At 32.5% G+C, this 245,118-nt stretch overlaps 33 protein-coding genes and 1 non-coding gene across 87 annotated transcripts; 20 read left to right on the top strand and 14 right to left on the bottom strand.

Moving 5' to 3' along the window:
* Nucleotides 1-6,206: 6,206 nt before the first annotated feature.
* Nucleotides 6,207-12,452, top strand: LOC101209129. 3 transcript variants are annotated; one of them, XM_011659655.2, is made up of 20 exons: nucleotides 6,207-7,008; nucleotides 7,328-7,476; nucleotides 7,576-7,647; nucleotides 7,777-7,914; nucleotides 8,119-8,237; nucleotides 8,318-8,629; nucleotides 8,804-8,891; nucleotides 9,002-9,107; nucleotides 9,191-9,304; nucleotides 9,399-9,562; nucleotides 9,667-9,787; nucleotides 9,874-10,098; nucleotides 10,179-10,369; nucleotides 10,467-10,634; nucleotides 10,719-10,824; nucleotides 10,896-11,033; nucleotides 11,118-11,276; nucleotides 11,369-11,569; nucleotides 11,671-11,937; nucleotides 12,054-12,452. In XM_011659655.2, exons 1-20 carry the CDS (start codon nucleotides 6,541-6,543, stop codon nucleotides 12,183-12,185), a joined length of 3,438 nt encoding a protein of 1,145 aa, XP_011657957.1. In that variant the 5' UTR covers nucleotides 6,207-6,540; the 3' UTR covers nucleotides 12,186-12,452. The 3 variants fall into 3 exon arrangements, with proteins under 3 accessions (XP_011657957.1, XP_004143551.1, XP_011657956.1); XM_004143503.3 differs by having other exon boundaries at nucleotides 7,244-7,476; XM_011659654.2 differs by having other exon boundaries at nucleotides 7,235-7,476.
* Nucleotides 12,453-14,498: 2,046 nt separating this feature from the next.
* LOC101204542 (mitochondrial uncoupling protein 5) lies at nucleotides 14,499-15,877 on the bottom strand. The gene has a single exon (XM_004143400.3). It carries the CDS (start codon nucleotides 15,600-15,602, stop codon nucleotides 14,628-14,630), a length of 975 nt encoding a protein of 324 aa, XP_004143448.1. The 5' UTR covers nucleotides 15,603-15,877; the 3' UTR covers nucleotides 14,499-14,627.
* A 5,115-nt stretch (nucleotides 15,878-20,992) lies between these two features.
* LOC101204297 (IMPACT family member in pol 5'region) lies at nucleotides 20,993-23,761 on the top strand. Of its 2 annotated transcripts, XM_031888235.1 has the most exons (7): nucleotides 20,993-21,491; nucleotides 21,848-21,889; nucleotides 22,531-22,646; nucleotides 22,838-22,943; nucleotides 23,092-23,145; nucleotides 23,265-23,295; nucleotides 23,389-23,761. In XM_031888235.1, exons 1-7 carry the CDS (start codon nucleotides 21,222-21,224, stop codon nucleotides 23,406-23,408), a joined length of 639 nt encoding a protein of 212 aa, XP_031744095.1. In that variant the 5' UTR covers nucleotides 20,993-21,221; the 3' UTR covers nucleotides 23,409-23,761. The 2 variants fall into 2 exon arrangements, with proteins under 2 accessions (XP_031744095.1, XP_004143447.1); XM_004143399.3 differs by lacking the exon at nucleotides 23,265-23,295 and having other exon boundaries at nucleotides 21,097-21,491.
* Nucleotides 23,762-25,862: 2,101 nt separating this feature from the next.
* LOC101208888 (transcription factor bHLH131) lies at nucleotides 25,863-28,294 on the bottom strand. The gene is made up of 2 exons (XM_004143502.3): nucleotides 26,639-28,294; nucleotides 25,863-26,521 (listed from the first exon to the last, which is right to left on the bottom strand). The coding sequence occupies exons 1-2, from the start codon at nucleotides 26,864-26,866 to the stop codon at nucleotides 26,063-26,065; spliced, it is 687 nt and encodes a 228-aa protein (XP_004143550.2). The 5' UTR covers nucleotides 26,867-28,294; the 3' UTR covers nucleotides 25,863-26,062.
* A 1,840-nt stretch (nucleotides 28,295-30,134) lies between these two features.
* On the bottom strand, nucleotides 30,135-38,697 carry LOC101208644 (GPI ethanolamine phosphate transferase 2). Of its 10 annotated transcripts, none has more exons than XM_004143501.3 (17): nucleotides 38,420-38,691; nucleotides 38,038-38,131; nucleotides 37,526-37,570; nucleotides 37,247-37,414; nucleotides 37,072-37,156; nucleotides 36,829-36,935; nucleotides 36,202-36,282; nucleotides 35,320-35,372; nucleotides 35,133-35,232; nucleotides 34,347-34,490; nucleotides 33,839-33,935; nucleotides 33,243-33,456; nucleotides 33,071-33,164; nucleotides 31,898-32,902; nucleotides 31,122-31,214; nucleotides 30,741-31,024; nucleotides 30,135-30,497 (listed from the first exon to the last, which is right to left on the bottom strand). In XM_004143501.3, exons 1-17 carry the CDS (start codon nucleotides 38,545-38,547, stop codon nucleotides 30,374-30,376), a joined length of 2,916 nt encoding a protein of 971 aa, XP_004143549.1. In that variant the 5' UTR covers nucleotides 38,548-38,691; the 3' UTR covers nucleotides 30,135-30,373. The 10 variants fall into 10 exon arrangements, 9 of the variants coding, with proteins under 9 accessions (XP_004143549.1, XP_011657950.1, XP_031744092.1 ...); XM_011659650.2 differs by lacking the exon at nucleotides 30,135-30,497 and having other exon boundaries at nucleotides 31,122-31,192; nucleotides 31,898-31,957; nucleotides 32,046-32,902; nucleotides 38,420-38,697; XR_969883.2 differs by lacking the exon at nucleotides 30,135-30,497 and having other exon boundaries at nucleotides 30,946-31,024; nucleotides 31,898-31,957; nucleotides 32,046-32,902; nucleotides 38,420-38,697.
* Nucleotides 38,698-39,708: 1,011 nt separating this feature from the next.
* Nucleotides 39,709-56,874, bottom strand: LOC101204058 (kinesin-like protein KIN-14A). The gene is made up of 23 exons (XM_004143398.3): nucleotides 56,455-56,874; nucleotides 55,525-55,648; nucleotides 55,175-55,261; nucleotides 54,629-54,799; nucleotides 54,392-54,498; nucleotides 52,365-52,496; nucleotides 52,086-52,261; nucleotides 51,499-51,660; nucleotides 50,959-51,050; nucleotides 49,776-49,927; nucleotides 48,589-48,762; nucleotides 47,931-48,077; nucleotides 47,685-47,834; nucleotides 46,859-46,930; nucleotides 45,527-45,582; nucleotides 45,203-45,428; nucleotides 44,457-44,648; nucleotides 44,167-44,358; nucleotides 43,447-43,797; nucleotides 42,558-42,656; nucleotides 41,671-41,811; nucleotides 41,426-41,584; nucleotides 39,709-40,466 (listed from the first exon to the last, which is right to left on the bottom strand). Exons 1-23 carry the CDS (start codon nucleotides 56,665-56,667, stop codon nucleotides 40,011-40,013), a joined length of 3,831 nt encoding a protein of 1,276 aa, XP_004143446.1. The 5' UTR covers nucleotides 56,668-56,874; the 3' UTR covers nucleotides 39,709-40,010.
* A 7,614-nt stretch (nucleotides 56,875-64,488) lies between these two features.
* LOC101203152 (MADS-box protein SVP) lies at nucleotides 64,489-69,458 on the top strand. 3 transcript variants are annotated; one of them, XM_011659645.2, is made up of 9 exons: nucleotides 64,489-64,643; nucleotides 65,063-65,272; nucleotides 65,855-65,933; nucleotides 66,796-66,860; nucleotides 68,256-68,355; nucleotides 68,431-68,472; nucleotides 68,790-68,831; nucleotides 68,914-69,071; nucleotides 69,176-69,458. In XM_011659645.2, exons 2-9 carry the CDS (start codon nucleotides 65,091-65,093, stop codon nucleotides 69,192-69,194), a joined length of 687 nt encoding a protein of 228 aa, XP_011657947.1. In that variant the 5' UTR covers nucleotides 64,489-64,643; nucleotides 65,063-65,090; the 3' UTR covers nucleotides 69,195-69,458. The 3 variants fall into 3 exon arrangements, with proteins under 3 accessions (XP_011657947.1, XP_011657948.1, XP_004143442.1); XM_004143394.3 differs by lacking the exon at nucleotides 64,489-64,643 and adding an exon at nucleotides 64,676-64,947; XM_011659646.2 differs by lacking the exons at nucleotides 64,489-64,643; nucleotides 68,431-68,472 and adding an exon at nucleotides 64,675-64,947.
* Nucleotides 69,459-74,822: 5,364 nt separating this feature from the next.
* Nucleotides 74,823-79,182, top strand: LOC101202918 (O-fucosyltransferase 31). The gene is made up of 10 exons (XM_004143393.3): nucleotides 74,823-75,210; nucleotides 75,838-75,900; nucleotides 76,006-76,087; nucleotides 76,222-76,292; nucleotides 76,402-76,490; nucleotides 76,595-76,798; nucleotides 77,190-77,457; nucleotides 77,932-78,159; nucleotides 78,279-78,476; nucleotides 78,616-79,182. Exons 1-10 carry the CDS (start codon nucleotides 75,082-75,084, stop codon nucleotides 78,823-78,825), a joined length of 1,542 nt encoding a protein of 513 aa, XP_004143441.1. The 5' UTR covers nucleotides 74,823-75,081; the 3' UTR covers nucleotides 78,826-79,182.
* Nucleotides 79,183-79,241: 59 nt separating this feature from the next.
* On the bottom strand, nucleotides 79,242-83,824 carry LOC101208402 (uncharacterized protein At4g38062). Its single transcript, XM_004143500.3, has 2 exons — nucleotides 83,657-83,824; nucleotides 79,242-82,600 (listed from the first exon to the last, which is right to left on the bottom strand). The coding sequence occupies exons 1-2, from the start codon at nucleotides 83,661-83,663 to the stop codon at nucleotides 79,527-79,529; spliced, it is 3,081 nt and encodes a 1,026-aa protein (XP_004143548.1). The 5' UTR covers nucleotides 83,664-83,824; the 3' UTR covers nucleotides 79,242-79,526.
* Nucleotides 83,825-87,372: 3,548 nt separating this feature from the next.
* LOC101203646 lies at nucleotides 87,373-90,541 on the top strand. Of its 8 annotated transcripts, none has more exons than XR_004217155.1 (3): nucleotides 87,373-88,606; nucleotides 89,533-89,652; nucleotides 90,168-90,541. XR_004217155.1 is itself a non-coding variant. In XM_011659644.2 (3 exons), exons 1-2 carry the CDS (start codon nucleotides 88,156-88,158, stop codon nucleotides 89,877-89,879), a joined length of 486 nt encoding a protein of 161 aa, XP_011657946.1. In that variant the 5' UTR covers nucleotides 87,374-88,155; the 3' UTR covers nucleotides 89,880-89,917; nucleotides 90,168-90,541. The 8 variants fall into 8 exon arrangements, 3 of the variants coding, with proteins under 3 accessions (XP_011657946.1, XP_031742361.1, XP_004143444.1); XR_969881.2 differs by having other exon boundaries at nucleotides 89,533-89,701; XR_004217154.1 differs by having other exon boundaries at nucleotides 89,533-89,917.
* A 297-nt stretch (nucleotides 90,542-90,838) lies between these two features.
* LOC101203397 (nicotinamidase 1) lies at nucleotides 90,839-92,511 on the bottom strand. The gene is made up of 5 exons (XM_004143395.3): nucleotides 92,257-92,511; nucleotides 91,947-92,130; nucleotides 91,717-91,850; nucleotides 91,412-91,597; nucleotides 90,839-91,131 (listed from the first exon to the last, which is right to left on the bottom strand). Exons 1-5 carry the CDS (start codon nucleotides 92,395-92,397, stop codon nucleotides 91,048-91,050), a joined length of 729 nt encoding a protein of 242 aa, XP_004143443.1. The 5' UTR covers nucleotides 92,398-92,511; the 3' UTR covers nucleotides 90,839-91,047.
* Nucleotides 92,512-93,546: 1,035 nt separating this feature from the next.
* Nucleotides 93,547-94,553, top strand: LOC105435919 (protein SKIP34). The gene has a single exon (XM_011659642.2). It carries the CDS (start codon nucleotides 93,866-93,868, stop codon nucleotides 94,154-94,156), a length of 291 nt encoding a protein of 96 aa, XP_011657944.1. The 5' UTR covers nucleotides 93,547-93,865; the 3' UTR covers nucleotides 94,157-94,553.
* A 162-nt stretch (nucleotides 94,554-94,715) lies between these two features.
* LOC101208158 (putative U-box domain-containing protein 50) lies at nucleotides 94,716-98,846 on the bottom strand. 2 transcript variants are annotated; one of them, XM_004143499.3, is made up of 8 exons: nucleotides 98,148-98,846; nucleotides 97,946-98,058; nucleotides 97,742-97,869; nucleotides 97,213-97,651; nucleotides 96,777-96,917; nucleotides 96,173-96,697; nucleotides 95,374-96,093; nucleotides 94,716-95,194 (listed from the first exon to the last, which is right to left on the bottom strand). In XM_004143499.3, the coding sequence occupies exons 1-8, from the start codon at nucleotides 98,308-98,310 to the stop codon at nucleotides 95,003-95,005; spliced, it is 2,421 nt and encodes an 806-aa protein (XP_004143547.1). In that variant the 5' UTR covers nucleotides 98,311-98,846; the 3' UTR covers nucleotides 94,716-95,002. The 2 variants fall into 2 exon arrangements, with proteins under 2 accessions (XP_004143547.1, XP_031742359.1); XM_031886499.1 differs by having other exon boundaries at nucleotides 98,200-98,845.
* Nucleotides 98,847-99,707: 861 nt separating this feature from the next.
* On the top strand, nucleotides 99,708-103,928 carry LOC101223185 (hypothetical protein). The gene is made up of 6 exons (XM_004143392.3): nucleotides 99,708-100,144; nucleotides 100,229-100,335; nucleotides 101,271-102,076; nucleotides 102,528-102,654; nucleotides 103,101-103,444; nucleotides 103,530-103,928. Exons 1-6 carry the CDS (start codon nucleotides 99,814-99,816, stop codon nucleotides 103,651-103,653), a joined length of 1,839 nt encoding a protein of 612 aa, XP_004143440.1. The 5' UTR covers nucleotides 99,708-99,813; the 3' UTR covers nucleotides 103,654-103,928.
* Nucleotides 103,929-107,995: 4,067 nt separating this feature from the next.
* On the top strand, nucleotides 107,996-109,962 carry LOC101207917 (UDP-glycosyltransferase 91A1). Its single transcript, XM_004143498.3, has one exon. It carries the CDS (start codon nucleotides 108,289-108,291, stop codon nucleotides 109,687-109,689), a length of 1,401 nt encoding a protein of 466 aa, XP_004143546.2. The 5' UTR covers nucleotides 107,996-108,288; the 3' UTR covers nucleotides 109,690-109,962.
* Nucleotides 109,963-113,582: 3,620 nt separating this feature from the next.
* Nucleotides 113,583-115,456, top strand: LOC101207669 (UDP-glycosyltransferase 91A1). The gene has a single exon (XM_004143497.3). It carries the CDS (start codon nucleotides 113,817-113,819, stop codon nucleotides 115,215-115,217), a length of 1,401 nt encoding a protein of 466 aa, XP_004143545.3. The 5' UTR covers nucleotides 113,583-113,816; the 3' UTR covers nucleotides 115,218-115,456.
* Nucleotides 115,457-116,832: 1,376 nt separating this feature from the next.
* Nucleotides 116,833-118,749, top strand: LOC105435918 (UDP-glycosyltransferase 91A1). Its single transcript, XM_011659641.2, has one exon. It carries the CDS (start codon nucleotides 117,388-117,390, stop codon nucleotides 118,309-118,311), a length of 924 nt encoding a protein of 307 aa, XP_011657943.2. The 5' UTR covers nucleotides 116,833-117,387; the 3' UTR covers nucleotides 118,312-118,749.
* Nucleotides 118,750-123,160: 4,411 nt separating this feature from the next.
* LOC105435917 lies at nucleotides 123,161-124,949 on the top strand. Its single transcript, XR_004217231.1, has one exon. It is a non-coding gene; the product is annotated as a UDP-glycosyltransferase 91A1 (transcript).
* Nucleotides 124,950-127,393: 2,444 nt separating this feature from the next.
* On the top strand, nucleotides 127,394-129,361 carry LOC101214112 (UDP-glycosyltransferase 91A1). The gene has a single exon (XM_004151440.3). The coding sequence runs from the start codon at nucleotides 127,555-127,557 to the stop codon at nucleotides 128,959-128,961; it is 1,407 nt and encodes a 468-aa protein (XP_004151488.1). The 5' UTR covers nucleotides 127,394-127,554; the 3' UTR covers nucleotides 128,962-129,361.
* Nucleotides 129,362-134,129: 4,768 nt separating this feature from the next.
* LOC101222953 (UDP-glycosyltransferase 91A1) lies at nucleotides 134,130-135,878 on the top strand. The gene has a single exon (XM_004143391.3). The coding sequence runs from the start codon at nucleotides 134,197-134,199 to the stop codon at nucleotides 135,601-135,603; it is 1,407 nt and encodes a 468-aa protein (XP_004143439.3). The 5' UTR covers nucleotides 134,130-134,196; the 3' UTR covers nucleotides 135,604-135,878.
* Nucleotides 135,879-136,548: 670 nt separating this feature from the next.
* Nucleotides 136,549-147,852, bottom strand: LOC101207178 (methylmalonate-semialdehyde dehydrogenase [acylating], mitochondrial). 21 transcript variants are annotated; one of them, XM_031887384.1, is made up of 21 exons: nucleotides 147,459-147,843; nucleotides 146,099-146,304; nucleotides 145,369-145,926; nucleotides 144,796-144,890; nucleotides 144,590-144,661; nucleotides 144,343-144,504; nucleotides 144,180-144,258; nucleotides 143,930-144,084; nucleotides 143,529-143,592; nucleotides 142,933-143,012; nucleotides 141,595-141,660; nucleotides 141,220-141,270; nucleotides 140,967-141,118; nucleotides 140,088-140,178; nucleotides 139,326-139,406; nucleotides 139,111-139,188; nucleotides 138,984-139,019; nucleotides 138,856-138,899; nucleotides 138,439-138,517; nucleotides 138,098-138,146; nucleotides 136,549-137,953 (listed from the first exon to the last, which is right to left on the bottom strand). In XM_031887384.1, the coding sequence occupies exons 2-21, from the start codon at nucleotides 146,133-146,135 to the stop codon at nucleotides 136,782-136,784; spliced, it is 3,201 nt and encodes a 1,066-aa protein (XP_031743244.1). In that variant the 5' UTR covers nucleotides 146,136-146,304; nucleotides 147,459-147,843; the 3' UTR covers nucleotides 136,549-136,781. The 21 variants fall into 21 exon arrangements, 17 of the variants coding, with proteins under 17 accessions (XP_031743244.1, XP_031743243.1, XP_031743247.1 ...); XM_031887383.1 differs by having other exon boundaries at nucleotides 146,099-146,299; XM_031887387.1 differs by having other exon boundaries at nucleotides 144,180-144,225; nucleotides 146,099-146,299.
* Nucleotides 147,853-150,368: 2,516 nt separating this feature from the next.
* Nucleotides 150,369-152,309, bottom strand: LOC101206938 (dof zinc finger protein DOF5.7). Its single transcript, XM_004143495.3, has one exon. It carries the CDS (start codon nucleotides 152,291-152,293, stop codon nucleotides 151,070-151,072), a length of 1,224 nt encoding a protein of 407 aa, XP_004143543.2. The 5' UTR covers nucleotides 152,294-152,309; the 3' UTR covers nucleotides 150,369-151,069.
* A 2,975-nt stretch (nucleotides 152,310-155,284) lies between these two features.
* Nucleotides 155,285-159,617, top strand: LOC101222477 (elongator complex protein 4). 2 transcript variants are annotated; one of them, XM_031887382.1, is made up of 10 exons: nucleotides 155,285-155,826; nucleotides 155,923-156,002; nucleotides 156,115-156,331; nucleotides 156,428-156,654; nucleotides 156,740-156,812; nucleotides 157,164-157,320; nucleotides 158,318-158,396; nucleotides 158,546-158,705; nucleotides 158,776-158,867; nucleotides 159,329-159,617. In XM_031887382.1, exons 3-10 carry the CDS (start codon nucleotides 156,199-156,201, stop codon nucleotides 159,494-159,496), a joined length of 1,089 nt encoding a protein of 362 aa, XP_031743242.1. In that variant the 5' UTR covers nucleotides 155,285-155,826; nucleotides 155,923-156,002; nucleotides 156,115-156,198; the 3' UTR covers nucleotides 159,497-159,617. The 2 variants fall into 2 exon arrangements, with proteins under 2 accessions (XP_031743242.1, XP_004143437.1); XM_004143389.3 differs by lacking the exon at nucleotides 155,923-156,002 and having other exon boundaries at nucleotides 155,286-155,826.
* A 2,790-nt stretch (nucleotides 159,618-162,407) lies between these two features.
* Nucleotides 162,408-164,936, top strand: SECAD1 (probable mannitol dehydrogenase-like). Its single transcript, NM_001280670.1, has 5 exons — nucleotides 162,408-162,579; nucleotides 163,467-163,580; nucleotides 163,702-164,215; nucleotides 164,322-164,475; nucleotides 164,565-164,936. The coding sequence occupies exons 1-5, from the start codon at nucleotides 162,482-162,484 to the stop codon at nucleotides 164,768-164,770; spliced, it is 1,086 nt and encodes a 361-aa protein (NP_001267599.1). The 5' UTR covers nucleotides 162,408-162,481; the 3' UTR covers nucleotides 164,771-164,936.
* A 118-nt stretch (nucleotides 164,937-165,054) lies between these two features.
* Nucleotides 165,055-168,679, bottom strand: LOC101206696 (rhamnogalacturonate lyase B). The gene is made up of 12 exons (XM_031887046.1): nucleotides 168,603-168,679; nucleotides 168,369-168,436; nucleotides 167,872-168,031; nucleotides 167,700-167,750; nucleotides 167,377-167,493; nucleotides 167,116-167,235; nucleotides 166,883-167,018; nucleotides 166,630-166,800; nucleotides 166,387-166,545; nucleotides 166,177-166,283; nucleotides 165,982-166,072; nucleotides 165,055-165,884 (listed from the first exon to the last, which is right to left on the bottom strand). The coding sequence occupies exons 1-12, from the start codon at nucleotides 168,677-168,679 to the stop codon at nucleotides 165,087-165,089; spliced, it is 2,055 nt and encodes a 684-aa protein (XP_031742906.1). The 3' UTR covers nucleotides 165,055-165,086.
* Nucleotides 168,680-175,636: 6,957 nt separating this feature from the next.
* LOC101206453 (MADS-box transcription factor 23) lies at nucleotides 175,637-179,582 on the top strand. 2 transcript variants are annotated; one of them, XM_031886647.1, is made up of 8 exons: nucleotides 175,637-175,760; nucleotides 175,840-176,079; nucleotides 176,324-176,402; nucleotides 177,381-177,433; nucleotides 177,741-177,840; nucleotides 178,331-178,372; nucleotides 179,052-179,135; nucleotides 179,241-179,582. In XM_031886647.1, exons 2-8 carry the CDS (start codon nucleotides 175,898-175,900, stop codon nucleotides 179,388-179,390), a joined length of 690 nt encoding a protein of 229 aa, XP_031742507.1. In that variant the 5' UTR covers nucleotides 175,637-175,760; nucleotides 175,840-175,897; the 3' UTR covers nucleotides 179,391-179,582. The 2 variants fall into 2 exon arrangements, with proteins under 2 accessions (XP_031742507.1, XP_031742506.1); XM_031886646.1 differs by having other exon boundaries at nucleotides 177,372-177,433.
* Nucleotides 179,583-187,225: 7,643 nt separating this feature from the next.
* On the top strand, nucleotides 187,226-192,098 carry LOC101222240 (serine hydroxymethyltransferase, mitochondrial). The gene is made up of 16 exons (XM_004143388.3): nucleotides 187,226-187,388; nucleotides 187,637-187,687; nucleotides 187,774-187,860; nucleotides 188,226-188,347; nucleotides 188,564-188,640; nucleotides 188,834-188,958; nucleotides 189,294-189,386; nucleotides 189,764-189,856; nucleotides 189,981-190,178; nucleotides 190,356-190,460; nucleotides 190,546-190,611; nucleotides 190,733-190,810; nucleotides 191,059-191,170; nucleotides 191,242-191,352; nucleotides 191,463-191,629; nucleotides 191,917-192,098. Exons 1-15 carry the CDS (start codon nucleotides 187,296-187,298, stop codon nucleotides 191,609-191,611), a joined length of 1,560 nt encoding a protein of 519 aa, XP_004143436.1. The 5' UTR covers nucleotides 187,226-187,295; the 3' UTR covers nucleotides 191,612-191,629; nucleotides 191,917-192,098.
* Nucleotides 192,099-193,217: 1,119 nt separating this feature from the next.
* LOC101221857 (protein BRICK 1) lies at nucleotides 193,218-199,151 on the top strand. 9 transcript variants are annotated; one of them, XM_031887132.1, is made up of 3 exons: nucleotides 193,218-193,629; nucleotides 193,982-194,064; nucleotides 198,951-199,137. In XM_031887132.1, the coding sequence occupies exons 1-3, from the start codon at nucleotides 193,497-193,499 to the stop codon at nucleotides 199,014-199,016; spliced, it is 282 nt and encodes a 93-aa protein (XP_031742992.1). In that variant the 5' UTR covers nucleotides 193,218-193,496; the 3' UTR covers nucleotides 199,017-199,137. The 9 variants fall into 9 exon arrangements, with proteins under 9 accessions (XP_031742992.1, XP_031742996.1, XP_031742995.1 ...); XM_031887136.1 differs by lacking the exon at nucleotides 198,951-199,137 and adding an exon at nucleotides 198,532-198,937; XM_031887135.1 differs by lacking the exon at nucleotides 198,951-199,137 and adding an exon at nucleotides 196,493-196,549.
* On the bottom strand, nucleotides 195,179-198,533 carry LOC105435915 (ABC transporter G family member 17). Its single transcript, XM_011659634.2, has 3 exons — nucleotides 197,244-198,533; nucleotides 196,446-197,152; nucleotides 195,179-196,332 (listed from the first exon to the last, which is right to left on the bottom strand). The coding sequence occupies exons 1-3, from the start codon at nucleotides 197,691-197,693 to the stop codon at nucleotides 195,345-195,347; spliced, it is 2,145 nt and encodes a 714-aa protein (XP_011657936.1). The 5' UTR covers nucleotides 197,694-198,533; the 3' UTR covers nucleotides 195,179-195,344.
* A 196-nt stretch (nucleotides 199,152-199,347) lies between the features above and the next one.
* Nucleotides 199,348-202,745, bottom strand: LOC101206219 (probable beta-D-xylosidase 6). The gene is made up of 6 exons (XM_011659632.2): nucleotides 201,866-202,745; nucleotides 201,540-201,706; nucleotides 201,274-201,371; nucleotides 200,821-201,171; nucleotides 200,203-200,619; nucleotides 199,348-200,100 (listed from the first exon to the last, which is right to left on the bottom strand). The coding sequence occupies exons 1-6, from the start codon at nucleotides 202,583-202,585 to the stop codon at nucleotides 199,499-199,501; spliced, it is 2,355 nt and encodes a 784-aa protein (XP_011657934.1). The 5' UTR covers nucleotides 202,586-202,745; the 3' UTR covers nucleotides 199,348-199,498.
* Nucleotides 202,746-212,661: 9,916 nt separating this feature from the next.
* On the top strand, nucleotides 212,662-214,370 carry LOC101205974 (transcription factor bHLH93). 2 transcript variants are annotated; one of them, XM_011659630.2, is made up of 4 exons: nucleotides 212,662-213,374; nucleotides 213,469-213,645; nucleotides 213,739-213,906; nucleotides 214,025-214,370. In XM_011659630.2, the coding sequence occupies exons 1-4, from the start codon at nucleotides 212,781-212,783 to the stop codon at nucleotides 214,112-214,114; spliced, it is 1,029 nt and encodes a 342-aa protein (XP_011657932.1). In that variant the 5' UTR covers nucleotides 212,662-212,780; the 3' UTR covers nucleotides 214,115-214,370. The 2 variants fall into 2 exon arrangements, with proteins under 2 accessions (XP_011657932.1, XP_004143539.2); XM_004143491.3 differs by having other exon boundaries at nucleotides 212,664-213,374; nucleotides 214,028-214,357.
* A 116-nt stretch (nucleotides 214,371-214,486) lies between these two features.
* Nucleotides 214,487-217,307, bottom strand: LOC101221631. The gene is made up of 2 exons (XM_004143385.3): nucleotides 216,151-217,307; nucleotides 214,487-215,392 (listed from the first exon to the last, which is right to left on the bottom strand). Exons 1-2 carry the CDS (start codon nucleotides 217,096-217,098, stop codon nucleotides 214,631-214,633), a joined length of 1,710 nt encoding a protein of 569 aa, XP_004143433.1. The 5' UTR covers nucleotides 217,099-217,307; the 3' UTR covers nucleotides 214,487-214,630.
* Nucleotides 217,308-225,285: 7,978 nt separating this feature from the next.
* Nucleotides 225,286-226,356, bottom strand: LOC101221390 (uncharacterized protein At5g65660). Its single transcript, XM_004143384.3, has 2 exons — nucleotides 225,832-226,356; nucleotides 225,286-225,736 (listed from the first exon to the last, which is right to left on the bottom strand). The coding sequence occupies exons 1-2, from the start codon at nucleotides 226,060-226,062 to the stop codon at nucleotides 225,569-225,571; spliced, it is 399 nt and encodes a 132-aa protein (XP_004143432.1). The 5' UTR covers nucleotides 226,063-226,356; the 3' UTR covers nucleotides 225,286-225,568.
* Nucleotides 226,357-232,484: 6,128 nt separating this feature from the next.
* LOC101221152 (auxin-responsive protein IAA8) lies at nucleotides 232,485-236,229 on the top strand. The gene is made up of 6 exons (XM_004143383.3): nucleotides 232,485-232,638; nucleotides 233,564-234,288; nucleotides 234,408-234,634; nucleotides 234,815-234,956; nucleotides 235,220-235,281; nucleotides 235,865-236,229. The coding sequence occupies exons 2-6, from the start codon at nucleotides 233,615-233,617 to the stop codon at nucleotides 235,900-235,902; spliced, it is 1,143 nt and encodes a 380-aa protein (XP_004143431.1). The 5' UTR covers nucleotides 232,485-232,638; nucleotides 233,564-233,614; the 3' UTR covers nucleotides 235,903-236,229.
* The last annotated feature ends 8,889 nt before the right edge of the window (nucleotides 236,230-245,118 follow it).

Here is a 245,118-nt window from a genome sequence, read left to right as displayed (position 1 = left end):
ACACCTTCAAAGGTCGTTATTTTCTTCCATATTTTGTTATCTACAATGTTACATATTCTCAAAATGATAATTAAAATTTAAAAACTAAAAAAATAAAAGTAATTTTCAAAAAACATGTTTGTATTTTTTTTTTTGAAAGTTAGGTAATTTAGTGTCTACATAGATCATATGTGAGGGAAAACTAAAAATATGAAATTGAGAAAAAAGACCAATTGCTATAATGGTTATCAAATACAACCAATCCCAATTTTAGGATATTTTATTTTAGTACAAAAGCTTCTATATATGATTTCAAATAATAGGTGATCAAATGCAAAGCTATATAGATTAGATAGGTAAAGAAAGGGATATGTAAATCAAACTTTATGCATTAAACATTTTACTTTAAAAGAAACAACAATAACTAAATTGTTTTTATGGTAACCTATAAGCTAATTAGGAACACCAAGAAAGTCCACTATTTAAAGTTGCATGTAAACATATTTACTAGTAAAATGTAAAAATATATACATGATAGATCAAAATAATATATGAGAGTGAATTAATTGTAAATAGAAAATAATATATTTGAGTGGATTTTGTTAGTATATGGAAAAAGAGTGGTTGGTAGAGAGGGAAAATAGAGGGAAAAGAAAGGGGTAGATGGGAGAGAGTGTAAGAAATGTTTGAATTTGAAAAGAAGAACCAATAAGATTAAGGGTTAGGGTTAGGGTTCGTGGTTTTGTTTGGTAGCAATGGGTCGCATGCTTCTCTTCTCTAAATAAGATGACGAAACTCTAACCGTTTCCGTCACAATTCTCATCATTACCTTCTCTCTCCCTTTTCTCACATTTTTGTTTTTCCCCACATACCCATCTCCTCCTCTTTTTTCTCAAACACACCATTTTTTTCTTTTTATCCTCTTTACCTTCCCCTACCAATTTTGGCCTACAAATCACCATATTTTCGCTCATCTTTTTACATTTTGTTACCTAATACTTTAATGAATTTTGTTGATACATGTATTTCGTGATTTGAGCTATTTATTCAAATGAGTTTCTACTGTATCACGAACAATTATAAACAAAACTATTTTAGGGTTTATTTTAGTTTTTACAACTAATTTTTTTTTAAGAATTAGTTATACAGAACATGATTGAATATATGGAGACTAGTATAAAAGTTGAATGATATATATATACATAGATGCTTGCAAACTTAATTTGAGAAGCATGCTAACATCTTATAAAACAAGCATGTTTGAATATTAATAATTCGTTTCCTACATCTTTAAGTATTAATTACACTATCACTTCACATGTAATTAATTGAATTATTTTTGTTAACCTCTCTCTCTCTATTAGACTCCAATCATCTGTTTAATTATATTGTTATGGTGTGGTAATTTAATTTAATATCTTTCTCCCATTATTTAGATAAATCAACTAATTAATATTTGGATAAATAAAATCAAAAACAAAAACTACTAACATTAATGCAATCAAATAGGGTACACAAGAGAATAAAGTTGAGAAGGAAAAGGGAAGCCAATTATATTACTCACATAAATAATGTCACTTTACATTTATAATCACAAAGTTGATTTCTATATATTTTCGAATAATCTATATTCTCTCTCCTATCCTATCCTGTCATATCATATATATCATCTAAGAATCAAATATATATAATGTGTACTATCGGAGTTTAGAGTTTGAGATACAATTTTCTTATATTAGCAAAACCAAGTGTAAGTTGGAATATATTTAGCATGGAGAGAGAGAAGGTTTAAAAAAAAGGGGTTAGAACATGATAATGAAATCCAAATCAAAATGGAAAAGAAACTGATAATAATAACAATTCCTCAAGACCAGCGGTTGATAAAGACACATACACACAAACCCAAAAGGAAAAAATAAAACGTTGAGAAATGTGAGAATTAACAATGAGCATCAAAATTGGAAGAACAAACTTAAACCCCAACTAAGTAACTTAGGATTCCAAATCCTAACGTTTTTCATTTTTTTTTTTTTTAAAACATAACATTTCCAAGTATATTTTATATTTAAAAGAAACCCTTTTTTTCTGTCTCTGAATTCTCTCATTCTTTCTTTCTTTCTTTCTTTTGATAAAACCCCCTTTTCCCTCTGTTATCAGGTCCTAGAGATGCTCTCTCTCTTTTTCTCTCGAGTGAGACCATATAGATATAAGGCAATTACAAATATATAAACTGATCAGATTCAGCTTTACACAGGGATCCACCTCTTTTATGCCCTTTAGTTATTTTCAATTTAATTAATTATATATATATATATCCATTATTATCATTTTAAATTTTCTTTAAAAAGAAAGAAAAAAAGAGAACTAAGGTGGACCGACACTGCAACACTTTACTACAACAATTCCGAAATCACGTGTACTTCAAAAACTCAAAATAGCAGCCTTACTTTTTGCCTTGTAAATAAACCCCCCACACACAAACTCACTATTTATTTATACATTTGTTAAGGTTTTACATTTTCGTAGCTAAAAAGGAATTGCATATTCATAAAACTATATATAATCCATTTTTCTTTTGGTGTGTGTGTGTGTGTGTGGTCCAAGTCCAACCTGTGTTGCCCAAACTTATTTTTTTTTACAAAAAGTTCTTTTTTTTAAAACAAAAGAAAACCAAACACAGTCTTCTAGTCGTTTACTTACTTGAGATTCGAGCTCTCTTCAACCCCTCATGCGCTCCCCTCTCAGCCTTTCTCGTTTCTAATTAAATTTAACCACCAATATTTGGCTAATTTCGTTGGATATCTTCATGTTTTCATTCTATTCATTTATATTTCAATATATATGATTGGTTATGAAGACTTCAATTCATATTTATTCATTATATCCAGCACAAACAAAATAAGTACAATTTGCTTATTTGAAAATAATAACATATTTATTTGCTCATTTAAATTTATTATTATTGTTCTTTTATAAGGAAATATCCATAATTTACCCTATAAAATTAAGGTCTTCATAGAAATATTGATATAATATTTTAAACCTTAAGTGCATTTCAAGATATGATACATCTCTTACTCTAATTATTATTAATAATAAAAGAATATTTAAGGATAATGATAAATTATATGATTGAAAAATTTGGTAAGATGGACAAAAAGTAGATACATAGTGTATGATATATGTAATTATTTTTTTGAATTAAACCTTAGCTTCCATTATATTTCTCTCTTTGTTAGATCTAGACTGGATGCTTTTGTCTCCCTCTTTCAACCCCACTTGATTTTGTTTTTCTTTTTGTTATATATATATATATATAATTTGAAGAGCATTGTTATTGTTTCATTATATGTATTCATGTGGAGAAAGATGGGAAGAGATGTGAAACATGGGACGACTGTGTTATGGACCACAATTTTTTGTTTGCATATATTATGGACTAATCACTCCCAGATTTGCTAATTACTGTCATTATATATATCTTCTCAACACAATTTGTTTGTTTACACTCTCCAAATTTAGAAAAACACACAGGAAACAACGTAAATATTACCATTTAGCTTTTAAATATTTTATTTAATTTGGTCTCTCAAGGTGTTACATGTTAATTAATTGTGTCTTTTATATGGTCCCTACATTTCTTCTCCACTTCGCTGAATTGAAAATTTGAGATTAGACACATTTTAGGCTTCAAGTTCTGAAAAAAAAGTGATCAGTACTTGTTTAGAAAACACAGGGATTGGATTATTAGAGGAAAAGGGAAATTCTCCAAATAAACCTTATCAACAATTACTTAGAAGTGATGAATCGATTTAGAACATTTGTTAGGAATATATTTGAAGATTACCGGTTGTACACTTAAAAAATTCCGATTTATCAAATTTGAATGATTGGTTTATGTAATTAAGCCTTTTAATTTATGTAAATAAATTAAACATAATAGAAATTTGAATTAAATTGATGCACTTAGGAGTTTCATTATATGTAGTGATGAAATAAGGATAGTGTTGCATAGCTAGAGAGTTTTAGAGTGGTGATTGCTTATTTTGTTGGGCTTTTCCTTGTTGCGAGGATGGCTCAATTCTTTCATGAGCCCATTGTGAATGTCTGTGCTTCAAGCCATGTTTGTCAAAAAAGATGCACCACCAACCATTGTTCTTTTTAAAAAAATGTCCAGAAAAAAAAATATTCTACTAATATATTGTGTGGTTTAAAACACATAAGCTAGTGACTAAACGTTTTATCATTCAACAATTATCAATCTAGAGTATTCATTTATGCTGCTGGGTGCTACACTTTCAAAACATGTATGAGATGTGTTCTTTGGAGAAACGTTAATTCTTTAGTTTTTTATATAATATTATTGTTAACCTCTATATTAATCGTTAATCAATCACAAAGATATTTGATGAATCTGTTAGTTTAAACTAAGTGAAACGAACTTTTTCAAATGTTAAATCATATTTTAATGTGCACAAATTAGTTATTGTAGTTAATTAATCAAATAATCAAACTAAATGAAGATACAGTAGCTTAGGATAAGGGGGAAAGAAGAACAGTAACTAAAAGATATGTTCATCCAAAACCTTTTTTTGCAAGTAGAATGTATGAAAATGAAGTTAGGAAATTATGAAAAAAAAGTATGATATAGACTCATACTTAAAGAACTAGAATTCATCAACATAAAAATTAAGAATTTGGATTTACTTTTGAAGGGTTTGTTTGCTAATTCATTTGTTTTAATGATGAAAATGTAAGTTAGCACCGTACATTATGTAAAACAATTAATTTAGGAAAGATGCATTATAAAGTTGATTTCTTAAGCAGGAAGCATATCGTGTATGACACTATTCTGATTCCCGAATGCCACAAAACCACTAAATATTAATAATCTCTAATCCCATTCCTATTATAAAACTACTATAATCTACAAATCCAATTATAATCTCTAACTTTATTCTTTACATTTATCTTTCTTCACGATTTAGTAATATTGGTATAATTATTAATTCAATTTCAAATATTTTAGACTTTAAATTGATATTGTTATTAATTTACAGTTTTAATTCATTATGAAAAACTATAGAAAAATTATTCTTTTTTCATGAAATGATTAGTTTTCTCTTAATTGTATATTTTTAAAAAATTATTTACTGAATATAGTAAATTTTTGGAAGATTTGGATTTCCATAAATGGTTGAACTAAAAAGATAGGTTGATTGAAAGAATATTTTAACCTAAAAGTAAAAGTAAAACATACCAACAATATTGAAATTCATTTTTCTATGTACTTAATATACCATAGAAGCGTGGTCAAATCCAAATCTTATCTCATTCAATTTGTTTTTTCTTAAGCTTATCACATTTATTATTATTTGTTAATTACTTCTATTTTTAGATCGTTTGTTATTTACTATTGATATTTAGTAATTATAATCCTCAATTAACATTCGGATTTGTACTTTCAATATCATCCCATTCTTTGTAAACTATGGGGATTCTTTGTAAACTATGGTGTTTTCTTTAATTTCAATAAAACTAAAATAATAATTAGTGATCGATTTTTTCGTGACATTCTCTTATTTAATTTAATAGCAATTTTAATTATGATATACTCTATAGTCTAGATAATAATTTCTATCTCTATTTCTACTATATTAAAAAGGGCTACGTAGGAAAAACTTTTACATGTTATTTTTATCTCTATAATTTTTATAAATTTGTATATTAACCTCCGACGAGTGGGCGTGACTTTTTGAGTTAGATCTTAAGTACACTTGGTGCATTTGATGTTGATGGAATGTGAGTGTTAGAGATAGGATGCATATGCATAGGAAGGATGTTGGTTTAATTTGGAAATGTAATGTTTAAGTTGAGATTTAATGAGGGGGATTAGAGTGACTAAGTGAAGCATTGCATGGTATGATATGATGTAGTCTTAACTTCCAAAAACAATTGGCCTCAAGGTTATGAGTAATATTAAAATGTCGACCGTTATAAAAAGAGCGCGTACCCCTTGCCCCCTCGCTGCCACGTCATACGCGCGGAAACTTCCCCGCTTCCGGTGCCGTTCTTTCCTTAAAATCGTTAAACCTCAAAACCTTTTTCTTTGATTATTTTTAATCATTTTCTTAATCTCCATTTTTCATTATTCTAATTTTACACAATCAGCGCCAAACTGTCAAACACTCCGAAAAGAAGCTAAAAGAAAAGAAAATATAGTATTTACAAAATTCTTCACTCTACACTCAATTCCCCTTTCTCTCACTTTCTCACTTCCTCCACTTCTTACCATTTTCTGCTGCCTAATCTTTTCTTCTTCCGTTTCTATTTTGGGTCACTATCTTCTCCGATTCTCATTTTCTTTCTATTGCTGTGTTGCGGTATCAATTGAGGTTCATTCCCACTTTCTTTATGGAATGTTGTTTAATGTAGATCATCCTAATCTTAGTTTTCCTTATGGCAACAAATTTTCCCCATTATTACAATTTCCTTTACTCCTTAGACCCCGATTCTTAATTCATTCGCCGCTGTTTCAGTGTCAAGAATTTTAAGTTGGAGATGAGGAATTTTTCTTGTTTAGTTTCTGGCGATCGGGGTTTTGGATTGCCGTTTGGTGCTGCCAATTTGCCCTCGATTGCGGTTAATGGGTTTCAAGCTCAAACAGTGAATGACTATGGCGAGGATTGTGATTCGGGATCCGACATGGACTTGTCGTCTGACTCGGGGAGTGAAAATCATAGCCGGCATTACTCGGTCGCCATATCTCCTCAAGATGACAAAGTTCACTATCATTCGACTGCTATTAATGGCGTTCAATTGGGTAATCAATTAAACAATCGTTGTTCTGAAATGGGTTATTACGGGATTGGTTTAGTTCCGGAGGCAGTTCGATTAAAACGAGAATATAGTCATGGAGGAGTCAAGACGTCGGATTCGGCTACGACTTCCAGTACTGAAGTTTCGTTTGGTAAATCGAACGACGTTTCTTCTGGTGATACCGATGGGTACTCTGCTGCTTTCGATCAGGTTTGTTATGTTCTGTTATGTTCTTAATTGAATAAGATTTTAGGGTGATTCGTGAGTAAATCTGACGCAGTCAGTTTCTTATAAACTAGCAAGTCAAGATTGGTAGTGTTAAAAGTTTCGACTGATCTGTGGATACATTGCCCAGATGCAATTTTATAACTTTATGGGATAGGGATTAATTAGTTCAAATGGGTCTTTATATGAGTGAAAACTCAGTTTTTGTTAGCCGTGGCAGATGAAGTATGGTGGAGGAATAGGGAATAAAATGCATAAGAATTTTGATATTCCGACTGCTCCTCCATTAAATGTTCGCGATCAGGAAATCAGGGGGGTTGAGGATCAAGCTTCAACTTGTAATGCATACAAGGCTTATGTTTCTGCCACAAGAAATGAACAAATAGCACCAGAAAGCTGTTTAGGCCAAAATGGACAAGCTACAAATATTGAAATTTCCAATGCATCGGCTAGGTTAGTGTATATGCTTCTCATTTCACTCTCTTTAATTTTTCAACTCTTGCACTGGAAGTTACTCAGAAAGATTATGTAATTAACTATATCTTGATTCAGGAATGCTGCTGGTCTCAAAGTTGCATCACCTTCTTTTTCAGTTCCTGCACGCCTCCCAAATTATAGAGCAATGTACTAAAGCAACTTTGAGCATTGTTATCAATTTGTCGAAAGTCATAGCAAAGGACTGCAGTTTTTTCCTAATTGCCTCCTTTAGCAATAACTTATTCTTTCTTACGATGGGTGGACTCATTTATGCAGAGGGCAAGGTTCATGGGGTGCTGTTATTTCTTACGAAGCATGTGTTAGGCTATGCCTTCACTCATGGGCTCAAGGTCATTGTACAGAAGCCCCCTACTTCTTGAATGATGAGTGCAAACTTTTGCGCGATGGGTTTGGGTAAGGGACTGTAACAGACACGCTCTGCTGGAGTTTGGCTTGAAATTTTGTTACTTCACAAAATTTTGATTTTATTAACAGTCAGATCAGTGGCAGATATAGTTAGTTCTAAGTTCGAATTATAACATGTCTTCAAATCAAATGATTCTTTTAATATATTCTATTTGTTTGGGTTCTTTGTTCTTACGTTGTCAACTGCAACAGTTTACGGAAAACACTACTGCAGCCAGAAGAGGATCTCTTGGCAAAACCTCCCTCAGGGTTGGCCAGTGAAGAAACTGCTCCAAAATCCATAAGAAATCTTGGGAAAATTAAAGTGCAGGGTATCTTACTTTAAATTTGTAAACAAGATTTGAACAAATGTTTTATATGTTTCAAACTTTAGTTTTCTTTTATTTGCCAGTCCGTAGAGTGAAAATGGGACTGGAGCCACCAACCAGCTGTGGTCTTTCATGTATAATGCCATCCACCATCAAAATGGAAAGTCTTAATGCACATTTATCAACTGTAAAGCGAACCCTTCACTCCGAATGGAAAGCCAAACAAAAGGTTCGAGTAGCTCATCATCTTCCTGCAGACTCAACTGGTTCGTTCTCTCATCAGAGCTTGGCTTATATGAAAGCTGGCTCTCAGTATGCCAAACAGATGTTGGCAATCATTAAAACTGGCGCAGTTTCTTTATGTCACATCTCACCAACTTATGAAGTAGTGCAAGGTGACTAAATCAGACATTATCTTATTGCTGGAAAAATAAAATTTATCAGTTGTTTGGAACTTCAAAACATACCAAGTTCGTACAAATGAACTTGAAATGATTTATAATTGAGTTCTACCCTCCCTTGCGTGTATGAATGTCAAACTTCAGCTGACAATCTTTTCCTGTCACCAGAAACCTATTCTTGCTTGCTGAGACTAAAAAGCTCATCTGATGATGAGGTTGTTAAAATGCAACCAGCATCTGGTGAAACTTATTTATTGTAAGCTTTTCTTTTCCTTTCTTCTTCCTTTTCTTCTTGTTTAATGTTTCTTACTTTTATTATAATTTGCGACTAATATAGTTAATTTGTGTGCTAAATGGAACAAACAGCTTTCCTGATAGTCCCGGAGATGATTTAATAATCGAAGTTAAGAATTCCAAAGGACAGCATTATGGTCATGCCATAGTTCAAGTTGCTGCCATTGCAGATGATTCAGTATTGCTTTGTCCATACTCGGCTAAAATTTAATTTTATGCCTTCACTTGATGTTTTAAGTAAAATGGGATATACTGCTGCAGGATGAAAAGACACAATGGTGGCCAATGTATCGAGAGCCAGAGCACGAACTTGTTGGAAGAATACAACTCCATACAAGCTATTCCACAAGCCCAGATGACAACAATAGTCTTAAGGTTTGTAAAAAGAAGTGAATGAAACTCAAGATATATATATCCTTAATATTATGATTAGATGAGATTAGCAAGTCAACTTGGTGATTTGATGCAGTGTGGCTTTGTTGCTGAGACTGTGGCATACGATATCTTGTTAGAAGTTGCAATGAAAGTCAGCCATTTTCAGCAAAGACATTTGTTGTTAGAAGGACCATGGAGGTGGTTACTGCACAAATTTGCTACTTACTATGGAATATCTGATTCGTATAGTAAGCTACGGTAATGTGACATGTTAAGATTAATAATAATCATTTCATCAAACTGATATCTTTGTCATTTACAAAGATGATTTGAACTTACACCAATTTTTTGAATCTTTGCAGGTACCTTTCGTATGTTATGGATGTTGCCACACCCACTGAAGATTGCCTGTCTTTAGTGGAGGAATTGTTGCAACCAGTTATAATGAAGCAAACAAGGAGGGGTTCCTTGAGTCGTCAAGAGGTAAAAGGTTATCATTTGGAAGTTATAAGTTTTTACAGCCGTAATAGAATGACACCAGATGGCTTATTGACCATATTATCCACCAGAATCGCATGCTATTGGAGATAAAAGAACAAATCGAGAAGATTCTTGCTCTCGTTTTTGAGAATTATAAGTCACTCGACGAATCTTCACCTTCAGGGATGATGGCTGTCTTTGGTAGTGCAAGTGGTTTTGTGGCTTCTGCTTTAACCCGCTCTGTCAAGCTATATGCTCTCCTGCATGATGTTTTGAGTTCTGAGGCGCAACTGAAATTATGCAGATATCTACAAGTAACTGAAGCCAAAGTTTTTGCAGTCTGTCATTTTTTCATTTTTTTAGTGAATTGTAAATTTCAAGTTGACTGGTACAGGCTGCTACAAAGAAAAGATCAAAATTTATGTTAGCAGAAGTAGATGAAATTATATCAAGCAGTAAAGAGGGCACATTGATTGATTCTGTTATTCTATCAACTGCTTACCAGAAGATGAAAACTGTGGTATGGAATATTAGAAACGAAGTGATGACTGATATCGAAATCCACCAACAAAATGTGCTCCCCAGGTAACGGATTAAATCACCTTATGTTTTATTCTGAATTTTCTCTTTTTCTGTGGTTCCTCTGAAAGACATCTTTGCTGACTGATTTGTCATCCTGCAGTTTCATAGACTTGCCAAACCTTTCCTCATCCATATACAGTGTGGAGCTGTGCAATAGATTGCGAGATTTTCTCATGGCCTGTTCACCTCCAGGTCCATCCCCTCCTGTGACGGACCTTGTCATTGCTACAGCTGATTTCCAGCGGGATCTTGCTCAGTGGAACATCAGGTACTAATATCTCTGTTGAATCTTCAATGATAAGAATTACATTCCCAATTGCACCTTTTTAATTATGTCTTGGGATTATTTCAGTCCTGTCAAAGGCGGAGTTGATGCCAAAGAGCTGTTCCACTCATATATTACACTTTGGATTCAAAGTAAACGTCTAGCTTTGCTCGACTTGTGCAAACAGGACAAGGTATGAATGTATTAGCATGAGATTTTTGTTGTTATGAAATTGATGAACATTCTGCTAATGTTCACCTTCAGGTACAACCATGTGGAGCCAGACCTGAAAGCTCAACATTGCCGTTTGTCAATTATATATATGATAGGCTAAAGGAGACACTAAATGAATATGAAGTCATTGTTTGTCGCTGGCCGGAATATGCAAACAGTCTAGAACAGGTAGGTGTGGAAAATGGTACTTTATTTCCCTGCCTCACCAAGTACTAGTCTAGGATTTGAAGAGGTATCTCTTTTCTTTTATAGGCAACTGCAGATATTGAGAAGACAATTTTTGAATCCTTGGAAAGACAATACTCTGAAGTTCTATCCCCACTAAAGGATAATTCAGTGCCCATAATGGTTTCCAAATATTTCCAGAAGTTCTCAAGACAATCAGTGGATACATTTTTTATACCAGATGAGGTATTGCTTATGCTTATTCTTTCCGTGTGGTTTGAAAGAAGTGTCAAACTTAAAAATACGATCTTTTTTAACTGAGAGACCATCTTTTTCAGTTGGGAATTCTTTTGAATACGATGAAGAGGATGCTGGATGAGTTTATGCCTCAGATAGAACGCAAGCTGAATTCACTGGCATCTTCTTACATGACTGATGAAGGTCATGCTAATGGTGAATATCTCAGCGAAGTAACTCTGGTACTCAGAGCCAAATTCAGGAGTTACCTGCACGCAGTTGTAGAGAAACTCGCAGAAAATGTAAGCATCCTTCAAATCCAAAATATATTCCTCCTGCACATTAAAATTAAAACAAACAGCTCTTGATCGAGCAGCATCGTTATCTCGTCTTTCATATGCAGACAAGGGTCCAAAGTGCAACAAAACTGCGGAAGATAATACAGGACACAAAGGAAGCGATGATAGATTCAGAAATACGAAGCAGAATGCAGCCACTGAAGGATTTACTGATGAACACTATCCATCATCTCCACCCCGTCCTTAACAACGGAGTCTTCATAGCAATCTGTCGACGTTTGTGGGATCGAATGGGACAAGATCTTCTGCATCTCCTAGAAAACAGAAAGGAGAGCACGTCCTCATATAAAGGCTTACGCATTGCGGTTTCTGTAAGTCCAAAACTCATTATTTAGCTCTGTATTCCGAAAATCCTTTTGTTGTTGTTGAATGCAATGAAATAAAGAGGAAGACCAGGGATTACCATATTGTTTTGTTGAATCTGTAGGCTTTAGATGACGTGTTTGCGTCGGAAATGCAGCGGTTGCTCGGAAATGCGCTGCAAAGAAGAGACTTGGAGCCACCATCTTCGATCATGGAAGTGCGATCAATTCTCTGTAAGGATGCCACCAATTTTTGAACAAACGCACGCAATCACGTTAATATATACACAAGCTTCTAATTTCGAGCTTCTCTATTTTTTTTCACATAAATAATTCTTTATTAATTAAGAGCTAAAAGATGACTTTAAAAGGGAAACTTGCAACTTTTAGTACCCAAATTTTAGAGAATACGTTTGTTTGATTTATTGTTTTCAAAACGTGTAACCTTTTAGCCATGGAGTTTTTTAGGATATGTATATTTTGTATCTAAATTTTGAAAATGTATACCTTTTTTCTCTTTAAAATTATTTTTAAGCTTATTTTTATTCATTATCTCATTTAATTATTTAATTAATAAAAAGAATTGCTTCATTGACCAACCATTGAAACCTATTTCAAAAAACTTCGGTTTGGAATGTATGTAATTTTAATATTTAGAGATCTAAATTAAATTATAAATGTTGTCATTAAAATGACCATATTTTAATATATTCAGTGACGAAAAGAAGTGGTTTTGAAAACAATTAAACCGAAAGGTGCTTATTTCTCAAATTTTGGAGAATAAAAACGTAATTTTCCCCAATTAAATTTATTTTTCAAATACTATGCCTATTTTATAATTATTAATATCATTCCCATTCCCAACATATTTTAATACCTAAAGTAACATTATGATCGAATCTAGAGCAAAACTATATCTTAACAATTTTGAATAAAAATAAATTATACTTTGTAAATTATAATTAGTTTCCTAAAATAAATGTTCTAACAAGTTGCATAAATAAAAAATAATAGTATATATAACTTTCCGATAAAATAATTGCACATATAGCACAAAATTAGTAAAAGCTCATATCCAACTACTAGTTTTTTTATAAAAAAGATTTAAAGTTATTTAGACTGCAGTCATCACTTATAGTTATCATCATTTCATTATAAATGATAGTAGCTAATCCATGATAGTTTCTATCCATAAAAGTGATTGAATGACATATTTGACATTTTAGAAAATTTTACTAATTGCATTTGCTATTTTTATAAATATTTTATGTATGTGCTATAATTTTAAATTTATTTCTTAAATTATGTTATCAGTAGCTTTTTAAATCCATGTAATCAAAGTTCACATAGTTGTAATAAATCAATTGATGAAATGTAAACTTAAGTTTAATAAAGTTAGACTTTTGTATATCGTAATCTATGGTATGCGGATGATGATATTTTTTTAAAATAAATATTAATCAAATAGGAATAGGAATTGGTGATTGATCAATTTTTGATTTGAAGCGCAAAGGAGATTGTGTTAATTAGATTATAAATAAAGTTTAATTAAAGAAAGGAAAGGGTGATAAGAAAGTAATATTTAGAAACATAAAAGACAAAATTAGAATTAAAGCATACGGAGAGAATAGAGATGTAGGATTATAAAAATATGAAAATAAAATAAAACGAGTAGATATATCACAGAGATGCATGTATGTCACTTCATTATACTACGTTACTTCCAATGGGACACATTAGACACGTGGGAAAGATGTCAAGGAAGGTGACTCACCAATATTTCAATAATTGGAAGATATTTTTATATATTGAAATTAAAATGATGCACCTAAATAATTTCAAATCAAAACAAAACGCAATAATACAACAATTGTGATCATATTTGGAGAAGATAGTTTATTTTTCATTCAGAATAATGGAATCCGAATAATATAATATCGTCGCCTATTATTCATTGATCATATCCCAATTCTCAAACTCATTGGTTCACATCCCTTTTCATTTCTACACCACTTACCTTCTTTTAATCAAAACACAATATCTATACATTTTAAATTTAATCATAAATAATAAATTTCACGTATAAAGATATATAAGTTAAAATGGGAAATTTTAAAAATAATACATTCAATTTGACCTGTAAAGATGCAAACCAATTGGGGGAGATGCTTCGTTTGTGATATTGGGAAGCCCCAAAGGCGAAGTTAATGGAGTTTTGTATTTGAATTGGGTAGAAGAATAGATTCTTTGATTGTAGAATTGATCAATTATGAAACTTTATGGTACCCTGAAGACTACTAAACTAAGAATTCCAATTCTCTTGCATTTGAAAAGAAAAAACTACAAGTTTACAAAATTTGACTTTTCTTTTCCTTTTTCCATTTTGCAGCTTTACAAATCAGTTTTATTTACATTAATTTAAGCTAAATTCAGTTTGTGTAAGTTTAAATTTTTTGAATACAGTGTTATTAAGAAGTAATGGAATTGGATTCGAAGGTTGTTAATTATTTTAGGTTATAAGAAGTATGGATGGGAGAGCAGACACAGTACGTGAAGAAACGAAGAAAGAAGGAGGTTAAAAAAAAAGGAATTATAAGAGACGTCCCATAAATCAATATAACCTCGAACTTAAACACATCGATTTATGGTGTAATATATTCTTAAAAAATGTTACAATTTTCGTCATCATCGTTGTTTAATTAGAAATCTTTCAACACCTTCCGAACTTGTTCCAGCGTCACAAACAGCACCACCGTGAATGGTCCCTGCCGTGAAATCGTCGGAATGAATCCTTTGTAAAGTGCCATTGGCCCCTCCGCCCGTACCGTCTTCAACGCGCAATCCAACGCGCCGGAGTACGGTGGCGCAGCCCCTGCCTCCACTTTCATGTTCATCACCCTGGTTTTGATCACATCCACTGGATTTGACGCAACTGAGGCCACGAATCCAGCGGCGAAACTCGCCGTCACGTGTGTCCCCAGTCCGTCCTTCATCAATCCCTTCTGCAAAATCGTCTCCTTGATCTGATCGTACGATGCGAGCTGCGAAGCCGTTACGAGCATCGCACGGTTCACCGTCAACGACGAACCACGCCACAGACTCGTCACGCCTTCCCCACGTGCCATCTGGGTTATGGCGTCGACCACGCTTTTGTAATTCCGACGCTGCGCCAATGGTAGCCGCCCGTCGGCTTGCATTCGGACCATCGCTACATCAGCCGGGTTGCCAACTGCAGCACCTACCGCACCGGCGATCAAACCGGCCGATATCTTCCGAATGAGGGGCATTTTCCCGGTATCCTGATCGGTCCATTTCTGTTTTAGAATATCGTAAAGCCCCATACGAGTAGTCGAGTACAGAGTCTGTCGTAGAACGGTGGCGGAAACGCCAGAGAAAAGAGCGGCGACTCCTTCCTGCTGCACGATACGAACCCCAACAGCGATTGGTCCAACACGCGCCGGCGGAGGCGGCGGGGGAGGAATATTTATAGACTTCGGAGCAGTTACAGAGGTGGTTTGAAAAGCGAGAGCAGGGCGGAGGTTATGAACCGCAGCGGTGGGAGCAGGGGTCTCACCCTGAAGTTGCATTCGGACCTTGATCAGATCAAGCGGGTGGGTGGAACAACCGGCAACAATGGAAGCAATTCCACCTTCGACAAATCCCTTGACACCCATGGGAATTTTCTCGGGAAAGAAAGAAGAGAGGAAAGAGAATTGGAAAGAGAGGAATATATGGAGAGATATGATATGGGAAGCGGAAAAGCCGGCGAAAATAGGGATTAAAAAGACCAGTTGGAATTAGAGTTCATCTCACTGGAAACCAAAAGATGGGAATGAAGACCGAAGGCAATGGAGGAATAATGAGGAACGATGGGTCTGTGAGACATATGCTAACACAGGACTCTTGTATTACGCAAGCAAACAATGGTTTAATTGGAAAATACAGAAGGGGAGAAGCAATTTATAGCATAACAAACACCCAACGTTTTTTATGGCTCATTTTATATACTTTTCCAACCCTATTCTTTTCTTTATTTACAATTCTCTCCTCCATTTTACGCGGTTCTCCGTCTTCCCCCCTCCCCCCGGTCCCACTTACCATTTCCTTTCTCTACTCTATGTGACACCTATTTACCTTTCAATTAAATTAACTAAGTTTTCTTTTGTTACTTTTTCCTTTTTCTCACCTTAATTATTCACTCTCATCCCTATTTAATCACTTATTTTACTTTCCTTTTCTTAATAAATAAACATCTTTTTAATTATTTTATTGCACAACTGGCATCTCCGCTGGATTACTATTTTTTCCTATATTATAAATTTTTTATTCTTCTTATTACCTTTACTATATATATGTTTTAAATCCTTACTTGTGTATTAGGAGAACTCTCATGTTAAATGCATTTCAAACTCATCTACCAACAAGTTGATTCAAATCAATATCCAACCTATTAATCAGTTAAACTCTAAACAATTATCTCCATAAAAAAGACTACATATCTATCAATAATTTATGTCATAGCATTTATTTTGAAGTAGTTTGATGTATATCTAATAACCAACCTCACACCATATTCTTAAAAGCATACAATTGAATCTTCCCTTCTTCGTTGCCTTTCGATTTTTGTCCTTTTTCCTATTCACCAAATACAAAATATCTTAGTGTTCTCCTACACACAAATGCATCTATAGTTCATTACTATATCCAACTGTCATTTTTTATTTCCAAAAAAGATAGCTTAAGTGCCATTTTATATATTGTATGGGCTATTATTTTTATGTCAATTACTTATTTATTCAAATTAAATTATATATACATATTGAAAATTCAGAAACATTTAATTAAAACAAAATTGAGCCCCAAGTAGTGGAGGGTATGATAATTTCAACGTATAATATATATTGTGTTTACTTTTGAGGGCATTCCACTTTCCAATTTGAGAGGGTTTTGGTCCAACTTCGCTCTTTGACCTTTACTTCCAAAAATAATAATGTGTCGTATATTATTCATACCAAACTATATGTGAACACCTGACTTTAATTACATGTTAATTAGACTTAAGGAACTAATTTGGAAATTAACTTGTCTTGTTTACACCTAGGACGCACAATTGGCATTTACCAAACAGAAAATAAAACTTAACTTACTGAATTTCAATTATGTATTTTTAAAATATATAATTAGTATTAGTTTAATATAATATTCTCTTTGCACATATCAAACGGATCTTACAAAGTTGAAGTGCATATTATATTTTACATAGTATACAATTATACGTTAAGAGCATATATATTACTTTAGATATTGCTAAAGCTAATAATTGACATATTTGTGTGATGTTTTTTAAAAAGATATATAAGAATTATTTTCTTAAACAAAGCAAAGAAAGATAAAAATAATTTAAAAAATAAAAGATTCTTAAATGGGGGTGTGGTGCTGCACAACAAGCAAGCTAAAAAACATTATTCAATTTACGTAGTTTGTTTAATTGGGCTATTTTTCCGAAAAAGATTTTAGAATCATAAACTTACTATAAAAAATCACTTATTTTAAAATTTGGTAGAAAAAGAAAAAGACACGTTTTCAAAAAAAGAAAAGAAAAACCCAAAATATTTACCCAAAAGCTCACTAATTTTTTCGTGTAATGTAAATATTTTGTCAAAATTTTTTAAGCTAAAAAAAAATCTTTATTTTTAAAAAAATGAAGGGAAAATAAAGTGAAATATGCTGAAAGTTATTTAATTGGATATAAGAGTTAATTTTGATGACCAGTTATATGGAATAACTTCCATGATGAAACTTGAAATCACTTTATTCAAAAACCACTATCTCCACTATCAAATATCTATGATTTGTCATTTTAAAGACACAAAATATTTCCTGTCTATAAAACTAGCTTTTGTAAATTTTCAAAATTACGTTTATTAGAATACAGGAAAACAGAAAAATTTATAATAAACCAATATTTTTTTAATGAAAAAGTAATTGTCAAACGTAACCAAGACAATTAATTTATGGAGTGAGATACTTCAAATACTATCATTTAATTGAAAAAATATTTATTATAATTTAATATGGAGTTGCCAAAAATGTAAGGAATAGACTTTTGAATATATTGGAATTTGACCCATTAAAAAACCTAAATAAATAGAGAGGTGTCAAGTGGGCAGAGAATAAAAAAACCCGAAGAAGGAAGTCGAGTGTCCAACATAATTGGAGAAATAAAATTTTGAATAAAGCAACATAGTTATTATGCCAATTAATTAAAACACCGATACTTTTCTAAAATAATAGTATATTAACAAGTGATAAAATAAAATCAATACAACAAATATTATTGTTTCTAAAATTACTATCTAATGTCAACTAAAAAAAAAGAAGCTAAATTTAGGGATTGAGTTAGTAAAAAAGTGTTTTTATTTAAATTAAGTGTTGGATAAAAATTGTTCAAAATAACTTTAAGTCAAATATTAAAAGAAATTATATATATAAAAAAAAAAGAGGTAAAATTGGTGAGGTTAAAAATAGGATTCTGGAATTTAAAAATTAAGAAGAAAATTGAGTGGGTTTGGTTTGAAAATTTGAAAACAATAAATAAAAATTAAACCAACCTAGACTTTTCTCATCTTGTTTTTATTTTCCATTGGGTATTAATTGGGTTTGTTAAGTTTTAATTATACGAAATATTAAAAAAGTGTTAGAGCCATGGGAATAAAAATCAACGGGAATCATTATGATTAAGAAAGATTAATAAAGTATGGGGCTAAATAAATAATGAAGACGTTAAATGCGCGGGGGGTGGCTAATTAAATATGGAAGGGAAAGAGGTAGTTTGGGTGCTTGGTCTGACCGTTGGATGCTGCGAAATGCCATAATTGACCCGGACTTTTGGGCTCGGAAGGGAATAGCGTGGTCAAAAAATTGGCTCTTTTTTACAAGTCAAATTCTCAAGTCCAGGTGTCGTGAAGTGAGGTGCGGTGCGGTGCGACATAGACGATTTTCCGCGAAGCTGACTTAGTCCCTCCCTGCCCCACATACACCTACACTACACTATCACACTTTAATTCCGAGGAAGGTACCGCCAGCCGCCTCCCTGGGTGGGTCTGATCAAAATACACAACAACAAAACAAGTAAAAAGGGAAACTCCATATGTACTTAGGAGGCACATGCATTAACCGCTTGGCCAAGCCCACCCTTCTTGATCTGACTTCCATTTTCTCTCTTTATTTATTTAGCTTTGGTCAATTTTACTATTTACATTTACTTTAATTTTACTTTCTCACCCTTTCCTCTTTCTCTCCATCTTCCCTTCATTCCTTTGAAGTAAAGTTGTTCCTCCATGGCCACCTGGGCTTTCAAAGGTAGGACCTTTGAATTTTTACGACACACCTTCCTTCCTCATTCGTTTTTTCCAACCTGTTTAATCGTGCAACTCTTAATTCCAACATCAAAACTTTTCTCCTCTTATGTGAAGACAAATCCTAAATCCATCACTTTCGGCTGTGATCTTCATTTTTAGGTTGTGAAGTTTGGGAGTTTGAGAGAAACAAGGGTCATTCATTGGAGTTTTCATACTCAAAGGAAAATTAAGAAATTCAAAGACTATTCATGACTGCAGAAAACTAAGGTTTGTTTTAATTTGTTTTGTGGCAAACTTATCCTTCAAACGTTGGTTCCACGTAGAATTTTCCTTCAAATGTTTAACATTTTTTACCGATAAAAATTATGAGTTTTGCTTCTTTCGGTTTTAAAAATTGGAAGTCCTGGGTTGTGAATAGCTCATTTTTTTAGACATATGGGAGAGAGAAAGAAGAGGGAGGGGAAAGAAGAAAGAGAAAAAACAATAACATATAAGAAAATCAAAATAATCTACAATTTATAAAAAAATTTACCTCATTTCAAATTAATATGTCATCTGTCACTTTTATTGAGAGGAAGATTTACTATAGTACCCAAGTGGAATTCCACATTATTTAAAATTTTATAATATTAAATTAATAAAAATTGCTGAATCATTATTTAACATTTATGTTGGTCAACTAATTTACCTAGCTTTAAAAACTTTTGAGAACTATTTTTTAAATTTGGAAGACTAAGGTGTTCCTTTTGAAATTTTATAAATCAAATAAACACTAGTTTCAATCGAAAATACATTTTATTCTATTATTTATTTATTACATCTAAAAGTTGTATTTTCAAATTGAAACGTGGCTTAAATTATTGTCATTATCATTATTTATTTATTTTTATTTTAGTAAGCTGAAATAATTTAGATTTTATTTTTTTATTATTTATGTAGAGAGAATGAAGATATAAAAAAAAATGTTTTTCCACCCTTTGAATTATTCTAAATTCCATAAGAATCAACATGTATGGTAATGCCATATACATATCAATAGCCAAAGTCAACAAGAACATATATAAAAGGGCTTCACTTTAAAATTAGATAGAGATAACTTGATTCTATTTTTAAGATAGAAAAATTAAATAATTTAGTTAGGTAATACTATAAGATATGCATCTAATATATGTTTTCTCGTTTACTAAGAAGTTGAAAAAAAATTATAAGTGATTAAGTGACTTTTCTAAAGGAGTTGCAAGTTCGTAATTCTAACTAAGATAAGAAAATCTACGTTCTTAAATACTTTGCTTTTCTCTTTACCATGTTTTTGAAGGCAAATGAAAAGAAAAACATGAAATAATTTAGGAAGGGAGAGGTCATAGTGTACTATAATAGCTTCTGCAACATTAAAAAAAACATGAAATACACCACTGCAAGATCAGTATAAGATCTTAGAATGCAAATTAAAAACATGATTATATTTTGAAAATTATATAAATTTGGTACAAATGATATAAAATGAAACCAAAATGAATAATCGCATCAAATTCTTAAAAAAATAGTTGAGTTGTCTAGAGAAATTTTAAAATAAAGCCAACAACAACATATTAATATAGGTAGAATATCATATAACAACGAGAAGGGAGAGAATTTAAATTACACATTTAGCGTGACTAAATAGAATTTAAATTACACATTATATAGAGTTGTTCAAATTTGATAGAATAATCCTAAATACTTTATATGGTAGTTAATATTAAAGATTAGATTAAATTATTATTTTCGAATTTGCTACAATAAAATAAAGAGCAGTATTATAAGAATGTAATTTAGAAGGAAAAAGTAAGGTTTCTTTTCGTAACGAAACGACGTCGGAGATGGTAGTAAGGAAAAGGAAAGGAGATTGATTCGCCCTCGTCTTGTCCAAGGGAGAATCGGGGGTTTCATCAAATGCCTGTGGCAATTGCAAATGCAGCAGCGCCAAGCTTTCGTCACTTCAACAAACTTAAACTCAATACTCGATTATCTTCCTCACTGGGCGCCGTTCATCGAGATAAGAAAGATATGGTCGCAACAGCCAGTAGCAGTACCCCAAATGCTGGCGCATACACCACCATTAAAGAGATTGTAAGATTCGAAAAAGAAATCAAGAAGAGCAAGTTCATCGCTATCGCTGGCCCTGTCTCCAGCGAGCAATCTGCCTTCTCGTTTCTCTCTCAGGTGCTTTATCTTTCCAAATCTTAATATTTATTCATTTCTGATTCTCATGGAGGAGTTTTCGTTTTCTATTCCTTTTTAGCCTCTCTGCTTTTCTGTTTGTTTGTTGAATCGTAGATGGTTCTGATTCAATTGGTTAAGCTGTAGATGATTTTGATTCATTTGGTTAAGCTATCTATGTTCTTGTGAAATTCGTAATTGCAAATTGTACTATGACATTGGCATCGCTCTTTTTAATTAAAATATAGTGAAGATTTTGGAACTTTACCTCAAAATGCGTCCTTAAATCTTTTAGGATAAGATTGACACGTTGGTGTAGAGTCCACTAATTTGACAGGCATTGTTTCCCTGAAACTCAGGTGCGGGATCCGCGAGCTACTCACAATTGCTGGGCGTATCAGGTGCTTACTTTTTGTCTCTTGGTTGGACGTCGTTAGCTGTATTTATTAGTTGTTTAAGTTCTTGGAGAATATATATTATGGGGTAGTTCGCCATCCTTTACAGTGGTGTCCTAATATGTTCATCACGTGATTTGTTGAAAGTGTAATGTAACAGAATTTATGCTAAATGGTATGATAAAATAATATAATGATGAGGAAGATGCTGGAGTTAGTTTCTATTTTACATTTTTATACTATCTCATTAAATTTGACATATTGCTGCTGCGAATGTGAATAACTTCTTTCTAAGTCATACCCTTTTTTTCCCTAAATTTGACATAGAAAGTTAGACCCGTTTGGATTGATTCAAGAAAAAATGTTTTTCAAGAAATTCATTTTTATTTAAACTTTTTTTGATGAAATTTTTTAAAACTATACTCCAAAAACTATTTTGAGTGTATGTCAAACACTCCAATTTTTTCTAAAATAACTTACTTTTTAAATTAAACACTTGAAAATGTATTCTAAACACACCCTTAATTTGATGGTCTTATTATTACTTCAAGAATCAAAATGCATTGTTCCAGTTTTTGGTTAAGAGTATTCCCATGAAGAGATTTTGGGAGGGGCATAATACATTTACTTCTTATGCCTCATTTCAGGTTGGAGATCAATATAGGTCTAATGATGATGGCGAGCCATCTGGTACAGCTGGAAAACCAATTCATTCTGCTATTGTTTCTTCAGGTATTGACAGAGTCATGGTGGTTGTGATCAGGTATTCTTTTTGCAAATGATACGTACTTGGTTGAAATATATTTTTCAGGCTGTATGAATTTTCCTTGGGAAAAATACTAGCAATTTGGTGACTTGGAGTCGTCTTGTTAATGTTTCTGGTTGATATGAATACATATGCTTGCCTGTTATACCCAACGTCATCTGATATTTTTTCCCTCTACCAAAATTTAGGTACTTCGGAGGTATCAAACTTGGCACTGGGGGACTAGTCAGGGCTTATGGAGGAGTAGCTTCCGAATGCCTGAAGAGTGCCCAAACATGTGTTGTGAAATCTAAGGTATTTCTTCTTTACCTTAATATTTGTTTTCAATCTTTGCTGCTAGTATTACTCAGAAGTTCATTGAAGCAAATTAACTATTAAACCGTTTTCAATTGATTTAAATATGAAATGTTGTTTTTGATAAATTGGGTTCCATTTCTTTTAGGTTCCAATGGGTGTGGAGGTACCATTTGATCTTTTAGGGGTCTTGTACCACCAGGTAAATTTGCTAATGCAATTGAGAGTTCATGGGTTTGTACCTCGGGCTCCATTGTTTCTGCCTTTTCTTTTCCTTAATCTAAGTTTTCGTGACATTGTCAATATTGCTTTTACTTTTAGAGTGGTGATCGTTCGGCTCCAGCAATACATGGTTTTACAGTCTTCTTATGCACTGCATGCATTCTTTCAGACGCAATTTAAAAATGGAGTATTGTAAATCTGAAATCTCTGTTGCTGTTTGCAGTTGCAATCTTTTCAAGTTGAGGACATTAAGCAGGATTATGACAGTGGTAAAGATGGTATTACTATGGTGACATTCAAGGTTGATTTCGATTGTGTTGAGAAGTTGGAGGATGCTATCAAATCTAACTGTAGCCGTGAATTAGTCTTTTACAAGCGATAAGTTATACAGTTACTCTTTGTACATGAATGCAGAGAAGGGAGGTACACATCAATATAAAGATGAAATCAAATGCGCATACAATTAATGGTGGGTGGTATGAGGTAGGTGACTGATGGCTTTGTACAACTAGTTACATTGCAGAATAACTTAGAAGTCCTTTGTAAAATACATTTCCCATACTAATAAATATTGAATTTGTCCACTTTTTGCTTCATTTTTATGTTCCTTCATTAACCTATATGCAATGTTACTGGTGTAGTAAGGTAGAAGCATCGTATTTTTCAGAAGCAAGCAGCAGTAAGTTCTGATTTAATTGATGATAATAACCATCAAGAAACCTTCGTCAATTTGGACTTGTTTCATTTGATGGGAAGGAATAATTGAAATGTTGTTATGGTGGAAATCGTGTCGGGCTGCCTAAAGGTATATTAATTTTGCTTCTTTCAACCTTTATCTGGTTATAGTCCCAAATATAGCATTACCGATAGGCTAGTGGAAGCCATTCTATGTACGAATCGGAGTCTTGAGTTGAAGAAGATGAGATTTTGATAGAAGCCATTCTGTGTTTTCATAGGACATGGATCTTGAGTGTATTTACCAATCATTGTACTTGTGTGAACATTGAAGAACCAATAGAAGATGTTTGAGTAAGTTTAGTTAACTATGATATGAACCAAATGATTGAAGACAACGCTTGATTGGAATGAATAAAATTCAACTCACTAGAAGTAATAGTGTAAAGAAAACGACTTTGGAACTACAGTTTGGTTTTTTGATTATGCATTGCTTCCATCTATATGGAAAAGGATATTGTCACATTCTGGCTGATGCCTCAAATGTTGTCAAGTTATTGAAGGGTTAGGCGATTGTAACCTCCTAGTTTATCACCTTGCTAACCACGATTTTTTGTAACTATGTGTGATAGTCTTCCTATTGTGGTTCAGAGTGGGAAACGTTGTTCCGACTCCCAATCATTGTGTCAGTTTAAGTGCATAGACCCAAAATCTAAACAATAGAGCTCATATTGTATGAAAAGGCACTTCTATTAACACTCAAGAAACGAGATGATACAGTAAGGCCTTCATTGTAGATAGAAAGCTTATGACATGACAAGGAATAAAAACAAAATACAACGAACAAACACAGAAATATGCAAAATCCACCAACAATGGTAGATCATAAATATAAACCCCAACAACAAAACTAGAAGACAGTAGAGTAGGAGCTGCGATGCCTTTAAACTTCAGGTGGTTCATTTCGATGGAGGTGGTGATGAAAAAGGAAAGGTCGGCAATGGCATGGTTGGTAATGGTGGCAAAGTAGGTAAGGTAGCCTTTGGCAGTGCTGGTGCTGAAGGTAATGGTGGCAAAGTAGGTAAGGTAGCCTTTGGCAATGCTGGTGCTGAAGGCAATGGAGGCAATGTAGCTCTTGGCAGTGTTGGCATCGGAGGGAGCGGAGGCAGGGCAGCGCTTGGCAGTGGTGGCACTGTGGCCTTGGGCAGAGGCGGCAGTGGAGGAATTGGAGGTATAGATAGGAATGGAGGTGGAGCTGCTGGTGTATCGAGAAGGCGACGAGAACTAGCAAAGTTCATGTTGATGCTTGCCAATGACAAGGATACGATTAATAAGAACTTCAAGCAACTGTTGAAAACAGCCATGGTTTTGAATTAGAAAGAGGGAAGTTTTTAGCAATCCTAGCGAACTTCTATTGAATCTGTTTGTTGTTTGAGTTGAAGGAACATTTGGCCACGATGGATATTTATAAACTTGAACTTTGATTGGTCTTGTGTTTGATGGGATGTAGTTGGGGAGAGAGGAATTAGTTCATCTTCTCAACAACACAAGAGACACTGTTAACCAGACCTACCAAACCTCTTTTGTAAAGATTAAACTTCAATTCAACAAGAAATTGATTTTGAGAAGGTTAAAATTGTCCTAATCGAAAATCATTTAAACATGTCTTTCTTGATTTACAATTGGATGTTTGATTTTACATGGTTAAACCTTAACTTGGTCTTCATATCATCCAAAACAATATTGAAAAAAAAATTAAAACATGTTTCTAAGCCATTTTAAAAATTACAAAATGATTTTAATTGTTTCCAACAACTTTCAAACATATGTGATATATTATCATGAAATCATAGTTGATTGATGATTTTGACATATTTCCTTTATCGTAAAACAATTTTCAATTATATATAATTGAATCCTCCCATTCGCATCTTGAAAACTTAAATTATAATTCAAACCTCAATTGCATGTTTCTACTCGAGGTTGATGGAAAAATAGGGCACTTTGTGTCCATTGATCGGATTTTTTCAAAACTAATCTGTAATATCAATTTATTTTTTCATTCAGTTTCATTTACATAAGTTTTCCCAATTATGTGAGGATATATATGTATGGATTAGAGGTTGGATGGTTTCCCATAAAGGCCATCACAATTCACAATTGACCTCTAAATACAAACGGGTAATTATGTTTACTTTAAGAAAAACAAGAAATTTTTGTGTTCAAGAAGTCACTCCGTTAAAATTGCTATCTGTTGAAGCTCGAGACTGCCAAACATTTCTGGGTTTTCTAGCAATCCATGAAGGCCTTCTCATAACAGCCTCCAAAACTCTCTTAAGCCCACTATGTCCTTCTTTAGGGCCTTGAATCCATAGAGAAAACTTGTTCCTTCCACCCACAGTCACCATTTCAGCTTTAACCAGCTTCACTTTCATTGTTTTCAGTGCTTTGGCTAATTCTGCCATGATATCCTGCCTGTCCTCACAGCTCATTACAGCCTTCACCATCCCTTCACCACCATCACATTGTTCTAAGCTCAACCTATCTGCTCCACTAGGTATCCCACAATCTCTGAACTCACGACTGGCTACTCTCTTTTCTGATACAAGCTTCTTAAGCTCCTTCACTCCACGGATTGTCTCAGAAAGCACAAAAGCCTTTTTCAGCTTACTCTTATCCGTCTGTGTTCATATACATAACACATTTCTTTTCAAGTGTCAATATACAGAAATTTCAATGATTTTGGCTTAAAAATAAATCAATTGAAGATAGATTTTTGAGGGGAAGTTTGGACTAACTTTGGATAGGCTGGGAAGGATGGCACGGAGCGTGGCATATTGGCCACTGATTCTGTTCCTTCTGTTCTGCTCTGCCAAACGGTGCTTCACGGCTGCATTAAATTTAGGCTCCTTCCTTGCAAAGGATGGGATTGGGCTGCTGTAAGGGTTGATCACTGGAGGTTGTGCTTGAGGATACATTCGATGATGCATAGTTCCTGAAGTTGGGTAGCACTGGATGGACTGCATCACTAGTTCAGACTATGAAATAACGAATATAGAATGAAGGTGGAGAAAAATGTAAGTTTCACAATTATCAAAAAGGAAGGGAATAGTGTTCATTGGTGTAAAGTATGGCCATTGATGTTTTCTATATAGGAATATTCTCCATTTTCAGAGAGAAGGAATTAATTGTTATATTTAATTGTGGTGAAGGATGATTATGTGATATCCAATCTCTTAATTGCCATTTACTTTGCATTTTGATAATGATATGATACGGAGACTAAGATTGCCATTTTCTCATAATTGCTTTATTTATTTGTGGTAAAAGATTATGTAATTATAATGATAAGATATGGAGACTCGGAGTGCTTTAACCAAATCACATATGAACCATCCGCATGACCGGAATTTTATGATAATGCCCATAATATTGTCCACATTCCTCCACACTACTCGAGATCCAAATTAACAACTCATTACAAATACTTTCAAGTTCAAGAATACACTGACATCACATCACCCACATTTATAACTTAATTCCTGTCGTAAAAAAAATAGGAGTCAAGGATCTTGAGTTAACTGATAAGCATATTATGCTGCCGGTGTGTGGCTTGGAAGCTGCTAATTCGGTTGCTACTACCCCTTGGACAAAAGTTGTTTTATTGTATTTTTCGGATTGCAAAACTGCAACCTAATGGATGGTTCAAACGAAGACAGACGTAACTTGTCTTTAATACTGTCGGGAGAGAATTTTTTGCTCTCATGGCTAACATCAGTCCAAATCAGTCCAATAATGTATACCCCACTACATGTTAATTTGGATTAGAAATCTGTGGAGAAAAGGCATGGTATCAAGGAATTCTCGTTAAATGAAATGTTTGACAAAGATGGCTGTTAGGCTGGTTTTGGGGGGCTTAAAGTTTTTTATTCTTTTGGAATATATTCCTTTCCTGTTTCTTATCCAAAAAAATGAAATATATATTTGAAAAGAAGAGAACAATATACGTCCATTAAAATTCGATCAAATAATTTGTTGTCAACCAAAAGAGCAAATTACTCTGTTCCAGGTGAATTGCCACAATGAGGTTCTCTATCTCTATGACTCTATTCCAATAAAAGCAATTCATTGAATCAAGAGAACTTTATGAAGTTACTACCACAGCATTTTCCCCTGAAATGATTAAGCAGTATTATAGAAAGCTAGAGAAAATTCAATACAAAAATCTATATGATGTTCACAACAAATAATATTCTGCAACATGTCTTCACTTGCAAAGGATTCATAATAGGGAACCTGGTCAGACTTTAAAATCAATGAACAAAGGCAAACCAACACCTTGAAAGTTCAGAAGTTTCGTGCTAAACCCACTGTTGTGGTAAAAAAAAAAAGTATTTCTAGGAACTTCTGTGGAACAATCCACTGAGTTTGGAAGGAGAGGAATAGATGGATCTAATTAAGCAAGTGATCATTAAAGTGGATTACTTTCACATCCAATAGGACTACTCTGGATAGTAACATTTGTAATAACCACTAATAACTCTTTGATTCTTATTAAAAGGGAAGAAAAAACGATAAACGAGAGAAGAGAGTTGGAGAGAACTTACAAAGCGAAGACCACTTTTTCTTAATTCAAGAAAGAACTTTTCAGTATTCATTCACCAGGCTCCGACTATACAAAAAAAAAAAAAAAAAAAAAAAAAAAAAATTAGGAATGAACAAAAATCAGCACTCTAACCCTATTTTCTTTTCTATCACTTCCAAGTTTTCAACATCAAAGATCTGCTAAATCAATGTAGATGTCATCATCATCCAAGTAAAATTTCAGCTCGCTAAATTCCCCAACCATTCCGTTTTCCAAATGATCAGCCATCAGTGTATGTCTATTCACAATCTCACTTTTGTTTTTTTCCCAAGTTTTCACCATCTTCACATCTGAAAGTTCCCCAACAGTTCTTGACTGCTTAATCTCTTGCTTTGCATGATCATCTTCGTCCATGGTAACCAATTTCTCCTGCAGCTTTTCACAAAATTCCTTGATATTCAAATATTCTGAAGTCTCCTCATGGTTAGCAATCACCCTTCTCCGTTGTATATTATTACTACCAATATCGACATCCATAAGATCCTCACTTTTACAAGTTACAGCAATCTTACTATCAACATTGATCTCTTTTTTTTTATCATCCATAACCACTATTGATTCATGAGAATAGCAAATTTTAAATAATGCTAGATTAAGTTTATACTGCTCTTTCCCATCCACCTCCGTAGCCTCGGGTAATGGTCCTTCAATGGAAACCGCATGGAAAGCCTTTTCACAGTTCTGGCACCGGAGACAGCAGTCGAGATACGCAATCTCGTACTCGAAGAGATAATAGCAATACGGACAAAGCGTCCAAAAGCTCTCCACTCTGCTCTTAACATTGTTCGAGTCATTTTTCCTTTTCCGCCTAGCTCTTGTACCTCGTTTCATCGTAGTCTCAATAACCGTAGGTTCAAACGAGTTACTGTTTTAGAGAGTCGAAGAGCAGAACATGGAGAATGAAAAGCAAAATCCAGTTAGCGGTTTTAGAGGAGGAGGTGGACGGAGAGGGTTTGATCGTTGAAGAGAAGCTGGTGACAAGTGCAGCGGATGAAGATGGTTGGCCAAGAAGCTAGAATTTGTATGATTCTTCCCGAATGAGCATGAGAGAATCTGAGTTGAAGGGGAACGATGGTGGATTTGAAGATTGGAAAAGGCGTTGCAGTGAAATCATTTTAGAAATCCGTGGCGGAGGGAAGGGTGTTTTAGTCTTTTTGGTTTAGGGAGTGTTAGGTTTCTTGGAATGCAATCTTCAGTTGTTAAATTAAGCTTTGAAGTCCATCGGTGTGATTCGGACTTTAGGTTAAATGTGAACACAATTTGGCGCCAATGCCGTATCATAACATTTCAAATTCATATTGCATGATACCATAGTTTGTTTTAACTTCCACCATTCTCTCCTCAACACAAACAAAATATCTACAATATCTTTCTTTTCTAAAATTTTAAAATAAACCCTATCCTTCTCTGCCCTACTCATTTTACCAAAAATCAAAATCAAATCAACTATTTATAATACAAAAACAAAATTCATTATCCCCCAATTTTCCCGACTCCACTGGTTGAATTGAAAACAAAAAAGAAGAAAAAGAAAGTCATGTTTATTTCCATAAATGAACATTTCCATTTGGTTTTAAACAATTAATCCTTTTATTTATACATGAATATATAGATCTAAAATCTAATGAAGCAAAAATTAACAGAGTAGATGGGACGGCAAAAGAAGCTTTTTCATCACTAATCAAGACTCGGACGAACTCTAGGTTTAACTTGATGTAATACTTCTAAAAAATCGATATACAATCATGTAACAGAATTGCTAGCTGTGTAATCAGTAATTAACAACAATCTCAAAATTGATTTTGAAAATTTAAAATTGTGTAGTGCGCTAAAAACCTTCTACAGAGATCCAATGAATCTGAAAGAATACTCAGGCTCTTATCACGTGTCACCAATGTAGCTTCTCATACTTTTTGCGCAGCGCCAACACCATATATGCATAGCTTACTGTCGTTGCCACGACAAAGACTCCGATCAAGACACACACAGTCGTGGCACATGCGTATAAATACCTGTGAGAAATGATGTAAATTATAAGCTTAAGCATACGAGATTCAGTAGGAATTTTACCGTTTAGAGTAAAATCCTGAGAACTTTACAAGCTAGGTAGTTAATTGTTGAAGCTTTTTAACCTTTCAAAAGATATAGCAATTTGTAGCTTAAAACATGATTTAATCGGAATGGAATATCCATATGGTTTTTAGCTGTAAGATGAGAAGGGCTGAAAATCAAGTAGAGAATTCATGCGAACTTACTTTGGAGAGAAAACACTCCAAACAAAGAGATGGTTCCTCATTAAGATCAGAACTATTGTGTATGCCATCAACAAGATCGAATTGATAGTCAGTGGAACCAAACAAGGAAGGCCAAGAATCCTCTTCAGAACATGTCCAGAATCTACATTTTGAGGAGAGGCAGCAATTTCTAGATTTTTAATTGAGATATACATCACCAAACTTAGCAGCAGCAGTGTCGGTGATGCATAGGTGATGATGAACATCAATATGCCAGAAAGTAACGCTGAGTAGTTTGAAATGCCCTGACGAGGATAAAATCGTGAAATTAAGATAAGCTTGCTATTGTGAAGTTCAAGAGTGGATAATAAGTAATTTGCGGTGCAAGGGAGAAAAAATTACAATGAAAGCTCCAGCAACGTCGACTGTAGCTAGAGAATTACTATTCCCCAGCGCAAAATGGCCAGCCATTCCTATATAGTACAACACAGCAACCTTTAAAGCAAGAAATAACCGTCCAGGATTAGCATGCATTTAAATAAACAAAGCTGCATAAAATCTTTCAAACTATACAAGTCCTGGAAATAAAAGCAGATAATCTCTGCATGAGGTAAATATAGACACAAATCAAGGCAACCAATTGGACGAAGCAAATATTCAACAATTTTATCTCCCAGCAATCTTCTCTTCAACTGCCTGAACCAAACAAGATATACCAACCTTCGTAAAGTAATCAAGAAAAGCGAAGTTCCGAAACCTGCTGGCTGGGAAGAAGTAACACTGGTGATAGGGTTTGGAAAAACCACTCTAGTGACAACTTTCTTAATTTGTGTTATGCATGTAAATGGTGACGCCTTACGATCATTGATCAGAAACTTGAGGCTTCAGCCTTTAATGGTGCTTCCCTAAACAACCGAAGAGGCTGCCTTCGCACTGAAATTGAAGAGCCTACAACGTCTTTTTACAGAATGAAAAAATTTGGAAGAAGGTGACTTTCAATGTCTAAAAGGGGTTTTATTAGTTAAAATTTTTGTAATCATCCTGCTCTCATTATTTGCTCTAATCCGAATGTATTTTCTTTTCAGCACCTAGGCTTGTACTAAGAACCCCCTCAGCATATATTAGAGACAACAAACCAACAATCAATAATAAATAATAATACTACTATTTAAACTCACCTCAACCCATTGCTTCTGCTGCAGCATCCTTTGAGAAAAAAACAGAAAGCTGGCAAAAATCTGCATCAGAATGAGTAACGTAACTACTGAGTTAACTGGTTGTTGAAGCAGCAACTGCAGAAGACACCAAGACCCTATGTACACCCACCCGATAATAAATAAAGAATATATCAGTTCTGGATATTGAGATTGACTCCCAATTTTTAAAGGATGAGAGACTGCAGAGTTTTGATTCCGATCGCTACAACATGCCTTCGAAATTTGAATAGGCATAATCCATGGTACAGCCAGAACAGTCCCCACAGTAGAAACACCAAGAGTTGCATAAATTATTTGTGCTAATGAAGTAGCCGCATTGCTGGATGGTAGTGATGCATTGTGTTGATATCTCAGGATATGGTACAACACTAGCAATCCCGACATCAAAAAGTTAAATCCAACAACTAGAACAATTTTCATTCCCCTTCCTAATAAAGATAGAGAAAATAAGATTAGTATGATTGTAAGGATGACAGCAGTCAATTGAATCAGATGAAGATCAATCCCCGACTGTTCAAGCCATTTGGATATGTCTGGGAGATGAGTCCAATTCACACCTCCTTGATGCCAACCCCTTAAAATCCTTCCAGTGATAAGGAGGGTAAAGATGGAAGATATCCTTATACAAACTTTTCCATGTCCATTGAACAAAGTAAAAAAGCGACAGGTGCTTTCTTTTTGAAGTAACTGCATTGTTTTACGAAGGAAAAGCAAATTCAATGTAGAGATCAAGTAATGCCAAATATATTGCTCTTCCTCAACCATGGAACTGGATCCCATACTGATCACCAGGATGAATATTACACATAGAGAAAAACCCTCATCAAGATGCTGGGTAAAGATACCATTGGACAGTTGTTTTTCTCCAGAATAACTTTCTTGGATAATAGAGTAAATGGAAATAGAAAATATCAGAAATGATAGGATCATAGACATCACTCCGAAAACAATAACTGTAGAAGGTTTCTGCAAAAGAACAAATATGATTATTCACAATCAGCCACAAATAATATTCTTAAATGATCAAATATCCATGAAGAAATATTCAGAGTTTGTTCCAAGATTATGATACAAATTTAAAAACTGATGCAACCTAAAGAGAAAAAAAGAAAAACAAGCAAACAAACTTCTTACATCAGTAGCTTTATGTGATAACCATTGGTTTGCATTTATCAGAAACTCATAGTATGCTGCAATAATTTCACTTTTGTCTTCTCTGCTATCAGACCTGCTCAAAATAATGTAAAAAGTCAACTTTTCTTGCTCTATGACACAAATTTTCCAAAATAAATGATCGTATGCCCACCTGGAGAGTTCCGTTGATATCCAGGAATCGTGAAGAAATGCAGAACGCAAATAAAGCCGGCAGAACTTCTCCATAATATCATTACTATTATATCCTTGATCGCCTGAAAAGCCATCACATGGGAAACTTCCACATGGAAAACCAGGTACCTGCTTTTGTAACAATCTAAGCAATTGCCAAGAATTCAATTGGAGTGCCCTCAGTTGTTGCGTATCTGTAACCATCCAGAAAGAGGTGTCACATTAAGACCACACAAGTTGGCATGCGGTGCAAACTCTGGAAGGTACTGCAAGCATGTTGCATTCTAGTATTATGTAGCATTTGATAATATAATGCGGTGAGAAAAGGACAAAGCAGATTGAATTACTACAGGGGCAGCAGGGGTTATTCACGAATCACGCATATTCAAGGTTTCAAATGGAAAATGAATGTTGCAATAAGATCCTTAACAGATGAGATTATCACTCTACTTTGATATTCGAGTCTCTTTTCTGTTAATTTGGTCCACTCTCTTTCTATATCCATTCTACATTTCCGAAATTTCATTTTGATTCCAAAACCATTTAAGGCCTCGTGCACAGGAGGGGAGGATTTACCCTTCAAAAAGTCTATAACTCCTGGAATCATGACACCAACGTTGTTTTTGGGAATTGGCACACCAAATAAAAGAGCTAGTGTTGGTGCAATGTCAACCTGAACCACGTTATCAGTAAGTCAGAAAATAAAGAACCTTCAGGGTAAAAAAAGCATAACTGACAACTGATATAGGTTCCAGAAATCAAGCGAGTACTTTGTACAGTTAATTAAGAAGAAATAGACAGTATGATCCTCCCTATCAATACTGCGTTAAAGTAATACAAGTTTCTGCCACTTATTAAGTAATACAAGCTCCTTATCACTAAAACAAAAGCAGGGGTTTAGAAGTTCAAAGAAAATATCAAGTTATCAGTTTGAAGAAAGAAACAATAACTTTGTCTGAACCTACAGGATTGAGTGTTATGCTATGAACAATAATGTTCATAAAACTAATGATTTAGTAATTAAAATTTTGAGTGCACAGTCTAAACCAACTTGAAGGCATTGCTAAAGTGTAGGAGCTGATACCTGGTTGACATCATTGCTGATAATTGATGGAAAGTCGGTGGCATGACTTTTTGATCCAATAAAAAGAAGAAGAGAATCAGTCTCTTCATACGATGACCCACCATGATTGCCATTTTCAGTCATCCCATGGTCACTCGCTACAACCTACTTTGAATTTTAAAAATCAACGGTTATAAATTAATCATTGGCTTGATTTAAGTTTATAATCTCTATCCGCAAACAAGCATAGGAATCTATATCACGTCCCCATTTTCATGAATACATGAGAATTTAATCAGGATAATATTGATAGGGCAATGAACTTCCAAGAAATATTATAACCAGCAATAAGGAAAAAGGGACAAAAAATTTCAATTGCTGATTTAGATTTGAACCCCCTTTCCATTCACACCCATCCACTTCTTATCTTTGGAGCAAACTTAAGTAGCTCTGATCTTTGCAGCACTCCTTCAAAAGTTTTGCAAATCTCCTCAATATTCAATTTGGAGCAAGTACACAAAACTGGTAAAAGATACTTCGAAGGTTTTGCTTCAATAGCTTTATTTTGGGAGATTGGTTGGAAAAAATATTTAAGTCTTCAATGACATAAAGATGATTCGTTATTTTTTACCTTTCTATTGGTTAGAGGAGTTTCCTTCTTAAGCACGACTCAGGAATTCTCATCAACCAACTAGTTTATCAATTTATTTATATGAGATTTCATAATAGGATCACTAAAGCAGTAAAAGCATTGACCAAAGCTCAGATATTGCGACAAGTAAAAGGGAATGAGGGGGTGATACGAACCAAAAGCGTCCTTCTTTTATCATCTGGGTTCATGACGGCACTGGCATGCATCATCTTCACCACTTCATCCATTTCCATAAGTTTTGGAGCCATTAAGGGACTGAAAAGATCAAACATTCAAATGAAACTTATCAAATAAATTAATAGATGTTTCAGAGGTTAAACAATTAGAAACTGAAAAATGCACCTGTTTCGACCACCAGTATGCCCAACATGGTCCAAGCCTAAATAATGAAGAATCTGAAATGAAGCTTAACTGTTTTTTTATCATGTCGCAGACAGATATTAATTAAATAATATAACAGAGGTCTTGATAAAGATGAAACAGGGTATACAAGTACTTTTCAAAGTTTAACATAACTTATGCAGTAAAGTAACATATAGAGCTCAAAAACAAGCCAAAATTGCATGATTTCAAATTTTACAGCGAAGGAAATCAAATGTACAGAAAATAAAGATTAATAGCACAGGAGAAAGCATAATAATAACAATTATATATAAAAAAAATAAAGAAGAAGAAGAAAGGACCATAAGTTCTCCACAGATAGAATAATCGAGTAACTAAGAGGTTCAAAGAGAAAACATACAATCATCTCAAAGAAACTACAAATAAATAAAATCACTCACACGAAAGTGAGGTACAGATAAAAATAAACTGGTGAGTTCATAAATATACCTAAATTAACCATAAGGATATATTAAACAAAGCCTTTGTGTCAAACCATATTACAAACTAAATTACAGATGACGTTCTGTGCTAAATTCAAATTTTTATGTAACAAAAAAATTGAATATTTCATAGTAGAAAAATGCAATAGGCATACCATTTCAGTGCCCAAAATATGCTGACAATAAATATAGAAATGGAAGACACCCTAACTGATAAAAACTATGGTAAATGGTAATAAATGCAAGAATCGAGCAATTCAATAAGCAAGCAGAGGGATAGTATAAATCAACTTCAAGTTATTGAACAACATGAAGAAAATGCCAAATGAAAATAGATGATACTGCCAGTGGTTGTATGTGGAAAAGAAATGTGTAAGAGTGCACAAAAATAGTGATTTACTAGAAGATTCCAGTCATTCTTGCTAAGCTCATAGCTTAAATGTCGAGAAACGTTTTTGTCCACTTCTACAGTATCTTTAACCTGCAGAAATAAGAAACATGAACATATATATGATATTCTTAAGTCAACAAGATATAGATGCATCACATCCTAAAATCTAACAGAGGAGATTTTCATAGTTTGATGAAATATAAGTAACAGTGAGATGTGTAAAGTGATGTTTCAGTTGCATTTTTGTCCTCTTGTTTTCTTTCATTTGTTCTCAATCAAAGCATGTTCCATCATTTTAAAAAATAAGGCAGACAGCAGTACATTGGTAAAGAAGATGTAAATTAAGTACTAAGCTACAGAACATAATTGTTCACTTTGCCTTGAAACATAGCCATTGGTGACATTTATCTTAGCTGGCTACTGGATCCCAACTAAATAGAAAGCCAGATAGATAAACCACAAATTTCCCTGTCCCAGGGAGAAGAATCTAAGGGAGCAAGGAATGAAGAAATTACAGCGGCTAAGAGCCTAAGACCAGAACACTGAAATTCAATAAAGGTATGAAGTCCATGCACTGCACCAAACATCTTCCTTTGCATTGCATGTGATATCAAAAGATTCAGGTACCATACTTACAAAAAAACTGCTAACTCCATCATGCCTCATAAAGAGCCCCGGAAACAGTTTAAGCCATGTTTCATCTCCACACATCACCATTTTCCAACCAACTTTAGACAACTGACCTACAATATGTAAATGTGATCTCACTTTCAATTTGTAATGTGGCTTTTTTTTTTTTTGGAACAAGAAGCAACTTTCATTATAGAAGAGAAATAAATGTTCAAGGGATACAAACTCCCAAACGGCATCCTCATCTACCAAGAAGATTGTCATCAAGTAGAGCCTGAGTATTGAAATTGAAAGCCACATCAAGGAATCCTCCGATAGCTCCAGATACAATAGCCTGCAATCATGTGAAAAGAACAAGGTTTGGGTTCGTAGACTGGTAGCATACTATGTTTGCCATAATAATCAAGAATGAAGAAATACTCACCTTCAGACGGGGCATCGTAACAGTTGGAGGTGCAGCCTTTGCGTGGTAACCTTTTGCAATTCCATTTGCCAACAATGACTGAGTATATGGCATGGCTTCCATCAAGGCCTTGTTTGGAGGCCGGTCATCTTTTCCAAGCACAAATTCGGCTGGAAGACCATCAATAACCTATACTGACATGTTCGTTATAGAAAGAAACTACATTCATGCATCAAACAACGTCATCAACAATAATAATGGTGAAAAAAAACCCACAATTGCTGGGTATAATTCACATACCATTAAAATAAGTCGGTCAAACAAAGGAGGAAGCCCAGATAATTCCTACACGAAAGAATTTTTCAAGTTAGATTACACTCTCAGAAATCTTGTTTGCATTTCAAAACAAGATCAATATGGAAGGAAAGAGGAAACAGAGTGAATAGACAGAAGCTATCACCATCCCCTGATGCATTCCGAGCCACAGAATAGGAATAACTACAGCTTCCTCTTGCATGTATTTTTCACATTTGATAACTCGTTAATCAATTGTAATAAATTTAGGCACGTTTAAAGATTCATAATGAGTCCTAAATTACAGAGAGAGGATATCATTTTCCATCAATTTCAGACTAAACTTGTCTTTCCGTTTGTAATCCTACTTCTTCCCATGGAAGCCTAACTTTAACTTTATAAAGCTTAGTGATGAAAGAAATAACATCACCCTCAAGCCGTTGTCCTCTATATTGTAACACTATTGGAACATAAAGCGCATGACTGCCTCAAATTAAGTAATATCTTGAGCAAAGGACCTGATATAGAGATTGGAGGTCGTAAGGAGGCAGATCTTTGACACTCTCGTTTCCCATTGAATAGCAGGTGGGCGCATGAAAACTTTCCGAACCACTAAAAAAGCAAGTAGCAGATGAAGAAAAATCACATTTGCAACGTGCAAATCCCAATAAGAAAGGAAAATCCAGTCAGAATCATTCTAATCTCCTTTGCTTCCATAAACATACGAAGCAAGCTCAGAGTACCATACCATACCAGCTGGTCTCGTTGCTCAATTACACTAAACCATTATAATTTCGAAAGCAAATAGAAGCGCAATTGATCCCAGAAGCTCTATCGTTTAATGATGCCATCTTATCATTGCTCAGGGATGAGAGAGAGAGAGAGAGAAGTGAAGATAACCTGTCACCGGAGAGTGCAGGTTTGACGGGGAAGAAGCCGAAGACGAAAAACGAGAGTCCAATGATCTGAAAAGCAACAGCTGCCACGGTGAATAGCGTTAGCCTAACACAGGTAAGAGAAGAAGACATTTCGAGGTTGGAGAAGATGAAATTTCCCTTTCTGTGTGTGTGTCTTTGCAGTCTGCTAAGCTGGAACTGAGGAGACTACATTTGGCGACGGAAAGAGAGAGACATTATAAAAGCCGTCCGAAATGGTTAGGAAAGAAGACGTTTTTTTTCTCTTCTTTAAGTTTAATTTGTTTCTTGTGGACGAAAATATTGTAAATTTAGGAAGGAAAAAAAACTTTTTTAAAGTTATATGCTATGCTTAATTGGGCTTTAAGAATGTAGTAGCCTTTCTTATTTTTATATTTTTTATATTTTCGAGGGTTGAGACACTTTATACACACCTTGAATAAATTTACCTATAATTTATCTAATTCTACAATATTTTTAATTTTAAGAAAAATTGTAGGATATTAATTAACGCTGGGTTCAAATTCATGACTAAATTTTTATCACTAAATCAATTCATATTGTATTAGATTTCTACTATTGTATAGAAAACTCACATTAATTAAATGAAATTACAAATTAAGTCTTTCAATTATTAAATTTATGTCTATTTAATCTCTCCCCTAAATTTCAACTTAAAGAAATTTCAAACTCACAAATTTATATATCACAAAATTGAAATTTTGAAGTTTATTATTTTCTAAGTTATTAATTATTCCACGCTTATTTTTAAATATAACAAAATAAATTAACTATTTATAAATTATAACAAAACATGATAGTTTATTTTGCAATATATTAAAATTGACTATCATTTACCTACGTGGTCTATATTTATAAGTATTTAAAAAAATTATGGTTTAAAATAATTTTATTTTTCATCTAACACAATAATAATCAAATTTTTAAGGAAAATCAATTCAAAATTCACATCATTTCCCTCGTTTTACACAGACGGACAAAAATATATATTCTTAGTAATTTGAGAAAAATAAATTTGTCTGAAAATTTTTAATTGGATGGGGTAGGTGTTGCACCGAAGTTTTTCTTTAAAAATTCAAACGCTTGTTAAATTACAAAATTGAAATGTAACCTCAACTATATTGGTTGTGTATGCCCAGGGGGATCCTTGAATCCTTCCTTGGGTTGAATTGTAGCAATGATCCTAATAACAATGGCCCATAAATGATGCAGAAGAAAAACTGATGAGAATTAAAAGTGTTGATTTAAAAGATATAAAAGACAATCAAAATTTTCTCTCTATCGACATTTTGATAATATTTCTGGGGGAATGACATTAATTTTAACAAGAATTACAATCAATTCGAGATGTGGAAGTGTGGAGGTAGTTGTCTACAAATACAGATTTTGCTAAGAGCAACAAAGACCACATAAATTACAATACAACGATGCTAAATATCGTGGACAACCAACCTCAAGAGTTTTCTCAAAAATTATGTTAACACACAAGCCAGGCAGCAGCATGTCAAAGCAATATGTATGGCTACCAAAAGAATGGGCATCCACAAACTTCGTGTTCATGATCTTACATCTTTCAATACTCCCCCCTTTTCAAGCTCCCCGACAAGATCCCTTAACGATGGGACTTTCATGGCCAAAGTTCGGTACAGTCGAGAATACCGTGCTCGGGTTCCATCTGCAGTTCTTGCCAATGCAAGCAAGCTGAGAGCCTCTGGAAGCTGGGAAAATGCTTGTTTGATATCCTCCAAGCTCATGTTTTCTAAAACAGATGGTCTGGGAACAACTCTCACAATTTCACCACCTTTTGGTTCCTGCACGCGGGCATCGGCCTTGATGACCAATTCTGAATTTGAGTTTGCACCACACTTGATGATAAAAGGAGTTGTTGAGCCTGTATTGAACTGCAGGACGTTCCACTGAGCTACATCAGTTTCTGCACCAGAACTCGAGTCCACTGACAGTCTGCGGTTGTGTGCTGTTGCTTGATAGATGTCATCTTCTTCTGGAGTAAACTGCAGTAAATAAGATTAGAAAAAATATTAGATGAATGTATGATAAATCCAGGCCCCAACTAATGTACTAGATTCATCCAAGATAAGGAGCTATGCGCCTCCAAGGTGTCAAAAGACTTCTTATTTTACATCTGAGGTTCATTCGGTAAATGATATTTTAGAAGAAAAGAAAAAGTCGGTTAAATCTTGTTAAAGTTCAATATCCAAAATGGTACATGTTCAAAGATATTGAATAAGTACTATTATATTTTGGGCTATTTTTAAATATAGCAAAATGAACTAAAATATTTATAAAATATAGCAAAATATCAATCTATCTACGAAAGACTGCAATAGACCATGATAGAATATTATCCGTGTCTATCATGAAATGTTTTTAAAGTTGTGATCAAAAGAGAGGGAATTGATAATGTTTTATCAAAGTTTAAAATAAAAATCAAACTTACACTCATAAGAAATCCACAAAAAACAAAAAAAAATCAACCACCATTATAGAAAAATGGGAGTGACAAATCCATTCAACAAGAAGCAATTAATGACAAGAATTCTCAATTTTGAAACGCAACGACAAAACCAAGTCCTTGATAACCAACGTCTAGTGTTGAAAGAATTCAGCCAAGGGCCCAAGCTGGTACTTGATTGAATTTATTTTCTAAAATAAGTATACCATAATGATGAGAGAGTTAACAACAAATGTTTTGTAGGGATTCCCCTTCCCGCCCCAATTCTTACAACAAATGGAGATTTTCCCACCCTAACCCGTTGTCAGCATTAATAGTTCCACACCAACACCAACAAACAATTATTTTAATTTTTTACCCAATCTCCAAATGACAAGAGTCGAATTGAATTTCAAATATAGACAAAAATAAATAAATTAATAAAAAGCCGTCAAATTAATCCATACAACAAGAAAACATGCTGTACAAACTGATACAAAATTTGAAAGATTCATATACCTCAACTATCTGACGAGCTTCTGCAATTTGCCTCCTGGCACACGGATGATCAATCTCAAGAAGAGAAGGCATTTGTTCTGTAAACTCATCAAGTGATGCAAGTAGTGCTTTTTTCTTACTTCTACTCAATGCATTTACAGAGGCTTGTCTTACAATATCCTGTTTGAATCAACATCTTCGTAAATGCTTGATGACTGAAACAGAAGCAAAAAAAGAGAATGAAAGAGATTTGTGCAGTAGATTACCTTCACTTGCTTCAAAATGCCATCGAGGGAAATGAGAGAGGCAAGTCTTGCATCTTCAACAGCAGTAGAGGGATTTTGGATTGGTGAACCACCATCTTCCAGCATAAGTAAAGCTATATCATTTTTCATTTGTTGTAAAATCTGACAACATTTGTTTTATATATCAGAATATGTTCAAATATAGGGTAATAGAGAATGAAAAAAGTTAAATAGATAAGATAACATTGACAAATTAGCAGTTGCAGAATGAAAGCTAGAGGTTATGTCATTTTTAAATTTTTGCATTTTGATAGGTATCGATAGATGATAATAGGAGTCTTATTGGATTAAAGAACAATTGCCCTAAGGCAAGATACGATTCCCAGCCCCACTCAGAAGCAAAGGACTCTCCTCTTACTCTCGAGAAGACTCAATTACCAAAATGAAAGTAACCCTCTAAGCCTCCTGACTCCCCTTCCCTCCTGTACTTCCTCTTTTGTCTAACTAACTGTGGTTCCCACCAACTCACCCTACCACCATTAGAAGTCTCCCCATTAGAAAGATCATTCCCTTCTTACCCCTCTTATGATATTTTAATAAGACCGGTAGCCTAAAACATTTGTACTAACTAATGAAATATGAGATCAACATGATCGATAACATTGGCTATTTAGCATTAACAGAAAGTGTTTATTTGCAGAGTAGAACCAATTTGGAAAAGCAGGACAAAGAAAGAAAGCATGAGAGACATTTGTTTCTTGCCAAATGCCACCAAAATTGGAAATATGTTCTTTAAGGCGTTAATCTCATCACAAGAAATAAATTAACCAATTATATAGAAGAGAGAAATAGAAATTATTCCTGTTACTTGACGTGCAAACAACAAAGGTCAATCAAGTATGAAGTACCTTTCTTCTCTTATGATCGACTGACTCAAGAGCAGATCGCAACTTTGTAACTTGAGGTGCATCCTCTGCCTCTTCCATAGCCAAGGTGCCAGCAATGTCCTGATAAAATAGAAAAATGTACATAAATGTCCAAAATATCATGGTCTGTTACCACTTCCCTGTAGAGATTGTAAAAGTTAGTAGGGGAGTTACATAGGAATATAAGATACATCCAGGTTCTTAAACAGCTGACCCCACCAAAACTTTTCATCAATCTTCAACCAAGTGAAGAACAACGTTAATGAAGGTACAGTTTGTGCAAAAAATAGAAATCCCGTTTGATGTGCTAAAGTGAAAGGACCAGAATGTGGTGGAATTTTTACGGTTCCCATGCAGCAATCATGAAAGAGCAGCATTATTTTTCTGAACAAGACAGCAACTGGTATCGGCCAGGATTCTTCCTTTTTCCTTTGTGCATATTCTTCTTTAGAAAATATGAAATAAGAACATTGGTGATTTTAAACTCATGAAATATTTAAGATGATAGGCAAGTGGTTCGATGAAATTTGGCCCAAATCTGATTTATTGACGTGAATTTGGTGACAAGGGGAAATTGAGGCTTATAGCTTAAAAAATGACTTTTGTTGACTCAAAGAAAATGAGAGGGATTTACCATCCTCAAATAACTGAGGTGATTAAAAGGGATTCCTAAATTCACTCGAGTGGATAAAAAAAACACCTTTTTATTTTCATAAGCAATAACACGATGAAAAAATCATTCTAAGCATTTACTCTGAGCAATTGACATATCAAATCAAAAGTAAATTTAATAAATTTTCAGAGACATTAAAGACAAGACCAAGCAACTTTGATTTTTCAAGAAAAGATTCAAAATAAGATCATAATGCACCTTCAAGTGCTGCAATTGGGAAGAATAGACCCGTTTTGTATACTCCGAGAGAAGCTGGCCAAGAGCATCCGTAGAAGGAGGTATTGCAGCACCAAGTCCACCCATCCAACCATCCATGATTGCTGTTGACAGAAGTTCCAGCTGACCAGTTGCTCCTCCTGCTGCATCATCTTCGGTAACAGATAAATATTCAAAGTTCTCTACAAGCCATGACCTAATCTGACGTTGCAGCTCGCCAGCTGGAGTATGTACAAATAAAGCAGCCAAAGCCTTATTTCCAACTGCAAAGCTTTTTGCATCCTCGTTAATTTCCCTCAGCTTTCCAGCAGTCACTTGCAGCCTCGAAGAATCCTGTTCAATACAGTTCGAAGTAATAAGCACAACTGAATAATAACATATGATGGAAATCCTGAAAATGTAGAAAACCATTATTTTCCTAGATAAGTGTGAATCAGAATATAGAAAGTTGGGAGCAGATTATCTAGGTGGGGGGGAGGAACTAAAGAGAGTACAATTTCAAGATAATATGCATTACAAATTGTCGAACGAAGTACTTCCCAATTCGTCTCCTGCCACTGGCCCAACAGCATGAGTGCAGGAACGATCATAACAGTTTTTTCTTGACATCTCTTTTGGAAAGGGGAATATATTCATATTGATTATCACCACACATTAGTTCAGGTAGGTGAGAAGATATCAAAATGATAACAAAAGCTCTACCTGATCAAGACCCCGAATTTTGGATACAACTGATGAAAATCTGGACTTCTTTTCTGGCCGAAGATTCACTTTAAAGCCTTGGATTTGCTCCTCCATATAGCGGACGGGAGATCTACCTGGACTGTTACCCCTGCTGGAGCTTCTACTACGTCCAGTGCTTGTCTTTTCAAGAAAACACTCAACAGGAGAGACCTGCAATTGAAAAGATACAAGGACCGAACATGATGCAAAGTCAAAGAAAATGTAATTCAGAGAAGAGAAAGATGGAAACACGTTGAAGATTTATAAACCTTGATGGATTGCAGCTCCGGTGACCTGGCAAGCAAAGATCTTATGTACAATATTCTAACTCGTGAAACAAGCATAGTGTCCATCACCCTTCTTGGTTCCATCTTACGGATAAAAGAGAAAACAGCATCTCTTATTTCAGCCAGTATCTCATGCTCCCTAGAAGCACCAGCTTTAATAACAGCGGCTAGCACCTGCAAGATTTATGCCCAATAAATTGACTAAAAGGTTCCTGTCATTATACCCCAGTAATCATGATCAACCTCAAGATGGAAGGAAAGTTTCTAGTCCTCATACAAAAGTTTGTAGTATACTGTCCTATGTTCCCACCAGAGAAACATACCCCACAACAAAACTGATTTTAGCACTACTGCTAACTAATGAAACTTTCTAGTCTTCAAACAAAAGGTTCTCAAACTTTTAATCAGAACCAGCTTTAACTAACAAGAGTGATGTAGGGCTACTTTGGGAATTTAGAGTGGCTGTATTTTATTTTTTTGTTTTAATTATTTTCCAATTTAATATTTTAGTTTAGGTGTGACAAAAACCTTTCCCCTTGGGTCCATTTAAAGGGATCTCTGTTAGCATTTCTTTCATATCCACATCAATAACATTTCTTTCATTTAAAGAGTTTATGAATAATTGGTTTTGATGAAAATAAATAAATGAAGATATTATAAATAATATTTAAGCAATAAGACTAGAATTCAATAGTTAGTATCCCCTCTAAAATTAAACGTATACATACCAGCATTAAAAGCTTGTTTGCACCATCTGAAATAGCAGCAGGGCTGTCATACTGTTCTGGGTCGAAATCATTCAAAGCAGATGTGAGATACTCTCCCGCTGGGGTAGTTTTAACCTTGTCAGAACCAGATTTAACTAAGGCAAGATTCCCCTCAGCTTTATCTACAGCTGATGGAGAAGGGACAATGGCCATCGAGCTCCCTTTACTCTTGTCATTGGTATCATTTCTGTTTTAGCAACCAGGGAGTTCACAGCATTTATGAAATAGCAAGTAAATGAGTAATAGAACTGAAACCATTTACAAAATTCAGATTTTACTAAATACCTGCCAGGATCCTGAGGTTGAACATTCCCAGAACCTTGAGGTAATGTACTTGGCAACTGGAAATTAAATAAATAAAACCGTCAATAAAAGTAATACCGCACTACAGTCTACTATACAGAATTCCAACAACAATTGAAATAGCCCATAAAATACCACATACTAAATAAGCATGGTAACAGTACTAGACTAGCTAAAGTAACATAACTAGTTAAATTTCTATTTTCTCTTAAGCCATATGATTTGTGGAAATACCATTGAATATCTGGATATAAATAAAATCCAACAGATGATGATGATAGCCATAACTCTCTAGATAAAATTACAGATCAAATGTCTATCGCATTGTCAATTTGTTGTATTAATAGGACTCAAGGACGCAGCTGTAAAACCACTAGAATAGATGCTGTTCAAGTAAGGACTTAGGGTTATGGAGCTTTGTTGCATTCCTTGTAGGAAACCAACACATGGCCTTGATCTTATCCACCAGAAATGATACTTTGCAATTGTTGTTTGAACTTGTTTCTTCCTGGTGTTACTGTTAGAATTTGTATATATGGAAACCTTACCATAAATATTTATTTTCCTTTTCTTCTTTGCTCTTTACATTTTATTTAAGTCCCTCATTTGTATCATTGTATTTATCAAAAAAATAATAAAACTAAAAACATCGTGGTTTTTCTCCCGGTTCTCAGGTTTCCACGTAAGCCTTGGTTTCGTGTTTATTGCTTTCAATAGTTACGTTGTTGTTTTCCCAGCTCTTGGGGTTGTAGTGAAAATATTGAAGATCTTCTCCTCCATTTGCCTTTCCATGAGAAATGGTTGTTTTTATTGCAGGTCAAAGTTTGTGCTATTTTGAAGGGTTTTTGAAGTGAGAGAAATAACAGAATCTTTAGAGACAAGAGAGATCTTCTACAATTTATGTTCCCTTGTTAAAAATCTATGTTTTTCTTTGAGCTTCGGTGACAATGTCTTTTTGTGATTACATAGGCATCTTATTTGTACCTAATTAACGCCTTTATTTTAGTTTACCTGCCTTGTGCGGGCTTTATTTTTGTGCAATTGTGTATTCAATTTTTCTCAATAGGTTAGATTATTCATTACAATAAAAATATAAAATAAAATAAAATGTCAAGAAATTGCATGCTTCATCCAATAATCATCAGTGAACGCCACTAGCCAGACTTTTAGACAATAACCCAATGAACGTACGAATGGAAGCTCCAAGAGAACAACAAACCTTAATTAATCAAACAACTAAGCAGAAAATTCAAGAATCACGAGTAGTTTAAAATTGTACCCAGTGAATTCAGATCTCCAAGAGAATATGTTTACCTGGGGAGATCCAACCAAAGATGCTTTCTCTGTCAACCGATCAAACAATTTTTCATTTTCTTCGTGTAATCTCTGCAAAAACAGCAAAAATTAAAACTCATGTACAAAATGACTTAACTGGAGCATGAGAGTGTCAACTAGCCAAGGAATAGGAAATTGAATTCAAACTAGCTAGATCTACACCAAAACCTGAAAAATAAGCTGAAAGCCCAAAACAATATGAAAGTACAGAACTCTAGGAACTTAGCAAGAAAAATTAAAACTCCACGGGTAAAACGTTCCATAATGAAACATGCAGTTAATCTATAGCATGTTTACTCTTATCCTCGACCTATTAAGAAATAATTGTCTTATCCAAGAAGTTCAAATTTTACGGATTGGCATCACCAAAGACAATAGCTTAGGGATTGCGAACAGAAAGGAATCTACCCTTTTTAAAGAAACAGAAACAATACTTTTTGTTGATATAGTGAAAAGAGGCTAATGCTCGAAATGCAAAAAGACATAATAAGAAATGGAGAATCTTTACGTATTTGAAGAAAAACAAGCTCTTTATAAGAAAAGATTACCCTACAGCATTTGCAGTATGTTCAGCTAAAGATAGGTGGTCGTCATTGATTGAACCTATTCCCTCTAACTTCTTTATCAAACTCACAACCCTTATTGATCACTAAGTCAACTCATGATGGCTCTTGCTAGGGTGATCTAAAGACAGCTTTTAGACAGCTTTTTCTTTTTCATTTTATCTACGAAAGACTTCTTGTTCAATAGAAAAACAACATTCTTATCAAACCCATCCACCGATAAGGAATTTAAGAGAACAGACCTCTATTAGAGCATCACGTTTTTTGAGCTCCTCTTCAAGCTTCTTGCTTACTGCAGAAGAATCCATGCTATCTCCAGTGGCCTTGGATGGTTCTGTGCTCAATGACGATCTAACTTCATTCACTTGTGACTCTATGCTTTTGATCTTCGACTACATGAAAAAAGAGTTATACCATTTCCATCAATTCAAAACTAATGGACTTACAAATTATTCTGGTCAGGAGTGCTGATGTAATGAAAAACCAACCTGCAAAGTCTGAATGGTTGAATCTCTCTGTTGTATCTGCAGTTTCTGCTCTTGCTCCAAATGCAAGAGTTGAGCAACTTGATTTTTAAGTTGAGCATTTTGTTCTTTTTCTGTCTTGAGTTTTTCTGCAAGTGAAATGTTCTCCATCTGCATCATATAGAACAGTGAACACAACTCAGTTATATTGCTGCTTGAAGAAGTAATGTGACAAGAACTAACATCAACGTGTGAACAAAAAATGACTGAATTATTTTGAAATTAAAGCAATAATGCTGCCTGAAAGAAAGCTTAATGGAAAACATATCAAGATAGTCATTTGTAAAAGAACAGGATATACTTAGCATCATAAAATGTCAATCAATTGATATAAATGAATTAAAATAATAATCCAATTTTCTTTAACTTCCAATGGGATCTATAACATAATTGTACAAAATGTTGATCTGGGCTTCTTCATAAAGACATCTTTTATGAGACGACCAGACTGGAAATGGAGAAGTGTGTTTATAGATCCCAAAACCCAGATTAACTTCAATCATCCTAAACTATACATTTTATAATTTACATGTAAAAAATAAAAATAGGGGTTTGGGATGTGTAACCAAAAATTAGATTACAATGATCAATATAATTGTTTACAAAAATATAAGTTGAGAACCTTTAAATCTGATTGCAGAGTAGAAGAAACTTTCCACGCCTTCTGAACTTCATTGAAGAGTAAAACACACTGGTCATTAGCATCTTTCAGTGCATTTTTCAGTTCCAAAACCTCTCGTTTCAAATCCTGAACTTCTTTTTCCTTATCATATAATTCCTTACGTGCATCATTTGCCTATAAGAAATTGGTAGGACATGAAAATATGAACAAGACATATTCTTAGAATACTTCCATTTAAATCTCACAGTTGTCCCACCAATGACGCACATTGCATAATGTAATTTATTGTATTATTGACTTAATGATATGTATGAACAGGCATATATATATTAAGAAACAAATTTCACTGATTTACTGTACTATTGATCCAAGTATATTTTTTATTTTTCTTCTTTTGACATAAACTAAGCTTTAGTTAGTATAAGTGAAAGAATACACAAGGGACTTACAAAAACACTTCCCAACGAAAAGGAGCAATTAGTCCTAATATCTCGGTTATAGAAGCCCATTAGCAACTAGTGATCATCATTAACTACAAAATGTATGTTCTATAAGATTGGGACTCCCATATTTTTCTATATAGATGACTATAATGAATGGAATAGTGATGAAATATTATTCGCGTTCGCATTCTCACAGGCCTCCAACCTATTACTGTTCAGCCAATCAACTCAATGATATTTAGAAGCACTATTTAAGACTTCAGATCAGCTCCTGAACATCGGTGGATTTAGTATAGGTCTAAGGACTCGAGTAATACCAGTACCTAGCTCAGTGGTAAAATAGCGGTAAAATTGTCATACAGACCAAGCCTCACTTCTTACATCTTTTTTCCTGATTAATTTTATTGAACTATAAAGCCTCATCAACAAAATTTTGGGTTCCGCCACTACTCTTAAGCGCGGACCAAATACAAACATGAGCAATTTTCCTAGCTTAAATTTTGATTTTACTCCATGTTAAAGTTATAACTTTCTCTTTGATTAGAAATTTTCTCTCAAAGAAGACTCTAAGGTTAAAATTACAACTGAATCCAGGCCAAGCCCATTCCACAAAACTTGGCACCTCATATTAAGAAGCACTCCTCTAAGTTAAAAGATATCTCATTCAACAACAAACTAGGTGATGATTGTACTGAAAATCATCTAGACATGTGACCACATTCAATAAAATATATTCATACTCACAATATCTCTCCATTTTTTAATTGTATCTCGATTTCCAAGACTTAATACAGCATTCCGTGCTCTTGCAGAGAAGTTTAATGATGATAGCGTCTCTGACAGATTTGAAGCATTTGGGCAGAGGTGGACAATCATCAAAGTCTTCGAATTCTCACCTGCATTAATTGAACCAATTAAGCAAAAGGCACCAGACTAACTCATTCCAGCAGCCTTCAGATGATGATATAAACCACCAATTGAAAAATCGAAAGCAAATGAAATTGTTTGAGGTGAGAACAGGCAATAAGCCTGAAAAGAAAACTTTTCATTTAGTAATATGAGTACCACATAATCACATTTTTTTAGTAAGTTTAGGCTCAACACTGCTGGAGGTTATTATTTTATATTTTTAATATCAGCTGGATTTTCTCAAACTCATTGAAAAGGAATGCTACACAGCTCTTATGCCGTTGATTTGTTTTGGGTGAACACCGTCAATGTCATTCTTTTAAATCTTTGGAATCTTGGTTGGAAAGAAACCAGCGTACTTTTTATGATTCATTTCAAGTTCTCTCTGATGCGACTCTTTAAAGCCTTATCTTGCTGTTTTCTCTCCAAATCTTTTGAGGGGACCTCAATTCAAGACATCTATCATAACTGGGATGCTTTTACAGTTTCTTCCTAAGTATGCTGTTTTTTCATTTATGTTTCTTTGATATGTTCGAGTTTACGTTGGGATCTTATTCTTCCAAGTCTGATACTTTTTATTTCTTTATTTTAGTTTTTTGTATCTTTGAGCATTAGTCTTCATATCCTTCTCGATCAACTTTTCCCATCGCAGTTCAAAGGTTCAAAAGCTTTGGTTTGTCAGAGTTCAACGGTCTTTACAAGAAAAGTTTCTTCATTGGGGATATGGAATTTTATTTCTCTTGCTTAGTCCTTTTCTTTTCTATGTACTCAATCGGGAAATTTTGGGAACTTTTTCTTTTGGTTTCTTAGTACTTTGAGCATTCGTCTCTTTTCATTTTATCAATGAAACTAAAAGTTTCTTCCTTTTCAAATAATAATAATAATAATAAATTGTTTGGAGAAAATGTAATGATTTGCAGCATAATCTAGTCCAAACTTTATTAAACCCTGCAACCCTTATGACATAATTGATGATTCCAGCCTAAAACAACTTCATACACCAAAAAGAATACCTTACCTATTGAGTCTGCTAGTAATTTCGTGAGCACTGAATTTTCATACGGAACAACTTCCTTCTTAGAAGTCAAAGATGACAAAACATCTCCCAACCTACAAAAGCATATCATAATATCTGCAGTGAGGTTGGCATACGTAAAGATTTCTTTATTAAAAAGAAGTTGAATTCCGTGGATCAACAACCACCATTACATATTTATAGATTTTCATCAAATCCCAATGTAATTTGAGATTGGCATACAATAAATTTAAATCTATTTTCATCATTAATTACATATGATGAAAATCACAAGAAATAACAAACTTTTGAAAAACTAGTCCCTTGGTTTGTTTGTCACTTTATCAATAAAAAAAAAAACAACAAACATCCTCAAAATTTAATTTTTTTCAAAACCGAAACAAAAGTTCCATCCAGTTAATTTTTTTTCTTTTTTTCAAAAAGAAGAAAAAAAACTAAAACTAAAACTTGAAGGAAAAAAAACAAAAAAATTAGTTTAGAAGAAAAATACCCCACATCCAGAAAAGATTAAGTTAAACATACGCTGAAAGTGATTTCATGACATGCAGCAAATCTGTGACCCTCTCTCCACTATCATCTTCCGTAATTGAACCCTCACTCCCAGCCAAGTCTACAAGAGAAAGCTTGCTATACGTATTTTCGCTGGTGATCAGGTTGGTATAGTACACATGTATTGTGGTAATCCTGTAATAGCCAGTTCAAAACCTTGTGAGGTGGTGAACATACAAGCAGTGGAAATACTGAAAATAAACATCCAAAGTAGTTATGCATACAAAGCAAACATGAAAACCAATATAATGTTTTTTAGGTGCATCTTGAACGTTTTTCTATGTAAAGAAAATAGGGATAAAAAATCAGAATTTAACACATCTAGACTGAAGACATGCATAACTCCACTAGGTTATCACTGAGAAAGATTTCTTTGATAAGTATGACAGAGATAGAGTTGGGCTCGACTACCTCACCCACGTAACATCAAGTAACCAAAAAACTGTGCCATTCAACATTAGGCAGTTCTTTTTTATCCAGGTCCATAAATGATACCAACAGAAAAAAGAAAGAAGCGGAGAAAAGAGAATAAATTCAAAAGAACCAGGTTCAAACCATACAAATGAGAAACATTCAACTTTGATAAATCATTTCCCCGTGCATTAAATGCTGCTTTCAAAATTCTAGAGAAATCCAATGGGTTATCTACTTTTTCTTGGACAAGTCCAGCAAACAACTCTGGTGAATCAACGTGGGGATTTGAAGCGATAACTGATTCGGCGAGCAAATCCCTGATCTTCAAGAACATGAAAGGGATTCAATAGATTATTGCATAGAGCTCAAATAGGGAGTCTAAAACTACAAAGCAATTTAGAACGAAATTTACTAAGGAAACGAACCTGTTCATTATAAAGCTCACAGACAGTAACAAAAAATTTAAATCGAGAAGTAGAGGTTGAATCAGAATTGGCTAAATCAAACAGCTCCTCAAAACAACGGGCATACAAACCACGGTCATGGCTGGATCCTTCCTGGCAAGAAAAATAATAAATTGAAAAAACAAAACAAGCACAATATGCTCAGAAATTGGTTGATAGTAAGATCAGATCATAAAAGTACATATGCCAAAGACAAACACTGAGACCAGAAACATTTGATAACCAAGCTTGTGTGTTTGCAAGTTTTTGGCTATTTTATAATGGATAGAAGAAATGGTGGGAAAACAACAACTACCACACTCCTAGTCTTAACAGTAGTATCAAAAACTACTACTTCCCATTTAACACCTCTTATGTGGAAAAAAGAATGGGAGACATTAACCATTTGCAGTATGAGTTTATGGCTTGCGTATGGATGGTGTAATGTTTGTTTGGCACTTTCACATCATATTGCAGATGTGGTTTTTCGGTTTTATGGTGGTTAGAAGTTGCAAAGCTTCTATTTTGGGACTTAATATTTGCTGACACAGTGTCTATGGTTGGAGGAGATGGCAAGATTTTTTAAAGATCCCTGCAGAAAGTGAACACAGTAGTCGGATGTACAAGTTTAACTGCCACTTACAGGATCTGACTGGCTAATTATTATGATTATTACTTTTTCAAAAAATATGCAATTACTGTATTTTAAAACTGAATCCCAATAGTAAACCTTTTTTTATCCCTTGGCTTGATTCTAGATGATCCCTCCTCCATCCCTCTTTCCTCAATATACTCGGTCCATTTGTTATCATAATTCATAGTTCCTGAATTACTGCGAAAAGGAATATTGGGAGAGTGGACAAATGTTGATCTTGTGAATCAGCAATCATCTGGTATCCCATAAGAATCTGATTTTGACAAAATTATTTTACAAATATAATTTTACATATACCTTTCTACATTTCTCGCTCTTTTGGCTAGTTTTTTTTTTTAACAAATAGCTTAACATCTAAACTAAACTTGTTTCTCAACATTTCTCTGACCCTAACCCCTTTTTCGTTTAGTAACAAATCGAGTTCAGCAATACAAATTCTAACAAGAGGCTGCAAAATGAATATTAGTTTGTATTGTATTTTAGCATCCTCAGATACTGGGAAAAATTGAAATCAAATTCAACTAGTTCAAAACAGCACAATTACATTTTACTTGGGTAAATTAAGTTCTTACAAATCCAACACGCTGAGCAGAAAATATGAAATTAGATCAATTTAAACTGATGTTTAAAATGAACTTTTGAGATCTTTTCATAAGAATAGGCTAAAAGAACTGTCGAAATAATATATATTTAGTTGCTTTATGGACGGAATGCTATATTAATTTATTTAAGTGGATATGTTGAAGTAGTTAATAACAAAGGCATGATGTACGTCCTTACTATTAATATAATTAGATTATTCTTAGGAGATATTATTCTTAGGAGATATTATTCTTAGGAGATATTATTCTGGAGATATTATTTGATATTATTTCCTTAAGTGTATTTCTCTATGGTTATATATAGGCTTGTATCTCTATTAAGTAATTAATGAAATATAGATTGATTCCATAAAATCAACACTTACAAATAAACTCTATAATACCAAACACGTATATCTTTAACACTCAAGCATCCTCAAAAAAACAATCCTTGCCAGATAAACACAATTAATCTTCATTTCCAAGTGCCTGAAGTGAGCTTAGTTAATAATAATTGGCATGGCCTCTTTCCCTAGAAGTCGGAGGTTCAATTCCTCATCCCTCAATTGTTGTACTAAAAAAAAGAAAAAAATTATTTCATTCCTAAGCATCAAAATACTGTAGTAATTTAGCATAACAGCCCTAGCTCAAAAAAAAAATCACGTACTCATATTAGCATATGCATAATGACACAATTAAGAAACATCTATATCTGTTGGCGAGAGTGGAAGGAAGAAAAATATATGTCAAATAGAGGGAGACAGGAAACAAACCATGGTGTGTGTCTTTCCCGAGAATGTTTGTCCATAGGCAAGTACAGAAATATTATGCCCATCCAACGTAGACTGCACATAAGGTTGAACATCCCTGAACAATTCGGCTGCATGTGTAATAACAATCCAAGATACATTAACACAACTCAAGTATATCTATATCATGATTTAAATAAATAATTATAGGTAAGCACAAGTAGGACTAGATGAGGTAGGAAGAACACACATTCCTTTCACCTTGTCCAACATGAGGTCCATAAACCCTGTCAAACTCAAAATCCTTTTTGGGGTTAGAGATGGTATCATCACCGGTGATGATGCGGACTGTGCTTTCATCAGGAAATTCAACAACAGAAGGACCTTCCTCCTCAAAGGGTGGTCTAGTTCGGCAAAAAACTTTTATGTTCCCTGAAACTCATAAACCGGTTATTGTAAGAACTAAAGTCCTGTTAGGTAACTATTTCGCTTTTTGTTTTTGTTTTGAAAATTAAGTCTATTTTCTTTCTCTTTCATACAAAGATTTGCATTTTTCTTAAATACAATAGTTGAATTCTTAGTTAAATTCCAAAAACAAAAACTACTTTTTTTTAGTTTTCAAATTTTGACTTGGTTTTTTAAAACCATTTCTAGAATGTGGATAACAAAAGAAGAAAATTGGAGATGGAAGTAGTGTTAAGACTTAAATTTCAAGAACTAAAACTAAGAACAAAATGGTTACCGAACAAGGAATAAATTTTAAAAGTCAAATTCATAAGAAGTAAAACTCATGAAAAGTGGGTGTACCTTTGGCTGTCAACAAGTCATTAAACAGCCTTTTTTTCTCATCAAGTAGTGGACCAATTCTAGCCTGAGTTTCAATGGCCACTCTATCTGATAATCAGAAATGAGAACACTTTAAAAGCTACCAATAATTTTACTTAAACAGGAATTCAAATAGATATATAGCATTTGAACAAGGAAAACCAAAATAAAAATCAAGCAGATTTGTGTGGTTCATATCATCTCAAATTTGGAAGACTACAAACAACAATAATTTTTCAATCTCGTAACATCGAGTTACTTACGTGTTTTAAAATCTACAGACAAGGAACTTAACACGGAAAATATGTAAGCTGCAGTGCTCATTGTCTTACCTAGCTTACGGGTCTTCTCTGCAAGAACACCAAGATACCGAGTAACTCTATCTAGTTTTGCATTTGAATATTCCTGCAGTTCACTTGCTTCTTGTTTCAACTCCAAGTAATCTTCTTTAGCTAGCTGTTGAATAAACAACAAAGTTCTAAGCGAGTAAATGAAATGGGCCAATACAGAGGCCCGTATTATCACCTAAAATGGCTCCAAATTCAAAAACAATATACGTAAAAAAACCACGTGAACAGGAAAGCTAATGTCTAGAGCCCCATATAAGGAATCAAGAATAAATTCAAGATCTTGAGAAAACCTTGAATCTGCCACACACTTATGAAATGCGTCCAACGCATAGAAAATTCAAGTTCTGTACAGACAACTTAAATACGAAGGTGGAACTCCTCCTGTGCTTTTACATCAAATATTTTTCTTTAACGGATGTCTGAAAATGAATAGGAAATCGTAACCAAGAGCTGCTGAGGATTCCAAAATCTCCACTTTGTGACCGCCCATTCATCACACCGCAGTTGACTGTTGTGATTGCAACGAGCACACACGACCAAACCATGCATACATTCACTTACATATAAGGAATTGTATCGGCCCCAGGAGATAATTTTAGTCGATATATGGATTAGAAGCATGCTGCCATGTCCCTCGTAGGAGCAAGTAAATCGAATTCACTAATAGACACTCCATTCCACCAAAAATTTTAGCTTCGTAGTGGCGGCAATATTAACCAATGCCACTTTTCAAACCTCCTAGCTACTCATTTTAAACGCAATGCCAATTTTTTACCATCAAATTCAAAACAATTAAGAACAAATACAAGCAGAATACTCAACTCAGGAGCTCGCTCGCAACAAGAGAAATGAAGAAGAAGAAAAAGAAAAAGAAGAAGTTGACGGTAACAATTGAGAATTAAACCCGAGTACCTTAACTTTGTCGTTCAATCTTTGAACCTTGGTGACCATTGAGTGTTTTGAGAGCTCGAAACGTGGAGAAGCTGAAGATGAGGAAATTGAATACCTCCGAATCAAAGGTGCGCCTGACTTGAGCTGATCATCCTGCTCAAAAGACGAAGAAGACGGCTTCCTTGGCTCAAACCCGGTTACCTCCCAGTTCCATCGGTTCCTCTGCTCCCCCATTCTCCTGCAACAACCCTAACGAGCTCAAATTTTCAGAATCCAACGACAGGAACGCCCTCCGCTCCTCCGTCTCCACCCTCCGCCCTCTTCTCTCTCTCTCTCTCTCTCTGGCTTTGTCTCTTCTTCTCTTGCCTTAGTGATCATTCGTCTAATCTTTTGAGCTTTTAACCAGTAAAATGTTATTTCCCCCCACTAGAGGGCGATAAATGGAGGGAGTCGATTTGGTTTTTTTTGCATCTCATTCCATACGTTGTTACCTTAGACGACGTCGTTTTCCTAAGAATTTTAAATCCTTTTTGTAATCTTTTGATTATAGGACACAAACATTACACAACACAGCGAAAACTCTCCCAACCCAGTCGTTTCATTTTGGCTCACAAAAATATTCTGCGCTCGTTATTACTTCACGTCTCGCTCTCATTTGTGATAAGGCAAAGCACGTGATCGCGCGTGTGGATTGCTTTCTTCCCTTCCCTTGCTGAGCTGGCAACGTGGGTTCGTGCTTGTTGTGGCCCACCATGGGCCATCTTTGTTTGGGCTTAATTTATTGTCTTAATGGGCGCGACTCGACAAAGCAGCCCGATTCAAATCCATCCTCTACTTTCTTTTTCCCTCTTTTGGTCCTTTTGTGTTTTCTTTATCGTTTGCTTTTATGATGCTGTTTCTATGATTATATTGCATGGAGACTCAAAATCTACTTTTTGCTTCCATTCTTAAGTTTTCAAATTCCTTGTGAGGTTAGGTTTTTGTAACATCTTTGCTTCATCTAATTTTCTTTTCATTAATATTTTGCTAGCTTGTTTAACATTCGTTACTACATAAAATGTGAGACAAGTCTATAAATCCGAAAAGTTATTTTAATTAGTATGTGATTTTTTTAGTGAAGTTTAAAGTATATATGTCATCCTAACAATAGATGTCAAAGTCTCAACCTAAACCTAACTGTATAACCCTCATATCCAACTCTTCCCCAACTTAGGCAGCAAATCGAGTAAGGTTGTGTGCTAGAGTATTTATTAGACGATAACAAAAAGAGAATTTTCCAGAAAGCATATTGTCCACCAATATTCAAATTTTATCCAAAATGTTGTTAATTCACTCGACTAGTTGTTTAGCTTTTTTATATTGTTTTGTTTATAAAAAAACACACACACACATTATAAATAGTTGTACATTTTTTAGGTATATTGTTTATAATTTAAACCTTTGGGGTCAGCTGTTAGATTTATTTTGATAATGTGTTATTAAATCGAACAAATTTTCGTTCAACGTTCTCAAAACAGAACCAAGAGCATGGCTAATTTAGTTTAGCAATTTATTTTTTTAAAAGCAATTAAGTGTTTGACCACAGTTATAAATAGTTTTTAAGATACTTTCAATTTTTATTTTAAACACTTCATATCCACGACAATTTAAATCAAATTATTTGTTTGAAAAAAATAACATAATTTTAATTGTAAATCCAAACCTAACCTTGGTTTTATCTAAAAATAAACGTTTTTGTTAACCACCAGTACTACTAAAAACGTTCAAGCTACTTTTAATTATTTTAAACATTTTCACTATGACTAAAAAATGTTCTCCATCAAAAAAATATTAGGGGTTAGAACACCAATAATTGTTAAATATTTACATTTGATAGAAAAAAACACATTACACTACCTTTTTAGTAAAAGACCATCAATTCAAAATCATTAATTTTTTCGTATACAAACTAGAATGTCCATTTTTATACCAAATTACTATTGAATGTGTTTTTTTTTCTCTGCTTCTACTGACTTCTAAAGAGAGATATATTATATTATAAATAAATGTTAACAATTATTTTTCAATGGTATGAATCGTCTTGGAGTGAAATCAAAATTGAAGTAAATTGTGTTTAAGATATATAAAACTATACCTTCATAAAAATATGTAGACACGAGTCACAAGTTATCTCAACAACAACAAATAATAATTTATTATAAGTACTGTGTATTTATGGTAAACTTGAGATACTATGTATTTATTATTATCGTTCTTAAATATAAAACATCAAGATCAAGTCTCACGTATATATATACAAGTGATTTTAACAATTAAAAATATCACTTAATTAATTAATAAAGGGAAAGAAAATGAATTTGTTCCACAATTAATCATCCTTGCCAAGGGGGAAAACAGTCCCAAACACATTTAAAAAGATATGTGCGTGCGAAACTAAAACACCAAGAGATAAAACACTAGTAGTGTGCCAAACTATGTGAAAATTTGCACGAGAAGAAAATTAAAAATGAAGTATGACTATTTTCTCTTGAAACTTTTACTGAAAGACTTCAAGAACCCTAAAATTTTACACATAATAAAATATTGTTTAGAGTATAGTTTTAATCAACTAAATTAAATTTATGTATTTATTTGGTCATTATTGGACTTTAAAAATGACTTACGCCTCTCGTTTTTCAATAATCTTTACTTAATACGTCTCTGGATTTTATAAAGTAACAAATAGGTGTTTCGTGTCTGAATTGTGTATCTAAATTCACTTACAATAATTTACAATTTTATATTTAATTGGCTGTTTACTTATGAGATATATATATACTTTTTGTTTTTATTTTTATTTTTACACAAGTGGTACATTTATTTATGATGTATAATTATCGTCTGCTATGGTCTTCATATCCAAATGGCTACATTTTGCTGTGGTCGGGCTACATATCGTTTTAGGGTAAGTGTTATTAAGAATTGCTGCCAAGAGAGAGGAGATTACTATAACTAAAATTGTAACTTTCAATTGAATAAAGTTGATAGAATCTCACATTGAATGATATCCTAAACCTTTTTATACTAAAATAGTTTAATAGGTTGCTGAAATTTAGATACCAAAGACCCATTAAACCTTTTTAAAATTTGTATGACTTACTGAATATCAATACCAAATACGTAAAATATGAATGAAGTGGCCTGCTCCAATAAATTAAAAAAAAAAACAAACTAGCTGGATAGAAAAATCGAACTTTACATCTAAATTATCTATAACATATATAACGTCGGAGGGAGATTTTTAAATATTTTAAAAACTGTATAGATAAAAAAAACAACAATAAATTTAATAGAAAAATATTTAGTCATTGGCATCACCTATAAGTGTATTATATGTGTGTATTCCATTACATTATCCGGTGAGAAATTTTGTTATTTTCTACTTTCTCTTATATATATCATGTAATTAATGGAAAGACATGTCCAAAGATGATATAGATGGTGTACAAAATGCATCAATTTATCATCCAAATCAATACAATTTAAAATATTGTAACATTTAAACTACTAGTATTTAGAAGTATGAACATTTGGTTCGGTTTTAAATTCAGTTTTAGTAATTTGAAAGAAAATTTAAATACTACTCGGTTTGGTTTTTAAATTTTATTTTGTTATTTAAATTAAAACAATTCAGTTTGAAATTATGTTTTTTTTAATATATGAGTAAAAATAAATATATAGTTAAAAAAAATGGTTGAGTTGGGTTTCAAATTTCTTTCAAGCTAGTAGAACCAATTTTTTAATTTCATCAAGTGCTCAATTGATTTTAAGAATTTGTTCATTTTAAATGGCCATCCATATCAGTGCTAGATTTGACTTATGCTTCTATGTCCCATTCTTTTTCAAGAGAGTTATTTATTCTGGATGTGCTCTCGTCTACAAGGGCTATCCTTTGTTTGTGAGAGAGAATGATGATTGGAAACCTAACTCGTCTCTCTACCTCTTTCAAGAGTTTTCCAACTCGTTCGGTTGGTTTTTCACAAATCACAATCTCAAATAACAATGTGTATAAAAGTTAATGATTAATATCTTTTGTAGGTAAAGGTTTTTAAATATAATAAAAATAGTGGATTTATTTATAACAAAATTTTGTTTTTTCTCATGCGTATTGAATGAAAAGTGTGTAACGTTTGTAAATATTTTAAAACCCTTCTAATTGATATTCAGAACAATCTTTTATATATATATCTATTTATGGAAGATATAGGAATTTGAATATACAGAAGAGAGTTATAGATATCAAAAACCCTAAACAGTGGTGGAGGGGAAGGGAAAGGAAGATGAGGGTGGGAGAGCGCCGGAAGGAAAAGCAAAAGCTGAGAGTAACAGTAGAGCGAGCCGTGCGTGTCGTTCTGTGGAGCACGTCAGTGATGACTGGGCGAGTGAGGTTAGGATGGAAAAGGAGGAAATGGGGGGAGTGAAGAAAGGGGGGCGTGGGTATCCAAGCCTAAACAGTTCTACAGATTCTCAATTACGGACATTTCAGTAAGATATACGGCCGTAGCCATCACAGGAAATGGTCCTTCCTGACACCCTTACTACTGCGCTATTTCCCGTAAAACAATAATAAACCAAAATAAATAACTTTATGTCCATATTTAATTTGTACCCATACCCCTTTACTTCCGTCAATTTCGTTTTCTGCCCTTAACACTTGTTTTTGTTATATTTCGCCCTCGAATATAAATGAGTCAATTATTATCTTCCTACAAATGGAGTAAAATATTAAAATTACTATTTACAAATTATAATCAATTTTTTCTTAGTTAATATATATATTTTTTGTAAATATTTCCGTTTGTATACAATTTATAACTATTCTCAATTTGATTTCTTTTATTTTTTATAGTTAAAATTATTTTTGTAATGGTCTATTATCAGTTTAGAGTGACAAGTATGATTTATTTAAAACTTTTAAAATCACCCCAAACATATGCAAACAAATATTATCAATCTTAATTTTAAAATAAATTAAAATGCTTTAAATCTAATATGAAACTAACGTTGAATGTAAGGTAATTTATTGTTTTATAAATTCTGAAACAATATAAATGAATTTGTCTGACAAAAATGTAAAACTGAACATATTAATAAGTGGAATTCATGTCGTTGCTTCATCTTTTTCAAAGGAAATAATTATTAAAATATGAAAGACATTTAAATGTTAGTGAATTTATGTATTGAGTCATATATAATTTATATGACATTAAAAAAAATTAACTATACAACATTTCACAACATTATTCTTGTTAAAAAAATTGACAGATCAAGCATTTTTAGATATCTTTATGAAGTTTCTCCAAAGAAAACAACATTGTTGTATAAGAAAGTAAAACATCTGCATTTATTTTGGGTAAGCAATTCAAATCATATCAATTATATTGACTCCCAGACAAGAAAGGAAACCATTCAGTCTTTTAACTTTTCAATCATATATAAATGCTTTTATTTTTCATACTTTAAGTGAGATAGAAAAAAGTAATGTCAAAGTGACCACAATTTTAACGTGGTGTGATTTGATGTGTATTCATTATATCAAAATTTGAACAACACAAGAAAAGGCATATTAGTGCTATATCTTGACTTGTTTTCTTATTGGTACTTTTAAATATCTAATATGCTTAAATAATTACTATCGTTCATTAGCATTATTATTATTTGTCAAAGTTATCGATAAAACTTACCAGAAATTAATATGCACCGTCTTATAAGATGAAAAACTTTAATGAATCAATTCTAATTTCTCTCTTTGCAGCGAAACTTTTAATTGTAAATTTAAAACGTCGTTCATAGCACGTAGGTACTATTGTACCTGATTTTGGTCCAGCCCTGCTTTTTCAGTTTTGATTTTAATGTGATCCAAGAAGGAAACAACGACTAGTATAGAGCTAAGCTACATAATAGATGTAACATAGAATTTAATAAATTAAATTTAGTATTTATAATAGATAATCAGTAGAGTGAATGGAATGGGAATAAATTGTTTTATTTTTCCCTTATTTTTCACACGACAGATGCGATAGAGATTGACGTTAAGGCCCACATATTTCAAATTGAAATGATATAATGGAGAGGGAAGCCACTTGCATTGATGCAAAACAAAAAAGGTCCTATTAGTTGGAAATTAAACATAACAATATTTGGTCTGCTGTTTGCATATATTACGATTTAAACCCATCTTCGCTTGATTATCCATTTTAAATACGCTGATGTGAGTTGTTTTTATACTCAACGCGCCTACTTGGTTATCATAATCAAATTAAAAAGGCACTGTCACTAAGAAGTCATTTGAACAGTAGATGCTGTTTCGTAGATATGTAGATATTGAAAGCCATGAATAATGAAAGCATGTGTTTATATGCAAGATAATTGGTGTTTGAAGATAATGCTAAGCGACGTGTTTATTCTGTCAATTTTAAGAGACGGTCATAGTTGTATTTGAAATACCAATAAATGGATATTTGTAACTAAACATTAATTAAATTATTTTATTTAATAGTAGAAATAAATAAATACACATATTATAACTAATAATAAATTATTAAATTAAATAATGAAAACAACACAAAATATTAATAATAAAATTTTCAATATTTTATACATATACAAAAATTTTACATTCTACCACTCATATATATATATATATATCAAACCGGTTAAAAAACAACAAATATAACAAAATCTATCATAATTTATTGGTAGACTTATATCAAATATAAAATATGAAAGATTATATTGTTTTTACAATTTTTAATCATCTACTGCTCATTTGCTATTGAGTCTATCTGGTGTACCATTTCTCACTGAAATGTAAATTCTTTTACAAGTAATGCTTTTTTTCTAAAAGGAAAAGGCAGTTAAGTAAAGTAGTGTTTTTTTTCTGTCCATCAATAATTGTTTGGATAATTTCTTCTAAAGATTGGAAATCGAATTGACACGTTATATATCAACAACGATCCAATAATGAAAATGGGTATGCAACTGATATTATATTCCGTTTTCTATAACTACAATAATTTAAATTAGTTCAAAAGTTTCAACATCTCTCACGAACTTACCACGGAAAGTCTATTAAATCCAAGTCATACGAACCTAAGCTTCAACCTTGATTATTTGATACATTATTTACTATTTTATTTTAAAATTATAATAATTTATATCTCAAATGCTTATTACTGCAATCTAAATTAAATTAATATATATTAAAAGCATACTATTATAACCTAAGTGTAATAGCACACTTGGTTTCAAATGTCTCTTAAATTCAAAGACTATAAAAAATAAGAAACTATAATTTGATAATAAAAATTAAATATAATATGTACTAAAATTGACCCAAATTCAATATATATGTCATTTATTTAATTATTAAAACCTTGAGAAATAATGGTTAAAAGAACAATAATTTAAGAATGCATCTAATAGTTGAGAAGATGTATGAGAGGTACATCCAATAATTTGCCCTATACTCTTTTACTTTCGTGCATATAGCATCTCTAATTCGCATCCATGGACTTGCACAATTATCATTCCCTGGTAAAGGACAAGGACAACTAAACTAAGCAAATTTAATTGAGTTATAATTCTTAGTACGGCCGCTGTAACAAAGGAAGAAAAAACAAACAAAATCACGAGAAAAATATGAGAAGGCCGGCTTAGCTTCCACTCTAATCACCATTTCCGATAATAATCCCACTCTTTTCTAATCATTATTTAAAACCATACTACTACTTGGAGTAGTATTTATAAGGTATTTTCAAGAATAATAAAAACTCGTTAAAATTTATATTTAGTTTTGCTATAAATTATGAATACATTTTATAATTTTTTACTATTCCTCAGTTGTTAACTTATTATCTTTTCTACAGAGCAGCATTTACCATTATTTTATTATTTGCAAGAAAAATAATTATTTTCAATTATTTTAAAAACAATTTACATTAATAAAAATAATCTATACTGTAGACTATAATAATTAACTTCTACTAGGGAAGGCTCCAATATTATATTTTACCGTCTATCCTCAACCTTTTACGGCAAAGTTTAGTTGATGAGTTGGAATTTTGCTTCTCCAGAAATGGAGACTTTCACTTGCTTTCAACTGTAGCCTCATTCTCTTGCCGCTACTCATTGGTGGCTTTCCATCTTTCTCAAAAAACCAACCCTAACCGGTAAGTCTATGCTTTAAATTCTACATTCATTTTCATTTCACTTCCAAACATCTTTCACGCATTTTCATTCTGCGCGGATTTTTCTTTTTCCCTTTTCTATGATCACATCCTTCTTCTTTTGGATCTGCGATTACGACTCCTTCTACCTTCTTCTTTCGCTCTCCAACACCTGATTCTTGCACAAATATGGAAATAATAATGTCGCTCTTCCATCTCTGCAACTCCGATTCTTGATATCCTCTTTGTTCTGTGTTTCTCTTTTATTTTTTGCTATTTCTGGCTTGAATCATTCAATTGTTTGCTGGTTAGTTGGCCTCTTTACTGTTTGTTTTTACGAAACTAGAAATTTCTCTGACTGGAACTGTTTTATCTCAACTTTTTCTTGTTTTCTCTCAATTTTCTCACTGTTTCTTTTTCAGAAAGCAAGAGTAGTCATAAGAGGTTCAAATGGCGAAAGAGAAAATCCAGATCAGGAAGATCGATAACGCGACGGCGAGGCAGGTCACTTTCTCCAAGCGTCGGAGGGGACTTTTCAAGAAAGCCAAAGAGCTTTCCGTTTTATGCGATGCCGATGTGGCCCTCATTATCTTCTCTGCCACCGGAAAGCTGTTCGAGTACTCCAGCTCAAGGTTTCTCTCTGCTTCCCTCTCTCTCTCTCTTTTTTCTTTTTTATTGTAGAAACTAAAATTTTAATTTCTGAGTTCTTCTGCTTTTTCTGATACCTTAATTCCATATATAAAGGACACCATGTTACTAAAAATGGAGAAAACCGTGATAGAAATAAAGAGTAGAGCGAAGAAAACAAATGTATTTTGGTCACCACAATCTTACGGAAAAAACAAGAACAAATGAGAAAACATTAACTAATTCTTTAATGGATAAAAGAGGAAATTCTTGTAAAGTAGTGCCTAATAAAATTTGTCATAAACAAGCGGAAAAGGCTAAATGGAAACTATAAATCATGTCTCGAGCCTCGCCCTCTCACCAACAACGAGGTTTATGGTAATAGTGATGACTCAACTTTTCAGTCACTTAATTCTAACTTATTGCGGTTATTATAATGATGCTATGGTTGACACCTAGCTGATTTTGTTGATTATCTTTAAATTATATGGATTGAAGTGACGAACATGGATATTTGTTACTTTTAATTTCTTGACGGGTAGTCATTTCCTCCACTGACTATAGTATCTGTATTTGTATTTCTGAAGCATGAAGGGAATCATAGAAAGACATAATTTGCACTCTAAGAACCTTCAGAAATTGGAACAACCATCCCTTGAATTACAGGTTTGGCGTTTATTTTCCGGACATTTCCTATAAAAATGGTCATCATTTTTTTTTCTCTAACTGTTCTAAAAAGATACAAATTAATAATATTATTGTTGAAGCCGAAACCATAGTTTATGAATTTGTCATTTTAAACAGGAAAAAAATTATTTGTTTTAGGAACACAATTTACTGTGGAAATCAGTGAAAGACAAAACAAGGAAAAAAAAGTACAGTTATACAGCAGTTGTATTTCTTCGGCACAACAAATGTGCAATTGGAGACTGAACCTCCACTACTAGAGTAAAGTCACGTCAATTTGTTAATACCACTAAACCCAGCTGACTATACTATAGCACACCTAAAAATTGATTTTTATTGTATAAAATCGAAAGCATTTTTTATGTTTTTCTTAATAAGCACGGTGCAAAATTACTTTTCTCATCCTGAAGTTTAGTTTGTATTCTATTTAACTAGTAGATTATGCACAGCAATACATTAGTTATCCAGTACGCTATTTTTTCTGAACGCTGTGTCTTCAGAATTTTAAATTTGTTAGCTTATATTGGTGTCACTTGTAACATTTTCATTTTCTATTTATTGAATTTTGAATAACTACTTCGACTCTCTCGAATCTGTATGTAGATTCCAGAAAGAACACGGTCAAGAGAAGGGTAAAAGGTTTATATTTGGGTCAAGCTTATTTTTGTAACACAATAAAATACTTCACTCGTCATTCGTCCTGAACGGACAAAAATCAATATTAAAAAAAGAGATCTTTAGTTTATTATATTTGTAACTTAAGGACTTGTTTATTTTAGTCAATATCGTGGTCACCTCTCATTGGTTTACTGAATATTGCTTACACTGTCGATGATTTCAGCTGGTAGAAAACAGCAATTACACCCGATTAAACAAGGAAATTGCTGAAAAAACTCATCAACTAAGGTATCTCTAGTTTTACACCAGAAGTTATATTTTCTTTTCCTTTTGAATCTTAAACTCATCAGCAATTACTATAATAGAAAGAGGTGAATTTTGAATCTTACACCTAAAGGGAATAAATAGTTATTTAAAATTATTTGCCTTGGGCTACACCCATTTTTTCACCCCACCCCACCCACACGCAGCAGAAAAACGTTAATAAAAAAATTGAAAAGGAAAAGGGGAAATTTGCATGTGGCAAACTATAGTTGAATGGGTGTAGCATAGCTATCAATTATGCTGTCTTTTTTAATTAAAAAAATTGGAAGGGGTTTTGCCCACTTATTTTTTAAGTTGTATGAATTATGATATAACTTAACCATCTTGTATTTCTTTGGCTTACACCTTTTTCAATAAATTTTATCTTCACAATTCTACCATCCAAACATAGGCTTCTTAACACCAACTACATAACCTAAAACTTTATATCATCATTGCATTTCACCAAAGACTTCATAACATCATTTAACGTGCATTCACCAAGATGTTTTATTTCTGTTTTCAAATATTTTATTTTAATTTATGTGTGTAATGAAAGTGAGATACATTCAAGATGGATGCCATTCCAAATGCATTAAAGTATTATACATTTAAAATGTAAAACTTAGGAGATGTACTAGAATAAAAATGAGGTTTTATTTTATCCACTTAGAAGATGTACTTCAATAGTTGAATACATGATTTAATTTGATTCCTTCACCTGAATACATAGTATAGTTAAGTACACCTTTCAATCTGTCCTCTTTATAAAAAAATAAACATAAAAAAAGGAAAATTTATTGGCTGTGTGAGACTCTTTTTATTGGTAGCGGTTGTCTAATAGCGTTGGATACATTTAATTATTTAGATTTGGATGTTTTGGTTTCTAAATTTAATCATTTTTTACGTTTTTGTTTACTTGATTTTGTAGTTAGGTTTGAGTGTTTTCATGATTAGGTATGGACATTCATTCTTCTGCCTGTTGGTTTCGTGGTTAGGTTTTAGTGTTATTGTGTCTAGGAGACGTACGGCATTTCTATTTCTACCATATTATTTTGGTCTTGTATTTCACACGATTATTAGTTTTGAGGAGGTATTCATTATAACATTCTAAAGAAACTTCAAAGGTTTGAATTGATGGAGTTGGATTATTAATTGAAAAATCAAGACATGTTCACGTAAATAAAGGCTATGGATTGGTTTGGTCTTTTCTCTTGTACTTACTAGATGGAACAAGAGAAATTGTAGATACTTTTTGTCGCATTTCAGAGATTGACAGACTACATTGGCCTCTTATTCAAACAAAATTCTCACTCACATAGTACTACACGATAGATCAGAGCATTTACACGAACACGATTAAATTTGATGACAATCTAGGCAGATGAGGGGTGAGGAACTTCAAACATTGAATATAGAGGAATTGCAGCAGTTGGAGAAGTCACTGGAGTCTGGATTGAGCCGTGTGATGGAGAAAAAGGTATTTTCCCTTTCCTTGCCGTTGGTAAAAAAATCCTATTTTCTTCTCAGATATGGTTCCGTTTTTATGTCCCAGGGTGAACGGATCATGAAAGAGATCACTGACCTTCAAAGAAAGGTTAAGTTCTACCTTCAAATAACTAAGGCTATTGCCAAAAGACCCGTTTTAGGAGAATTTAAGTACTTGATAATAATATCATGTATGTAATTTAGTTATATTCATGAATATCTTTTTTATGTTTATATTTATAAGCATGTGGTTTTTCATCAATGATACAAATTTTGTAATCTTTTTTCATATCATCGGATGTAAATAGCTTGTGCCATTACTCTCGTAAATACGAATGAATATGCTGCTTATTGTTTAATTATCAGATGAGGAATGAATATGAATATGCTATTTATTACTAAATTCAAAGTTTTATATATATGCAGTCGGCCGAGCTGATGGATGAGAATAAGCGATTGAAACAACAAGTAAGAAGCCTATTCCACAGCTTACTAATATAAAATGTGTCCTTGAAATCCATTCGTAACTTACAGACGTGGAGGTTTGCAGGCGGAGAAAATGAATGGCGTAAGGCACCTGGGCGTAGAGCCCGAGATTTTGGTCGTGGAGGATGGCCAGTCGTCGAATTCCGTCACTGAAGTTTGTGTTTCCAACTCCAATGGCCCGCCTCAAGATCTGGAAAGCTCAGACACATCTCTTAAATTAGGGTACCGTCGTTGCATAAAAATTGATTTAAAATTATGTTCTACTGATGTTCATTTAGACTGGCGAAGTTTAGTATGATCGAGAGAATCCAATTGTGTGATTGCAGGCTGCCGTATTCCGGATGATGGTGACGATCGATGATCGAACAAGAAGATGAACAGGTACTGTAGCTAGCAAAAATGGTAGTGTGTAAAAGTAATTATACTCTAAAATTCGGGTTAAGTTTGGTAATTGAAATCTAAATCTAACCCATGTCATCTTCATTATCCAATTCACATGACTCCCATTGAAATCTGAAAACAGGGTTGCATTCAAAGAATTCAATGCACCGTTTTAATGAATCAAATTAGAATGCAAGTGGGCTTTTGATAAAGCCTTGGCCACTCCTATGGTATGTGCGTGTAGTCGTAGTTTTGGGGTAATGACTTAACGATGGCGGTTTTCCTGGTGACAACGCCCTTGTTTTGTTAAACAGGGTTTAAGTCACTTTTAGTTTAAACAAACAACACGTGTTAATACTTTGGGATGTGTTAGGTTTAAGGTTTTATAGATGCAAGGATGTCTCCTTTTTTTTTTTTTATTGAAGGGCTCTTAACTAGTTTTGTTGTGCATGGAAAATAAAACTATGTACGTGTTTAATATATAAAATTAGGTATGAAAATCTTATAAAAATTCAATAGATTAATTAACTGAAAATAAATATAATTTAATATATTGATAAAAATAAATAATTTATTTATTTTATAGATATCTTCCTTTTTTTGAATAGTTATGTTAATTAAAGATTTAATGTTGGTTACAAGCCTTTTATATAGGCAAAATGAACTGTTGTTTTCTAATCCAATGTTTATAACTAATAAAATATTTAACTATAAAATAATGATGAATTGCCATGAATAGGACAGAAAAATAAATGAAACTGTTGCTAAAATTTCAAATCATAAATTTTGCTTATATAAGTTAAATAGTTTCGATATTTTTTATTTCTAAAAATTAGCAATACGAGTGTTTATGATTATTTAAGTAATTAATGTTTAAAACAATTAATAATCGAATAATTTGTAGTGTCAATCTATTGTCAAATAAGAGGAGATTCAAATAAATATAATTAATAATAGAAAAATAAATGATTATATGGATAACTTTTAAATTAAATTTGTTCAAATTAAATAATAACTGAAAAAAAAGGAGAAAATCGAATAAAATGAAAAGGATAAAAGTAGGGGCTATTGTAAAAATAACAAAAAAAAAAAAAATGAAGATAATAAGTTTGATGTTACCAAAATTTTTAAAATTATAAAATTAGCAAATTTAAAAATGATAGATTTTGTTTATAATTTTATTATTACCGTCATATATACTAATTTTGTCATACTCACTGAAAAATAATAAATTAGAATCATGTTTTTTCTGAATGTTAATTTTGTATAAAAGGTAAAAAGAGAGAAGTCGAATAAAATATAAAAGGGAGAAAAAATTTGAGAGGTTAATATTTTTTTTCACCAAATGAAAATATGAAGTGCTCAATCAAATACTTCCATTCCCAAGACAGAAAACTTTTACCAAATATGGATTCATTTTTCATTACTACCGTAATACCTCCCTCCATTACATTTCAACTCTATCATTTCAAGAAAACGCAATTAGTAAATAATAAATTCATTAATTATTTGACGAGGTGTTAAATTACGAGAATAGTATGTCTTCAAACATGGTGAAGAAATATCATAGTTCATTCTCACATTTCATTTTTCATGAACCAAACTACTTGTTAGGAAAATTGTTACAAGAAAACTCATTCTATATCTGTTTCTATGCTTTCCTCAATTGATTTACTACATGGGGACACTTCTTATCTTATTTTATATAAAAAAGTTCGATTGTTTTTGTAGACCAATCTTAATAAATCTAATCATTTTTTATATATTTTTAATAAAAAATTATTATTTTACTTGTTTTTCTTTTCATGATTATATATTTTTACGTCGATCGATTATGTTTTGACTTTTGTATGCTAACTTGTTAGTGTGAGTATGATTTAAAATCATTTAAAGTTAGCAACATGTTTTTACAATGATCGAAACCATTGTTTTTAAATAACTTATAGAAGTCTCTAAAGAAATATTGAGAAAATAAACAAACAAAAAAAAAAAGATGTTCTAAGTCAGTTAGGTGTGAAGTAGATGTTAATGAGGATTTAAAAACAACACTCTAAATTTTGAAAATGAAAGTGTCCCAAGGTTTGTTATTGTTATTGATTAAAAGTTTTTTTAAGATGCAATAATTAATACGTCAATTTCAAATATTTATGTTATATTCAAGTTCTACCTAGTTCATATGCATTTATTAAATATATAATTGAATTTTTATTACTTTTTATACAATAATACTTGATTTACCTTGAAATAAGTTTGTATGTTTACCGTGATTATATTTTAAATACTAAGAAAACTATGTCAAAACGAGGTAGTAAGATAAATAATTGACAATGGATAACTCTATAGCTTGACTCTCTTATTCTCTTTATTTTCTCAATCAAGAGACTCAATAAATTTATAAAACTAGTTTGAGATTTAAAATACTGCTAAAACTTTATTAGTTTGTTTCCATTGATTGTTATTGTTATTTATTTACTTATTATTAGTTATTATATGTGAAGCATCATCAAATATTTGCTTTAATGCTAAGCATTTAATCGTTGAAGAAGAAGAAAAAAAACCCTAAGAATTCGTAGGGATTGATGAGAAATTCACATAATTAATGACACTATGGAATGGGAATCTCAAATTAAGTGAGGCTTCGAAATTGGGGCCTCCTCAATTTAATTATCACTGCTTAACTTACTTGATTCTGCATATGCACTTATAGTTTATTGGATCCTTCAAAACTTTAATGCATTTGTACTAAACTCTTCTTCTCCACTTTTACGCAATGCTCCGGCAAAATGCTTTTTAAGACTTCATTAAATAATAAAGATTATTAGGTTTCATCTAACATGGAAACTAAATTATAACCCCTTTGAAATATGGTAAATATATTTAAAAAATAGTAAAATAAATTATAGTAAAATTTTGAATTATATAACTAATTGTTCTTTTGATCAAATTTACTATCAATGGTAAATATTTTATAAAATCTACCATTTTTGAAAATTTTCCATATATTATATTATTCTTCCACTATAGATACTAAATTTATAACTTAATGAGTTTGATTAATTTTGAATGAATAGAAGAAAAAAAAAGAAGTATTCAACAGATTTATCATATCAATATATATATTCAAGTAACATTTTCAAATACAAAAATTTATCTAAAATATAGAAAAATTTTAGTAGATAGAATAAGCTAATATTCATCATGTTTTTAAATTTTGTATATCAACTAACCTTTTGTTATATTTTGTAAATATTTTCATAAATTTTATAAAATCATTTACAATAATTATTCTATGTTTCTTCTATATATTAGCTATTGAAATAAGGGTAAATATCAAATTGAACCCTAAATTTTGGGATATAAATGTAAACCTTAAACAAACCATTGTATCAATTTAAATATTGAACTCTCATTATTAATTTAAATCTAAACTAATAGTTGTATCAAATTAGATTTTGAACTTTTACAAATGTATCCATTTAAACTCTAACTTTTATTAGCATCCTCAAATAAAACATAAATTGAGGATTTATTTTCTTCTCTTCTTCTTCTTTGACCTTTTTTTTTTTTTTGTTATTCTTTGGCTCTTTTATAATTTGATGGTTTAAAATGAAACTACAAAAGTTCATGAGCTAATTTGATATAGCTATTGATTTGGAGTTTAATACATTAATACAACTCTAAAATTCATGTTAAAGAAGATAAATGATAAAATTATTGATTTAGATTTTCAATTGAAAGCACCTACAATACAAAGTTGAGGTTTTAACACAATTAAAGAAAAAGGTTAATACAATTTATGGGTATAAAATACTTACTATCAATAAAAGGAAAGTTTATCTTCGCATTTTGTTGTTTTGCTTTGTTCAAAAAGTTAAATTTCATTTTTTTTTTTTGTCGAACTAAGCTCTACACTACTACATCAAGTAATTTATATCTTACCATTTATTATTATTACTATTTAAAAAGAAATAGACCAATATTTGAAGACTACACGTTATGGTTTTTAAGAAAGATGGCTAAAGGTTTCTGTCTTTAATTCTAAATCATCCAATGCCTTCGTATTTTAAATTGGAGGAAAACACATTTTTGTTCACACAAAGTCATCATAGATTGTGATTCTGTGAAAGCCTGAATGTGAAGTATTCTTTTTAATACTTTTCTATTTTTAGAGTCTATTATATTATCCAAGTTAGATTCATGTTTAATTTTCTTTGTATTATTGTCTATACGTATATATTTTTTTAAAAATATAACTATTTAAAACTTTTAATTATGTGCATATTTAAAACATATCATCTTTCATGTACTATAATTAAAATTGTATTTTTTTAATCTTAAATTATGTTTAAGTTGTGACATCTACACGGTTACTTTACTTTTTAAATGGTAAAATAATTATAATTTAAAGTTAACTATTTGATGTTTACAATATCATGGGTAGTCTTTGAAATGTAATTTTTTTTTAATTATGTAGTTTTCCTTTTGTAACTTATAACTTGTATCTTTTTTTCACGTTATTGAAAATTAAAAGTCTATTAAACAAACATGCTTTCATTTGGAAAGTTAATTACATTCAATTCAATTCAATAATATATTTTGAACATTATCATCATGAAATTACTTTCCAAACGTGAAAAATCACGTGAAGAGTGCATGTGATTGCTCCCTGGTACTTTAAAAAGTGAAAAGCTTACCCAAAATATTGATAATAAAACAATCCTTTTTATTTTTCCTGAAAGGAACTCTTTCATATTTTAAAGATTATAGTAACATTATGCATATAACATGCATGCCACCTTCAAGTGATATGACATCATATATAAGTTGAAATGACGTTTTTGGTAAAAGATAAAATCATCACATGTATTTAATAACAACAACAATAATATAATATTAGTAATTATAATTGAAAATATCATTCAATCTTTGAAATATTGGGATGTGACATCGGACACAATGTCCCACTCCTTCACATTCATAATAGTCATGAGAAATCATATTCAGTATTTTCTTACTGGTTTTGTATCGATTCATTGAGCATTGGCACCGTCAGATTAGTTAGAGTGATTTAAACTAATCAAAACATTCATAAAGTCAGAAGTATTTGATAACCCATTGATCTTTTGTTTGTGGAAATGTTGTTTTGTTATCTATTTTACAAAAACCATGATTTAAAAATCTAAAAACAGATTTAGTAGAGATTCTAATATAGTTTTTGGTAAAAACCACGATAGGAACACAAAAATGATATTAATCTAATGAACACATATTTCGAGATATAAAGGATTTAGATATTCTTATAACAAATGGAACCGACAAGCAACCTCTTCGCCACATACTTCATTTACGAGTTCTTAACGAAAATTCGTAGAAGGAGAAACGAAGTACAGAAAGGAATGGAACTGTATAAATAATTGCAACCCATTTTTTTGAAAGCTAACTGTCGGTGCTCACTACTAGTAGCTATCGATCTAAATTGAATCCAATAAAGCAGAGGCCCGCAATGGTCAAATCTCTACTCCAAAACACGCCCTTCGTCCTTGTGTAGTTAAAGTGGAAGCAAGGAACAGAGGCGAAAGTTGTTTTCACTACGTGATTCTCTCTTTACTTTTTAATCGCTACCCACCTATAATTTGCATGGACCCTCTCTGAAAGCGACACCCTTTCTCTCCAATCAATTCATTTGCGAGCTGTACAGATGTCCATGTGTGTGAATCAGATGCCTTTACTCTCATATTTGATATAACCCACTCTCACTGCAATAAACCTCTCACCTTCTTCATTACAATCCCTTTTTGGCTTCTGGGTTTGGAGTTTCGCATTCGATTTGCAAAACCCATCTCCAAGATCCATGGTTATGGGACTTAGTTACCAGTCTAACAGAGCTGGAGCTTTGGCTGGTGTTTTCGTCCTGCTTTTCCCTGTTTTTCTGCCGGGTTTATTTAGCCCTTTTGGTCATGCTTCGCCTTCCACATTCTCGGTATCTATTTCCCACTTCAATCTTCTTTCTTTTTTGTTTTGCTTTGTTTCTTGATGCCTTTCAACTTTTGATATTCTCAGTAGTGTTCTGTGAAATTATTTAGGAAAGAAATGTTGATGTTTTGATTTTAGCTTCGGTTGCTGTAAAGAGAAAAGTTTATCTTAGTGGAGAAGTGGGAAAATCTTTTCCTGTAATAGTTACGCCTTTCTTTTTCTTCCTTTTCCTGTGCAATTCTTCGGAAATGTAGAGACAGAATACTGTGGCTTTCTTCATTTATAGTATGTTTGGTATGATTTTTTTATTAAGGTTTTTGTAACAGAAAATAAAAATTGGAATGTTCGGTTTATAATTAGTTCAGTTTTAGTGGAATGGTGCTTCGTAGGGTCATTATTAGCTAGCTGTGGTTACATCTAACCTGATTGGCAAGGGCTTGAATGTATAGGAATGGTTATTTTTCATCTCTTGTTCAACTTTTCTTTAAACTCTATCTACTTTTCCTCTCTAGTAGACATATTATTTTGTTATGGCTTTTGGGTTGTAAAATTAGACTGGTGGGTGCACAATTATTAGGACTTTTATGAGTTCTTAGGATTGTGATTGATGCTTTAATTGGGTAACCTCTTATAGGAATGGAACACTCCAAAGCCCAGGCACCTGCGTCTGCTGAAAAGTGCTTTACAACGCCAAAGTGTGGGTAAAAGTTGATTTATTATATAATGGGAGTTTGTTTAGTTTCCAACTATTTGTTTTTATGAATGAGAATCTCTTAGTGTTAAAATCATATTTCTATGGCAGTCAAAACCAGATCAGTCTGATTTATGGGCTCCCTTAGCTGATGAAGGATGGAGGCCTTGTGTTGATTCATCAAAAGCTTCCTGTAAGTATTGAATTATCGCTGGAGGTCTCAGAAACTTCCCATGATCATTTTTATCCAAACAAATAATATATCACGTACTAAATTACTAATCTTTTTCATGCATGGTTTATGCCGTGGATCCATATGTTTTGCAGCTCTACCAGAGAAATCTGAAGGATATATCCAGGTGTTTCTAGATGGAGGGCTGAACCAGCAAAGAATGGGAGTATGTTTGGATTACAACATTAACATAATTTTTTGTCATTAAAGATTTATGGGCACCGATTTTGTTGATGATGTAATTTTTAACTTTAAGATACTTTGTTCACATGCAGATTTGTGATGCAGTTGCTGTTGCTAAGATTCTAAATGCAACCCTTGTGATTCCCCACCTTGAAGTTAATCCCGTCTGGAAAGATTCAAGGTACCAAGAAAATTTGTTTTGTGTGATATTGTTCTATTCTTGTATATTTGAAAAATTATAATGAAACTTCTTTTACCTTATCCTTTACTTTTTGGATTCTGCAGTTCTTTCGTCGATATATTTGATGTGGATCACTTTATTAACGTATTGAAGGATGACATTTCTATAGTTAAAGAGCTGCCAGCTGAATTTTCTTGGAGTACTAGGGAATATTATGCTACAGCCATTCGGGCTACTAGAGTCAAAACAGCGCCCGTTCATGCCTCGGCAAACTGGTATCTGGACAATGTTTTACCTGTATTGCAGAGGTTGGTATTGAAGCCTATCCGTTCTGACCTTGTAGGACTGCTAGGGTAGTTGCTTAGTTTCATATCTGAATGTACATTCTATCACTTATAAAAATCAAAGAAAGATGAAGCAGTAACACAAAACTGTTTCATGAAATTGGAACACAGAATAAATCAAGATGGATATGAAATTGGGGGAGAAGATGCGTTGCCAAGGATTAGCTATAAAATTTAAAAAGATTACGTAACTCGGTATGCCTTGTGCTTGGGTATATATGGATGTCTGAAAATTTGGATTTGGATTGAATGATTTAAAATCGTTCGATGTTTTTGTGTGCTATGAAAATTACTTACTATTCTCCGTAATCTGTTACTCTTGGTTTTACATTAATTTTTTATATTAATGATTCAGCTACGGTATTGCTGCCATCGCACCCTTCTCACACCGTCTAGCTTTTGAGAACTTGCCTGATGAGATACAAAGGTTGCGCTGTAAGGTCAACTTTCAAGCATTAACTTTTGTTCCCCATATTCAAGAACTAGGAGAAGCTCTCATCAATCGCCTGCGGTATCCTTTGAATAAGAAGGAATCAGTGGGGGGTAACTACCTAAGTCTGACCACTGATGCAAATGAACAACGTCCATTGAAGTTTGTTGTCCTACACCTACGATTTGACAAGGTATAGCCACTCTTCCTTTCCAGGTGCTTAATTAGCTTGAAGTTCTGCAGTGTTACTATATCTATTGGACGTTGCCTTTCTAAGTTATCTTGCCGATATTATAGATCATTAATTAAAGTTATCCACCCATTGCATGCAAACAATTGAAGACCTTATTGCTTAGATTTTATCTCATTAGTTCTTGGGGCTGACAAGTTTGTTCATGAGCTCGACCACCATTCTCTGCTCAAGTAAGCAACGGGTCAAATTTAATTCCCCATTGCAACTTCAGCGTTTTCAAAGTTTTTGCTTAACCAGTTCAGCCTTGGTTTTAAGCATTAAGAACAGGAATGCTAGCCAATAAGACTGCCCATCGTGTGATCAAATTGAATGAATGGAACTTTGAATCGGGCAATCATATTTCTGCCTTCTTTTATTTACATTAATTTCGTAAAAAGTTTTACAGCTGCTGATTTCTTTATGTTCGACCTGAAGGACATGGCAGCTCATTCAGCCTGCGATTTTGGTGGGGGAAAGGCTGAAAAACTTGCTTTGGCCAAATATCGTCAAGTGCTCTGGCAGGGAAGGGTCCTTAACTCTCAGTTCACAGATGAAGAGTTGCGGAGTCAGGGTCGTTGCCCTTTGACCCCTGAGGAGATCGGTTTGCTAATGGCTGCCTTGGGTTTTGACAACAATACCCGTCTATATTTGGCTTCCCACAAGGTAGTTCCTTCTTTATATACAAATAAAAAGCAACCAAGCACGCTTTAGGGCTTTTGGTTTGAAAATGAAATTACTACCATTACTTGGAAGTTAGAACTCTAAGTGCGTGGTTCTTTCAGGTATATGGTGGGGAAGCTAGGATTTCGACTTTGCGGAGTCTTTTCCCATTAATGGAGGACAAGAAGAGTCTCACTTCTGGAAGTGAACTAGCCCAAATCAAAGGAAAGGCCTCTTTGCTTGCTGCGGTTGACTACTACGTAAGCATGTACAGTGACATTTTTATCTCGGCTTCTCCTGGAAATATGCATAATGCAATGGTAAGAGTAATAAACTTCTTGCTCAATTCATATTTTATCAAATCTTGATTAGCAAAATCTGTGCTCTCTGTACGAACATTTCCTGCACGTGATGTATTTATTATGATCATTCTTGTACTCTTTCTTCATATTTTTAAAGGTGGGACATCGCACGTACGAGAACTTGAAGACCATAAGACCAAACATGGCATTATTGGGACAGCTTTTCATGAACAAAAGTATCATTTGGTCAGACTTTCATCAGGCCACTGTAGAAGGCCACAAAAACAGACAAGGACAAATAAGGTTGAGAAAGCCAAAGCAATCAATATACACATATCCAGCTCCTGATTGTGTTTGCCACGCTTGAAATGCAGTTCCTATTGGATACCATTTTCTGTCACAAAAACAGACCACGCTTAATGATTCTGCAACTATCGTTTGTCGGTAGTAATCTGTTGAATAAAAATTAGATCTTCCTATTTGTTGGTCTGAATCATATGATGTTTTATGTAGAAACCAGTGCGATGCGAGGAAGAACTTTCATAGTTTGTAAAGATGTGAAAGGTCTACTGCGAAGGCTTATTTATGTCTTCTGGGGCCGATTTAGATTAATGCAGTATGTAGTGTGCTATCCTCGGATTATTGACAAATTATCTTGATGTAACGAGTTGTGTAAAGAATTGTTTGTAAGAAATACATCATTTTTGATGTAGTTTTTTTTTTTTTTTGGTCTCCAAACTGGAAAAGAGTTATTAATTAGAATTTTTCTGCACTGAGAAGAGATAAAAAAACAACGAATCAGTGATCCACTAATAAGCAAATAATGGAGCATACAAGAAGAGTGTTTACATAGACGAAGAGAAACTTTGAACAAATTTAATCACTGGCTCCAAAGTAAATAAATTTGAGCCTATGCTAATAATCACTTTGGTCGTAGAAAACAATAAGGTTCTCATACTAAATTAAATTTAAAAAGGCCGGTGCTAGAATTGTACAGACCGAAGCAAAATTCTGAGTAGGGTTTTGTACCGTATGGTTCATTGAGTCGTAGCTACTGGGGTTGCACAGCTAACTGTTGAGCTCTCTAAAGGGCGATCTTGTATCAGCCGAAACCTCAAATCTTTTCATTGAAGGAGAATTCGCATTCTCTTTCAGTTCAATCTTTTGACATTCATTGCTACTAAAAGAGAGCATTATCTTCTCCAGAAGGCCCATCAATTCTCTGTCTGAGTTCGAAAACTCGTTGATATGATTGCCTATGCCTCCAATGATACTCATCAAGTCTTCCTTTTCTGTAGACAACTTCATCACATCTTCTATCAAATTACTCTTCTCACTCTTTAGCTCATCGATAAATACATCTGAAAATTTTAGCTTTGTTTTCAACTGATCAGTCAGTTTCTTCATTTCAGACTCTTTTGCATCCAGATCTGCTTCAATTTTCATTGCTTTCTCTTTTGCTTGATCCAATGATACTTCCTGAAGCTCCAGCTTCTGCTGTATTATGCGGATATTATCCTCTAGTTCCAAAATCATCAGTTTCTTTTCTTCAGTTTCTAGAACTGCTAGAATCTCAGCAGCATTGATCTTCTCCCATGCCTGGTGGACAAGATCAGTTTCTGTTTGCTTCTCATCAAGCTTTGATGAAAATGATATTAAAGAGCTATTAAATTTCTGTTCCAGTGAATGTACTAACTGCATGAGTTGATCGATTCTTTTGTTTTTCTTTTCCACCATTTGGATGAGCTTCTCCTTCTCATGCTCAAACATACTCTCGGCACCGATATGAGATAGCAGAGCTACTTCAAGTTCTCGTCTCAGTGAATCTTGCTCCAGACACTCAACTTCATTTTGGAGTTGTTCTAACATCTCATTCTTCTCTCTTATAGTCTGAAGAAAGTCATCTCTCATCGACTCAAATGAAGTTGCCGACTCCATTCCTGATAAAGCAGTTGCCTCCAATTCTATTATTTCAAGCCCTTGCTCCAGCAGCATAACCTGTTGCGCGAGACTTTCAATCCTCTTGTCTTTCTCATCTAACTTTTGAATAAGGCTATCATTCTCTTGCTTAAAGTGCTCCCCAACATGGACTTCTGCAAGCAGTGACGCCTCCAACTGTCTACGTATGCTATGATTTTCCTCAAGATCAAATTTTAACTGTTCGGCTATAGATTTCCACATATGCATTTCAAAATCAATTTGATTTCCTTCACATATTTTATCATCCAGTTCAGCATTTGCTTCTTCTAAGGCATTGCATGCTTCATGAAGTCTATCCATTGCATCATATTCTATTTGTGTCACTTGTTCTTCCAACAGAAGATAATCCCTGGAGGATTCTTCAAGTATTTCCATAGACTGATCAAGCTCTCTCAGCTTTGATTTGTATTTCTCTTCAATCAGCTCCATTGATTGAACTCGAGTATAGATAGATTCCTTTTCAGCAAGTTCAGCATTTGCCTTGCCCAAGGCATTGCAGACTTCAAGTTTTTCTGCTGCATCATTTTTCATTTGCAAACATTGTTCCTCTAAGTGAAGCTGACACTTGGTTGATTCCTCAAGCATTTCTTTATAGCTGTCTATTTCCTTCTGCATTAGTTGAAGCTGCTCCTCAAAAATATCCAAGGATTCAACTCTTTTCATTAAAGATGCAACCTTGTCATGTTCTTCGTCAATATCTTTGTGGGCCTTTACCAAAGCCGCATTCTGCACCTCCACCTGCTTCATTAATAAAGATATTTTCTCTTCTCTATCTTTGTCATGCATATAAACTTCGGCCATTTCTTTCGCCAGGTTAACTTGAGCCTCTGATATTCCCTGATTTAACACTAGTAACATGGCAGAGAGTTCCTCATTTTGTAACTTCAACTGAAATGCTGTAGAATGATGACTTTCCAGCATTGCCTCAAGATCCTTTATTGTTGCTTCTCTTCTGCATAGCTCAGATTTGCAATCATTCATGTTACTCAAAACTTCTTCCATTTGAGACGTCCATTCAACTTCTTTAGCCCGTAGTTTTGCTGTGCATTTACCATGGGAAGTTTCCAAGCTTTGCATCTTCTTTTGGAGTTCTCTGAAAGAAGGTGAACCCCCTGGTGCTTGAATTTGTTCTTCCTGAAGTTCTTTGATAGCTATTCGTAACTCCTGGTTTTCTTCCTCCAACTTACGTGTTTGGTACTCTCTTTCCTTCAGAAATGAATCTTTTGTTCCCAATGAACTTCTTAAAGTAGCAATTTCTTTATCCCTCTGAGCAGTTATCTCACCCAACTGCATTTTTGCACGTTCACACTCATCAAGAACATTATCGAAGCGTGTCTCAAAATCAGTAACTTGAATCTGTAAATATTTTCGGCGACTCTCTTCGTGAGCGAGGGCTTGGTTGCACATTTCTAACTTGTTATTAAGATCTTTTGAGATTAACATTTGAGAATTTAACCTTGTCTGCAGTGAAGAGATCTCATCAAGCAGGGTACCTTTCTCCAGTTCCCAATCCTTTTTGTTCACCTTGAATTGTTCCCGAACCTTCTCAAGTGCCTCTTCCAGATGCTTAAATTGCTCGGCCTTCCATTTCAACTGATCTTTAACCTTTGCAATTTCGTCGTTTAAATCAATAAGTACATCATCTCTTTCCCCCTGCTCCTTGTGTACCAGTCCATCTTCAGCTTCTGAACACTTTTTTTGCCAAAGCAATAAATTCTCTTTGAGGCCTTGAATTTCTTCTCTATAATCACATATTTTCTGCTCTTGATGCAAGCATTTCTCATTCGTTTCATCCAAAGCCAATAGCAGACTTCTCTTTTCTTCTTCCAATTGTACAGACTTCTCATTGGCATCAGCTCGAAGCTTATCATTGGCAGAACCGAGATGCTTCACTATTGACTCTCTTTCAAACAAACTTCGTTCGAGTTCCTCCAAACGTTTCTTCTCCATAGATAATTCTTCTGCCTTTTCATTTATCTCTTCGGCTTGCTTCTCAATTTTCAAATTTGCCTCCTGCAATCTAGCGAATTGCTCGCTGTTAGCTCTCTTCAAATTATCAGATAATTCTCCCTTTATCTTGCATTCTGCCCTAAGCTTCTCAATATCAGCTTTTGTTTCATCTAGTTCTTCAAGAATCCCATCCATATTCTTCAAATCTAAATCTGAATTTTGTTAACGATGAAGAACAGAGAAAGAGTAAGTTAGTTAAAAAGAAATCCGAACTTTTGAATAAATCATAAAAATACTAAGTTTAAGGAAAATATCAGACATGGCATTTTCATTCACTGGGAACATTGTGGAACTTCAGAGACTATTACAACAATGGGAGGGAATGCCAAAAAGAAAAGGCTAAAAGCCTGTGGATGTTATTCTGCATCTTCTAGAACTAATTAATTGCCAGATTCAGATAAAGCAGGAAGGAAAATACACACACCGCACAAATTCTGATTGTTGCTTTGGATATTTCCTTACAGATTCAGTTTTGTTCATTTCCAGGCATTACTATTATTTTTTAAAAATTCATGACCAATTTTCTAGCCAAACAAGAGTGGCCATACACCCCTTTCAATAAAAAGTTTTATAGACAACGTCAACTGAAAAGATATCTCTGGAATTCTAAAATATTAAGACAAGACCTACATAATTTGGGAAAAATGGAAAAACCAACATAGATGAAAAGACCCCAACTCAACATCGATCTATTCTCTAAACACCATAACTTTCAAAACATGATTATTTAATAACTCCATTGAAATAAATTAAAAGAAAAGGGACATTTATAAGATTCGTCCCGAAATATAAACGAATCATGAACACAATCATCGATAGTTTTAATCAGAAAATATGAGATTGGAAAGCCTATTCCTCATGACCACCAGACACCGCGACAATCTCAAACCCAAACCAATTACAATCAAGTTGATTGGAGCCAAGTTTAATCGGATTAAAAATTACAAAAGAATGTTTCAAACCATAATTTCCCGTTAGAACAGAAAATTATTCAAAAGGAAAAACTAATCCAATCTATTTTTTAACCCTGAAAATATATAAAGAAGCAACAAACGACGAGAACATCTAAATCAAACATTCCAAAGCCATTTATCATGTTCAACAGCGCGATAAAGCGAAGAAACGAGGAACAACAACATTCCATATATTCCACAAATGGTCAACATTTCAAATTCTCAAAGCCAGACAAGAAACGAAGCAGAACGTACCAGGCATGAAAATAAAATATCTGGCGCTGGATTTCGATTCAGCGTAAGAACCGTTGGAATTTTTGGTTGTTGTGAACGAAGAGGAAGAATCAAGTCAGGAACGATGATAAGAAGAGAGAGAAATATGGAAGAGAGAAAGTGGTCTCTCCAAGTAGCCGTTAAAAGAACCTTTTCCGGATTTAAAATAAAATGTATTGACGTTGATGGACGGCGAAGTACCGATCCGTATTAAACGACGTTAGTTAAAGACGCTGATGATGCTGAAGGTACTAAACGCTGTCGTTAGGGCTCAAAAGTGACTAGCCGTTGCAAGGGTGTTAGATAGGATTGGGCCAGAAAACTGCAGACTAGTTCAGCCCAATTCCATTTAATGCGATTTCGTAACCCAACTTTCATTTTGGGCTAAGGCCCAAATATTTAAGTGCCTTATATCCAATTTACTCGATTGTTAAATTAAATTCTATATGATTTTAATATGGTTAAATTTTAAAACAAAACTGAAAATTAAAAAAAAAAAAATTAAAGATTAATTTAGTACTAAACATTCTAAGCTAATTCTGAATAGATGTTTTATTTGAAGATTTCAAAAAGTGGTTTGCTATTTTTATTGTGCTCGCATCCTAAATTTTCGAATTTGATGCTGCATACCTTGTAATTAATATAAATGGCCTATTTTTATATATATTCCATAATTGAGCTCACATCCTAAATTTTCCAATTTGACGTTGAATACCTTGTTAATATAAATGACCTATTTTTATATATTTTCCATAATAGCCATGTGTATTCATGGAATAGTCTTTTCTTAACAAAATTTCAAACATAGCATAAAATAGTAAGTCCAAACTCACAACTTTTCATGGTACAAATATAACCATGATCATTTGTACATACTGTTTTGATTTTTAATATATAAAAAAATTGGATAGAGACAATAGGTAAAGAAAATTGCAAAAGTTCATCATGCATGTAGTCTGTTGTGATTTAAAATGAACATTTCATGTTTTTTCTAAAGATTGAAAGTTATGTTATGAAGTAAATCAAAGGAGATCTAAAATTTAAGTATATCTAGTTTGAAATGGGTTGATTTGACATATGAAAGAATCTTAAATAATAAGAGTGATTGAATCTCAAGTATGTGAATCTTCACATGCATTGTATTTTCAATCATTCATTACGGCCAAACTTCTCTTAAAAATTATTGGCACTATTAGGTCACATGGTGAAATGAAAGAAACAATAATAACAAATATCAAATTGACTTACAATTTGATTGCTTTAGGGGAAAGGAGTGTGTTAAAGTTACCAAAAATAATCAAATCAGTTTTATTGTAGATTAGAAGAAGAAAAAAATTGATTTGAAAGAAACCAAACAATTTTTTTATAAAAAAAACTGAAAATATATCTTTTCCTCAATTTAATATTTTTGCTATGTTGGAGAGCAATTTTGTTCTTATAGTAATTACAAACATTATTGCAAGCACATTATTACAAGCATATGTCTGGAATGGTCGATAACTTTTCTCGTCTTAGAATTCACTTTTAACGTGTTGAAGAGTGATTCATAAATGTTCAAAATCAATTTTAATTGTTGTATAGACTTTAATTTTTAACTAAGTGAAAAATGAGATTTTGTAGGAAAGGGAGTGAATGACAAAGTGGAGGTGGTTAAAGCCAAGGAAATTTGGAGTATAGCTATCCCCAAGTCTCTTTCACTATGGCACCTCAATGTGGCATAAACCAATAACACATAATATCTGTCAAACATTCAAACTCCCAAGTGCCCTATGCTACAATATAACAATATATCCAAATGTATGCATTATATATTTATTAAAATTTCAGAAGCTTACTAACTTTAGAACCACAATTTACCCCCCAGGTCCTTTTTGAGTGGTTAAAGCCAAGAAATCCAAGGTATGCAATATTTACAATCTTTGATGATTGAATAGGGAGATGGGCTTTGACAAAATATAGTGGTAGCCTGCTATATAATTATGATCATAATGTGTGGAACCAACCTTTTGAACTTTTTTGGTTGCATATAACACCAAGTTCTTTTATTGTGGTTATTTTTTGAGGTTTTTTTTAATAATGATGAAAAAAAATCCCTATTGGAGAGTTAGAGCATAGGATGCTGATTGGTGGAAATAATTATTAACTTTGATTTCCCTTTCATGTAAGGCATCAAATCTTTGAAAATAAATAATTCCAATTTTTTTAAAAGTTTCAGCCTTTCATGATTCCATTGTAGACATAAAGTTGGAGCTATTGGAAAACTATTTTCTTATTGTCAATTTGATAGGTGTTTGATTGGGTTGACATCTCCACCTCTCTTTGTTTATGGGTCTTTTATTCAATTTTAAACTTTATTTTTAAATAAAATTATATATGTAATTTTATAAATATAATCACTAATTTTATATAAAAAAAAAACTAAATAATCAATAATTTGACAGGAGTGTTTTAATGTAAACAAATTAGTATAGCATTATTTTTTTTCTAAGTTAATTTATCTAATTTAAGTTAACTCCTAGATTTTTTTTTTTTAAATCTTTCTTTTGGAACAAAGTTATGGAAAAAGAACAGAAAAATGGACTGGGATTCTCTTCCTTTTAGTTTTAAGTATTAAACAAAACTTCAAGAAAAAGGAAAAAAGAAAATTTAAGTTTTCAAAGTTTGTTTGGGGTTGCCAACAAAAATTATAGTTCATATGTGCAAAGAACCATGGAGTTTTTAGTTAAAAAAATGAAAGGTGTTAATCAAGAACAACTTTATCTACATAACCCAAATTTATATTTGAATTGACCCAATCCAATTTAAATTTATAATATTACTAAAAAATAAAAAAAGAGATGGGATGTTAAAATATTATTTGTGTTGTTTCTTAGCAAAAGGCAAAGGAAGATAGGATGTTGCAATCATTTTAGTTTTTCTATCAATTTTCATTTCTTTAATTTTTGGTCATATACTTCAAATGTATAATCTAAATAATGAAATTTCAATAAATCACAACTCTGAGTCCATTTTTTTTTTTTTTGAAAAGAATTAGTATTTGACTGTAGATATTTTTAAGTTATCGTTTTAATGTTCTCTGATATCTAATGATGTAATTTGAATGATTTTAACAAATTCATTTAAGTTGGTCCAAGTTAATCTTCTAAATATTTTTTTTGATAATCAAAATAATTTAATACAAGAATCCACCTTATCGATATATATGATTTAAATTACTATTATTATTACTACCATTAAAATAAAAATTAAGAATATGGTTAGAATTTAAATATAAACAACAATGGTTTATGGAGATAAATTTAATCTAATTCAACAAAATTTATATTGTAAAATTAAATAAATTTCCTTGAGAAAACAAAACAACCTTACAGGTGTCAGTCATGGAAACAAAAGATTCAGAAAATTATGTTTTTGTTTGGCACATCATCATATCTAGTTAATAATTTATTAACTCGATATGATTAAATTTTATAATCATAAATTTAATATTATTTCTAGAAACTATTATTAATCAAATTAAGAATGAGTGATTGATTGGTTTGGAAGATGAAAAAGAAGGGGAGCAATATAATTAATTGGTTATTAAAGAATAAAAACTTTCATATCAACGGCTGAGGTTTTCTTCAAATAAAATAAAAGAGATTTTCTTATATATATATATATATATATATATATAATAAAATAATAATAATATAAAGATATTTACTTTTGTTGAAATGGGATGGAGAATATGAGGGGGAAAGTGGGATAGTTTGAGGGGAAACAATCTGTTCCGATTTCTCTGTGCCGAGAGATTTCAGGAATCCCAATTTCTTCTTTTGAATTTTGAAATCAACAGATTTTTTCCCATTTTCTGTTTGAGTCGCAATCTTCGATTTTTCGTATCTGATCGGAAGAGAAAACAATCTGTTAGAAATCTAATATATTTATTTTTGTTGTTTGTTTCGTATTTTTTTTGGGAGCAACAACTGATATATTCTTAGACTGAGATAAGATTCTGATTATGTTTTGTACTGAAAGTGACTCTATTTAGCTTTTGCTATTAGTTCAAGTAAACTTTGTTTTCATGTTTTCTGGGTTCCGCATATGAGAAACTTCGTTTCCATTTGTAGCGATTGATGAGAAAATCGAAGCATATCCTTAGTTGACCGAAACTGGTTTTGGGTAATTGGAGAAGAGATTTTGGAGAATTTTCTTTCTCCCTTAGCCAATCCTACTCCAGAATTCTTTAAAGTTTGGACTTTCTTATTGATCTTTCGAGAAATTGATAAAGAGTTTTCCTAGTTTTTTCTTTTACTTAAACTATATATACACATATATATTTTCATTTTCCATATGGAGATTACTGCATCAAACAAGTGCCATCTGCCACTTCTTTCCATTTTGAGATTCTACCTGCAAATTCTTTAGGGAAATCCTCTTATTTTCCGTGAACAAAAATTTCCCCAAAAAGTGTTTTTCACTCATCTAGAGTAGAACCGATGGCCGTGTCATTAAGCCGTTTTTCATTATGGTTTTGGAACGGGAAGGAGAGAGAGACTGTTGCAAATGGGTCGACCCCAAATTCTTCATCTGAGTTCGGTACTGGTCTGAGAGAACCGGAGAGTCTTAAGTTCAAGAGGGTGGACCTGCCTTCTTCATCAAAGAAGGTCAATAAGCAGAAATGGCTAAGTAAGAAGGAAACAAGGATTGGGTGGGAATACGATTTTGTGATGGTACCATCTGGTGGTGATGACATGCAAATGTCTGATTCTGGTGATGAGGCTGATTGGTCTATTGGTTGGTTGGAGCCTCATGGTCCTGGTTTTCAGAGTGATGATAGTTTTGCTGTTCTGGTCCCTTCCTATAGCAATCGTTGCAAGGAGGTGGTGGAGGGTTCTAACGTGGAGCTTTTGGCTGCCATTAAAAAACTTCAAAATGAATTCTCACCTGGTAAGGTCTTCTCTTCTGTTTGTGGTGTGCATTATTCTGTTATTTGATCCCATGCTTTGTGTCATATTTTCCATTAGTTTATAAATTTGCTTGTAAGTGCTTTTGTGATTTTACTATAATTTGTGCTGCAATTGAGAGATGAGGGAATGTTTAGGACCTGGGTTGACATTGGGGATGTTTTGGAGCTGCTTTCAGTAACGTTGTTTGTTTTATGTTTGAAGATAAAATTGATTTTTAGATTAGCGATCAATTACTTATAAGATAAAGTTGTTTTCAAAGGAAGCACTTATAAAGGGCCAATGAGTTGAAAACAACCTTTCGGAATTCTCGAATGTAATCAGAATTATGGGAATCGGAATTATGAAATGTGTGAAAAAGGGAAGAGCATGTAATAGGGATTACAAACCAGGCCCAAAAGCCTCAATCTAAGCGTGGCTTGGGATTACAACCCATTAAAAACTAACCTCCCAAACAAGGAGTCCATGTTAAACAAAACAGAATGCTTCCCAGAAGTGCTCTCAAACATTTCCCACATGTTATGCATTATTGTGTTTCTACATTTGCTGAAACCATGGTGGATGGATAGCTGAAAATGCAATGACTTAAACAATACTTGCACATATTTTCCTTTAATCCTTGTTAAATTAAAAAAAACAGAATGCTTCTCTAAAGAGCTTCTAAACATTCATATATGTTATCAATTATTGTATATTCTTCATTATCTTATCTGTTGCTGCTGGAATCAAGATGTGGTGTATGAATGGCTGCAAGTCTGCAATAAGTTATCCTACTCATTCTTTAGGAAAACAAATCTTTGAATCTCTCTTTTCAGAGGCAGAACTTTCTTTATATTGTATTGGACCTGTCTCTTGGTCATCTTTTGTGTGCATTGCATGAATTACTCTACTAAATTTCATGATTTGAAGGAAGCAACATCAGACAACTTTTGCATGACACCAAGTGTATCATTGTACAGCATCAGATTTTAGACTAAAATGAAAAATCATGGTACTAAGGAAACATAGCGTGGTGGCAGCTGGTCAGACGTAGGTGATAGATTTACAGCCAAATTTCTCCTCTTTGATGTGCTTTTTGGTAAAACTTTATGTTCTGTTAATTGTTTATTGTCTTTCTCTCAACTAGAGTTTGAGTCGATGTTATTTCCAGTGCATTTGTGTTTCTGAACCAATTTTGTTTTAAAAACGGCCATTGCCAAGGAATGAGTTTTAGAGTTGCAGAAAACGACTGGCGTTACAATACCTTGGAACTATAGTCAGGAGTTGTCCTCAGATGTAATAGCTTTGATGACCAGTATGTTCTCAAGCTGATAAAGCTTAATCCTTTAACTCAATTTTGGTGTGTTTTAAAAAATGACCTGCTGAGAGTTATTTGCTATCAATCTCTTTAGTCTTTCCCAAAGATGACTTTTCATTCTGTATTTACATTATAAAATGAGAAGGAAAATGCAATAGACAACAACTTTCTTTAGATGGTTTTGCAGCTGATGAATATCTTCAGCATCGAAGTTTTAATGTATCCCTTTTTTTATTTTTTTTTGTAGAGAGTAAGAAGTATATGGAGCTATGGCTTTCTTCTCTGCAAAACTCAGCCTGAAGTACTCTCGGTGACAACGGCGACCACATTGAAGCACACATGCTCATTACCCCAAAGTTTAGTATCCTATTGAGTAGCAGTTTATAAAATAGAATAACAGACTTAAGTTTTGTTTTGTGCATATCAAGATCTTTCTTTCCATGCTCCTGTTTTTTTGCATACATAAATTTGATTGACAATCTGGAAACCATTGGAAAGGGGATGTTCTTTCTTTTTATTTTTGTTTTCTTTCGCCCCTTGTTGTATACACTATATATGGTATACAGTCCATATACTAACTACTACCGTTTCTTTTATCCTATTTCCTATAATTATTTCTTATGGACTTGTTCATCCTCCCCTCCCCGTTCCTTAATCCAAATATCTAATAAGGTTCCGTTTTTTAGCAGCTTCCATTTTTTAAAAATTAAATATATTTTCTCTCCGTCTTGCAATTTTTGAATTACTTTTTGTAAGCTACTTTTCTTTTTTTAGTATTTAAAATTTTAAAATAACATCAGTAGAATATAGATAACAAAAGAAAGTTGGAGTTGGAAGTAGTGTTTATAGGTTTAATATTTTTTTAGAAAATCAAATGAATTCCAAGAATTAATGATAGAATAAGGTTTAAAGATCTGCTTAACAAAGGTTAAATTAATTTACTAGATATTTGTTAAAGTCGAAGTTGGAGAGACTGTATACACTCAAAATAAGAACTAAACTTGTATGATCTTCATTTGTCCAAGAAGGTTTACGGTTACATGTACTGAGTGAACTAAATGGACTTCCATACACAAGATGTCTTTATGTTAGAGGGGAGCTTAGCTTAATTAAACTAAGTGGCTTCCTCAAAATGATTTAGTTGAAACCTCGGATACCACCTTGGCTCCTCTTCCCCTTGCTATGTACAGGCCTACGTGGTGCATCAACTCCTGAACCAATATTACTAACATTGTTTAAACCAGAAAAAATGTACTAATTCACTACAACAATTAGGAAAACAATAAAGTAAAGCAAGTGATGTGTGATTTCAGCGGGTCCTATTGCCTCCAATAAAAATAAGGTTTGAACTAAGGAAGAGACAAGAAAAGCCAGAAATAAAAAAGAAGATAAAAACAAAACCCAAACAGCTCTTTTTCATGATATTAAATATTAAATATAAGAGAAGCTTAATTTGTATGAAAGTCAACAATGAATTAAGAATTTGGGTACCTGTGGGTGAGCAATGGCATCTCCCAAAGTCTTGGCAACAGCTACGGGAAGATCATAAGTGGCGCAGCCACCGGAATATACTATCACATCCTCCAGTGGTGAAAGGAAACCGCGATTTCTTGCTGATAACGTTGAACATACAAAATCCAGCACGCATATGTCCGTGCAAATTCCCAGCACTAGGATCTATTCATGTTCAAAAGAAGAAAGCGTATCCAAATTTACTTCTCTCTGATTGAATAAACAAAAAAAGAATACGTAACTAAACCAATTTAGATTTACGATTGAATATTAGAGAGACTCACGCCTTTGATCTGATTTTTCTTCACCCAATCGATGAAAATGTTAGAGCCATCTTTTTCCAAACAACCTAAAAATCCATCGATGCAATCTTTGCATCTGAGCGTCACATTCGCCTCGTTTTCCAGCCATTGCAGGGCTGCAAACAAGTACGGTAGGTTTTCAAAAATTGGCTTTGTATTTTCATTGCAAATTGCTAAAGTTAGATTCAACCACGAAAATTAGCAGTACGTACCTGGAACTAATTTGGATTCGTCTGTTCCAGCGATGCAATGAGGAGGATAGGGAGGCTCCGGAATGTCCGGATGATGAGAATCACGAAACGCGAATATAGGCCATTTTTTCTCGCAGAAAACTCTGGCGAGTCTTGCCGATTCCTCCACCATTTGAGAAATTTGCTCGTTATGCTGTTTCGGAGCCTGTAAAAACAAGCCGTCACAATCTAATGAAATCGACGGAATCACCAAAACTCATAGGAATCTCCGTGATCAATCGAAATTTAAAATTGGTGAAGGAGAAGAACAGTAAGGAGGAGATGGAATTACCAAATTTCCAGCGCCGACGGTGCAGAAGCCATTAACGACATCGACGAGGACGAGGCCGATGTTGAGGTCACCTGACAAAACGAAAGGCTCTTGAGTCAGGGGAAGGTGCTCCTTCAACAGCTCCATGACCTCTAAGACCATCGTCTTCTTCTGATTCAGATTCTGATCGAGGGAAAAAAGGAAATCAAATAGGAGAGGTTGGTCAAAGCAAGGAGTCACCTTGGTAATAGTTTAACAATGTAAAAAAGAATATGACATGGGAGTAAGATACGAAATTGGGTCCCAATTGATTTGCAATCTCAACCATTCGATTTAAAACAACAAGTATATATATCATTCAAAATCATGTGATTTATTTTTTAGTATACGAAAGAAGACTATGGAGAAAGTCTTCCCTCCTAGATCCAAGTTTTATTTTAATTTAAACTTTAGATTAAGTTTTAATTATGCTCCTAAAGTAAGTTTTAATCATGCTTCGATCCTTTTGTTTTCTTTTATTTTAGTATTAACTTTAACTCTAAATTTGTTTTAAAATAATAATATTAGTTTAGATTTAAATAAGGTTATATGTTTACGAGGGCTATGATCGGATCACGTTTCTTTTAGCATAAATAATTTTAATAAATAAAATCATATTTTAAAAATTGGTTTGAAATCAGTGCGAGATAGTCAAACAATCAACCCTCGTTCAAATTACAAAACCTAATACCTTTTGCTATTTGTTACAACTTCATTATATTGTTAATGATAGAAGTTGAAGAGTGTGGATGGAAGATGTTTTGCTAATTCTTTATTTCTTCAACCAACAATGTAGATGGTTGACAATCATATTTGATGATCAAATTAGGACATTGAAAGGATATTGTAAAATGGAGGTCTTCAAAAAGTAATTTCAAGCGCGGATAATTATAAATCAATTAATATAAGAAACAAAAACAAAACTTTAATAATTTAGGTATAAATAGACAAGAAAGGGAAATGGACAAATCTAGCATTAAAATTTGAAATAGAAGTATTGGGATAGTTTGGTTATGAGTTTGGCTTTACTTGCCTAAAGAAATGTGCTTTTTTCCAACCCACAAATTGGGTACAACTGACAAAGAGGTGTGAAATTTACAAATCACTCAATATATAATTATTAACCCATAAGTCATGATGCCACCAATCTCCATCGTAATTCCTACAAAAGCAAAACAGCATCGTCATATCTTATAGTTGTTTTTCTTTGGTAAACTTTAATCTTATAACCTAATATTTATGCTAAATTTAATCACAAAAATATGTAAAATTACACCAAAAAAGCCTAACAATTCGGCGACACTGAATTGAGCGTAACATCTACAATATGCTATACTAAACCGCCAAATTAAGAAATGTAGATTCCAACAAAAGTTTACCACCAAATCAAAATAACGTTTCTCCTAACGGCAGGCTACGACGTCGTTTGGAGTTGGACCATACCCACCCAACCCAAGGATCCGTTTTGACCATAAGTTTCAAGAAGTCAAAATTCATCCTCAGAATTCAGAGCAGCTCCAAGAATCCGATTTGTTTATCCAAATACCGATTCATCTCTCTTTCCGCCGATCGTCGATTTTCAGTTTCCGCCATGTGTAACGGTCACCACCGACCTTTGTTCAGAGGTAGCCTTCCTCCCTACCAGACCTCCGTACCGGAAAACGGCGCCGTATCCGTTGTGGACAACCTACGGGGTCGATTAGAGGAAACCGAGTTGCGGCTGGCTCAAGTTAGGGCTCGAGAGGCGGAGCTCAGCCGACTCTTGGAGGAAATGAAACGATTAGTATCTGTGATGGAGATCCTCGAGAACTACCTGAAGCGGCAGTACAGCGACCGTCAAGAATATGTGGTTCGTCTCCTCTCCCCTGTATCTCGAAAATAGAAATTCCTCTTCGCCGTCGGTGTCTATAATTTTAGCTGTACCATCCAAAAACTCGTTTTGTTTACATGCCTCTTCGCTCTTCTCATTCTCAATCCTCGTAGATTGTAATCGCCACCAAATGTATGGATTTATTCCCCCTAGATTTCACTTGTGAATGGAATCGTAGAATCGATACCGTTAGAATCGAGGGGGATTTTCAGTTTTTTGAATGAGAGCGACTTGCAAATCGCTTAAGACGATCATTTTGTTGTTTCTTGATGGAATATATGGCAGTTTTCTGTAATCTAATTAGTCATATTGTAAGTATTTCTCAGATTAACATTGGTTTTAAAAGGTTTTTAGACGAAACTTATGTCAAATTCATCTTACTTGGGAATGAAATCGTGGAATTGATACCATTAACTCTGTTCAATCGATGGAGATTTCAATATGCCTAATGAGAGCGAAACCATGAGCAGAATGTTTTGTTGGATTCTTCATGGAATCTTTAACATTTTTATGTAGTATAATTGGACACGCTTTCTTCTCTGACTGACTAATATTAGCTGGAAAAGATTCATAGATGAAACTTGATGGCAAATGTTTCATTTCAACTACCAAAAATTATGGGGGATCGGATTTTTATCGTTTGTTGTTCTACAAATAGAAACAAGTGTAGAAGAGAAAAGTAAAAATACTATTGCTCTTCGTAAAGATTTGGGGAGGGACGGTAGAGATCTTGAATACGAACAGTCCCATGGCTTCGCATACTGGGTTTTACAGAATTGAATAGAGAGATAAAGAAAGAAAATCAGGAAAACTCAGTCTATTTTCTAGTATACATTCTAATATTAGTGGCTAAAATGTTTAAACATTTGAGTTCTCATTTTGCCAGTCCTGAATTAGAGAGCGAAGAGTATGATTGGGGGTGAGATAAGGGTGTTGCAGCTTCAAGTTGGTCATTGGTGATGTTTCGTGTCCTGCTCTTATCCATTGTTCTATGGCCTCTAGCTCATACGAAAACCCATCTGCTGCCACATGTGGGTTCTTCATCACTTCCTGCATCCACAATTGACCAAATTTGTCCTTTTATTCCATGAACTCAATTTTGTTTTTAGTTGAACTTGAAAGTAAAATAAATTATATGGCTCATGTTTATTGGAAACAATAAGCATTGACGATTTAAGTTGCTAAAGGAAGCAGAAGTGGTTGTGAGAATGGATAGAAATTCAATAAACCTGCAAGATGGGACATATGAAGATTCTTGGCACATCATCTACGTCCTCATTAGCTGCATCTGCACCTTCAATATCTTCCACATTCTTTCCATTTCCCATCACCAAATCATCTGCTTTTCTCTTGATCTCATCGATCTCTTCCATGGCCGTCCCCAATTTAACATCTGGACTGGGACCATTTGGAGCTGCACATCTCAAAGCCAGACCAAGTAGCCCATCAACCAAGCTCAATGGCCACTGTCCAGCTTTATCATCTAGAATCTGGACCAGACCCACCTTACCCATTGACAATGCCTCCTCAATCTGCCCTGCCCAAGTCCTCCCGGTTACAATGTGTAGCAACAGAGCCCCAAAAGCTCTGATGTCCAACTCAGTACCACTAGATTCATCCAATTCGTCGAGCCCAAAACCAGTGACTTTCGCAGCAAGGTTTTGGTCTAGGAGAATTTTGGACAGGGTGAGCTTGCCATGAGAAATGGGCTGAGGTTGAGCCTGGTGAAGGAAGCTCAAGCCTGAGCAAACCTCTGAAGCTATACGGATTCTTTCATTCCACATGAGAGGGTGACTGATTTTCTTGGATCTCTTGTTGGAATTGGATGGAAGTAGTCTGTCACTTAAGCTACCGTTATGCATGTAATCAAAGACAATGCATTTGAGCTCAGGGCAGAATCCTATCATGGCAATCAGATGAGGGTGACGGATATTGCTTAAAAGCTCCACCTGCAAATAAACATTTCAAAACATTTGGTTTATATGGAAACATATAGTTTTTGACAGTTGAAAAGTAGGCAGCTGCTACCTTAGATTGGAAATCATCTTCTGACAGACGATTTCCTGAGGCGATCATCTGGATTGCTACTGACATATGGTTGATACGTCCTCTATACACTCGGGAACTCAGTCTCATTTGTTCTGAAAAGTTATCTGTGGCCAAGCTGATCTCTTCCACCGTGTACACTCTTGTACTACAAGACACTTCAGTTGACCTTTCGCCCATTCCAATGGCATCTTTGTCTTTACAGAACTCAATTCTCCGGTGAAGAATCTCTCTTTGTCTTCTCAGCTCCTCAATTTCTCTTTCCATCCCCTTTTTTGTTTTTGCTGTCTTCTCCAATTGAGCCTCTAAACGCAATTTTTCTGCTGTGGAAATTTGTAGCTTGCTTGATAATTCAGCTTGGAGTTCGAGAAGTGAACTTAATCTGATCTTGCTTTCCTTGATTTCGGCTACTATTTCAAGGATGTATTCTTTTGCCGAACCCAATTCTTTTTGCAACTCTTCCCTAATTGTAACCTCTTCTTTTATCTTAGCTTCAAGCTCGTCAGTCTGCAAATCATGAATGGTTTGATGGTTACAAGAATCAATATAAAAGGAATAAAACAGAGTGAATAAAGAGGCTAAGTACCCGCTGACTGCACAAATTAATGGCCCACTCTGCTTTTGCTTGCCTTTCAGAACTACCCTTTGTTTCATCTCTCATCAACTGGATGCTCTTGCGAGCTTCCTCAATTTTAGTTCGCAGGTGCTCAATTCTTTCCTCAGGATTCTGTCAACATCAGTAAGGCAATTGGTATACTGTGTAACATAACTGGTGCAGATCAAAATGGGAGAAACATTTCTAGGAACTAAGTAAAAAACGGTTCAGTATGGCAGCATCCTTTACTATCATAGACTAATGGTCCAACACTAGGGCAATCGAAGGGGAAGATCACTGTCAGTGTTGCTAGAAAGCAAAGTGGATTTGGGGCTCCAAAACTCAATAAATCCAATACTGTAATGTAAAAATGATGATGAAAAGCTATTATTTAATTTATTGCTCAATCGAACAGTAAAATTTTTACCGTGTTTGAATCCAAATAATCCAGAATATTGAACTGGGTTGAACATGAATTTTCAAGGACACCATCTTGATCCTGCTCACAGTCTTCTTCTTCCTGCACATTTAATGAAAGCAATTCCTCATAGTAGTTCTCTAGTTCTTGAACATTATGGTCCCAATAGTTTCGAGAACTCATCGAATTTGAATTACGTGGTGAAGAAGATGAGAGACTCAAATTCCTGTCTGAGGAATAGGTTGGGTCTTCCATGAACATCTTTCCCAGCCAGCCCCTTAACGAATGCTTAGTGCTGATTTTAGAGATCCTTACACCTCTATCATCTTCCATGATTCTTTCATCTCTGAGAAATACCTGTTTTCCTCCCCATATTACATATAACTCGCAAAAATGGGCCTTGTTCCTATAAATGTAAAACGAACCACTAATAGCATTCTTTGGCTTCCTGCAAAAGAACAATTCAGAGACAAGATGCTTCAATGTAGAAACTGCAGTCTTATCTAATATCATCAAATCTCAGAAAGTTTCTGCATACCAAGATGAAGATTTCATGAATGTGAAACCAATGACCAAATTGGTTATTCCCAGTTCTGAAACTAAGTCAACAATGAGCTTATGAACAGGTTTATCAGATCTCTCAACCTTGAGAATCTCTGCTCTTACCTAAAGCCACAAGACGATAAATATTTGGTGCAAATGCTAGAATCCTGCAAGAAACAATAAGGTAGAGAAGCCAAACCTTGCCACAGAAATCTACATATTTAGAAAGTAGCTTGTTGATCTTTTCCTGCTCATATCTCCTTAGAACTTCCACTTTCTCCTCACTTACAGAACTCACAGGCAGCTTCCCAACTGAAATGAAGTAAAAAACCAACGAAGATTAGGAAAAGGAATAAGCAATCAAATTATGAAAAGTAAATTGAAGAAAAGCCAGAATTCACATGGAGTGTGAACATATTCCATGGAATTGTTGTGGGAGACATGGAGAATCACTATTGAAATTGGGTGAGACTTCCATTTCCTTAGAGTCCATCCCAAGGTCTTGAACCCATCTTGAAGATCGTTCCCGATAGCGACAAAAACCTTATCTGGTTTGGCGTTCATTGACAAAGGTACTTTGGCGTTGGGTTGTGATTGAAGGAGTTGCCAATGACTTCCTCAAGGCGTTAATGGGTAAATTCAGAAATTGGAAAGGTTTTTGGGGGTTTATTCTTCTTTTTTGGGAGGTTTAAGAGTGAAATCTTCATAGAAGGATGGTTTTGGATATCCAATTTTCTGGCGAAGACTTTTTCCCATCGTCTTCTTCCATTTCCATTTAAATTTACTCTCTCTCTCTCTCTCTCTCTCTCTCTCTCTCTCTCTCTCCCTGTTCTGTATCTGAAGAGACAAGGACGGCCATGATTTTTTATTTTATATTCGCAGAGGCCTTGCCTTTGGAGGAGACGTTGTTTCGGTTGGCAACTGGCTATCATTTTTTTGCATGCGTTGGTTATTCGTTTCTCTCCCTCCTTATATGCCAAAATGTTTTTATTTCATTGGTAGAAGTCTAAAGAAGATTTCGAACGACCCCAGTCCTAGTTTTCATTACAACAAATGCACATCTTCAAAAAGAAAAAAGGAAAAATAAAAATATTACAAACTCACACTTTAAATTGAAGACATGACTCATCTATTTATTTAAAAAATAAAAGAGAATGAAAAGAAATCTATCCTCATAATCACCATTATAATATGGGGAGAAGGGAAATTGTCCTTTTCGTGGCGGTTGAGTGAAGGAAAAGAGCGAAGACTTCTCAATAAAATAAGTCGGGTTTCTTGCTTGAAAAAGATTCCCAATTTCGGTTTATCATTTAGAAAATATTACTTTTTAGATAACATATCATTTAATATGACGTAATATTATTCATTTATTGCGAACAAATAAATATTTAATTCGGATCTTTCTAAAAAATAATAACAATAATAATTTTGTAAAATAATAATAATAATGATAAATACTTACGTTTTTTCTTGCCACGGAGAAATATCAATTTGATCATGGTGATTAATCTTTCACACCTTCAGTTTAAATCTTAACGAAATATTATATACTGTTTGTGTTTTCAAACCTATTACATAGAACTACTATAGACAGCAATATGATATTCTCTCATTATTTTTCATGGACAATTTTATCAAGAACAATTAGAATCATGGAAGAAGAACAATCCTCAAAATTTCAGTCTCTTGTTATTGATTTGATATCATGCACAACCTGGGCTATGAAAGAGAGGGATAGAGTAAAGATTAATTCGAAAATAGAAATAATTAAATTAATTAATATCTTAACAACGTCTTTAGCTCACTTCTTACCTAAAAAATTTGAAAGGTTGGTTTTGTCATTTGTGGTTTTTTGGTAACAAATTATGGCATTTTCTATAGTTTTGATAATTTAACAAAAATATAACTCGTTTTGTGGATTTTTCGTAACAAAGTACGGTATTTTCTACAGTTTTATTAATTTAACAAAAAATTTAACTCTACACATAGTTTTAGACTTTGTGCTGCCGCGACGCCGGGAACGGACGGCTTACATTTTTCCGGGACGTCTGTTTCTTCTATAACTGTATGGCTCTTCTCGGCGACGATGGTCGGGGCTATGAGCTAGCTCGAAAGCTCGATACGCTTGGGGTATGGCAGACTTGGCTCGGGGATTTGAGTTACTCTATCTTTGTGCCTTTTCTCGCTTCGACTTCCACATGGGATACATTCATGCGAACCGACGATTCAAAATCTAGGGCTCAGATCCAGCTACAACTTAGGGCTCGAGCTCTTCTTTTCGACAAAGCTAGCGTCTCCCTCTTCCTCCGTTCCACTCCATCGCCTTCTTCACCTTCTTATTCTACTGGAAATCCCTTATCGTCCTCTTCTCTTGCTATTTCGAAGCTCAGTCCTAATTGTGAGATTCATTTCGAATTCGATTATTGTTTTTCTTATGGTTACTGTACTTCCTCAGTATCGAGTTTGGTGCTATGTTTTGCAGACTTGCAGCTTCACGGTGATGATGTATATTTTACACTAGAAAATTCTTCAAAAGATGGGGTTCAACAGCGGGAGGGTCATGTTTCCTCCAATAAGGCTTCCGGAAAGGTTCTATCTTATGCTTAACTATTTCCCATGCTTTAATTGGTTAATTTTGCTTGAAATTTTAATGCGTCATAATTTGCAATTTCTTCCCCCCTCCCCCAATATTGTTCTTGTGAGAACTACAATTTGTGGATTGAATCTAGTGTTTAATGGCTTCTTACTTGGGACAATCCTGTCTGATTTGGGCGTTTTATGATTACGGGAACCGATTGGATTTGGGGTGGAACCTTAATCGACTTATCATGAAAGAATTTGATTAGATGAAGTTACGTTGATCTCAAATCAATTGCATTGATGTTGGTTGTTAGCCATCTCTCAATTTTAATGCTTCCTTTTAAAATTTATTTTGTTCCGAAGAGTTTTTGGAGCTGTTCAGGTCTAATTTGTGTTCCATTGTGGAAAGTACTTAATGGGAGATTATGGCTTAAATTAATCAATTGCATCTATCTTTCTTCTACACTTTTCTTTGACATCTGAATTTGCAACAGTTATGTAGTTCTATAGTTTAGGCCTCTCGCTGTCTTTTATATCTATACACACACACACTAAACCTTCTTCTCAAACGTGGTATTATCTTTCTCAAAAGAAAAAGGAAAGAAAAAAGAGAATATCAATAAGCTGACACCGATCATGACAGAGAAATATTAGTATCACATGATACCTTTTATGTACCTATGGTTTTTGCTCAGAAATATGATAAAAGTTCACTCTCCTTCTTGTTAAGTTTAGTCTCCTTTGGTGTGGCTTTAGTTGTTCAATGTTAATTTCGGATGATTACTAGATGGGATGGGAGATTTGAAGAGCAAAATGTTTTTGAGGTCAATAATATGATTTTGGTATATTTATGCTTATTTATACTTTCGAGTTGTTACAGCCTGTAATTTATAGTGTCCAAACCCCAAGATGCAGCATACCTTACTTGTTGACTGGATTTGCAGATTCAGCCAAAAGCAGCTTCAACTGCTGGGCCAAGATCTAGAGAATCTGACATTGGTGATTCATCCCAAAGATTGAAAAATGAACTTCCTGAAACATGGTACAGTCAGTTCATTGAGAAGTATAGAGTTAAACAGCCATATCGTTTGTCACATGGGAACAATGTTGCAGAGAAAAGAACATCTGAGGAAATGTCTTCTTACCTTAGATTACTTGAGAAACATAAGAAAAGGCGTATGGTCTTTAAGGACGATTTGCTGACAAATTTTGGAAATTCTGTCTCAGCAAATGCCTCCAGTTCTGTTTTTGATTTCAGTAATTCAGTTGAAGATGATGCTAATTTTTTCCCTGAGATCATGTTTACTTTTAACTGTGTGCCGGAGAGTGCACTTCCACCGCCTGATGATATGAAAGACAATAGGAGACCGGAAGTTCCTGGAGTAATTGACACTTTGCCTCAACCTATTACTAGGAATTCGGCCATGATGGAGAGGCTTGGTGTGAAGCCTGATTATGTTAGCACAGAACGGGGTGTTAATGTACACCGTGCAAAAAGTGGATCAGGAGGGAACAGGAAAAGCCTTGGTCAAGAGCAATCTTTCCAGATGTCACAGAAAGTAGTAGCTCGAATGTTGATGAGTTTAGGGTTTGAGGGTGCCACAGAAGTTCCATTGGAGGTTTTCTCCCAGTTCTTGAGCTGTCATATCTGTAAACTTGGTAGCACTTTGAGAGTGCTGGCTGATAGTTACAGAAAGCAGTGTTCGGCTGTGGATTTACTCAGGATGTTCCTCAAAACAATGGGATATAGGTAAGCTTGAGTTATTATCCTTATATTTTTCATGAGATTGATATGAAATTAAATGATGTACATAAAGACTTGGAAGTGTTTAAATGGCCAACAGTTTTCCTACCGTTAACACTTTTTCATGTTAATAATTCTCACCATCTCGTTTTCTCTATTTCTTCGGGTCATGTTTCTGAAGTCGGCATTCCTAGCTAGGGCTATATCTTATCTAGTTCCATAACGTTTTGTTATTTTGTCATTTATGTCAATGCTGTTAACCTGTTTGAACAAATGACCGCAGAAGCTTTTGCTTTTCTTTTCTTAATTATAAAAAATATTAAGCTTGAATCTGATCTCAAAACTTGTAGGGGTTACAATAATCTCAAAGAGATTTGTTAGACAGCATCTGCATTTGTGATCAAGTTAAGTTCAAGCTACTTTATGACATTTCCTTTGGTTTTCTCATACCATGCAGTAATTTTGGACCCTTGGCGGACATTGTCAAGGATGGTTCCAGGAATTATGTACGGCAATCCATGCACCATGGAGTCCAGCCGCAGTTGCAGGCACAGCATCAGACCCTTCTTCAAGTGCCTCAGCAAGTATGTATCTCTATATTTTCTCCTGCATGTTAATTTTTGTTTTATGCTACTTGCCCTTGTTGTATGAGGTCCCTATTGCATGATGTTCTCGTGTAATTGCAGACACTAGACATTGAATATCAAGTTCTGGGTAGACATCCTTTACTGGCGTAACTCTCTCCCTGCCTTGAGACAAACAGATTTCTGTCCCACATTGTTTTCCCGTTTAACTTTAACATGCCATTCATCTCATGAATATTCATTGTTTCACATGCCGTTGATGTTGCTGAAAAGAAATTGATGACATTTATTATCAATCATTGGGTAGCTAGATTTCGTCAAACCATATATCAAGACCTCATTGCTATATTTTGTTTGTCGTGCTCTCTGACACTTGTTAGAAGTAAAATAATTAAAAATTCTATACTGCATATTGAAATCATACAACAAATTTGTTGGATCTGTAGGTACCCAGACAAATGCATCCCCAGATGCAACAGATGGTTAATTCACAAGCATTTCAGCAGCAGCAGCAGCAGCAACAGCAATTTGTGCTTGAAAAGATGCGAAGACGGCAAGCTGCAACCCCACGTGCTGTTATGGAAGCGAACAAAGACAGACCACTACTTCAAGTCAAGGTTGAAAACACAGAATTGCCAATGGATGGTAATGCCTTAAATGCTCTTAACATCAGACATCCCCAGTTGCAGTTCCGCCAACAGCAAATTGCAGCTATGTCTAATATTCATGCTTCACCGGGAAATCAGTTTAGGCAAATTCCTTCTATGCAAATGCCCCAAATCCAGACACCGTAAGAGAATCTTAAAATATGAAAATTATAAATTCCTTAAATGAGTTATTTCCTGAGCTGTTGTAGCGTTCTTATTGATATGCAGGAATACTAATGTTGTTAGGGCTCCACCGGTGAAGGTCGAGGGTTTCCAAGAACTAATGGGTGGGGATACTTCGTCGAAACATGACTCGGAGGAAGCTAGATTGACTTCACCTTCAAGTAAATAGTTTAGGAAGTTGCTATTTATTATTAAATGTTATCCATGTACATGTGTATCTCTCTCTCTCTGAACCACAAATTTTCCAAAACCTTGTGCACACCCAATCGGCCAATCCCATTGTATATCCGAGAAGGCTTGAGCTACCCAAGTTGTAATGGGGTTTGTAACTTCTTAAGTCGTCCTCGTCCAGGAAAATTGTTTCACCAATCACACCGTACTTTCCTTTTATTAACTGTCCGTAGAGATGTTCATTTTTTCCATACCTAGACTAGATTGTGCAAATATGTGTTCTTATCCCCTTTCTATTCGTTTTTTTAAAAGTTACAAATAATAGTTATTATTTACAAATATTATTTTGAATGATAAAACTTCTAAAATTATAATAATTTGATATTATGTTAATTATTACTATTATATAAATATTATATTAAAATTTGAATTCCTTTTTTGTTTAATGGTCAAGAACATTTCTATTTATTTCTCCAGAAAGAACGAAATTGTATGTTTGGAATTAAATTCTTGGGGTTTTTTCAATTTAACTTAACTCCGAATGACAATTTTAACTATTTAATTAATTATTTATTTGTGGAAGTTTAGTTTCAGTTAATCGATTAATTTCTTTTTAACCAAACGGAGAAATACCTGATCTCTTTAATGCCATTTGAGGACAATTTTTGCAAATAATTAATTGAAATCTGTTGCGATGAATTTTCTATTTGAAAGAGAAATTTTCCTAATTTCTGTGAGGATATTTCGAATGGGAAAAGGAAACTTTCCAACTTTTCGCAAGAAACTTTTGAAGGGTTTTTTCATATAACTTCTCCCCCTTTTTCTTTCTTTTCTAAAATAGACAAGTTATAGAAGACAAAAAGGAAACTCATGGAAGGTTTTCGTACAGTATACCATTCATGCCAAACGCAAGTTCAATTTGGCAACAAATTTGAGTTTTTCTTCCTCTAAGTCCCTTCCTCTTAAATGATAAATCTATTTAATCCAATAATGTTATCATAAACTTATTGTTATCATTAAACAAACAAAAAAACTTATAATGTATAAAAACATGTAAAATTAGATTGGACTTACATACTATTTGAAAAACCCCAGTACTTAAAGTGTGAAAATGAGATTATAAAAATGAAGTTATCCGTAGAGAGCTCATGTTAATATATCTTAAGAGTCCTTTTTTCTATTAACATGACATCATTACAAATATAACTAAATTTAAATCTAGTTCTCGCAATTTAACAATGATATTTTATATTATTAATATGAATTTATCATAGACAAGTTTTGCCTACATTTTCAACTCTTAAAAAAAAAAAAAATTGTTGTACACTTAATTATTAGCTAAAATTCTTATTCGAAGTTATTTAACAATAATTTAAAAAGATGGTAACATAAAAAGAAAAAGAAAAGATTATGAATATTGTTTGGGTTGGGTGAATTTAAATGAAAATAAGAGTGAGAATGAATGAGTGATAAAAATGGCCTTGTTTGGTACAAGTTAGGCATGAGAATAAGTTATTCCCATGCACTACTTATACCCATAAATTCTATTCATATACAAAAACTCATGCACACACTCTTTCCTCTTTTGATACATTTCTTTCTTCTTTTATTTTATATATTATTAAAATTTAAAATTAAATTTTTAGTTTATAAAATTGTATTAAAATTAAAATTATAGTGTATAAATTTTACTTCTCCAATTTAATTTTTCTAAATTCAATTTTTATTTTAGTTTAATAAATTAGTTTGTTATACACATATGTACTCACATTCATTTTTAAATAACATGTAATAAATATGCAATAAAACTATCCATCAACTAATTAATTATATTTGTAGTTAGTCAATGATAGTTGATTAATTATATTTTTTAAATAGTTATAATAAGTTTATTATTGATTAATTAGGATTTATTACTTATTTATGATACAGTTATGTAAAATCATCACATTGAACATTTTACAAATACTTTAATTATTTGCTTGAAAATTTAGGTTTGCTTTCTTTAAAAAACTAATCTATTAAAATTTTATAAGTTTAAATGATGAATTTTATAAATGAAATATAAAAATAATTTATTCTCATACCTTCTTAACATAATATTTCCATAATATAATATTCTCATAGTATCCTAATTTTCAATAGTTTTATTCTCATCTCAATTTTTTAAATCTAGATAGTCCCTTATTGATATGAACCGTCCAATGTGTTAGGATATTTGTATCACTCATTTTTTGACATGATTTAAAATGATTCACACTCCTTATGAATCATATGATGACCATTTGTTTTCTTTTATCGGTTGAAAATTTATTTTCTTAGTATATCTTATCATAATCTTTATATTCAAGTGGGTTTGTAAAAACTAACAATTTTTTTTATGATAATAATGTCCATGTCACTTACATTTTTTAAATTGTAAAAATAGTAAATTTAAAAATAAATTATTATCATATTGTCATTTGATAACCATCATATTTGCTAAATTTCCAAAAAATGTTATGAGTTGTTTTTTTTTAATTTTTTTTTTCATCTAATACAATTTTCTTTATATTTAAATACAAAGTAAAGTAAAGTTTATACAAACAAAACTTAATGAGACATCCTCTACAAATAGTGTTATTAACTTTGACTTTTGAAAAAGAAAAATTAAACGATGATCGAATCTGGGTTATTAATGTTTACTGCATTATATGGGTTTAGGTAATAAATAATGAAGTATATGGGTTCATTTTTATTTCAACATCATTCTAAATGTGTTTATACAATTAGACATGCCATATAGAACAAAAGAATTTTGATATATTAATTTTTTGCAATTAAAGTCTGAAATTTTATTTTAGTAGAAGAATAAATTCTCTTACAATACTAAAGTTAAAATTGAAAAATAATATAACTTATATATATATATCTTGCAAAAGTAAATAGTATTACAACTTGAATATATTAAAACAGATCTTTAAGATTTTGGCTAAGATTTTTTTCTAAAGATTACGAGCACTGAGAAATTATTAAAAGAAAAAAAAAGGTAAAATGGGGTATCCAACTTTATTTTCAAAGACTTTTTTTGTGCAGTTGCATGCATGAAACACGAGGAGCTTGTACTCAACTAAAATATTATTTAAAAACAAAATTCTTCCAAAATCATGTACTAATTGTTAGACAAATAATACTCGAATACATTTTTGAACCACAAATGTATTGATTCTTAATCCACAAATGTATGGATTCTTAATCTAAAGACAATTAAGTTAAAGCTCTTAACAAAGTATCAATCCATTTTATAATCCTATTACAAAAGATATTTGAAAAAAAAAATAAAAATAATAAAAATAATAAAAGCATAGAATAGAATAACCACATTTCTTCAATAAAAAAATAAATCTATACCTCAATCAAAGTTTACTTCAATATACCATATTATATATATACACTGTTGTACGTCCGGACTCTCAACAAAGGAAAGACCTCCAAGAAAACCTCAATGGACGTCCACAAGAAGCTTTCCGATCCACATACTTGTGTTCCCATGGCTACTTTGGCCACATATGGTTCCTTTTCTTGATCTCTTCAAACTCATCGCTCAAAAAGATTATCGAGTTTTCTTCATCTCTACTCCCACGTATATGATTTCTTTTTTCGAATTATATTTGATAGTTAGATTGTGATATTTTATCATATTTAAAACAAAATTTTTGAATTAACTCGATATATATTTTAAAAAGTGTATATTAGAAGAAAAAGTTTTAAAAATATAGAAAGCGCATAATGTTTTGTTGTGCTTTCACCCTATATTTAATCAAGGAATTTGACCATTTATTTGAAAACAATGTTGTAATCCCTCTCCCCAACATGCAAATCTTTTTGTTTGATTTTTTTTAATATTCAAAACTTTTTTGACGATGCATTTGGAAAAAAAAAAAGACAAGAACTACTCTTCCTTTATTTTTTTAGAAAAAAATGTTTTCTCTAATTTATCTTTTATTTGGCCGTATTTTGATTTTGTTTGGGACGACAATATTTAGAATCCAATGGAATGGAACCATTTAGTAAGATAAGAATGGTAAATGTATAAGGTCACAATCATTTACAAATATTAAAAAAAATCCAACTTGATATTTTAAACTATAAAATAATATAATATTTCCTTTATATCTCTTCTCTTCTCTTCTCTTCTCTTCTCTTCTCACTTCCCTAAACTCTCTCACTCTCTCCTGCTCTCCTGCTTCTTCCTTCCCATTCAACAAACAAAGTCGCCTAATTTGACCATTTCTCTTATATTTTCCATGTACTCCTTTTCTAACTTCTCTATTTCTTGCCTTTCTTATGATCTATCTTCTCTCTTTATCCTTTTTTTTTTTAATCTTTTCCGTTTCTTTATCTTCTTCCTTATACCTTTCTAATTTCATAATTTCGGATGGATACAAATACCCTTAACGGAGGAAAAGAAATTTACATGGGTATTGGTCGTGAACCACGTGCAGCTCCAATTTAATATTAATGCATAAACAAATTCGGCTGTCACCCAACGTTATATTATATTATATATATTCTTCCTTTCATACACATCCAACACCTCCATTATTTAAATCATATTTTGCACCACCAAACAACCCAACTTCCCCAGACTACCATGGCCGTCGACAAGAAGCTTCATATAGTCATCTTCCCATGGCTAGCTTTCGGCCATATGATTCCTTTTCTTGAACTCTCCAAACTTATTGCTCAAAAGGGTCACAAGGTCTCTTTCGTTTCCACTCCCAAAAACATCGATCGTCTCCCCACCAAACTCCCTTCCCATCTTTCTTCTTTTCTCCGCTTCGTCAAACTTCCTTTCCCTCAAATCCATGATCTGCCCCCCGACGCAGAGGCCACATCCGATGTCCCTTACGACAAAGTTCAGTTTCTCAAAAAGGCCTTCGACGATCTCAAACAACCCCTCTTTGACTTTCTTCAATCTTCCGATGTCGATTGGATCTTGTTCGACTTCGCTCCCTATTGGTTGAGTCAAGACATCGGACCCACACTTGGTATCAAAACTGCGTTCTTTAGTATTTATAGTCCCGAGTGTCTTGTATTTCTCGGACCCATGTTCGGCGATAATCGAATTAAACCAGAGGATTTTACTGTTTCCCCTCATTGGGTTCCCTTCCCAACAAACGTGGTGTTTCGCCACTTCGAAATCATGAGGATCTTCGACAGTGTAGCCGGTAACATCACCGGAGTTACTGATTTAGATCGCATGAAAATGAGTGCCCACTACAGCGATTTGGTGGTTGTGAGAGGCTGCCCTGAATTTGGACAGGAGTGGATTCAATTACTTGGTGATGTATACGGTAAACCTATTTTTCCGGTAGGTCAACTTCCAACGTCGGAGTACGAAACAGGGGATGAGAATCCAGCGTGGGGGAGGATTAAAGAGTGGCTGGACAAACAACCCAAAGATTCGGTGGTTTACGTGGCATTTGGAAGTGAGGCTAAGCCCAGTCAGAATGAATTGACAGAAATCGCTTTAGGATTGGAAAAATCAGAGCTGCGATTCTTTTGGGTGTTTAGGACACGACGAGGACCAAGCGACCCAGACCCAATTGAATTACCCGAGGGCTTTGAGGAACGAACCAAAGGGCGGGGTGTTGTGTGGACTACCTGGGCGCCACAGTTGAAAATATTGGGGCATGAGTCAGTGGGTGGGTTTTTGACACACTCCGGTTGGAGCTCGGTTGTGGAAGCGATTCAGAGTGAAAAGGCTTTGGTGTTACTGACATTTCTTGCAGATCAAGGAATCAATGCGAGGGTGTTGGAAGAGAAGAAGATGGGTTACTCAGTTCCGAGGAACGAATTAGATGGTTCGTTTACATGGGATGCGGTGGCAGAATCATTGAAGCTAGTCCTAGTAGAGGAAGAAGGTAAGATTTACCGAGAAACGATAAGAGAGATAAAAGATTTGTTCGTGAATAAAGAGAGAGACGATGAATTAATTGATCGGCTATTGGACCATATGAAAGAAGAAATAAACAAGAAGGAACAACTTTGAGGTGAGTATGCACGGAATTTTTTCGTGTAACCAATCTTGATATAGGGCTTCTTTGATTTGCTGAATTAGTCTCTCTGTCCATGTTCATGGCTTTATTGTTTGAATTACGTACAAATTTACTAGAATGAGACTCTAAAGTTTGTTTATATTTGTTACTGAATCCCAAGACTCATAGCACATCAGGAGCTAATGATTAGATGTTGTTTTTCTCCTCATCCCCAATCACATCTATAAACTAAAGAGGTAAAAGTATTTGTTGTATCAAGAACAAAACCCTTTTGTACAGTTACTATCTAAATTTCATCCCATCCGCCCAGCATGCAAAAGTCAAATTAAAAGTTTCTTTTTTAAACAAAATTCATGAAACTCTCTCGCTGATCAACTTAAATTTTCCTTTCCTATATTTTATACAGGTTTTTTTTCCCTTTCTATTTCCTTACAACTATATCCAAATTAATTCGTTTTTTTCTTGTAGTAGATCAATCAAAAAATAGTTTTCATTTAAAATAGAATAAAGAAAGTTGCAAATTTTGCGCCCCATATTCTTTTAATTCTCACCGCCCTAGAGATTCACGATACAGCCATATCCTTCATCGGGAAAAGCAAAACTGTAAACTATACATTTATTTATTTAAAGTATAATAAATTCTGCGTTGTTAAAACCTCAAGAAAAAGATTTCACTCCGACCTAAACTTCGATAAATGATTTTCTCAAAAATATTTAACGACTCTAACTTAGTCCTTCAATTTTAAAACTCAACATTTGTATGGTTTGGATCAACTTGAAAAATAAGTTTTAAACTTATTTTTATCTAAATTTTTTAATAAAATTTGTAAAAGAAAATATAAAAAACTATTTTAAATGATTGAATAAACATTTTAATTTTTTAAAATAAAAAAATTATATATTTTTTTTGAAGAATATAGTAAAGTAAACTAAAATATTTAAAATAAAATTTTAAATTCTATTATAATAGATAAACTTCTACTAATCTTATATTAATAAAATCTAAAATTTTGTATATTTATAAATAGTTTGTTACACTTGTTATTTTTTATAATTCCACCTGTAATTGTATTCTAACTATATCCTTAAACTATATTCTAAATCATAACTTTTTTTACTTAGAAATAAATAAATTGTAAACAATTTATATATTGTTTGAAACGTGATGAATTAAGAAATAATCAACCTTGAAGATGATTATTATTTAAAATATTAAGAATTGGAATCTGTTCTCCACTCAATTGCAATAAAAAAAAAGAAGAGGAAGAAAACGTAATTTTTTTTGAAGGAATTGTTCACACCTATTCTCTTCCTAGTGTGTTATCATGACAAATTTACATATTCTTTGGTGAGTGATTGATCCACAAATCACTTTTACAAATTAGAAGCAAATATTTAGGTTCAGCTTAAACTTCATACTTTTCTTTCTATAAATACGTAAAAAGAGAAATATTTTTTTAAAAAATTTGGACACCTGATAAATTTTAATTGGTGCAATAATGTGTGTTGTCGAAGGTCCACTCTAATTATTTTTCTTCTCCACTAAAGTTTTCTTTTTCTATTATTGGGGCATGACTCATGAGTGGGTGGGTGGGTTTTTGACCCATTGTGGTTGGAGCTCCAGTGTGGAAGCAATTCAGAGTCAAAAAGATTTGGTATTACTAATCATTTCTTGCAGATCAAGGAATCAATGCCAGAGTCTTGGAAGAGGAGAAGATGAGTTACTCAATTCGAAGGAATGGATTGGATGGTTCATTTACAAGAGATTATTCCATGGCAGAATCGTTGAAGTATGTAGTAGTAGAAGAAGGTAAAATTTATAGAAAGAGAATAAGAGAGATGAAGGATTTATTTGTGAATAAAGAAAAAGACGAGACATGTTAATTGATCAGATATTAGATTATCTAATAGCACAAAGAAATGGGGATCATCGAAGAACCCTTGAGGTAAGGATGAACTAAATTTAATGTGTAAGAAATCTTGATATGGTAGTCTTTGTTTGGCTTGGTCTTTCCATGTAGGCAATGGTTTCCAGAGTTTCATGTTAGGAGGGTGATGATTTCATATTGACAGTTAACTTTAAAATGTGTACACTAAATATACTTCTTTTGACCAAAAACCAAACTGAACCAAATAGCAATTTTGAAATACTGATGGAGATTAATAAGCAATAGCAATATATGTAATTTGAACAAATTTAGGGAGGCTCCACTTGTTGGAATAATATTTTGATCTATGTAATTTAAACACATACTTGTTTCATAATAACAATAATAAGAAAGATTCCATTCCATCTTATTTATCTTGAAGTTTGTTCTCAATTTTAGTCAAGTGTCTAACGTTACCCTTTTTATTTTCAATCATTTTAAACTTAATCTTCAACCGTAGGTTATCCATAATTTTCTAAAACTTTTTATTATCTATTATCATTTTGGTTATAAATTTTGAGAGTATATTCACGAAATTATAATTATTTAACCAATTTAAAAAAGAAATTAACTTTAAGAATTTAAGAATTGAAACTATGTAGACTAAAGTTGAATAAACTATTTTGTATTATGTCTTATTCTTTTATTTGTAATCCACACATAACATAGTTTGTACCCAAAAGGTATATTATTGTAACCTAAAGTGAAGTAGTTTGTTCATAATAACCTAAAATGTAGTTTGTTCATGAACATGGAGTATAAATTATACAATAACGACGACTAACATCTCAAACAACTTTTAGTATTTTACATGGTTGGAGATAACTATTTTCATCGACATTCTTTTTTTTTTTTTTTTTTTGCATATTAGTTGGCATTATTTATTTTTATTAGAAAGCAAATTTTTTCGGAACAATTTGTATTAGTATGTGTAGTTTTGTTGTATATTTCTTGATCTTCTTGAGTAAAGTATGCATATGAGTGTCTATACACAACAGACCATACAAGATCTTAACAAGCTAACAACAAAATATAACACAAGTAATTAACCAAGAAAAATCAAAGTCTGTGAAAATGAAACTTGCAAATAGAGGGATGTGCGACAAAAAAAAAAAAAAAACTTGAAAACCAAATACAGCCACTGTCGATTTGATAGTTTCTAAAACCGACTAGTGTTGTACCGAAAAAATTGAAAAAATGAACCACAATTTCAATTTACCATTTAGATAAATAAGCATAATTTACCATTAGAAAAATAAGCATGAAATGAATGAATTCATATACTAAAACTATCTTCGAAGAGTTATTTTCAAACATTGCAAAACGAATAAAACTATTTATAAATTATAGCAAAATATTACCAAATAGATACATATACTAAATATTATCAATATTCATGACATTTTATTATATTTGTAAATGTTTTTAAAAAAAATTATAATTTAAAATATATTTTTTATTAAGATAGAATTTTTAGAATGTATACGAGAGGACAAGTCTTAAAAATAGAAAAAGGTTGTTGTTCTTTCAAACCCAATTTTAACTAAGTCTGACATTTATGTGGCAACAATGTTGTAATCCTTCTCCCACAGCATATAAATCTTTTTAGTTTTTTACTATAACGTTTAGTGTATTTTAAAAAAATTAAAATAGTTTATTCCTCAACTATATAAAATATAATTTACTCAAACAAAAATTACTATAAAGTATAATAATGTAGAATTATGATAATCGTATTATTTTAAATAATAATAAAATATCAAAACCTCCAAGCAAGTAAAAAAACCAATAAAAATGTAGATGATGGATTTCATTAAAAAAGAAAAGGACTAATCTTCCTTCAATTATTTTCAAATTTGTTTTCTCCGCTTTTTATTTTGTTTGGCCGTATTTTGATTTCAATTATCTCTCTTCTCTTCTCACATCCCTAAACTCTCTCTCTCTCTCCCTCTCGCTCTCCTTCTTCTTATTTCTTCCCATCCAACAAAGACAGTCTCCTAATTTTGCTTTCTTTTCTTTCTTCCTTATACCTTACCAACTTCACTTTTTCTTCCCTTTCTTGTTTTCTTTTGTATTCCGTTCCATTATCTTCTTCCTTCTACCTTTCTAATTTATATTATATATCCTTCCTTTCATACATCCATTATTTAATATGACATTTTGCACTACCAAAGCAACCGACCCAGAATACCATGGCCGTCGACAAGAAGCTTCATATTGTCATCTTCCCATGGATAGCTTTCGGTCATATGATTCCTTTTCTCGAGCTCTCCAAACTTATTGCTCAGAAAGGTCACCGAGTCTCTTTCGTTTCCACTCCCAAAAACATCGACCGTCTCCCCACCAAACTCCCTCCCCATCTTTCTTCTTTTCTCCGCTTCGTCAAACTTCCTTTCCCTCAAATCAATGATCTGCCCCCCGACGCAGAGGCCACATCCGATGTCCCTTACGACAAGGTTCAGTTTCTTAAAAAGGCCTTCGACGACCTCAAGCAACCCATCTTTGACTTTCTTCGATCTTCCGATGTCGATTGGATTTTGTTCGACTTCGCTCCCTATTGGTTGAGTCAAGACATCGGACCCACACTTGGTATCAAAACTGCTTTCTTTAGTATTTTCACTCCTGAATTTCTTGTATTTGTCGGACCCATGTTCGGCGATAACCGAATTAAACCAGAAGATTTTACTGTTTCCCCTCATTGGGTTCCCTTCCCAACAAACGTGGTGTTTCGCCACTTCGAAATCATGAGGATCTTCGACAGTGTAGCCGGTAACATCACCGGAGTTTCTGATTTATATCGCATGAAAATGAGTGCCCACTACAGCGATTTGGTGGTTGTGAGAGGCTGCCCTGAATTTGGACAAGAGTGGATTCAATTACTTGGTGATGTATACGGTAAACCTATTTTTCCGGTAGGTCAACTTCCAACGTCAGAGTACGAAACGGGGGATGAGAATCCAGCGTGGGAGAGGATTAAAGAGTGGCTGGACAAACAACCCAAAGATTCGGTGGTTTACGTGGCATTTGGAAGTGAGGCTAAGCCCAGTCAGAATGAATTGACAGAAATCGCTTTAGGATTGGAAAAATCAGAGCTGCGATTCTTTTGGGTGTTTAGGACACGACGAGGACCAAGCGACCCAGACCCAATTGAATTACCGGAGGGGTTTGAGGAACGAACCAAAGGGCGGGGTGTTGTGTGGACTACCTGGGCGCCACAGTTGAAAATATTGAGGCATGAGTCGATGGGTGGGTTCTTGACACACTCCGGTTGGAGCTCTGTTGTGGAAGCGATTCAAAGTGAAAAGGCTTTGGTGTTACTGACGTTTCTTGCAGATCAAGGAATGAATGCGAGGGTGTTGGAAGAGAAGAAGATGGGTTACCCAGTTCCGAGGAATGAATTAGATGGTTCGTTTACAAGGGATGCGGTGGCAGAATCATTGAAGCTAGTAGTAGTAGAGGAAGAAGGTAAGATTTACCGAGAAACGATAAGGGAGGCAAAAGATTTGTTTGTGAATAAAGAGAGAGATGATAAATTAATTGATCGGCTATTGGACCATATGAAAGAAAAAATAAGCAAGAAGGAACAACTTTGAGGTGAGTATGCATGGAATTTTTACGTGTAACCAATCTTGATAAGGTGCTTCTTTTATTTGCTGTTGTTCCATTTGAATGTTAATAATGTAAAATCTTAGTTTCTTTTCACTCTCAATAAAATTTGAAGTAAATATAAGTTTAGTAGAATGATTTCAAATTTCTTTAGTGTATTTTGAGTTTGTTACTCAATCCTAAGACTCATAGCACATCAGAATCTAATAATCAGATGTTCATTTTCTCCTCGTCCCCAATCACATGTACATCTTTAGACTAAACCTTTTTTTTTTCTTTTTTTGGAAAAATTAGATACAAAATGTCATTCCATCCGTCAACTATACAAAAGTCAAATTAAAAGTTATTTTTGTGTGGTGAGAATGAAAAGTTGCTTTTAAAAAAATAACTATTAATTTTACTTGTGTGGGCTTGGAGATGGAAAGACATAGATAGAATGACAAACAACTAATAATTGTCTTTATTTATTATACATTTGGCCATAACCTTCATTGGGGGAAATCACAATTATAAACTATACATTTATTTATTTAAAGTAAGAAAAATATTCCATTCCCAACCTAAAATTGGGTAAATGAATTTTTCAAAAGTATTTATCAACTACTAACTATATCCATAAATTTTATAACTCAACATTTTCTCTTGTTTGGATTAACTTAAAATAATACCTTAGATTCCACTCCCGGCCTAAAATTAGGTAAATGAATTTTTCAAAAATATTTAGCAACTACTAACTATGTCCATAAATTTTATAACTCAAAATTTTCTATCCGTTTTGGATTAACTTAAAATAATCTATTTTAAACTTATTTATTTATTTTTGGATAAAAATGGTTAAAAAATAAGATAAAAAGCTATTTAAATGGTTGAGATACCTTTCAATTTTTTAAAATAAAAAAGTTAACTTTTTAGAATTAAATACTTAAAAATATTTATGTGAATATATTTTCAGTAGAAAAATTGTCAAAAATAAAAAATTTGACAAAATATATTCTTTAAGGAATTGTGATCTAACACCTATTCTCTTGGTAGTGTTAGCTTGAAAAATATACATCTTTTTTAGGGAGTGATCGATTCACAATCACTTTCACAAATTAGATGCAATATTTGGGCTTTTCTTTCTACTCCTCTAATACTGTAATCTATATATTTAGAGTATAAATTCAAAGGTGAAAAAGAATATAATATTTATATATCTAATATCTAATATTGATAGCTGATTTAAATACATTCAATATATATAAAGGCATGCAGCCATTATTGATAGTCCCATGAGTAACACGTTCATTTTTTCTGTTTTGTAGCTTACGACAGCATAAGCATACGCGTATGGTTTCTTCCTTGAGCTCATTGATTTAGTTGTAGGCATTGAATTTAAACAATATTGGTTTTTCAGTTATTTCCAAGTGTATAAAAAAAAATTAATCTAAGTTTTCACGTACATTAATTTCTTTTTACAGTAGATACAGAAAAAGGAAAAGAAATATTATACTCATCTTTAAACATTAATTGTTTAAAGGAAAGTGATTCCTTCAGTAGATGTAGGCATTTTTTTGTAGAACCATGTAAATGTTGTAGTCTTCTTCTTCTCCTTCATCTTCATTAAAGAAAGTTTTGGGGTTTGCAGAGAAGAAAGAGTGAAAGGAAAGGTAGGTATTTTCTTTCTTTTCATTTTTATCTTTCTTTGGTGAAGTGGAGGAATGAAAAGAAAGGAGAGATCTTACCTCGTCCACGTGTACAGCAACAAAGAAGAAGAGACGGCCTCTATGTCCTTCTTGTAAGCTATTTTGCACTTCAATTTGGGTCTGAAATTAAAAAGAAAGCACAACAATATTTTATAATATATTCTATTATATATATCTTTCCTTTCACACATCCAACACCTTCCATTATTTTAAATAATATTTTGCACTACCAAACCAATCTACTCCCCCCAGACTACCATGGCCGTCGACAACAATCTTCATATAGTCATCTTCCCATGGCTAGCTTTCGGCCATATGATTCCTTTTCTTTAGTTCTCCAAACTTATTGCTCAAAAAGGTCACCGTGTCTCTTTCGTTTCCACTCCTAAAAGCATCGATCGTCTCCCCACCAAACTCCCTCCCCATCTATCCTCTTTTCTTCACTTCGTCAAACTTCCTTTCCCTCAAATCTATGATCTACCCCCCGACGCAGAGGCCACCTCCGATGTCCCTTACGACAAGGTTCAGTTTCTCAAAAAGGCCTTATGACTCCCCTCGTTGGGTTCCCTTCCCAACAAACGTGATGTTTCGCCACTTCGAAATCGTGAACGTCTTCGACAGTGTAGCCGGTAACATCACCGGAGTTTCTGATTTATATCGCATGAAAACGATTGCCCACTACAGCGATTTAGTGGTTGTGAGAGGCTGCCCTGAATTTGGACAGGAGTGGATTCAATTACTTGGTGATCTTTACGGTAAACCTATTTTCCCAGTAGGTCAACTTCCAACGTCGGAGTACGAAATAGGGGATGAGAATCCAGCGTGGCGGACGACTAAAGAGTGGCTGGACAAACAACCCAAAGATTCGGTGGTTTACGTGGCATTTGGAAGTGAGGCTAAGCCCAGTCAGAATGAATTGACAGAAATCGCTTTAGGGTTGGAAAAATCAGAGCTGCCATTCTTTGGGGTTTTTAGGACACGACGAGGACCAAGCGACCCAGACCCAATTGAATTACCGGAGGGGTTTGAGGAACGAACAAAAGCGCGGGGTGTTGTGTGGACTACCTGGGCGCCACAGTTGAAAATATTAGGGCATGAGTCGGTGGGTGGGTTCTTGACACACTGTGGTTGTAGCTCCCTTGTGGAAGCGATTCAAAATGAAAAGGCTTTGGTGTTACTGACATTTCTTTCAGATCAAGGAATCAATGCTAGGGTGTTGGAAGAGAAGAAGATGGGTTACTCAATTCGGAGGAATGAATTAGATGGTTCGTTTAGAAGGGATGCGGTGGCAGAATCATTGAAGCTAGTAGTAGTAGGGGAAGAAGGTAAGATTGTTGGAAGCGTTTACCGAGAAACGATAAGAGAGATAAAAGATAAAAATAAAAATGCATTTTAAATAAGTTTTCTAAACCTATTTTTCTTTAAGCAACGGTGATCTAACACCTATTCTCTTCCTAGCGTTACCACAAAAAACATACATCGATCGATCCACAATCACTTTTACATATTAGATGCTATATATTTAGGTTCAGCTTAAGCTTCATACTTTTCTTTCTATAAGTACGTAAAAGGACAAATATTTTTTTTAAAAATGGACACTTGACAAATTTTGAATTGATGCAATAATCTGTGTTGTCGAAGGTCCAGTCAACTATTTTTTCTCTGCTATAATACTATACTCTATATATTTAGACTGTAAATTCACACTTGAAAACATATATAATATTTATGTATCTAAAATCTAACATTGATCTGCAGCTGATTTAAATACATTCAATAGGCATGTGACCATTTATTGATAACAGTGTAGTATAACTGGCAATGGCATGAGTAACACTGCATTTTCTCTGTTTTGTACCTCACGACAGCATTAAGCATACGTACGTATGGTCTCTTTTTTGAGGGTATTGATTTAGTTGGAGGAGAAGAAACGTAAAATCATACCTCCAATTCTTGCATAGCCTTTTTTTTCCTTCTATTTAACCTAAATTTTAAGTTTCGTTAAAATCATATTATAATTACAATCGATCTTGATAATTAGCATATTGTTAGTTGTCAAATAAAAGATGTATTTGACTATTCGTACACTGTGATAGTTGCTAAATCTATAAGTGTGAGATTCTTTTTTTTTTTTTTGACTAATTCTTGTTTTCTATGTTTTAGATGAGGAATTTTTATATTTGAATGTCGTTAGATTTTTTGAAATTTCACCTTTTAACCAATGTTTAAAACATGAATGTTAATGGATATATTAAAGTTTTAATTTTCCATAATTTTTTATTTCTATGCATATTCTTGAAAATATAAAAATAAAAAATTTAAAAGTAAATTTAAATCAATAAATAAATATTTCATTATTTTCAAATAAATAAACATGTGTATTGTTTATATAATTATTTATATTAGTGTCATTTTCATGATTCATTGATTTTTTTACTATTATGAAAATGTGAAAATACATATCAGTGTAAATTTAAATTACGATTTCAACTTCAAATTTTGAGAGTATTTTTACTCATTTTTTTCTTACATTAAGTAATGAAACATTTCAATATTTTAGAGATATTTTTAAAAAAAAATTTAGTGGTTTCATTTCAAACTAACATAAAAATATTTTTGGACTATTTTCCAGAGAGTAAGAGCATTATTTAAAAATTTTAGTTGATATCTTTTAACCCAAACACAGAGTTGATAGTAGTTTTTATAATTTAGCTAAAATAAAAAGAGTTTTTTTTTAATAGGAAATTTTTATAAACTATTTCATAACTATGAACAAAATGAAAACTAACTGAAAAATTGGGCTAATAATGTAACTTTTGTAAATAATGATTGAAATATTGTAGTTATAAAAATGCCATGGTATTTGCTTTCTCTCTCAAATATCTTGCGTTCAATCTAAGACATTGTCATTTTTTTTATTACTTGTCAAAATTTAATTTTCCTTATTGTTTTCTTGGTGCCTTTGTCTTAACAGTTTTTGTTAAAACTTAAATTTTGTTATCGACTTCCTCCTTCTCATATTAAATTTGGATTAATATTTCTAAATAATTAAATAATTAGATCAAAGTATATTATTAAAATTCCAATTCATTTATAGATTATATATTTTATCTTTCATTCATTTGTCACTAATTTTATAAAAAATTATAATTGTATTTTTAATTATTAAAAATATGATTCTTGAACAAAGAAAGGGAGGAGAGGTTAATAGATCAATTTCTAAGCTACTTGAAGACTCATAGAAACGTTGACAATGCACTTTAAAAATGTGGATGGTATGCGTTGCTATGGGAGTGCAATCACAGTCTTCATTCCTTAGTTTCATATTCTCTTCTCTGCATTCAATATCTTGGTAGGTTAGCCAAGTTGTGCAGCTCCAGGTTTTCTTTTGTAATTTGAATTCCCGTTGGGATTTCTTTCGAAATAATTCGTGGTAACTATCAAAGCCTCCTTGAATACTTTTTCTCGTGTTCTATATATTTTTCTTTTAGACTTGTTTGGTTGTTTTGATCTCTTCGTCTCTTAGCTCTTTACTAGGGCAGCTTTTTCTATGTTATATTAGAAAATGGAACAAATACATATCAGATTAAGTTAATTGTTTTCTCAAACTTCAGAAATTTATGTCTAACTTAAAAAATAAATTTATATTCAATTCTTAACATTTTCATTTGTGTCTAATATAGATAAGCTTTTAATTTTGAGTTTTTATCTTATTCTTTATTTTTTTTTTCCATTCTAAAAACAAACACTTTTATGCGTTATATACAACTTTGTAAGTGTATGGTACATTTTAAAACAATTTAAGGAATCGCTAATTTTTAAAGATTTTATTAATGTCATGCATGCAAAATGAAAGAAATATCAAAACTTAAGAATCTGCTGTGAACATAAATTTGAAAGGGTAGGGAACCAATTTGGTAATATTTGAATTATTCATATATAAATTAGATGTATTGATATATATAACTTTTAGATTAAATAATATTTAGCTACAAAATATCTACATATAAATATAAAAACAAAATAAAGAAGCCCAAAATAATTTATTGTTACTTTATTATTTAATTCAACCAAAATTGATGTTACTAAATCATTTTATTTACATACTGTAAGAATATTGAATCTTGATTATTCAATCTTTAAACTTTTCAATATTCTATTATAAATCTAATTAATTATATATCCTGAACAAGCAACAGCTCTTCATACACTGACAGCAAAACATTTTAAAATTTACGAATCTTTAAATTAGGAGATAATTAGAATATCTCAAAAAAAAAAAAAAAGCACAAACTCCATTAATTTCCCATGAAAGACAAAATGATGAACAATCTGATATATTTTTTTAGTATAATTAAATCAGAAAGTTGGTGAGATTACATATTTATTTTTAATCTCTTATGAATTATATTTAAGTGGATTGGTTATACAATTATTGTTATGTTATTATTGAAGAAAATAATATAATAAATATTATTTAATAGTTTTTTTTGCATGATTCCAATTATTAACAAACCCCAATGAAAAAAGTAATGGATAAAGGACAGATTTCACCAAATATATCACCATGTATTGTACTCTAAAGTTTGATGGTGATTTCAAAATCGGATTGTGTTGACGAAATAAATAATAACTTATAAGATGAAACAATCTTAACGTTCTATAGAGCTGTGTTGATCATATGAATAGTAACTAACAATACATTTATACATCATCAAATATAATTAATATAAACACATGTACACATGTACATAAAATTTCCGTACAGATACGTGTGTTTAAAAATATTTTGTATATATAATGAATTAAGATGATGTTAGTTTTGAAACTTCATCCATTCAATAGAGGTAAATCTTAAAATAGAGGATCAAAAATAAAAAATTAATATGGAATAAAAATGAAACAACTATGGACACAAAATCTTCGTAAAGCATCTTTTTGATAACATGGTTTGATGGAGGAGTGCAAAGATAAATTTAATTATAACATATCAACTAGCACACCTTAAAGTAAAAAAAAGAAAGATGTCTTACAAAACTTTATAAAGTTACAATATATTATTTCAAATATTTCATTTAGAAAACTATTTAATTCCACGTACTTTTCTGAAGTATTTTTAATTATAATGTTTTTCTAATAATGACAAAAACGTGACAATATGAATTTTTTTTAGAAATTGGGTTTAGTCCCAAATTATTGTAAAAAATAGAGTAGTTTTAGTTTATGGAAACTTCCACTTCCTTTAAAAGAAAACTTTTTTATTTGTTGCCTAGTCTGATTTTGATCATGGGGATGACTCAAAACCCTATGAATGAAATAAAACTATTCTCATCAATTAAAACTATTACATGTCTAAATTATGAAACAAAAATTCAAAAACATCAAATCAAATTATTGAGTAATGCATAATTCACAAGAATTTTCAAAATAACAATGAAATTTATTTAAACACCCTAAATGAATCCCCACGAACAAAATTCATTAAACTACTTAAATATCATTATTTAAAAAAATGAAAACTTTTAAATGTTAAAAACATATTTTTAAGAAAAATATAAAATTGAAATTTGTAAATGAAATTAGAATCTAGGTTTTAATATTGATGATAAAAAAATACATTTTTTAAAAAAATACAATAAATTATGTTATTGTAACTAAAATTTTAAACAAATATTTTTTAGGAAAATTGCACCGAAAAGAGAAAATTGAAAAAAGAAAAAAGAACCGTTCATAACACCTATTATTTATTTGTTGTAAATATGAAAAACAATTAGATATATTATACGGATATCATAATGCTATTAGATGACTATCCGATTTTAAATTTGCTACTTTTGTAATTTAGAAAATACAGTGACAAAAGCGTTGTTATCATAACTTTTCTTTTAATTTTTTCCAACATTTCATATTTTTATGAAAAAACAGGGAGATTAAACAATTAAAATTAGAAACAAAAGGTTAGTAAGAAAAATAATTAAAATAAAATTAGATTCGATGTAAATTTAATAAAAAAAAATATTTTTAAGATTGAAAATTGGTATATTTAATATATATATATATAAAGAAAAATAGTTTTTTAATATAAAAAATAATTAAATTAACTTGGAAAGGGAATGTTAATTTAATACTTGAATATTAGACTAATTAATATAAATATAAAGAATAAAAAAGGAAGTGTGAGATGACAACTGTCCACAACTTTGATCTTACTATCCTATTTATATATATTACTCATACATCCAACGCAACAACACCTCCATTATAACTTTACTTACATTTTGCACCACCATCAAACCAAGCACCTCCCGCCTCTTCACAGACTACCATGTCCGTCGACAAGAATCTCCATATAGTAATGTTCCCATGGCTAGCTTTCGGCCATATGATTCCTTATCTTGAGCTCTCCAAACTCATTGCTCAAAAGGGTCACCGAGTCTCCTTCGTTTCCACCCCCAAAAACATCGACCGTCTCCCAACACAACTCCCTCCTCATCTATCTCCTTTTCTCAGCTTCGTCAAAATTCCTCTGCCTCAACTCCATAATCTGCCTCCCCGACGCAAGAGGCCACATCCGATCTCCCTTACGACAAAGTTCAGTTTCTCAAAAAAGCCTTCGACGCCCTCAAACAACCCCTCTCTGACTTTCTTCAAACTTCCGATGCAGATTGGATCTTGTACGACTTTGCTCCCTATTGGGTTGGTCAAGAGATCGGACCCAATCTCCGGATTAAGACAGCTTTCTTCACCATCTTTATTCTCCAATCTCTCGCATTCGTCGGTCCCATGTCAGGGGACAGTCGCATGAAACTGGAGGATTTTACGGTTCCTCCCGACTGGATCCCTTTCCCCACTACCGTAGCATTTCGTCACTTCGAAATTAAAAAGCTTTTCGACTTCGTAGCTGGTAATACCACCGGAGTTACCGATATTGATCGCTTGAAAATGAGTGCTCACTACAGCGATTTAGTGGTTGTGAGAGCCTTCCCTGAATTCGAACCGGAGTGGATTCAACTGCTTGAAGATATACACCATAAAACCGTTTTACCAGTTGGTCAACTACCTACGTCGGAGTACGATTTGAAGGAAGACAATCCAACGTGGCAGTCCATTAAAGAGTGGCTGGACAAACAAGCTAAAGGTTCTGTGGTCTACGTGGCATTCGGGAGTGAGGCCAAACCTAATCAACACGAACTAACAGAGATCGCTTTGGGGTTGGAACAATCGAGGTTTTCGTTTTTTTGGGTTTTAAGGACACGGCTCGGACTATCTGACCCTGAACCGATTGAGCTGCCCGAGGGATTCGAGGAACGAACCAAAGGGCGGGGTGTTGTGTGCACCACTTGGGCGCCGCAGTTGAAGATATTGGGGCATGAGTCGGTGGGTGGGTTTTTGACACACTCTGGTTGGAGCTCTGTTGTGGAAGCGATTCAGAGTGAAAGAGCGTTGGTGTTACTGTCTTTTGTGGCGGACCAAGGAATCATTGCGAGAGTGTTGGAAGAGAAGAAGATGGGTTACTGCGTTCCAAGGAGCGAATTGGATGGTTCGTTTACGAGGGACTCAGTGGCCGAATCATTGAAGTTGGTAATGGTGGAGGAAGAAGGTAAGGTTTATAGAGAGAGAATAAGAGAGATGAAGGATTTGTTTGTGAACAAAGAAAGAGATGAGAAGTTAATTGATGGGTTTTTGAGCTATCTAAAGAAGCATAGAAACAATGTTGATGAGCAGGATCATTAATTAACTATGAATTTCAGAACATTAGAGTGTGTAATACAATCAATCTTATTGATTGTGTAATAAAATTGATTGTTTATATTTTGAGTCACATGGATTTGTCTTTTAATGTGTGTAGTAGGAAAAATAAAAAGAAAAAGAAAGTGTAAGTTGAGACGCAGTTTTCATATTTTCATTTAGAGAAAAGTTGCTAAAGTGTGAGTTAAAAAATGCTGCCACACGTGGCACTTTTTTTTTAAAAATAAAAAGTTGCTGTTATTATTATTATTATTTTGAGAGAAGTGAAGAACACATGTGATTGAAGTTTGATATAAAAATCTGACTGTTCTTTTTTAATAATACATGATCATTGCTCTTTCATTTAAACTTCAAAACTTGTTTGAAGTTTGATACAACAATAAAAGATGCAACATTAGTTAACATTGTCATAATCAACCCTGCATATTTTGATTTTCCTATTATGAATTGCTAAAGGGTACATCATTTTTTTCCTTGTATAAATAGAAAATCTGATGAAGCCAAATAACATAAACTGGTCGAGGTGTTAGAAATAATTGTTTGATATCAAAACAAAGTAAGCACAATTAAAAATAACTTAATATTCTTCTCTAAAGATCAAAAGTTTAATTCTGTGTCCACTTATCGTTAAGAGAATATAAAAAGAACATATAATTTTTTTTAAAACATAAAGTTTGGCAATAGTTTTGGTTTTAAATAAAATTAATGGACGCATACTTCATATTTTACTAGTTTTTAATTTTTTTGCATTCATAAGGACAACCACTCATTTTTAATTCATTTTTAATTCATAAGGTTCATGATACTCTACTTTTAAAAAGTCTAAATTTAGTTAAATCTTTTTTCCTTTTTTTTTTCCTTTTTTTCCTTCTTTTTAGTATAATATAGTGGAAATTTAAGTAGTAGACTTATTGATCAATACCACATACATATTATTTTATCAAATTCGCTTTTTTTTTTTGTTTAAAGTAATTTTTTTAAAAATTGATAGAATAATAATGATAACTTTCGTTCAAATAAAGATACATTATGCATGTAAATTTTTTTTTCAAACTCAGTAGAAAAGAAGGCTCTGAAACCTAAATTTATTTAAAAAATCTTAACATAAACTAATAGTAAATAAAAAATTTAAGATTTTATATTGCGTACTAAATTAAGAAGTCTCAAACCATACCAACCCAAATTAAGGAGGAAAAACTTTTGCATTCTTGGAATTACCCATGTTCAAAACTTCACCCATATCGATTTTTTGAAAATAAATACAGCTAATCCAATATAGTCTGAGAAGCAATTGCTGCTGAACAACTCTTCAGTTCTACAAAAACAGGAACAAAATCAAGCTAATGGTTCTAAGAGAAATAAAAAATAAATGGTTAGTAATTTGTTGTGTTGACAAAGGAAAAAAATTATGAGAATTTGCCTACCCCTATTCCTAGATGCTAATGTTCTATTTCGAAAATAATATCCTTACATTCTTTGCAATGCAGGCAATGTCAATGATGCTCTCAGATGGTGAAGGCACCGCCATTGAGACGCCAATACTTGGTGAGTTCTTCCACTGTTGACATGAGCCACTCTTTTCAATTGGGTGTAAAACTCCAAACCTACCCTATTTTCAAATTACAAACCAGATGATGAGAGGAGAAAGTGAGAGAAAAAAGAAATGAAGGACAATATTGCAAGACGGAAAGGAGGCATTAAGAGGATGAAAAGTTGAACTGAAAAAGAACTTGATCAACAGCAGAAGTTGGCTTCAGACCATTAAAGGAAGATGGCAACGGAACTGTGTAACAGGAACATTGATACGAACCTGAAAGTGATTTAGGAAGAAACATAAAAATGAAGAGGAAACGAACAACAAATATGAATCTCTATTTGGGATAACATTCTTAGAATAAAATAGGCCTAGGTATGTGGTTTTTGGTGACAAATAGGCCCAGATTAGAACTTCCATGAAAATGTTCGAAGTCCAAAGGTTTCACTCAACTTAGCTATCTACTTGGGCGTCAACAAACGAATCTAAATGTATTGAAATTTGTAGAGCCAATAAATATGATCACTATCCATTCCCGTTTCCACTTCACTCCGAAACTTCCTCGCATAAATTAAATGCCAGAAGTTGTGAATATGGAAGCTCCATTTCGGTTTCTGCAGATTTTCTTTTTTAAAATAAAGCAATAAGAACATTTTTTTTTTACTTTTAAAATTATACATTTTTTAAAATAACAAAATAAATTAAATTTTTTACCAACTATACCAAAATTTGTTAATGATAAAATCTGGAAAATTTTGATATATAGTAAATATTTGATCAAAATTGCTACTTTTAATGATTTCTTTTATAAAAATTTAGGTATACCTTTTTAACCCTAAACCAGAGAGTTGATAATATTTTTTATAATTTAGCTAAAATTAAATAGAAAAATTTCACAAACTATTCACAGAAACGCACAAAATGTATTTAGTAGATATTTCTGTTTAATATATATTTTTTTCGATTTCCCAAAATTAAAACATAAAATTGATGGTTTTTGCAATCTAAAAATTCTCAAGACGTTGACACAGAATGCTGAGTAGAACATCAGTTTTTCTTTATTATTTAAAATAAAAGAATGCTGAGGGGATAAAAAAAAAGCTACTTTTCAAAGTTATTTATAATAGTGTTATTAAATCTTTTTAAAAATAAAAGATAGATATTTAATTATAGTTTTGTATGATTGAGTTGACATGGACTGCTGTTGTCCATACTCTTCCCATTATTGTTTTTCTTTCATCCAAATTTGGATAAGAACCCTACACTGAATCCTGATCACACACCAACACCAGAGGCATCCTTTTTAGTTTTTAGCATTGACTTCCGTCTACACCCAACACTCTTAACGTTTCCTCCATGGCCGACGACAAGAAGCTCCACATTGTAATGCTCCCATGGTTCGCCTTTGGGCATATGATCCCTTTTCTTGAGCTCTCCAAACTCATTGCTCAAAAGGGTCACCGTGTCTCCTTTGTTTCCACTCCCAAAAACATCGACCGTCTCCCCGCACAACTCCCTCCCCATTTATCTCCTTTTCTAAGCTTCATCAAAATTCCTATGCCTCAACTCCACAATTTTCCCCCAGATGCAGAGGCCACCATTGATCTCCCTTATGACAAAATTCCATTTCTTAAAGAGGCATTCGACGCCCTCAAACAACCCCTCTCTGACTTTCTTCGAACTTCAGATGCAGATTGTATTTTATACGATTTCTTTCCTTATTGGATCGGTCAAGAGATCGGACCAAATCTCGGGATTAAAACGGCTTTTTTCAGTATCTTTATTCCCGAAACTCTGGCATTTATCGGTCCTATGTCGCCAAGAGATCATCGTAAGAAAGTAGAGGATTTTACTGTTCCTCCCGACTGGATCCCCTTTCCCTCCACCGTAGCTTTACGTCACTACGAAATGAAGAAAATTTTTGACGAGGCTGTAGCAGGTAAATCCACTGGGATTTCTGACTTAGACCGCATCAAGTTGGGTGCTCACAACAGCGATTTTATTGTTTTGAAAGCTTGCCCTGAGTTCGGACAGGAGTGGATTCAACTTGTTGGAGATTTACACGGTAAGACTGTATTTCCAATTGGTCAACTTCCGACGTCGGAGTACGACTGTGGGGACGACAATCAAGCGTGGCAGTCGATTAAAGAATGGCTCGACAAACAACCTGTAGCATCTGTGGTCTACGTGGCATTCGGAAGCGAGGCCAAACCTAGTCAGGACGAACTAACAGAGATCGCTTTTGGGTTGGAAAAATCGGAGTTGCCATTCTTTTGGGTTTTGAGGACACGGGCAGGATTGTCCGACTCAAATGTAACTGAGTTACCCGAGGGGTTCGAGGAACGAACCAAAGGACGGGGCATCGTGTGGAATACATGGGCGCCACAATTGAAAATATTGGGTCATGAGTCTGTGGGTGGGTTTTTGACACACGCTGGTTGGAGCTCTTCCGTGGAAGCGATTCAGAGTGAGAAAGCTATGATATTTTTGCCCTTTCTGGTGGATCAAGGAATCATTGCAAGAATTTTGGAAGAAAAGAAGGTGGGTTACTGTATCCCAAGGAATCTATTAGATGGTTCGTTTACAAGAGATTCAGTGGAGGAATCGTTAAAACTGGTAATGGTGGAGGATGAAGGTAAGATTTATAGAGAGAAAATAAAAGAGTTGAAGGCTATATTTGTGAACAAAGAAAGGGACGAGAGGTTAATAGATCAATTTCTAAGCTACTTGAAGTCTCATAGAAAAGTTGACAAGGCACTTTAAAAATGTTGATGGGGATGCGTTGCTATGGGAATGCAAGCACAGTCTTGATTCTTTGGTTTCATATTCTCTGCATTGAATATGTTAGTAGGCACGTGCATCTAAGTATGTTTCCTCATAGATAATATACAATACTTTTAAGTTTAGGTAGGCTGCATCCACCCTCTGGTCGTTTGAAATTTATGTTCTAACACAAGATGATGCACCCAAGTTACTTAGTTTGGTTGGATTTGTAATTTTAGTATAGAGCAGCATTGAATGAAGTGTAAGGTTGTAAGGTTGGAGAGTTACAACCTCTTTACCTATTGTATTAGGCTTTGAATGAGGTGTAAGGTTGGAGAGTAACAATAACCTATTTACATACTGAAATAGAATTTCATTAATCATGTTTGGATTCAACGTACATTTTGCATCTCAACTTGTTAGGTTAGTCAAGTTGTGTAGCTTGGTGTTTTCTTTTATAATTTGAATTATTGGCGTTGGAATTTTTTTTTGAAAGAATTCATGGTAGCTATCTAGCTTCCTTGATTTTTTTTTTTCTTATGTTGTATATACTTTCCTTTTAAGTGTGTTTCGTAATTGTTTTGATCTCTTAGTCTATTAACTCTTTACTGGGGGCGGCTTTTCCTATATTATGCTAGAAAATGGCACAAATACATATTAGATTAAGTTACATCTTTAGTTCCCAAACTTTAGAAGTTCGTGTCCAACTTTTTAAGTTACAAATGTATCAATATATTTTTAAACAAATAAGAAAACTTATATTCAATTTTGTCTAATATATCCGTGAGCTTTTAACGTTGATTCTAGAACGTTTTTATCATATTCTTTTTATATCGGTTGAATTGAGTTAGTTTAAAATGTGGGTAGGTCGGATAAAAAAAATTTGGTTTTTCTAGTTGGATTGGGTTTAGGGTTGGAGTTAGAAAATCAAGTTAATGATATATATATATATATATATATATATATATATATTATTGTGTATTTAATAAAACTAAAGTTAGAGTATTTTGTTAAATGACAACTTACAAGATTTGTGAAGCTTCTCACAAGTAAGGAATGCAGGTTACTTGACTTTCTATTAAAAAAGAAGTTATTTTGTTTTGGACAACAAGTGGAGTTTGTTAGATATTTTTGTAACGAAATAATAAGTTTATTTTTTATTATTATTAATAATATGGTTATTTAAATGAAAAATACTATTTAAAGATAAACGATTTTTAATAGGAATCTTTTGTCTATATCTTTGCATAAATAAATGAGAGAATATATATTATCGTGATCTTTAAATACCTAAGTTATTAGCTTAGTTCGGTGTGCACATTGATGAAAAATTGATTTTGGAGTAGTTCTCTTTTGAATAATTATTATTGGGGAAGGTAGTCAAATTGCCTTATTTAATGAAAATTGATTACTAAAGTGAAAAATTATCATCGGGAAAGTTGTTGAATTGTCTTATTTATAAAGATGGATTACTGAAGTACTGCAAGTATTTATGTTGCACATGTTGACAATAAATTTAGGGAAGTCTGTCTTTGATTAAATTTCTATTATAACGTAAGTGTTGTTGATTACTTATTTGAATCTTAATAATAATTCTTATCTGAGCAAAGAAGCTCCCCAAACATAAGAGATATTCGTCAAACTCGATACAAAGTCTTATGTGTTATTTGTACTTTTTGTTTCTTTACTTATTCTATCACTTAATTACTTTTGCTATAACTTGAGGATATTATTGATCATCTTACTTATTTTTCATGTATTATCGATGAAAAGAATATAATAAATATGTAATAGTTTTTCTTTTATGCGATTCCAAATTAACAAACACCACATGATTTCAAGTAATGGATGAGAGATAGATTTCACCAAACATATCACGAAGTTTTTTGTCTCCAAGTTTCAATTTTACTTTGAAGTTTGAGGATGATTTCAAAATCTCATTGTTTTGACAAAATAAATAATACTTTGTAAGATTGTCAAAACAATACTTTGTAAGATGAAATGAGCGGAAGCACGGCCTTAACATTCTACGGAGTTGTGTTCATCGTGGGAATTTTAATTAACAATCATTTTACATGTCATCAAATATTATTAATACGAACAGAACAATATTGAATTGACTAACGTTCAAGAATTTAAAAAAAAAAAAACAAAATATTAGTTTATTGAACTAGTACATTTTTAATATTCTAACCATAGGGATAAAGAATAAAGTTTCAATCTCAAATAAGCGAGTGAATGATTGAGATGAACACACTTTGTCTTACTAAATGAGTAACCTCGTTATATACATTTTTTTTTTGATTAAATTTTCAACATTTAAATTTAACAAATGTTTTATTGTTTCTATTGAGATCAACTCTATAAAGTGCAACTGCAACCTATTATTGTCTCGGTAGAAAGATAAAATTCAATATATAATATTGTTTGCCTTTGAGCCTTTGTTAATAGTCATTGTAAAATTGAGCAGCATTGAAAACTACAAAAATCAATAAAATTAAATCAATAAATCGCACAAACTCAAATTTAAGTCTAACTTACAATGTTGTGAAATCAATAGTTAGCAACAAAACTGATAAAAATCTGTAAGTTTTTTGAACTAATGTGTGGATTTTGTATATAAGTATTAATTATGAATAGAGTAAAAGAGTTAAGAAAAACTCTATAAAATTAAATTAATAAATCGCACAAAGTTTAACTTACAATTTTGTAAAATCAACAAGGATTGAACATCAAAATGAACAGAAATGTATAAGTTTTTTAAACTAAAGTTTGGATTTTGTATATATAAAAAGTATTATATTGTGATAACATTTTACGTAACTTAATTTATTAAATTATAACAATGAATAAATATGAAATGTATGGTTGTGATTTTAATTATAATTACTTTCAACACCTCTAAAACTTCTTCATTTTTTTTTATATCTTTCAACTTTCTTTGAAATTCCAAATATTTTGAAAATGTATTAAAATGTTAATCATCAAACTTGCAAATTTATCACAATGCAATAGTAACCACGTAATAGTTTTAAATAAACTATCGTAAATCTAACATTTGTTTACCTGACTTTTTTATTAAAAAAAATCAATGATTGACATAATACAAAATTACGTTCAGCATCAAATCTACAAACTTGCCACGATGTATTAGTAACAATAATTTAAATAAAATATTAAATCTAAAATTCATCTGACACTATGTTTTGTTTTGTCTATTACTTCATTTATATAGATATATACTTTTGTGTTGCATTTGTGATAGGTTAATACTTTAAAATTTAAAAGAAGACTTGAACAACATATGCAAATGGTACAAAATTGAAACAATATCAATTATGAAATCTAAGTCCAAGAATTATGAGTTCTTTTTTATATAATTATATATAGTAACGTGTGTTTTGAATTAAGTGTACATAGATTATTTCTTATAATGTATTTAGCTTTTTTTTTAAAAAATAATTAATCGCAATAAACTAATGAACTTTTTCAAGTTGTACGAATTAGTTCAAAAATTTAATCTGTAGTACATTAGTATCAGCGATACATGATTAGAGTCTTATTTCTCGAGAAAGTAACAATCTTATTTTTATCTTCTTACCATCTTAAAATGTTTTAAGGTAGGTAATTAGTATCTATCATTTTTTATTAAAAAAAAATTGATATAAGTTATTATTACGAATATTTAAATTTTGATAAATATTGTTTATTACTCATTTCAAATTCCATCAACCATACCAAAAAAAAAGTAACAAATTTTGCATTTTTTATAAATAGTGATATACATTTGGTAAGCAAATCAATTTTTCATTTCTATCCTAAGTTGATTCATTTGTAGTATATATGTCAATCCTTTATTTTTTCTATAAAAAAAAAAAAAAAAACCACGTGTTAGGTGAGTTTTAGATTTATCATAATTTATTTAATTTTTATTTAAATTATTGTTACTAATACTTTCGGGTCAGTTTGTAGATTTGATGGTAAAAATGCATTTGTATTAGGTCAATCATTGATTTTCTTTTAATAAAAAACCATGTCTTAGTCAAATTTTAGATTTACGATTGTTTATTTAATTTTATTTAAACTATTATATGGTTATTAATACATTGTGATAAATTTGCAAGTTTGATGATTAACATTTTAATAGAAGATTTGAAACTTTTTCAAAACAATTGAAATTTTAAAAGAAGTTGAAAGATATAAAACAAAAAATGAAGAACTTTTAGAGGTGTTAAAAGCCAGTGCTTATAATTTAATAAATTAAGTTACTTAAAATGTTATCTCAATAACATACTTGTTTCTCACTCTTCTACTCTATTAATAATCAATAAATATATACAAATTCCAAACTTTAGTGTAAAGAAAATTATAGAGTTTTGTCTATTTTGATTCTCACTATTAATTTCACAACATTGTAAGTTAGAATTAAATTTGAGTATGTGTAATTTATTAATTTGATTTTATTGTTCTTTTTTGTTTTTGCTTTTAGTGATGTTCAATTTTACAACGACAATAATCATAGATTGCGGTTACACTTTATAGAGTGATCTCAATGAAGACAACAATACATTTGTTAAATTCAAGTGTTGAAAATTTTAAAAAAATATACACAACGAGGTTACTCATTTAGTAAGACTAAGTGAGTTCATCTCACTCATTTACTCCCTCGTTTGAGATTGAAAGTTTATCATGATCTATCCCTACTATTATTATATTAAAAATGTATTAGTTTAATAAACTAATATTTTCTTTAATCGTTTTATTATGTTTCTTTATAATGGATAAACGCTCCTCAATTCAATATTATTTTATATATATATATAATTTTGAAAGAAAGAAAATATAGATAATTTTTTTTAAAAAAAGGTCTTGACACATGGACGTATGGGTATTTTAGTAATTATCCCTGTATAATTTTCCAATATTATAATTGGTTAATAATAATTATATTTTATATTAATTGAATAATTATAAATAAAAATAATAATTAAAATTTTTACAATATTAGAATTTGACAAATTAGAATAGTCCAAAAATAATTGTTTCATGAACCACTTTTAATATATAAAAAGATAAGGATACGAATAAGGATTTTGTATGTATGAGCTAAAATGTTCTTTGAAACTTAGATAAATTAAATTAGATGTAAATCTCAAACTTCGAACATCAAAAGGAATTCTTTTATTACATTTTGCACAACCATCAAAGCAACCACCTCCCTCCTCACAGACTACCATGGCCGTCGACAAGAAGCTCCATATAGTAATGTTCCCATGGCTAGCTTTCGGCCATATGATTCCTTATCTTGAGCTCTCCAAACTCATTGCTCAAAAGGGTCACCGAGTCTCCTTCGTTTCCACCCCCAAAAACATCGACCGTCTCCCAACACAACTCCCTCCTCATTTATCTCCTTTTCTCAGCTTCGTCAAAATTCCTCTGCCTCAACTCCATACTCTGCCTCCCGACGCAGAGGCCACATCCGATCTCCCTTACGACAAAGTTCAGTTTCTCAAAGAAGCCTTCGACGCCCTCAAACAACCCCTCTCTGACTTTCTTCAAACTTCCGATGCAGATTGGATCTTGTACGACTTTGCTCCCTATTGGGTTGGTCAAGAGATCGGACCCAATCTCCGGATTAAGACTGCTTTTTTCAGCATCTTTATTCTCCAATCTCTTGCATTCGTCGGTCCCATGTCAGGGGACAGTCGCATGAAACTGGAGGATTTTACGGTTCCTCCCGACTGGATCCCTTTCCCCACTACCGTAGCATTTCGTCACTTTGAAATTAAGAAGATTTTCGACTTTGTAGCAGGTAATGCCACCGGAGTTACCGATATAGATCGCTTTAAAATGAGTGCTCACTACAGCGATTTAGTGGTTGTGAGAGCCTTCCCTGAATTCGAACCGGAGTGGATTCAACTGCTTGAAGATATACACCATAAAACCGTTTTACCAGTTGGTCAACTACCCACGTCGGAGTACGATCTGAAGGAGGACAATCCAACGTGGCAGTCCATTAAAGAGTGGCTGGACAAACAAGCTAAAGGTTCTGTGGTCTACGTGGCATTCGGGAGTGAGGCCAAACCTAGTCAACACGAACTAACAGAGATCGCTTTGGGGTTGGAACAATCGAGGTTTTCGTTTTTTTGGGTTTTAAGGACACGGCTCGGACTATCTGACCCTGAACCGATTGAGCTGCCCGAGGGATTTGAGGAACGAACCAAAGGGCGGGGTGTTGTGTGCACCACTTGGGCGCCGCAGTTGAAGATATTGGGGCATGAGTCGGTGGGTGGGTTTTTGACACACTCTGGTTGGAGCTCTGTTGTGGAAGCGATTCAGAGTGAAAGAGCGTTGGTGTTACTGTCTTTTGTGGCGGACCAAGGAATCATTGCGAGAGTGTTGGAAGAGAAGAAGATGGGTTACTGCGTTCCAAGGAGCGAATTGGATGGTTCGTTTACGAGGGACTCAGTGGCCGAATCATTGAAGTTGGTAATGGTGGAGGAAGAAGGTAAGGTTTATAGAGAGAGAATAAGAGAGATGAAGGATTTGTTTGTGAACAAAGAAAGAGATGAGAAGTTAATTGATGGGTTTTTGAGCTATCTAAAGAAGCATAGAAACAATGTTGATGAGCAGGATCATTAATTAACTATGAATTTCAGAACATTAGAGTGTGTAATACAATCAATCTTATTGATTGTGTAATAAAATTGATTGTTTATATTTTGAGTCACATGGATTTGTCTTTTAATGTGTGTAGTAGGAAAAATAAAAAGAAAAAGAAAGTGTAAGTTGAGATGCAGTTGCTACTGTTTTCATATTTTCATTTAGAGAAAAGTTGCTGAAGTGTGAGTTAAAAAATGCTGCCACACGTGGCACTTTTTTTTTTTAAATAAAAAGTTGCTGTTATTATTATTATTTTGAGAGAAGTGAAGAACACATGTGATTGAAGTTTGATATAAAAATCTGATTGTTCTTTTTTAATAATACATGATCATTGCTCTTTCATTTAAACTTGTTTCAAGTTTGATACAACAATAAAAGATGCAATATTGGTTAACATTATGATAGTCAACCCTGCAAATTTTGATTTTTCGTAGAGAATTGCTAAAGGGTGAGCAACATGATATTTTTTCCCGGTGTAAGTAGAAAATCTGTTGAAGCAATAAATAAAAAAGAATAACTTGAGTGTTATAATTTTTTTTTAGAATAAAGTTTGGCAATAGTTTTCGTTCGGAATAAAATTAAAGGGTGCATACTTCATAGTTGCCTAGTTTTGAAATTTTTCACATGCACGACCACAACCACTCATTTTTAATTTATAATATCAAGATATTCTACTTTCAAAGTCTAAATTTAGTTAGATCCTTTTCTCCTTCTTTTTATTTTTTAGTATAATAGAGTGGAAACTTAAATAATAGACTTCATAGTCAAGCCAACATAGTGATTTCATTTAAGCCAAAACTTATTTTCGCAAATTTGCTTTTGTTGATTTCAAGTTATTTTTAAAAAAAATTGATAAAATAATAATTATAATTTTCCGTCAAATAAACACACATTGTGCATGTAAATATTTTTTCAAACACAATAGAAAAGAAGGTTCATTGAGACGTAAATTTATTTTCAAAAATCTTAACATATACTAATAGCCACAGTTCTAGGAAAACAGGAACAAAATCAAGCTAATGACTCTAAGAAAAATAATAATAATAATAATAAAAAAAGACATTAGTAATTTGTTGTGTTGACAAAGGAAAAAAATTATGAGAATTTGGCTAATCCTATTCCTAGATGCTAATGTTCTATTTCTAAAATAATATCCCTTACATTCTTTGCGATGCAGGCAATGTCAATGATGCTCCTTGGCATTGAAATTCATCTGCTGAAACCATTGGATCTTGTGTGTACATTCTCTGAGTTCCAGCAGGCGTGGGAATGCATAACCATTCCGATTTCGGTGCCATACCTGCATTTCTATGAACCAATGGAGGTCTATACATTCTCTCTGAAGTGGATGTTAAAGATTCACCTTGTTGGGAAGCAGTGGAAGCCATATTATCGTCCCTTTCAGACAAACTAGACAGAAACATTCTATCTGAGGTTGATTGCAAAGTGACATCTGTATGAGAGGCTAAGCTGATGTGGTCATTTCCATCAGAAGAGGGAGGCGCATAATGCCTCTCTGAAGAAGGAAACAAGGAGGTATCAGTTCTCTCCAATGTTTGACCCATACTGTCGTTCAGATGAGAAGTTGCTAGCATGTATACTCGTTCTGATGATTGACACATGGTGTTCATTCTTCGAGACGGACTGGTGCTATCATTTCCATGGTTAATTAGACAAATAGCGTCATGAGATGTTGGCACATATAACCCCCTCTCTGTGGCTAAAACCAAAGCAGGATGAGTTGTTCGACATGCCTGTCCTTTGATGCTGCTTGTCTGCGAAAAAGACGCATGGATCCTCTCGGAACTGGATGGAATTGAATCAGCCCTCGGGGTTTCATTCCAATGAGATTTCTGAGGTATGTACAGTCTATCAGATGATCTGGATGTTGCCATTGACATAGCTTGACCAGGTAAATCTCTATCACGCTGTGAAAGCATTGCAGGAGACAAATCTTGGTTGGATACATCCCCCTCCGATGATAAGGTAGAAATCAGGGAGAGTCCGTGCAAATTCCTATCAGGAGTCGGCGGAGAGGAAGTGGATCTTTCATTAGTTAAGCCTGTCGGAGTTATTCGAGGGTTCGGCAGAAGTACAGGGACGCTGGGTGAATCCCTGTCAGATGTGGAAGGCAACGGAGGTAAACTCCTGTGCTTCATACCAGGTGAATCTTTCTCAGATGTTGAAACCAACATGGAAGGTGCAGCACGGGATCTCAAATGTCTCTCAGATGGTGAAGGCACCGCCATTGAGACGCCAATACTTGGTGAGTTCTTCCACTGTTGAGCCACTCTCTTCAATTGGGTGTAAAACTCCAGCCCTACCTTATCTTCAAATTACAAACCAGACGGAGAGGAGAAAGTGAGAGCAAAAAGAAATGAAGGATAGTATTGCAAGACGGAAACGAGGCATTAAGAGGATGAAAAGTTGAACTGAAAAAGAACTTGATCAACAGCAGAAGTTGGCTTCAAACCATTAAAGGAAGATGGCAACGGAACTGTAACAGCAACATTGATACCAACCTGAAAATGATTTAGGAAGGAAAATAAAAATGAATAGGAAACGAACAACAAATACGAGTATCTATTTAGGAGAACATTCATAGAATAAAATAGGCTTAGGTATGTGGTTATTGGTGACAAATAGACCCAGCTTAGAACTTCCATGAAAATGTTCGAAGGCCAAAGGTTTCACTCAACATTATAATAAACATGTCAGAGCAAAACATAAAAAATTCAACCTATCTACTTGGGCGTTCAACAAACGAATCTAAATAAAAAGAAATTTGTAGAGCCAATAAATTTGATCACTAACCGTTCCCACTTCCACTTCACTCTGAAACTTCCTCGCATAAATGCCAGAAGTTGTGAATATGGAAGCTCCATTTCGGTTTCTGCAGAAAAATTGACGAAAGCAGATCAAAGGATGTCCAGGGAGTCATGACTAAGGAGGAAGAATTTTGCACGTGTAACACCTTATCATAAAAAAAAAGTCAAGAAAAAAAAGGTCTACAAATTTTCTTCTTCAAGGAAAGCAGCTTCAAGAAGCTAGAACCAACACCAAGATTTAAAAGAAAGGTACTACAACTTTAAAATAGAGAGATCAATTCAAAGTTGATGAAGGAATACCAGAAACGTAAAATGGTATACGGAATGCAGCAACTCAATGACTATAATGGTTAAAGTATGCCATCTAAATGTCACCTCAGTTTACTAGAGTTAAAAGAAGTACTTGTTTCGGTTTACAATGGTTATAGCCTCCTCTAGGTTGTCAGCCTGCCGGTAAAACCAAAGGAAAACAGTAAGACAGCCTGATGAAGACAACGAATACTACCAATTGGATGAAAAACTGGATAGTACCTGCATAAAAAGGAGAACTGGTCCAAAAAATTCTTCCTGTCGACGCAAATTATTGTCATTAAAATTAATGTGCAAATGAATGCTGTCAAAGTATTGACAACATTTCAATAGAAAAAGACAAGAGTACCTTGTAGCACGCCATGTCAGTTGTTACACCTGATAAAATGGTTGGGCCGATAAAATTTCCATTTTCATATCCTGAGACCTACAAAATGTTGCAAAAAAACTTAGAAACGTCCAAAAGTTCTATTGTTTATTAATGAAAAGCAGGATCATTAGATTTTAGTAAAAGATAATAACAAGAATTTATTTAACAAACTCGGAATAATAACAAATCAGTACCACGATATCTCTACCGTCTAGCAAAAGTCTAGCACCATCTTCAATGCCACTTTGAATTAATTTACAAAAACGATTTTTCACCTGTGGAATATTTTTCCGAGAATTAATTTAATAGTTGAATATTATTGTGCATAGTAACATAAAGACATGAATGTCCCACTAAACGTACAGACGGTAATGGTTTATTGTAATTGTTTTGAGAGAGAACAAGATGTTAGGCCTCTTATTGTGAATATGTATACTAGGAAGGCCAATGTGAAACCACCCATGGTAGATGGTTATAATAGAAAGGGTAAAAGAAAAAATTAAGTGAGTTTGTTAGAAATGTGGACACGCTCTGTAGCCTTTGTAGTTCGTGAGAGTGGGATATCTGTTATTTTGGGATTAGCGGAGCATTTTTGGGAGAGCAAGCCTCTAAAATTGGCTGGTAGCTTGTGTGGGGAATCCTTCAATTTTGTCCCTGCTTATACATAAATAAAACATCCCCATACACCTATTACAAGAGTTATGAGTGTCACAAGACCATTAAGAACAAAACACTCACATGGAATTAAGTTACTTTTAATTGAAGAAAACACATCGGCAAAACATTCACAAAAGAATGAACTGCCAGCTTTAATGGCAAAGTTTGATATCCAACTTAAAGTTAGAGTTTAGCCTTCACCTGAAATTATCAAATGATTATAGGCAAAAGAATAATCTTCTACATGTGCATAGACCATAGATCTCGTAACCTAATAATAAATTTTTCTGTACACTTACCTCTTTTGTAGTTACAGGACCAAGGTCAGCATTGGGATCTGTTCCCACATTCACTTTAAGTGCTTTGGCACATTCCACAAGTTTTTCTTCCCTGGAAAATCATGATAGAGGACCAATAACTAGAAAACTCATATGTTCATAAATTTAAATTAATCATTTGGAGCACCCTAACTGCAAAAACATTGACATGACAACCGAGAAACCAGTTCATTCCAAAAAAAAAAAAAAACCTAACAAAGGGACAAGAAGTCCCTTCCTCAACGAGAAGCTGTTACAAAAACAACTTTTAATTTTGTTGTTTTCAAAAGTTCAGTGAAAAGCTAATCTACAAGTAGAAAGAAGGAAGAAGTCCAAATGTAGTTCGGAGCCAAAGTGCATACGTTGCATATTTTATACTTGTAGAAATGTTGGGAGGCATAAAAATGTGATGCATGTGTCTCATCTTCATAATACACATACTGTGAAGTAAACAGACGGCAGCAGCAAAAGATTTAGGTGTCACTTGGCTGTCTACGACAGCATTTTATGACTGACGTAATGGATTTATGAAAGCTAATCTTCTTACACATACTCTCAATCATACGAAGCCAATCAATCTGCCTATGCTTGCAACCACAAAATCCATATTGGAAATCTTATAGAATGTGTCTTTTCTCAAGGATCTTAAACTTCAAAATCAAAATAGAAAACAAAAAATCAAGAATAAAAAGACTAGGTACTACTTACTAGTACTGCAAGGATAATAAAATAGTGTCCACAAGACAGTGAATTTTGATTATAATTGTCCAGAGATAATGAACTCAATCAAGTAGCAGACTTCCAAAGGAAAGGAAAGAAGAAGGAAGAAAAGGATTGCAATAAACAAAAGAATCACTATACCACAGGGTTGAACTCCCAACGGAGACAATGATGTCAATAGCCATACATGTCCGTCCAACAGTACCCAATCCAGCATCAACCAGAGCACTTAAAGTAGCCTCCATGTTAGCATCAGGCATAATAATTGCATGACTCTTGCCTCCAAAATGAGACTAAGAAATCAACATATAGATGCAAATTCTTCAATACAATATCCTAATTGTAACACTTTTAACAGAAGGAACAAAACAGTGAATGAACAAATAGGATAAACCTGAACTTTCTTTGCTGTAGCAGCAGCCCTAGCATATATGTGTTTTCCAACCTTCAAGTAAAATAAACAGTAAAGTAAAAAAAAAGACAATGAAAATTCAGAATAGTCAACCAAAAAATACTAAACTTGCAAGTTAATTTTCGTTTCAATCATGTACAGGAATGAAAAGTACATGGAACGTGTCTTAGTCATAAAGAAAAAGTAGTCGTAGGATTTGAACACAAAGTTAGTTATGAAAAAAATAATCCATAAAATTAAAGAACAGATAAATAAGAGATGTATCGTGCTCTTATAGATATTATTGTGGTCCGTCAAACATACTAAACTTTCAATTTTTAGGCATTTCATGTACTATTAATAAGGAGAAGCACTTACTGAACTTGAACTGGAAAAGGATACAGCTTTTATGTCCTCATCGTCACATATATAGCTGATGATATCCTGACCAGAGAATTTAAAACAAAAAATGGAGATAACATGAATCAGAACATAGCAAAATCACTACTAAACATGATATTAATCATTCAAAACTAATTTTTATCGCACGAAAATTGCATCTAAAAGTGTTGAATCAAATATTAAATTAATTTAAGTGATTCAAAACTTGTTTCGAAGTAATTTTAGACATGACAAAAATGATTTGAACATTTTCAAAATCACTACCACACAAATAAGAATTAGAAAATTAAATATAAAATATAACAAATTTGAGAAAGAAGAAAAAGCTTTGAACAACCATCATGAGTTGGCATAGCAAAAGTTTTTTTTTATCCATGAGTGTCCGAGCCAACTTATGTGTAAGATTTGGACGTCAAGAAAACCCATAGGAAATTAATTCCTAGATAGGTAGCCACCATGGATAGCAAAAGATTAATTTTACTGCTTATTAGGAATGGAACTTTTTGAAACATTTTATGATCTGAATAATACGCCATACATAAAATCGGGAAGCCATGTTGCTATTTAAATTTTGCAGTAAGATAAAACTCAATGAAATTTCAAGAGTTCTAAAGAGGAGATCAATTTCCTCCCAGTTATGTTTTATGGATATGCAGATTAAATATTAGGAAGTTAAATGTCTACAGTTTAAACTGCATGACATTGCGCATGTGAAATTTGGATACGTAAGAGAATTATTGTCTGGTAGTTAAATCTTTTATTTTATAAAGATGTTTTAGAACGCCCTTAGTTGAGGAAGTATTAAGATTATCAAAAGGGTCATATTAGTAATTAACTAATAAGTTTGTTAAGATTTTTAATTATAAATAGAAGTGGATTTCCGCAAGGGGTAAAAAATTTAGCAGGAATTTTCAGTTGGGGAATTTGGGAGACAATAGCCCTCTTAAAAATCTATAGTATACTGTAATTTCTTTATTGATATTGCAATATATATTTCTATCATTTAGGGTTCTTTGTGCTCTTTTTGTTCTTGAGAGTTCAAGTTAGATTGTTAGGGTGATAACTTAACATATTCATGGGAAGTAAATAAATTTAATTGCACAGTTAGCTATTAAATAATGAACCAGTACTAATTGACAGTTTTTTTTTATATTAAAAAAATCATTGATATGTGAAATGAAAAAAGAAGTAGAAAACTCCAAACTCCGAAAGTGGGAAAGTTAATATTATTCAAAATAACAGAAGATTAACTCAGGAAATATGCTATTTAGATGCCAATCAAAAGAAACAATATCTCTCATGGAACTGTCTTACATGGGATCCATGAACAATATTCAGAACACCATCAGGCAAGCCAGACTCCATCGCTAATGAAGCTAGCAACATTGAAGCCCCTGAAATGGATAATATTACCATATGCTAAAACTGTGATGTGCAGGATAATAAAAGCATTTTTACTCAAAATAGTAACAATAATAATAATAATAGCTTTGTAGCAAGATCCGTTCATTATAAAATAATAAGAAATACAACACTAAATAACCCCTGGACTAATGTTGACTGTCAAAAAGCCAAAAGAACTAAACCAAAATCTATGTATAATTTATAACATCACACGGAAGGATTTCTACATGAAGTGTGCCATGTTTCATCACTGTCAAAGTGAACTCTCGTGGAGATTTTTGTTGCTAGCAACATTCAAATATCAGAGTTTCCAAATCCCCGATAGTGAATCACATTAGATAACTTGTCCCTTATCCTAACTTTTTTTCAAATATAGGAAACGAGAAGAGAAAAATGTATTTGATTGCAATAAAAATTAATAGGAAAAAAATTCATCTCTGTTGATGTGGGAATTTCATAGATCACGTTTACAAGTAAAAGAAAGATAGATTCTGAACAGAACATACCCGGGTGCGTTTCACATGGTTTAAGAACAAATGTATTGCCACATGTAACTGCAATTGGGAACATCTGCATGGCAAGGATAACATACTTAGCACTTTGCACTCCGGTTTCCTTTATAAATATGTAAGGCAAAGATTTGAGAGTTCATAAAAGAAAATGATAGAACATAAATTGTAGGTTAAATTACAAGTTTAATTCCAAAACTTTTGAATTTTGTTTCTAATAATTGAGGAATTTAATGCATTTTTTAAAATTTTATCGATTCATAAAGCACAAAATGAAAATTTTGGAGGCCTTGGACAGATGAAAAGGTTAAATTTCAAGTAAAAATATTGAATAAAGAAAGGAGGTGGGGAATATGAATGAAGGTCAATAGAAGCAAAGAGAAAGCTCAGGGGCATACCCATAAGGAAACTGTTGCTGGATGGTTTAAAGAGCATATCCCAGCACACACACCTATTGGTTCTCGGATGCAGTACGAATCAATTCCATCAGATGCACTAGGGATGAACTCCCCCATTTGCATAGTGGCCAATCGACAAGCATGTTTAACCACCTCTTCGGGCAAAACAGAAGGCAAGTGAGTGCAATCTTTTCATATGTGATCACGTGATGTGATACTGCAACAAGATATAATAAGTGAATATACCAACCTAAACCACAGATGATATCATCTTGAGCATCCTTTAATGTTTTTCCCTGTTCTGCAACAATATTCATTACAAGCTTATCCTAATAACAAGAATTCTTGCCATATCAGAAAATCAAGGTTTATATATTTCAAATTATTCTAAAAAAGACATGACTGATACTAACCATGTCCCTGAGGATGAGCTCCTGGAACTTGAACATAACACACTGACGAGTATAAATTGGTGTGTTTCTCCATGAGGGAAAAGCTTGTTTGGCTGCATTGACAGCAGCCTTAAACTCTTCGTAGGTTGTTAAAGGAACATGAGAAACAACTTCTTGTGTTGCCTAACTCAAAAGTAGAGGGCACACCATGATTGACATGTAAACCCCCATTTATGAACAAATAAGTTGTCTGAAGAATAGAGCTTACTGGATTAATAACATCAACCACTTGACAGTTGTGCGAATCCAAAAATTCCCCTCCAATTAAATTAGGAACCTTCTACAGTTCAAACAATTACTTATCACCTATGGGTCAGTCAAATATGTGTCATATACTTTGAAACCAATCAAATAGGAGTATAGGGACAGACATCTCATCTACATCATTTTTTGTCCTTTTGTATTGGATCTTACCAGCTGATGATTTTGCTTGATTGAATCCCCAGCGACTGTATGACTACTATTTGTAGGAACGGAAATATTAGGCCTCCAAGACTTGAAATTCTTATCTGAAAAAAAAAAATTGGTCTGGTTAAGAGTTTGAGTTTGAGAAAAGCAACCATACTCAGCTATTAGAATTTGATGCCTATAAAACGCCACAAAAGTACTGAAATTTAACGTTCTCATTTATCAATCCAATTTTTGTAACCATAAATGGATGTACAGGAGTAGTAGGATTAATCCTGAAAAGAATTACGAACTTGAACTCTAGCCACCTATTAAACAAAAATTGCTCCTCTGATATCAAATTTAGATAAGATGCACCCAAGGACTATATTCTTGATCAAAATGGAGACAAGAAAAACTAAAAACCAACCACAAGGCCAGCATAGAGCAATATTAGGACTCAGTTTCAATGCTACCTCCATCAAGAGCCTGTGGAATTACATTTCTCTTCATCTCATTATTATTATTATTATTATTTTCACGTCTCCCACATTGACAAGCAGTGAATCTTTTCCCAGCAAAGTAGACACAAGTGATAACCTGATAGATTTCCTTGGCGAATTTTGGCTTTGAGGTTATACAAATGCCTTGGTGTTGACTGCAGATCTGGATTGTGTTGTTTGAGAGCTTTAAGCACTTGACGTGGTTTTATACCAGCTTCAGTCATTAGTTTTATTTGCTTTACTTCATCCTCTGTAAAACGGCGACTGTAAGGATGCTCTGACCTATCTTTTAAGGGCTCATGGTTATGGCTTCCATTTTTAATGGTAAGCATCCAGGCATCATCTTCCTTCTTGCCAATTGCTTCAAATGGGCAATTTATCAGGCGTGAGCTAGCTTTCCTTTTGCGTGGACTCTCAGCAATCTTACGCCTGTTACGGTACACACCTCCTCTATCACAACCAAGGATGACTCTTCTATCTTTCCTAGACTTCTTAATTGTTACGACATATCCCTGATCAGCACCAAAATCGCGAACATATTTAATAAGATCTTCACGATCTTCAAATCTTCCGGACTGAGGAGGGTGCATCTTCTTTTGTGCTACTAATCCTGTTTGACCTTGAGTTCCCATCTTACAGTCAGTACCAATTAAACCTGATAGGGATAAAGAACAATGAGAAACACAATGGCTAAGAAAGAGAAATTGTGAAGCTTTCAAACATTAATGGTTTACGAGAAAGTAAAATAAATAAGAAAAAACAATTGAATGAGGCCTAGCTTTCTAGACTGCACTGCAAAATGAATATATAACAGCATTATAGATTACCATTATAGAAGAACGTCAACTTCCTTAAATAACGCATTTGACTCCATGATCCACATCACAAGTGATAGACCCAAAATACGCTCAAAATTTCTTCTCGTGTGGGATATTCTTGAATTCACTTGTCTTCAATCTACTTCGATGGTTACTCTTCAATTGCCCCAGAAAGTTTACTTGATTGTAAGATGGGATCAAAAATAGCATCTATGCTTTAAAAAAAAACAAGCAACAACGCCAATAAAAGGCTTAACTATCGAATACACAATGCAAACTTCCTAAGAAAAGTTAATACCATTCAAATAAATAATAAAAAATCAAAATCAACCTTCTTGACAACTTGTTATTTGTAATTTAGGTCATTCTAGAAAGCACTTGTTTCACCTTCAATGCATACACATACTTCATATGCAAAATGCGTTCTTGATATAATTCAGTTTTCCAATATTTGGCAGTAAGTATAAATTACACCTTGATCTCAAACGCAGGAGTAGCGATAGTTCATGTCTTAAAGTGAAAACTCCATCAAGAATTCAGAAGCTAGTATAGAACAAGACGTCCACAGTAAATAAGAAATGACATTCTATTTGAAGCAAAAAAATTTGAAAATCATAAACTCCCATTTTTCATGAAGAAGATTAAAAAGAAAAGAGAGGGATGACCAAAGAAAAAGAAATACCACTGAACCATTGAGCAAGCCAATGTGAAGGGTCTTAACTGATAAAGGTTTGAAAATAACTACGTTGAATACTATTCGTCAAGCAACAAAATGCAGAACAATCACAACCAACTTTGTCAAATTTCCAAGCAAAGAAACTTTGACTGTTCAATTCACAACTTGATGAATATCTATCTAAATTATAACACGTACTACATATATCACATGACAACATATTCACACAGAAGAAGTGAGCTATCTCAATCCATCAGGAAAAAGTTCGTTCACAAGAAGTTTTTCATAATTCAACAACCATGTAGGAAATGACCAGAGCACAGCTTAAAATGGAAGAATTTCAAACAACAAAACAGAAATAATAACCATACAAATCCCCCACCAAATTCAAACAGCAACCTAAGCTAGTACTTGCAATTTCAATCCACCTAGCACCTCATAATTTAATTTGTAATAACAACATGAAGAAATGAGCTTCACCTGAGCAGAGAAAGCTCATTCGTGCACCCTAATTAGCAATTCCAACGAAAAACAAGCATCTTAGAATTAGAATCAAACCAAGAAATTTCACGGCGCGGTTAAATAAATAAATGAATCCAAATTTTCAGGGAGGTGATAGATCCGACAGACTAGCCAATACTTTCAGTAAAGCAACTCCAATGAGTATAATTTCACACAGAAACTGAAAATCACCTCATAAAAAGTTGAAGTGAAATTTTGAATGGTGGAAGTGGAAAGTGGACAAGATCGTGGGAGCCTCGGAGGTTTTCTTTCTTCTTTCAGTTTTCTTTAAACGGGGTTGGGCGCCCTTGCGCCGGAGTTCAGAGACGGGAACCGAACTGACGCGATAGATGAAGTGGCGTGTTGAAAACAGTTTGAAGTGAATTGATGTGGAGGATGAAGATTGGGCAATGTCTTGCACGCCCCTTATTGAAACTGGATCATTGCTTCTTTTATTTCATTCTTAAAGGCCTTCTTACTTCTTCTCGTCCCTGTTTTCTCTTTCTTTTGCTTGCCGTCCATCTTTAATACACACGAAATTGGATGGAGTGCACTTTTTTTTTAACAATGACGAGATGTAGGATTTTGGATTTCCATTCTCAACCATGGGAGAGTTTTACGTATTTATAAAGCTATGCTCAATACTTATTACATATTTAAATTGTACCTATAATTTGTCTAATCTAATATCTTAAAATTATTATAATGGCCAGTTCTAACTCCAAAATAAAATCTAAAAATTAAGAAACCGTTTTGTCCGATAATTATCACTATATACTTGAGTTATGGTAACTAACCCGTGTTTGGGAAAGAGTTATCATATACATTGTTTTGGGTTTATTATCACCTATTTTTTTCTCCCTCTTTCTTCTCGATCCCTCTTTAATTTCCTATAATCCTACATCTTCAACAAAATATTAAATGTGATTTGGGGTTTAGACTTAAGAAAAAGTATTTTTCAATAAATTTATTTTTGTTTAAACCTCTTTTGTTTAAAAAAGAATGTTTAAAATACACTTAAAAATTTATCTTTTCATAATTTTCAAACATTTTAGTTTTTTTTAAAATAACTTATTTTATTAATTAAACACTTGAAAATGTAATCTAAACATACTATTTTTTTAATTATTATTATTCAATTTTTATAATTTTGTATCGATCCATCCAAATAAATTGATATATATAAAAAAACTACTAAAAACACTCACATAAACTACCAAAAAAAATTTACAAAATTTTAGAATTTATAAATGATACGCTAGAAATGTATGTGTATATATTCATATATGTCGTTGATATATTTTAAAATATATATTTTGATTAAGTTTAAAATAATGATAAATTAATAAATTAAAAAAATATATACTTCATATTTAGTGTATCACTTAATAGATTGATTGGTTGTACAATTGCTATACTAAATTTATCGATCAATGAGTATTCATGCACTTTTATGTAATTATCTTCTAGTACATTGTCATCAACTTACAATAATTTTAACTTATGCTGGTGAAACATTATGAGTGTGCATTGTTAAACTATTAATGCATCAATATTATATTTATATATGAAATCAGATTTTGAATGTGTGGTTATCTACTTGCTTGATATACTATAGAACGATGTATATATTTATAATTAATTATTGATAGAGCTAATACTGTTAATTATTTTTGAACTAACATTCGACATACAATTGAATATAATTGAACTACTTTACAATAAACGTAATTGATATACTATTAACACATATGTGATAGAACTTAAAATGGATTAAGAACAACTTTTTAATACATTATTGTATATCACTTTTAAGTCCTAGATGAATTAAGTGACAAAAAACCGATAACACATAAAGAATAAAATTGTTCTTAGTATAGAACCTCAACTAGTTAATGCATTCACCTTGGTGACAACTCACGTTGAATGGAAGAAGAAAGAGAACAAAAGGGGAAAAAAAGTTCTTCATGGGGAAACATCCTACATTCCCTTCTCAAAAAAAAAAAAGCATCTTACATTAATGATAATTTATTGCGACAGAAAGAATGTTAGTTCACAATAGGTCACAAATTTTTAAAAAAACTATATTCTTCCTTTTTGATAGATTTGATCCACTCGTGTTCTTTACAAAAAAAATTCATCGTTAGAATTAGTTGAAAAGAAGGGTAAATTTAGATTTGAAGTTAAAAACGTATACTATATATTAAAATGATTTTTGTTACATCATAAATTTTTTTTTTACCATACTAAAAAGTGTTATTTGAATTTGAATTATAAGTAGTAACTTATGCTACATTTTGTTATTTGAATCTTAATATGTTAACTAATTGAATTTTAATTCACTTTGACATCAAAGCAAAGCTTGAAACATGTAGATGTGAAATAAAGTATTGAAATTGTCTTCAATTGACAGAATATGTATATCAATAGAATTTTCAAAAAACTTTACCGAAATGAAAGAAGTTATTATTAGTTAATAAACATTTGATTAATGATGTAAAAAGTCCGAATGAGGTTTCAAATCTACATGGTCTTTTTTTTTTCCAATTCATATTATTTGCAAATAGAAGTGTTGGATGGAAAACAAAGCTAAAAAGTTACAAAATTTTGAAGAAAAAGACATTGGAAAAGCATCACCCTTTGATACTAATAACATTAGTGCGGTGTAACTAAATTATAAAACTTAAAAAATTAAACTAAAATGACGTAACTCCATTGTTTTTTAAAAGAATCTAACTTAGATTAACATTGTATGATATAGAACAAATTATTTTTGGTTCAAAAATTTCAACCATAAAATTGAATAACATAATTGTTACTCTAACAAGTGCATGTTTGTCCTATTGTAACAATACTTTTGTTGTAATTGCATATAAAACCTGCTTTGAAAAAAAAATATTTCCAACCATTGAATATTGAAAAGAATAGTACGAGATAATTTTAAAATTAGCTTAAAATAAAAAATAAATTATAGTTCCTCATTTGATTTTAGTTAGAGATGTATAGATTGTGAACACCGAATATAGTAACTTTTTAAATACATGAATTATACTACATATGGTGAATTTGAGTTCAGTTTTTGTTTTTGGTAACTTGAAGAAAAGAAACACATAATTAAATTTCCTATATTAATAATGATCAGTACACGAAAGAAAAAAGAATTAATTTATGATATGTGTAACCGATTAAAGCATGAAGTCAACTAGAAAACAGTGCAAGGAGAGGGCCTTGAAAAAGAGCAGATAACGCTTTTTTGCCTGAAGTATCAGCGAAACTTAGTGCAATTACATGCATTTGCATGCAACAACCCCATATAAACGTTACAACGGCAATCCCATCATCACGCCACCTTCCATTTTCCCATACCCACAAAAAGCATCATCTTCATCAAAACCATTTTAATTTCCACCTCCATTTTAACCTCCACAAAGTACTTAATAACTTAGAGATTTTATAAACTTTGCTATATTTTTAAAACAAATAATAGTTTTAAAAAAGTATCATTTATAGAAAATCACTTAAAAGACAAAAGTAGATCATTTTATTTTTTCAAATATTTTGCAGTTTGTTCATTTTTTAGAATTCTTCATTTTAATTTAAACAAACACTAATGTATTGATGACAATTCAAAAGTTTTTAGAGCACTTTGAATTTATACACTCATTTCCAATTTTGGTTTGTATTCTCTAACACATAACTGTCAGAAAATTAAGCTGAAAACGTTGATCATCTTTTACATCAACGTTTTTTTTTTTTTTTTTTTAATAATTTGTTTGTGGGTGGGGGATGGGTTACCTCCCTGCCTACGGTAAATGGGTGTATGGATGCAAATCGTGCCACTCCTGAACACCATCGCACCGGGCGGCGCTGTCGCCGGAGTTATATCCCGCTGCCGCCGCACCCGTCGTCGTCATTGAGGGAGCCGTATAAGAATCCCCAAAGAACCACTCGTCCGCCACTGCAGATTCTCCTCCTGCTCTGGCTCCGGCATCGACGACGGTTTCTTTTCTTGCATTACTGAAATCGGAAGAATTATTGCAAGCTTCCGGTTTCGAAATCTCCAGATTCCGAAACGAGCCTGGGTTCAGTTCTTGGCCGTGATCTTCAAGTGCGATTGGAGAAGAAACTCCCCTGTTTTTATCAATGGCTGTATTGTTATGTCCTGATCCAAATAGCATCGCTAGCCTTTGCTGCTGTAATTTCCAGTGAAGGTCTTGGTTCATAGAGCTCAAAGATTCAATCGAAGACGCAAGACTCGTATCTACATTCAGCGAATTAACAAACCCAGTTGAAGGATTAATGAAGGAGTTATTTAAACTTCTCGATTGATCAAGAGAAAACCCTCCAAACTGATCGTAGAGACCCATCGTCGGAGCAGAGGAGAAAGACGAATTTCGATTTCCACTCAATTGAGCCGACGAAAACCCATTGACGAAGAAACCCAACCGGCCAATTTCCGAATTGGACGAACCGGAGTCATCGTTGGACGACGACGGCAGCCTCAATGACGGAGAAGAAGACGATGATTTAAGCTTCTTGTTTTTCCGGCAGCCACCGCCGACGGGAACATTGCGCAACGCCCCACCTTTGGTCCAGTATCTGCGACAGGTCTTGCAGAAATACCTAGGCTGAGTTAGGCTATAATTGTTGTAGTAACAGAATTTAGTGTTGGGGGAATCACAACGAGGGCACTTGAGTGGGTGTTGATTATGATCTGATATGGGTTTTGGTTGCCGGCTGCCACCGGAGGGGAGTTTTTCCGGCAACATTTGAAATTGGCAATGAAAACAGAGGAGGAGTAAGAAGAAGAAGAAGAAGAAGAAGAAGAGGAAGAGGAAGAGGAAGAGGAAGAAGAAGAAGGGAAAGTGCGGTTGGAGGGGTTGTTGAGTTTCGTAGTGAAGATGGCAAAGGGAATTAAATGGAGGGAGTGATGCATGGGAAACAAGAGAGGGAACACAAAAAAGAAGGTGGATGCTTCGCCTGTGATTTTCATCAAAGTGGAAGCTACCCATTTTTATTTTTAACATAAACTATCAATTAATATAATCCTCATACATAATTATCATCATTTTACTCCTTTTTAGGTTCATTGAATTATCAAATATTTTTGGTGAACTTGCTTCCTAACCTTGTTTTCGGATTGTGCGTTTCAATTTTAATTAATTATATAAATGATATGTTATTTAAGTTTATAAACTAATAAATCCTTCTTTGAATTCAAATATGATATTTTATAAACTGTATAGCAGGATATATTATAAGTTAATAATTATACAAATTTAATAACATGACAAATGATAATTAAATCTCATGGTATAATGTGATATTATATATTTTTATTTTGTTCATGTATATATGTGTGTAGACTTATTATTTTAGAGTTTGTACAAAGAGTTAGGAAGAACCTTCACAATTTATCCTAAATTTATTATTTGGGAAGTGTGAAGGTGTTATACCTTGAACATAAGTAGTAGTTAAAAAATTAAACCTAAAATGTCAAAAGTCCAAACTCTAAACTCCTAGCTATGACATAGGTAGTTATAGCTAGTTGAGATGATATATTAAATGTTGGTAAAGTACCATCAAATTTTAAGCTATGATTATTTGACACATTTTCATAACATGCTAAATAGACATTTGTAATATTGACAATACATTTTGTTTTAAAAAATGCATGCCTTAACATAATTAGTTAGAGGATAGAGCGATACAGATAAAAGTATCTAAGTAATATTTTGATTGATATGAACCATTTTATGTATCAAATTATTATTAATTCATTTAAAAATAAAATATCTATTTTATAATCACATGATATGTATTTTTGTCTTTTTTACCATGAACCATGAAGGAACACTTGAGTTCCTTTTTCTTTTTATAAGGCTATTCAAAGTTTTGCTTTAGAATTTGATAGGCTGGATGAATTAGATTGTGACCTTTGTGCTTCTTGAATCAATTAGCTGAAATTGTACGTCAAGAACTTCAATAATGGAATTGACGATAGGAGCGTGGACTATGATATTTGAAATGTGTAAATATTTTTATCATTGACTCAAATAACTTCTACAAACATTGTAGTGGGGTAAATTAAGAATATGATATTTAAAATGTGTAGTATATTCTTCTCATTTTGTAGAAATAACACTTTTTAGTGTATAGAGTGTATCAAATTAGTGTGGACTATGATTCTAATTTTTAGAACTTATTTTGATATATTTGTAAGAAGCTCTAACTTACATTTCTCTTCCCAACAGAAAAATCAAATTAAAGCATCAATGAAATCATGAACTTTTTTTGTTCTTCTATCTGAGAGCAAACAGAAACTTAACACAAAATTGGTTATATATCCATAATATCATCAATAAAAGGACGGGTATGGGTGACAACATAGTTTGAGAAACAGAAATCAACAAGTATGATTCAATAACCATTGGTGAATTGACATCATGTGCTATTTCTTTTCTATCACTTATCAATTTTGATTATATATACGAAACCCTGTATTTAAAAGTCTAAAATAATTAAATAGTATATTATTTTTGCCAAAAATGATTATAACATAATTTGAAAATCACTATCAGACATGCACTAACTAAATTGCTTCAGCTTCAAGAAAGAGAGTAGATCGTAAATTGTTCAAGTTTATCCCACGCAGACCACAGGGGGAAGGCTCAACTTGTGACACACAATCAAAGTCAGCCTTGGAGTACTAGAGCTAAGTTGTTGTAATTTTGAAATGTCCTGTAGTGGGTGTGAATGTATATCATAATATACGAGTTGACATTATTTTGATGGTAATAATTTATTGGGTTGTTTGATTATGAAGATAGAAATAAGAAGATCGAGGAATTGGAATAAATACGAATATGATAAATCGCCATCAGTCTTGCAACATGAGACATATGGGATTCACTAACCCACTCATGAATAACATTACGTTTGATTAATTTTCAATAGGTAAAAATTGTGTGTTGTCTTTGATTTGCTAGCTCTCTTGATATCGTTGCCTTCCCAAGAGTACGACTAAGCATGCTCTGACTATGACTCTGGGTCTACGCCAGGGTGGTCGCTACCATTTTGTTTCACCTGCGGTTAACACTTCACACAAAACTAATAATGTGCTATCGTAGTTAGTTTGCGCACTTTGGCTTACTTAGCTAACAGTTATCAAATACATTGATTGACTACTAACAATAATAGAAAAAAGTTAACAGCATCACCTAAACACGGTATATCTAAGTGCATTCAAATATGAAAGAAAAACTTGAGTGCATATGCACCTAAATATTTACTCTTTCTTACCACTTTTCGTTTTAAAAACATGATCATTCATGTTTGTATATTTAAGTATTTAAATACAATAGTTAACATAATTGAATTAGAGAGAAAAGTTATTGCTGTTAATATGTTAACATAGTCCATTGATTAGTATTTGTTTGCTTTATTTCATTTCTATCTTTATCAGGTCTAATGTATTAAAGCTCATATATTTGTTCTAGAAACATGTGGTTCCATGAGAAATTTTTACTCTATAGTGTATAGTTTTTCATTTATGCTTCCCTTTACATATTTGAAGGTTTTGTAAAATATCAAATGTGAAATGAGAAGTCAGAGTTTTCTCTTGCACAAATTTCATCATCTCTAATCCTTTTTGTATCGTACCTTATCTAAATGACACAATTTTTGAAAATACTCACAAATGTAACAAATTTATGATTCTATCACAGAAGACTTCTATCAATTTCTATGAACTATGTGTATGCTTCTCTAAACCACATATTTGTGTGATAATTTTTCTGCAGAGAGTTGGGAGAGAAAATTTTATTTGTGCAAACTAATTTGAAGTTAAAAATACACAAACTGTTTTTGGTCTTATTGGTTTGGCCTTTGTACAGTCCACATTACATACAGATGTTATTTATTGTCGTATTCCTCTGTCCTTATAAATTATATGTTTGAATCTGGGTACAAAGGGTTATCTAGTTTGATGGCCCAATTTAATGGTCATTTTTAATTGAATAGTAGGATGGGCCACAATTGTGCGGCTTGTAAAAGTTCTTGTTGAAGAAAAACAATGGTCTTTGGCTCTCAATAAGAAGAAGACAGCACAACAAGGGTGAGGGTGGATATAATTGAGAAATTTTGTGTGTTTTCCCCAATCAATGGGTAAAAGGTGAAATCCACTATTGAACAGGAAATTAGAAAAAAGAAGTGTGATGAATTGTTTGTGATGGATGATATGGTTAGGAGATTATTGTAGATGGGTTAAGTTGATGTGCAAGAGTTGGGGCATTGGTTTATAAAAATTATTCGGAAGTGGAAGCAAATTAGAAATAATTAGGAGATAACTTGTAACGACGTACTGTTAATTAACCTAGGCTACTTTTGTAGTTGCGCTGTCTAAGGCCCCTTATTTGCTAAAATTGCAAAGTGGCTTCTGGACACAAAACCCCACGGTCAAATTGAGAAGAATCCAGTTCTTACTTCTTGCTCCCGCCAATTTTTTCAATTAAACTTCTATTGATTTGAGGGAAACTCAATTCCCAACGTTGCATCTCAGGTATGTGCTTCATGAATCTTTGTAATTATTCCGTAATTTTTCTAGTTTTCCGGCGGCTGCTAAGTAAATGAATCTTCTTTTGCGTTGCCCATCAAGTGTTTGATGAAAAGCCCATAGGAGTTATTTCAGTAAAGTTGCAATATTTGTTGGACTGATGGAGTTTCTTATTTTAACCTGTATGTATGTATGAATAGTTTCATTTTTGCTCTTACTTTGTCGCCGTCTTCTTCTTTCCCTGATCAGTTTATTATTGTCGTGCATCGTATGATTTAAGACAGTTAATTGCAGCTTTCAGGATCTTCATTGACTTGGGTAGACCATAGAACTATCTTTTGGATGATTTACTCAACGCTTTAAAGCATTAACCAAAATATGGCAGCGACAAAGCCTCGGACAAGCAGCTTCTCACGCAACTTTTCTTCTGCCCATTCATCTAAGACGCCAGGATTTAAACACGGTCCCAATGGCACGACATTCATCTCATCCGGAATACCAGACCTTGACAGTACTTTCAGCACCATATTCATCAGTTCAAAATTGTTGGAGTTACCCATATCCTACATTTGGACTAGCTTCAATTTCTCCATTTTTTTGGTTGCAGAGATTCTTTGTGGTGGGTTTCCTTTGGGAAGCTTGGTCTTGGTGATGGAAGATGCAGAAGCTCCTCATCACATGCTTTTATTGCGGAATTTTATGTCTCAGGGACTTGTTCATGACCAACCTCTTCTTTATGCTAGTCCATCCAGAGACCCTAGAGGATTCCTGGGTACTTTGCCGAGCCCAGGGGCATCCAAAGATGACAAATCTCGTGATAATTCTACTGAACAGGTGCTATACTTTTTATTAACTTATGCAACTATTTCGATTTCGGATTTAGATGGAAAGATGTATGATCGGATTGGCTTTATTTCAGGAAAAGGGCTTGAGGATTGCTTGGCAATATAAGAAGTATTTTGGAGACGATCAAGAGAGCGCCAATGCAATTGGTAATCTTACTGACCTCAACCTAATAGTTTTTGGCTGGTGTTTGATCTCAATGAACAACAACCAATGAATTGTTTTAATTATGTGGTGAAACTGCTTGTCATATTATGATGAAGTCTTCTGGGAAAAAGTACAACTTTCTGTCAACTTTCATGTAGTATATGTACTTAGTTAATGTCCATTCGAGGATTGCAGTACAACTTTCATCCTGACCTGTTTCTCATGTTACAAAAACATCTTGAGATCTATTCATTTTTCCCAACCCCTTCAATAATGACTCACTCTCACTGCCACAACCTTAAATATAGTGCAATACTGTTCTTATTGGAGATAATTATGTAATTCTTGTACAGATAGTAAATACGAGTTTTGCAATGACTTTGATTTGCGAAGGCCATTTGACAGACATTTTTTCAGCGGAAAGCATGTGGAATGTGTTAGTATTCTAGATTCTTCTAGTCTTTCTACTCTTCGTGATCGCTGTGCCACGTTCCTATCACAAGTTCCAAGGTACGGTTGACCTCTGCTTTCCCTCCTAAATTACATATATTAAAGTCATTGCATTAGTAAGTTAGATTCAATTTCAATTCATTGTAAAATATTTGAAGTGGGCATTGGGATCTGGAGAACGTTTGATAAACCTGTGCTAGCTTCTCTTTGAGATGGAAATAGTTGGATTGGGATCTTGGGTTAGATTCTGTATCTCCTCGTTGGGATTTGGAGAACGTTTGATAAAGAAAAATAGGGTCTTCTTATCTAATATAGAGGTGATTGGGATTTGGAACATAATTGGGCATCAAATTACATCCTGCAGTGTTTTCATGACATGTAGTTTTTGCTAAACGCAACCATCAGAGCTCATTTTCTAACTCCAAATACAAGAGCAATAACTTTAGGCCTATATGAAATGAACTATTCTGGATTTGATCTGTAATTTATCCCACCTTCAGATTTGGCATCCAAGAAAACCTTTTGTTAGAGAGTGGGCGTGGAATCTATTTGGGAGAAAACCTGAATTGTGGACTGAATTGATTATTGTTTATTATTATTTTCTGAAAGGAAACCAGTTTTTCATTGATGAAATGAAAAGATACTAATGTGCAAAATACATTTGAAACAAAATAAGCCGGTAAGGCAAATACAACTAAATTTAGCACATAACTGACCTAATCAAGGAAAGTAAAGAAAATACAATCAAATATAAGCCCACAACAGAACAAAATGACTTGAAACGAAACTCTAAACATCAACTGGTTTTGTCCCTTGTTCGTTGTTGTACAGCGTCTTGGATATATGTTGAGGCCCTTCTTTTCATCTGTTTGCTTTTGCAACCTTGTGCACCCTCTTATTTTTTTCATATGAAAGTTTTGTTTTCAAAAGAAAAAAATGGGGAAAAGAAAAAATGAATCTGTCAATTGGGGTAATTTGAACTTTGAAGTTATTTTTAATTTATGTTTGATGTGATCACTCCAATAGTACTTACATTGATGTCATGCGACAATTTCAGAAATGATGGCAATATATCCTCTGGTGGCCGTATTGCCATTCAATCATTATGTGCTCCACAATGTGATCACTCCAACATGGTTAGTGACAAATTAAATTTATGGTGGCAACGATCACATTATAATGATCGTTCGTTAAGTTTCATTAAATTGATAAAGCTCTGTGCACATTTTCCTCCAACAGAAGATTTGAAATTCTTTACTGTCTTAAAAGTCTACGTTTGCTGCAGGAATGGGAAATGCTTTCCTTTTTAAGGTCTCTGAAAAGCATGGTAAGGTCCTCCAATGCAGTAGCCGTAGTGACGTTTCCACCTTCTCTTCTTTTGCCGTCGTTCTCTAAAAGATGGCAGCACATGGCAGATACCTTGCTTTCTGTCAGAGCAATCCCAGGTTTAAACTTGGCAACTATGTTACCTTTTTGTCTCTGGCATCAATGAGAATTAACTAGAAATTATTACAGATGAGGATAAGGAATTAGCAAAGCTCCTCACTGGTTACCAAGACATGGTTGGTCTTCTCAATGTGCATAAAGTAGCTCAACTCAATACACAGGTATGCATGCCTGCAACTTAGAAATGGACTGAATGGTGAAATGCTGTTTGTGCAATTTTTCCCCCCAACGTTAGCTTCTTTACTCTTCTGCATACTTTTATTGGCTTTGGTTCATACGTGAGCCGCATGACTACCTCCCAATGGTCATCTTGACTCTTTATTTATAACTGGACTTGGTATGCATCGATATTCAGGTTGATTTAATGTTTAAGCGGTTTAATCTAGAAAAAATCTCAACTAGGGAAGTTATTTTAATTTCAACTAAAATGTCAAAGCTTGGAATTTTCACTTCTAAGTGTCCTTGAACTAAAATTTTAAAAATGTATATATCTGATCTTCAGAAACCTTCACTGATTGATTTATTTCCCGAACTTTCTAAATTGAAATATAATTTTCCTGGATGATTACTTCTTTTTAGCTGGTTTCTAACCGTGCTCATTGATTTCAAAATCCAACGGCAGGTTCCAAAGATTCTTGAGGCGACTACGTTCTCTATAAAGTTGCAAAAGAGAAGGTACTTGGTTTTAGAATGTCTTAATCAAGCGCCTGTTGATGCTTCAAGTGGTAGCTCATATGGCTCAACTGGGAGTTGTTCTGGCTCCTCTAAGACAGCTTCTCTCGAGTTTTAGTTTGCTAGTGCCGTCAGCATAAAGAGTTTAAGGGTTGAATGATCGAAGTTAAATGTTAAGTTTAAGATGATATTTTATTGATTGTTGATTAGTTATATTTTCCCTTGCCCTTTTGGATCCACTATTGTTTTTTAATTTTATGTCCATATCGTCTTGAATTTTTAAAAAAATATCAAATAATTCTTATGGAAATAAAATTTTAAGAATTTATTAGATACTAAAGTGAAGATTTAAATATTTATAAGATACCCTTTTAAAGTTTGGTGATGAATCAAACCTCTAATATAAATATGATGATCTATCCGTATGAGATAAATTATTTATAAATTTAGTACCAAACTTGTAAGTTGAATTTTCTTCTCTCCCAATAAATGTTCATTTTGTCTTCGATAAATGATAACAACCATTCCCTCTCTGGAATATGCCAAATTTATGAGGCCAAACACTTCATAAATCATAAGGAAAGCAACACAATAAAATAAAACTCACACTCCATGTCAAAGAAGAAGACAAGAAACAAAACAACAGCCGCATTGTAAAGACGACGCCAAATAAACAAATATTAAAGGGATACCAAAACTCAAAGATACATCACATTGCATACAAACGTTACATAACTGTTTAGAAAAAGGTGACCTGTGGGACTACTTTTACTTTAAAAAAAACACGTTATTCATTTTCAGACTGCAAGTGTACACCTTTTTGTTGAGTTCATTGAATCAGAGGTTGACAAATTCCATCTTCTAAGATCAACCGCAAAAGAAGTCTTTTTTCATGGAAGAAATGTTCACAAGGAAAAAGAAAAAAAGAAAGAAAGAAAATCACGAAGACAAATCCGAAGCAATATAATTCAGTAAAAGTAATATGAAAATAAAGGTAAAGAATGTGACTTAAACCTGAATAAGAACTTTAGTACTGGATCAAGCAGTGGGGTCAGATTTTGGGGTTTTGGAGAAGATAGAATGTGAAAAAGGAAAGAAATGGGAGATTTTGGGTTGTTCTTTGTTGGACTGACGCACAACTTCCCATTACCAACCGTGGGTTTAATTACATACCAAACTTGAGAGAAGAACACCACAATTTCAAGAAATAAAACCATTATTTAGCCCCATTTGATATCAATTTTGCTATTAGTTTTATGTATATAAAATTTATGCTTATTTTTCAATTTCTCAATTTCTCAATCATCATCTCCACATTTTGTTAACGAACATGAAATTCTAAAAAAATAAAGTGTACTTCTTACTTCTTAGTATGAAAGGGTGTGAAAAATGAGAAAAATGGACTATTTATTTATTTATTTGTGAACTTTTAAGATTTGTATTCCCTTTAAGGACTATAATTGAGGTTAGAAATTTAGAATTTGAAGGAGAAGTAAACAAATTGATGTTCCCTTCAATATGAAGAAGTAAATAGCAACAATTCTATATTTTTTTAGCATGGCAACATCCGTACTTTTTTATTCTATATACTAAACACAATTGTCATATTTAATCTTGGACCTAACCAGAATGTAGGGTAAATCTTTTTTTAAAAATTCTCATCCCCAACAAACTTAATGGATAGTAAATATGTTAAGAAAATATATAACAAAAAGAATAAGATTTACCCTTTGGAATCTCTCCTTACAAATTCATAGTTAGAAGCAATTAGGCTATTCGATCAAAAATGTTCGCCTTGACCTTGGTTTCCTCTCTTCAGAGTTAAACTAGCCTTTCCAAATTCTTTTCTCAAACAGATTGAGAAAACATTAGGTTTAATTCCACCATATGTAGAATATGATAGACACAGTTTCAACTTCCTCTATGCTTTGTTTCGATTTCAAGTACAAATTCACTTGATACGTGAAGGTCATCTGAGTTATTTTGTCAAATTTTTCTATCAATATATAAAAACTAATAGATTGTAAGAGTAATGTTTATAAAATTAATGTTATATAATCAAATAAAAGTGAAATAGATATAATAAATATATATATATATAGAACACTTTAAAGAAATAATTGTCCTAACCTTTAGAATTTATGACATACTTATATGAACGTAGGCATATTTAATTTGATTATATATTTTATGTCTAATCATATTAGTGAAGGTTGATACTACAAATTTAATAGATTAATTTCCAACACATAAGTTTTAAGCTAAATTTTAGTCCCCATAACTTTTGACACATTAATTAGTAGGTGAAAGAACATGGGGAATGACAGAGAAATTAAAGCCATCCACCCAGCTAATAAACACAACATTCAATAGACACCTATTCAAAAATCCCTCAACCACCCATACAATTAAAGCCCTATCTTCCCTTAATATTATTGATCCAAAAACTTGCAATACCTACCCGTCAACTCATCTTATAATCACTAATACATGTTATACGTTAACTAATCAACAATATTTATTTTGGCATTTTCAATTGAATCGTAGAACATACTCAATTCCATTAAAATTAACATACGGTTGTTACATTTGCTATAATCTCTCAATAAAAGCGAAAGGTAAAAGAAAAAAAATGCATCAATTTAGTACAGTCCAACCCCTTGTGTAAACAGAAATTGGTGTTTAAAAGGAGACGGAGTAATTAAGAAGAAATTTCTGTCCTAATTGAATTCGATATCCCCATTTGTATCCGGTTGGTGATAGATTTTCAATTTTCTTTGATCAGGAAAGGCTTAGAGGAACCTCGTGATGGTGATGGTGATCGAGAAGTGGAGGAGAAGCGGTAGAAACCTAAACTAAAATTCAACCACCGAAAAGTGGGGCCGATTTATTTTCTGGCTGAGGTCATGCAATATGTCAGATGGACCCCGTAAACCGGTCCGGCCCAGTCCATGTAAAACGTGGCCTTCTCTTCCATTGGTGCTATTAATAACCGGGACAGGACACTCCTAACTTCCCCACACCATTCACTGGCCTTGAAATCTGCAACTTCAACCAAGCACTATTTCTTCTTCTGCGTTCCACATTTTCAAATCTTCTTACGATGGGGAAATCACCGGCAGAACAGCACCCCAAAAAGGCTTTCGGATGGGCTGCATCCGACACCTCCGGCATTCTTTCTCCCTTTCATTTCTCCCGAAGGTTCTCTTATTTCTTTCTCCTTCGTTTTCTCAACACTGCAGATCAATGGAAATATTAACATACAGATTTATTTCTTCTTTTCTTTACACGAGAAATGTGTATTGTGTTCTTGAGAAATGGTTGCATGTGCCTTTTCCTTTCATTCCTATTGTTCTTGGGTTGGGGGTTCTTTCTTCTTGATTTCTTGTTCTTGCTCCATGGGATTCAAATTTAGTTTATTTATAAACTTTATTTATTTATTATTAAATATTGTCTTCTTAGTTGTACGGATGCTCATATTGCGATTTATTGATACATTTTAAAGGATATTTATTAAAGATATTGTAGTCATCGATTATTTTTTAAGAGTATATATCGTAGTTGTCTATTATTTTTTAAGAGTATATATCATAGTTATCGTTTTTTCATTAAATATATCGTAGTTATCAATTAACACTTAAACAAATCCTTCATTTGGATCAATTGTAATGTTTAATTTTAAAAATATTAATTACTATCATTAATTTTCTTGGTATATATAACTAGATGCCCAGTTATGCTCACAGCACAGATTATTTGTGTTTGTGTGACTATTTAGGAATATTTTATACAACTATATTCTAATTTTTATAATTATAAAACTAAAATTTATTTTTAAAAAAACTATTGCTACAAAAATTAGTCATATTTTAAGATGAGTTTAGTTTAATGATAATTTATATTATTTTTGGTTGATATTTCATCCTTACTAAAAATATTATTTTTACTTTTAATAACTTTTTTAAAAAAAATTGGATGGAATACACAAAAATAATGAATCACTTGCTTTCTAATAATTGTAGAGGAAACAACTTTTTTTAATTGGTTATTTGTACTGAGTGGTTGAACCGATGAAATATGGTATGCAGAGAAACAGGGGAAAACGATGTAGCTTTTAAAGTTCTTTATTGTGGAATTTGTCATTCTGATCTTCACATGCTGAAGAATGAATGGGGCAATACTATTTACCCCATTGTTCCTGGGTGCGCTCTCTCTATCTTTTCTTTTTCCCTCCATTTTTTTTTTCAATTCCCAGCACTTGTGAATTCTCATGATTATGTTCTTAGTTTCAAGTATGGTTCTTGTCGTTGTTTGAATTTGCAGTCATGAAATCGTGGGCGAGGTAACCGAGGTTGGAAGCAAAGTGAAGAATTTCAAGGTCGGAGACAAGGTTGGCGTAGGATGTATGGTTGGATCCTGCCGCTCCTGTGATAATTGTTCCAACAACCTTGAGAACTATTGCCCCAAAATGATCCTCACCTACTCCAGCAAGGAATCCGACGGCTCCATAACCTACGGAGGCTACTCCAACTGTATGGTTGCCGATGAGCATTTCATTGTTCGCATTCCCGATAGCATCCCTCTGCACGCCGGGGCTCCCCTGCTTTGTGCTGGTATCACAGTTTACAGCCCTTTGAGATACTATGGACTTGACAAGCCTGGAATGCAAATTGGTGTGGTTGGTCTTGGTGGGCTTGGCCATGTCGCCGTCAAATTTGCTAAGGCCTTCGGCGCTAAGGTTACTGTGATTAGTACCTCGCCTAACAAGAAGCAGGAGGCTATTGAACGTCTTGGGGCTGATTCATTCTTGGTCAGCCGTGATCAAGAGCAAATGCAGGTGAGATTTATGAATTATAGTGATTTGAATTTGATATTGGTTTTGTTGTGTTTTTATGTATGAAAGTACGAGTATAATGATAAGATATCGATATTTGTTGAGTCAGGCTGCTAGGGGGACTTTGGACGGTATCATAGATACAGTCTCTGCTGCCCATCCCCTTCTTCCTCTGCTGTCTCTTATTAAAACACATGGAAAATTGGTTATGGTTGGTGCACCAGAGAAGCCACTGGAGATCCCAGCCTTTGCTCTTATTGGGGGTAACATATCAATCATTCTATAAAATTCTGTGGAAGGGGAAATTTTGATTTGATTTTACATTAATTATATTTTCTCTTGCAATTTATAGGTAGAAAAACAATGGCTGGTAGTTGCATTGGTGGGATGAAGGAAACACAAGAGATGATTGATTTTGCTGCCAAACACAACATAACTGCAGACGTTGAGATGATTCCGATGGATGATGTCAATAAGGCAATGGAACGGATGCTGAAACAGGATGTCAAGTATCGATTTGTCATCGACATTGCTAACTCATTGAAGTCTAGCAGTTAAAAATAAATGCATTTGACTGAGCTTGTCAACTTTCTGATATTGTACTAGCAGACCATTTAGCATTTGTTCTTTTTCTTGTTCTCAATTGAAGTCATGTTTTGGTAATTGGGTTATAGTAATATGAAATTGTATGCTTCATTACTAATAAATTTTTTATATTGGAAACAACCAAGTAATATAGTCGAGAAATTGGCTAACAAAAGAAAAAGTTGAAAACCTTTCGAATAACAAGATTTTCCTACTCCTAGTCTCCTACCATGCAAATAATAATAATAAATGAAAAAATTGGCTCAATTGCCGATGGTCCTATTTGGTTTTACTCTACATCTTCGAACCGTATGTAGTCGTACATTACTCCTTGAAATTCTCCTGTATGTCTTCTTTGTGTTAGATAGATCACGTTTTGACCTTCTACCAAAAGTTGGCTTGGAACCTGGAAGTTGAATAACCAATGAAGCCCATGAATACCATGTCTGGCAATGGCGTTATCCTTTCCTGATGACCAATACCCGGTTGTGAAATGAGGTTGTTTGGTAGAAGGGTTGTTGAATCGGATATCGATCACAGCATCAGTTGAGGAGGCCAAGGCTAATCGAAGCATATAGTTACCGATCTGTTTAGGCCTTTGAATATGAAACACAATTTGCCACGTTGTTGCCTCATAGGTACCAGAACCAGTAGCTCGGGTGACATGAGCGTAGAACCAGTTACGATGGTAATCATCAGTGTCGACATTGTACACAAGATCTCCATGTGGATACAATTCGGCGTATCGTTCCCAAAGACCGTATTGTCGAAAATTATCATCTTGGATGTGGAGCTTGGAATCATTGTAAAAGCAATTCGTGAGGGTAGGTCGAGGACTTGGTATATAGAACTCAGCTGCCTTCCGATCTGGGATGCCAATCTCCCACAAAGTTGGGCCCTGTCTTGGAGGGTGAAAGACCAACAAATTTAGATTAGTGGAACTTCTTGGTGTGATGGTGATTTGGTTATCATACTTGTAATCACCAAGGACACCAGGTACCCAAGCATATAAATTGTAAGTTCCCGATCTAATGTTATCAATTGAGAAGTATCCATGATCGTCCGCTCGTGTCCAAAATTGATATCCCTATAGATAAGAATGAGGACAATATATCAACTGTTCTGTATAACCATGATCTAAGGAGACTTAAAAAGGACATTTTAAGCTGCATAGAGCTACCTACCTTGCTTTCTCTTTGCCAAGACCCTAGTTCCCCAGGAGCAGCAAGGCCCACATAAGCGGAATCTCCCCACATCTGTGGGTACTTAGCGAATCTGTCAAAGAAGAAAACCACGTTAGTTTGAGGACATGTGTAACTTGTAACAAATGTTTATTATTATTATCATGCACAAAGACAAATGTAAGCAACGGAACAAACCCATCTCGGACTAATAATTGACCACTCAAGCTTCCTCTTTGTTCTGACGATGGAAATTCTGTGGATTCGACAAAGTTGTATGGCCATTTACTTGTTTCAATCCTCATCTGATTTCAAAGTATTTTCGCTTCTCAGTTTATCTTTCTACAAAAATAGCTCCAAATGACACGCTTATTTCTTTTTTTTTAAAAAAAAAAATTTAAGAATTACCTGGTTTTTAGCATCGTCCCAGAGTGAACCGGGTTTACCAGTTCCGGTTGGGTCGGAGTTAATATAAGTGAAAACCGGTCCGAAAACCTTCTTCCAAGCTTCTCCCTCTTGAAATCTCATGGAAACGTCTTTACCCGCATAATGTGTACTCACAAACATCTTTTATATATAGGGAGGAAAACATGATTTAGATAAAAAGAAATGTTATGAAAACCAAACAAAAAAAGAAGGTGTTGGGCTTACAGAAAGAGTTACGGGGCCGACGTGGGAAGTGAGATCTTGCTTGACCGGACCAGCCGTACGGAACTCATCACTGGGCGTGATCATCCAGAATCCCACGTGTGGATCACTTGACTCCCATCCATGAACCTTGTTCTCCATATTTTCTAATGAGTATTGGTACTTATCGTCCACCTGCACCACACACCATCCATCACAACCCAATTACAAAAATATATTATATGTATATGTATATGTATTTTCTTTTTCTCCATACCTCTCCTCTAAAGCTTGGATCCCTCGGTCGGGTTAATAGAACCGCCTCCGGATAATCCAAAGGCTTCCCAGTAAGACGGTCCTCTGCAGTTGGCATCATTCTCTGTCTATTGTCTGATATCGCCATGTAATGAAATCTGACCGTTGATTACAGTACCAAAAATCCATTAACATAGTTTTTTATATTGACAAAGGAGAGAAAACGATGAAAAGATTAAAAAAAAAAAGACTAACTTGTCTCCTAGGAGTTTGTAGGCAATTCTAATTTGATCAACCTCAATTTGAGGCCATCCATTGAGGCGTTCAAATATACCATATGAGTAGAACCCAGAATCCCCACGTCGCAGAATATACCTGATATACATTTCCAACTTCAAATTTTAAAACCATGCATTTGAAATATATTAATCATATTAGATGGAAAAGGAGACACACAAACATGCATAATAAGAAATTAAGGAAGGAAAATGTAGGGAGAGAGAATGAAGGAGCAACCTTTTGTCTATGTTCGAAGGGAGCGAAGAAGGGTCGGAAGGATCCCACGTTTTGGCGAATGAAAGCTCTACTTGGTCACTGTTGCTCGTAATTACTTTGAAATTTGTCGCTATTACCCTATAAATTCATCTTTATAAACTCAAATTGTATATATGATAATATTTTTATTGCTCTTTTCTTTGTAAAATTAAAGAGGAGTTGTTATATTTGCATTAAATAATACTTGTGATTTTATATATAGACGAACTATGATGTTGAAAATTACATAACTAAACTTTAGAATCAACAAAGTCTCAAGTAAAAATAAATAAATCAGTAGTTACCTGTCAGTGGCACTTGCTTTATTTGGGCGGTTCCAAACAACGTCCCAATATCTACACAATATGTCAACAGTAATAACATTAAACAAAAACTTTATGTAGCTCATTTGAACATACTAATTAATTATCTTTTACTATTTTTGAAATTATTTTTACAATGATATAGAGAATTTACCCTCTGTTAGATTGGACGTTGCGAATTTCAAGGAGGTTGTCAATACCATTGTATTTTAAAGCAATAACATCGCCATCAGGACGAGATAAAGTGACTCGAACTATGCCATTGTCAATTATTACCTGTAAATTCAAAAACAAAAAAGTTAGAATTTTCCAATCTTAGTAAGTAAATAAATAAATATAATCCACATGCGTTAAATATTTTGAAAGCGTTTTTTTTTTTACAATATCTTTAATGAAATCACTTGACAAATTATATTCAACAAGATTCCAATTTTGTAAGGGTGGATATGGTTTTGTTTTATTTTCAAGATATCGTAATCAAAAGCTAAAAACTTTTTTTAAAAAAAAACTAAAATATAATCGCTATTGTTTTAATAATAAAAAATATTATTAAATTAAACTGATTGAATTGTTATGCACCAAAAGGGTTTTTTTAGTATAAAATAAACAAACGTAGAGAGGAGGATTAATGTTATAGAAATTTCACCTGACCATGATTCTGCAGTTCTAACGTTACGTCGCGTGACAACATTGCTTTATTGTTGTTCTCCTCCAAAATTCTTCCAACAGAAAATCAAAATCAAAATCAAAACCAAGTCCAGTCAATTTAATCAGGTTTATATAACTCAAATATTCAACGAAAAAAAACACGAGTATATTTTAATTGTATACACTTGAAAAATAAAAGTTTGAACGACAACCCAATGAAGAAGAAGAAAAACTAACTGTTGGGAAGAATCTTGTTGTGGTGGTACGGCCATGGCAAGAGCTAAACCGAAGAAGAAGAAAAGAAGAGCAGCCATTGTTGAGAAGCGAAGCTTTTTGTGTTGTGTTGTTGTTCTTATTTTGCCTTTCTTGATCTCCATATAGTACTGTTGGTGTTTTAATTTTGTTGAAGCAGAGTTTGAATGAAGAATAATACTTCAACGTCGTTCTAATATAACACAGAGAGACTTCAAAACATTAATTGCCCAAAATTAACCCATCTCTCCTTAAAAAAGGTTAATCACTTTAATATAATACAATACGGGGAATAAAAAGGCTGTAATTAATGATTTTGCATGGATCAAATAATATAAACCCAACATAATAGTAATGAGGTTACCTGTATTTGAAGGAAATAAAATAGAATATTTGCAAAACAAGCAGATGTTTTTTTTTTAAATGAAGAGGGACAAAAGAAGAGAGCTTTTCTTGATTCAAATAGGCAGCAGAGTTGGGGTTTTATAACTTTAGGGAGATGGAATGTGGAATACGGTATGTATAAGGAAATTCTTTTATTTCCTTAAATACTCCCTGTTTACTTCTAGGTGTATACTGATTTTTATATTTTACTATATTACTCTATATTCATTTTACCATATTTGAAAACAAATCTAAATGTTTTAACAATTATAATATTTTGTTATATTTATAAATATTTAAGATTATTCGTATTAAAGATTTTAATTCATTTAATTATGGTAAGTAAATAAATTTAGAAGTGGTTTGTGGGTGTTATACCAATATTTGACAAATTGGGAGAGGCAGTTGCTGTGGTGTCATGCATGTTGGAGAGAGACATTTTATTTCATAGAGTTAAATGGGAAATTGAATTAATTAGGTGAACTTCTAATCTCCCTCTCTAAAACCAACAGATAATTGCTTTGCTAATTTCCTTTTTTGATAATTTGAATTTTGAAATCTTCTCCCTTCAACCCAAACCGATGAACTTCTTCATATCTTTCAAACATATGTATGAAAAATACAGGCTTAGCTAAGTATATATATGAATAATATTTCAATGTTACATTAATTATGTGATAATTCATAAGAATTATGTTCATTTGGTAGGGTATGAACATAATAATTAGGTGAAAATCCACTTTGGAAGTTAAAAAGTAATTAATTGTAATATATATATATATATGCCTCCAAATGAGAAAACTAGAAAAGATTGTTTGGAAGAATATGAGTATTTTATGTTTGTTCACACACATACACAAAGATTGTTACAAAACAAATTGAGGCAGAACTTGATAATATCATATAAGGTGAATGTTATTTTAGTTTCTTTTGACTTTAAAAGACTGGGAAAACCTAAACCTAACTTCTAATTCGATGTCTTTAAGCTTTGGCCGTAAATGGACTAGACTTTCCTTTTGTTTTTTTTGACTAAGATACAAGAAAAATGTTCCAACCTCCCTCCTAAAGTTCCTAATCTTATATTATTATTATTACTATCATTATTAACAAATTCATCCAAGTCTATAACTAATTTTAAGTTCGGAATTATCTTGATTGTGGCATCCAATTGGAAGAAAAGTTTTAAAATGTGATGCACCACGTATATTTGAACTTGTGTCTAAAATAGACTAGATAATTTCATTCAATTCACTAAAAAATTTGGTATTTAATACATCAGTTTTCTCTATATACATAATTATAGTGACTAGTCTAGGTATATTATATGAATGGTAATTATAATAAATAGTCTATTTATACTTTATATAAATGATAATTGTAACGAGTAATCTATGTATATTTTATATAAATGGTAATTAGAATGAGTAGTCTATATATTATATAAATGACAATTATAATGAGTAACAAATTTAAAATTGTAAATATGGAAAAGGTCTATCAATTGTGATATACTTCTATCTCTAATGGTCTATTATTATACTCTAACATATGCAATATTTTTTAAAATATTGCTATATACATGTTAATTATTTTTAATTTAATTGTTACGTTTACAATCCTCCCTAAATAATTAGTGATTAACATTTATTGGGTTTGATTCAAATTCAAAATCCTAAGTTAAGTCTAACCCAAGAGTTAGATTATAAACTTGACTATTGAAAGTTGGGCTAGTCGGATTCAAGCATAAACAATACGTTAAGCTCTCTAAGTTGAACTCTCTTGGGTGGACTCAGTCTAATGACAAGAGAGAGGTAGGATGATTGTGAATGCAAATTTGTTGACTGTTAACCTATATATTGTAAGCTAATTTAGCTATGTTTTCTTTATATTAAATTAGTTTTGAGAATTTTGACTTATACCATTTTTGTTTTCATTTTTATTTCTATATCCAACTTATACGACCAATTCTTGTGTAATAAGCTAATTTTAGATGAGGAATAACATATTTTGACTATTTGTTTAGAAAAATAGAAAATCATGAACTTTCATTTAATTTGTTAAAAACGGCAAAACAAATTAAAGAAAATTACTTTTACAAATTATATATTATCCCAATGAATCAAATGAAAGGTTAGTACATTATTATTGAGAAAGAAGATTGTAAATATGAGTAGCATACCTTTATATATCCCTAAATCAGTTGCCAATTGGAATGTGAAAAGTTAGTACTCAACACAAAAACGTCCAATAAACCAACGACTCAAAGAAATGAAAATTCGTGTGCCCGCAGAAGAACAAAGAAATGAATTTTTTTTTATTCTATTGTTCTTTTCGTTTCCCTTGCTCATTATATATGTGTGTGTATATAATATTCAAATCATGTCATAATTCCAAATCCCTCCTTTTACATCATAAATTTCAAATCTTTCAAATATCTAACCAAATTAAATCATCATCAAATCTATTATCTCAACAATTATTCTCAGTTGACTCCATGATCTAAAATTAAAGGAATTAAAGCTCAATTATTTAACGTAATCTGTTTTAATTTATATGGATTTAGGATGTTATTTTTCTATTTAATTCTACTTAATGTAGCCGATTGTTGTTTTTTTCGTGACTTCTCAAAAAAAAAAAAAAAGACTAAAAAATTATATGAATAAATAACTCAGTACTTTTGATAAGCATTTTTGTTTTTTATTTTTGTTTCTAGATTTAAAAAATTAGAACTTTTTTTTTTTTAATCTTGGGTGATATGCATCAATTCTTAAGTATAATGGTTGAGATTTTAGTTAAATTTTAAAACAAAAAATAATTTTTCAAGATTTGACGTGTGTTTTTAAATTGATAGAAAGTAGATAACGACTAAAAAAAATTAAATCGGAAGTACATTTTAGATGATTAATTTTTAATTTCTTTTTTTAAAAAAAAAAAGCAAAAAGGTTATCAAACCAAGTCTATAATTATTGTGTATTATTTTGCTATTATTCCCAAAATAAAAAAGAAAGAAAGAAAGTTTCATCTCCTGTGTTATTTTTTAAATTTTGCAATCCTAAGGTTGTTGTTCCCAAATTGGCCCAACCTCATTGTGGTGACCCAATATAATTGGGCCTTAGAGTCGTGGCCTTTTTACCCTTTTTAATGAAATGTTATGGCCTATAAAGTATAAACCTTTGGGCCTAAAGTCTTCGACCCAACTTTATGAAAATTTGGTTAGGTAATTATAATGGTAGTATATAGCATTATTTTTAAAAAAATCGTTAACTCTGGTAGATTTTTATGACTTATCCTTCATTATTAATAGAGTTTGATAGTATTTCCATTTTCTTAAATGTTATTATATATTTAATTATTTTGAATCTAATTATTATATATATATTTAATTTTAGTATTAGTTTGAATATATACCAAAAGTGGAAAAACAATCTTTTATTTTTATTTTAAGTTCTACAATAATTTTTTTATATTCACTGTAGTGTGGGATGGATAGGTTGATTCCCAAAGCCCTTATTTAAGAGCCTCAATAATCAATTTGAATCTTGCAATTGAATGACCAAATCACATATTTATTATTTAATTATATATTTTTATAATTAAATGTTTATTTACATTTATTAATTTTATATGTATAATTTTAATTATCATTATACTTATGACATTTTATTAATAAAATGGCTCAAATTATACGTTGTGATATGATACTTTATTTAAACGCATGTATGTTTGGGTTCGGTCTCATTGTTAAGTTTATATCTAACAAGTCTATTCATATGCTATACAATTGGATCGACCACAATATCAAAATGACTATCAAATATGAGGTACAAAGATCATACATAATAGTCTTATGTCTCAATATGGTTGATAAAGTTGCATACATATGTTATATATTAGCTTCTCACTACAATTTCATTTTTAAAATTATGTAGCCGATTAACACACACTAACATCAAAACAAATACTATATCAATATAAAATTAATAAAGAAACTAAGAAGTATATATATGATATAAAAAAAAAAAAATTTCAAATCATTAGACCAATAATGAATTTATTACCGGTAATTATAACAGTAGATACAAATGTAAAAATATAAAAGAGGCAGTTAGGATAAGCTCTAAAGATAAAAATATAGATTACACAAACATCAATAAGCATATGGAAAATATAATTGAAGATAGCATGTGGGGTATTAGCATCAAAAGGGACATTCCAAGATCTATCTTCCACTCCCAAAGACACAAATAAAAGAATATGATCTTAATTTCTCTTGGACGGCTAAACCTATGAGGGTTATCATAAAAGGAGAGTATCTATCATGTGCACATCAAAAAAAGAAAATAAATAATAATACTATTCTGGACTCTTTTAAGCATGCAATTTCATTTTTTTTCTATTTTTTCATTTTAATTTTGTTGGGATGATAAAATATTTGAAACAATAAAAAAGAATAAATAAATGGACACAAAAATCCACAAGCAAGTTTTTAATATTTAATTTTTCTTGGGTTTCGATGGGTGTATGATTTGTTGATGATTGACACCTGTCTAAGCTCGTTTATATAAGCAACAAGTTGAGAGTAATTTAGATTAAAATGAATTAAGGTGTGTCCTTAATCCAGGGAAGGTTTCATTGGAACTTTCAGCCACATTATCGAATCTTATTGGTACAACCCATATCAACTTCACGTGGTCTCAACCAATAGAAATTCGAGTTTTAAGACAAGTCACCTTAACCCTTCATCATTATATATATTTATTGCTTCTTCTATTCCTATTCACCCCTCCCAAACATTACTATATTTTTATTTTATTATTCTTAACTCCAAACCATATATAAACTATATCTTATTTCGTCTTAAATTTAACCTCTCGTTTTTTAATATATTAAATTTAAATTGGAAGTTTCATTTATTTGACCCATAAAAGTACAAATTTCATTTTAATTAGTTTTAACTCTTCTAACTCGTCTTTTATTTTTAAATACTAAGTCATGTTTCCATTTTATGATTGAGTTTCTTGTTAAAAAAAAAAGTTTAAAAATCTCTTTTAAAAAATTGAAATTTTCTTTTAAATTGGTTAACATTTTTATCACTAGACCAACTCATGATAGTTCCAAATGATATGGATTAAAAACTTAAAAGTTGTAATTTATTCAAAAAAAAAAAAAAAAAAAGAAAAGTGATGCTTTTAAATCTCTAAGTTAAGACTTATATAACTAAAACTAAAAAAAATGGATAACGGTAATATTACCCGTTAACTCAAATTTTAATAGCCCAATTGTATGGTTAAAACACAAATAATATCATTAGAAAAAACAAAGAATAATAAGAGAAACATTATAGTAATGGATTACAAGTGGGAAATAATGTGAGTTTTAAGTAAATATACAAAGAAAAAGAAAAGAGATTAAGATGTAATTATAATTTGTAAAAAAATTTCCTAAAATGGTAACTTACAAGTTTCAAAAAAGGGTTCAATTTTTGGTAATATTCCAAGTTCCAAATTGAACAGTAGTGGAGTAAGGGACTTAGATATTCTCAAATTCTTTAGATACTCTTTTAATTAAACATTCCTTATTTGGAAACTTTAAAGTCTCAAAAACCAAACCATTTTTTTGCCAAATTTTTTCAAGTTCCAAAAACAGAACTCATTCACAACATGTTCTCTCTGACAATCCCACTCCATCAACACACTTTACTTCCAATAACCATTTTCTTTTACTCACTAATTAATATATATATACTAAACCCAACTTCATAATATTTATTATCATTTCATCTTCTTCCAATATTTAAGGTTGCTAAACAATCCAAACAAAAAGTTCGAAGCTTTTTCTCTCGTGGAATGGGTTATATTTAAGCACTCCAACACCTCTATGCCACTAATCTTTAATTAGTGGAACAAATTAAAACAATTAAATAAAATGCAAATGGCCACAAAGGGTATCATATTCCAACAACATAGGCACAATATTTAGGATTTTAAAACCTCTATTATTCAAATTTCTTTATAAGAACAATCAAATCATGAGTTAGTGTTTTGTGCAAATATAAAAATGATACATCATATATATTTTTAATTGAAAGATTAGAAAGCATATAGAGAGAAAAGCTTTCTAGTTTAAGAAAATAAAAGCAATAACATACGTAATTTTTCCAAATAAATAAAAAATAAATAATTAGTCGAGAGTATTTGATCATATATTAAGGAAGATTAATAAATAAATAACAACCACTCAAATGCACAATCTCGAACAAAAATATAGAAATGTCACTTTAGTAGTCATCAACCCAAAAAGTTTGTGTTAATAAAACAATCATAATTATTAGTATATATTTTTCTCCCCCTTCTTTAATTTTAAACTTCTTCTTCTTTTTAACTATATATTCAGTCTCTAATATATATATATATATACAAACTCACAAACTCATTCCATTCTTGTAAGAAGGGGTCAAAAGAAAAGTGATTGAACTTAAAATATAAATAGAATAGTATAAATATATATTGTGTATTTTATTTTACATGTAGGTATAAAAAGAAAAGTACAAACAATTCGTACAGTAGTTTAATATAATTTAATAAATCCCCCCATCCCAACTGAATCCCCTTTAAACAGTGCTCAGATTCCTCATTTTGGCCAAAGCCTAAAAAATTGGTTTTCGGCCACCATAAAATCTTCTCATAGGAGAGAAACAAAAAACCCAATATATTGGAGAAGAAGGAAGCTACCACTCATTTTTGTTCTTCAAAATAACTAGTAAGTCTTAACCTTGCTTTATTTATTTCTAATTGGGTTTTTTTGTTTAATTATTAATTATTGTGAGATTTGTTCACAGGGGTCGTTGGAGAAGGTGAAATAAGCATCAATTGAAGAAACCCTAATTTGAAGAAGATATGGGTAGAGGGAAGATTGTGATAAGAAGGATCGATAATTCAGCAAGTAGACAAGTAACTTTTTCAAAGAGAAGAAAGGGACTTATTAAAAAGGCCAAAGAACTCTCTATTCTCTGTGATGCTGAAGTTGGTCTCATTATTTTTTCTAGTTCTGGCAAACACTACGAATTTGCAAGCTCCAGGTTTGTGATTTCTCTCTCTGAGAGCTCATTTTTAGATCAGAAATTGTGTTTGGCTTCTTAGTTAGTTGATAATCTTAGTTTTGTTTTTGGATTTAGGACTGAAAAGGGGAGCGGTTATATACGATCAAATAAATTTAAAGCTATTTTTATTAGGAAGAAATTTCTAGCTATACTATGAAATTATTTTCTTTGATTTTTGTCGGGGTGAGATTTTAGAGTTATATGATTTGTTTTTGGTGATCAGCATGCATTCAATAATTGAGAAATATAACAGAAGGAAGGAGGAAGATGAATTACTGTTGAATCCAATTTCAGATGTGAAGGTATAGATAATATTTATCCTCCATGAAAGGAGTTTTTTTTAATAAATTTCTCTTGATCTCTTTGTCCAATATATATATGTGCATATAGTTTCATATTGTTTAGTTCTACACATTTTGCTTGTGACATTTAATGATGTATTTTTTTGGGTGGATTTTCTAGTAGAAATACGTTTGTAATGAGATGACTCTTTCATGATTTCTAAAAACTTGTCTTTGGGTCTAATGTGATGGATATACACCATATGGGGAAAATGTATGGAAGTATATGTAATGTATGAAACATGGCATAAAAGTAGTTTCAAATTAAGATGAATTCTATTCATTTAAACACTATAGTCTATATCAGATTTTATATCAGTTTTGGAACATAATATCGTAATTTTGTGAGTTATCTCTAAAAAGTTATTCAATATGTTATTGATACATAATGTATCTATTTTTCATCATCGTGGGATGTGAAGTTGAAAATTTGGATATTTTTTATATTTACAGGACAGTTTAAAATACATTTCACATTTTATCTTAAACGTTTATTTGTTACATTATTACAGTAACCTATTCGAATAATTTTTCTTATCTCTATAATTTGTTTGGTGGTTGTTTTAATAATGTAATTACCATGTGTTATGATTAATTGATTAAATTACAAAGTTTAGACCTCTAAGTTTATAAGTAGCCAAAGGATTTTTGAACTTAAGCATGTCTTAAACGTATTTGAATGTTCTTCTATCTAATATGACTATATAAACTTTAAATATGGTATGTAATATTTGATATATTAGATATAAAATCGAATTTTATGTTTAATCAGAATATATGTCCGTAAATTTGAAAGAGACCTTGACTCCAGGACCTACTTTGACACAAAAAATTAAGAGTCAGGGATACACCAAAACATCTTAAATTTGTCTAAAACTTTATTTATCAGTGTCAAAGATGTGTGTTGGGTTGTTGTTTTTACATTGATAGTTATGGCAGAAGGAGGTAACAACATTAAGGCAGCAACTACATAACTTGCAGGAGAACAATAGGTATACCTTCTTTTTTTAAACATTTTTCAATTACTAAATCTTAAATTTGATTAGAGAGTTTCATTAATTTGGTTATATTTTAAATATTTTGTTATTTTTTAAAATTCTGTTATATTAAGTATTCGATGACTTTTCTCTTACATTTTTATTAGATATTAATTCCTACAAACTCAAATGTTAATTTTTAACAAATCTAACAGTGGGTTTGTTGATGTGATTTGATTTTGTTTTTCATTAGATATTGTACTAAATGACTTAGCTCAGAAATGTTTGTTGGTTATTATGCTTATAAATCATTTTTATGCAGAAAATTAATGGGGGAGCAACTCTATGGTTTATCAATGAAAGATCTAAACAATCTTGAGAATCAATTGGAGTTCAGCTTACAAAGCATTCGAATTAAAAAGGTTAGATGTTTATTTGTCTTTTTTTTAAACATTAATATATAGTAATATTTTAAATTTAATCGTTATATTTCTGACTACCTTATTGTTAATATTATAAATTATCAAGTAAACATTAAGCACCACTAAAAGCAATTGAATGAGTTAAAAAATGACAAACAAATCCATTGAAATGCTCCAAATGTTTGAGAAAAGTGGAATATATATATAAACTTTTTATACGTTGAAGTAAAGAGCACTCAAAAGAAAAGGAAACGTCAAAGATGGTATAATAATCTTTCAAAATAAACATTGTTGTTTAAAGTATGTTTTACTTTTTTTTTGTTCTACAACAAGTCGAGAATGTCGTAATGATTTTGATCTTTTAATTAGTACACGTTAATTATCCTCTAACCTCGTATAGATATTTATAAATAATAGTAGTCTATTAGTCTTAAACATGTATGTGTACTCTCAATTTAATATTAATTAGAAACTTATATGTTGCATGCAGGAACAATTATTAAATGATGAAATAAAAGAATTGAACAGAAAGGTAATAGAAAAACATTCATCAAGCTCTTTTTTACATCTTAACCGAAATTGTGTAAAATAAAACTTTTGAAAAATAATTCTCCATCCCATAACTATTTTATATTTTAATTTTCACTCGATTTTATAATAACTTTTAATGTAAAATGTAATTTTCGTTAGTGAGATTTGACGTTGTTGTTTATTGTGTGTTCTTCATGGTTCTTAAAAGTGACACTTTAATGTTAAAGTTGATTAACAAAATAATAACAATTAATTATTTCTAATGATTTTATATTCATTATTTATGTTGCTTTATATTCTCTTTTCTCTTTCTTCTTCGGCTTCCTAGCTATTTCTGGTATTTTATTATGTATTGATACTACAATTCTCTTCTCATTAGTCAAGTAATGTTCAAGTTTAACATATGAAAATTAAAGTGTCTCTTTTGAGAGTTTATTTAGACCACAAATGCATTTTTTGTTCTAATTTTTTAAATTTGCCTTAAAACTTATTTGATATTTACTACTTGAAAATGTAGTTAAGATAATTCATTTTTATTTAAATTCTTTGGAAGAAAGTAGTTTCAATATTTTTCTCTTAAAATATGGTATTTTTTAAATTAAACATTCAAACGAGATTTCCAAAAAACAGGTCTTAGTTTTTTAAAACAAACTTATTTGTATAAAGTACTTGATATTCAGGGAATTCTGATGCACCAAGAAAATATAGAGTTGAGCAACAAAGTAAGCCTTTATTGTCAAGAAAACATGGAATTACACAGAAAGGTATTACTCTCAAATTTCAAATCATTAACAACAGTTAAATCCATACATACATCACTATGATAATTCAAATTTAAAACAAGAAAAAAAGCTTCATAATCTCTGCAGGTTTATGGACATGATTCAAGATCAGAGATGAACTTGGCCACCGGAAATGCCTTAATTCCATATGGTATCATCGCTGCGGCCCCTATTGCCGGCGACGCTCTGTGTGTGCCAATCCACCTTCAGCTCAGCCCGCGGGAGCAACAAGCTTAACTTTAGTTCATTAACTCAACGCCCTACTAAACGACCGTATTATATATATAAAGAAAAAAGGTACAGAACTAATCATTAATTAAACTTCCGGATAATTTGGTAAATGAATTATAATTATTACTGTGTACGTAAAAGGATTGGTGTTTTTAATTTTTGAGAAATAAAGGCCACAATTCCAATTTTCTCTCTGCATTTTTGTGTCTGTTTGTTTGTTAGAGCGGTTAATGAACCTATTCTAAATTTATTCTAAATTTCATAAACCTTTAAGTGAAGAAACTTGTTCTCTTACTATAAAATTCAATAACATACCAGAGAAGAATATTGTTTAATGTTTCTCTTTCATTTTCAATAATAAGTCTGTCTTTAATATGCTTTTGTAAATATGTCTGCAACTTGATCTTGAGTCTTGTAATATTTGATATATATATATATATATATATATACTTCTCCATCTATCTGATCAATTATCTAATGAAATGATACTTTATCTTTATTTGTGTTTGTTTTTTCTATGAAAAATTGGATTCTTCAAAAGTGAAATAGATGATTTATTGTCACATAACTTCTTGACGGTTTCTTTCACTTGAGGATAGTTCAATTCATGTAGTACATTTCTTAGCCAAAGTGCTTGACACAACTAGTTGTAGACAAAGAAATATATTCAGCTTCCAGTTGTTGACAATGCCACAACATCCTACTTATTTGATGTCCATGAAACAAATACATATCCAGAAGTACTTTTGAAATCATCAACATTTCCTCCTCAATCACTACCACTGTAGCCAATGAAAATAGTGTCCACATTCTTTTTATAGTGGAATTCTATGATCAACAGTTCCAATAATATATTTAAGAACTCTCGTTTCAACCTCCCAATGACTTCTGATTTCTTTGGTGATGCCATAAATCTATTCAATAAAGTGACTGAGAACATAAGACCAAGTCTAGTTGAAATTAAACTTCCAACAAGACTTCCATGGATACATGGTGACATCAAAAGCTTCACTATCATAATGCTTGATTAACTTTAAACTCGGTTCCATAGGAGTACTAGCAGGATAAGCATTCTTCATTTTGAACTTTATCAACAAATCTTTTGCATACTTCATTTAGGAAATTACAATCTCATCATCACCATTTTGCTTTAACTTTGTTCCATATATCCATTTAACCCTAAGAGCTTTTCTATTCACTGGTAATTTGACTAACTCTCGTGTCTTGTTTCTTCTGATTGCATCAATCTAGCTCTTTATCTATTATATCTTTCCATTTTTCATCTTGAATTACTTCTTCAAAGTATCTAGGATCACCAACGGTAAATGAAGTAGAATCAACATGTTCATCATCTAGTACTGCATCTTAATTGATCCTTTTTATATTTTTCCATAGTACTAATATTGTTTTAAATGAATTAAATTAATAATTAAAAACTAATCAAACATTATAACAATAGGTTAAACGAAAACGAAAATTTGATATAGAATATTATTTAATTTTGTGTTATGTAAGACGAGGGACAATACCTCAAATAATAATATTTTAGCATAAAGAACGAAATATCGCTAGAAAATGATGAAGAATTAAGTAATTAATATTAGTATATTGTTTACGGCGATATAATTAGGTGGGTATAATTAAAGATCGTAAATATTAAGGCATGGACTTATTTAGTGGGTTGCCATGATATGACGATTTCATAATAATTGTCTTGAATATTTATTGAAAAGCCATCATGACTCCTAATAATCACTCAATATAGCTTCTTTCTCATACATTCGTGGGTATTAAGTAAAAAAAAGTTGTCAACTATATTATTATTATTAAATCTCCTAATATAATTTCTCAAAAGCTAAACAAACGAAGATCTTCCAAGTAGTCAACTTAAACACAGTTCAATTTAGTTAAGATCACTATTTTATTTTAACCATATACATTTTGTTGGTTAATTAGAGTTTATTTCAATTATTACTTTTCTATATCTTTTCCTATCTATTTTTTTCCTTTTCTCGTTTCTTTCCTTTATTATATTTTTTAGAGTGTCTATTTGTTATGAATCAAAGTTAATTTTGTATTTTATTGAACATCAACTTGATCTGCAATACAATAAATTACATAATAAATAATCACCCATAAATAAAATAAAACAAGACGTACAATATATTTCCTTGTGTCTCTATATATATATATATCTATGTATAGGTGTTTTATAGCAATAGATAAATAAAACAAGACGTACTCTTGATTTGAAACATGAAAAAAAAATGTAATAGATAATGAAGATATATAGAAAATTTAATAATTGGAATAAATCTATAAAATAATTTGCATAAAATAATTTAGAAAAAAACAATCTAGAAAGGTGTTACTGCTATCTATTTTTAAATTGTAGTGACATAAACTTTATTATTATAAAAAAAATTGTTATTTTTACAAACGCTTCTAAATCTTAATTAACTTGAAGAAGATTGTTTCTTAAAATTTACCAAATATATAGACTAGGAAACGTTTTGATTACTATATCATTCATAAATTTAAAATGTAGGGAGAAATTTAGTAGAGAATATTTTGAAAGAGAAGTAATAAAAGTTTGGCACAGACGAAATGTGTGTAAAGAAATATTCACTCATAAATCCAAATATTATTTAGCATATAGAAAGAGATGAATGAAGGTTAGTTGAAGGAAGCAATTTTAGTTTAAAAAATATGTTTGGAATTTACGGTTTAATTGAGCCAAGAAATATACATCTTGATGGGACCCGCCAGAAAAGAGAAAAAGAAAAAGAAAATGTGGGCAAATCAATGGGCGGCACCTGTCATCTGGGAAACTGTACAAACAAGAAAGAATGTTCATCTTCTTGGTAGATCTACAATTCTCTAATCTCCACACTCCCACCATCCATTTATTCATAAATCTCAAACACATCCAAAATTAACGGACTAAAATTTGAAAACAAAAACCAAAAAATCTCAAAAGAAAATTGCAGTAATTCAACTCAGAAAATCCTACCATAATCCCATCTACAGCGATCGATCGATGGATCGATCAATTAAACCGTAGGTACGTTCATCTCGAAATCCCTATCTCATTTTCTCGATGGCAACTCTCGTAACAACGGCTGCCCTCGTCAAAATTCTGCGAATAGCTAACGGCGTCGTATTGGAAAGATAGAGATTTCGATCCATATATATTCATGCCATCTTTCACCCACTTTCTAAGAAGATACCGCCATCTCCAGCCGCTTCTTTTGGCTCCAGCGCCGCCGTGGATGCGAGTGTACTCTACTCCTTCGTGGATGGGAAAGCATGCGGGAGAAGAGGGAACGCAGCCGGAGAGGTAGGGAAGTCGACGGCAGCCGAGATCTCTGTCCATATTGGGAAACCGGAAGAAGAAATTTAAGAGAGAGAAAAGAAAGAAGGTTAGAGGAGGATCAGAGTTTCATAAAAAAGAGATATGAATGAAAGAGAAAAGTGAGATCCACTTGACCAATATGCCTCAGTCCTGTAATGGCAATGGGATGCCCTTATGGCCTATTCTGTTTCGTTTCCACCTACTTTATTGGCCTTGCCTAATTATTGCTTCTCTATTTTTTAATATTTACTTACTTTTATCTTTCTCTCTTCCCTTCACATAATTTCTTGCTTTCTTTTCCTTTGCAATCCATTTCTATTTTTGTATTTGTTTTAATTCCAAACTTTTGCTTAAGTTATTACCTATTATTGCTCGCTTTCCATACAACTTCTCACTTACACTAATATATAGTATTATTTAATTAGTCTAACACACTCAATCTTTGAGTTATGACATCAAAAGTATATAGTTCAATTAAACACAAAAGAATTAGAGGCAAATCTCTTATTTGTAGATTACTTGTACATTTTCTATTAGAATCATGTGTGATTATATGTGGTTACATCTAAACCTAAAGACGTTAGGATTGTTTTCAATATTTAAGGTTGTAAGATGTCAGACATAATGAAATGTTCGACTATTTTTTGATTGGTTTCTTTACTGACTTGACTAACTAGTCACCCCTAAATTCAAAAGTCTTAATTTTTTCCCTCCGAAAGAGCATGTGTATATATTTTGACATGTTCTTTTATATCTCCTTTGATTTTCCTTGCATTTTGTTCCGTTTGTAAATTTTGGATCTTAATTACATTAACGTAATTAATCCACATCCTGACAATAATATCCTAAATAAGAGTTGCACGTCATGTCACCTCATAACTTTTGTAAAATGACATGCAAATATTAAAAATATATCATAGGAATTCAAGCAACTTTTAATAAAATGTACAAATTTATGTTTGTATACTAAAACAAAGCCTATAAAAATTGTATGAATAATAAGTATAAAAAGGATTAGCATAACTCTTAGGTGGCTAGTTTTTTTCGGTTAATATTCATTTAGTGTTGGGCCAACCATAAGTTAGTTAATTTAGATGACATATGCCTGTGTTAAGGATCAAGACGGCTCTGTTTTAATTAATATTTGTTTTCATTTTCCATTTCAAGGAAATAAATAGTTTTTTAGGTTGTAATAGAAAACATTTTTGTATCATATTTTATGTAGAGTCTATTATTTGTGAAGAGAGTTCTTTCAATTATGGATGATTTCCTTTCTTTGATCATAAACTTAAAAAGTATAATTGAAGTTGGAATCGAATTTATTTTTCCATGACATACTATTGAAATTTTGTACGATTTATACATTTAAAGATTTGTTGACCTAAAGCAATTCTAGATTCATGAGATTAAGTTTATTCTTTTTTAAATAAAAGTTATAAGTATGCAACCCCATCCTTAATCCCATAATTTTTACTTTTAATTTAAACTTTAAATTAAATGGAAATATTTTCTTTTGAAAATGAATATTTAAATTAGTTGATAGTGCATTTATATATATATATATATAAAAGACTGTAATAAATTGATTTTGCTTCTTATTTGACATGAAAAAGTTTTCAAAAATAGTGTGTTACAAGTAAATTACGAGATCTCACATTTTACATTATTATTTATGGAAAAAATATAATTATATATGACAAATTTTTAGACAATGAAAAACTAAATATATAAATTATTTTAAATATCAACATTGAAGTCGTGTATCCGGTTCACAATTTCGTGCATGTTGTAATTGCAAACGTGACAATGAAGTCATGTATGAGACACACAACTTCCATGTTAATTTGTGTACCCAAAATAAAAGTTAATTTAATCGTGCTTAATATTTTTTACAATAATTATTTAAAAAAATACCATATTCAACATTTCTAAAATTTATTTACATATTTAAAATAATATTAAAAGCAATTATAGGGTCTCGTTGGACTTCATAACTAATTAATTAATTAATTTCCAAAAGTTCATATATGTGAAAATAGTATATTTTAGTATAAAATTTTGAGTAAATAGACACATTAAATCATTATCCAACAAAACAACCAAAGTTTAGAGTTTAAATAGAATATATATATATATAGTAGATAAAGAGTTTAGATGTGACACTTAATAAAAGAAATTAAAAAAAAAATCTAATAATGAATATATATACTACCTACCATGTAACATAACTAAGTCACTATATTAAATGGGTTGTATTGTAATTAAGGTAACAAGAAACAGAAATAATTATTGATATCCATTGACGTATCCCGTAAAAAGAAGTATATTATAAAACATGATTAATAAATAGAAAAGAAGTTTAGCCATGGTTTAGTTAACATTAAAAAAGAATTATTCCCTTCATAATAAACTGAGGCAAAATAATAATAATAATAATGGTAGCATCGTTATTTGTTTAATTGAGTTTGAATAGCTGGCTTTATTTGGTGAAGTAGTATAATACTAATTATAACATAAATACCGCAGACGTCAACTACGTCACTACTCACTCCACACCTTCTTATGTAGAAAAATAAATTTAAATATTTTTATTCTTGTAAGTTTTTGGAAAAGTATGTAGGAGCATCAACATTTTATAGACATATTTGTAAAATAGAAAGATGCAACTAAAATGGCTGTATTCTTATGTTAAGTTGAACATGTGAGTGTTCGTTAACAACCTCACCTTGGAAAGCCCCACCAAACATGACGGATTTGTTGCTTCTCCTACTTCTAAGCAATAACATCTCATTCTCCACTACAACCTCATATTCATAATATAATCAAATTAATATTCCTATTCTTTTTTCTTTTACTATCTTTATCCAATTCATATAATCACTCCCTTTTTAAAACTTCATTCATCCTATTTTAACATTTAAACTTAAAGTTATACAACAACATTTATAATTTGAGCTAAAATAATATTAAAACTAAATAAATTTAACTTAACGATAATTAATACGGTCTCTCATTTTGGACTAAAAGGTTTGAATCCAATGGTTAAAATTATTATTGAAGTGGGTTTTTGGAAATTGAGTCAGCAGGAAACGTTGCGCCTTGCACGTTTGTCATGCAACATTTACGTCCTATTCGATGAAAGCAAACTTAGAGTAAATATTGTAAAAACTGATTTCTAAAGGACTTAAAAGTGCTGGACCTTGACGCAAACTTCGTGGCCCAAAACAATTCGGGCCTCCGTAACAAAGCCCATTAATATTTCAGATAAAACTTTTTATATATATTTTGCCTCGGCTTATAAAAGTTTAAAATAAAGGGACTAATTATGCATTTGCATTATACAAGGCTTATGACCGTTTGATAACGTTACCATTTATATTTAATTTTTAGTTGCCTCATTGGTTGGAAGATATGTTAATATTCACTTTATTTTTTAATTTAAATATTTTCTGAATTTCAAATTTCAAATTTTGGGATAGACATATTATACTTTAAACTTATTATTTTTAGTATCATACAAATTAGTAGAATTTTACATAATATAATTTTGTTTAATAAGATAATCATTTAAATTATCTTAGATGGTATAAATGAGTTAATTTGAATCAATATTATTTAAAAGAAATTATTTGAATGAAAAATAATATTTCAAATCAAAATTTAATAGCATAAGATTAATAAAACCTATATTATTTTTTTTAATGAATTTTATATTTCTTAATATTGTAATGAATTCTATACTTTTTTAAAAATGTTTTTATCTAATAAAATTATATTTAAACTGAAAAATTAAGGGAAAATGTTAGAAAAAACAATAAATGATTATCCATTTTTTTTATTTGAAAAAATAAAAAACGAAAAATAGTTATCGAACATGGTCCTATTTCTTTTTCAAAAGTAAAAAAGAAAAAAAATGAAATGGGAAATATAGAACAAAAAAACAAAAAATAAAAACATTGTTAAACGGCCTCTAACATGTCCATAAAGTTAATACAATATTAGTATTTTTATTTCAATACTATAATTTGTTTTTTTGATGCGAAGATAATAAGAAGAATAATAGAAGAGTAAAATTATATCTAATTCAATATTACTAAAGTTGATGCAAGAATGATGTGTTTGTAGTCAAATTTTTATTGCCATTACGCGGTTTAACAACAATACCTGTTTAGAGGATGCCGCAATTTTGTTACTACCTTGTGTTAATGGACATTTATGATATCTAAATAAAGCGAGCCCTATGAAGAGAAAAATGTATGAAATTTTGTGGCCTACATTGAATTAAAAAAAAAAAAGCTGGGTTTGATATTTGAGAAGATGACTATTTGTGCATTTCTTTTGATATAAGCATTGAAAAAGAAAAGGTATATTTGTGGCTTGGAAATGTTCAAAGTATGGATGGGATATATGCGGTTAATTTTGAATGTGCGCGGGAGCTTATTCATCAAAAGCACTAAAATACACATATTATTAATATATGCATTTTTTCTATTTACAAAATAAAATGTGGGAGTGTTGAGTGTGAGAGTGGATAAAACGAAGCAGATAGAGAGAATATGGCACTGGCAATGGCCATGGCGCTACGTAGGCTTTCTTCTTCCATTCACAGCCCCCTTCGTCACCTCCATGGAGCCTCTTTCCGTTATCTGGTCTCTTTCTCTTTTCTATTATATTCTTCTCTTTACTACTTCTTTTTCTTTTTATTTTGCTCTCCGCAATAACGCATGCCTGAGCTGCTCCGAGCTCATTAACGAACCCCGCTTAATTACCATGCGTTCTTCTTCCTTTTTCTTCTTACTCAATCAAGAAACACATAAGAGATTGTCTAGATTGATTACTCTATAATTCTTACCCTCCATGTATGTTCTAATCCTCAACTGTTTCATTGTTCTCTTAGTCTTCTTTGCCCAACGAAGCTGTCTATGATAAGGAGAGACCGCGCGTTCCGGTAATTCAATCTCTCTCTTCTTCTTTGATTCTGTATACTCGCATTTCATGTCTCAAATTATGCTTATGGTTGCATATCTCTTACAGTGGCCGAAACAACTGAACGATCCGCTCGAGGTAATTGATCCAGAAATTGCGGACATAATCGAACTCGAGAAGGCCAGGCAATGGAAGGTGAGCAGTTTTGCTGTGAAGTGTGTTGTGCTTTTTAGTTGGTTATTTTAATTGCTTGAATAATTTGGATGCTTATTTGATCAATCAACATCGTTCATTTAAAATTGGTTTGGCTGGGATGAGATAAAAACCTGTGGTACTCAACAACTCAATCCATTTGAAGTGTTTTTTTTATTCTTTCAGTTCTCATGTTTTTTCAGTTGACAACTTATTTATATTTACGCTCTTGTTAATTTGAGTTCTTGTGTGATAGTTAACCACGCTCCATAATAGATGGTATTTGCATATATTGTTGAGTCAAGTGCTTAATTTCTCTTTGAAGTTCAATCTTCCAATGGAAACCGTAATCTATTTGTTATTTGAAGGGCCTGGAACTCATACCATCTGAGAACTTCACTTCCGTCTCTGTGATGCAAGCAGTTGGATCTGTTATGACTAACAAATATAGTGAAGGTTATCCTGGGGCTAGATACTATGGAGGAAACGAGTACGTGATTCTTTCGGTTTTTTCTTAAAATTTCATTTTTCTTGTTATTTGATGGCCATACCTTAAAGTAGCCAATAAATATGTAAATAATTCCTTAACTCCTATTGTTTATTGGCTGTGCAACACTGAAGGTTTCGTTTTTTCATTATCATCGCCATCATTTTTCTTTTGAAAATTGAATCCTCATTATCATCGTTATTTTTCTACATTTTGTAGGTACATCGACATGGCCGAATCCTTGTGTCAGAAACGTGCTCTGGAAGCATTTCGATTGGATCCAGAAAAATGGGGAGGTATTAAATATAATTGTCTGGAAATAACGAATGTCTAGAATCACTAGATGGTATATAAATTTTATCCAGTGGGATACATACAGCCATTGGTTAATGGAGAAAGGTTCACATATGCATTGGTATAGGAATGTTTTAACTGGGGAACTTTCAGTCATTCACAATTTTTTTATTGAATATCATGGTTTTGTTGCAGTGAATGTTCAATCTTTATCTGGCTCTCCATCCAATTTTCAAGTTTATACTGCATTGCTAAAACCCCACGAAAGAATTATGGCGCTTGATCTTCCTCATGGTGGACATCTCTCTCATGGTTACCAGGTGCCTGGCTGTAACTTTAAGAACTCTGTTGATATAAACCTCTATATCTTTCATTTTTTTTATTATTTTTAATTATCATCATGCTCTAGTTCTGTAATATACGTTTCTCATCAATCTCTCGATGTTACTCAACCGGTTTCTTTTTAGCCATTCATTTTTTTAAAAAAATTGTTTTTTAGCGATTGCTATTTTATGAACAAATATCAATAATATGTTATTAACATTATTCCTCTGGCTATTTTACTATAAGAAGTATCCTTTTTAGTAAATCATTTTTTGGTCCCTGCTTAACTAACAAGTAACTAAAAAAAGACGTCTCTTGTGTGATTGTGCAGACTGATACCAAAAAGATCTCTGCAGTATCTATATTTTTTGAGACAATGCCATACAGATTGGATGAGAGCACGGGCTATATTGACTATGATCAGGTATTGTGCAATTTATTCTCACCATTCTTTTATCTTTGTTATATAGTCCCAAGCAAATTCATAAGGTAGAAAATTTTGAGGAGTCCATTTCAAGCAAACAATATGGTGATCTGGAAATACTAACAAGTTTCTAGCATTTTTTTTTGCCAAAAAAACCGGTTTTCTGACTAACTCTTCTTCCAGATCAGAGTTTTATCCAAGTCTTCACTATATCAAGTATCTTTGAATTTTTGACCAGAGTTTATTAATAGTCTACGCAGTATATGAAAGTGTAGTTTTGAACTTACTGGATTAGTGATATAGTTCCTTTTGGTGGAAATTGAGCCATTAATAAACTTTGAAGTCATGTTACTGATGCATTTAACCACAAATGACAGTTGGAGAGAAGTGCTACTCTTTTCCGGCCTAAGTTAATTGTTGCTGGTGCCAGTGCCTATGCACGCTTATATGATTATGCACGTATACGCAAGGTACACTCATTGACTTTCATATGCATTTCAACGTGAGCACTTCAATTCTATCAAAAATTGTGGTCTCGATCTCAGGCTACACCTTGTATGGTCCAAGGCTCACATGTGCTAAGCCTTTCCACAGGTCTGTGATAAACAAAAAGCTATAATGTTGGCAGATATGGCACATATCAGTGGATTGGTTGCAGCTGATGTTATCCCTTCACCATTTGAATATGCTGATATTGTAACCACCACGACTCACAAGTCACTTCGTGGCCCACGTGGAGCCATGATATTTTTTAGGAAAGGAGTGAAAGAGATAAATAAACAAGGGCGGGAGGTACTTCTGTTTGGTTTTTCATAAGTGCAAATATTATCCTTGACCTTCTGTTTTCTGTCATTATTCATTATTCTCACTTTAGGATAGATGCATTTTTTAAAAAAATTTCTGAATTGCAAATTTAAGGCAATTATATGAAGTTGTAATAATGTCAACATCTCCTGCATCCCCCTGAAGGTGTTATATGACTACGAGGACAAAATCAATCAGGCTGTCTTTCCTGGTCTACAAGGTGGTCCGCACAACCACACAATTACTGGTTTAGCAGTTGCACTGAAACAGGTTGGCTTGATGATAAACATGTTTCTCTTATTGATTTTACTAGGAATATGAAAATTTTGCAAAAAAATTTCATTTATGGATGTAGGCAACAACTCCAGAATACAAAGCCTATCAAGAGCAAGTTCTTAGGAATTGCTCAAATTTTGCACAGGTATCTAATTTTTATTAGATGAACTAAATTGTCTCCCAGGACATTTTCATTATCAGGTACAAAAGTTTTATTTGACTTGCTTGTGATATTTTGGCTGACCATATTAGAAAAACTAATGCAGTCTCTCGCTGAGAAAGGCTATGAACTTGTATCTGGTGGAACTGATAATCATCTGGTTCTAGTAAATTTGAAGAATAAGGTAAGAGAGCACCTTGCTTTTGTTTAGCTATGTAAAGAAGCTGTTTTTATTTTTTTCTTATTCGTAGTTCTTTGTGAATTTAAATGCTTAGAGAAACTAATAATCTTCTGTTTAGTTTGTTGCCCTTAACAAGATATTTTCTAAAGGTTACGTTGTTATGTATATTCTGGTTATGAAGTTTCGCTCAAGAAGACACTCTTAGGAAAAAAAGTGAAAACTTGACTATTATTTTAAATAAAACCGTCCAGGGTATTGATGGTTCAAGAGTTGAAAAGGTGCTGGAATCAGTTCATATCGCTGCCAACAAAAACACTGTTCCTGGAGATGTCTCAGCTATGGTTCCCGGTGGTATCAGGATGGGTAAAATCCAAAATTGAGCTGATATCCATTGTGGTTACCATCAGTTTAGCTAATATCCATTTATCATTCAGGAACTCCCGCTCTTACCTCCAGAGGATTTGTTGAGGAAGACTTCGCTAAGGTAGCAGAGTTCTTTGATGCTGCTGTGAACATAGCCGTAAAGATCAAAGCAGAAACCAAAGGTTCCTAATGCCCTTCTAATTCAACTTTACGTGTACTTGGCTTTTCATTTATTTTTGCCAAATCTGGGTCTGTCCCTTCTAAGATAAGATTTCTCATCTTGTTTATCCAGGAACAAAATTGAAGGACTTTCTTACCACAATGGAATCAACTCCTTACTTCCAGTCCGAGATCAAAAATCTAAAACAGGATGTTGAGGAATATGCAAAGAAATTTCCTACTATTGGTTTTGAAAAGGAAACAATGAAATACAAGAGCTGAGAGAAAAAGGCCTGCCTGGTAAGAGATCATTTTAGAAAAAAAAAAAATTGTCATGTTATATAAATAACTAAACTGGATTATCGTTATCTTCCTTGTTGCAAGAAGACTCTAAGATTTTACCAGATATATAAATATATATTAAAAAGAACTACTTTTTATTTTGTTTTAAAGCTGGGTTTCTAATATTACTTTTCAAACTTGGAAACTTATAGGCAAAATGTCGATCACTTTCTTCTAAATAACATAAAGTTAAATCCGTATGCTCTAGCTGTCTCAGTTCTGAAATGTTTATATGTCTGAAACAGGGATGAAGCAGAAAAGAAATGGTGACGAAGAAACTAAAGGGTCATGTGTCAAGTTTGTAAGTTTTAATTATTTGAAATGCACAAATTCAGCAGATCATTTTGATTGGGTCTGAGATGTATATATTGCATTTTGAAGTTATCTACGAAAATAAACTGGTTTGATTCCAGTTATTTCTTTCCCACTAGTTTGTCATCATTTGATCTATCTTTTTTTCTTTTATTAATCCTATTAACTTTGTTATTATGACCTTACTCTGTATTTGATATAGAAAACAGTTCCGTAATATGACTTCTAGCTCCAGGTTCCACCAAAATAAAACTTAAAAGTAAGTTCTCAAAAAAGGGGAATCCAATTTTCTATAAACTAAACAAAGCATCCACAAAAATGAACTTAACTGCTACGACATGATCAAATGATGGTAGAGCGGCCGTGGCAGCCTCCACAACATCACCAATAGGATATATAAACTGGATGACAAGATAGATGTTTGCATTAATTCTTACAACTTCATGTAATAGACAGTAAACTTTGTAAGTATAATCTATTAATGAACTCATTTATTTTTTATATGATAACTCAATAAATGAACTCACTAGTTTTTTAAATGAGTTTGGATATGTTCTTTTATTAATCGGATATATAAACTAAACTAAACATAGGATTGATAAAGTTTAAAACTTTCCATTCCAATCTTTTGTAGTATTTAAATAAAATTGATGGGTGCATATGTTTGAATCACAAACAATCCATAGTTTGTTGAGATGGCTATGTTGATGAATTGGTGTTAATATAATTTTCTCCGTTAATTCATAGTTTTCATTAAAAAAAATGTTTAAATGCTTGAAATGTTAGATCAAGAAGATAAGTTATACACTTTGTATTTAAAGATGATATCTTGATGCCAAAACGAAGATATATGATAGATTAATCACCAAAACGTTGATTAAAATAAAACCACAATTTCATATACATATATATATATATATTTCCTTTCAAAGTTTTAAAAAAAATTAATGGACAAGTAACAATTGAAGATAAAACTTTAGGCTCAGTATATGTTGTAATATTTTTCTCAATACAGTCTTCAACCTTTAGATAGTTAAATTTCATATTTTATAAATAATATTTGTAGTAAAATTTCATATTATATTTTGTAAATACTTTAACACAATGAGCAATGGAATAAGTTAGTTAGATAAAAGAAAAAATAAGGAGAGATTGAAATAGTAATATGTAGTTTCTATTTTGTTAAAATTAGTAAAAACTGGAAGCAATATTTAATAGGTCTAAAATCTAAAGTCATGAAATTGAAAGATTAAAAAGAGAAGGAATTGTTTTTCAGAAAAAGAAAGAAAAAAGAAAATTCAATTCGAGTTTTGATGGGAGAGAGAGATTCGTGGTGTGCACATAACATAGTTTGGTGAAAATGGTAACCACAATAAACTCGCTTTCGGGTGGTGGTTTGTTTATGGTTATGCTATAATTGAAATTGAGAGCTCAACCCTTGCCTTCTCCTTCAACACCAATTTCAACCCATCTTCTTATCTCAGTTCGCGCCATACAGAAAGATCTCTTTCTCATGGCTAGAGCTGGCGGAATTACTAACGCTGTAAACGTAGGGATAGCGGTTCAAGCTGATTGGGAAAATCGCGAATTCATCTCTCATATTTCCATCAATGTCCGTCGTCTCTTTGATTTCCTCGTCCATTTCGGTACTCATCCCCTTTTCTCGCTCTCTCTCCTCGATTCTTAGATCTCTTCTATTATTAGAAATTTCCTCACTTGTTATAATTAGTTACCTTTTTCAATCCAAACTTTTAATATTTTCTTTATAAACTTGATAATTGAATCCCATCTCTTATTCTGGATTTATATCATTATTTTATCTTCTGGGATTTGATTAGCCGAGCACCCATTTGGCCTATGATTTTTCAATCTCCGGCGATAGTTTTTCAGTAAGATTTTTTTTTTCAATTTTGAAGTCAGTATTGCTGTATATTTTACTTGGTCGGTTACTAATCGTAGGAATATTCGGGTTTCTAATTCATGTCCTTGTTTCATTAGAGGCAACAACAAAGAGCAAGTTGGCATCTTTGAACGAGAAACTTGATACCCTCGAGAGGCGGCTTGAAATGCTTGAAGTCCAAGTCAGTACTGCATCTGCTAACTCATCTCTTTTTACCACTTAATGTTTACTTTACCTTGTATAAAAAGACATAGCTCCCTGTTATAGTTTTTGTCTTGTTTTCACTAGTGTAAACGAAATATGAGGATCTTGTGTAATGATTATGTGTACACATTGATGTTTAAAATCATATCTGTCTAGTGCTTTTATACTGATCTACTTGAATTCTAATTCATGTTGTGTGCTTCAAGGAATATGCACAATTAGGAATTTAGGATCATTTTTGTTTCCTTGACTCAACTAGCAAGTTGTTAAATCACACGAGTCTTTGGCGAAGGTTGTTGAAAATACCCCTGAAAGTTCTTTGGGTTATCTTGTCTTCAATTACCTCCACTCTTCATCAGTCCGTCCACCATAGCATCTCAAATTTGATCAAATAATTGTTTTAGCCTTTCCTATTGCATTTTCCTTGGCTAATTGATTGATCAAATAGTTGCTCTTAGCCTTTTTCTTAGGCCCTTAATATTATTCCTGGGTTCTCTATATATTTGATTCGTTGAAATATGCAAAACATAGCAAATGTTATTTTGTTGTCTTTGAACTTTTGGCGGATGCTCCAAACTCTTAGTAATCATAAATGAGCAGCTGTGACACGGGTGAAGACTCCACCAAGCTAATGTAGATACTAACCGGTAGGCCATGAAAAGGTAAACCTGAGGCATGATATTTGGCAAATAAGTGACTTCTATGCAAAATACCAATGAAGAAGTTCCTCAGAATTTAGTTTTTTTCAAATATTTGATCATCTCCAATGTTGAAATTGATTTGTTTGCATGCTTTATTATAGGATTTGATTTTTCGATAGCAATGCATTTAATTCATCCAAAATTAAGTTAAGAGAACTGAAAACCAGGATGAAAGAGAGGATGAACGAACGGGACCTAAAGAGGAACGTGAGCTGCCACGAATTATTATTCTGAGAGCGAATTTAGAATTGGAATATGGATATGCAGGTGACCCTGCATCATTTGAGAATGAATCTCCTAGGATATTATGGCTATGGACATAGTTTATTATAGCTCTTGAATTTGTTTTGTCCAAATTCAAAAACTTCGTTGCTGTTATTTTAACTTCGGTTTCTCCCAGGAAATTGAAAGTCATTTTTTACTGCAGTTTCACTGACGTAAGTAGAACTTGGTTTTCCAATACAAGAAAAAAAGAAGGAAAATGAAAGCAAATTTCACTCTGAATTAAATCAGCAATCTAATATAAGAACAAATGTATGAGCATATCCTTGGTTCTTCACTTCCTCTGGTTCTTGGATGCAAAACGAAGAATTAGGTAGAATAGTATCCTATAAAGCACGGCCCAAGCAAACATCACAGCCACATTTTCCCACTTTTTATCTGAATCGGTACTGATGTGAAGACTTTCCAATATGTTGATACCAGAAATATCAGTTCCATTTGATTGCTTCCCGAATGGAATGGAAGTTTGATACTCATTCATCAGCAGCCCTTCATATGGATATGTCATCGTGGAAATCTTGTTCATCCACTTCCAGTATGGAGGAATGTCGTGGCTGTTTAAGAAGTACCCACAAAACAAGAAAAAGAGGGCAGTGAAAGCAATCACAGCTGCATAACCCAAGATATAGTTTGGTACTACTGAGCTAATGAATACAACGAATGAGTTTGTTGAAAGCAGGGACATGTAGAGGACTATCAGAAAATATATGAAAGATCCCCGAAGTTTCAAAGCGAACCAAACTATCAAAGCATAAACCAGAGCTTGCAGGCCAAGAAAAGGCAGGTGAGTAATCAAACCAGCTATGGTGTAAGATGATGCTCTGTAGGCATTGTGGGAAGTTTCACGGATGAAAATGAAACGTTCTTGTATGAATGCTGGGACAGCATCATTGGAAGAGAAAAAGAAGAGACAGACGGTAAAGATGAAGAAGCTGAGACGGTCTGTAATTCCTTGGGTATTCTCTTTAGGTTTCAAGAACATTGTAGCCATCATAAATCCCATCACTGTCAGGACCATCAACCTTGAGAGGAACAGCTCGGGTGTTCGTGAGATGTTCTTGAAGTTTCTACGCATAAGAATCCAGGTCTCAGAGAAGAACGAGTTCGAAATCTTTTTTCCCATGTTATTATGTATGGGAACAGATTTTGAACCGATATTTGAAGTCAGGTAGTCATTTTCATTCACTGTGTAATCACTGCTATGAGGTGTTGGTGTGCCATTAAGAACATCAAATGAGTATGCATAAGAGGCCGAAGAATTACTGCAAATCAAGTAAAACTGAAGATTATAGTTCTCGGCTTTGATGCTGTATCAAATGGATGTTAATAGTAAAATAGTAATGAAATACAACTTTTAAGCATTGATTTGATGTACCTCATTTGATTACGATTTTTTGTTCCATCTTGTTGTCTATGTTGCAGCCTCGATGCCTGCATAACCACACTATTACTCGCACTCCATGATCTTGATGTGTTATAAGGGCTTCTCAAACTATGGTTAAAATCATTTAAAGCGCGAGTATTAGTTTGCAAATGGAGTCGTTTTCCAGTTACAAAGTTGCCAGAGTGAGAGGATGAAACCGGCGAGGATTGTATAGTAGATAGTGAAATCTCTTCATCAGTCAAGTGGGGTGGATTCGTTCCTGTCCTAGCAAACTCAGCTAGTGCCTCCACTCCAAATTCAGACTGATCATATGCTCGAATAACATCCATTAGATATTCAATTGGACTTTCCCCTTGAGGCACTTTTCGTCCCATTACAGTGAGATGGTGATTAACATCCTTTGATGGCCCTTGAAACATAAGCTGTCCTCGAGCAAGGATGATGAGATGGTCTAAGAATGATAGGATTCGTGATGATGGCTGGTGAATTGTAAGGACCACAGTGCTGCCAGTGCTCGCTATGTTATGAACCTTTTCAATGACACTATACGCACTGGTTGAGTCTAGTCCTGAAGTAGGCTCATCAAGGAAGAGCACTGATGGCCCATGGATGATGTCCACCCCAATCGATACTCTTCTACGTTCGCCGCCAGACACCCCTCTTGTTCCTTCATCTCCAATATAGGTGTTTCGAGCTGACTGCGATAGAACAACCAACCAATGATTTCATTGGTTAGATCTTGAAATATAACAAATACATTGAAAGGAAAAAAGCTAATGATCTGCTTACAGATAAGCCAAGTTGCTCAATCATGTTTTCCACTCGTTGCTTTTTTTCGTTCTTTGGAATTGGACCAAGCCGAAAGTCTGCTGCAAACATCAGAGTCTCATATACAGTTAGCTTTGGGAAGAGCCTGTCATCTTGCATGATATATGCAGAAGTTCTTTTAATCAAGCCTGGGCTCATTTCCATGCCATCCAAAGAAACTCTGCCCTTCAGGCTTCCACTTGCAATTCTTCCTGCTAGACCATCCAGAAAGGTAGATTTTCCAGCCCCACTGGGACCTAATACTGCAGTGATACTTCCTTTTGGTGCATACCCCGAAATCCTGTGCAACAAATCTACTTCTTGCTTCACCAGTTTCCCTTCATGTTCCTTGTCTTTTAACACAGTATAAGTAAGGTCAAAGAACTCAAGCCCACCATTAAACTTTGTCCGGTAACCACCACCATTGGCCATCTCTCCTGGTTAGTGTAGCAAGCTTTATAGAGAGAAAATTTAGAACACCATGCAGAAAGGGAGTTGAGAGACTTCCGGTTCGTTTTTTTTCCCCTTCTTTTGGGGGTCTCCCAATTTTTTGGCTTTAGGAAGCCGAAGAGGAGTTAAATGGAAACAATCAGCGTAGAAGTGGAGCAAAATCCTAAGCTATCCAATTCCATTCTTTGAAGAATCCGTACTAGATCGTATGGATCACAAAGAACTAGAAAACTTTCTTGTTTTCTTCGTCCAATTTTGGCTTATGCCTAGCGTTTGTGTTTTTAGCATACCAGCCCCCTGCTGTTTTTCATTCGAGTCCTTGTTAGGATTAACATCCCGACGACAGTTGGATTTGGAGTTTTGCCATTTCAACGTTTTGCTTCTGTCATCAGTGTCGTAAGAACCTGGATATTTATTTGATCCCCAGTCTCATCCATTGTTGGATTGCGAATTTTTATATTTTCGAGCAGAGTTTTGTTGGAGATAGGAATCATAATCATCGATGATTGCCTTCTTGACTTGTGTTTAGATGTTGATTTGTATTGGATCTAAATTATTCTCCACGCTGTAATAAGGCCAACATGGCAACACCAAGATGATATATTACAAATGTTACCATTATTTACTTCCTATTTTTGATAAGTTATCATAATTTTCTTGATTTGACAAAAACAATAGTTCAGAAGTAAATCAAAATAAAGAATGTAAACTTTCGTATGATTCTTGAAAACCTCCAACATTATTATATAAAATTGTCACATCTAGTCCTACATACACTAAATTTATGCCTTACATAATGATGAATTTTGAAACAAAACAGAGTAAGGTTAGCTAGATGGCAAACAGACACCATGGATCACAGCACCAGCAGCATTGGTCAACAAGACAGCAGCAGCACAGAGCAGCAAGACTGAGAAATAAGATAGAGAGAAAATATTAGGTTGTTATAAACATTAGGTTGGGGTTTAGATGATTGAAATTACCAAGCCTCCAGGCATCCGGGCCCCTGGGGAGGAGCGGCTGCATACTGTGGTGGCGCCACCACTGGAGGCGGCGGCGGCCCCTGATAGTAACCTTCACCGTAGTAAGGATAAGCATACTTGCCTTGGCTCATCTTTCACTTCATGCAGATCAAAACCCAGAGCAGATTTTATGTGATATTAGCATTTGGATTTGTGTTCGTTTGAATTAGAAAGAGAGTTTTTATGGTTGTTTGTTGTTGCCAACGTGGCTTTGCAGATTGAAGTGTTGATGACAAGTAGCCATTTTTGCCGAATCCAAAATCAACGTGTGAGTTATCCATAGCCGAGCGGTGATAAGCAAAGTTTAAATGTTTGTTTCGAGTTTTAACCCAACAATGGAACTGCCGACCTGGAGACCGCATGTTTGAAATCAAAATTTTTGATTAATAAATACTCGATTTTAATTTTGTGTGATAAATTTTTGTTCATCAAACATTTTATGTCTTATTAAACACAAAATTTGATTTTATGTTTAATAAATTTAACTAAAACAAGATTGAATTTTTTTTCAATTAGGGTTATAGTTTATGGTTTTTATTTATTTATTTCATTTGTTAATAATCTTTCTCATGTAGACTCAAATATTAAAAATTTCAATTTAAGACAATGTAAACTATACTTATAAATATGAAACTTCATTAAAAACAACAACGTTTTGTTAATACTTCCTCAAATCAACTGCAAACTTTTAAGTTGAGGTATATTTTAATTTAACACGAGCATATGCTTTAAGAAGATGTGTTAATTTTACATATATATACACACTTAGAAGACCTGAATTGAAATTACATGCTCTAAATCTCCCAAGCTTATTGTATGATCACCAAGAGGAATCACTCTTTTTCCATATTCATCTGCCAAACTAACATGGTTACAAGGATCCACCATTATGCTGCTTTCAGCTGATTGATTTCTCTTCACATACAAGCGATCAAAGCCGATCAGCTGCCGTTGAGGGGTGCCCGTCAAGACCTTCGGAAACTCAGAGAACATCATCACTACATGGCTCCCATCAAACTCACCAATGTTACTAACTGATAACTTAACTTCAAATCTCAGCAAATCACATGATTCTACTTCCTCAACTTCCATATAACTCATATTCACTCCATCTCTTACTTGAGGTATTATTCTTCTCCTAGACGTCTCAGCTTTCCCCAAAAGATTCACCTTCTTTGGTGCTGATAACAACCTATACTTGAAACTTGTGTAACTCAAGCCTTCCCCGAATCCATAGATTCTATCTCCGGTGTAAAATCGATATGTTCTTCCAGGGTAACCACGAGATGGGTTGGGTCTCATGTGCATATCGTTCATAGGAACGTTGGTGAATGATTGTGGATACCATGTTACGGGTAACCTTCCACCTGAGATTTAGTTTAAAAGAATATATAATACACAAACTGGAAATGAAAACTAATTTTGTAAATATGTTAGGCTAATGTACTTATTGTTGTGAGGATGCAAACCTGGGTTGTAATCTCCAAATATGACTTCAGCTAGAGCTTTCCCTCCAGCTTCACCAGGATTCCCGATCCAAAGAATACTTGCAACTCTTGAGTCTTTCTTAGCAAAAGAGATATCGAGTGGTCCTCCACCAATGAGTACAAGAATGATCGGTTTCTTACTCACCGATGCCACAGAAGATACAAGGTCCATTTGTTTACCAGGTAGTAAAAGACTAACTCGGTCTAGATCTTCAGTTTCTTGAGATGCATCAAGTCCAGCCACTGCAATGACAAAATCAGCTTTTTTCGCTATAAGAATTGCGTCCTCAAATCTGTTATCCGATGCACATGGAACATCAAGGCAGCCAGATGCAAAGAATATAGTCTCTGCATATTCTTGAAATCCCTCAACAAGGCTCATTGGGCTGCAGGGAACTCCTGATCAACAAAACGAATATTCGGACTACCATTAGCTCACCAAGATGAGTGATTACATAAAGAACGGATGAAGCATATTCTAAGTTCAGCTGCCCATTAATGAAACCTTGAAGTAGTTCGAAATTCAAGTACCAGAACTATGCAGCCGACAAAACTAGAATCAAACTAAAACATAAATAAAGACCAACAAGAAAATCCCACCTGCATAACCTCCAAGCAGTTTGCTTGAATCATTAGCCAAAGATCCAATAACAGTTAACGAAGAAATGGCATTCTTATCCAACGGAAGAAATTTGTTTTCATTCTTCAACAGCACAATTCCTTGCCTAGCAGCTTCAAGAGCCAGAGTTTTGTGTTGTGCGGTGCAAACATCTTGTGCTCCTAGCTCTCCAAACTTTCCCTCTCTTGGATTCCCATCAAAGAATCCAAGACGGGCTTGAACCGAAAATAGATTAATCAGAGCACTATCCAACTCTTCTTCTCTCACCTTCCCTTGATCAATAGCAGATTTTGTACCCCGAAGCATGAATGTACCGCAGTTAATATCCATTCCTACAAGCAATTAATTTTTTTATCATCACTTCTTAGAGTAAAGAAAACACCCCAAACTGAATGACACTAGATGTAGCTAATCCATAGCAGACATAAGAATACCTGCTTTTAGAACATCAGCTATAGCATCCTCAGGGGTGTCGGTGTACTTTTGATATTCATAAACTGTAGCTACTGCATCACAGTCTGAGGTGATGTACCTGTATTTGGTTGACGCAAGGAATAAAACTCCAACCTAAAACAGCATATTAACTTCTTTCTATATGACAAAAGTGATAGATGTTCAAACTTTCAAATCTAGGACATCCCCGACTCTACAAATCTTAAACTTTTACTTGATGCAATAACTAATAAAGGGAAGTGCTTACCCTTTCAATCCCCAATCGTTTCGAGCTTTCTTCAGGAGATCGGGATTTGCACAAGCAGGCACCCCATTAACCGCATTGTAAGAACACATCAAGCAGCTAGCCTTTCCTTGTTGAATACAGCTTCGAAAAGGTGGCTGATACGTATCCCCAAGATCTTGCTCAGTTACCTACTAAAACGAGAACCGATAAGCTAAAACTATAGCAAAGCTCCAAATCTTTCTCCTACACAACATCAATGGAGATGATTGGACAGGTACTTGAATGAACTAAGCTAAAAATTGGGTGATATGATAGTGATATATAGCGAGAAAGAAAGTAAATCATACCACAGAATCGAAGGTATATCTAGTGAAATTATTCCATTTCTCCAAATCGTAAGCAGTGAAATGCTTGCAACAAGCAGAGACCATTAAACTTCCCATCCCATTATCTTCTTCCAATACCTCGTTTCGAATTTCATGTTCTTTCATCCAATTCCCGCTCTGAAGACCTCTCACAAACTGAATTGAATAAGCCGAAGCGACCATGGGATCTTCACCTGGAGTCTCCTGGCCTCTTCCCCATCTGGGGTCCCTAAAAATGTTGATATTAGGGGCCCAAATTGTTAACCCACATTGCCCAACATTGAACATTGCTCTAGCCTCGACTGCGATCGCCGACCCAATTAAGAACCAGAGAGTTCTATTAAACGATGCAGCCGTGACGAGGACTTGCGGGAAGCTAGTGGCCGAAGTTATGGAGCCGTTGAAGGACACACCGGGGCCGTTGGTGGCTATGCCATGGAGACCCTCCGACCACCACTGGTAGGAAGGAATACCCAAACGAGGAATGCTAGAGGCATTGTTTGAGAGCTGCTGGATCTTTTCATCGAGAGTGAGCAATGAGACTAAGGACTGAGCTCTGGCTGTGAAGGAGAGGGATCTGTTGCAGAAGGGATAAGAAGGATGGAGAGATGAATTACATGGAAACTGGAAGTCTGAGGATGAATTGCACAACTGGAACAAGAAGAAGAAGAAGAAGAAGAAGAAGAAGAAGATTGATTTCATTTGGAGATGGAAGAAGATGAGAGAATTGAATTCGAAGATGGTTTGATATGTTTCATAAATGATGAATCTTGGTGATCAACAAACAATTGGTTTGTAGTATCCATAAAAGATGTCCAATTGAGTATCTGAAAAGTGTGGATAATTCTATTCCTTTTCTACCAAAATCATAACTTTTCAAGCTTTGAAGTTTATTACATTTTTAATCAATTTTAGAAGCATGTCATTTCATTCCAATCATTAAACTTTGGAAGTGTTCTATGACATAGTAAATTATGTATGAATGTGTGTGGTAATTCAAGTATACAAATTGAGTTTGTAAAATTATGCTAACAATATTTTTTAAGTCGACTAAAACAGTAACAACTTATTATTTTATATGGTTGAAAAATATTGTAAATGATTATTTTGTAGTTTTCCCAAAAACATGAACCAACATGAATGAAATAACTTAGGATATCATTTAGGGCTAAAAAATTATAATAGTTGAGATGTCAGGTCTCCCAATGCTTAGCTACTCATTGGGCCAAGAACCCACAAATGGGCCAAATATTTTGGACTCAATATTTGAGAGCTGCTCCAGCCCCAACCAACCCTCCAACATAATCCAATAAAATAGCAAAAGAAACGTTAGAAATCCAATACTTGGAGAATAGAGAAAAAGGGTAGAGTACTCCGATTGATTATGGCTCTAATCAAATTTCGTTGATTCAATATTATGCTCAAAGACCTCATTCTATCTAATTCTAATAAGAACACATATATATATATAAAAAATCAATCACACTTTAGATTTTGATGTGATCTAAATTAGCATATAAAAAATGAATGAGAGGGGTGGTGGTAATAAGGATTACGAACTATTTATAAAAATTTGTTAGCTATGTTTGGGATATTCGTTATGTACACGTAAATACGATTCTTTTTAAGAAAAATAAAAACTAAACATCATTGCAACGAGTATTTATAATTCAATATTAATTGATATGATATTCTATTTTTGAGATGGTAGATTTGATTACACATCTTCCTACTTTTGTTTTATTACTTAAAAAGTGTGATTTAAAAAACTCATTTTTATTAAAAATTATTTCAAAAGAATGATTAATAAACATTTTAATTATCTTTAAAATATTGTTTTAAAATTAAGTACTTAGAAAATGAATTACAAAACATTATCTTTAATAAAAGCCAATAGCAAGAATTTTGAAACAAGTAATTTAATATTACTTGCAAATCAAGTTTACGTTTTCTACTTCAATTCTAAACTCTTTTTTTTTTTTTTAATTTAACGAGGATGATTTGAGTTATTAAAATATAGGAAATTGCCAAATTAAAGATTCCTTTAATGTTTTCTTACCCATTTCCTTTCCCTTTCTTTTCTTCTTTAAATTAAAATATAGGAAATTGTAAAAGCAAAAAGATGCGATTTCTTTTAATTACCAAATTCCGTATACCAATGCCACTTCTGCAATTATTGAACAAAAAGGGAAATTTTGTCAATTTTGATAATGCGTATAAATAGTATACTACACCCAAATGAGTATATTATAAATCAATTATTATTCTCTTCAATTTTCACGATCCTTTTATCATCTTTTTTCTTCTAAACCTGCTTGAGGTTATACCAGGCCACCTCCATATCTAAACAAAGTCAGTCTTGGATCGATCTATATTCAAACAATTGAATTGATCAGCTTACTAATACCTCTATTAACATCATCAATGTTACCCATATGTTTGTATCATATCTAACTCCACCTACCTAACTTTAACTTTTTTCTAACCCTTTTACAAACCAAGTTTTCTTTCAAGAAATATTCATAGAATTCATTAGAGCCGTTAGGTTGGGGCTAAAGAAAGGGAGTTTGAGTGTCTTAGAGGCCGGCCGGAGTAAATTAAATTAATGAAAGTAAAAATAAGAACAGATGGATTTAAAAATTAGCAATAAAAGCGATGTGTGTATAAGAACTATGTCTCACTCCAAGGCACAGAAGCATAAAAAGAGTCAAAGAAAATGCCAAGAATGAAATCATAATAAAATACAAAACCAGCTGTAAAATTTAATCATTTTAATTTGGAGTTCTACTCTATGAAAAAAGCCACACTGTGACGAACTTGTTTGGATCTCAATCTTCAACTACACAATTATGTATTTTACTTAGGATTTTCTTTTTTCTTGGTTTATTTTTGGAAAAGTTGACTACTACTACTGGTTCAGCTCTCATTTTCATAACATTTTAAAGAAAAATCAATTCTGAGGCTCTGATGATGATGATGATGGTGAGCAGCATTCAAGATATAAATCATATATAATTTTCAGACCTTGTCCACATTAATATTTTTTTCAACCAATTGAAAGTTAAGTTGAAATCTTTTATTTTCATTATTATGCACATATAAAGAAGAAGCTAAGTCTCGCTACCAATCACACAAGACTGTGAGAGTGTGTAGATGAGCCAAATATATATATCTATATATATATATCTATCTATATATATATCTATGATCTTCTCAAGAACAATCTGACAGTTTTGTCTTTAAAAAAAACTGTTTTCCAGAGCTATGATGAAGCTACACAAAAGTTGAAACCTACACTATTCCACTACCACAAATAATTGTTACACTCACAGGTTCATGTCTTTTTTCTAATTTCCAAACACTCCCAGATTCAAAATTTTCAAATAATTGGTCACTGTGTATAGCTGATATATTATTTCTTTCTTCTTTGTTTTTTGGGACATGGTTTTGATGCATGGAATATATATTTGGATGTGTAAGTTGATAATGCATGCTTAGTTAATATCAATTCAGTCATGTTCATTTTGACCAAGTAAGAATGAAAAATGGATATCTATGAAGAAAATTTGAAGAGAAAAACAGAAGAATATATAGTTCCAATCCAATTAATTTAGCAATATATACAGGGTATGATATAGTTGGTAATTGGTGTATGTTTATTTAAGACAGCTTCTCTGTCAACTTTCATATATTCTCCTCTAAGTCAAACACATTTTTAACTTGTTTTTATTTTCAACTTTATCCTTTAACATTAACATTTCTTTTATTATAATCAAATCTATCTTTTTATCTTCATGGGTTGAATGCATCCTTTTAAAAACAAATGGAATCGTATTGATTTTTAAAAAAACATTAAATTATTTTACATAATATTTGAAAAATAATCTATAAAAAACAACATATTTTCAAATATAGTAAAATTTTGGATTATAATATTAGATATCAATAAACTTTTATTATTATCTATCAATGTTACGGATGAAGCTCCATATTATAGAATCTAAAATTTTCTATATTTTGTCAAATCGGATATTTTTTACAATTTTTTAAAATAAAATATATTATTTTAAACCATTATTAAAAACTATAAATTATTTTAAAAAATTATAAAAAATATAATTAATATGACCTACTACCCACAAACTAATAATATCCAACATTTTACACGTTAAAAAAATATACTATTGCTTGTTGTGTAGTACTATCACATAATTAGGAATGCTTATGTTTATCGATCTTTATTTTTCTCCCGGACCCTTCTTCAATATTCATGGTGAAAGCACAACGTGTGTGAAAAACATGTAGATGAGATTAACAATTTTAAAGCAATATCACATAAAAGAACAGTGATGCAGTTTGACATAAAGTAAAAGATTAGATTTTGTTTGTGGACGAGAGGGATGGATATTATGATCAATTTGGGTAAGAATAGTGAGGGTTTAAAAGAAAAAGGTGTGTAGTGTGTTATGTGATATGTGATAAAATTAGATAATAGATGGAATCATCTTATGATTGGATAAGAAAAGAAGAGAATGGAGATGGAGATGGAGATGGAGATGGAGATGGAGATGGAGATGGAGATGGAGATGTTAATAATGAAAATGAAAGGGATTAGGGGTTTAATTAAGAATTGGGGAATTGGCGATTGGGTGTTTTACAGTTTTCTCACCACACTGCCACTGCCACAAATGTATTGTTAAAAATACACTTCTTTTTAGGCTCTCTTCTCTCCCTTCTTTTCTTGTCCTGAAATGACCCGTGAAGCTTTCTGACATATTTTTTTCACTACTCTCTACTCTATTTTACCACAGAGTTTTAGAAGAATTACATACTCTCTCAATTTAATGTACACACATATATACCTAACTATATCCAAATGTAAAAAGAAGTCTTTTAGATTGAACCTGTGATAATCTTAAAAGAAGAAGATAGTTATGTCACTAATATTTCAAATATTTCAACAGTTTGTAAGTTTAGTTTGTAAGTTTGATCTGATAATGACTATAAATAGTGAAGGTAGAAGTTTGGGTTAAAAGTAAAACTGAAATTAAATTCTCATGATGGAAGACAAAACTCATAATATCAAACAGATGAAACGTTTTATTAATTCATTTTGAAGAGTTTAATTAGAAAAAAAAGCAAAAAAATGTACAAGGATGAGTTTAAGTTGAAAGAAGAAGGATGAATAAAAGGAAAGGGATTGTATTGTGGATTAGAATGATGGAAAATTAGGTAGGGGAAAATGATGTCCAATGAGACAGTACTGCAAGAGAAGACATGCACGTACGTACGTGTTGTAGTATACACTCACTCAGGAAGACTCAGACAACACTTTTGTTTTCAATATATATTTAAAATAATTACATTTAATTATATAAAGAAAGGAAAGGAAAAATAGAAAAAAGAGAGAAAGCATAGGGCATAGTCCATAGACAATGGAGTCAAAGGGCAAAGTGATGAAAATAATGTTGCTGTCAATTGTTACCTACCAAACACACCACCCCCTCCACATCACACACCAACCCTACAAACAACCAAATACCACTTTTTATTCACTATTAAATACCATTTTTTTTCGTTTTTTAAAAACACATGTTTGGTCTGTGGGACATTTTATATAATCCCTAGTAATATATATATATATATATTGGGAGGTGAAAGAGAGAAAATGTTGATGGTCACATGGTATGGGGTCTGGGTTTGGTGTTTGGTGTATGCGTATCAGATGGTCGGCCCAATTGCTCGATGCCTCTCATATAATTTCTAATCTAAAATCCCCTAATCTCTCATATAATATATACACATATATGTATCAAAACTAAGAAAACATAGAAAAGACATTTGTTCCATGCATTGCATCAATATGTGTGGATGTTGCAAATCTTACTCAAACCAATCCCTTTCTCACTCTTTTGTCCTTTTCAAATCAGCCTTTTGTTTTATATTTTCATTTACTTATTTCTCATATTTATTCCATTTAAATATTAGATTTCCCCCCTAAAAATATTAATTTGAGGGTGTCCATAATTGTTTAAATGTAATATAACAAACAAATATCATTAGGGTGTACACACATAAATACATACATGTATATAGTCATTAGGAGTATACAAGTGATTACATGAGATTTTTTTGGGTAAAATTAAAAAGAGAGGCATGAATATTATATTGACATAGAAGAGAATCGTATTATGTTATTTATCACTATTATGAATATATTGGTACAAAATTTGATTTTATGATTGGTAGATTTCTTAAATTTTGTGTGAAGCTCACAAAACTACTAAAAATGCTAAAATAAAAAGTTGGAATGATTATAGGCACAATCCAAAATTGTTCACTTATTAAATAACGTTTAAATGAATGGTTGGCTTTAGCACTTGAATTTTAAGACTGTTTATTTTTTTAAAAAAAGTAAGAAAATCAACTTGGAATAATAGATTTGATACATGTACTTTAATTAAGTTATAAATACTCAAACTTTTACTAACAATTATCTAGAGAGGGGGAAGTTTGTTTAAGAAATTGTCTTAATATATATTTTTGTTATGCAGCTTGATTATTAAAAATCACAATTAAATTTCATTAATTTGATTGAATTTAAGTTATCTATACTCATTAGAATTACGATAGGATAGAATGTACGGCTGTTTCTATATGATTATGCTTAGTTGCAAAAGAAGACAATTTTTTTGTTTGACCTGCACGTTAGTTTACTATTTATCAAATGTGCTTAAAAAAGAATAGTCCTACAAAAACTTCTTATATCAACTCCATGTTGCTTCTAAAAATATGATTTCTATTGGGAAGACATTTATAAATATAGTAAAATGAATTGTTGGTGAATATGATATATATATATATATTTTTTATCATGATAGTCTATTGTAGACTTAAATAGATATCAATATCTATCTAAGTCTATCGTAATTTATTATTGATAAAGAGTAATTTTAGCTTTTAATTTTTGTGTTTTCTATTCTTTTTAAAGATCATAACAGAACTGTTTTGATCAAATAGCACCCATATATCTCAATCTTTTCATACGTCACACAATGTACAAATTTATAAAATAGTAAGAACAGAAAGCTCTACCACTTAAACCCTAAAGTTCCTTGCATTAATTTTCAAGATATACTGATTTGTCAATAAAATAACTCAACTTGCTTATAATTAGAGAACTATATCTTGATTAGAACATTCTAGTTTAATATTTTGCTTACAGTTGTTAATTTAATTAGATTAATTAATGTCTATTTATTATTTTATAATTAAATAGTTAATTGTGTTGGTAAGGCTATATAATTTGATTAAGGTTTTGTAATAGAAAGCTTTTGATCATTATCCCTTCAAAACCCATTTGTACGTTCTTTAGAAAGTGATGCTATCTCATATCTTTAAGGGATAGATTTTTGAAATAGAATTCGGTTCTTGTCGATCATCTCTAAGGGATCATGAGTTTTGTTCTGCTTGACCCTAAACTTGTCATATTACCTTTTTTTTTTTTTATATGGTAACTGATCTCGCAGTCAGATATTATTAGACTCTCCACAACACACATCATAGTGTGTGTATATCTATACATATAGAGATCAAAAGATGTGATAGATCACATGTTTGCATAGTTTTTTTCTTATTTTTACATTAGTATTTAATTTAATATATTACAACATGCAGGTGTCATTTCAATAGTATTCATGAATAATTGAAATTCTAAAGAAAGAGAAAACAAAAAGAAATAATAGAGAGAAAATATATCCTCTCTGAAGACTAAAACAGAGAGATCAGACACTGTTCGAGTGAAGAAGGGAGAAAGTTGGTTAGAAAAAGAAGAGTTGGTTTAGAGAATAAATGAAGTGGTGGTGGGGGGGTTTGTGATGCAATTTCGGAAAATAAGAGAGAAGGGAAAGGGAGGGGCATGAGAGCAAATTATTAAAGTAAGAGAGTCAAAAAGCAAACGCCCTTTTTTCTCAATAATTCTGGTTGCCCGACAAAAACTACTTACCTTTACCACCTCATCACCAACTTTACAACACACACATAGATTACAGTCTACAGATATATATATATAAAAACTATATGATATTCAATTCCTCCCTTATTACATCACTCTCACTCTCACTTCCTTTTCTTTTCTTTTATGTTACTATCCCCACCTTCTTTTCATTTTGATTACTTCAATTACTTTACTTTACTTTACTGCAACAAATATGATATTCTACATTACTAGATACTTATCTTACTAGTTCTCATAATTTCTTCACTGCTCTCTTCAATATTTATACCTTTACTACTTACTTACAATGCTTCTGTATACTTTCTTTTCTTTAGGATATTGATATCAGTACCCATAGGCCATAACTTTAACTTTGATTGAACAAAAACTAAATGTATTCTTTTTACTATAAGCTAATGTAGGTGAAGAGACTTACACACCTAACCTACAAGAAAATCTTGTCAAAAGATTAAAATACAATTTTGAAAATTAAAAACCACGTATCAACACCCTTCTATCTAGTCTAAGTTTTTTGCTTAAGCTGTCATCTACAATTTATCATTGACACAAATGATGGTAAGAAAATAAAGAAAATAAAATTAATTTTTTTTGAAAAAAAAAAAACAAAATTCTAACTAGATGGGTTTGATTTTTAAAAGAAAAAAAAGTTTTGAAGTAAAATCTCTTTATCAAGATTGCATGCACTTATAGCTAAATAATTTTAGGTCAAAAAGGTTATTGAAGACCCTAACTATTGCTTTAGGAAATAACTTCTAGAAAAGAAGGGAAAATGTTATTAAAATGATTGTTCGAATTGGTATTAATACGATGTTTTGTAAGAATCACAAAATGGGAGTCAAAATTAGTTACAAGAGGTAGAAGTTAAGATTTGTTTTAAAGCTAATCCCAGATTATATAACAGTACAGACCATTTAATTTAATTAGCAAGAAAAAAAACAAGTTGCTATAAATGATGAGTAGGTAAGTTATATATTTGATGACCCACCTTATAATTAATGATTAGGTGGCCGTAATTGAAGCTATATATTTATAAATCCAACATCTCATCACACAAAATAATAATAAGAATAAGAATAGTAAGAATTGATATATAATAAAAATCTATGATATAAAATAATTGGGATGACAATCACATCATGTTATCATTTGATTTTATTAAGCTAAAAGACAATATGAATTCATTGCAACGTTATCTATGAAAAAGGAAAGAAATTAACATTAAAGTTTTTTCTTAATGTACTGATATACATTATTTTTTTCTTTAAGAAAAAAACATTATAATAGGTATGATTAGTATTTTGTTCAATAATTGTTAATACGCATTTGGCCATGCATATCTAAGGTTGGTAGAGTTGCATTATTTTGTTGTATATATAAATATATATTTGGATAAAATGCATTTACTTTATCCTTGAGCATTGTTTTGCTTTTAGTTCCATGTTTTGTTCTTTAAAAAAAAAACCCCAACTATTTTTAACATTAGAGATAAATATATAAGGGCTCATGTGATGACTTCAGCGTGGAGTATCAATGAAGTTCATCATACTTAATGAAAATTATATTACAAAAACAATTGTATTTTTATCCTATTTGTTAGTGATAGCATAATAATTCTGGGATTTAATGACATCTCCCTAGTTTTGGTTACACAATTTCAATTATAACAAGAAGAAAAAACTAATACATCAAATTAGTCGAACACTTGAATTTACTACACAAAAATGAGAAACTCCAAATTCAACTGAGTACTTTTGAAATTTTTTATAGAGAACTAACCTAAATACTAACCACCTTAAAACTTCTTAGCCAACGATACTATTTTCTTTAGAAACGTTAAATTATATGTGTGAAGAAATATTATACCAAAGTCTGATTTTGTCACATGTTGCATGAGATTTCTATGGTAAGCACTTTATTTATTTAATGAGTGTTAAGTTTTTCTTTAAGAAAAACGATGTAGATCAATAGGTGTACAGTTATGTTCCAATTCCATTCATTAATGTTAAACAAAATTACAAAGGGATTAACCAAAAGAGGAAGCTAGAAAAGAGCCCCCAAATTAGAGAAGGGTTTACATAGGAGTACTAAAGTTAAAATATATTGCAAAAGGAAAGCGATCTAATTAATTTCTGAATAACTTTGAGATGAGAGGAGACCAAAAAGCCACAGAAACCAAGACCATTTTCCCATGGTGTTTATACACGTTATTATAAAGGCCATTAAAAGTGCAGTTCATTATCTTTGGTCTTAGATTCCAACATATAACAATAGAGGCATTGAGTGAACTAAACATGTTTGAATTAATTTATCTAATATTATGAGACTAATCGAGATATGTATATATATATAAGAAAATTGATGCGATATTAAAGGTGAATGAATTGAAATAATTCTCTCAAAATGACCAACAGCAATGAATGATAAATAAATAGGAAAAGAAAACAATAGAAGGGGTATAGTATTTATTAAATGATGGTATGGTATGTTGGTGCCTTTTTTTGGGTGAGACAGATTTGTGGGTCAAAGCTATGTTGAGTTGTTTATTTGAAAAAAGAAAACAAATTTTGTCTGATTGATAAGTTGGGTGAAAAAGACATAAATTCACAGAGGAGAGAGAAGTTTTTTAGTGAGAGAAAATCGCAAAAAAGCAGATTCCTTTTTTCCATAGCCTCCCTTAGCCCTTACCCTTAGGGTTAGTACATACCATATGCAGTATAACATGATCATCACTTTTTTTTTCCTTTTTTTTTTTTTTTTTAATCTCAAATCTTTTCTTTTCTTTTCTTTTCCTTTTTATATATTATAATATTTCCTCAACTTGGTGTAACTCCATGTTCATTACTCTGTTTCCCACTTTCTTCAGACCAAAAGAAGAAGACAATGGAGCTCAGTCAACATGGTTTCTTAGAGGAGTTATTAGCTTCAACACCTTGGACTTCTTCATACTCAAACGGGTTCAATGATTTTTTTCAAAATGGCTGGAATTTCACTTCTTTTGATGAAAATCCCCAAATGGCTTCTTCCACTTTCTCCAATTTTCCCACTATCCAAACACCTAATGATTTTTCTTTCGCCGATCAACAACTCTACAGCAATTTTCTCGAAGGGTTTGCGATGCCGGAGCTCGATTCCTCGTCCTACACTAAGAACAACGAAACCCCACCATTTGTTTCGCAAGAAGAAATGAGTAATAAGAACAATGGTTACCCTCCCGTGGCGATGGAGGAGGAAGAACTTGGTTTTATCGAGACTGAAACAGCTCCAAGTGTTTGTAAAGTGGAAATGGAGCAAATGGGTGTTCGTGAAATTAATGGTTCTATAATGGGTGTCGCAGAATTGGGAAAAAGAAGCAGCAACAAAGCTAAGAAGATTGAAGGACAGCCTTCAAAGAATTTAATGGCGGAAAGAAGAAGAAGGAAGCGGTTGAATGATCGGCTTTCAATGCTCAGAGCCATAGTCCCTAAAATAAGCAAGGTGAAAATGAATCTAAAGCTTCCATTTTTGTTTCTTTAATCCATTAATTTTTGGTGTTTTAATTCTTTTTTTTTTTTTTTTTAATGTAAAGTAGATGGATAGAACGTCTATACTTGGAGACACAATCGATTATGTGAAAGAGCTGCTAGAAAGAATCAATAACTTGAAAGAAGAAGAGGAAACTGGTTTAGATTCAAATCACGTGGGTTTCTTCAATGGGATCTCTAAGGAAGGGAAGTCCAATGAGGTTCAAGTGAGAAATTCTCCAAAGGTATCTGGTTTCATTGTTATTGTTTGTTACAGTTTAGTTAAATCTGCCATTGTTAAGCTAATGGTTGAAGCTTTGTTGTTGTTCGTTACACAGTTCGATGTTGAAAGGAAGGAGAAGGAGACTCGAATCGACATTTGCTGTGCAACAAGGCCAGGATTATTGCTGTCTACAGTCAACACATTAGAAGCATTGGGTCTTGAGATTCAGCAGTGTGTTATTAGCTGCTTCAATGATTTTTCAATGCAAGCTTCTTGTGCAGAGGTTTTGTTTTGTTGTGTTTTGTTTGTTTCTTTTGGTTTGTAATATTTCGATTTCCGTGTTTGTCTCTTTTTTTTCTTTCTTTTCTGAATGTTAAAAAAATGTTGGTCTTTTTTGTCAGCAGGGAAGTGCTCAGAAAGCTGTGGCAAGTTCTGATGATATAAAGGAAGCACTGTTCAGAAATGCAGGATATGGAGGAAAGTGCTTGTAGAGAAAACACTTCAAATCATGAGCTCTCACCTTAACCTTGAAGTGAAGAACATTAATGGCGTTCTTCATAAGGATGAATGAGAATCTGTTGCAATTAGAAATAATTGATCCGAGAGGCTCTTTCTAATAATTAATCTTGGTTTTATTTGATGCATTTAGTGATTAGTTTTAGATATACCGAAAATGACACTCCAATAATGTACTGAACGAGATGAACTAAAGAGTTCCATTTTTCAAGATAGTATTCTCTTTTCTTAGTTGGGATTTTAGCAGTCTCTTTTGTTCATGTTATCCTTCCTTTCTGATTAACTCTAATCAACCTGTGCTTCTGATTACATTGTAACATTATATGCAACTGTACGAGCAATAAGCAAAGATTGAAAGGCATCTAGAATTGCAATTAGCATAGACTGAAACTTCTGAAAGCTAGTAACTACAAAATGGAAAGAAAAATTCTCTTTATACACAGATACATGTTATCCCAGGCATTTAGGTGAAGATAAAAGAACTGAATGTATCAAGGATCATCTTCATCATCATAATCAACATTATCGCAAAAATCTTCATCGTCTTCAAAACCAGGAATATTGTTCATGGCATTGGTTTCCAAGTGTTGTAATTGTTGGATGGCATCCCTTGCATCAGAAATTAATGCATTTTTAGCAGCTCTAAGATCATTAGTTCTTGTGGCATGGATTTCCTTTGATGAACCCACCTCTTTGGAGATGCAACTTTTTCTGCATTTTGACATTGATTTTCTCTTTGCTTCCCTACTATGTAACTGGTCGATATACTTCTCGTGCAAGACCCTGTTCTTCACCTGTTTGAGTACTGGTGGACTAACAACTCTCTCAACTGAGGTGCTAAATCTAGAAAGTGGCTTCTTGTGATTTGACAAGGATCTCCCATGGAGGAATCCTTGGTTTCCCTGTAAATCCATGATGCTAGAGAGTTGTTTACTTGGAAGAGGGGTACGGTTAGAGAGATTAATATTTGGCTCAAGTTGTGAAAACAAATCGGCCTCATAGTTAATGGCCCCCTGAAAGTTCTTCTCTAACAAATATCTCACAGCTTTCTGTGCATTATGACTTTTCTGACTCTTACCTCTAGGCTTTCTCGACTTCGCACCATCAACATTTAGAAGCTCACACTCTGAAAACAAGAGTTCCATTGGAGATGGTTTTGTACTCCGTGTTCTGAATCGAGGCCGAGGTTGCGGAGGGGTCATATGGTCGGAATGAACTTTATCAAAGCAATCTTGGGCAGACTTTCCAGGCACCTGTGAATTGAAATCCACAAACACAATGTTAAAGTAGATTGGGTTTTCCTTTTCCAACGGAATGATGAAGATATTGCCAGCCAAAAAAGTAGACTTTATGGACCTACTGTAATACAAAGTACGTGATGAGCTTTCAATATATTGCGAAACAGAAAAGAAACTTGACAATTAAATAAATAAAATGCAGACAAGACCATTCTAGTGGGCTATAACTATAACTATAACTGAATTGGTGCATTTTTTAAAATTTGAAAACGTATAAGCCCCCAACAGAACGTCTAATTAAGTAGAAAAACTACTTCAGCTTGCAGAAAATCATGTCCGTTCCATTGCAGTCTGAATTTTAAGATAAAAGGAGAGGAGTTGATGATAAAATTTTCATTGACTTCATGTCCTAGATTTACAAAATTTAAGCCATTGTTCACTATTCCTGAAAATGTAACAAAATGTGCTAGTGTGCCCAATAGCGCTTATAGACTACGAGCACAGTAAAAGTGGAGGGAAAATAGGTGAATTAAATTGGAAGAACAACTGCACATGCCTGATGCCACCACAAACAACTGACTTAAATCAAACTCTAGACAATGATGCCTAATAAAATTCTCAACTATTTCTTAGAAAACTGTTGTTCGTATTAGAAATTTACAAGACACACGGAAGCAATAATGGAGTGCTAAATGTATAGCAGTGAAAAAGACGAGGCAAGCAGCGGTACGAGTTATCTAATCAAATATCAAAAGCAAGAGAGCAGGAAATACCAATTTGGAAACCTTCTTCCAAAAATGGGGAGTGGGCTTTGCAGCATAATATGCTCTCTGCAATGAGACTTCCTGTTCCTTAGTCCACCCTTGTCTAATCCCAACCACGCCATCCTCTCGCTTTCTTTTCCTTGTACCCACTGATTTCTTTTCCATTTCTCCATCAACTACTTGTTTTTCCTCAGCTTTTGTTGCAATATCCTCATGATCAGCAGAATTTCCCTTCTTTCTCTCCGCTGCGGCCACTTTTTTCCCATGGGAGCTCACACTTGCATCAACATTCAGATCACGTAATGACCCAGTTGTTCTTCTCGAACCACTATGATTCTCCCGTTTTCGGCTACTCTTCTCGAGACCAGCCTGCTGACCCGAAAAACTGTGGGAATTGCCGAAACTTCGATTCCCCCCAACTCCATTACTGAATCTTGGAGATCTTCTCACATTAGGGCTTGGATTTTTCAAATCATTCGAACACCCTCCGGAGGAAATTGAACTCTTTGAAACTTTCGCGTTACGACCCTCGAGCGCATTGTCAATCTTCGGCGCAGAGGATAACCTAGGGGATCGTCTTGGAGACCGTTTTTCCTTAAACCCATTTTCAAATATCGAATACTTTTTCGACCCAGTACTCGAATCCTTGTTTTTACTCGAAACAACACCAGATTTACTCGTTCTTTTCGGGGTATTTACACGAACAGATTTAGGGGTTTTAAGAGAAACATTCTTAGAAGGTTTGAGAGAAGCGTGGGAAGAGTGTACCTGGCGGATTGGGCACTGAGCACGGCTGAAGGTCGGGGTTGTAGGAGATGAAATTTCATTCCTTCGCAGAAACCTCAGAGATCTTGGCGTAGTGGAAAATTCCTGCTGCTGAGTAGAAGGTAGAAATCTTGGAGATCTTCGAAGAGTTTTGATGTCGACAGAGCTAGCGATGGAGTTCGTGATGGGCATTCTCACGAACACTTTCCAGACATCTTCGGTTTGAACTTTGAATGTTGGGGAAAACGCGCTGTCATAAAAAAAACAAATAAATGATCAAATGAAAAGGCTAATGGCCCATGAGTGAGCTTCGGGCCTTATTTATTACTCTGTCCATTTTGTTGGGCTCCATGCAATGAGTTCAATGAATCAAGCCCAATTAATAATTTATCTCATACTGGAACTCCTTTCCATCCCAATTGGATTCTGTAACAAAGAAACCTTTTTTGGCACTACGTACACGTCGTGTATATGAGTATCTCGCTTTATTTGTTGATGTTAAAACATTTATATCCATAAATATCAGTAAACTTCACCTAACCTTAATACACATGCCTCACACAATTAAAAAAAAAAACCTTTACAAAAAGTATACAAAATTTTCCTATAACAGGCAATTGGATGTCTAACATTTGTTTTAAATTTTGTGAACATAAACCAATAATAAACTCAGTTGTAGTGTTAGTTCGATAACTAGAGACATGTATAAAGTTGGATGTTATAGTAAAGGATGTAGGCTGCTCGAAGGCCAAGTCAAACACAGACTCAACCAAATAATTTATTAAGAATTTTAGGAGAAGGACTAACTTAATTTTGGGTTGATCAAGTTAAAATTTGGTGAAAGGTTTGTGTAATTTATATTACACCAATTGTGTTCAAGTACAATAGATTAAAGTGATAAAGAAATTGCATGGCCCAAATGAGGTAGTCAACAATGGCATTTTATACCAAAAGAACACTTGTATTATCTCTCTCACTCTTTGTTTTCTTTCTTCTTCTTTGGAATATATAGATACAGTAATGAAGCAAATGCAGTTTGATTTTGTGATTGCAGACAGCATCTGAAATTAAAGAAAAAGAAAACAATATATATTGCAGCATGTAATGATCTAAAGGAATTAGATTCCTGCATAATCGCATCCATCCAATCAAATTATATTAAAAAGTTTTGAATATATAAAAACGAAAAAGAAAAAGAAAAAGAAAAAGAAAAAGTAGGTTTTGTATATTGTAATATTTGTACCTAACTTGGTCACTAGGGAATTGGAGTAGAAGTGGTGATATTTGTAAGCAAGTGGTTTGTTTTGTTTGAATTTGGTGTGTTCTGTAGTATCCCACTCCAACGTCCCTTTCATTTCAACAATCCTAATTCCCCTATTTACCTAATTTCCCTATTTCCTTTTCTTTTTATATATTATCTCTATCTTTTTCTTTTCAATATCACTTTCTAACTTAACCTTACCCTTTTTTTTTCTTTTTTTGTCATTTTCCTATTTTATTTTCTTTTTAAAATCTAAATTCCTTCTTATTAAAACCACACTAATTTTAATATCTCCTGAAACAACTTTTGTATGAAACAAACCATCACGTTAGTTTGAATGTTTAGTTGATTCAATGACGTACAATTTGGTAAAAACAAAAAACCTCAATCCTACTTATACCTTTTAGGAAGTTTAAGTAATTTTTAAGATTTTTCATAAAAATTCACCAAAACAATTAGTATATAAATTACTATATAATAAAAAGAAAATAATTTAATTGATTTTTTATTATAAAAAAAACACTTCCTAAACTCAATTTCTCACCGTGGGTAATTCCCACCCACCCTCGTCTTGCAAAGTTTAATAATGGAGATTTTGCAAGATAATATAGAATGTTGTGATGATCACGTTGTAAAAGAAGAATTAATATAACAATCCAACCTAAACTTTTAAATCGTATATACTTGTATAATATTTCAAAAGTGTTTTTTTCTTTTCATTTAAATACATTAGTTAAAAAGTATTTTTCGTTATTTATTGATAGCGTTAAGAATAAGCAGAGATTATAAAAGTTAATTATTTGATCTCTCATCATACCATCATTGAACTAACAAAAAAAAATAGATGGAGTCATATGAAAGTGTTGTACTGGTTAAAGAAAAAATAAAACTCAATTAAGCATAAGACTAACAAAAAGGCAATTCTTATATAATGATTTAATGAGGATAGAGGAGGGGATTTGAGTTGGGCCTCCTCCTCAAACCACCCTCAAATTCATTGAAATACTAAATAATAATGTCCTATTTAAAATAATTTAAATTGTAAATTTGGTTGTATTAGAATTAGATTTAGAACTTTTTTTTTTCTTTTTTGTAATTCAAAACTATTGGTATGAGAGGTTTAAATAAAAATGGAAGTTGGAGAAGTGGGTTGAAAACAAAACCATCCTGAAATGAAGCCCATAGTTATGAAGTTGGATGATGATGATCATTATTTTTTGACTTAGTTGTTAAACAACCCCAACAATTATTTTATTTAATTTGAATAGGAAAAAGGAACATGCATGTTACGTCCTGTTGTGTGATCAAAATTAATTGGAGATAAGAACATCAAACAAAGTATTGCATCGCATTGGGCACTACCATTACCAATTGTCCCACATACATATCCGTACCTTTGTAAAACCCCCTTTGTTTGTTCTTGGTTTGATTTCTGGGGGGAAACTCCCCTTAGTTTCCCTTTTCTCCACTCTCCACTCTGCCCTAACTTGTTCTTCATTTCTTTACCTTAATCTTTTATTTGCAAATTATTTGTGCTTATTTGCCATTGTATAATTTTACAATTTAGAGTCTTTTGTATACTACACTTTCTAAATTAAATTTAATGTATTTTGATATGTGTATCAATTTTCCTTTACCTTTTTTCTTAAAGATAAATCCATAAATTTGAAATGTTGATATTAATATTGAAATTCATATTCCAATAAACTATTTTCAAATATAACAAAATTAATCAAAATATCATTATTTATTATTTATGGATGGATTATGATATTTTATTATATCTATAAATATTTTTAATTTTTTTTGTCTTTTAAATTAACGTTGTTGTTTTAATCTGCTTAAGAAACAATATTTTAGTTGTACATCAAATATTTCAATTGATTGCATGTGATGAGTGGATGTTTATCTTTTATTTTATTTTCTCTTCTTTCTTCTTTTTTGTATTAATTTTTTTCTTCTCTTTTGAATTAAGGAGTGAATTGTGTCAACAATTTGTGTGGTAATTTATATAGAAAATTTTTGTTGTTTGACTTTATAGTTGATTTACTTATTAAATTTACACACTGCTAAAAAAAATCCATTTTTTTACTAAATTATAAAGTACATAAAGTACTTAAAACAAGTACTGTTTTTTTAATATTATCATATTCCTATTTATATATTTTCACCTTGATAATGCATAATTCCACTAATTATATTTTCGAAGATCTTTTTATTTTTCTTTGCTAAACGTATATTATTGAGAAATAATAATAATAAGAGACAAAATCTTATGATGTAATACCTTTGTTCTCTTGTGTAACTAAAAAGTGGTTGGGAAGAAGATTGAGAAAGATAAAAGAAAACTAAAAAAAAAGTGGACGTATATATGCTCATTATAAAAACCTTCAATAATAATATTCTATTACCTAATATTTCTTTACACCATAAATTATCTATCAAACTTTGTTCTTATTCATATTTTTTTATTAAAGTAATAATAATAGAATGAATAAGAATATAATTCTCTACTTTAAACTCTATTTAGTACCATTTACTCTCTTTGAGAATCTCTATTATATTTAATTGTCAGTTTTCCTTTTTTCTTTCTTGGGGGAAAACAATTTTTAACAAACCTAAATTAAAGTATAATTATATTAAGACAGAGTGATGGATAGTAATGTTGCCACTGAGTTCATGAAGAATACTTAAGCCGCCGATTTGTCTACATAAACTAGTTTATGATGTAAATTATCAATTTAACTTTTCAATGTTTACGCTTAAACTAATCGAAAAAGAAAAAAACATTACACGTATTTTAATAAAATACCTCTTGGATCATAATCTAGTTTGATATTCTAATAAATCATAGTTTGATCCAAAACTTTAAGTTAATAGATGAAAGTAAATTTAGTAATAATGACGCAATTACAAATATAACAATCAAATTTAAATTTAAAGTGTTAGCAAATATTAACCTAATTTAAAATAATTTATAAATGTATTAAAGTTTAGATCCATCACTAATAGTCTATTTGTAATGAAAAATATCACTTGTGTAATTTTCAATTATTTACCATACTCTTAATTACTAATATAAAAAAAGTGTTATCTATGTCAATTAACCTTAAACCCCAACAAATACATCGCTGTGTCTCCATGTATAGTAAATTCATATTACTATTAAAAAGGTTGTGATATTATAGTAAGTACTCGAAAGTCAAATTGACATAAACATTAGAATTTCTAAAACAGTGTTACTAATAAAACAAATTTACCATGGTTAGCACACTAACTAAGGATGGTTTAAAAGAAAGTTTAAATATTAGTGAGATGTCCACGTGGTTCGTACAAGTTTGAAATCATGGTTGGGTGTGGTACACTGCCCAACATGTACTTGGGGAAATGCTCTAATTAAATCATATGCTTTAAGAAATTAAATATGGTGGAAACAATATGGTAATAATAATAATAATAAAATAGTTTTTTTAAAAAAATGTTAAAACAAAAAGGCATAATTAACTTTATATTTATAAAATGGTCAATGGTTTCTGCTTTATGAAGGTGGGAGATCAACCAAAGTGCTCGACAATGGAATCATCTCGTGATCAAATTTATGATTGAATTAAATTATGGACTAAAGAAAATTATATTTTCCTGTTTCAAGTCAATTAATTACCAAATCATTTCATGGGGGAATTGATTTCTAATTTACTGAGAAAAATCTTAGACAATTTAAGGGGGGAAAAAACGTCTTTTTCCATTTAACTTTGAAAATTCCAATTCATCTACAAATTAAATTAAGTCATGGTATGGTATGGGAAATGTCCTAGTAATTTACAAGTGGTAAGTTTTTTCTTTAGAAAATTAATTTGTATTTAAATGAGCATTAAAATTAAAAACCATTTAAAATCAACTTTGAATCACAGATTATAAAGATTAATTTTCAAATTTCATGACTAAATAAACCATAAATTCAAATTTTAGAAATCAAAAGGGTGTATTTTATTTGAAAATGGTAATTTTTTAAAAGTTCAATTTCTCAATGTCAAGCCTCCAAAAATAAACAATCATACAATTCTGAATTTTTTAAATTCATCATATCCTTAAACACTCCCAACAATCACATTCTAGTGCTTTGAAGATGCCTCTACAATTATGGAAATTTCAATTTCTTTTAAATCTTTTTTGAAATAAATTGATGTGAACCAAATTTAAAAATGTTAGTATCAACAAAAAAAATATCAAAATCTCAATATTATATAAATATCTATTACAACGTACCTCCATGATACTTTCAAAAGAAAGAAAAATAATCAAACAAAAATACTTTGTATTTTTTATATAAGTTAAAACACTCCCATCAACTTTAGTATCTTTTTTTATTTATTTATGTTTTACGACTTTTTCACGATAAAATGAAAAAGTCAAATTACTCATTATTTAACGTGAAGTTTACGAACTATATGAAAATATCGATGTAATATTAGATGATACGGAAGAAAAATTAATAGAAAAACACACCTCAAACGTGGGTTTTAAGTTGATGGAAAAAGAAAATGGTGAAGAAGAGATATAAAAAATCAAAGGTACAAAACAAAATATCAAAGTACAATGGAGTTGAAATACAAATATGTGATGATGAGGTGATATTAAAGTAAAGAACATAGTGCGAGAAACAGGAGAAGTTAAAGTGATGATGAGATGAATGTGAATGAAAAATGAAAAATGGAGTTGAAATACAGATATGTGGGTCAGTGTTTGTCATCATTTTGCACTCTCTATCCTCCTCCTCTTCCTTCTTCTTCGTCCCTCATCATATATTCTCATCTCTATCATCCCATTTTCAAATCATGTTTCCAGTTTTTAAATCTCAATATAATGACAAAATGTTTGATGTCAATACTGTTTTCGACATCACTTCCAACAAGTTTAAATATTCATGATCTCGTCCATATTCAATTTTGTTACAAATGTCCAATGGTCCTGACCTTTTGATGCAGCGAAAAGAGGTATTAAGCCAAATCCATAGTTAATGAAGAAAATACATCTCTCAAGAAGGGAGAAAGCTCTAAAAAAAATGTAAGAATCTGAATTATATACAATTTGTATAAATATTAACTAAACCATACTAATCGCCGTCTAGTTCTCCTCATCAGCAATCCTCCCAGTCACTCGTCCATTATCAATTGGTTATGAGATGGAACCTTGTATTATAAAATAAGCAATCGTACTCCATAAAATCCAAACGATTTTTAATACAAAAATTTATCAGTCAAATGTTGTGTCAGAAGATTATGAACTACTTTATATTTTACAATTATTCTGACAGTATTGAGAAAGATGTTAAAGCTTGAACACAATAATTAAAGTTTAGGATATGATTGGTTTCTTGACGCGAATGATTTGAACTTTGAAGGAAATAATATAGTATTGTTGATCTATATAAACATTAAATATTTATAGTGTGTATTGATTGACATCTTGAACTTCATTTAGTTTCTTATTCAACAAACATGAATGGGATTTTCCTCTAATTCAATCTTTTAATTTTACAAGATTGGATCAAATTTAGTTCAACAAAAAAAAATTAAACAGAGGAAAAATAGATATATATTTCTTTAAAAAAAGAATAAAATCCTAGAATGTTCATTATTGTATCATATTAAACTATGAAATGTTTTTGTTTGAAATGAATTAAAATGGGTGTGATGTTCTACTTTTCTGATTTGGATTTATTTTGAGGTTACTTGTACTTGAGGCCAAAGTATGCTCACATAATTGGTTCTAAACTTGTACCAAAATTATTAAGAATGATCTGTCCACAAACTTCTACTCTTTTTTTTTCCTTCTCTTAATTCTTATTTTTCCTCTTTAATATACATATAAATATTTTTCTTGGTGACTAAAAGTTACTAAGAGAATCTAAAGTAAACTTCTTTTCTACATAATTTAATACATTAACCAACTTTCTGGCTCGTTATTATATTTAAACTTCATATTTTGTTACATGTATTTGTTTTGAAAGGCAACAGGAACATAAGAAAAATAAAAATTTACCAATATAAAGATTGTGATGTTTTCATTGAGAATTAAAATATGAGAAATTGCAATTCTACAAATTTGTACCAGATTTGAAAATATTTTATATTTCATGTCATTATGTATAATTTGAAATTCCTCAAAATCATTAAATATCTTTCAAAAATTCAATTGATCGGGTTCTAATCCAGACAATTTAAAATAATACTTGCATCAATTTAAACATAGAATTTTAGACAAATATAATTACTAACTGATACGATCCTAAAGTTGAGAGTTTAAATTTATATTTTCACTTAATAAATTTGTAACAAATGAACTACTTAACTAAACATCACATATCCTCCTTGTTAAAAGCCTTTAATTTGGTTTTTTTATATTTTGAAAATATTTAAAGGCTTTAGTTAAAGTTTTATATATTTGACCTAAAAAGTGAGAGGCTATAACTTTTTCTTGAGATTCGTCTCTAAAAAAATTAAGTTTATTTTGTTTTAGCTTTTTAATCTTCACTTTCATATAAAACAAATTCTAAGTTGAATAATTGAATTGTTAACAAATTTTAAAAACAAAACAAAAGTTTAAAAACTTTGATTTGATTTTTTAAAATATCAGTAAAAGTGAATAACACAATAGGAAGAGACGTGAATGAGATTTTTATAAACTTTTAACTTTCAAAAACTAAAAGTAATTTACCCAAACAAAACTTAAATAAAATCTGAGAGAACAAAATGTTAAAATCAACTACTTTTATTGATTTTTCTAAAAAAAAAAAAAAAAAACCATATATGTGATAAACAAATTTTAATTTAGATTATTAATTTTAGTTTATAAAATAGAAAATGGAGTGAATAGGAGCATAATTTTACTGATATTGTACTTCCAGACTTAGTGTGGTTTCATTAAACTCCTCTTGGCTCTTACTCTACGGATTGTAATAAAACTGAAATGAATTAATAAATGCCAAATTCATTACCAAATCTGTTCTTCAAAGACAAAGAAAAGCATATTCATCGGGTTGGTTAGTGCTCTGTTTTTAATTGCTTTCACAAATCATTTCGTTAAACATGAAAAAGGGATTAAAGTGATGGAAAACATTTATAAAATAAACTGCTTTTAATTCATAATAATTACGCTCCTCTTTTTTTCTTTTCTTCCTCCGTAAGTTTGTAACTGCACAAAGGCAGATACCAAACTTGGTGATGAACGCTTGTGGAATATACACAACAATGAAATTGGAAGCCATTGAAATTCCCTTTCACAAGGAAAGAAAAACAGATGAAACTGAAAAGAATTCATTTGTTTCTACTGTCTATGTATACACATCAATCAATGGTGAAACTGAAACTGAAACTGAATCTGAATCTGAATCTGAAGCAGCTAATAGAAAGGAACCGCAATTCGCAGCGGCTTCACCGGCTTCTCCACTTTCACCTCAATCGTCTCCGGCCGCAACGGTTCCCTAGGACAAGGCATCGCAATAAACTTCGGAATGGAATCCCCTGGCATCAACACCGACAAGCTTTCTCTCTGGTTCTTCTCCAAATCCTGATTCACAAAAATCAGTTCATCGTTTCAGCAAAATCAAAACCGGAAAAAAAAGAAAAAAGGAAAAAAAGGCATGAAGGGTGAATGAAAATTACCGGAGTAGGGTTGGATTTGGAGGGAGGTGATTGCAGGTGAAGATGGCGATGATCGCGTAAGGGTTGAGAAGAGGAACGGCGGAGGGATCTGAGTTTGTCCCAGTGATAGCAACAGGAGAAGATACCGCTCAAGGTGAAGATAACGAGAAGGAGAAGAGCAGTGCCGAGGGGAAAGCCTAAGGAGGGTCGGGATGGGTCGGAGTGAGGGGGAGAGAAATTGGGACTCTCCATGTGGAATCTGTCATGGAAATGAGTAAAGCAAAATCGGGAAGGGGAAAGAAGAATGGAATGAGGAAATGGGAGGGAGGATTTGGGGGAATATATAATAATGGAAAACAGAGGGAAGTGGGAGAAGGAAGAAGAAGAAGAAGAAAAGTATGTGTACAATGTAAAGGTACAGCTAAGTACGGAAAAAGATATGGAGCCCACAAGCGGTGTTGGTGCTAATGCTGCTCATCACTCTGCACTCTGCACTCTGCACCCTGCACTCACTTAGAAAAAGCTATTTCTTTGGTTTTTCTTTTTTCTTTTAACTTTCAATTTCTGTACAAAAAATGCTTACAATATATGTTTCGGTTGTTTCTTTGTTTATTTGTTTAGTTTCTTTTTGAGAATTTTAGATAGCAACAAAGGAGAGAGCAAAAGAGGCTGCTGCCGTATGTATGCCGTGTGGGATTAGGATTATTGACAAATTGCTGTGACTGCCCTCCATTTGGCTTCACTCTTTTCTTTGACTTTACCATCTGTAGATGAAAACCGAGTTGGGTTTGTAGTTTGTAGTTTGTAGTTTGTAGTGAAGTGTGATTAACAAAATCAAGTGCTTTGGAGTATAGTGAATCCTGATATGTATCTGTATTTAGGAAGTGGCAAGTTGTGGGGAGAAATGAGTATGAGATGGAAAGGATAGATAGAGAGACAGAGGGGGGAAAGTGGGTGGAAGAAAGTGAAAGGAAGGGAGGGAGAAGAGGCCCAGTTGATAAATGGGCCACATCAGACTCAGGGTCAGGGGGAAACAACGGACGCCACTTTGGGTTGGCTGGCTCCCAATAAAACTGACCCTTCGTTGCCACCAACCCTCACCCACTCTCTTTCCCTTTGCCCTTTCCATATCCTTCATTCTTTCTTTCTTTCCAATCGCATTTAACATTTTCCGCATACAACTGTAAATTTCAATCATACTTATTCTTTTCTCCTTCTCTCACGAATACAAATGAAACACACCGAGCTGTTCTCGATTGTGATATTTTTGTATACTTTCTTCAACTTCTAATCCATCCAACTTTTTCACGCTCTCAATTCTATATTAAAAAAACTAACATATTTAAACTCTTTACATCAACTACTACTCTTACTTCATTCATTTGAAATAAATTTTCATATTATCGTCTAAAATGATTGTTCAATATAATAAAAAAATAAATAATTTAGTTCGTCTAAAATTGGTAATCCCACAAAATGCACCTTCTTGAGAGTACATATTGAAAATCTGACGTTGAAAAAACTCCAAATAGATTCAAATTTTTTATGAAATAGACGAGTTACTCCTACTAAAATTACAAATTATCAAATATATAGTTATAATCGATATACACGAACTCAATTAAAATTTTCTTTTTTTTTATATCGAAAGTTTGAGATAATGAGTGACCAAACCTTTCATATCAAATAACAAAATCCATAATATCTATGATAGATTTTAAACAAACACAAGATTACAACAAACCCATAAAGGAAAAGGATAAGAATTCAACCTAAAGTTAAACCCTAGAATTAAAAACATGTATATCCAATTGGGGTTAAGTAAACTCAAAATGAACTTGACAAAATAGAAAACATTTATTAAACCTAACATACATTAATTACGTGGGATTGGATAGTTTCAAATGATTCCAATATTCCAATCATTTGAACACACCCACAGCTCAATTTATGATGAGTAGTTATGAGTCATAGATATGGTAATAGTGATAGGGTTTGAAAAAGTGCAATTGTTTTCATGGGATAAATGAGAAAGGAAGATTTGAGATAAAAGAAAAGAAGGTGTACTTTGAAGTTTGAAAGTTTGAAAAAATAAAATTGGGGCGAGGCCCATATGCTTCGGCCTTGTCTATACTCTAAAGGACCACTACCCCCTTAGGGGCCACTACAAATATCTACACAAAATCCCCATTTTCAACCATATCATACCAAAGTCAGATTTGAGTTAAACCATTTTTCTCTCCATTTCTTTTCCAGGAAACAACGTGTGGAATAAATTCCTCAGCCGGCACCCCAAAATATCTCTATTAGATTTATTGCATTAATACATTTCTAATCTTTTTTTATATATATAAATATATAACTTTAATAATAATCATGAATATTTGAGGACTAAAACTATATCTTAATCATAAATATATTACAAATTTACCGTATATATAAAGACCAAATTATGCACAATTTGGTTCTCAACTTATTTGGGCTTCCGTCTTTTACACTTCGGCGGTGGGCAATTATGGGTCGGCCCAGATATTTTTGTCCATATCAAATGTCTTTTTTTTTCTATATATATATTCTTAAAACTCATATTTCTTTCTACATTGTTGCTATCTACTTTTTCTTTTCAATGATATCTTATCAATTCTTTCTCTACATTAATGAAGTAATTGTTTGTGTTTTTAGTTTATACATGTCCTTGCCAAATATTTTACGAGAGTTTTTTTTATTGATGTTAAATTACTATAAAAAAAACAGTTATAAACTAATAGTTTAAAATAACAATGGTAGGAGTTAGCCAACAATTAGTTTCAAAAGTGGTAGGTAAAGTACGTGGATGATGGACATTGAAGGTTAATTGGCAACAGTCACCAAAGTTTGTTGGCAATGGTGATCATAATTTATCGTACAAATTAAGGATAGTTTAACTATTAAACACTTAAAGTTATTGTGTTGTAAAAAGTGGTTTGAAGTGTTTGGCGTAAACTACCACGAAATGTATGTCATAGTAATTAAAAAAAAGATATAATTGAATTGCACGTATGGGTTATATCGAATGGAAGTGGGGTTTTGTTCTTTTAATTGAATGGAAATTGGTCCTGGAAGTGATTGGAATGCATGAGTTGGGTCCATTTGAAGAGTTCAAAAACTTGTGTGAAGATAGATGGTCCTAACCATATTGTTAAAGGTTTAAAACGTGTTCCTCTGTTTATATGAGTATATAAGTAGTTATGCTATAGTGAAATTATAATAATAATTAATGTTTGGGACTTTAGATTATTTGAAGTTGGATAAAAAATAATAAAAAATAGTATAGATAGGTTATAATAATTAAAAAGAAATGGAGATGTTGAGGAGGTAATGTTTTATGCGTAAGAGGGATAAAGTAGTGTTTTTATAGTGAGTGAATTTAGAATTGGAATCCAAAGGGTTGTAAAAATGGATGAAGAAGTTGGCATACATAAGTTAGGAGTAAGGTGAGTTGGAAAGAAGAGGAAAAGTTAGAAGAGAGGAGAGTGAGACAAAGAAGGTATCTTCCACACGTGGGAGAGATAAAGGTGTGTGAAGTAAGTGGTCCCCAGAGGAGGGCAGAGGGTGTCGCTGTTGATGGTTAATCCACTGTTCAAAATCAGAAGAAGAGAAGAAGAAGGAGGAGGAGGAGGAGGGAGAAGGGAAAAAAAAGGCCAAATTGGTTTTTGATATTTGTCAGTAGTAGTAGTAGTCACTGTTGTGGTTCCCCTCCCTATGGCACCATTTTCCACGCCAAATCCCAATCCCTTGCCATTGGGCCTCCTCCCTCCATCCGGCCCATTACAAATAAAGAGCGGAGTTGAAGCCGGCACTGGCCAGTGGGTCCCCCACTCCTTCAAAATGATGAGATATGAGAAGCAAAGCGTGAAAGAAGGTTTGGGTTTTGTTAGTTTTAATTAGGAGAAGAGAGTGGGCGTGGGAAACCGGACCCAGCTGAGGTCATGATGCCTTGCCGGTGCCGCCACCAACTCTGCTGCCACCCTCTCTCTCCCTTTTTTCTTTCTATATTCATTTTTTTAAAAAATTACTAATAATATTATTGTTTTTTAAAAAATTAAAAAAGAAAAATAAAAAGCAATGATGGGGGTGGAAGAGGGGAAGAGGGGAAGAGGGAGAGGGAAGGGGGAAGGGGGAAGGAGTCAGGAAGTTAAGGAGTAAGAAGCCGGCAAAGGAACTTGAAAGTGGCGCTTTTCTGTCCCCCCCACCTCCTCCCTGTTTTCTTCTGTCCCCCTCCTCTCTCTTTTCTTTTTCTTTTCCCTACAAATTACTTACTTACACCCCTACTACTTCATAAATGTTAATATTCAATATTCCTACTCCTATCATTTTCAATTTAATAACCATGAACTCTACTTTTTATATATATATACACACACAAAAAAAAAAAAAAAACTTCATTTTATTTTCTATTACAGTATGCTTTTGTTATTAATATATATAATTTCTTATTCTCGATATCAAATTGATAATTGTTTTAGCAATCCAAGCAAAATTTGTGGTTTAAGCAATGAAATGATTGAATGGCGGACAATAAGTGGTATATATATATATAATGTTCAATTTATCATGTTTGTATTTATATTTGTAATAACAAAACTTATTAAATTTTGTATGATCTAGTGAAGGTTTAGTTAAAAGGAAGAGTTTTGATATTTTTGTTCTGTTCGTGACAATTTCGGATGAATGTAATATAAGTGTAAAATAGATAATGAAACATATTGTGGGAATAGGTTGATGTATGTATTAAAGAATCCGGAAGTGGGAGGCAAATTGAAGGGTTGGATGTCACATTCAAAAGGTCAACTTTTATTTTTATTATATCAAACAAATATTATACGTATCAAACAAACATTGAAGACAAAAATTACCAAAATGCCAGTACACTATTTCCTATTTTTATCTTTTCTTTTCTTTGTTCTAATTTCAATATCATCCAACTTAAATTTCCTATTTTTATCTTTTCTTTTCTTTGTTCTAATTTCAATATCATCCAACTTAAATTTCTTTAATTCATCTTACAAACAAGAATACCAGAGATTTATGTATGAATTTTTAAAATATATATTATTAAAACTTGTGGTGTTTCCTTCCCCTCGTCCTTTTTTAAATTCTTTTCGGATACAATCAAGTTTTGTTCTCTACATCATAGACTCACACTGCATTAACTTGTTGACTATTTTGAAATGCATAGAAATTGAATGTTCCGTAGTTTGAAAGATTCATAATACTCAAATATTAGTTAGTTGAATTAGGTCCACCTCAATGTCCATACCAAACTAATTATCAAACTTAAAAGTTATATTTTGTTGAATTAGATTTTACGAGCATATATAATACTGATAAATCACACTTATTCTTATTAACCAAACAACGACCCGACAACAAAAAATTTCAAAGTGATTTAATGTTGGAAAGCATTCAACCTGTTTTTATTGAATAAGAAAAACTACACTATCTTACCATATAGTTATCAACTAACTATAATAAACAAGTAAATGAAAGTTGAGAGGATTATTTATGATAAAGATTGTTAAAGGGTAAAATATTGTTCTTTTAATCCCACAAAACCACGCTTTAACCCATGAATTTTGTTATAATTAGAGTAGATGAATTTATGAATTGAGGGTGGTACAGCTTATTAATGATTACAAACTAAGCAGATGAATTCAATTACAAAATATTTGAGTGTCCATGAAATATGAGACAAGAGAAGGTGAAGGGTAGAAATTGGAAGAAGGCATAGAGGAAGGGTAGTGTGTGTAAATATGAGTAATGTAAGAGTAGAAGAAGGAAGTAATTATAAGTAAGAAGGAGAATAAATGAAATGTTTAAAGGGAGGGGAGGGGAAAGAAGTAGAAAAGAGTTGAAAAGTGGAGGGGAGAAGGGTAAAGTGGAGATTTCGAGGTGGACAAGCGCATTTTTGGAGTCGCCCAACGAATTCGAAGATGATTTTTGATGGCATAACTTAGGAGACGACACACACCAACACAAAAAGCATTCACTCCATTCCTTCGCATATTAATGTTGCCTATCAAGAACCTTCCACGTACTCACTCAATCACAGCCCTCCATTCCTTTCTTTTCACTTTTACCTTTCTTTTTCCTGCTCCAACTTTCAATTTTCTGTTGGATCAAACTTCACATTTTTCCTTCTAATTTTCAATTTCATTTTTATAAATATTTGGTAACACCCAACTTTAAATAAAGTGTTAATAAAAAATGTACTAACATATAACACACTCATTTGGAAAGTAGATTTCACTTCATCACACTCATTTTGTGTACATGAGTGATGCACTTTCAAAATATGTAATAAAAAACGAAAACTAATTGTGGAGGGGAGAGTTTGGATCCAAATTTATTTGAAAATTATGTGAAACTAATTAGCAAGATAAAAAAGATGGAAGATTGTATTTGAAATTAGAAAATTGAAAACAAAAATGAGAAGAAATGTGAAGCGTTTGTTTAAATAAAATGTAAAAAATGATAATAAATTGAAATAAAGATTCGATATATATATACACACTTTTTGGGATATAATCATTATGAAGATGTACGACAATACTGACAAAATAAAACTAGACAAAATTCATTCAATAAATGGGCAGACTTTTAACACTTATTTTCAACTCTGCCCCTTTCTCTTTTTTAATCTCCGGAGCTTGGAGTTTCCTCGGGGAAGAAACACCCAATACTCTTTTGTTGCTTTCTGCTTAATGGAAGGCCCTTAACCTCTCTCTTTCTCCTCCTCCCTCCCCTTCCTCCAATTTTTCTTCCCTTCTGATCTACAGCTTCTTCTAGGTAATAATCTCTACACTCTTCCTTCCTTTTTTTTTTTTTTTTTCTTTTCTTTACACGCTATTCAACATCATGTTGCCTATCTTTCCAATCCATTTTTCTTCAATGTCTAAGCTGGAGCTGTGTTCTCCAGTTTTGTTATGATCCAACTCTTCTTCTCTCTCGCCCTTAACGTGACTGAGAATATTCAACACACGAAGAGATGGAAGATGATGACCCCTTACTCTCATCGCCATGTTTTAATGAAAACCTTTCAGCCAACTACTGGTGCATTAGCAGTTGCTGTTTTTTTTTTTTTTTTGTTCATTTCTGTGAAATAAGGGTGTCGGAAATCTGTGTATCTCTTTTTCTGAAAATAAGAGAAGTTTTATTGATTAGTTTCTTTTGATTTTCTCATCTCCAAACACATGGACGACGTCTTGTGTTTTTTATCGACTAGTTTCTGTTGATTTTCTTTTATCTTGCTCTTCATTCCGATCAAAAGAAAAGCTGCTGCCGGTGTATATATTCATTTTTTTTCGTTTAGCTCGTTTTTATTTTCTGCTTTTGCTTCTGAATCAAGCCATGCAGTTCGGGTATTTCATGGTGTTAATTGTTGGTCAAAGTCAAGCTGTTTTTACAATGTATTTTGGGCCATAACGTTTGTATCAAGTGATCCTCAAGGGTTGATTCTCGAATCGCAATACTCCTCTACAATTTTTTCAGAACTTCAGATTATTGGCTAGTTTGAAAGGGATCTTTAACTTTTAACTCGAAGAAAGGGAGATCAATCGTGTGATCCCTTGATTTTAATTCCAATACTGCTTGTATAACCACTTTTAAACCTAAAAATTTGGATCCTTTTTGCCTTGAAAGCTATCTACTTTCTTTTTTAATTCAGTTCCCATCTTTCTGTAATATTGATCTAGTTTTGCTTATTTCATTTCAGGGTTTAAAACATTTTTATTAGATTGTATAGATATTTCAATTTTGAAGTTCAATGTCACCTCCACTGCTGAATTCTGTAGAGGAGGCTCTTGGCAATGTCCCTGTAGTGGCTGCTTCACCTTCTATGGACTGTCATTCCCAAAATGGTACCAAATTTAGAGAGCGGAACTACCTCCGGCTATCACCCTGTTCTTCAGTGGACAGCTCTGCGGTGTCTAACTTGTCAGAGGAGAACAAAAGCAATCTCAATTTGAAAGCTACCGAGTTGAGACTTGGTCTACCTGGATCTCTGTCACCTGAAAGAGATCAGGAATTTACCTTGATAAGCTCTGTAGAACCTGATGAGAAAACTCTACTTCAATTGCTTCCTTCAACGGATGGGTATAGTGTGTCATTACAGAAGAATATTGTTTCTGGCAGCAAAAGAGTTTTCTCTGATACCATGGAGGGGTACTCAGAGGTGAAAGGCCCCCTTTACACCGAAAGAAATTGGATGTTTCATGCAGCCAGTTCGGATCCTGAGTCTCCATATCCTGTGAGCCAAGGGAAGTTTCATGCTAATTCAGGGATAAATGCAATGCTATCATCGAGGGCTTCTGGTCCACATCCAAATATAACCAAAGAATTGCCATCAAAGGGATTGCAGGAATGGCCCTGTGAGACTAAAGGATCTGACAATGGCAATAAAGGTGCTTCAAATGACCACAACAATGCTCCTGCTGCAAAGTAAGTGAAACTTGTAGACGGGTGGACTTGATTTTGATGGCAGGAACTATGATATTATCTAGGATGGAAGTAATTTAAGTTCAACTGATGACAGATTGCCAACTCTTCTCCTTTTACAGGGCGCAGGTTGTTGGTTGGCCACCTATTAAATCATTCCGGAAAAATTCATTTGTCACTAACTCTAAAAACAATGATGAAGTTGACGGAAAGCCAGGTTCAAGTGCTCTTTTTGTGAAAGTGAGCATGGAGGGAGCTCCATATTTGAGGAAGGTAGATCTGAGAACTTACTCTACATATCAGGAACTCTCTTCTGCCCTCGAGAAGATGTTTAGCTGTTTTACTCTAGGTGAGGTCCAATTATTTTCAACTTAATAGTATGCCAGGTCTTTTATCTACGACGAGACTGAAATAATATTTCACATTTTCCAAATTCATTATGGTTAGTATTGGTATTGGGTGGTCGTAATCTACATTGTCACAACGAATCATAAGAATACCATGTTTTTCTATGGATCTCATGTTGTAGGTCAATGTGGATCCCATGGAGCTTCCGGGAGGGATAAACTGAGTGAGAGCAAGTTAAGGGATCATCTGCATGGATCCGAATATGTGCTTACATATGAAGATAGGGATGGTGACTGGATGCTTGTTGGGGAAATCCCCTGGGAGTGAGTTTTCTGACTTCGATTATTCGATCATAGATGGTATTCTTACTTTTGTCAATGTAAATTCTTTAGTAACGTAACAAGACCCACTATATTGAGTGAGTTGGCTCGAGGACATGTTTTGAAGTTCCATTCTGATTGTTTAGATTTTTTCCTTTGAAGTACTTTTCCTCGCTGGTTTCTGCCATTAATTTCATTTTATTAGATAATAATTTCAAGATTCAGGCAAATTACTCTACATAATATTTTGTGGACTTGTATGACAGGATGTTCATTGATTCCTGCAAGAGGCTGAAAATTGTGAAGGGCTCTGACGCAATTGGTTTAGGTACAGTTCAGAAGTTGATTTTTTTCTAAAAAAATAAGTATTTCATCTGCCAAAACTTAGTTGTTAGGCAGACTCAACTTTTTTCTTGTTGGAAAGGCAGTTGAAGCTATCAAACATCACCCCATTTTTTATGAGATTAGGAGGGGTAGAAGTGATTAATGAATTAAACAAATAAATATATGCTCATTTCTTCCTCATTCAAGGTCTGTGTATCCATCAACTCATATGATAATAGTTTGTCTATACTTCCAGCTCATTATTATCCCTCGGAGTTGCTTATCCATGGGAATCTATTGCTATAGATATGCCTTGTAGTTAAAAGTATCTCTAGTTTGTTATTTCTTTGCTCTCTGTCCTTCACTTTAAGTGGTGAACATGAAGAAGAACATTATCTCTCTGTTAGTGACTAATTAAGCCTAGGATCATTTAGTACGTCTAGCTTGCTAATTTGCACCATGAATTAGCCTTTTTGCCTTTGCATCAAAACTGTTAGTTTGACTTCTGTGGGGGTGGGTTCTGGTTCACATGTTTTGTAGATTGTGGTTGATAAGTAGTGGTACTCATTAATTGCTTTCTTCTGTAGCCCCAAGAGCAACGGAGAGAACCAAAAATAGGATTTAGCTATTGCTGAAGTGACGACTCCTCTACCAAAATTCAGAATGGTGGTGTGAAGGAGAGAAATCGTATAAGTTAAAAGAAGTTAGAAAATGACTGCTGCGCAGGATGGCATTTGTGGTTCAGATGCGTACCTTGTCCTTTTTACATGTTTTTGACTCCCTGAAAGTTGTCCTCTTTCATTTATTTTTGTCTTTTGCCTTTGCTTTTGTAAACCATAATTTAGTCATTGTCATAATTGTTGTTTCTGGATCTTATAACCTTCTATGAATCTTATTGTTCAGATAATTGATAATTTGTATCTATCGAATGCACTTCATTAGATTACTCTGACTATTTTTTCCCTCGCTAGTTAAGTTTTGAAGCTATAGCTTGATGTGTAACGTAAAGAGAAGCCAATATGGTTGTCATTGTTTACTGTTTAGTTTTGAAGTGATAAGTTACATAGTTAGCTTAATGATAAATGTCTAATCTCATTATGTAAATATAATTATTGAGATGCAACACTCTGCTGTAAACAATGTGATTTACAGTTAGTTTCTTCGCATTTCAAACTATAGCATATTTGCTGACTTTCTCATTGAAGGGATAATTAAGCACATAGTTTTGTTTATCTACAATAGTATCCTTGTAAGTGGAAGTAATTATAACAACCATATTGCTATTTCTAACCTTTTTGGTTTGATTATGTTTGAATCACATGTCATCTCAATCCTTTTTCCACTCTCTTTTTGTTTGATTAGACTATTCTATACGAGAACATATCTTTCTTAACTTTCCATTCTAAATTGCCCCTACTATTTGTTAAACCCTGCATTATAAACAATTCAGGTTCGTGGATTTGATTCTTTAATATTATTAATTATTGGTCATAAGTTAGTGCAGTGTAAATCATGACTATTCCCTCTAAAGTTAGCAAGAACGAAGAAGGTATTTTGATGGGACCTTGATTATATGGATTATTGATATCTTTTTTTTTTTCTTTTCCTCCCAATGGTGTCTTTTTGTTATTTACCATTGAAAATTGAAATCTCTTTTCCAGCGGCGGACGCCCACTGGCTGGAGGCTTTCTTTTTCAGGGTAACAGGATCAAAGGTGAGTGCTATACTTAAGTCGAAGTCAATTTTTTAGTTCATAAAGCTTTTAATCATGGTAATTTTTGACTCTATGCAATATTTTTTTTCCCTGCGATTCTTATCGTTATCAAGTGGATGGATTTTTAAGTATTATTTCGGGCTCGAGATGTGACACAACAGGACTCATTGAGGGTAGATTTTAAATTATTGTGTGGCCTTGATTTTCTTACCTTTATATCAAAGGCTGTGTTCCCAGGTGTTAGAAGATTTTGACTTTTATTTGCAAAGACGTCTCATAATTGATCTCAGTTCTTTAAACTACATTCCATAAAGGGGAACAATTGATTCTTCTCTTTGATTTTCAATTAGTTTAATGAGTCGATAAGTATTTTTAAATGTTGAATTACTTTTGGTTCTTGGAAGTAATATTTCTTTTTACTGAGTTTTTAATTGCAATTTTTAATTTATGACAAACTTCAATAGCAATCTTTTAAATTTTGTAATGATTTAATAACTACTGTGAAATTTCATCTAAATCAATTATCAATTTTTATTATGTACTAATTTGAGCCATATTCAGTTTATTGATCTACGTGGGAAGTAAAATTATTATTATTTTTTAATAGCATTTGTTAAGAGATAGGATTAAATTGTTACAACCTTTAAAGTTCAAACTTGATTAAGTAAAAAAGTTAAGAATTAAACTGCCATAAAATTGATGGTATATGGATTTAGTTATTGTAACCCTAAAGTAAATGGTTACGTCTATGAGGCAAAGTATTTATTAACTTACTTTAAAAGTCCTTTTATATATACATAAAAAAATTGCTTCGTTTTAAAGTAAATTGAAATTAAAATTTATCCGTTCAGCTAACAACTTTTTCTTTTTTGGTTTCCTTCTCAAATGATGACTTTTATGAAAATAATTACGAATCATAAATTCGAAAAGTTCAGTAATGGAATAATATTTTAATTAAGAATGAGCCACCTTTTTCCATATGAAAATAAAATGGCAATTTCTTTTTCCTGAATTTGGGGTTTGTTCTCCCATACTTTTATGCTGAAAAGGAAATGAATTTCAATATATTCTCTTTTTATTATTTTCTAAATTTGTGGAATAATTTCATAGGACTGATTCCCTATTAAGTAGTGTAGGTATCACTTTCACTCTATATATTATTCTTTTTCTTGAAACGCTTTCAATGTATTGCTTTGTTTATGATCAATACTTTGGTTATTTTTGTGAAAACGGAAAGGCTTTATTTTAGCACATCAACCGATTAAAGATCCATTTTAGTTCACAAGCATGCATGTGCGTATAAGATGCCTTATCAAGAACTGATCACTGCTTCAAACTTTAGCATTAAACAAAAACGTACAAAGTTGCAGGTTTGTTTTTGAAAGGGAGACACAGATGTACAAAATGGGTGGGTGTGGTATGGCTAAATGTTCTTGAGATGCTCAAAACAAGAACTAACTTGACAACCAATGTTGGCTTCACCACATATACGAAATGGCCATAACAGAATGAGTAACAAGACAACAGACTCCATTGGGAAACCATAACAAAGAAAAAAAGAAGACATTAAATTTCGGAAAAGGACGCCCAGCTGCAAGAGCAAGAGATAATGAAGGAAACATGCTTGTGAAAAGTCCTCAATGAAAAAGGAAAAAAGACCTAAACACCATAGTACAGCTCAAGCTGAAGGCTGAAGCAGAGGCATTTAATAATGAAACATAGTGATTGTGCAATGGCAGTATTGGTCAGTCCCTACAAAAACTCTTATGCCCACACCATTAACATCAATGTGTACTGTGCCCTTCTGTTTTTTTGGTAATTTTATGGCCTCTTCCTTCAAATCAAACCAAAAACGAAAACTTAGCCATATAATACAACTGATGCCCTCACCCACATTGCTCCACGCGTTCTTTCCTAACCCTTTCACGTCTTCGTCACAATCGATTAGGGTCTTTTTCATCGAATGTGATTGTTGTTTTTATGAGATGTAAAGTGTTTTGATCACAGTTAATACTTTAGAAACTAAATCAACGTTGTCTAAGTTATAAAGTTTAAAGATACTAAGTTATAAAGTTTTTTTTTTTTTTTGTTAATATAAAGTTGGTGTAAGTTATGGCAAATGTTTGTTCTGCATTTATTTCTTATCGTCTGATCTGATATTGACAGATGCTCATATTATTTACTTTCTGGCTTACACTCTCAGAAAACCACATCCTTGTAATCATCAACACATTCAGTTCCTTCGTAAATGCATCTCTATAGAGATATATATTTTCTTTCTTTCCACCTTTCATCATTTGGAATTAAAACAATAATAAATAATAATCATATCTCCATTTCGGTACAAATCTTCACATCTGGAAGGAACTTTGCCTAATCATCTCCATGCCATGCGATTACATAGGTTCAGTGGATATAATCTAAGGTTAATTGAGACGAAGTTGAGGTTATGTGTTTGTTATATATAAATATAAGATGAATAAACTTCAAATTTACACCCCAATGTTTAATGTTAAACTTGAATATTATATCTATTAGGTTTATAGATAATTAATTGAGAAGTCAAACAAGATTGGTTGCAATAAAACAACATAAACTTGTATAAAATGTTTTAATTAAAAATAAAACAAATATATAGATTGTACAAATCTAGGTATACCAACTCCAAAAAGAGGTTAATAAATTGAGTCAGAAAAAGAAAAAGGTAAGTCAAACATATCTTCTAACCATATATTATGATATATAATGTATATACATATGTCAGTGATTTGCATTGTTTTTTGTTTTTTTTTTTTCTTTATCTTGGAGATGTCAGGATGGGTCAATAGAGAAATGTGGTTTTAAAATATAGTCCCATTAATCATTGTCTTTATACTAATTTTGATCATGAAGATCACCCAAAAACCTATTGGTCTCTTCAAATGGTGGCAGAAAGTGGTGGTTTAATTTTTCAAAAATTATTACTTATTTTTGTCCTAATCCCATTCCACCCAAAGTTATGCTAACTCATTCTTCTTTTCAACCCAAACATTTAAAATTCTTTCTCCACCTAATTCACTTCCATTACTTACTTTTCATCCTCCATTGAAGTAATTAATTAAAAGGATTTTTATGCTCTAAATAACTATATAATGCATAGTTGAAGGGATGTGTGTTGAAGCTTGAAAGCAGTGAATTAGAAAAGTACTATAGAATTTGCTATAAACTTTTTAATTTAAAAAGAAAAAGAAAAAGAAAGCTAAAACGAAGATCCATCACATGTATTTTTAGTTTATTTTGAATTTTGAAAATATTCATTTTAACACAATACTTTTAACTTTGGTCCACTTAGTACTTAAACTTTAAAAAACAAAGATATCAAAATAGCCCCTGAAGATCAAAATAAAGTAAAGAAATTTTAAGAAAACATAAGACTTATTTCAAGAGGTTTTTAAGTTAAATAATGAAAATGAACTGAAATTCTGGTTTGCCATAAGGTTTCAAAAGATAATACCACATGCCTTTGGAATCATATGCTTCTCTTCTCTTAACTCTTAAGTGGGGGTTTTGGTTTTGTTTTGTTTTGTTTTGTTTTTTTATTTAATTTATAAAAAGAAAGAAAGAAAAACACATTAAATTGAATTATTAATATAAAAGTGGAAAAGAATCGTAATGATATTTTGGTGGGAAATCAAATCCATTTAGTATTAATAAAGAATTAAAACCAAAAGAAATTGGGTTGAGGTTGAGGTGATTAATAATTAGGGAGATGGGGGGTGGTGGGTGCATCCCCTTTGCATCCCACTCCTTCAGTGGACTTAACCCTCCTTTTCTTTTATGTATAAATTTAATTTCTCTCTTTACACTTTGGTGGATACAAATCAGATTAATTATGAGCCCTCTTTTAGAACACATCAAATCCATCCATTTTTCTTCTTCTTCTTCTTCTTCTTCTTCCTTTTTAATTCCCTTTTCTTGCCTAACTATTGTTTTCCCCTTCTACAATGCTTTTAATTTTATTCTTTATGCACCAGTCTTCCCCTTTTGTTCCTATCTTTTCAATTTTCATTTTCTTTTCAATTTCTAACCTCTCATTATTTTAGTTTCTATTTTCTTTTGTCGTTCCATGTTAATTATTTCATATATTTAAAATTAATTTGAATATGTAGGTTTTGTCATGTGTGTTTATTGAAACAAGTAAATATCTATCAACATAGATGTTGATAAAGTTTTATTGGTGTTATATATAATTCTTTTTTTTTTTTATATTTTGATTCATTTAACTAAATTTAAAAAACACCCTTAAAAAAAAAAAGAGAATCGGTATTGCAAAGTACTCATTATAAGAACAAACATTCATTTTCTTTTGAATGTTTTAAGGTCCAAAATATTCTCTTTTTTTCTTTTCTTTTCTTATTTAAAAAACAAAGATTAAAGTAGGACATTTTAAAATACAAAACCATTATAAAATTAAAGGAGAAAACTTTTGCTTAAGAATATTTTTTAAGAAAATATTTGCATTTAAAGGATTTAGTTTCAGTACTGATATTTTACCCTGTTTTAATTTGATGTAAATATACTATATATACTAGGCAGTAAGAATCCCTTTTTAAATTATATATAAGTACATTCTTAATTGAAACATTCAAATTAGACTAGAAAGATATATAGGATGTGAAAGGAAAAAAAAAAAGAGAGAATCAAATTAGAATCAAACTTTAACAAGTTCATCCTTAATTGAAAAAAAAATTATTAAAAAATATTTTAGAAAGAAGATTGAAATAAGAATGTCACTGTTGAATGAAAGAAGAAGTGATTATCTGAAAATTATTAGGAACCACTTCTTTTTATATTTATTTAAGCTTCTGTTCATAGAGATGGCTAAAGAAAGAAACCCCTTATGGACCCTCCAAATAGGGCTAAGGTTCCTTGTTAAAGTGGGTCCAAATTCATTTTCTCCAACAAAAATTTATATATATTCAACTCAATCTCACATACATTAACATTATTTAAAACACTTCTTTACTTTGGTTAATATAATACATGGTTGGTCTAATAACAATTAATGTGTCAAATTTTGAACATATATGTGTGTAACATCATCTTATATTAATACATCCATTGCATCATTCCTCATTTGTAATTAAATTATGTCACTACTCTTAATTACCTTTTATTAGTTTTTTAAAATATAAGTTAATAATTTAAAAGTTAAAATAAAATAGATTGAAAGTTTTGAGGTATGATTTATGTCTATCTATTTTTATTTTATTTTTTTCATTCTTTCTTAGAGGCTACAATTTGATACCTATCTTAAAGCTAAAGTTGGGGCTAGTTTACATAATTAAGCCTTGATATTGTTAATACAAATATTCTATTTATTTCATTTGGTTCATAAAGTAAGTATCAATTAAAGGAAAACAGTACGGTGGTTTATTTTAAAAGATTTGGTGTGAAATAATGAGCCAAATTTTCTATTTCCAATTGACTTCTTTGGCGGGATTGCAATTTTTTTTTCTTTTTTTTCTGTGACCTTTATAAATATTTTTAAAATGGGTAGCTTTCAAATCAAGAAGAAAAAAAAAGTTTAACTCTAGTGAATAAAATGACTTACATACATAACATAAAACAACAATATAATTTAAAAAAAAAAAGATTGTTAGTAACAAAGTTTCACTAATAGTTACAAATTAAAAGAAAAGTATCAAATTTTTAGAGTAGCACCAAAGCAAAGATATTAAATTTTGTACACTTTGTAGAGAAATAATTAAAAGAATTCTGGGAAAATTTTGAAGAAGGAAAGCAATAATTGAACAAAGTAGTGACGGATGGTATGTATAGACATTAGATTTAGGAGGGGATGTAATATTAAAAATGGGAAGATAAGAGTTTAAAAGAATAAACATGATATATTATAGTAATGTTAGGGGTTGGGGATTTGGATGGTAAATACTAAATAGGGTTTTGAGAGTTAGCCCCTTTGAATGATATGTAACAGAGAGATATGCTTGATGCTTGGAAGAAAGGAATCAAAAAAGGACAGTGACAACACCATTGCCCAAATATATAATAATAAATAATAATAATGATATCAAAATTTTATCATTTTCTCAGATCATTATTGTGTCACATCAATTCACTATCATTGTATATATATTTATCTTTTATGTTCCATCCTTAAATTATATTTGTAATGCTTAAATAAGAATAACGCAATGAAGGTAAGAAATCCAGCAGCCCAGCTATGTGGTGGGGTGGAATAGTTATAAGTAGTTAGATTAATTTTGTGTTTTTAATTTGAAATGTAATAAAAAGAGAATAATAAAAGAAAAAAGAAAAAAGGAAAAGAAAGTGTGTAATGTGACAAAATTTGATAAAATTAAAAAAAGAAAAAACTGATTGATTGATTGATTGATAGGTTATGAGGCAGAGGTGAGGTGGAGGGCCACCCAACCCCCCAATCAAACACCACGGAATTCCCATCAATCATGTGCTGCCCTAATTTCACATTCAGTGCAAATTATTGTACTCTAAACCCCTGCCCGCTGCCCCTCTCTTCCTTTTCTTCTTCTTTTTATCTCCAAAAATACCCAAAAAGTAAAATCACAATTCATATTACTATGATCTTCATCATATTCATACATTCAATTCAAAACAACAAGCCCCGGAAATAAACCATAACTTTGGGTGATAATTGATGAATGAAAATGTGGATTTTTTTAAATAATTGTAATGTTACATTAAACTAGGCGTATGGTATGGTGAGAAATTAAAATAAGAATAATAATAATAAGTAAGAAAGTTTGTATAATGTGACAATTATTATTATTATTATTATGATGCAAGTACGATTGTATTATTGAAAGAGGACAAGGGGTTCACTATTGTTGTAGGAGGCATAGGCATATAAATCATTAATCAATTAGACAGTACAATAGCCTTTTATTTATTCACATATATATGTGTGTGTATGTGTGTGTGTATATATATATATATGATTAAGTTAAGCATTGAATATATTTAGATCTTTTTAGGCCACTATGGTTTTAAATGGAGTTTTGGTTTTTGCCTAAATTTGGTATGAAAGGAATTTTTATTTACGTTTTATTCCATCCTTTCTTTTCTTTTTTATTCTTTTTCTATGTGCTTAAATTTTGTGAAAATAATAATCTTAAAACAGTTTATTGATGTGCCAATAAACTAAAAGAAATTACTTTTTATTTGGCATATTGGTGCAGTATATATTTATTGCTGTCCAACCAAAATTTTATATTAGTTGGATACAAAAATCATGGATATATAAGTAATACAAATCCAATTTATATTGGTAAAAGATCTATTGAGAAACAAAAATAAAGCTGTGAAAAAGCAAAACGATAAAAAATTAGATCCAAATTGGACAATATATAATCCAATTTAGACCATGAAAACTCAAAGCACATAATTCAGGGACTATTAAAATGATCCCTAAAAAATAGCAATGTAAGTATAATTTTTAAGTTTAAGAATTAATTTCTACCTTTGCATGAAAAATCTTAGTAAAAATTTTGTTAAATTAGCCATCACGATATCATATTAAACATTCGGAACTAGTTATTCCAATCTTAAAAGATAAATAGATAATTATTTATTTGACATCAATATAAAAATTAAGTTTAAGTAAGAAAGATATAAAACTTTTGAAATGAATAAATCATCAATATATAAATTTATTTGGTTATAAGGCAATCTGTTAGGGTGCATGAGGACTTTTTGCCTTTACTAGCTTTAAAAATCTACTTTTTCTTATTACATTCTTTTTGTACATTTACTAATTTCAACTCTCACATCATTTTTTTTTTTTACTTTTACTGCTGTCTCTCTTTCCACTTTACCTACTCACTTTTCTTCAATACTTTATTATTCACTTTCCCAAATTTCATTTATTTTATTTATTCAAAATTAAGAAAGAAAAAAAGAAATCTGCTTTTCAGATAAAAATGAAAAAAACTTATGTGTGGGGACCATCTATTTCATCCTATTTTCAGTATTTACATTTATTTTAAATATTATAAAGATTATCTAAAAATGTAGAGTCTCTTTCTAAGCAAACCCTTTCATTTGGGAAAGAAACAAAATTAGTTGTCAATTACAATGTTCTATTTTCAT

The sequence above is a fragment of the Cucumis sativus genome, chromosome 6, assembly GCF_000004075.3.
Source record: "Cucumis sativus cultivar 9930 chromosome 6, Cucumber_9930_V3, whole genome shotgun sequence".
Classification (NCBI taxonomy): Eukaryota; Viridiplantae; Streptophyta; class Magnoliopsida; order Cucurbitales; family Cucurbitaceae; genus Cucumis; species Cucumis sativus.
This window is presented reverse-complemented; position numbering and strand designations above follow the sequence as displayed.

Bases quoted from the DNA above. Each gene is read 5' to 3' on its own strand.
- LOC101209129 (XM_011659654.2), top strand. From the start codon at position 6,541: ATGAGGAATTTTTCTTGTTTAGTTTCTGGCGATCGGGGTTTTGGATTG. The intron at 8,892-9,001 runs GTAAGCTTTTCT...TGGAACAAACAG, and splicing joins TCTGGTGAAACTTATTTATT to CTTTCCTGATAGTCCCGGAG. The intron at 9,108-9,190 runs GTATTGCTTTGT...ATACTGCTGCAG, and splicing joins CTGCCATTGCAGATGATTCA to GATGAAAAGACACAATGGTG.
- LOC101204542 (XM_004143400.3), bottom strand. From the start codon at position 15,602: ATGGGTGTCAAGGGATTTGTCGAAGGTGGAATTGCTTCCATTGTTGCC.
- LOC101204297 (XM_004143399.3), top strand. From the start codon at position 21,222: ATGCCTGTGGCAATTGCAAATGCAGCAGCGCCAAGCTTTCGTCACTTC. The intron at 22,647-22,837 runs GTATTCTTTTTG...ACCAAAATTTAG, and splicing joins GTCATGGTGGTTGTGATCAG to GTACTTCGGAGGTATCAAAC. The intron at 22,944-23,091 runs GTATTTCTTCTT...CATTTCTTTTAG, and splicing joins CATGTGTTGTGAAATCTAAG to GTTCCAATGGGTGTGGAGGT.
- LOC101208888 (XM_004143502.3), bottom strand. From the start codon at position 26,866: ATGCAGTCCATCCAGTGCTACCCAACTTCAGGAACTATGCATCATCGA. The intron at 26,522-26,638 runs GTTAGTCCAAAC...ATATGAACACAG, and splicing joins TCCTTCCCAGCCTATCCAAA to ACGGATAAGAGTAAGCTGAA.
- LOC101208644 (XM_004143501.3), bottom strand. From the start codon at position 38,547: ATGTCTTCTTCTCTTACCTGTGTTAGGCTAACGCTATTCACCGTGGCA. The intron at 37,157-37,246 runs GTGAGTATTTCT...ACATGATTGCAG, and splicing joins TTACGATGCCCCGTCTGAAG to GCTATTGTATCTGGAGCTAT. The intron at 35,373-36,201 runs GTAAATCACTAT...GCTTCATTTCAG, and splicing joins AGAATGACTGGAATCTTCTA to ATTCTTCATTATTTAGGCTT.
- LOC101204058 (XM_004143398.3), bottom strand. From the start codon at position 56,667: ATGGGGGAGCAGAGGAACCGATGGAACTGGGAGGTAACCGGGTTTGAG. The intron at 55,649-56,454 runs GTACTCGGGTTT...TTTATTCAACAG, and splicing joins GATTGAACGACAAAGTTAAG to CTAGCTAAAGAAGATTACTT. The intron at 44,359-44,456 runs GTTTATAAATCT...TTTCAATTGCAG, and splicing joins CGGAGCTGCAATCCATCAAG to GTCTCTCCTGTTGAGTGTTT.
- LOC101203152 (XM_011659645.2), top strand. From the start codon at position 65,091: ATGGCGAAAGAGAAAATCCAGATCAGGAAGATCGATAACGCGACGGCG. The intron at 65,934-66,795 runs GTTTGGCGTTTA...CGATGATTTCAG, and splicing joins AACCATCCCTTGAATTACAG to CTGGTAGAAAACAGCAATTA. The intron at 68,832-68,913 runs GTAAGAAGCCTA...GGAGGTTTGCAG, and splicing joins ATAAGCGATTGAAACAACAA to GCGGAGAAAATGAATGGCGT.
- LOC101202918 (XM_004143393.3), top strand. From the start codon at position 75,082: ATGGTTATGGGACTTAGTTACCAGTCTAACAGAGCTGGAGCTTTGGCT. The intron at 77,458-77,931 runs GTATAGCCACTC...TTCGACCTGAAG, and splicing joins TACACCTACGATTTGACAAG to GACATGGCAGCTCATTCAGC. The intron at 78,160-78,278 runs GTAGTTCCTTCT...TGGTTCTTTCAG, and splicing joins TATATTTGGCTTCCCACAAG to GTATATGGTGGGGAAGCTAG.
- LOC101203646 (XM_004143396.3), top strand. From the start codon at position 88,156: ATGGCCGTGTCATTAAGCCGTTTTTCATTATGGTTTTGGAACGGGAAG. The intron at 88,607-90,167 runs GTAAGGTCTTCT...TTTTTTTTGTAG, and splicing joins TCAAAATGAATTCTCACCTG to AGAGTAAGAAGTATATGGAG.
- LOC101203397 (XM_004143395.3), bottom strand. From the start codon at position 92,397: ATGGTCTTAGAGGTCATGGAGCTGTTGAAGGAGCACCTTCCCCTGACT. The intron at 92,131-92,256 runs GTAATTCCATCT...TTGTTTTTACAG, and splicing joins CCGTCGGCGCTGGAAATTTG to GCTCCGAAACAGCATAACGA. The intron at 91,851-91,946 runs GTACGTACTGCT...ACTTGTTTGCAG, and splicing joins CGAATCCAAATTAGTTCCAG to CCCTGCAATGGCTGGAAAAC.
- LOC105435919 (XM_011659642.2), top strand. From the start codon at position 93,866: ATGTGTAACGGTCACCACCGACCTTTGTTCAGAGGTAGCCTTCCTCCC.
- LOC101208158 (XM_004143499.3), bottom strand. From the start codon at position 98,310: ATGAACGCCAAACCAGATAAGGTTTTTGTCGCTATCGGGAACGATCTT. The intron at 98,059-98,147 runs GTGAATTCTGGC...ACTTCATTTCAG, and splicing joins GGAATATGTTCACACTCCAT to TTGGGAAGCTGCCTGTGAGT. The intron at 96,698-96,776 runs GTACTTAGCCTC...CATGATTTGCAG, and splicing joins TTAATTTGTGCAGTCAGCGG to ACTGACGAGCTTGAAGCTAA.
- LOC101223185 (XM_004143392.3), top strand. From the start codon at position 99,814: ATGGCTCTTCTCGGCGACGATGGTCGGGGCTATGAGCTAGCTCGAAAG. The intron at 100,336-101,270 runs GTTCTATCTTAT...CTGGATTTGCAG, and splicing joins CCAATAAGGCTTCCGGAAAG to ATTCAGCCAAAAGCAGCTTC. The intron at 103,445-103,529 runs GTAAGAGAATCT...ATTGATATGCAG, and splicing joins ATGCCCCAAATCCAGACACC to GAATACTAATGTTGTTAGGG.
- LOC101207917 (XM_004143498.3), top strand. From the start codon at position 108,289: ATGGCCGTCGACAAGAAGCTTCATATAGTCATCTTCCCATGGCTAGCT.
- LOC101207669 (XM_004143497.3), top strand. From the start codon at position 113,817: ATGGCCGTCGACAAGAAGCTTCATATTGTCATCTTCCCATGGATAGCT.
- LOC105435918 (XM_011659641.2), top strand. From the start codon at position 117,388: ATGATCTACCCCCCGACGCAGAGGCCACCTCCGATGTCCCTTACGACA.
- LOC101214112 (XM_004151440.3), top strand. From the start codon at position 127,555: ATGGCCGACGACAAGAAGCTCCACATTGTAATGCTCCCATGGTTCGCC.
- LOC101222953 (XM_004143391.3), top strand. From the start codon at position 134,197: ATGGCCGTCGACAAGAAGCTCCATATAGTAATGTTCCCATGGCTAGCT.
- LOC101207178 (XM_031887384.1), bottom strand. From the start codon at position 146,135: ATGCGTTATTTAAGGAAGTTGACGTTCTTCTATAATG. The intron at 139,189-139,325 runs GTACTGATTTGT...AACATTTTGTAG, and splicing joins TAGACGGTAGAGATATCGTG to GTCTCAGGATATGAAAATGG. The intron at 138,900-138,983 runs GTACTATCCAGT...TTTTACCGGCAG, and splicing joins CAGTTCTCCTTTTTATGCAG to GCTGACAACCTAGAGGAGGC.
- LOC101206938 (XM_004143495.3), bottom strand. From the start codon at position 152,293: ATGTTAAAAATAAAAATGGGTAGCTTCCACTTTGATGAAAATCACAGG.
- LOC101222477 (XM_031887382.1), top strand. From the start codon at position 156,199: ATGGCAGCGACAAAGCCTCGGACAAGCAGCTTCTCACGCAACTTTTCT. The intron at 156,655-156,739 runs GTGCTATACTTT...GCTTTATTTCAG, and splicing joins GTGATAATTCTACTGAACAG to GAAAAGGGCTTGAGGATTGC. The intron at 158,868-159,328 runs GTATGCATGCCT...ATCCAACGGCAG, and splicing joins TAGCTCAACTCAATACACAG to GTTCCAAAGATTCTTGAGGC.
- SECAD1 (NM_001280670.1), top strand. From the start codon at position 162,482: ATGGGGAAATCACCGGCAGAACAGCACCCCAAAAAGGCTTTCGGATGG. The intron at 162,580-163,466 runs GTTCTCTTATTT...TATGGTATGCAG, and splicing joins CCCTTTCATTTCTCCCGAAG to AGAAACAGGGGAAAACGATG. The intron at 164,216-164,321 runs GTGAGATTTATG...TTGTTGAGTCAG, and splicing joins GTGATCAAGAGCAAATGCAG to GCTGCTAGGGGGACTTTGGA.
- LOC101206696 (XM_031887046.1), bottom strand. From the start codon at position 168,679: ATGGCTGCTCTTCTTTTCTTCTTCTTCGGTTTAGCTCTTGCCATGGCC. The intron at 167,494-167,699 runs GTAACTACTGAT...ATGAATTTATAG, and splicing joins AAAGCAAGTGCCACTGACAG to GGTAATAGCGACAAATTTCA. The intron at 166,546-166,629 runs GTAAGCCCAACA...TATATATAAAAG, and splicing joins TCGGCCCCGTAACTCTTTCT to ATGTTTGTGAGTACACATTA.
- LOC101206453 (XM_031886646.1), top strand. From the start codon at position 175,898: ATGGGTAGAGGGAAGATTGTGATAAGAAGGATCGATAATTCAGCAAGT. The intron at 176,403-177,371 runs GTATAGATAATA...TTACATTGATAG, and splicing joins ATCCAATTTCAGATGTGAAG to TTATGGCAGAAGGAGGTAAC. The intron at 179,136-179,240 runs GTATTACTCTCA...TAATCTCTGCAG, and splicing joins ACATGGAATTACACAGAAAG to GTTTATGGACATGATTCAAG.
- LOC101222240 (XM_004143388.3), top strand. From the start codon at position 187,296: ATGGCACTGGCAATGGCCATGGCGCTACGTAGGCTTTCTTCTTCCATT. The intron at 188,348-188,563 runs GTACGTGATTCT...TACATTTTGTAG, and splicing joins AGATACTATGGAGGAAACGA to GTACATCGACATGGCCGAAT. The intron at 190,179-190,355 runs GTACTTCTGTTT...ATCCCCCTGAAG, and splicing joins TAAATAAACAAGGGCGGGAG to GTGTTATATGACTACGAGGA.
- LOC101221857 (XM_031887130.1), top strand. From the start codon at position 193,497: ATGGCTAGAGCTGGCGGAATTACTAACGCTGTAAACGTAGGGATAGCG. The intron at 193,630-193,942 runs GTACTCATCCCC...TACTAATCGTAG, and splicing joins TGATTTCCTCGTCCATTTCG to GAATATTCGGGTTTCTAATT. The intron at 194,065-198,950 runs GTCAGTACTGCA...GTGGCTTTGCAG, and splicing joins TTGAAATGCTTGAAGTCCAA to ATTGAAGTGTTGATGACAAG.
- LOC105435915 (XM_011659634.2), bottom strand. From the start codon at position 197,693: ATGGCCAATGGTGGTGGTTACCGGACAAAGTTTAATGGTGGGCTTGAG. The intron at 197,153-197,243 runs GTAAGCAGATCA...GTTCTATCGCAG, and splicing joins TTGAGCAACTTGGCTTATCT to TCAGCTCGAAACACCTATAT. The intron at 196,333-196,445 runs GTACATCAAATC...CTTGATTTGCAG, and splicing joins AAAAATCGTAATCAAATGAG to TAATTCTTCGGCCTCTTATG.
- LOC101206219 (XM_011659632.2), bottom strand. From the start codon at position 202,585: ATGAAATCAATCTTCTTCTTCTTCTTCTTCTTCTTCTTCTTCTTGTTC. The intron at 200,620-200,820 runs GTGGGATTTTCT...TTTGTTGATCAG, and splicing joins ACTGCTTGGAGGTTATGCAG to GAGTTCCCTGCAGCCCAATG. The intron at 200,101-200,202 runs GTTTGCATCCTC...ACTAAATCTCAG, and splicing joins ATTTGGAGATTACAACCCAG to GTGGAAGGTTACCCGTAACA.
- LOC101205974 (XM_011659630.2), top strand. From the start codon at position 212,781: ATGGAGCTCAGTCAACATGGTTTCTTAGAGGAGTTATTAGCTTCAACA. The intron at 213,375-213,468 runs GTGAAAATGAAT...AATGTAAAGTAG, and splicing joins TAGTCCCTAAAATAAGCAAG to ATGGATAGAACGTCTATACT. The intron at 213,907-214,024 runs GTTTTGTTTTGT...CTTTTTTGTCAG, and splicing joins TGCAAGCTTCTTGTGCAGAG to CAGGGAAGTGCTCAGAAAGC.
- LOC101221631 (XM_004143385.3), bottom strand. From the start codon at position 217,098: ATGCCCATCACGAACTCCATCGCTAGCTCTGTCGACATCAAAACTCTT. The intron at 215,393-216,150 runs GTATTTCCTGCT...TTCAATTCACAG, and splicing joins GGAAGAAGGTTTCCAAATTG to GTGCCTGGAAAGTCTGCCCA.
- LOC101221390 (XM_004143384.3), bottom strand. From the start codon at position 226,062: ATGGAGAGTCCCAATTTCTCTCCCCCTCACTCCGACCCATCCCGACCC. The intron at 225,737-225,831 runs GTAATTTTCATT...TTTGTGAATCAG, and splicing joins CCAAATCCAACCCTACTCCG to GATTTGGAGAAGAACCAGAG.
- LOC101221152 (XM_004143383.3), top strand. From the start codon at position 233,615: ATGTCACCTCCACTGCTGAATTCTGTAGAGGAGGCTCTTGGCAATGTC. The intron at 234,635-234,814 runs GTGAGGTCCAAT...CTCATGTTGTAG, and splicing joins GTTTAGCTGTTTTACTCTAG to GTCAATGTGGATCCCATGGA. The intron at 235,282-235,864 runs GTACAGTTCAGA...TTTCTTCTGTAG, and splicing joins CTCTGACGCAATTGGTTTAG to CCCCAAGAGCAACGGAGAGA.